Raw genomic sequence first — 252,760 nt, forward strand, 5'->3', positions numbered from 1 at the left:
AAGGTACCCCAGGGATTTCCGCAGCCCCATGGAAGAGACTCATGGAACTGATTATTCCCAGTTATTAGTTAACATACATTTCAACTAGCATGAGGTTGGGTGAGGTCAGTTTTCAGGGGATCATCTAAATGGATGAGAGAACAGAGGCCTGGGCTGGTTACTTACCTTCCTCCCCTGGCATCACCAGACCTGCTCGTGGGAGGGTAGATGTCTCAGCCTTTCTCTTCTGCAAAGCTGCTTGGCAACTCATGTGTATGAGGAGCAGTAAATGAGCTCACACCCTTTCACCTGGTCGTAACTTCAATTCCAGGAATCTACCTCGGGGAAATAAGTAGGGAGGCGTACGAAATTTTATGTGCAGGTTTGTCCACCATGGCATTGTTTTTATTTAAAACAAATTAGGAAGAAATGCTAAATACAAGGGAAACACTTAAAGGAAGTTTATGCCGTTCACAAAATATTATAGAGCCTTTGATAACCTATTTAAAGACCTATTTTTAAAAAAAGGATTTTATGTATTTATTCATGAGAGACACAGAAAATGAGGCAGAGACACAGGCAGAGGGAGAAGCAGGCTCCATGCAGGCTCCATCGAGCCTGATGTAGGACTCGATCCCAGGACCCTGGGATCATGCCCTGAACTGAAGACAGATACTCATCCACTGAGCCACCCAGGCATCCCGAGGACCTAGTTAACAACAGGTATACAGTTGAGTGGAAAAGAGTCAGGCTATAAACTAGTTGGCTGATGTGCCTCCACTGGCTCTTCCGTGATGGGGAGTGACTACACCTACCTCTCAGGACCACCCAAGCCTTAAACAAGCTGCCCAGGCTAGTGGCGTGCAGGCCACCTCATAGGCACTCAATAAACGGGCTGCTATTGTCATCTGCTGCCACCAGCTCCCATGAGATAAGGACCAGCCTTCCATTTTAACAAGAAGGAACAAGAGAAGCTCAGAGCAGGGCGATGGCTGATCAGGGGGGCACTGTTGAGACAGGGGTGCTGGCTTAGCCTCAGAGGAAGTGGGTGTAGGTGTGACTGCCTGGGGCCACCCCTCTCCTGTGGTCACCGGCTAACATACACTTCATGTCTGCATAGCACCTTCCAAGTCCCAGAGCGTGCTCTTGGATACCTGCTGTCACAAACCTCTCCGCAACCTGAGACCCTGGCTGGGCCCGGCATAGACTGACACCCCCACTTAGAGCTGCATGAACCAAGCCAAGTCACCCTAGTGAGGCCTTGGATTTCATTTCTGTTGCCTAAGCCTCTTCCTGGAGGTGCTACACCGAGTGCATGTGGAAGTGTCCTTCCAGCTGCACGATGCACAGTCACGCCACGTTTTGCCAGTGAGGGAACTAAGGCTCGAAGATATAAACTCAAAAAGCTTTGTCCAAGGTCCGAGGCTTAGGCAAGCATGAAGCTGGGAAGTACCCAGCTCTTCCAAAGTCCTGACCTTTCTTTTCTTTCTTTTAATAGCTTTACAGAATATAACTCACATGCCATAAAATTCACCCCTTTAAACTGTATAGTTCAGGGGCACCTAGGAGACGCAGTGAGTTAAGCACCTGCCTTCGGCTCAGGTCATGATCCCAGGGTCCTGGGATGGAGCCCCACATCAGGTTCCCGGCTCAGCAGGGAGCCTGCCTCTCCCTCTCCCTCTGATGCTCCCCCTGCTTGTGCTCTCTCTCTCTCTCTTTCTCTCTCTCTCATTCTCTCTGCCTCTCAAATAAATAAAGTCTTAAAAAAAAAACAAACCTGTATGGTTCAATGGCCTTTAGTGTATCCACAGAGTTGTACATCGTCAATATAATCTAATTTCAGAATATTCTTATTATCCCAAATGCAAACCCCGTGCCAGTCAGCCACCATTCTTCACTCCTGCCGACTCCCCCTGCTCCAGGCAACCACTAAACGACCGTCTCTCTCTGTCTATGGATTTGCCTAGTCGGTGCATTTTGTACAATGGAATGAGGCTGTGTGGTCTTTTGTGGCCAGTTTCTTTAATTTAGCATGATGCTCTTAAGGCTCATGTTTAGCACAATTCAAGACCTCATTCCTTTTTACGACGGAATACTATTCCATGGTGTGGATATTTTGTTTGTCCACTCATCAGCTCATGGACACTTGGGAGACACCCACCTCTTTATTGTCACAAACAATGCTGCCACTAGCATTCAGGGACTAGTTGTGTGAGGACATATGTTTTCAGTTCTCTTGGGCAGACACCCAGGAGTGGAGCTGCTGAGTCACTTGGCTTTACTGTACTATTTCTCAGAATGTTTGATATCAAGGGCATTTTCCAAACTTCTTGGCCAGAACGCCATATTCCACAATACATCTCAGAAGACTTTGGAAAACTCCGATTTAGCCCAACCCCCTCATTTTGGGGAACCAGAAGCCCAGACAGATTCAGCGACCTGTCAAGATAACACAGGAAGTGAGAGGTGAGGCCATCACAGGAAACCAGAAGAAATGTTAGTACTTGAGTGGCAAAGAGCATCTTAAGCATAAAGGGTACTAAATAAATCACAAAGGAAAAGAAAGATATACGTGGTCGCACACATAAACACTTAAACTACAGAACCTGAAGCCACATATAAACAAAGTCAGCAAGGAAGCAATAATAACTACCGTGCCCAGACCCTGGCTACCTACGAGGATAGGGGTGCTAACAATTCTAATACCCGGTCCTCACTCACAGATTAGTTTAAGTTTTAGAAGCTCTCAGGTGATTCCAATGTGATCTAGTATTAAAAATTAGAAGACCCAGTGTTGATATAACAAAGACTTATTAAAATATCAGTAAGAAAAAGTCTATGTTCCAGTAGAAGAATGGGCAAAAGACAAACATATTATTTGTTGGAGGAAAAAAAGACAAGAAATACCAAAGAAAATTCAACTTCACTAATAGCCAGAGAAACGGAAATAAGACATTTATTAGACACATACCATACTCCCCATAGCTTGCAATATCGTATTTAAGCCTGGCAACAATTCCTCGATGTCTTCCCACCCTACAGATGTACAGATGAAGAAATCTGAGGCCATGGAGCATGTCCAAGGTCATAGAGCCTACAGTGGGCAGGGCTATAACCATACCCAGCAAACTGCGCCCCCCCCCACCCCCGAACTTGCACTTGAAACAGCATACCATGCTTAATCTCCCCAGCGAGGTGTTTTTTTTTAAACCCACCAAATGAAAAACAATCTGGAAATGCTACCTCTCCATGTTGAAGAGGACAAAGGGAAAGGAGGGTTTTTCCAACCTCTCTGGAAAACTGGCCATATGTAGAGCCAGTCTTAACAGTGCTGAGGCCCTTTGACCCAGGATTTCCACCTCTAGTAACTTGTTCTGAGGAGTAAGTACAGATGAAGACACAGGATATTCCAGGCAAAGTAGAGTCCTAACTGCATTTCACAAGACGAGAAAGCTGGGGCTCAGGAGGGTCAGTACTTTGCCAAGGTGACCTGGGTTGCAAAACAAGGGGTTGCCATGCAGGTTCAGAGGCCTAGTGGTGTGGATGGGCATCTCCCATCTACTATGGTCCAGGACTGTGCCAGGCGTGCACAGCTCCTGGCACAGACAGTGTGCAGACCTGCTCCATGGGCAGCGCCAACCAGGGAGCACGTGGGTGCTCGGGCAAGGCTGACTCCCCACAGACTCCTTCTCCACAAGGATCCCTGAACTGGAGGCCCCACTGGACCCAACCTCTACCTCTCACACAGTCCCACCTGAACCTTACCTGCCCTCCCAAAGTCACCAGGCAGGGTCATCCCAACTCCTCCTGGGGCCTAATTCTTTATCTGGCCTCCTGTCTCACCAGAGGTATCGGCAACTACTGTCTCACTATCTACAACAGCGTGTGTGTGACACAAAATGGTTTCTCAGTAAATACTTGAATAAGTGAATGTGATTAAATTTGGATTTGCAAAAACAAAACAAAACAAAAAAAAAGCAATATTTTCTCCTCTCAAGACTCTTTGGTTTCGCAAATGAATATAGATGACTTCCATAACTTTTGCCTCTGAAAAGACCTGCATGCTGTTCTTTTTTTTTTTTTCTTAATTGAGGTGAAATTCACATAACATAAAGTTAGCCATTTAAGAATGTACAGTTCAGTGGCATTTAGCAGATTTCCAATATTGTGCAACTCCCACCCCTATCAAGTTCCAAAACATATTCTCCTTGACAAAAGGAAACCCCGTACCTATTGGGCCGACACTCCTCATTCTCCTCTGCCCCAGCCCCTGGCAACCACCAATGCGCTATCTCTATAGACTTCCCTACTCTGAATATTCCAAATAAAATGAAGCATATGATTAAAAAAAAGAAAAATGTGCAAAATGACACTCTCTCCTTTGTATTCCTGTTGTGATGATCCTAATCCTCCCAGAAGCCATGGATGGTCCTGGCGGGGAAAGACACAGAAGAGGCGAAGGGAAAGGCCACAGATATAGCTCAACACATTTTCTTCCTGCATAAGAGGCTTATTATTATCACTATTTACCCAAGGATGGCAGTGAAGACGCCCCCAACTCCTCACTGAATGCTCAGTAGGCGCTACCCCTCAACAGTTTTTGGAGTCCTGCAAGGCAGAGTCCTTGGCTTGTTGCTAACCTCATCGCCAGCACCTGACCCTGGCCCAGGGGTGCTGTTTGATCACCTGAGATCAGTGACAGAAAAAGTTGAATGTTTAATAATTATTGGCTATCACTCTTCAGTGACCCTTGCCCAGAGCTGTGTCGGCTGCAGGATGGTGGCATCAAGCACTGGCTTGAGGAACAGATCCTTGAGGCACAGGCTTGCAGAACAGAGAGACAGGCCCCATGCCTGGAGATTCATGACCTGGTTTCCAAGTTACGTGACCTTCGGAAGTCCCTTCACCTCCCTGAGTCAGGCTCCTCATCCATAAAATGGCTGCAATAATAGATTGGGTAGGCAAGAAGGTATTCTGAGTAAGGTGACCTGGCTTCACCTCGATTCTGGCCTTTCAGGGCCTGCCTGTGACAGGCCAGAGTGTAGATATGTGGCAAATATAGGCCTTCTGGGTCCCTTCAGATTACATACTGCTTCCCCTTCAGTATCCATAGTGTAGAGTCCAAAATTAGATGATACTGTATGGCAATGAGCCGGGACACTGGCAATCCGGGTCTCAGGCCGCTGTGCCTTGTCTGCGAGTGCTGCACACAGCTCGGTGGGGTTTCCTGGGGACAGCTGTGGTCACTGCCCCACTCCTGGGCCTGCCTGGGCCCCAGCGGTGGGCACCCCTCTGGGCTAACCTGGCAGATGGTGCACTCCCAGCCCTCCCTACCTGCCCCTCCTTCCCCATTCTGTCACCAAGGTGATGTGGACATTGATGTGCAAAAGTGGAAAGCAGGTGCCTGAGTTCTCCCAGATCCATTAGTTGCTAAGTGGGAAGTTGCCCTGCAGCCTGGAGCAAGAGGTGCAGGTGGACACCGTGGTCTCTGGGGACGGCAGCTCCCTCAGAGCAGACTTGGTGGCCTCTGGGTTTGCTGGCTTAGTTGCATCCCCACATGTGCCAGCTGCCCTGGCTCACTGGGAAGTGTCCAGCCAACCTGCAGGGGACACCTGGGGGGAGAGATCTGCCCCACAGGATCTAGAATTCATTTTTGAACACATGCAATGTTCCAGACATGAGCCTGACCCTTAAAACGACCAAGAAGGAGGCTGATGATAGGACTTGCAGCAGATGCTTGTCTTCGCACGAACAAGTTCACCGGATTCTCCCTAAAGAACTGACAAATGGAACTCAGATTACTTTGGTTACAGCAAGCGTTTATTGGTTATGTCTTACATGACAGGAATGACCCTAGACGATTTCTTAACAGCCCTCAGGGGTGAGAACTATTTTTATCTCTCTTCCAGATAAGGAAATTGAAACCCCAAGAGGTTAAAGAACTTGCCCATGACCATGGTTGTCAAAGGTCAGTGCTGGAAGGAAGCCCCGTGATCGCTGGTCTGGGCCTCGTCTTTTCCAGATGTGGAAAAGGAAGCCCTGGGAACAGACAGGTTTTGCCCAAGGTCATTCTGAGCTGGGAGGCAGTGGCCAGTGGAGAGGAAAGGTCCCCGGGTCCAGCAGGCTGTGGGCACCCAGGATCTGCCCGGGAGCCCCAGACACTGGGAGAGCCATTTGGTGAGTGAGGATCCCCGGGATCCACACGCCCTCTTTTACTTGGATCACATCAACTTTGCGCCTTTGAGCTGGCACATGACCGCTGCGCCAGAAACTACACGGTGGGCGTGGCCACGTGACCAAGCTCAAGCTGACCAAAGTGAGCAGAAAGACCCCTGCGTCCCTTGCTAAAAACAGCTGCAGGCCTGCAAGCCCTCCCTCCCCTCCCCGCTGTCTAGGAGATGGTGACACGTGGGGCACTTGCCTTGGACACCCGGGTACGGAGGCCTGGTGTGGAGGGTGTGGCACCGCTGTCCCCCTACTGGTCCCTGGGTGGCCTCACCCTCGTGGGTCTCCTGTGAGTGATGAGCTAGACCACTGGCATGTCCATCTCAGGAGGGGTCTGTGCCGCTTCTGCCCTGAACTGGCGCCAGGCTCACGCCCAACCACAGGGGCCAGTCTCAACCTCCCCCCAGCCCAGAAGGTGGAGAGCCTTGGGGAGCCGCAGGGATGGCTGCCAGCTTCCTCTGCAGCAATGCCTGGGACCCGTCCTGAGAAGAACTGTCCTTGACCACCTTGAGTCCAAAACCGTGGACACTGGGGCAGCAGCTCAGAGGCTGGCCCACCGGTCGGGCAGCAAGTGGAAAGGCCTCTGGGGTTCCCTGACATGCTCCAGAAGCTCCAGGCAGAGCGCAGGGCTGCGTGCTCTTCAGCCTCTGCCTTCCCAGCGGCTGATGGGGACTGGCCGGGAAACTAAGCTCAGCCCCCAGGTGATGAGGAGGGCAAGTAAAGCGACGAAGGGCAGAAGCCTCCGTCCTGAGGTGCACCTGCCTGGGCCGAGGCACCTTCCTTCCCGGTCCAGATGCAGCGGGATTCCCTTCTCTGGCTTCTTCGCTGCTTATCTTAGATACTTCTAATTCGATCCCACGGGCACTGATTGAGCGCCTGCCCAGTGCCAGGCACTTTTCTAGGCTCTTTTGGGTGACAGGAGTGGACCAAGCACACCTCCTGCCCTTAATGGAGTGTCTGGCTTGGAAGAACTGAGAAATGAGTACCCAAGGGATGGCCCACCCAAGGGGAAACAGGCGCTGGCGGACAAGGCCAGAAGCGGCCCATGCTTCCGGGGAGCGCTGGGGGAGAGGCAGTGATTCTGCCCCCCAAAGGTACAGGTGCAAGTGCAGGTCGCGGGGGAGGGGGGCAGGATGGGGAGGGCATTCAGAAGATTTCCTCAAGAGGTGACAAGTGAGCAAGGCATGAAGGATGAGCAGTACCCCAAAAGGGTTTGGGGAGTCCAGGTGGAGGGACCTGTCTGAGCAGGGTATGAAGGCCAGGCTTCGGGTCACGGAGGCAGAGCCAGGAAGGCAGGGACCGTCATCCACCAGGTGGCTGCCTCTCATTTTCAGCTTAGTGAGAGCTGAGCCTCCCCTATGCCTTGACACCAAGGAGCTGCGCAAACCTCACTGTTCTCCCTCTATTTACCTTGGAGAGCCATTTATCTCTTTGGGCCTCAGCTTCCCAGTCCATGAATGAGGGGCACTGGGCAGGCTAACCAGCCAAGGAGCCACCACAGGAGGAAGCTGTGTGGGAGGCGTGTCTGTTGTCTTTGGGGACTCAGGTGCCAGGCTCTGCTCTGCCCCAAGGGACTCTGGCACCTGTTGGGCTGGCTGCCTGGCTCCCCGAGGTCCCACCCCTGGGGTCTGGGGCTCTCAGTTCTCTCTAAAGGTGAAGTGCTGACATCAGCCAGGCCCCTGTGGACATTTCCCACCAGCCCTTCCTCCTCTTCCCAGGCGCAGATGACAAAGGTGCCCTGGCAGCTGCAGAGAGAAAGGGCCTTTGATGAAGGGGGCTGGGAGGGGCTCGGTTTTATTTGTTGACTGTAAAAATGTCAGCTTCTTTGGGCAGCTTCTTGAATCAATATTTGCTGTTCTGAGGCTGAGTTCAAATGCTCAGTAATCCACTCGGCCTGGCCTCTTCCTCCCTCACCTCACTCACACCCACAAATGTTTGGCAGGGCCCCTCGCTGCCCGGGATGAAGCCTGCCCCATACCCTCCCACCCCAGCCCTCAGAGGGGCTGCCCCTGGAGCTCTGCGCTCCGAAGGAAGGGTTCCTGGAGAAAGGATTTCTCTGGGTTTCATTTTGTTCATCTGAAAAACGGGCAGAATAACATCTGCGGGGCGCTGTAAGTTCAAATAAAAGCAAGGCTGTACAAGTTTTCAGTAACTGTCAAGCCACGCAGCGTACCAGTGACCCACAATCATGACAGTGATGATGGTGAAAGCCCTCAGAGGACCCAAGATTTCCAGGTGTTGCTGTTGGGTGGCCTGACAGCAGATGGTGCAGTGCTTTCCTTAGGAACCTCCGCACTGGCTGCCAGGTCTCAGTCTCCAGCAGCCGCCCCCGTAGGCTTCTTCCTGTAAGGGCCCCCAGAATGTTAGTGAAGAAACCTGGGGACTCCAAAGGTAGATGGATCCTTGATTCACCACTTGGTGCTGTGTGCCTCTTGGCCAGCTCCTTAGCCTCTCCGATCCTCAGGTCCATCTGCAAGATGGAACAACAAGGTTTACCCTGCAGAGGTGTTGTGGGCCTTAGAGATAGCGCCCTTAAAACATCCAGGAGGGCACCTGGCGCTTACTGGGTGCTTCTCAAGTGTTCTTTCTCCTGATGGTTGATGCCTCCCAGTTGAATATGATTCTGTCCCTCACATATGGTCCACACACTAAGAAATGCCATCCTGGGTACCAGGCTGAACAACATCATCCCAAGGTACCATGAGGCTCCTTTTCTGGCATATAAGAAGCTCCCACGATAGAGACCACTTTCATGTTACTCTGCCCCCTGCCTTTGTTTGGTTTCTGATTGGACTTGGCCACCAGTGTTGGCAAGAAGCTCGACACCTACAGTGTATAGGGCATGGCCATCCTCCTGGGGCAGGTGGAAGCCTTGGATCTGAGTGCCCTTTGGGTGAGGGATGCAGAGTGGATCTGACTCCTACAGCATCAATCCTGGGCTAATGAACCTCATGGCAGAGAGCACAGGGCTGCATGGACTCCTCCCACCATTGCTACTGGCTGTGAAGCCCTGCCAAGGTGGCCTTTACCTCTAAGGAGGCATTTTGAGGGGAAAGTCCCAAGCGCTGGAGGCAATAAAAAATGGTGCAGTTATTCCAGGAAACTGAAAGTTTCTTTAAAAGCCAACATTCATTCACCCTATTTTGATTATATAGTAAACAACAATACAGCCACATTGTTGCCCTTTATCGTAACCAGCATTTGAGATGCATTTTCTTTTTTTTTTTTTAAGGCTTTATTTATTTATTTATTCATGAGAGACACACAGAGAGAGGCACAGACACAGGCAGAGAGAAGCAAGGCTCCTCATAGGGAGCCTGATGTGGGACTCAATCCCAGGACCAGCATCATGCCCTGAGCCAAAAGCAGACGCTTAACCACTGAGCCACCCAGGCGTCCCTGAGATGCATTTTCAAACGCATTTTTGGAGACTGAAGTCACAGTGTTGGCTGAGTTGGTTAATTCAGTAAGATTTGAAAAAGAATTGCCTTCAATTTCCTATTTTCCTTCAATTTCCTATTGTCCCCAAAGGCAATCATTCTTCAAATATGTTAGTGTTTTCTTTTAATTTTTTTACCATTTAATTTTTCAGATTTTTCAAAACTCTAATTACCTTCTCACTATAGAAGATGAGAATTTAGATCTTTTTAACTAGAACCACCACACATACCAATCATCTCTCTCCCAGCCATTCTTCCAGGGCAGCTCTAGCTCAATGTTTGTTAGATATTTAGTATTCACAGTGTTGGACTACACCCTATTAATGGCTGAGCCATGTCTTCTACTATTATTAATTGCCATTTGTTTCATTACTTTGAGTTTTCATAGAAGTTGCTGGGTTACTTATTTGTCTTCATCTTGGCCCAGATCCTTTAAAAAGTAGTCCGAAGTACAGACTACACTGCATCAACTTTATTTGGGACATGCAAATCTAGGTAAGCGAGGATGAGGAAAAAGGAAGGCAGGAAGGAAAGGTGGGAGGCAATGCAAAGTGATGTGTTAGTGAGCTTGATAGCACAAAAAGCCACCAGGGAACAGCAGGTTGCTGGACAGGTATGTTCTTCTGCACTTGTGAGTTCTCCAGATGAGCTGACAGGTTAAAACTGTGCCCCAGTGTCCTCTATGGAAGAGAAGAAGAATAGAGAATTTATCTGCCCATGTGAATGGGCACATCACCCGATGGGAATCTGTTCCCTTGCACTTCCAGGTTGCCTTATCTAACAGTGCCTTCACAGGCTGTCCACTTGGGATACCAGATCCCCCAACCTGGGATGTAGTGTTTCACCCAACACTGGAAGTGACGAGAAGAGACAAAGCCTGGGAGACTGGGTACTTAGCCCCTCAATCACTCAAACCATCAGGTTCTCTATCAGTTTCACCTGCCTGGAAATCTAGCTCTGAATGCTTTTAACCTGCCGCACTACGGACTGACTGACACACAGCTGGTGTTATAAAATCTTTCCTTGTCAAGTTGGAGGTTTTCTTCCTGTCTCCATTAATATAGAACTTTCGGGGCGCCTGGGTAGCTCAGTTGGTTAAGCATCCAACTCTTGATTTCAGCTCAGGTCATGACCTCAGGGTCCTGAGATCTAGCCCAGCACTATCTTCTGGCTCCGTGCTCCGCAGGAAATCTGCTTCTCTCCTTCTGCCCCTCCCCCCACTCATGCACGCATTCGCTCTCTCTTTAAAATAAATAAATAAATCTTAATAAGAACAACAAAAAGATGGAACTCTGGTTTCCTGAATCTCACATTTCCTTCTTCTTGGTTTACACCATGTTTTGGTAGAAGACCTCTTCAGAAGTGAATAGTATGCATAGGGTGCATACTAGTTCAATTCTGACATTGGTATTAAGCCTCAGCCTTAAGAAGGCCAAAGAGCCAAATGCATACTCCAGCATAATGTCTGGCATTCATGAGTTCGTGATAATCAATAATCATGTGACCTTGAGAGTTACCATCATATACAATTAGTGCAAAAATGTCAGCCAATTGCATATGTTATGCCATTCGGCTTAATGTTAATATTAAAATATTCAACTTTGAGAGTAATCATTTTAGACATATTTTGGAGTGAGAATCTCTTTGTGTACTGTTATAGAATTTATTTAATTCTATAAATAAATCTATAATTATCCTATATATAACTCTATAATCCTATAAATAATAAATAAGTCAAATATAAATGTATATGTATTATTACAAAATTGAAATGTTACCATGATTGAGTAATTTTACATACAAAAAACAATTATTAAAAACAAATAGCTACATACATAGGAAATATAATGCCAGTTGATATGAAGAGTAAGATAGAATGGGTTAGAAGGATAACTATAAGAAGAAATTTATGAACCCAAAGTGTCAAAAAAAAGTTAAATACTGCAAGAAAGAATAATACAGCATGATTCAGGTCATTGTAGAATATCTTGATTTACTAGCACTCAAAACATTGACAAAATAAACCTTAGGAACTATATTTAGCTTTTGGTTATTTAATTCCACTTAGGCGAAAGGTATTTCAAGAATACTTGTTATGGCTTTTGAAGATGTATGTTGTTCCTTCAACATTTCATAAGAAGGAAAAAAACCCAAACCATGTACAACACCATCCACAGTAAATCATCTTCTATCTAAATATAACATAAATAATGTATAAAAAAAGAACTGTTTTTAGAAAAAGAATGAGGCAAACAAAGCACATGTTCTTTTCACTTACCAGTGACGGACATGTAAGAGTGCTTTAAGATAGTTTCATATAGTTCTGAGTCCTTGAAGAAAAATGTAAACAATATACTTGTTACAAGAACTGAATACACTGACATCAATTTTCAGTAATCAAAGATGATGTATTTTTGAGATTTCTTCAAGCAATGACTTCTAGGTTGGAAAAAAAAAAACCTATGGTACTAAAAAACTTACTCCTAATTATCTGCTATGCATAAAAGGTAATATTGGTAATCCTTCTGATTTTAACATAATAATGCCATATTTATTTTGATTAATATTTCTGTTTTGTTACTTTTAATATTTCTTATCCTTATATTTCAGTAGACTGACAACATCATATAGCTTAATACTTTTGTCTTTTAAAATCCTGGCTGACAATCCTTGCTTTTAATTAGTGTTTAGTTCATTTATATTTAATGTAGTTGTTGGCATATTTGGGTTTAAATCAATCATCTCATTATTTATTTTGTATTCATCTCAACTGATCTATGTGGCTTTTTCTCTCCTTTCTGTCTTTTGTTACTATATATATATTTTTTTAAATCAGGTTTTCTTATCTTTCCACTAGCTTTTCCCCCCTTTTTTAAATTGCCCTTAGAACTTACAACAGGGGTCTTTAACTTATTGAAGTCTACCGTAAATTAGTACTTCTACTACTTCCCAGATATGATATAATATTGTGGCATAATAAGATACGGTTTTTTTAGTCTTCATTCCCCAGCTCCTGGTCAGCGTTCCTAAAACCCTTTGTAAATTCCTAAGCAATAAAGGTGCTAGGAACACCTTCTGTCCTAATATTTGGTCTTTGATCCTGGTTCCTGACACAGAGTTCCCCACACCCCTTGGAAGTTCCTGGGTGATAGGAACATCTTTTGTTACAATAAGGTGACTCGGTGGGTTCCTGGATGGCTTCAGGATGGGGAATGGTCATCAGGACCAAGCTTGGAACTTTCAGCCCTACTCTCATCCTCCAGGGAAGGAAGTAGGACTGGAGATTGAGTTACTAAACCATGATGCCTATGTGATGAAGCCTTGATAGAAATCCCTGAGCTAGCAGGTTCAGAGAGCTTCCGGGTTGGTGAACGCATCTATGTGCCAGGAGAATGGTGTACGAAAACTCCACAGAGACAGAAGCTCTTGCTATCAGGACACTTCTGGACCTCTTTGTGTATCTCTTCATCTGGCTATTCATCTACATCCTTAATCATATCCTTTATAAGATAATAAGCCAGTAAACACAAGTGTTTTCCTGAGTCCTGTGAGCCATTATAGCAAATTATTAAACCTGAGGAGGGAGTTGGGGAACCCCTGATTTGTAGCCAAGTCAGACAGAAATGTGGATCCCCTGAGGTCTCACACTTGCTATTGGTGTATGAAGGGAGAACAGTCTTGTGCTGCTAAGCCCTTAACCTGTGGGATCTGACTCCAGGTAGATGGTGTCTGAACCGAATAGAATCATAGAATACCCAGCTGGTGTTGGAGATTTGGTTGGTGTGAGAAAAAAATCCACACATTTGGTGACCAGAAGTATTGATGCAAATAGTAGTAAAAGGAAACAGTAGAGGAAACATTTGTATTTTTTCCTTTTCATTAGATAAGGACTTTTCAGGAATTAAAATATTTAAAGTTGCTTGTCAAGGATTAAGGCTGGGGCATGGTAGTCGGGACAGGCAGTCTTACCAAAAGAAGGGCAAAACTGATAGAAGATGTTTTTATAGAATAGAAAATCAATCTTTAGACGGACATTCATTTAGAAAAATCACAGCGAAGATAATAAGTGACTTAGGAATCACAAGCAAAACATTTTTCACACATCCGTAAATTGTGTCTTAAGAATGAAATTAGGGGGACACCTGGGTGGCTCAGTGAGCCAAAGCATCTGCCTTTGGCTCAGGGCGTGATCCCAGGGTCCTGGGATCAAGTCCCGCATCAGGCTCCCCACAAGGAGCCTGCTCCTCCCTCTCCCTGTGTCTCTGCTTCTCTCTCTGTGTCTCTCGTGAATAAATAAATACAATTAAAAAAAAAAAGAAATTAGGGGCACCTGGGTGGCTTAGTCAATTAAGCGTCTGCCTTCAGCTCAGGTCATGATCCCAGGGTCATGGGATCAAGCGCAAGTTGGGCTCCCACTTAGCGGGGAGTCTGCTTCTCCCTTTGCCCCTTACCCTGATTGTGATCTCTCTCTCTCTCAAGTAAATAAATAAAATCTTTTTTAAAAAGGCATGTAATTATAACTAAATTTTAACAGAATTATAGGCTGAAGCAAAAAGATGATGGGCCATTTTCATCATTCTTTAGCAGAAAAGAAACTGCATGGCTTTAGAATTGTTCTGTCATTCAGTTATAGGAGATGCTGAAACAGATGGAACAGCAGCTATTACCCATAGCATATGGCTTGATTTTTTAAAAAATGACTTAATCTTGTATATGTTGGGAAACAATACTAATAATACCAATAATATCACTTAGTAGGATAAGCTCACACCCACTGATTGATTACAGAGAAAGTAATTCATTTGCTAGACTTTAAGATAGTTTCATATAGTTCTGAGTCCTTGAAGAAAAATGTAAACAATATACTTGTTACAAGAACTGAATACACTGACATCAATTTTCAGTAATCAAAGATGATGTATTTTTGAGATTTCTTCAAGCAATGACTTCTAGGTTGGAAAAAAAAAAAAACCCTATGGTACTAAAAAACTTACTCCTAATTATCTGCTATGCATAAAAGGTAATATTTGGTTACTGGAGAAGTAACCAAAATGAAAGATCTTGAGAGAACAACTTTTTCTTTTTTTTTTAAGAGAGAAAGAAAGCAAGCACATGAACGCTCATGAGGGAGGCAGGGGGAAGCAGAGGGAGAAAGAAAGAGAATCATAAGCAGGCTCCACCTCAGCATAGAACCCGACACAGGGCTCGATCCCATTACCCTGATCATGACCTGAGCTGAAATCAAGAGTCGGGCACTTAACTGACTGAGCCACCACCCAGGAACCCCAGGGAGCAACTTTTTCTTGAATTATGCCTGTTTCAGAATTCCTCCTCTCATTCTTCTCCAGGGAAGACATCGAAACTGCTGTGCACACAATAAAATCTAGATGCAGATGGAAATGTAGAGAAGACTTTATTCTGACACCCAATTCTGTTACTCCATTTCCACACCTGCCTATCCAAGGTTTAAAAAAGCACACATTTGTATGAGAACAAAAATTTGCTTTCCTTATGAAAATATTCCAACAGTACAAAACTTCCATTGGTAGACGGCGCCCATGAAATAGCACTTCATCAGCAACCCACTCTTCAAGTTGGGAGGTGAAAAGGAAATAAGCAGTATCTGAATTACTAGAGAAGAGAAAGGATTAATCATTTGGAATCAGCGTGCCAACATTGGACCCCATGCCGGCCAGGGGACACTAAAGTGAGCTTTCTCTGCCACCCAAACTCAGTTGAAAGTGAGCATCTAGGGACACCTGGGGGGCTCAGAAGTTGAGCCTCCACCTTTGGCTCAGGGTGTGATCCCAGGGTCCCGGGATTTTTAAGAATCTTACAAAAAAATAAAAAATAAAAAAGGAAAAAAGTCACAGCTTTAAATCTTTAAAAAAGGAAAAAAGTCACAGTTTTAGATAGGTAGTCATTCATTTTTGTGACAGGTACCCAGAGCCTCCTCTCAACATGTAAGTTCGTGCTTTCTAGATTGGGGAAATTCACTTTATTTCTTTGATGACCTCCTCTTCCGTTTTCTCTTTCAGGAACTACCATTATCTGGATGTTGGGCTTTTTCTGGGGAACAGCACACCATGGCCTATGCTGGAGAAATCCGTTAAAATCCAAACTCGAGGTTCTATGTTTCTCTCAAATTTTTCCTTATTTGTTGGGAGGGGGGAACCCTTCTACAAAAAAGCAGCAGCAAGGTGAGTGGGAGGGGGTGGGTGGAAATGTAGGCTGGAGTTAGCCCCATTCTCTTCCAGGGACTCCCTCTGTTGGCACCTGCTAGCAGAAAGAGAAACGGGCCCACACCACACAGCCCACCTTCCTTTCTTTGCTTTGCCATTCACCGCTGAGTGATCTCGGGCAGGCCACGTCAGTCTCTGGGTCGCTGTCTCCTCATCAGTAAAAGAAAATGTGAAAAATAATATGTGTCCAGGCTACTGAAAGGATAGGATCTCCTATTATTTTCAGGTGAGCTGTGAAAACTTGGGAGAGCAGGGACTTGGAACCAGCCAAGCTTGGGTGGTGGGGGAGGAATTTTTATGGCCATAACAGTGGAGTTGTAGGTTTTTATTTTTTTTTAATACATTTTACTTATTTATTCATGAGAGACACAGAGAAAGAGGCAGAGACACAGGCAGAGGGAGAAGCAGGCTCCCTGCAGGGAGCCCGAGCCTGGACTCAATCCCAGGACCCCAGGATCATGACCCAAGCCAAAGGCAATGCTCAACTACTGAGTCACCCAGGCGTCCCTGGAGTTGTAGTTTTAAAACTGTGTGTGTGTGTGTGTGTGTGTGTGTGTGTGTGTGACTCTCCAGTGTTCTTCTAGTTTCTGAGAGGGCTCAGCCTCAAGGGACAATCGCCAAGAGGTAGGTTTTCAATGTGACAATTGAACAGCCCCCTCCCTTGATGGCAGGATCCGAGGGCCTGAACTGGCTAGGGCACTAATCATGTCCCTTGTAAGTAAAAATAAGGTCAGCCCCTCACAGTTCCAGAGGCTTCGATGTGGGGCTCAAAATTCCGGCCTGGTTATGGCATAAGCTCTGCATTTCCTGGTTTGAGATCAAAGGCTCTTGACTGTCATTTTGACTGTAAGGGCATGGCCTTTGTAGGCTCTCTGTTGGGATGATGGGGATGACCCACAGCGTGGTGAAGCTTCCTGCCCCCACCCTGGGTGCACGTCACACTGAGCAACCTCAACTTCCCAAAGGTCTGGTGTGGACCTGCCCTCCCTCACGGTAAAGCCCTCCACGGGGGCACTTAACCCGTGCTTGGCCTTATCATCTCGTCTGGCCTTGGGTAAATCCACCTACCTCTTGCAATTGTTTAACCCAACCATCCCTGTCATTCCTCATTCAGGCCTTTAAAAAAATTAATCAAGTTGTTCCCTTTATTCCATATTATTTTGTCTCTCCACATTCAGAATTTTCACATGCTATTTCTAGGCTTCTGGTGGTTCCCTCCCAAGTTTACCAAACACACTTAGCCAAAAATCTTACCATCTTCCTCCTCTCTCCATTTCTCCCTCTCTGAAGTCTCACAGAGATCTTCAGAATATTTAACTCCGGGTGGCGGGGTGTGGTGGAAATATTTTGAGTTTATCGATATGGTGACCACTTACTTGCCTACTGTTTTTTTTCTTGCATCTCATACCATCCTGTTGGCATCATTTTCTTCCTTGAAGCTTGTTCTTTACAATAGTTCTCTTGGTGGTTAGTGTTCTCAATTTTGCATCCTGTTGATATTTTGTCCTCATTCTGGAAGAGCTCTTTTGCGGAGCCCACAAACCTAGGGGGCAGCTCTTCTTGCTCGACCCATTATGATCTGTCTCCCAGCTCCCATTGCTCTGCAGAGAAGTTGGCCTCCTTCTAGCTGTCCTTTTCAAGGGATCTGTATTTACTCTCTGGTGGCTTTCAAGGTCTTCTTCTCTGCCTTTGATGTCTTGCCATTTCAATACACTGTGTCTAGGCGTGGATTTGTTTTTAATTTATCCTGCTTCTCGAATGTTCTGCACCCTGGATCTGTGGCTTCATGTGGGTTTTGCATCATTTCTGGAATCTCTTCAATATCGATCACCGCTGCTCCATTTTATCTTTATTCTCCTTCCAGAACTCCAATCAGACATAATAGGGCCTTAGTCTGTCTTTGATGCTTTTAATTTCCCATTTGTTTTTCCCATATTCCTATATATTTTTGCTGCGCTCTGAATAAATACTCTTTCAATGTGTCTCGTGATGTTTAATTTAGTGAATGTGATTTTCATTGCAGTGGTTACACTTTTTTATTTCTAGAATTTCCATGTCTTCGGGATTCAGATCTGCCTGTCATTTCTATGGTCCTTCAATTGTAATTGTATCCTTGCTGGGAAGAAGACAGGAGGAGGAGGCCAAAGAATTTCCATTCACAATGGGAATTTAGAAATCCTCAGAACTAAATGACGGCGTAATCGCCACATCTTAAAACTTGCGCAGCGTGGCACATGGGATGTTCAGAGACTTTTCTACCTGAAACACTTGCCTCAGAAAAGAAGAAAAGCTGAAAATTAATGAGGTGAGACTCCCCTCCAAGAAATTAGAACAGAAAACCTGAAGAAATTAGAAAGAGGTTCATAAAGATATGGGTAGAGATTAATGAAATAGGAAACAAAGAAAAAGGTAATGAACAAAGCCAGAAGTTGGTTCTTGTGGAAGAATAATCTATACGCTCACTGCCTTACGTGCACAATTTGGTTTTTGCCTCATTATTCTACTGATGTTGCTCCAGCAAAGGAAGTTCTAATGATTTCCTACAGACTGGAACTGAAAGAACCCTTGGTAGTCCACATCTCCTTGGCCTTCTGCGTGGCCATGGGTGCTTCTGACTAGGCCCTCAAGTCCAGATCCAGCTGTCTGCTCGGTATCTCCACTCAGGTACTTCTAACAGGCATTTTAAACTTGGTACATCCAAACCTGAGTCCCTGAAGTCCCTGCCCCGAGCCTTCCTCCTTACTTCCCTATATCAGAAAGGTCAACTCTATTTTTTGTTCTTCAAATCGAAAATACACCGTAAGTCCTCCTTGTTTCCCTCCTTGACCTTTTACAGCCACAACAATCTCATCAATACTCAAGTCAAATTATCTGAGTCCCTGCCCAAATACTCCCGTGGCCTCCCTCCCATCACCCTTAGAATACAACCCAAACTCCTTACTCCTTTCCTGTCCTGACCCCTGCTTGCCTCTCCACCCCCCATTCCCCTCATTCACAAAGCTCCTGACACCTGGTCACGGATCATGTTCCTACCCCAGGACCTTTGTGCTTATCAGTTCTCTCTGCCTGGAATACTCGTCCCCCAGAGCTCACTCTACCACTTGATTCAGGTCTTCGTGCAAATGTCTCCACCTCACAGAGGACTCCTCCAATGCTGTACTTGAAATGGAACCCACAGGGGGCGCTCAGGTGGCTCAGTCAGTTAAGCATCTGCCTTTGGCTCAGGTCATGATCTCAGGGTCCTGGGATTGAGAGCCCTGCATCAGGCTCTGGGTTCAGCGAGGAGTCTGATTCTCCCTCTCCTTCTGTTCTCACTCGCTCTCTCTAAAATAAATAAAATCTTAAAAAAAAAAATAAAACAATGAAACACACAGGCCTCCCCTGTGTGCCCTGGCTCTGTGTCCCCTGTGCCTTATCTTATTTTAATTTATAACACTCACCATCGCCGACATGGCAATCTGTTCAGGCCTCCATCGGTTGGTGTCTCTCGCCCATGTCCACCTACTGGAATGCATACAAGCGCTTGGGACTTGATCTGTGCTGCTCACCTCTGTACTCTCAAGTCTAGCCCAGTGCCTCGGAGCTTAATAAATATTTGCTGAATGTGTACATGAATGATTAAGTAAGTGAATAAATAGACATGGCTGGGTTGGGACAGAGAGACAGGTGTGGGGCGGAGGGGATGTTTTAACTCCCTGATGCCACCTCCTTCGGAAAGCCTTCCTGATTCCCAGCTGTGTGATCCCACCTCCGCTGTCCACAGCATGTCCTGTCTTTTCATGGCACTTATTCAACCTTGCAGTTTGGATGTGTTTAGACTGTGATCTTCTTGAGAACATGGAAGAATCTCATTCACCCCTGCACCCCTGGTGCCCGGACCCCTGGTGCCCAGCCCCACACCTGCCATCTAGAAGAGCTGCTCACTCAGCACTTGCTGAGTTGAATTAAACCCATACTAGTTACGCTAACTCTACTGAAAAATATCTTTGGCCTAAGTGTTCGCCGGGTCACCTTTGCCAAAACAAATCAGATCTAACATTTATTGACAAAAAGACTAGATGGGATAAAGAAAGTCCTTTCCAGAGTGATTCTCCTTTTTTTTTAAAAAAAAAAAATTTTATTGGAGTTCAATTTGCCAACATTTAGCATAACACCCCCTGCTCATCCCGCCAAGTGCCCCCCTCAGTGCCCATCACTCAGTCACCCCAACCCCCCACCCACCTTCCTTTCCACTGCCCCTTGTTCATTTCCCAGATTAGGGGTCTCTCATATTTTGTCTCCCTCTCTGATATTTTCACTCATTTTCTCTCCTTTCCCTTTATTCCCTTTCACTTATTTTTATATTCCCCAAATGAATGAGAACATATAATGTTTGTCCTTCTCCGATTGACTTATTTCACTCAGCAGAATACCCTCCAGTTCCATCCACATCGAAGCAAATGGTGGGTATTTGTCATGTCTAATGGCTGAGTGATATTCCATTGTATACATAGACCACAGAGTGATTCTCCTGATTCAAATCATCCAGAGAGCAAAGAAGAAAACGACAATATAGTGATAGGTCCTTGGGGCCAGAGACTAAATATAACAATCTCTATAAACCCTCCACTAACTCAGCACTAATGATTACAGAATGTGCTTTGTAAATAAACAAATGTTGCATGAATGAATCTGGCAAAAGCTTCCTCTCTCTCTCTCTCTCTTGTTTCCTATGAGCAAACGATCTCCAATGACAGTCTCTAGGACCCCTTCAAGCTAGATTAAAAAAAAAAAAAAAAAAAGAATTCTAGCTCCTTTTTAAGTGGAGGCTGTCGGTTCTTAAGGCCAAGGTGAGAGCTAAGGGAAGCTGCGCCCACCCTGTGGCAAAGGGGTGCTGGGTGGCTTCGCCCGTTGCATCCTCTACTCTCCCGATGTTGCTGGGAATCAGGAGGTCTCTTCACAAGCTTCCCTATCTTACTTCTTAGTGGATTATGCTGGTGGCTGGTCAGCGAGCACCTGCTGTGGGCTCTTGGGAGTGCTAGTGGGGGACCTGTCCAGATGCCCTCCCTGGTGGGGAGCAACCCAGGGGAAGCTGAGCTGATCTTGACCTGAGCTGGGCTGCGGGGGGAATGGGGGGCGGAAGAAGAAGGAAAGGACTAGAGCAAGGGAGGAGTAGCCTGTGCCCTACAAATCACAGATGTTTGCCAAGTGGGAAAACACCCAACCCTCGGACTATTTCATTTTTCATTTCTTAGAAACATTTCATCAGAGGAGTCAAATGAAACAATCCCCAAGGGAGCCAGGTGTGCCCTGCTTCCCTCCATCCTGCAGGCTACCTCTCCCCTGCACTTGGTCCAAAGGGCACCAGGCCCTGAATGCCCGGGGCAAACTGCACTCTGTTGCGTCACACTGGTGCCCTTTTCAAGAGAATATCCTTGACATGCCTGGGAGGCCTCCAGCAGTCTCCTGTCTTCTGCTCATTTCAGAGCATCTTGAGGACCTCGTGGTGCACAGCTTGGCTTCTGGGAGGCACCTTGGGGCCACCCACTCTGCTGCTGCTCCCTCTGGGCCCCAAAGGAGAAGCCTGGCTAAGTGAGCTCATGGTTGGGTGCACATCCCCAGGGGCAGCCCAGAGCTCCAGCGGGACTCCCCTCGCCTGGGCAGCAGGCTTGGACCAGGCTGCAGAAGGGGCCCACTCAGCTCTGAAGGAAACAGCAAGATCCCTGCGACTTTCCTGATGGGCCCTGGCTCGGGAGGGCCAGGGGGTGCTGGGGGAGGTTGGCTTCATGCTGTGAGCTAAGGTGGTCGGGGTGGGCTTGCAGGCAGGATCTGTCATCAGCAAGGTGGAATTGCCTAGGGTTAGCAGTATGCGCTCTCTCCTCAAAGGACCACGGGGAAGCTACTTTGGCTCTTCGAGCCTCAGTTTCCTCATCTGAAAACAGGAGTGACCATAGGACCTACCCCATGCTTTGTTAGGAGGACTACACAAGATGATTCTCGGGATGTGATCATCGGGGCTCCTGGCATTTCGGAAGAGCTCGAATACAAGGGCGTTACTGTCAAGCTGACTCACAGGAGCCTGAGCTACAGAGGGACTGTGTGCAGCCACCCTCACCTGTAAAAGCCCCGGGACGTGGGGGTCTGTTGAGCAAGGCTGGAGCCAAGCAGCGGGCCCGGAGTGAAACCCTGACCCCTCGGCCCGGCCTTGTGATGCCGGGTGGGCCAAGCTGCGGGATCTCCACAACCCTCCAGTTAGAGGTGTATTATTAGCCCATTTTTCACATGAGAAGATTGAGCCTTCAGGAGGGTAGCTCCCTGGCTCCCGGCCACACAGTGGACGCGCCCCGGACCCGGGATTCGAACCTCCAGGGTTTGACTTTTATAGACCGTCTGTCTTTCCTGCCGTTGCTGCTTGCCAGCACCCACACAGCCTTCCAAGTTGTCGGGAATCCCGTGAGACATGAATCTCGGTGAGCAAAGCTCCTTCTCCCTGCTGGCCGGAGGGAGCAACTGGACCCCGCGCCATTGGTGACACTACACGTCCAACCTCGTGGAGGGTGCAAAGCAAGGAGCCACTAAGCACGGGTGGCGATGGTCCTGCGGTGCAGGCTGTGTCTGCCGGTGGCCTCCCGGCCTGGGGGTTTCCGTGGCCTGGTTCCTGAACCCCTGATTCCTACCCGTCATCCGAGCCTGTGCCCCCAGCTTTCTGCCGACGGTCCGCATCCCTGTCTACCCCTGTCCCTCCGCCTAAGCAGCCACAGCTGGCTCCTGCCCCTTGCACTGAAGCACAGTGACAGACCCAGGCCCCAAGCCCCGTCAGGTGGCTCTTGCAGGACTTCTGCCTGCCTTGGTGAGGAAGTGGGTCCTGCTTTGGGCCCTACCCACAGGGCAGGAGTTTAGTTGGCTGCCTTTGACCTCATCCTTTCTGGCTTGAAATGCCCTTTGCTACACGCAGGAGTATGGGGGTTCCTGCTGGACCCTGTTGTCTGCTAAGCTTCACTGCAGTCAAGAGACGTGGGATTCCAGGATTCCGGCCCAGGGGAGGGTTAGGAGCTAGCCCAGGACCTCAACCCAGCCCCGTGACCAATCCCCTTCCCCCCTCATTGTCTCCCACTGTCCCGCACCCACATACCCGCTCCCTCCGTCCTCTCCTCCCTCCCCCGCATTGCCCATCCCTGTCCCTCCGGCTCCCACTGAGCTGGCCATGCTGGCCGGGCAAGTGTGAGATATGAAGCCGGGAAGGTGCACGAGAAAGGCTAGGAAAACGGGCACGGAGCTGAAGGCTGCCCTGGGAGCACGGAGAGCCCCTAGGACACAAGGTCAGACAGGAGACTCCGGGGTGCCCCCAGCTTTCAGCTCCCGGAGGCAGTGCCACGGGGGCTTGAGGGGCGATGTGGCTTCCCCTCCCCTCCTCCTTGTACGGGGGGGGGGGGGGGGGCTTCTGCTTCCTGAGGGGCTGCAGGCTTGTGAGCCCGGGGACCAGCCAGCCTCCAGGTCCTGCGCGCATCCATCCTCACCTGGGCCTCAGGGAGCACAGATGAGCTGCCCTTCCCCTTCCCTGGCCTCAGGGTGTAAGGAGAGGCCCTGCCTCGACCTGTCCCTTCCAGGTTCAGCGGGGGGGCCCAGCCATATCCCACAAGGGCAGGGAGGCCAGAGGGGGAACCCAAAGCACAGGGAATGCAGGTGGCTGGCTGCGTGTGCCGCCTCCCTCCAGCCCGGCTGAGGAGCTCAGGGGCAGAGGTGGCCTTGAGTGTGTGGGCCTGACTTCTTGGGGTTCACGTCTCCTAGACTGGGAGACTCTCACGAGCCTCCTCCACTGGCTGTCAGTTCTTAAACACTTTCATTATTCATTTTTTAAAGATTTTATTTCTCTATCCACGAGAGACACAGAGAGAGAGAGAGGCAGAGACACAGGCAGAGGGAGAAGCAGGCTCCATGCGGGGAGCCCCACGCGGGACTCGATCCCGGGATCACACCCTGACCCAAAAACAGATGTTCCACCACTACGCCTCCCAGACATCTCAGTTCTTAAATGCTTTTTAAAAAGATTTTTCTTTGGGGATCCCTGGGTGGCGCAGCGGTTTAGCGCCTGCCTTTGGCCCAGGGCGCGACCCTGGAGACCCGGGATCGAATCCCACGTGGGGCTCCCGGTGCATGGAGCCTGCTTCTCCCTCTGCCTGTGTCTCTGCCTCTCTCTCTCTCTCTCTCTGTGACTATCATAAATAATAAATAAAAATTAAAAAAAAAAAGATTTTTCTTTCCTTCTTGAAAATTGCGCTTGGGTTTTCCAATGCTCAGCGGCCAGAGGTGGGGAGATAAGCTGGTAAGAGTTGGTGCCGTAGAGACGGTAAAATGGGGTGGTCGCCCTCTTGCCCCCCTGTTCCCCCTTTGCTGTGAAACTATTTCTTACACTTTTTCTTGTCTCCTTTCTCCTTAAATCCCAACACCTCCGACCCCACTCCCACCCCCGCCCGCACTCTGTCGGTGGCCTGGGGTCCGGCTCACTGGGCAGAGGCAGGCAGGGCACAGCCCCCGCAGCCCCGGCCCACGGGCCCGCCCCGCCCCGCGCCCCTGTGGGAGCAGCGCCTCGGCCTCCTCCTGCGCGGCCCGGAGCGCGCCCCAGCCCGGCCAGCGCCTGCCCCCGGGGCCTCCTGCCTCCCGCAGCACCAGATTCCCCTCCACCGGGATGTTCCATGGGAACACCCGACAAGCGCAGGGTCTCCTTCTCCAGGAAGAATCTGTCCTGCATCCCGCACCCCTTTATGTCCCACTATCGCCTGGTTCGGGGGCTCCTCCCTGCAGCAAAACCCCCTTCGAGAGCCGTTGACACTGCGTCCACCTCCCCCGCCCCCCACTTCTTGGCCCCGCCCTGAGCCCGAGCCCGCTTTCTGTCCCGCCATCCCGGAGACGCGCTGCAGGCGAGGTCACCGCGGGGGTTCGAGCCCAGCCCCGGCTTCAGCGGCCCCGCCCCGCGCCCTGCGCCCCCGAGCACCTGCGCCCCCGCCCCCGCCCCCGCCCCCGCCGAGCTCTCCGCGCGTCGCAGGGGCGCCCCGCACCCTGGTCACAGGGGGGCCTCCGCCTCGACGCCCCGAACTCCAGGCCCGCCCTGTCCGCCGTTTGGGCCGCCCGGGGTGGGGGTGGGGCTCGCAGGGCCGGACCCGCAGGTGCGCCCCTCCCAGACCCTCGTCGCTCTGGGTCAGTTACCCGAGGGCAACCCCAGCGGCCCGGGCTCAGGTCCTGCACCCGGGAGTCGACCTCGACCTCTCTCTTCCATTCACAGTCATCACCCACCGGCGGGTGAACAGGCCTGGTCGGCTTTGCCTTCGGGATCCAGACCAAATCAGGGTCCTCGACGGGTCTGAGTTGCCATCGTTCCTCACCCTGGATTATTTCAGTAACCCTTTTTTTTTTCAAGATTATATTTATTCATGAGAGGCAGAGACACAGGCAGAGGGAGAAGCAGGCTCCCTGCGGGGAGCCCAATGTGGGACTGGATCCCTGCACCCCGGGATCACACCCTGAGCTGAAGGCGGCCGCTTGACTGCCTTTCCCTGTTTGTCGCAGCCAGACTCCTACCACATCCAAGCTCCTCACTCCTCCAGGCTCTAAGGCTCCCTCTCTGTGAGCTCGAGTTGGGGCGGCCTGGCTCCCTCTCTGCGCTCTCCTCCACCCCGTAGCTCTCCTACTCCAAAAGGGGCGATTCCTGCTCTCAGACCTCCTCGCTTAGGAAGACTCACTCCCCTCCCATTTCTGACAGGGAGGACTCACAGTCAGCAGTTGCTTTACTGTCGCCATCACATCCACCTGCCACACTCCCCCGGGGGGTGGGGGTGGGGTGGGGGGGGCTCTTCTCTTCCAAGCTCTGGTAGCATTGGGCACACACCTTTACTAGAGAGCATGCTTTTTGGCTTGCTGGTCTACCCTCTGCTACCCCAGCAGATCCACCGTGTCAGAGTTGGCACTGGGTCTCCAGCACCGGGCACCGTTCTTGGCACATAGATGCTCAATAAACATTTAAGGAAAAAATAATTCCAAATGGATTTAAGTAGAGTTGAATAAGTAAGAAAAACGGTGAGTGGAACACCTGGGTGGCTCAGTGGTTGGACACCTGCTTTCAGCCCAGGGCATGATCCTGGAGTCCCAGGATCGAGTCCCACATCGGACTCCCCACAGGGAGCCTGCTTCTCTCTCTGCCTGTGTCTCTGCCTCTCTGTGTGTCTCTCATGAATAAATAAATAAAATCTTTAAAAGAGAAATGGTGGGCAATTATAATTTGATTTACAAAACAACATTACATACACTCTTCCACAAGTCCCATGCAAGCTACAATCATTTCTATGGTTCGAATTAGAATTTTCTAAAATCATTTGTAGGGTTCTAGCTAAAATATCTCTGATTGGAGATATTTTTCATCTTCTACTAAGTCTTACCTATTAGAGATCAAAGCCTTTAAAGGAAGTGTGTGTGTGTGTGTGTGGGGGGGTGATATTTGGAAGGAAAGGAAAAAGTGTTTTTCAGGCAACATCTGCCTTCTGTTTGGCAAACATTCCATCGCTGACTTGGTTTCCATGGGGCATGAGCTCCCAGGCAAGCGGGACCCTGTGCTGAGTCCTCAGTCTCAGACAGGGGCTGTGGCATCCTCTGTTGGCCACAGGTTAGGGTGTTAGGGTGTCTTGAAAAACTTAAGAGGTTTCACTGCAGCTCTAGCCTCCCAGAGGCTTTCACCAGTTAAAGATCAAGAGAATAAAAAAGAAAATAAATTGAGATTCTCGCCCTCTAGTGGCCTGGTTTTCTGGCTTCCTACGGTGGAACAGTTTCAAAACACCCTGCCCACGCTCATTCATTTTGGAGTCATCCGAAGTTTTGGTGAGTATTTTTGAAATCTATTTCCACAGGAGTCCCTTAACTACTTCCTCAATAAACTCTTTTTTTGTCTCTCCTTGCAGATGGCTGAACCCAGGCTTTCAGAACAGAGAGCCACCACAGGGACCCTTGCTGGGGGCCCTGGGGGGCCTACCCTGGGCTGTGGGCAGTGCTTGAAAAGGACTGCAGGAGAGGATGGTTTCCTGGGTCTCTCTGAAGTGTATGTCCTTTCTCAAGTTCAAGGCTAGTCTTCCTAATCATACCTCCTGGTGTCTTCAGCTATCCTTGCCTTACCCAATAGCTTCTTTTTCCCTTCAGATTCACCCCAGTTCAAAATCGCCGATCTACAGAATCTGTCTTGACTACTCTCTCCCCTCCAAGCCCATCCTGAGCTTGATTACATGCTCCTCCTACTGGCCCATGGCCCTGAGATCAGGACCTGAGCCGAAATCAAGAGGTGGATGCATAACCAACTGAGCCACCCAGACGCTCCTAAAATGTTTTTCAATAAAAAATTATAAGATTTGCAAACAAACAGAAGGGTAAACTATTATCGGGGTGGAGGGGGGAGGAAGGAGTCAATACTGTCTCAGTCCCTGACTTCCCCCCACTAATGCCCCCACACGCTTCCTCTCTCTCCGGTAGACATGACAATCAAAAACATCCTCCGAGGGGCACCTGGGTGGCTCAACGGTTGAGCATCTGCCTTTGGCTCAGGTTGTGATCCCAGGGTCCTGGGATCGAGTCCTGCATCGGGCTCCCTGTAGGGAGCCTGCTTCTCCCTCTGCCTGTCTCTCTGCCTCTCTGTGTCTCTCATGAATAAATAAAATCTTAAATAAAATAAAATAAAATAAAAATGTCCTCCAACGTTGCCAAATGTCTCCTGGGGGAAGTAGGGCAAAATCAGCCTTGGCTGAGAACCACTGCCCTAAAGCAACAGTAATCAACGTACTGTGGTACTGGCACGAGGAAAGGAATAGATCAATGGAACAATATTAAGAACCTGGTGATAAAAATCTTACATTTACGATCCGTTGATATTTCACAAAGGTGTCAGAGCAATTTAATGGGGGAAAGAGTAGTCTTTTCAATAAATAGTACTAGGATAATTATTCACATGCAACAATGACTTGATACCCTTATACACATGAAATCCACTCAAAATGGATCATAGACCTAAATGTCAGAGCTAAAATTTTAAGACTTTTAGAAGAAAGCCTAAGTCTAAAGTTTCTATAACCTTGGATTAGACAAAAAAGGAAAAGAAAATATTGATAAACTGCTCATTATCAAAATCAAAATATTTTGTATTTCAAAATACACCATTAAAAATGAAAAGACAAACTGCGATGTTAAAATAAATACAGAATACCTAAAGAGCCCCTTACAACTCAGTAAGACAATCCTAATTTTTAAATGGGCAAAATATTTGGACATTTTACAAAAGATTTACAAATGGCTAATATTCAATCATTAGTCACTAGAGAAATGCAAATTAAAACTACACTGAGATACATCTTCACACCCACTAAAATGGCTATGAAAAAAGAGAGAGAGAGGGATGCCTGGGTGGCTCAGTGGTTGAGCATCTGCCTTTGGCTCAGGGCGTGATCCTGGGGGCCTAGGATCGAGTCCCACATCGGGCTCCCTGCGTGGAGCCTGCTTCTCCCTCTGCCTGTGTCTCTGCCTCTCTCTGTGTATCTCACAAATAAAATTTAAAAAATATTAACAAAAAATAACAGGCAGAGAAAAGAGAGAGAATAGCAAGTGTCTATGGGGATGTGGAGAAGCCAGTACTCTTCTTACCCCTGTGCATAGCTGGTGGGAATGTAAAAACAGTCAGTTTGGAAGACAGTAGTACAGTAGTTCCTTAAAGAGTTATACATAACTTTAGCATGTTACCCAGCAGTTCCACTCCTAAGTACGTACCCAAGAGGAATGAAAACATATGTTCACACAGAAGCCTCTATGCAAATGTCCATAACAGCATTATTCACAATAGCCAAAAAGTGGAGACAATCCAAATGTGCATCAGTTGATGAGTGGATAAACAAACTATGACACATCCATACAGTGAAATATTTCCAGCAATAAAAAGGAACACTTCTAGTACTTCTTACAGCATAAAGCTTGAAAACATTACCCTAGGTTAAAGAAGCCAGATGCAAAAGACCATATGTAAATGATGCCGTTTATATGAAATGTCCAGAAGAGGCCAATCTATAAAGACAAAAAGTGATTAGTGGTTGTCAGAAGCTAGGAAAAGAATGAAGATTGACTGCAAATGGGCATGCACGGTCTTTGTGGACTGTGAGAGTGTTGCATGCCCCTCAAGCTCACTCAACAGCCACTGGTTTCCACTTACAATGGGAAAGCCTGATGTAGATTCCACCTCAACAAAGCTGTTATTTTTTTAAACAAGCAAATATCAAAAAATTCTTATATCCTTACCTCACAAAGATAACTGCCACTTACTAGTGTACATTTTTTTGCTGTGTATTTTAGCAAAAAAAAAAAAAGATTTCTATAGTTTTTAAACTGCTTGGTTAAAATAAACTGCTTGGCTCATATATATTATGAACATATTGGCTTGTCATTAAATTTTTTATAACAAAACTGCACAATTCTTATTTCATAGACTCATGAATGATAAAACTGGAATACCATCTTAAAGATTATCTAATGCCTTCATTTTTGATTTAGGTTTCCTTATGTTTAAGATAAGGAGGTAGAACTAGATGGTTTTTTTGGATCTCTTCTGCCCTAACTGCTCTTCCTTTTATTATTATTATTATTATTTTTAAAGTAGGCTCCATGCCCAGCGTGGAGTGCAATGAGAGGCTTGAACTCATGACCCTGAGATCAAGACTTGAGCTGAGATCACAAGGATCAGGTGCTTAACCAACTGAGCCACCTAGGCACCCCATGCCCTTCACTACTTTATTAAAAATTTTTTTTTCTGTTCTTTTAGAAATGATTACTCTAAATGATTACCCAGGGCAGCCCGGGTGGCTCAGCAGTTTAGTGCCTGCCTTCCACCTGGGGCTTGATCCTGGAGACCAGGGATGGAGTCCCACGTCGGGCTCCCAGGATGGAGCCTGCTTCTCCCTCTGCCTGTGTCTCTGACTCTCTCTCTCTCTCAAGAATAAATAATAATAAAAAGAAATGATTACTCTGATATGCTAATAAAAATAATTCGAAAGCATAACTGAACTTGTGAGCTCATTTCAGGCCAGGTATACGGGTTTTTCTCAAATTAAAATTCTCCTGAAAATCCTGTATTATACTCATTTTACCACCAAGAAATTTTTTTTTTTTTTTTTTTTTTTTTTTTTTTTACCACCAAGAAAATTGTGATTTTTCTTGGTGTCTTTTTTTGGGGGGGGAGGAATGAGAATTATTGTTTAATGGTTACAGAGATTGTTGGAAGCGATGAGCAAGTTTTGGAAACAGTGATGATGTTTACACATCGTTAATGTGACTATGAATGCCAAGGCACTGTATACTTAACACTAGTTAAAATAGAAAATTTTATATTTCATCACAAAATTAAATTGTGTTAGGTGAGCCTATGAGGTGGTCTCATCTTACACGTTATGCCAATTATATCTCAGTAAAGCCTTTTTTAAAAAGCATATGAATTCCACGCTTTTTAAAAAGCAACTTTATTGAGATATAATTGGCATAACAGGGTGCAAACTTAAACTGTGTATGATTTGATATGATGCATATTGTGCAACGATTACAATAAGCTTAGTTAACACACCCATCATCTAACACTGTGAGATGGTGAGAACATGGAACCTACTTTATCAGCAAGTTTCAAATACGTAACACAGTATTGTTAGCTATAGTCACCACATGTACATTACACCTCAGAACTTATTTCTTAAAGACTTTTGTGCCCTTTGGCCAATATTTCCATCCCCCTCACTCCCCAGCAATCACCAATCTATGATGTTTCTATGATGAGCTCATGCTCTTAGCATGAACGTTTTTTTGTCAATTTCAGCTATCTGGCAGGCAGAGGCCCAGATTTTATCAAATTGTAGTCACTCAGAGATCCTTATTCTTTCATCTGGTCGTGTTTTAATTGTTCTTGAAAAGGTAAGTCCGCAATGAATTTTTATACGCCAACAATGTAAATTTACTAGTCTAAAATTTTGATCAAGTTGAAATCCACGGTGCCGGAAAGAACGAGACCTCAAGGTTGTAAATCAGCTGTTGCTTCAGATTTGACCACTACCTTATTGATGCCATAAGGGTTTTAAATATCCTGTGACTTTACAGTATCGGGGTTCAGGGTTTTAAATATCCTGCGACTTTACAGTATCAGATTAAACCACCATCTATAGCCTAGCTGATCCTATTCCTCAAGCCTCTGAAGCCTGTCTTTGCTCAAGAACCAGGTCAGATTTTAATGTGATGGAATGAGATCCAGTGAGTAAGGCATTTAAGCTTGATGACCTCACAGGGTAGACTAGGTCCTGGAGGTGCTAGGCATAGTATTGCTATACTGTGAGATTGTCACATAGGCCCATCTTTTGTTCTCAAAATCAGATGGGATAAAAACATTATCTTTTACAGGAGCACTTGGGTGGCTCAGTCAGTTGAGCATCCAACTCTTGATTTCGGCTCAGGTCACAATCTCAGGGTCGTGGGATGGAGCACTTAGTTGGGCTCTGTACCCAGTAAGGAGTCTGCTTGAGATTCTCTCTCCAAAATAAATTAATCTTCAAAAAAATTTATCTTTTCACAATCTCTTCCTCTTTCTCTAACATCAATGTAAGGATTAGCTGAACCAAAAGAAATACTCTCTTCAGGTAGAAGACTGAAGACTATCACTTACTGTAAGAGCGAAAGTTGTCATGTAAGTAGGAAGATTGAACTCTATTGCCATCAGTGGGTATAGATGAAGGATAAACACAGACTTTCACTTAAGGAACATCTTTATTTGATCTTCAATATACAATATTACCTTTAATTTATAAAAGTTACATATGGAGGACATGACTGGAAATCAGCTCAAGAGTGGCCAGTGGGTACCGATCTAGAAGATTATTCTTACTCCACTTACTAGGTTAGGGAGAGATTTTTATCAGTGAATTTGAGACCAGTGAGATTGAAGAATGGCATTCCAATTTCCAAATCTAGTCATTAAAACTGGGGATACCTTATTTAATTAATCCAACAAAAACTAAATTGTTTTCTAAGAAATAATTCTTCCCAAGAGTGAGCTGAGCTTATCTCCATGGAGTATTCTGGTAAGCAATTTGCCATATAATTCTGTAGCATTCAATAGCAGCAAGACATCTGCAGTTAAAATCTTGTGCATATTAGCACGTATAGATGTGGGTTTATGTGTTTGTGTGCTCATACTTACAACCACACTGAACTGAAGTGCTCTATATATGCTGGAACTATAAAGGCTTGTTTACAAGCTCCCCCTCCTCTAGAATTTCCAAAAGTAGCAAAATGCCTATTCAATAAAATTCTTAGTGAAAAATCTCTCTCTCACGATGATTGGTACACTGCAAATATACTAGGTAATATGGTGTCATGTAACTTTGAGTAATTTCACGAGTGCTGCTGGGCTCAAGCAAAGTTTGAGAGGAGCTGTTCAACGGCGGAAATGTAAGGCTGATGTTGAAGATGCTTTAATTTAGATATGATGTCTATTGACATTCTGAAATAACGCTATGGACTTGTAAAGGATGTGAGGCAAGTTATGCAGTAAGAGAAAAGGGAACTTCCTTTTGGATAGATCTTTTCTCTGCACTCAGCTTCAGGCTGTTCTAGAGGTAACAGGGGCAGTACCATCCTGTGGTCTAAAAAAGGAAGAGTGGCTGCCAACTGGCAAATGAGGCACATAACCCATTTTCTGTTGCTTCTAATTTTTCAAGAGATTGGTTTCTGCAGCACAAAGGTCAGAGATTCTATCATATTCCCATCGCTGGGATCTGAGAATACTCAAGTGGATGAGTTTTTGCAGCTCCAGCAATCCGGAGTCCTGGTCCAAAGGTCAACAAGGAGGCGGAGCTTGGAGAGAATATTTTGACACCACAGAGACCCTCCTTTTTACATGGGGAGTCTGGAATCGTGGCACTAAATGACAAGGCAAGGAAACTGGCTGATAGCACACCCCCAAAACAACAACAAAAATGCCTCTTTCACAGTAGTTATATCATATTGAAACCTGAACAGACTCCCAAAGAGTAGACCTATTTTCAAGACCACAAAATATATAGCTTTAGGTTACACAAATCCATACAATCATACATACATACCATCTTTTTGCTTTAAAAATGAATTATGTAACTCAAACACAGAGGAAAGATGCAGATCAAAGATTACATAAGGGTCTTACAGAAATTTAACTTGGGATCAAGGGTTAGCAACCATGACCCATGGGCCAAATCCAGCTCTCCATGCTTTTGTAAATAAAGTTTTATCGGAACACAGCGACATCCCTTGTTTACATATTGTCTACACCAACTTTCATTTTCCAATTGCAGAAATGAGTACCAGATACATGAGACTGATGGTGCACAAAGCCGAGAGTATTATCTGGCCCTTTACAGAAAAGCTTGCTGACCTATTATAGATCAAAGAATGTTTCCATCATGATCTGAATGAGCTGAAGAGAAAATCGTCTTCATCTGTGTTCTTGAACCAGAATAAGTACATTAAAATATTGCCAGATCATATTTGGTTACCCAATTATTCTGCTTAGAATTTGTGTAGCTAAAACTGGTTAGCAACTGTGTTTGTTAACACAGACAATATCAAAATCTGTGTATGATTGTATTTATGTATATACTTATGTAAAGAATAAGAATATGAGCTACCCAATTGGAAGGTATGGAGACTAAAGAGAAACAAAAACTCAAAATATGATTTCTAAAGACTGTTATTTGGAACTCAGAAATATTTTAGTATATATATATATTTATATTTAACAGCATGGGACCATGACTGGGACCCTTAGCAGAGGAAAAATAATTTACAACTGCAGATTTTACCCATGACTTACATGACAAAATTTTTTGAATATAAAATAACCAGCATTTCTATAAAACATTACTTTTTCATTATATAATTCAAGTGATATAGCAAAATAAGAATGTTTTTATTTATTTCTAAAGTATTTTAGTCAAAGTTACATCAGAAATCAAGTATTTCTCTGACATTTTCCAAGAGACTAGTTATTAACTACAATTATAGCTGTTAGTACTATATAGTAACACATCGCTTAAAATATATTATAAACCATTTCTCTTCCTCTTTAATTTAAATGAAATATAAAATTAATGATTTTGTAACATAATTCATACTGGAAAACATTTACGATGGTATGAATTACTCTTACACAGAAAATGGCACCAGAGTCACAAAATGTTCTAATGCTCGAGAGCGCCTAGCACAGTGCTCGGCACCTATCAGGGACTCTATGTTCACTCATTCGCTCACTCACGCATGCATTCGTTCACAGAAATCCAGGCTGAAGGAGAAACTGTATAATGAGAATGGCAAGCAGAATCTTTTAACAACAAATCTGGAGCTCGGACAAAGACTTTGGCAAAGGAGAGTGGAGATGAGAAGCCGATGGTCACAGTTCCAAACCGCTTGGTTAAGATCTACCAAGGGCAGCCCAGGGGTGCCTTAGCTGATGTCACAGAGAACGAAGGTCAATGTTTCACAAAAGGAACGTGTTCCTCCAACATCCAGTTCACTCTTACATATACACACCTCTGCTCAAAGACGGGTAGAAGTTGGTGTCAGGCACACAACAACACATACATGCAACTCCCCAGAAAGCAAGAACTCTCTGACTGGTGTCTGTTTTATCTGCAGAGATGGGTTTTTGGTTAGGGCCGCATTCACTTGGCTTTAACAACTTTATACTGGTTTCAACAAAAAAATGTGATTCTAAAATTCTAGAAGAGAAATGGAGAAGGTAGAGGGGTGTTCAACATCTCTGCTTTTCTTTTATGTACCAACTGATCAATCTACTCAGCACATTTGTGCCAAAGGCACAAAATTAGGTGTCAGCTCTCTGAAGAGGCACCTGGAAAGAAGCATCTTTAGGCTCTCTGCAAAGGTCTTATACACATAATGAGTATTTTAACCTGAGTAATAGGTCTATGAAATGCCAAGGACGGCAAGGGACAAAAGAAAGTAAATACTCTTGGAAAACTAAGCAGAAAGTGGGATAAGTATTGATCTTAGTGGAAATAATTTTAAAAATCTGTAAAAAAACAAAACAAAACGAAACATGACACTGGCAAGTCATCTGTAGCTGACTTTAATTGCCTTTGGTATTCAGAGAAGGAAACAATGGAAGCATTGTGATAAGCTCTAGTCTTGTCATCACAGGGGGAGGTACTGGGTGGTGGTGAAGACCCTTCCCTTGTACCTCTCCGATTCTTCAATTCTTGATTCTTCGCTTGAACGAGCACTGGCCATGTTCAAGCACCTCTCTAGCCTCCTCTTAAGCCCCACTCAGCCCAGAGATAGAAACCGAGCACTTGCCGGGTCGGGGCTCTGTCTTCTCCTTCCTTGAGAAGCTCCTGGGAGACCAGGAAGGCCCCTTTACTGTGCACCCTTCTAAACAAAGTGTGGGTGGCTCACTGTCTCTACCCAGCGGCAATTTGCTACCTCAAGTCGTTCACACTATTTAGTGACTTGTAAGTGGACTTGCACTATTCAGGGGGAAGGCTAACATTTTTTTGAGAACCAAATACTTTCCCTTTCTCAAGTTAGTCGTCGACTCTTGTCATTTAAGAATTTTAATTTTTCTAGTAAAAGATACTATAATTTCAAAATGTGTGCTAAAATTTAACTCTCTTAAACACTTGAATAATGCACTAGAGCTCCACATGCTTATCTTCTGTGTATACTGAAAAATCTGGGGTAATTATCATTTCTGGATCATTTGCTAAATTGTGAGGATTGTCTGACTCTTGGTGGTATAAGATGATCACCCTTAGAAAATACTTAATTATATTAATTTATTAAATCTTTCTCCAATTTAAATCTACTACATGCTAATAAAAGGTTAAAAAGAAAAGCTATCAAAATAAGAGAATATGCCTTCAGAATTCCAAGGTGGGCTTCTTTCACATTGTTTCATGAAATTTTCAAATTAGAGTAAATAATTAGACTAATTATACTGCTCCCTAATTTTATTGTCAATGGAAGCTGTTTGTATTAAATGTAAAGAAGAAAGTGTCTTGCACTGTGACATAAATTCAAGGGACAGAAAATTTACAAGCATATTTATAATACAGTTCTTGATAAAATTTAAGTTCTTCTCCCCAAATATAAAGAAATAGTAATTTCTTTAAAAATAAATATCACTGCAAAATCTATTGATGGTAAGAGAAACTTCCTTAGATATATCCCAAATTTAGTTAACATGACTAATTATACTACATTTTTTTCACTAAAAATTATTTTGAAGCTGTTCTGATTCTTTGGATTTCTATAAATATCCTTGCAGAAAATAAAAGCTGAATCTTATTTTTTACATAAAATATTTGTGAAAAACTCACTCATCTGAAGAGATAATAAATAAAGGATCCCCTATCCCCATTCCAGATAGAATGTTTAAGCAAGTTTCACTGTAGTTTGTTTTTGATGTAATAGGCTGTAAAAGAAATTTGGCTCATCAAGGTAAGTAAATTCAGAGTTGCAAAACAGTATAGTGAATTTTGCCAAGCTACATTAAGTTGTAAGTTTGAGGGATTTTACTAAATTTATAAGAAGGTTAAAGTGGATAAAATTCACTTGGTAGATTTGCTGGTTTGGGAAAAAAAAAAAATCCCCTACCAACAAGACCAAGGCTTTCTCTTAGAACAGGTTTCAAGGAGACAAACTATAGTGTTTCCCCCACTTTTTGTCATGCTACCAACACTAGACTGATCAACATGCACAAAATCCCAAACCCAGGCTCATAAGTAGTGGTTATGATAAATAGCAGTTTCAATGATTCCATATGGAGACAAAGACTTGAAGAGTATTCTTTGTGAGATCATGCCCCCAGAGAAAATGAAATTTAACCAAGAAATTTCAATGGAATACACTGGGATTTGAAATGGTTGCCAGTCTGGCCGTCCAATGGGGAACTTGAAAACTGAGATGGGGACAGGTACTTCTGTTTCTTTTTCCAGTCTTCTTGCTCTTGATGCCGTTCTACTGTTCTTTTGTTTTAGTTCCTTCCATTATTAAAAATGGAGAAAGGGGGATAAATAATAAGTAAATATTTGATTTGAAAGCTTTGGAAGGAACAAATATATAATCGGTTCCAAAGGCCATCTCTCACTCCCGCAAGGTGCTCCACATTCTCGGCTTATCTTTAGGCAGTCTAGTTTCCAGATTCCAGGATGCTAAAAACAATATAGCAGTAACAGGCAAAATTTCCCATGTGACCATCTCTTTAAGAATCCAAGCATACCAGGTCTTTGTCTTACACATACCAGGTTTTGGTCAGGTATAAAATGGAATCATTTCAAAGTTGAGATATCTACAAGTTGAAAAGTCTTGTGGGGCACAGTCATGTTTCACCCTGCCATGCTGACTTATGAGGTCCAGGTTTCCAAAAGCCCCCTCTCCAGACTAATTTCTGTAGTGGTCCATGTAAACAAAACACAGGTGAGAATGGTCTTTCTGGAGCCGCTTTCATCGAACAGCAGGATTTCCTGAAAGTGTGGTGTTGGCTAAATGTAACACAGGCAGAGGATGAGCCTCTGTGTTGAATACCCAGTGGTCTAAAGGTAAAAGATCATCACTGGAGAACAGCAGATACAAATATCTGAAAATAAAAGGGAGAGAAATGAGCTTCAATTAGAGTGCAACAAGAAGATCGAGTGATCTAGTTACACTGGCAGAGGAAACCAATAACCTACTCTTAGCTTCAATGAAAAACACATCACAGAATGAAACTCATTCACTCACATGACCTAAAACATAATAACGTGTTCCAGAATAGTGCAGTGCAGAAGAAAATCCAGTTAAGATGCGCAACCAGGCTTCAGAAGACAGTTAAAAAACAAAGTCCACATACCTGTCTGAAGCACAGAAGACAACAATGCTGGGAAACGGCATAAAACCAACCACCTCATGATTTTTCAAACATTTTTTAAAAAGTCACATATAACATCAACCCTCTGTTTTGGCAGCTTAAAGGGCTCATAGTACAACTAGAGCTTAGTTCACATTTATTAATAGACATTTGAAGGAAATAACTAGTACATTACCTGGACATAGCAAGGACTTTTATATGCTAATACTTTAGTTAAGAGTTTTTGCAGTTCTTTCAGCAGATAATGCAAACTGTTAAATAAAGCTTTCAGAAACACTATGGACTTGCAGGAGGTCTAAGACTTTCATAAGTGCTCTCAGTAGGTAACAGCCTCGTTTATATGAAGACAAGGACTCCCGACCTTTCCATGGGCAGTGCAAGCCACAGTGGCCACTCAGCAATCAACAATGATAGAGTTGACACAAAACAATCAATTTTACCTAAACTGTTGGGGATATTCCAATCTCAATCCTATTAAAGGGGTCTTCAGAGTGGGCATAAAAAACCAACACCTGAGAGTCAGGAAATCTGGGTTCTAACTCTTCATTTCAGCAATAACTAGCTGGACCTAGCATTTGGCTAGATGAAGAATTCCTTTACAGTGATTTTGCTGAAATTTATCTTAAAAATAGGCATATTGATATCTTTTCCATTAATACCTTTTCTGATTACCATTACAGTTCTAGAAAACCAAGTAAAAACACACAGCACTGAGGTAAATGGGGACTGCCTATCAATATTGTAACTGGGTAAAGCTGGAATGGAGAGTAAGTCACGGGGCTTCGAGCCTCACTCCCTGACCCTGGACTGAGACCTGATTTATTCACCAAGTCATGGGCAGAGAAGTTGGAACTGAAAAAAACATACTTGGCTGGTCATAGCAAGAGACTCTGCTGAGTGTGCTTACTGCAGGGAGACTAGAAGCTCTGGGAGCTCTCAGCACAAGTGTGCCCAGGAGCACTATGTTCTATGGAATCCCAGGTCTCCTGGTCATCTCTTGAGACGGGAGTGTGTGAAGGAACAGTGACAGAAAATTCAAGAGTTTCCTGCAAAATGATTCCTTTCCCTGGGGGATGCTATGGTAGTGGCCACCTCTCCCACTCATGTCTACCTGGAGCCTCAGAATGTGACCTTATTTGGAAATAGGGTCTGTGGGGATGTAATCAGTCAAGGATCTTGAGATGAAATCATCCTGCATTTAGGACTCACCTAAATCCAATGACTTGTAACTTTATAGGAGAAAGGAAAGGGAGTTTTGGACCCAGAGGCACAAAAGGAGGAAGGTCATGTGCAGCCAGAGGCAAGGATTAAAGCTATGCTGCTGCAAGGTCATGGACCATCTTTAGAGGGAATGGATTTCAGACTTGAGGCCTCCAGAATTATGGGAGAATAAATTTCTGTCATGCTATCGAGTTTGTGATAATTTGTTAAGGCAGCCCTCAGAACTAATGCAACTCCTACCCCCAACCTCTGGGATACCTCTACAGACTGTTAGCACTGCTGCTTGGTCCCAAGGGCCTGGAGCAAGACTAGAGAGCAGGGGTTAGATGTACATACACACACACACACACACAGATACACACACACACATGTACTCACACAAACACATGTACTCACACACCACACACTCACAAATTTATAATAAAATCAATGCTTGAAATTAATATAGCTAAGCGATTCTTTTTTATGTTGGATAACACACTCAGAAAAGAATGTTGAGGACATGGTATACTATTACATACACATTTAAGATTTGTAACCTGGATTTTAAAAACAGAACAACTGGAGAAGCGTGATCTTTGCTGTAAAAGTTGAGAAAGTCTACAATCTAAATCAACTACCACACTAACTTTTCCTTAAATATGAATTTTTTTTAAAACTATGGTTTTAATAGATGACAAGCGGCACTGATAAAAGCCTACAGGCATAAAGAAAGGTGCTATTAAGTACTTCAGTTTGAACAGATGTTAGCTTACTTTTAGAGCTATTTCTAAATGTTATTCATATGTTGTCTCTTTAAGCTTTCTCTTACCTAAAGACAAGGTATTCAGGAGGTGGTGGTACCAGAAGTCATCTCAACACAAGGGTTGGTTGAGTTACCAGTTAGTTACCTGGTTCAGTTACTACTGAACAGGCAAGTTTTACAGAAAGAAAAGTCAACCAAATCTGAGGAGAAAAATGTAAGTGTTGATAGAGAAACGGTAAGGCTAAAAGAACAGGCTGTCAAGTCAATATGTACTTACTTAGTCCTTTATGTTGACTTATCAAACAAGACTTGGTAACTGACAACTACCAATGGAAATATCCAGTGTATCATGGAAAGACACTACAACTCTAAAAAGGCTTACATGTGAATGTAACTAAAAAACAAAACCTCCTTAGATTGTTTGAAAAATAATTGACTTAAAACTTCCATTTCATTTATACTTGGGTTTAAATAATGTCTTTAACAGACTGGTTAGAATATAATTTTAATCTCTCCAAAAAGACTTACCCCTCTCTCTCTTCCCTACATCTTTTCTCAAGTCTTAAAGTTTCTTCTTTTTTAAGGGGCAGGGGTGGGGAAGAAAGAAATATTAAAGCTAATGCGGGTATAATATAAATTCAACTGCAAAATATACATTTTTTTTAAACAGATAAACTGAACAAAGCAGACATTTCTGAGCTCTTTGATGGTTCAGGCTTTGTCCTGAGATATAAGGAAGCTGGGAGGGATCTTCTACCCCTAGGAGTTGAGTAAGTTAGGATGATTTTGCCTACAGGATACAGGATACCTAAACTACATAAACAGTGGGGGTCAGCTTCTGTAACAAAAAGCCCAGAGGTAGATGGTAACAAAGGCTAGTTCATTCAGCAATAAAACACTATCAGAGCTGTAAGTTTTGTAAAGGTTAATAAAATATTAATTTTTTCCAGGTGCCAAAACACCTTATCCTTCTTTCCCTTTTCTTAGATCACTGCCTTGAGAAAACTGTCTGAGATGTACATAAATCTTTTTAAAAGTTGAGCAAACCTCTTGCCAACTTTACAATTTAGTTTCTCCTCTAGGTCTGCCTTTGCAACATAAACATAAAGGAAGATGCACCCCAATGTCCCTATCACTGTGGATGCTAGCGTAGGTGCCTTTCTCTCCAAAGCTGTTAACTAACCCTTATCAGAGACAGAAGTGTTGGTTTTCCTTTGGATAAAGACAATTAACACAGATGATCACCCCAGTTACCACGTGAATTTAGAATGAACTATGTAAAGCAAATGGTGCTGTGGAGGAAGCACTCTTACAGAAGGACAAATTACAATTTATCTTAGAACACGTATGGCAATGGATTGTGTCTGCTTGGTTATATGGGAAGGTGAAATTTCTTCCTGTCTTTGCAATCCGCCTGTGATGCAGACTGCAGCCTGCTTTCATGCTTATCCAACGATAAAAATGTTTCCTAAAATGTTTTTTTTTCTCTGCTACATGGAGGATTTTCTGGGTTGGCAAAAGATCCAGTTTCCAATTTTTTTTTCCCAGGTCGTTAGGATCTTCATGATTTTCTTGACTTTCTTCTTAGAATTAGAAGATGTTCTATGCCTTACCTTACATCTCCACATAAGTCCACAGTCAGAAAGTAAAGGGAGGTCACTCTGCAAGTGTGGGTCTATTTTGATCGTCTCATTCACTAGTGTCTCACTGTAATTGTAATCTGTACTAATCATGTTGAATATTTTTTTTCATGAGTTTACTTGCCATCCTTGGATCTTCTTTTATGAAGTATCTGTTTAATTCTTTTGCCAGGTTTTAAATTGGGTTGCATGTTGTTCAATCCTCTATGGTGTATCATTCAATTCAGACATTGCAGTTTCCATTTCTAGAAGTTGGATTAAGGTTTTGTATCTTCCATGTCTCTATTTAATTTTTTGAATATAATAATAACTGCTTTAATGTCATCTGCTAATTCTAACAGCTATATGAGTTCTGAGTTAGTTTCAGTTGATTATTTTCATTATTGGTCATGCCTTGAGGCCTGTCTGCATACATGTTATCTTTGGCTGGATGCCAGGTATGTATCATGAGTCTTATCTTTTGGTTGCTAGATAATTTTGTATTCCTATAAATCTTGAGTTTTGTTCAGTTATATAGTTAAGTTACTTGAAAACAGTTTCATCCTTTCAGGTCTTGTTTTTGTGATTTACTATGCAGATCCAAGGCAGTAGATTATTCCCCACTACTGAGGAAGGACTACCCTGAATACTCTACTCAGTACTCTATGAATTATGAGATTTTCCAGTCAAGCTACTGGGAACAGACACTGTTCTTGGCCCTGTGTGGTCACCATAAACTGTTCCTTTTAATTCCTCATTGATGATTCTTTCCCCCAACTCAGGTACAGATAGTTCTTTCCCCTCTACTGGATACTCCCGGGGGATTGTCTTGGGTTCTTTGTGCAGCTCACCGCTTCTTTCCTATAAATACCAGCTATTTTAGTTTCCTTGGGCTCACAACTCTGATCTCCTCAGGGAGGCTGCTGCATTTGGCCCCAGTTCCTCCTCCCTGTGCTGTGGCCCATGAGCTCTATAAAGGCAGCAAGCTGGGGCAAACTCAAGGTTCTTGGTCTGTTTCCCATCCCTCAGAGGCCACACTCCTTCACTGCTTCCTCTGTACTGTTCTGAAAACCATTGTTTCCTATGTATTATCTGTTTGCTTTGGGTGGAAGGGTAAATCCTGGCCTTGTTACTTCATCTTGGAGGAAGAGTCCCGCTCTTCCATTTGAGATACTCTGTCAAACAACCTGCTGAACACCATGTACATTCATGGAGAAACTTAATCCTCTATTATTAAACCAATCCAAAATGAACATTAGAGTTGGTCCAACAAGAACTTGTTCTGAGGAAGCCTTTTTGGCTCTTCTTTATCACTAATTCTTCTCTACAGTCTTCATATCAAAGTCATATGACTTTCTAGAATTTTGTGAAAATGAACATTAAATCCATCTACTTATATTTTTCTCAATCCAACTTTTCCCTTCTTTAACATTAGCTATCTATTTGTAGCAGTACCCTGATATATAATTTCTTAGGATCCTTGCAATCATTTGAAATAACAAATTACTCTTCTTCCTTTGGGGCTCTAGTTTTCTCTCAGCCGTATTTTTTTTTTTTTTCCTTTCATTACAGCCCCAGGTATAAGTTATAGGGGCTGGAGGGGAGGGTTGGGGGTCAAAGTGTAGATGCTTCGCATTTACCTTATGATTCCCTTTCTGGCGTGCCATTGCTTTTCTATTTTTTTTTTTTATTGTGGTAAAAAAGACACATAAAATTTACCATCTTATGAGATCTTGACATTTGTGACAACATGGATGAACCTACAGGTAATTATGCTAAGTGAAGTCAGAGAAACACAAATACCATATGATTTCACTAATACATGGAATATAAGAAACAAAATAAATGAATAAACAAACAGCAGAATCAGACCCATAAATACAGAGAACCAACTGAGGGTTGTCAGAGGGGAAGAGGTGGAGGGATGGGCAAAATGTGTGAAGGGGAGAAGGAGATAGTGGCTTCCAGTTATAAAATGAATAAGTTATAGAGATAAAAGGTACAGAACAGAAAATATGGCCAATGGTAATAGCACTGTATGGTGACAGATGGTAGCTATACTTGTGGTAAGCATAGCATATATGGAGTTGTTGAATCATTATGTTGTACACCAGAAACTAATAAAACATTGTGTATCAACTACACTTAAAAAAAAAGAAAGAAATTTACCATCTTAACTATTTTTAAGTACAATACTATTAGGTATATTCACACAACTGTGAAACAGATTCCTGAACTCTTTCATCTTGTAAAATTGAAATTCTACACCCTTTAAAGCAACAATTCTCCTTTCTCCTTCCCTCAGCGCCTGGGCACCACCTTCTACTTTCTGTTCTTATCAGCTTGGTTACAGGTACTTCATATAAGTGGAATCCTAACAGTATGTCCTTTTTGTGACTGGTTCATTTCACTGAACATAATGTTTTCAATGTTCACCCATACTATTTCCCTGATTTTGATTCTAGAAGCCTAACCCCCATTACTTCTAATGAATATTCTTTAGCCAGTCTAGTTTTCTTATAGTCTTCATACGCTTTAATTTCCAAATAGCACAATTCTGAAAAGAGGGCAGTTACTTAATGAATACTTATGGATTTGACTTAGTTTGCAAATCAGCTGTCAGGGCTAAGTGAGCAGAGAACAGCACAGAACAGGAGACTTAATGCCACTTTTCTCATCCAGTTGGAAAAGTATTCCTTCTCTCACGGCAGGAGGTTAACTTTAGGATCCAGTTACAGACAAGATCAAAGATGAAAGATAAATGGAAGGGAATAGTGGCTTTCTTTTTCCAGTCTTCCCACCTGAACTGTCTTTTCGTTGGCTAAGAATCCTCACCCCAGTAATATAATTGATTCCTCCCTCTCTCCCAAATATATTACTTGGACGCTTTTGCTTATAAACTTAAAAGTACTACTACTCTTGATGTTTTACTGACAAAACCATTATCAGAACTGTCTTTGAACCTACTTCAAAACCTTGTTCACTAGGGGATTAGCTTTAATAGTCTAGTAGCTGGCTAACTCTGCTTTCATTTGCTTTTACTGAGAATAACTTTATAGGCACAGGCAGATAACAGGGGCTATAAAAAGGAGAACCAGAACTACTGGAGGACAGGGTAGCAACATCAGTAACATTATCTGTCCTGGGCAACAATTCACTAGGCTTTCTCCTCCTCCCTGCCCTAGTATTTTACTATAAAACCTTCAAACTTCAGAAACGTTGAAAGAATTTTACAGTGAAACCCATACCCGCTTACCTCCTAGATGCTATAATTAACATTTTCGTATACTTCTTGATCACAAGTCTAATACTCTCCTCATGTATCACTAGTTTTCTTTATCATACTAAAATACTCCCTTTAGAAAGAACGGCTAATTAGCAAACCTAGCTAAATATCAAGAAAAACTTGATCAGTAAAATTCTTTGCAAAGGGAGAACTGAAAGTTTCACTAGAATTTTTTTTAAAAGTCAGAGCAAACTTTGAGTAACAAACTTTAGGCAACAATAACTGAGTTTTGAGAGGAAGACTGTTGCCACAAATTTTGCCTGCTATGGTTCCATCTATGCCATCTCTACTTTAAGCAGCAGCAAGATTAGCAACATTTAGAATTTTATTTGATAACAGCAGATACCATTACTTTTAAGGGAAACATTAAAAACTTCCTAGAAAGAAAAAATTAAGAGCAAGATGCTTAAACATGTAGTCAAATAAATGGTAAATGAGCACAATTCCTTTCTTCCCCGATTCCCTTCTAAAGCCTATGACTCATGGCATCAAAAAGAGAACAGATACAGAAAATGTGGTATATCCATACAACAGAATCCTTCTTACCAAGAGGAAAAAGTGAACTACTGACACATGTAACAACACTGATTAATCTAAAAAACATTATGCTGAATAAAATGGCAGACAGGAGCACCTGGGTGGCTCAGTGGTTGAGTGTCTGCCTTCAACTCAGGTCGTGATCCTGGGGTTCTGGGATCAAGTCTCACATCGGGCTCCCCACAGGGAGCCTGCTTCTCCCTCTGCCTATGTCTCTGCCTCTCTCTCTGTTACTCATGACTAACTAAATAAAATCTTTTAAAAAAAGGCAGACAAAAATAAGTGCATACTGCAGGATTCCAATTATATGAAATTCTAGACAGACAACCTGTAGTGACTTAAAGCAGCTATGTATTTGGGGGTAGGGTGGAAATCACAAGACTAGGATTAAAGTATTCCATAGTAATGGGTGGTAGTTACCCAGGCTTACATAGTTGCTCAAAGACAATAAACTGCACCTTTAAAATACTTCATTAAAGTGGATTTTTAAAGTTAAAAAAAAAAAAGACTAAACAAAAAGGATGTTAAAGGAAAATAATCCTATTAGGTGCTACTGCTAAATAAATACAGTTTGGACTATAGCTCCCTCTACTGCAGGAAAAAAAAAAGGTAAGGATATTTCAAAGTTAACACAGGCTTGAAACTGACAAAATGCTTCTATTAAATAGTGCTAGTGAAATTCACTCTGTGTATGAGTGTGTCCCTACTGTGTAATATCTGGACTGCACTGTGACACTGTGGTAAGTCCTAAGAGGTGTTAAAAAACCATGTAGACCATGGTCCTCCAGTTACTACCTGAGGAGACTGGAATGCATAAAGATAGCTGTTGATTTGCCCACCTGACCTCATGGTATACTGGCTATCCCTCAGCAGCACAGGTAATCCCTTGACCCCTAACTTCTCTTATACATGGTTATTGACTCACAGGTGTCAGCAGTTCCTCAAAGTGTGATCCTCCAGACCAGTAGCATCAGCATCACCTGGGAACTTGTTACAAATGCAGATTCTTAGACCCCACGCAAGACATACTAATCAAGAAACTCTGGTGATGGAGCATGGCCATCTTGTGTTTTAACAAGCTTTCCAGATGATTCTGATGTGAGCTCAAGCTTAAGAATCACTGTGCTACGTTTACCAACTTTACCTAGATTCTAAAACTAGTTAGTTTGGACTGTTTCTGCTTCTCTCCCTCATGTGGGCATCTGAACCTGTGACTCTACTGAAAACAGATCCACTCTCCTGACCTCCCTACTTTTCATATCTTGTGGGCCTTTTCTTCTTGCTTCATCAATTCTCTCACTCATTCACTGGTAATGATCTTCTAGCACAAAGTGAGTTCTGAGTTCAAGCCCAGAGCCTCAACTAAGACATAAAATAGGTCCGTCATTCTCTTTTCTCTCCTGCTCCCATTTTTGAAATATCTTATAAAATTGCTGTTTTTCAGCTGTCTCTCCTGGAATCAAGCAATTCAATCCTTTATTCAACAAATACTTAATTTTGAAGCAAGTATGTGTGTTCTCACCATAGACACTGAAGATACAACAGTAACTAAAATATACAAAAATCACTGCCTTCATGGAGTTTATACTCTAAGATGGAGAATATCTATAGAAATTATATAGCATGTTAGAAATTGGGTGCTATGGAGAAAAGTTAAAGTAAGGAGAAATGATAGAAACTGGAGCAATCTGAAATTTTATATATGATGATCAAAGAATGCCTTAAAAAATACAATTACAGGGGCACCTGGCTGGCTCAGTTGGAAGAACATGAGACTCTTGATCTCGGGTTCATGAATTTGAGCTCCACATTGGGTGGAGATTACTCAAATAAAAACTTAAGAAATGACAAAACAATACGATTAAAAACTACTTAAGACCTGAAACTGCAAAACTCCTGGAAGAAAACAGAGAAAGAGCTCCTTGACATGTGTCTTGGCAATGATTTTGTGGTTATGACACCAAAAGCACATACAACAAAGGCAAAAATAAACATGTGGAACCACATCAAATTAAAGGCTCTGCACAGCAAAACAAACAATAAAAAAATGGAAGACAACCTACAGAATCAGAGAAAATATCTGCAAACCATATATATATATATATATATATATATATATATAAATATATATATAAAAGGGGTTAACATAGAAAATATATAAATAACTCTTGCAACTCAATAACGAAAATTAGTTCAATTAAAAAGTGGGGAGACCAATTAAATAGATATTTTCCCCCAAAGACAAATGACCAAGAGGCACAGGCAGATGTTCAACATCACTAATTATCAGCGAAATGCAAATCAAAACCACAATAATATCAACTCACACCTGTTAAAATGGCTATCATAAAAAAGAAGAGACAGCAGTGGCAGAAATGTGGACAATAAGGTAACACTGCGCACTGTTGGGAGGGAATGCAAACTGGTGCAGCCACTATGGAAAACAGCATGGAGATTCCTCAAAAAATTAAAAATAGAACTGGCGTATGATCCAGCAATCCTACTTTTGGGTATATATCCACAGGAAATGAAAACAGGATCTCGAAGGGATCTATGTGTTTGCCCATGTTTACTGTACCATTAGCTAAGCTTCACAATAGCCAAGATATGAAAGCAACCTAACTGTCCTCCAACAGATGAATGGATAAAGAAGATATGGTGTCTACATACACACACACACACACACACAGGAATACTATTCAGCCATGAGAAAGAAGGAAATCCTTCCATTTGCAACATGGATGGATCTTGACAGCATTATACTGAGATAAGTCAGACAAGAAAGGACAAAGACTGTATGATATCCATATGTGGAATCTTCAAAGGCCATACTCATATAGAAACAGAGTAGAATGGGGATTACAAGGGTCTGAGGAGTGGGGTTGGGGGACTGCGGAGATGTAGTCAAAGGGTACAAACTTCCAGTTAGAAATAAGTTCTGGGGATCTAATATACAGCTTTATGATTACAGTTAACAATGCTGTATTATATACTTGAAAGCTGCTAAGAGCTCTTAAATGCTCTCATAACAAAAAAGAAATGCTAAGTGTGACATGATGGAGGTGTTAGCTAACACTGCAGGTGGTAACCATATAGCAATATACAAATGTATTAAATAATCACACTGCATACCTTACACTTACACAATGTTGTACGTCAATTAGATCTCAATAAAGCTGAAAAACAAACTACTACTTAAGAGCATCAGCGTACAGAGGCAAATAGCCAACTTTTTCCTTACATAACACATATTTATTGAGTGCCTCATGCACTGTGTGCTGGGTGCTAGGGAGGTGAGAGGAGTTAAAAGGAAAAGTTCCCACAATTATGCGCTTGCATTCTACTTACTGGGAGAGACAGATAAAAGACAAACATTAAGTATCAGGTGGTAATAGTGCTGAAAAAAACAGAGCAGGGCAAGGGGAGAAAATAATGATAAGTACAGATGATATACACACATGGGGCCTATTTTTATGGGCAGGCACTCAAAAAATACAGCAATTGTAAGTTAAGGAGTGTAGGAACGCAATCTGTAAGTTCCTTGACGTCAAGACTGTTCTCTATTATATTCACTGATGTATTCCTATCACATAAAACAGCGAAGGCACATATGAGACACTTTACTATCTGTTGGATGAATTATTTCATATACTACACTTACACTGTATCATTTCTCTATTTGATCACCATTTACTTAGGAGATAAGGACAAAGAGGTTCAGACACACAGAATGAAGAGGTACAATTAAGGATCCCAGGAAACAATAGTTTGAAAAGGTGAGCAAATGCTAACACTTTCATCCCCACTAATGTCCTAAGAACCTCTCTCATTGCTTTTATCTGTGTTCTTAACCTACAGAAAAAAATTTAAGTGGCTTATTCTCTTGTCTGAGTTTATTCTGAATCACTTAAAAATATAAAATAATTTAAGACTGACTTTTAAAAAGCCTGCTCATTCAAATCTTACTTCACCTATCAAGTACTATCTAAATGTTTTATTCTCAGAATATTCTCTTGATTCTAACATTTCTGACTAGCTAATTTTCTAAAACATTTTCTTCCCCTGAACTTCCAGAGCTTTATGTATCTGTGAGAAGTTTTGTGAAGTCAAATGCACATGCCCCTTGACCCAACCATTTTTCTGCTAGGAATCTAGCCAATATTTGTATTCATACAGGGAGGAGAGATAATATGTAAAAGGGTACTCACTGAACTGTTGATAACTGCAAAAAACGAGAACCAACTTCTATATCTAACAATAAGCTGCTGATCATAAACAAATGACATATTCCTCATTGGATTTATGTGTCCATATGGAAACCTTTTCTAGATAAAGAGTAAGATGAAATAGCAAGTCTCAGAACAGCAGGGGAAAAAAGGCTATTAAAAGGATGTACATTATAAATATATTTTTTATATGCTTGGTTATACCCAGAAAACTTCTAAAAGGATACTATTCAAAGGATAGTTACCTCTGCACTTGACGGGATGAGCACTGGGTGTTATACCATATGTTGGCCAATCGAACTTCAAAAAATAAATATATATATATGTGTGTGTGTGTATATATATGCATATATATGTGTGTGTATATATACATTTTTATATATATATATAAATATATATAAATAATAGTTATTTCTGGGACATAAGCCTGGATGTGAAATACAGAGAAACTTTTTCTGAGTCATGTTAATATTTAATTCATTTTGCCATTTCCACACATTATTTTTATAATTTAAAAAGTAAACTATATTAAAAACAGCCACATTAAGCCTTGGTCTTTTATGTACAAATATTGCATATTATAGGATATAAAGTAACTTATAATTTCTTTCATTGTCTGGAAGGGCTTGTCTCCTGCAGTGATTGTATACTTTGTCGAACATAGCTGAGCTGGAAGGATATTTGTTGGAAATATTTCTGTATGGTTCTAAGTTGGGATTGGCTACAAAAACATATGCACCCACGTGATTTGGTGGCGGAAGTAAAGTAGCATCCACGATGCTTTCAGGGGAATGTAGTGCTGCTATATGCTATTAATTTGACGCACTTGCCAGTGACTGCCTGGCCAGACCTTCAGCACCTGCAGCTCCTGTGGAGTTCCTTAGCAATTTTTCCAATACCTAAGCCAGGCATGGATGGCCCCATGGCAACAGGTGCCAGCTTCTTCTGCAAATTAGCTGCTTATCAAAGTTGGAGGCAGTGAGACACAGATATGGGATCACTTGTCCTTTTGAGTTCCAGTCTGTCCTTGTTCTTCTTTGCTTCATATCTAGCTTTGTTCCCTGGCTGCTAGCCCTACTGTCCTACAGCGATTTTCCACCTGCTGTGTTGTATTTTGTGCCAGATAAAATTCTAAATGCTTCACTATATTAATCTCCATAACAACTCTTTCAGGTGATACTATTATTAATTCCCTTTTTACATAGGAAAAAACTGAAGCAGAAAATTCAGTTAACTTGTCCAAAGTCACACAGCTACTAAGGGAAAGAGATAAATATGTACTGGCTGAGAATTCATGGTTAGATGTTTGTATCATATGATTATTGGGTACATATAGAGAAGGCACATTGATTAAATCCGTGAGTGACACAAAGCTAGAATATCTAAAATATTAAATGAAAAACTCAAGAGTTAAAAAAATTTCAACAAATTAGAATACATTAAGCCTAACAAAGTGCAATAAGTATAAAGATAAATGAAATAAATCTCAGAAAAATTCATCATAACAAGTATGAGAGAAAATAATTATCCTATTAGTTCATGCCCCTCCTTCCCAAAAGATCTACAGCAAAATTTCAAGCTATATTGACAGGGTTAGCAGAAAATAGAATACAGTATTATTTTCACCGATGCAAATATAATGATCAAAGTAAGGACTGGTAACCTGCATGCACTGGTTTAACCACATCTTAAACATAGTGTTCAGTCTAGAAAACCAAGCCCTCATCTCCAGAGAAGGCAAGCACACTGCTTTCACAGAAAGAAATAGTACACAAACTTGCAGTGTTTAGCCTAGCAAATACAAGTATTTTTAGTGAACATATATGCAGAAGACTGTACATTTCCAAAGAGCAAAACATGGATCACTGAATGGAACTCACAGTGAAGCAGATTTTAACTGAAAATAAGGTTTTTCTAACAAAAAGCTTTTGAACAGTGGCATGGGTTGGTCTTTTGAGGCAGCAAGCTGCCCATCAACTGAAAAGATTAAGAAAAGACTCTATGACAAAATACTCTGTATGTTGTAAAGAGACTTTTAGCATTGGGAATGTGTGTAGGAGGAAGAAATGGATTGTTGGCGGTTTCTGTTGGACTGAATGACCTCTAAATTTTCTTGCAGCTCAAAAATCTTCCTTTTGATTCTAGGCATAAAAACAGCAACTAAATCTAACACAGGAAAATATGGTTGCAGTTTAATTTATTTAAAAGACTTTTTCTGATTATAAAAATAAAAACAGAATGCTTTTGATGTTGAAATACACATGAAGATGTTTATTTACATGTTTTATTTTACACACACATATACATGCACACAATAGCCTAATTGATATTATGAAGAGTCCATAACTACTAGTGACTCCATAATATCTATACTGTGGAAGTGTCAAAATTTATTTAATCATTCAATTATTATTGAGCATGTAATAATTATTTTTTTTGTAATAATTATTTTTATAATGGTAATAAAAACCCTTGTAATAAAACTTTTTCCATAGCTTTGACTAAGAACCTTGACATATTCTTACATAGTTTTCCAGAATTTTGCTATTATATTCAAAGTTTGAATTTTTAAAGCTAGGAAAGGAGTAAAGCAAGATTCACACAAAGACACACAAAAATACAGTTTCTGCCCCAGAGATTTTGCCAGTGAAAGCAGACAAGTTGTGGTGGTAAACTTGGTCTTTATGGTGTTTCTCTTTCAATAACAAACTTAAGAGGACTATGATTCCAATTAACCTGTGATTTCTTATAGCGATTTAATGTCTAAAATACACGAACTCAGAAAAACAGAGAGAAATGTATCTTCAATATGTACACTTTTCTCAATTTATCAGACCTTCAAAAAAAGGATGCAACAAAAAAAAAGAAAAGAAAAAAGAAAAAAAAAAGGATGCAACATAAAAGCTAAATCAAACCTAGGTTAACAGATGTAGATACAGAGGTACAGATATGTCTCTTGGATGCCCGGGTGGCTCAGCACTTGAGCCTTTTCCTTTGGCTCAGGTCGTGATCCCCGGGTCCTGGGATCAATTCTGGCATCGGGCTCCCTACATGGAGCCTGCTTCTCCCTCTGCCTGTGTCTCTGCCTCTCTCTGTGTGTGTCTTTCATGAATAAATAAATAAAATCTTAAAAAAAAATACGTATCTTGGAATTCTTGTAGTGTAAGGGGCTTTGGACCAGCTCCTATTACAATAAAAACCAATGAAAAGATGATTCTTGGAGAAAACATCCATTATCAAAGAACATATTTCTCTTTCTTGCAACTGGACAAATGTGGCACGGTGGTATTATTTACCTATTTTGTAAAACAATCCAGATCCCAAACAAAAGGCTTCAAGTTAAGCAACTTCTCTTCACTGAAATTCCCCTTCGCTTTTCCCTTTCTTACATAATTCCTCCCTTCACCTAAAAAAAGCAGATTGTGTTATATTTATTACTAATAATATTCCAAAATCTTTGTCAAAATCTCCTTTCAAAATATTCAGATAGGAACATTCTATAAATTTACTCTTGAGAAAAACCTCTTCAGAGCCTTCTGTCACACTCAATCTAGATTCATAACCTTCTTGATCTTCCTTTCACTTATTCCATACATTCCAGGTCTTCTGTTTGGTTTATACTCAGTTTTGTTAGCATATATCCTCCAAGACGTTAACTTAGAAAGTAGACTTTTGAGACCCTGTATGACTAAAAATTTGTAATGCTATGTTGGAATCAATTTTCTCTCAAAATTTTGAAGATACTGCTCCATTGCTTCCAGGTTTACTGTTGCTCTGGAAGAGTCTGAAGCCATCCTAATGTCAGATAATTTTCCCAAGGCTTTTACTCCCCCTCTCCTTGGAAGCTGTTAGGTCCTCCCTTTACCCCAAGGGTTCTGAATACGGCACTGTGCCTTGGTATGGGTCTGCTTTCATCCACTGTGCTAGCATCTTGATGGCTGCTTTCAATCTGGAAACTCATATCCTTCAGTGCTGGGATATTTTCTTGAGTTACCTTGTTGTATTCATATTTTGTTTTTTTAAATAAACTGTACACATACATAAACGTCTAGTTTGTTACGTATTTCTAAGTCAATACCGCCCATTAATATTTAAAAGTGAGGTCCCTAATGCATATTAGAAACTGTAGGTATGTTGGCATTCACTGATGGCTGCACCACTGGGGGATAGGGGGATGTGGTCATTTTGCTGAGGGAATCTCACATAACTGTATCTCTAGTTTTTCTTCTTATAGGCTGACCCATTTCCTAGAAAGGAATGCTCCAATCTCCTGAGTTCTTTCAGCTGCACCTGGCATCCCTCAATCCACAGCCTCCTTGATTTGACCTCTTCAGACAAGAAATTTCAAGTTTCATTCACAGTAGAGATGAGGCAGGGGTATATAGCCACTCCTTGTATAAACTTAGTCAGAAATTCTACAGTTCTCCATCCTACCAGGTACCCTACTGAGTCTCTCCAAGGTTCTGAAGCATTCCCCAGTTTCTTTCAGTTAGCCTCTCCCCATGCAGGTGCTTAGCTCTGTCTTCCATCTTCTAAAAATGTGCTGACATCTCCAATGTGTTGACATCTCCATCTGCTGTTCATTTCTTTCTCATTTCTTTCGTCTTTGTCCTTTACACCTTCTTAGCCCTCTATAATCATTTTAATGGCTTTCAAGAGAGAGTGGAGGATAAATACAAGTGTTCACTCTGCCAAGCTAACCTCGAACACCTCCTTTGTTACATGTAGGCATCTTCAAAGGATCAGATGCATGCTTTCTTTTCTGCTCATCCTCAAAAATCTTCCTGAACTTGTATTTTGAGCTCCAGATCTATATTTTCAAATGCCTCTTGGGAACATATGTCAAAAGTAACTCATTATCTTTTCTGAAAATCTATTTCTTCTTACAACTTGGTGTCCTAATCTTTACAGTTACCCACACTGAAAACTTTACAGTTATCTCATACTCTTCCTTCTTTCCGAACTGCTCTAGATCTAGTAAGATACTAGCACTTGCCAATGAACTAAAGAGTGCTTGTATCTCATCCTTAATATTTCATTGTCTGCCTTAGAACTATTCCCCAAATACTGATTCACCCTACTCTACCCCCATCTTGCCTTCAAGTCTGGTTTAAATGCCACCACTTCCATGAAGTCTTCCTTTATGCTTTCTAGGTTAAGTAAACTCTTACTCCTCCAGAAAACTTGCTCTACCTCTATTAACATCTCTCTCATACACTTACTATGTATAACATTTTTTTTTTTTGCAAATCTGTATGTTTTATTTCCTCTACTAGAATTAAGAGTTTTAAGGAAAGAGGCTTTGAAGGAATCTATCTCTGACCTTACTCATTTCATAGTTTTTATCATGGCATCAGTATACATGCTTTAGCAATAATCAAATTAGCAGCTACTCAGGGAAACAAAAGAAACAGAGGACACAGTATCTTCTGGAGAACAACATCTAGCTATAAGTACACCTACAGTACAGCATCCCAACAATATGGAAAAGATTAAATGGCGCCTCAACTAGTACAAGAACACAGGTTTTTACATTTAACTTTGCTAATGCCAAGCTAATCAGTTACCATCTCTGGTAGCTAAAAACTAATAGATTATTGCCCTTTAACAAATTAACAATAAATCTGAACCACTTGATAGAATATACAATCTTCAGTTAAAAGTTAACTTAGCTTCTCATAAAGGCCTGTTTAAATTAACTGGTTTTTGAGAAAAATCTGTGAAGTCATACTACTCTTCATTCCCCTGTAGTTTTATCTTAATAGTAAGAAAAATAGGGATCCCTGGGTGGCGCAGCGGTTTAGCGCCTGCCTTTGGCCCAGGGCGCAATCCTGGAGACCCAGGATCAAATCCCACGTCAGGCTCCCGGTGCATGGAGCCTGCTTCTCCCTCTGCCTGTGTCTCTGCCTCTCTCTCTCTCACTGTGTGCCAATCATAAATAAATAAAAAAATTTAAAAAAAAAAAATAGTAAGAAAAATATAAGCCTATATTAGTCTTCACAGAAATGTCTTTGACCCAAATGCATTCTATATTATGCCATTAGTTTTTATAAAGAATAAGAGAAAGTAAGAGTTTGGCATCTTCTATAACATCATTGTTTGAGGACAACTGCCATTATGTACTAGGGTGAACCATGTAAAATTGCCAGTGTTCAACGCTTTTTGACTAATAAAAAGGGCATTTTTATGTGCTTTGTCTAATAGTTCAATCTTTAATAATGAGCTATCAAATTAAGTCATCTTATAATTTAGCAGTAAGAAAAACTTTTGTCTCATTTGTTAAGGTAAATGTGTTCTCCCAACTCACAAAGATGAGAATGACACTGAACAAGATGCTTCCTTTTTGCTTAGGCTACTAGGAAGCTCAGTGCTGAATGTAGTACTCAACTGTGAGAATTTCCTTAGCCTAGATTTTGTTACAATTAACTGTATAATTACTTACTTTTTTCATTTTTATTGACCCAAAGGCATATATGTTTTCCTGAAGGTTAAGTATTATGAGCAATTTTATATATATACACATATGTACACACACACACACACACACACACACACACACACACACACGTTGCCTAGAGTGCTATGTTCAAAAGGGTTCTTCCTGAACTCAGGAGTGAAAAGTATGAAGGTCAACTGGAGATCTGGTGATATTCCATATACGTACTGGAAAGGGAAAGGCAGCATGGCACATATTTACAACACTATCCCATGTACTAAAGTGCTCAAGGTTTATACTAATGAAGAATTTGAGAATTAAATTAACTTTCACTATAGATTAGCTTAATTTAAGGACAGAATCTTAAAAGAGAGATAAAATGGTAAAAGATAAAAAGGTAAAAGAAGAAATGAAGCTAGAGATGAATGAATCACTGCAGCTTTTTGAGGAGAGTGACATGAAGAAAATGGTTATAATAAATATTGAAAATAATTTCTTTTTCAGACTAGAAGAAGCCTCAAAATAGCATTTTACCACTACTACAATAATAGTTCATTGAGCAAGATGCTAACAATACTGGATGAAAGACAGTTGGAAAAAGGATATTCACCCAGTCTGGGAGTTATCACTCCACAGACCACTTATTACTTACAAAAAGAAATTAGATTCTTTACATGACCTTGTAATCAAATCTAACCTTATGATCAAACTTAAGAGTCACCAGTAATGGGCTAACCTCTTTAGAAGATGCAATGAGGACACATCATCTATGCAATAATCATACCAAAAATCCTTAACCTAAAACCAATCATGAGGAAACAATCACAAATATCTAAACTGAGAAACATTCTCCAGAGTAACTAGTCTGAATACTTATGTCAATATCATAAGCCATGGAAGCAAAACAAGAACACTTTGCTCTAGCTTATAAAAAACTAAAGAAATATAACATCCAAACGCAACAATCATCCTTTATTGGATCCTAGACTAGAATTAAAAATAAATAGTTGTAGGTACATTATTAGAACTGAGAAATCTAAAAGTAGGTTATATATTAAACAACAATATTATATGAATGTTAAGTTTCACAGATGTGATAACTGGACTGTGGTTATGTAGGATTATTCCCCTTTCTCTTAAGTATCAGAATGCTGGTAACTCTCAAATTACAGTGCATAAATAAACTAATTTTTTCAAAACAATAAAACTGTGTGTATGTTAGGTTTCACCCTGTGTGTATGTGTATATATATGCAGACATATATACACAGAGGCAGAGGACTATGGTAGAAATTGACAATTGGTGAATTTAGGTGAAGGATACACAAACATTCATTGCGCTAGCCTTACAATTTTCCTGGTCTAAAAAAAGCAAGAGATCTTACATAATTTGGGTCAAATTCCACAGTTTATGAATATGAAAACTGAAGGCAAAAAAGTCTTGTTTTGCCATGCTCGTCCAGCTAGGGTGTAACTCAAGCTGCTATGGTCTTACCTCTGCGCCCAGCACTGTCTCACATGATCTTAGCCTACCCACACAGGACGAGTCCAACAAGGGGTAAGGGGTGACCAGAGTCCTGGGACTAACTACCAAGCGGGTGTTCTAAACCATGAGCAGCAACAAAAGGCCTGGGTTAGGGTCAGTCACAGATACGGAAAGGAGGGGGCAAAATAAAGAAAGTGTAACAGGAATCATAAAGACTTAGTGATATATTAAGAAAAAAGAAATAACTTTATAATGGAAGCTGAAAAGATGGGAAAAGAGTACTAGGGATAATATAAAAGAAAAATTGGAATAAGATAGTCATTTAGGTTAACAAACCTAGTTTGAGATACATACATTTCAATTTTAATGTTCCAAGATGTAAGCTATGAGTATACTAGAATATGGACTGCAAGAGAGTAGGGGTTTGGGCTTTTTTATCTACTGATATGTCCCCCAAGTAAACCTGAACAATGCCTGGAAATAAACTTTTTTTTGAACAAATGACGTAATGGTTTATGAGGCATTTAGGTATAGACAGGAAATAGAAATATGAAATTTAAGAGAAAGTATCAAAAGATATTTACTTTGTACATCCTTATGGAAGAGGACACATTTCAGGTCACCACCTTCTTCCAGGACAGTTTATAGAGCTCTGCCTGGAGTTCTGAGTATAAGCTCAAATAATACCTGTCTTTTCCACTCTTCCTTTTATATGTATCTTTATAGGAAACCTCACAGGGAGAGTAGATGACTATGGTCACATACCCTGTAGCACCATCAAAATTCCATGATTATTCGGAACTCATTTCATTAGCTAGAGCAGGGAGTTCAGGTATGGTCCCAGGACCGGAATCACCAGTATTTGCTGAGAGTTTGTCAGAAATGCAAATTCTCAGGTTTCACCCTAGACCTGCCGAATCAGAAACTCTCTGGATATGGCCCAGTGATCTATGTATTTAGGAGTCCTCCCAGGAGATTCTAATGCACACCCCAGAGCCAAGAACAAAGGTACTAAACTCTTATTTGACAAAATAATCTACCTCATGGTTAAGGTCCTTCTTCTTGAGATGCAGTTAAAAATTTAAGACCCAATTACATAAAAAGATATTTGTAATAAAATCTGGTGTAACATATTACATAGTCATAATTCATCATTGTAGTGATCATACAGCAAAACCAGCCTACAATAAAATTTTTTAAAGGCATCTACTTACTTTAATGTTTCAGCAAGAAAGAAGCTCTGCTGTACATCATCATGTGTAGGAGTAGAGGAATACACATCCTTCACCCCAGAAAATCCACCACTTACTCGGCAATACTTTTCAATAGCCTATGAAAGAGATCAGACAAAGGAATCAATTCCAATGAATTTCAAGTTTTGAAGGATAAATTAAGGAATCAGTCAAAAGTTCACAAAGATCTGTCTGAGAATTTGACAGGTTAAGAGTAAGATTTATTATCAAATGGAAATATTCTCACACTGGAAAAATTAACTGAGGTATCCTGTTTTCTGTGGAACTTTCTCCTCTCCCAAATTCTTTACTCCTTTAAAAAACATCCTACATTTTTCTCACTTGGGAAAGTCAAATTTAGGCTATTTATGCTGATTTAGAGACTTGTTTGGCACAATAAAGTCTCATTAATTTTGACACATCAGGGGAGGTCAGTTTGAATTAAATTTTAAAGGCAATCTTTTCAATTCTAAGGATAAAAAATTCAAAACATGCTTTTAAAAAAACCATTACCTAGGTGCTTTCCTTAGTAATAATAATGAGGTAATATTTACTGCAAACATACTGTATGATAGACAATGTATTACAATTCCAGGACTTAGGCATTACAGGTGGTACCAACTGGCAGGAAGTACCCACCACATACCTACTACAATAATAATTACAATATTAAGAGCTACCCATTATGAAGTCTTTGCTATGTGCTGAAGGCTCTTTTAAGGGCTTCACATGTATCAATGTATTTTTTTTTTTTTTTTACATGTATCAATGTTTAAATCTTCCAACAACCCATGAGGTTGTCTTAATAGTCTCTATTTCTCAGATGGGAAAACCTAAGGCCAAGAGTCATTTGCTCCACATTATTATTAACTACTGTGCTCTCCTTCTCAAGTGGGAGCTAAAATTCTTAATTTATATCTGTTCTTGCAAATTTGAACATGTCTAAATAAAATATACTGAATCAAATGGAACCCATTCAAAACTCTGTTTTTAATTCAAAGTAAGCAAATACCCTGCTTATGCAGGCATATCACACTCCAAAATTAAGCCACTCGCAAGAAGTTGAATCACATGTGATTTTTTTCTCTAGTCTACCTAATCCTGAGATACTGTCTAATGATGGTATTTAATCATTTATTTAATCATTACTGCCATGGCTTCTTGTTCCTAATCTTGCTATCTTTTTTATTCTTCTGGTCTTCCTCCTAACGAAAAGCTAATTAACACAGAAAGTTTTAATTTAATCAAGCTGTTCAGTTTTATATAGTTCCATTTTTACTATAGCTGGGTTTTAAAAATCTTCTTACCAAAGAGATTGGTACTTTTCTCTAAATTTTTTCTAAAGATTTACTTATTTGAGAGAGACAGAGAAAGAGAAAGCACATGTGCATGTGTGTACACAGAGGAAGGAACAGAGAGAGAGAGGGAGTGACTCCTTGCTGAGCGTGGAGCCTCACACAGGGCTCGATCTCAGGACCCTAAGATTATGACCTGAGCTAAAATCAAGAGTTGGCTGCTCAACCCACTGAGCCACCCAGGCACCCTTCTCTATCTAAATATTTTAAACATATTTTGAATTCAAGAGTTCTTAAATGTCATGTTCTGTGCAATGATTATACGTCTTCACCACCAGGAAACTATCAGAGTAGTTTAAGGATACTGAGAAAATAGCAGGGAGGCATGACTGATTTTTAAGCCATTTAGAGTCATTTCTTGAAGGCAAGTTTTCATGCAAATATATATGTGAAGGGAATACCTAAGCTACGGAAGACATACAAGATACTGTTCTTCTGTTTCAGCTTGTCTTCCCTCCACCTTCTTCACACCCAACATGATAGACAAGAAAGTCACTTTTATTTAAGATGTGAGTCTTCCTCTTTTGTCTCCACCTTCCCCTCATCACGGCATACTTCTGAAATTTGACTTTAAAGTATAATTATTTCAGTTTATGTTCTTTGTAGATTTAAGTTTTTTTTTTTTTTAGACTCCACACCTAGCATGGAGCCCAACTTGTCCTTTATACTCTGAGTCTGTGTATCTGTGTATCTACACTATAGAAACAAAAATCTAACATCTGTTATTCAGGACAGATTTAGGTTAAAGCTTGAGCTTGTGAAACCTCTTTTTAATAGAGTAGGGTCATACTTTAAGAAGGTGCACAGGAAAAAAGAACCTTAGGAAAAGGATAGATTATCCCACAGTATTTCTCACTGAGAGGACATTTTTCCGTCACCAATCTTCACCCTGCTGACCACGATTCAGATATATTTTCCTTATTCCTCTGAATAAGAATCATTAAATATAAGGGGACATTCAATTCAGATCTATTGCAGGGTTACTTTACCTATATCTTATATATAAAATACTGCTTAATGTACATAGCATTGGCTAGCCACTGCTACCAACCGAACGAAGTGTGTGTGTGTCCTATCCCTGAACCACTGTGACAACAATGACCATCGCAGGTCCCTGCAAAGAGAAGTTCACTAGCAGTTATATTCCCATTTCTGGAACCAAGAGGCCAGGGAAAGCAGCCTCAACAAATGACGGCATCTATTTCTGTTCTATGTAACCACTTTGCTTCCATTAACATTCTCTTTTTGTTAAACTCCACAAGGACTATCTAGGTCTGAATGACAAATGACATAGAAGTGTCCTCACCATAGTTCAGGTCTTTATCAAACTATTTCTACATCACTGGTAGCGGCCTCCAAAACCCAGCAATCTGCAGCTTATAATCGAAGCCTTTGCTTGGTTACTTCCACTAAAAAGTCTTCAGTGGCTCTTTTCCCTTAGAAAAACCTTTAGTAGTCCTAGAATGCACTCTTCAAGTTAGGGAGTCTTGGTGAGCAGGAGATGGTAAGGAAAATGATGATGTGACAGGCTTTTCTGATAGGCAAAAGACTTTCTATATCCACCTCCTGTATGAGAAACACTTATGCAGTAACTCAGAGAGGTGTCTATTTGTGTATTTGTGTGTGCGGAGTTATTCTTGAACCACTGAGTAAAATACACACCCCATGATCTGGCATGTAAGATCATCTACCTAATGGTTCCAAACTTCACTCCCTCTGGTTGCCACTGTGAAACCTTCTTTCTCCATAAACTGGTCTACATTCTGCCCTAAAATGTATCCTACACATTCTTACCTAAGCAATTTATTAACACTATTTATCTTAACCTAGAATGTCATCATTCTATCTAGCCTGCAAGCTTAAGTTAAACAACTGGAATATGAATATTCATCATAATTAGTGCTATTTATCATAATTAGTATATCTCAAAGAATAAAACATTCACTCCCGGGAATAAGATATACTTTCATGAGAAGACTAATATTTTTCTTCCTCACCAGGTACTGATAGCCACAGTGTTCTCTGAAAGGCTAGCTAGTATTTTAAGAATAAACCACTGGCCTTCTTTACTAACCATTAACAATTCTCATAAATAGGTAAGTAAATAAAGAGTCTTTCAATCTGGAAAAATTTTAACAATTCACTGATTCTTCTTATGATGGTCCACTAAGAAACTACTTAGAATACAAACTGAAGTGAATAGTGGGTAATCTACCCAAGCTGTGAGTCTGGACAGTCTTAAAATGTTGGGTTTTTCCCCCCAGAGGTTAAGCCTTAATTGGCAAGTACAGAAACTGTATAATCATACTGAAACCCATAATGCCTTTTAAATGACTTCTTATAGTTATTCAAGAAGAAAAAGGAGTGAACACCAGTAGGAAAGTAATTTTAATCAAGAACTAAGCTGATTCTAAGGTTTACTTCTACTGCTTAAGTAACTTAAACTGAGGGGTGTCTGGGTGGCTCAGTTAGTTGAACGTCTGAGTTTAGCCCATGATCTTGGTCCTGGAATTGAGTCTGGGATGTATGTGCTCCAGGCTCAGCAGGGACTCTGCTTCTCCATCTCCCTCTGCCCCTCCCTTGCTCATGCTGTCCCCCTCTCTCTGAAATAAATAAATAAAATCTTAAAAAAAAAAAGCAAACAAATTTAAATTGAGTAACAGAGTTTTTCCATCAGATAAATGAAAGTAGCACTATAATTACTAAACATGAGGTAACATGGATGAGGACATACGGTACTACAGGAAGGCTTGATTTAATACTCTTGCATATAAGAAATATTGGCTTATTTACCAGTGCTGCTTCCCAGCCCCATTGCCTATATCTTGGATCATGAGTGAATCTCCATAGGTACCAATAGGTTTCAATTACTTCTGGACGGAGGATGTAATACTTTTCAGCCTGCCGGACTGCCACAGCCTCTACTGCACCATCAAACTTGAATGATTCAGGACCCAGCTTTAATGCTGTAACATGACAAAAGAAACAAATGAGCATAAAAAACCATTTGTGTTTGTTCACCAGAGCTGCTTTTTTCCCTGAAAGAATGGGGTATAATGTAAAGTTATGTTAATTTTGTTTTATATTTATTGTTGCTGTTTTGCAAAATCAGTGACTTTAAAAGATCCACATTTGGTTTTCTTATAATAGACTTATAAATATTCTTACTATCCTGACATGAAATACTTCTCATACATAATGTACATCAATATACTGCTAAATCCAACCATACTGACAAGAGTCTAGTAATCCTCTGGCAACAAATGCAAAGCTAGACATAAACACATTACATATTCTGTTTTGTTCCAAAATAAAATGAGACAGATAATTGTACTGTGCAGAATTATTTTTTTAGTCAGGACAATTTTAAAGTCCTTTTAATATAACACATAAATGTAAGAAAACATTTTAGAGCTAGGATCTTGAATTAGATTCAGGTGTGGATTATACACTTTTTTTAAGCATCCTAGAGTATATAAAAAGCAATATATTTTCAAATTTAAGTCAGTTGTAAAAATAAACTCTTTTCTCCTATAGCCTCTGTGTATATATAGCAAGAAGAGATTCAAACTACCATCACCAAGAATTATCAGTACTGCCCATTTATTAGTTTGAATAAAATAGGGCCATTATACCTATATTTTAACACTACATAATATTTTTTGAATGATATGATTTCCATTCAAGCTAGAATACAGCACTATATGAAATTCTTTTTAGTAACCTCTTTCTAATCACACCGAGTACCCAGATCTGTCAATATAAAGTCCTCTTCCACTGGGATGTTGGACTCACAAACAATTACTAGTCTCAGCTGCCATATTTCTTTCCTTTTACTAGTGGCAAATAGTTTCAATGTCTATAACCTCTTTTAAAAAATTCCAGACATTTTTATATTTCCTCAGAAAAGAAAAGGTGAAATAAGAATATAATGCTGGTAGACCATAAACAGAATCATGCATTGTTGTTGGCAAGACGTGTTGCTGTAGCCAAATTTCAGCATTACAAGGGAGACACCGTAAGCTCTAAATAATCATACATAAATGTGAAAATAAGGGCTTTCTCATCAACTACCAACCCCAAGAAAAAACATAAAATCAAAAACACTGCACCAATCATAGCTAGTTCTATTGAAAGCAAAACATGTGATCCAGAATAGTTTACTGCTAAGTCTTTGAGAACTAAAGCAGAACCCAAGCAGAGATTTTCAACCTGAGGGTCATAAGTCTGTGGTAGGCTCTGGAAGAAGACCATGTTCTGTCCAAGCAAGCTATGAAATTGGGCGCAAAACTGTGTGCACATAAAGCTTTGACCAGCTCCTCAATGGGAGTTGAGGTTAGGATTAACCAACAAATCATCAACATTTTTTGTTAGACAACTTCTATCGAGTTTAGTGACAAGGTCAGACCAAATAGCATTTGACCAAATAGCATTTGGCATTTAATAAATGCTTCTAAAGTGATGATAGAAGTCAAACATCATAAGCACTGAGATCATGGCAATCCAATGAAAAAGTACAAGAAGTCATTTTATCTGAATTTCTTATGTTTTTCCTTTCTCAAAGAATGAGTGCCAGGTGATCATAGGGAGTTCTCAAATGCTAATCTTAAGGCTATCTTTAGATAATAAAAAATAAAAAAATTAGATAATAACTTCTATAATGATAATATTGCCTGAACTGGAAGTAGAAATTGGCTGCATGGAACTAATAGTTTAAACTTCTACTAAAAATTATATCTCACTTAATGTTATTCATAACTTCACAAATAAAACACAGCAAAAAGAGAACATATATGTTTTGTGAAGAGTTGGTAAATAAAAACACACAAGCCTAAATTATATACCAATTACATCCATTAAGCTGGTCAAATGACTGGTTTCATTTTTCTGAGGGCATTATTTCATAGATGCTCCTTTAAGAAATGTAAAAAAGTAATTTCTTAATCTATTTTGTAATTTCTATTTTCTATCTTAAATTTCCTATTTACATTTGATACTTCATTTCTAAAAGGAAACTAATCCAACAAGCAAAAATTGAGTTGAAACTAAATAATTTAGTGCCTAGGTAAAAAGAACTCTAAGAGTATGCAAAAATCATTTAATGTAGGCAAAGGAAAGAGACATGCACAAATAAAAAAATCAAAATAAAATATCAAATGTGACAAAGGTCAATAAGACAGTAAAAGATACATTTTAAAGAAAGTATAAATTAATTTGCAAGTCATAGGAGTCCTCCATATAGGTAGAATCTGTAGAGATGGGAAAAATAAGCATACACTCAGGTCAACAAAAAGAAATTTAACAAAAGATAAAAAAGCATAAGGAATATTCTGGGACAGGCAAGTTGACTATAGTTTTAGTAAGCTAACAGTAAGGAAAGAACTTAAACTATTTCCCTCATATTAACTTTCTTTTAAGGAAAAAAATACTTGTAGAAACTCTTAAAGTAGGTCCAAAATCCATGTCCAATGTATCTTTTGTCCATTGAATAAGTTCTATGTATCTAAACATTAAAATTTCCCCTAAATGTAATAGCACATGGTCTAGGGAAAATCTTATGCAACTTTAATAAGAAGTAAATTAAATTAAATAACAGTCATTATTTTATTCAGGTTCGATACTTTTTTTAAAAAAGATCTAGAAACCCAGAAAAAGACCAGTACTATATTTTAGAAGTCTAAGATCTTGTTTGGCTCCAATTCTGCATTATACTTCAGAATAAACTAAAACAAGGTATCAACTAGCTTCCCATGTAGATACAATAATGTCTAAAAGTACATTGAGTTACTTAGTTTCATGAACAGATTCAGCAATATTTCCTACAAATTATTCCTAGCTAAATTAGGCCATGATGAGGCCATGTTCATCAATAAGGTAAAATATATGAAGATTATTAATGTTAATTCTAATTCCAGTGACAAATGAAAGTGAAATTCCAAAGTTCTCATCATATGAATTTAGCTGGAATAATTGCTAAAAAGTGAATGGATATTTTTAAACAAGCTGGCCAAAAAATTATAGCACAGCTATACCTAAACACAAGATATAATAACCAAGTGGGGCAGAAGCAACACTAGGATTGTACCTTTTGATTAGAGGATCTAAGCTGAGATTAAAGAGAAAGACTTCAAAATACAGCACACAAATCAAATGGTAATCTTTTGGGACATATCATGGCAAGGAGGGTCACAGGTTCACCGACTTGCCATGTGAGAGTAACCATCAGAAACAGTATAAATGCAACACAGACTGGATTGTTTAAACTTTCACTTATGCTCACAACAACATACTGAGGAAGACAGGATAGGTATTATTATGAGTTTTTTGCAGATGGAGGACCAGAGACTTAGTCAGGTTAAATGATTTGCCTAAGGTTCAGAGATAATAAATAGTGGAATATGGGATTTTTTTAATCCTAGTCCACATGTCCTTTCTACAGTATCACAGTATTTCATACCAGTATCAGCAATGTCTCTATGAAATGTGACAGTCAAGGAGTCTGCTCATAACTCTGGTATTCTATGAATTTCTCAAAAGTAGGGGATATGTCCTATTAACACTTTCATCTGTAAGCATCCAGCGTAATGCTTGGCACATCATTGGTGCTCCATGTTTAATGGAGTGAATAATTAATTATATTAACAGTATATCATATTTTTTAATATGTCTGCTGCATGAAATCCTACTATTTTACATCTATTATTTCATTTGTGGTCAAAATCTGCATCACAAGTTTTATTATCATGGGTCCTAGTACACATTCTGAATATCCATTCTGATCCTCAAGGTTTTACTAATTTTGGCTGTATTTTAAATATATATTTGATACTCTATATAGTCACCATGATAATATAATTTAGCTTCTACTTATAATTAGATCACCAACTTTATACATACTATATGCTAACTCTAAAATAACATCTGCTTAGTTGTATTTTATCAAGAAATGAAATCCCTTAGTTACTGAGGGACCTGAAAGGTCAATTTCATCATAAGTTCAATTCCTTATTATATAAAAATAACCTGACAGATTTATGAACTTAGATGAACTAGGATAAATTTTAAGCTGGTTGTATCTGTGTCATGGTACCTGATGGCAAGTAATCCTAAAATGGAAATTCAGTTATTTCATATTAGCAACAATTCAACTTCCAAAATCACAAAAAAAAACTTCCTAATTTTTAGTCCTTCTGGGAACTCATTTTCCATTATTCCATATAGAAACACATTTCTAACCAGAAAAAAATCTTGAAAGGTCTACTTCAGTATTTCACAATCCTTTTTCAGGCTTTTTAGAAAACCTAACAGCCTTCTCTCTCCATGAAATTTTAATAATATACATTGTTTGTCTATATATGACTATATTAGAATACATATTAAAAAATATTTTTCACCTCTGAGGACCAATTTTTTTCATCCTTAAGAACCATCTCATTTTCTGGGTAAGGACATTGAAGCCCAGAAATATTACATATTTGCCTAAAGCAACATTAGAGGATCTTTTTAAGAGGCAGGTACCACAAATTAAAAAATTATTGGTGAGCTAAGAGACTACTAATTACCTAGATACCAACTATACATTCAATATAACTACTATTATCTTTTGGTCATTCTTATTTTTACAAGAGAAGATGCAAGGCAGTAACCTAAATCAGTCAATTCTGTGTTCATTTAAGTAGTTTTACAGAAGCTAAAATGAATGGCTAAAATGGATTCTTACTATATTAAAATAAATAATGTCATCTCATACATCCTCAAAAATCCTGTCTTTCATCATTAAAACAATTCCTTCAAAATCTTTATTAACAAAATCAGTAAACTCAGAATAATTTTTAAAAATGACACAGGAACACATTTTCAGAATTAAAATTCAAGTTCTTAAGAAAATGATTTACTCTCTTATTATTTACTCTAATGCAGAGCAATCTATCTTAAATATCTATATATTTTCCTTCTAATTACTAAACATATTTTTAACTTAGAGGTTCTTTTAGTCTAAGTAGTTAGTGTTATTAATACTCTTACCAGTTCTGTCATATGACTCATGACATGTACGTGCAATTTCTGCCCCTAGCTCTAAATAATGACCAGCTTTATCCATTCTGGAACCATCTGCTCCCAGTGCAAACATTCCCCCAGCAAAACAGGCCAAGTGCCCCATCTTCTTTTCCAAGTGCCCATTTTTCCATTCTCCAATAAAGGTGAGACCTCCTCGGGACTTCTTAATAAGATGTTTCTCTATAGCCTACAAGAAAGAGTAGATATTCAAATTTTTAGAAGCAAAGTGTTGGTATTCAAACTTACTACATCCTTCTAGCTATCATAAAATCTTAGTAATATAATATTCTACAGATCAGTAACCTACCCAAACTGGAAGAGTTAATTTGCAGTAAGTAAGTTTTAGATAGCCAAGTCACATAGGGTCTTGAATGAATACCTCACCCCATCACCATCACAACAGAGACAAGGTAGGAGAGGGAAGACTGGCCTAAAGACAGAACACTACCAATATTACAGGATTTTTATTCTAGAGCTAAATGGAATTCATAGCAATCAAATGAGATCATGATGACAACATATAACCTAAAAGGCTCTATCAATTTATTTCCTATCTCATTCAATAAAATTGAAGAAGAATCTAAATTAATCCAAAAAATATGGCTTGGGTAATTAGTTAAAATGGTTTCTTCTTTTCCATGTAACTATACCTCTTGTCAAAGTACATCTTGTATGTTACAAAGCTTACATAAGTAGTTAGAAGTTCAAGCTTAACTCCTCACATGTTGCTGTGCTATGGCTAGGAGAGGCCACGTGATAAACACAGTCCATCTTCCTGGAATGTCAATGTTACTCAAAAGATGTGGGGATGAAGAGAAATATTTTATATTAAATTTGAATGTAACACAAAGTAGAGTCCAACAACTACATTTAACTTTAAAAATGAGATTTTTAAAAGCTTTGTTCCTTTGGACTATGTTCTCACAGACTTTGCTAAGAGGGGCTATCAATTACTTCTCTACCTTTAGAGATCATTCCATGGAAAAGCATAAGAAATTGCATTTAGTTCTTTCATAAAAAGGTGGAAAGTATTATATATGATTAGAGACTACACTTTTCTGACAATAAGGAGGAATAAGAACCCACATTTTTGTGTGTTATTTCTCTGACAAGTTCAGTAACAAACAGCTTTGGAAAAATTTACTGTGCATTCCTTATAGTGATAACGTCTGTTTTACAGAATTCTGAGAATTATGCCTCATTCATCATTTTATACTCCATAAGGCCTAAAGTGTAGCATGCAGTCAATAAGTGTTTAGTTAAGAAGTCATTTTGTATAAAAAAAAAAAAAGAAGTCATTTTGTAAATAAATGGTAGGTACTTGTATTTGGGCTGTCAGGGGAGTAAGGAAGGGGTAATAAGCAAAATACGGGACCTACCACTGATCTGTAAGTTTTCGTTATTGTTTTAATCATAATATGCTGAAGGGCAAATGTAAAGATTAGTTTTCCGAGTGCAAGGACAATGTTTTTCATCTTTTGTGGGCCTCATGGCATCTAGCATGTAAGGCACTCAAAAGATGGCTACTCAGGAAACATTTATTGAGGGATGCCCAGGGGGCTCAGTGGTTGAGTGTCTGCCTTCGGCTCAGGTCATGATCCTGGGGTCCTGGGATTGAGTCCCACATTGAGCTCCCTGCAGGGAACTTGCTTCTCCCTCTGCCTGTATCTCTGCCTCTCTCTCTGTGTCTCTCATGAATAAGTAAAATATTAAAAACAAAATTTAACTGAATGCCTACAATGAACTAAACACTATATGCCAAATTTCAGTTTAACTCTTATGCATTCTATAAACAACTGTAGGGAATTAGTTCCCCCAAAAGTAAAGCTATAAAAAGGGTAATAAGATCCTTGCTTTAATTTTTAAAACACAATGATAACTGTAACTCTGAACACTGATCATCAATTATAGTCAGAATGGTGTTGTTATATACAAAATTATACAAAATCAACAAAGCCTAAATGAGTTTCTTTAAAAATCCCAAACGGCTTTGATGAAGAAAAATGGAGAGAAAACAAAACTTAAGAATATCAAGAGTAGGGGAGGAAGGTGGGAGGATGTGAAAAATGGGTGAAGAGGAGTTGGACACAGGCTTCTAATCATGGAAATAAGTCACAGGGATAAAGGGAATATAGTCAATGGTACTGTAATTGCATTGTATGGTGACAGATGGTGGCTACACCTGTTGTGAGCATAACACTACGTAAAGACTTGCTGAATCACCATGTTATACACCTAAAACTAATGTAACATTATGCACCAACTATACTTCAATAAAAATACATAATAAAACTTTAAAAATATATAATTTTAATAACTGACTTTTAAAAATTATTTATTTGAGAGAGAGAGAGAGGGATGCAGAGGAGGGGCAAAGAGAAAGAGAATCTTGACAGTGCGGAGTCACACAGGGGGCTTGATGTCATGTCCCTGAGATCACGACCTGAGTGGAAATCATGAGTCAGACGCTTAACTGACTTAGCCACTCAGGTACCCCAATACAACTTTAAAAACTGATTAAAATTACTAAAGGGCTAAGAGTTTGTACTAGATCAGAAAACAACTTAATAAGTGGGTAACACACTTTTCTATTTCATACTTTTTGCTTGGAAATATCACATATAAGTGCTTCCAAGATTGAAACCTATTTCAGTTTTAAACTGTCACAACATTGTGGTAAGATGTTATATAAATATGAAATGATACAGTAAAGTGGTTAAAAGCACAGGCCCTGGTGTCAGGCTGTTCAGTTCCAGGCTCCATCACTTACTAGTGATTGCAAACTTGAGCAAATTACTTAACCTCTTTGTGCCATAAAGTTCTCAAGTGAAAAATGGTAGTAAAGATTAAATGATTTCATATGTGTAAAAGGGGTTACAACAGCATGGTGTGTGGAAAATACTAGGTAAGTGTTTTGCCCTTATTATTTATCCATAAAGCTTTCCATGTGTAGGTTCAATGTCATTTGAAAGAAGAAATGTTTATGGAAATGTATGTGAATGAAGTCAGAAGTTTATCCAGTCTGTGTAGACAGTAACTAAAAGTCATTTAAATTTTCATAAATGTTACATATTCTTCAAAAATTTCTTTAAAATACCACAATAAAGGAAAATAATACAAGACTTTTATATTAATATACTAAAACTCTACATGAGGGTATATCACAAAATGTTCAGTGGTCACTATGAAACACACTGTATATTCAGAATGTTAAGCAAGTAACTGTTCCGACAAGAATTACCTCAATAGCATCATCATACATTTTTCTCGCCTCATGGTCTGTTTTATCTGACATCAACCATGCTTTTAGTAAGTATTCGTAAAAACTGTCTCCCAGCCCGCCAACTGATGTATGATCTGTAAGAAAAAGGGAAGGATTGGGGGGTGAGGGGGGGAGAAGACAATGAAATAATCTATTTCAATTATCATGACTATTACTGATCAACAATTAAAAAACTATACTGACAGCCTCACTTTCAGCATACTTCCAATCTAGTCCGGTAAAAACACACCCTCATCCTTCCTCTACATGTGTACCCAATTTTCCAGAAATCTCTCTCTGCTAGATGGGGTACTTCACATATGTAGGAGTCGTTTTCTTCAGCTACATTTTGTACACTGTCACACAACCAGACTCTTCCAGAAGTGAAAACAATTCTCATTCATATGTTAATGATTTTAACTATACAAGTCTAAGATTAAACATGAGATATACTTGAAGTTGATGTTAACTAAAAACAACCCATTTTCCTCTAGGAGTTAAGTGGTGATTTCTGTGCCATAGTCAATTAAAATAAATATAAAAGGAGAAAAAAAACAAGAATTCCTTTGAAATAAGATTTTGCATAATATAATAAGCTGTTGAACTGATACACTAGATTGCTATTTATATAGCTCTTACTTCATGTTTGCCTTATGTATATTCTTCTTCTATCCCATCTGTACTTTTAATCCTGTCCAAGGCAGTTTAACTCCCAAGGCAACCCTACACTTGTCTTCTATTCCTTCCTATAAGCTCCACCCTACATTCTTAAACTTTGCTTAAAAACTCACATCCACCCTGCACAAAAAGAAGAACAGTACACTTTTATGACCTGTCAATCATTCATAAAGTACTAGCACTGGTTTTCCACTTTAGTGAGGAAAGGATGGACTGCTGGGTGATTTATGGAATAATTGGCTGTTTGGGGAGAAATGTATATTAATATTTCCATCTTTAGCTCACAAAAATAAACTTGTGGTAGATTAGTGATTTAAAAGTAAAACACAAAACTATAAGTATTCCAGAAGAAAATATAAAAAAAGTTTGCTGTTCCTCAGCAGATGATCTTCTTAGGCAAAACACAGAATGAAGAAGCCACAAAGGAAAAGACTTATAGCATCACATGGCACAAGCTACCGCAAATAAAATTGTAAGATAAGAAATCAAATTGGATATTTGCCACATTTATAATGGAAATAAAAATTAATGCCCTATACAAAGAACTCTGATAACTAAACAAGAAAACCTGCTGTAGAGCAGACAAGTAATTAAAAAAATAAATAAACACAAATTAGTAATTAACATAAGAAAGAAAGCTCAACTCCATTAGTGACCAGAGAAAAGCAAATTAAAACAATGAGGTTCCATTTTTGTCTATTTAATTGGCAAACGCTTTTAAAAACTGAGCCTCGGTGTCCAACGAAAGATGAATGGATAAAGAAGATGTGGTTTATGTATACAATGGAATATTACTCGGCTATTAGAAATGACAAAGACCCACCATTTGCTTCAACGTGGATGGAACTGGAGGGTATTATGCTGAGTGAAGTAAGTCAGTCGGAGAAGGACAAACATTATATGTTCTCATTCATTTGGGGAATATAAATAATAGTGAAAGGGAATAGAAGGGAAGGGAGAAGAAATGTGTGGGAAATATCACAAAGGGAGACAGAACGTAAAGACTGCTAACTCTGGGAAACGAACTAGGGGTGGTAGAAGGGGAGGAGGGCGGGGGGTGGGAGTGAATGGGTGACGGGCACTGGGGGTTATTCTGTATGTTAGTAAATTGAACACCAATAAAAAATAAATTAAAAAAAAAAACTGATCCTATCCAATGTAGATAAAGTTATGGTTCATAGGTCCTGGGAATGAAGGGCAATTTTGTAGTAGCCATCAAAATATAACTAGGTTTTCTGTGTCTGGAGTTATCCTGTAACAAATACTTGTATAAATACACAAGTACAGATGTAAAAGAAAAAAGATTATCAGAGCACTGTATCCATTAGTAAAAATATAAGATGACCTCAAAAGTCTAGGGATGTAGCTACATAAATTACAGCATAAACAGACTATAACAGAACACACAATTTTCAAAGAGGATCACGTGAATCTGTAATCTGATATGGGAGGATATCTATTACATGCTGTTAAGTAGAGGGAGAGCAAGTTTCAGAATAATGTATGTTTGACACTACTAAAAATTTGTTTAAGGAATATTATTGTACACAAAGAGAAAGTGAAAAGACAACTGTGCACAGTGATTACCTCTAAGAAAGCAGCACTTCAATTTTTACTTTATATACTTACACATTATTGGAATACATGTTACGTTGTATAATTAAGTCATCTTCTATCACGGAAAGTAATAAATGGGGGGAAAGTGTCACCATTGACTTTAAACAACATGTCTGCTAATACTTTAGTAACTCACTTTGTACCTTCAATACCCTGCATCTCAAAGGCACTTATTTCTCACTTTTTTCATTTAGTCATATGTGTACATTCCGATGAATTCTTACATATGTATATACACCCACAAATCCACCAAGATAAAAATATAGAGCATTTCCAGCATTCCAAAAATCTCTGTCATGTGGCCCTCACAATCAGTACCCAACTTCCAAAGATAACCATTTTTCTGACCTCTATCAGTAAATGATTTGTCAGATTCACATAAAATAACCATTCATATAAAATGGCAATATACTTTCAAGAATGATTTGGTAGCTTAATGATCTTCTTTGTTTTCCATCTAAATATCTAGAAGAAGGAGCCATCTGCCTTATGTAGGCTTCCTGAGTCTCTACCATTAAGTTCGTGGGTATTAGAGAAGACACTTAGAGGAACAGAAGACAGTTTTCTCTCAAGCTACACGACAAAATCACAGTTAAATTTCTAATAGCTTTCAATACTCATCATTACTCACATTTAAGAATTTCATAATGGTGGTAATATATGATGATGAATTTAGAGGGTAACTTAGATGTTAGATTAATTCTAACAGATTTAAATACTTTTTAGTTACTGGAAATCATAAAAGATAACACAGATTTGCATATTTGTAATATATTCAAACAACATGGAATTTAATAGGGAAAAGTCCCTCATATTTAGGGACAAAGAATACATATAGGACAGAGAAATGTTTAAGGATGCCTTTTGGGTAAATTATTTGCTAATAAACCAGAAGACTGTAATTTTTTATTTGGCAACTATTTTAAAACAGCTATCAAGACAACTGTGACAAAATACCTCCATCAACACTATTACTTCGATGTGTGATTATGGCACCATATCTTGACTCACTCAGTGAATGATGCTGTTACTATCTTACCAGCTGCCCAGTCTTAGGCTTCTCATCAATTGTTTAAACACATGCAGTGTTTCAGTGGTCCTCATCTTTGCCTTTCTATGGTCTCCCATGTTTTTCTTTCATCATTTTTATTCTCTCCCAGCCCCTCAGGAATGTCACTTACAGATACACTGAGTCGTTCCTAGATCTCATCACCCTAGAGGCCTTCCTCTCAAGCTGGCTATTCTCTCGCATACTGTACAGCTATCATCTTCAAACTTCTCTCTTCCTGCTTTCCTAAATTGTATGCGTTGTTCCCCCCATACTATATCTTAGTTTATGCCTGTTTTACTGAATCATTCTTATATAATCTCAGGAAGGACTATGTGGATTTTAACTGTGCTGTCTGAAAATGCCTTTATTTTGCTCTCCTTCTCAATTTTATTTTGTAAAGGTATCAAATTCAAGGTTGGAAATCATCTCCCCCCAAAAGTTGTCACAGGTACCGCTCCAGCGTCCTGTAATATCAAGTGTCATGGGTTGAGACATTGGCAATCCTGTTTTATAGGTCAATGTATCCTCTCTCCATCCCCCTCACCTTTCCAAGCTCTACATCCTCATTTTGATATTGCTCAAATGTTTTCTTACATGCAGTGTGCTGCGCACTTTTTGAACTACAGATTTACATCTTTTAACTCAGAAAATTCTCTTCTGCTATTTCTTTATTTTCCCCACTTCACCTGGTTATTTCTCTCTTCTGAAACTCTTATTAGTTGGAAATTGGATCTCCCGGATTGATTTTCTACTACTCTTTTCTCTCAAATCTTAGTCTCTTACTCTTCTTTCTTTACATTCTGGGATTTTTTTTTTTAATCAATTTATATTTTAGTCCTTTCACTAAGGCTTTATGGTAAGCAATTATACTTTTAACCTCTGAGCTCTTCTCTGTCCTCTAATTGTTTCTTTTTTCATAGCACCCTATTCCTATTTTATGAATACATCATATTCTCAGAGTTCTCTTAAAAAAATAGGTATGCTGGTTTACAGAATTGCCTCAATCTCCTCCAGGATCTCCTTTTGACTTTAAATATTTTTTACTGGGAAATTTAACAAAATTTAACAGACACACAGAAAAATATGTAATACATAAATGTTATGCTCATTATAGAGAACATCTATGTAAAAGCTACTCAGAAGAATGCCAGTACTCCCAAAAGCCTTTCATGTACCCTCTCTCAATTATAATTCCACATCCCCAAAGGTAACCAGTATCTTAACTTTTGGAGTAATCACTATTTTTATATGGTTATCATATAATACCCTCTCCCAACCATTACTGTTTACCTTTGTCTATTGATATCATTTTTAATAAATGTTGTATATTCTCTTGTGTCTATCTTCTATATCTCAACACTTTGTGATATTCAACCGTGCTGTTCTATGTACTCCCATTGCACCAATCAACCACTATTTATTTATCTGTGTTTAAGACTGACGTTCTGGGTAGCCAGTGTGAGTTTCCACTGAATAGTGGGTGGTCTCCCACTGAGCAGACTTATTCACCACTAGGTCTCTCTCCTGAGTAGGAATTCAGACTGGATGCTTCCTTTCTCTCTAAGCTAAGTTGAGGAAAGGTGGGCTAACTACCAGGTTTTGTTTAGTCAGAAACAGGTTATTTGTGGTAAAACTGGATCTGCTCGAATTTCAGAATAAAGGGAGGATTTATTCTGGGGTACTAACATCTATATGGAAAAATTTTACCTTTCTCCTCAATGAAATCATTCAATTTTTTTAAAATAAGTGCTACATAGTTATGCCTACCAGTAAATTCCAGGATGAGCTGGAACATAAGAATTTTAAGTAGAGTCCCCATTCCTTAACAACTTTGAATAAACACCTACTTTTAACTCCACTTTCCACTCACTTATTCAATTATGTGCACCTATTATTTATGTACTCCAAATCTCTCTGGAATTACATCCAGTTGCCCTTTTTGTAGTGTTCCCGTAGTATATTCTAGGTTGCACTTTTCTGAGTTCTATTCACACACTCCCAGATACAGTGCATTATGCAAATCTGTTGAAATAATCTTGTCCATTATGATCTCCCATTTACCTCCAATCTCTTCACCATGCTGAGTTAATTGCTTTCTACTTTTTTTTCTGTACTTTCATTTCACTGGGTCTTAAGGAAGATGGTCAGCAATGGTGGTGAAGTTATAGTTCAATCTCTCACCATGAAACAGAAGTCCTAATAAAACTTTCTCAAGTGGAGTTCTTTCTGGATAACTCTGCAATTTGTTAATGCTATATCTATATGACTTCTTATTCCCCTGTTTCCTAATTTACTCTCATTGCTGTCTTATCATGAACAAAAAACAAAGTAGGTAGGAACTTAGGACATCTTGGTTTATTCCAGTATTTCTGGATAGTGCAGGACTTGTAAGCCTGTAACTACTATGTAATTTAGGATGATTTTAGGTGATACATAGAGTAACTTTTTAAAAACTGTCATAGTTATGAGGTTCCTTGGTGGCTCAGTAGGTTAAGTGTCCAACTCTCAATTCTGGCTCAGGCCATGATCTCAGGATTGTGAGATTAAGCCGTGTGTCAGGCTCTGCATTTAGTGTGGAGCCTGCTTTAAGATTTTCTCTCTTTTTCACCCTCGGCCCCTCCTCCGTCCACTCATGCTCTCTCCTTTAAAAAAAAAAAAGTTGTCATAGTTACATAATGACAATGACTATTGTCAAGATTATCTTTAACCTCATGCAAGATCCTGCCCTTCCCTGGAACACATCAACAAAAAAGGATGAAATAATTATTTAAAAGGCATTTCTACACTTGAAAACAAAAATTGTATCTATAAGAAAAACAAAAAACTCACTGTTAAAAGCAGAAGTTTCTATTTCTTGAAAGTAAATAAAGGGTCTAGAATTTTACTTCCTCCAACATAATGGGATCCAAAGCACTCACTCATGGTGGGACTCTGGGTATGAAATGAGTTTCCTAGACTAGCAGAAGGAAGTAGAAACAGCTGCACGATTGAGACTAGGATAAACTGCTATATATCTGAGGAAACAGATGTGTAATATCCTTGGGAGAGCTGACATTCCAAATTTGGTCCAAAAGACCAAATTCTGAACTGATGAGCCAGTGGAGGCATTAATAAAACTCCCAGGAATGCAGTAATAAGTAGTAAGAGAGGAAAGAAAGACATGCACATCATGAAGCTTTCACTCACACTAACCTTGCAAATGAAAACTCCAATATACCTAAGGAAAAGTCGTCATGAAAGAATTCAACTATGCAAAAATAGGAGAATGTACTATACCATGAAAAAGCAAATAATGCAGCTACCTTCTGAAAACAAGTTTAAAGTATATTTAAAAAGTATACTAAGAGAAAAAATGTATGAAGCCAAAACTGATTAATTTGTACTGAAAAATAGGCAAATACGGATTTTAATACACCTATTTAAAAATTGACAGATTCGAAAAAAAAATTTAGTGAATCTGATAACAGTCTTGTTTAATATGCCTTAAAGGAAAGCAGATTCTTCTAAACTCTGAGCAACTTGACAAGCGACACTCATTGGCTTAAGTTTCTTTATATACCCTATAGCACCTCCCACAATTCTTACTTACAGTTAAGAGTACTCAATAAGCAATTATTAAATGAATGGCTGACTTTCCATTTTCAAATACGAATAACATTTCACAATTATCATAACTTGCATTTTAAGATATTTTTTTCTTTTGAGTGGGGTGCACCTGAGTGGTGGGGTCAGATAAGCATCCAATTCTTGGGTTTAGTTCTGATCATGATCTCAGGGTCATGAGATCAAGCCCCACATCAGGCTCCATACTCAGTGGGGAGTCTGCTGGAGAGTCTCTACCTCTCATGCTCATGTACACACTCTCTCTGGATAAATAAATCTTTTTTTAAAAAGGTGTTTTTTTCTTTTTCTTTTAAATTAACTGGATACATTTTTTTAAAAAATTATTCTATTTTCAAAGCCTCTCACTCTTTTTCAGTCTAGGGAAACAAATAATTACGGGATAAATAGTAATACCTACCATGACACCTAATATTTACAAGTTTAGCAACAACAAAAATTATAGAATGAATTCATTAACCATCTTAAGTACTTATTCTTTCAAGTTTTAATAAAATTTGCATGTATACATTTTAAACTTTACTAATTCCCCCAATACTAAGATGTCTATAATTGTAGTACATTCAACTGCTTATATGAAATATCCAATGAAAATGTAATTTTTTTAAGATTTTATTTTATTTATTCATGAGAAAGGCAGAAACAGGCAGAGGAAGAAGCAGGCTCCCTGCGGGCAGCGGGATGCAGGACTTGATCCCAGGACCCTGGGATCACAACCTGAACCAAAGGCAGACACTCAACCACTGAGCCACCCAGGTGCCCCTGAAAATATAATTTTAAAAAACCTAAACTTTATTCATCTGAATTATCGGAAATATACACAAAAGTCTTGATATTAAGATTTTCCTTAATATTTACTTTTCTCATAGCTCAGAATCCAGATATAATATGTCAAACTACTCAGAGGACTGTAGTAAAAATGTATTTTGTAAAAATAACCAAATATCCATCCAGCTCTGTTCCCCTTTTCCCTTAGAAAGCTTGAATTTACTGCTGCTTCTTTCTTCTCACCTACTTGCTTCTTATTCCCCTACATTCTGGCTTTGGCCTATGGCACAGAGCCAAGCCAAAATGGCACTCTACAAGCTAGCAGTCATTTCTCAGTCTCAGTATATGAAATAAACTGTACATGCAAGATAGGATGATTAGACCATACAAAGAGCATTGTGGAGGGATAGGCATAAGGATGATACAAAATGAGGGAGAGAACTGAAGGCCCAAATTAACCAAAGGGAAGAAGAAATGAAGGACAGAATTTAGAGTTACTATGAAGGTAAAAAAAAAAAAAAAATAGGACAGGAATCTAGCCAGACTATCAAGTTTCTGGCACAGGCCAGACTGAAAAGTACAGATGAAATAAGGAATCACAATGAGGAATAAATTCTTTTTTTTTTTTTTTTAATCTACTATAGTCACACACACACACACAGAGAGAGGCAGAGACACAGGCAGAGGGAGAAGCAGGCTCCATGCACCGGAAGCCCACGTGGGATTCGATCCCAGGTCTCCAGGATCACGCCCTGGGCCAAAGGCAGGCACCAAACCGCTGCGCCACCCAGGGATCCCGAGAAATAAATTCTTAAAGAAGATATAATAAGCTCAATTTTGTACCTACTGAGTTTAAGACAGCTACAAATAATCAGGAAACAAATATCCTGTATATGGGGAAGGGAGATAGAAGTTTAAACCCCAAGCAAAATCAGTAATGAAATACTGATTTATATCAGGGGTGTCAGGGGTGGAGGTACAGGGGCAATTTTTTCTGTAAAGGGCCAGATAGTATACAGCCTCTGCTGCATGGTCCTCTGTTTTATTACTGTTGTTGTAGATGATTGTTTAAACCATCCAAAAATGTAAAAAACCACTTTTAAAACTTGTAGGCCATACAAACACACGTCAGAGACCAGCCTGACAGAAGTTTGCCAGTTGCTGATTCAGATTTCACAGATGTATAGGACACAGTTCATCCTGTAAAAAGAGATGAGGTCTGTGAGGCAAAAATGGAAAGGATAGTAAGAATTTCCTAGGAATATCAACATTTAAGAAACTAGGTTAAGAAGAATATGAAACAAATTTCCATCCCTTCAAAGCAACTGACCTTATATTTGCTTTGTCTAACTGAATGTGGTAAAAAGTAACACTGTGCCAATTTCAAGTCTAACCCTTGCTACTACCATGGAAAGAAGCATGGTATAGTCTGATAAATGGTGAGAGATCACAGGGAGTAGGGCTGAATTTCCCCAAATGGGGCTGTGCTAGATCAGGTAGCTTCCAGACAACCTGTCAGCTTGCTGGGACATGAATAAATCCAGGCAAGACCAGCAGAATCTCTCAGGCAACCTGTAGATTTTAAAGAAATAATACATTAAGTCACTAAATTGTAGAGTGGTTTGTTATACGAAACAGCTAACTAATACATTGTCCTTTCTGAACTAGTCTCTAGGACAGTCACTAGGTCACATAAGAAATTACTTTTAGTGGAATGGCAGAAAGCAGAGCCCCAAAACAAATATAAACATTTTTTTCAAAAGGCTTTATTAGGAAAAGAAAGGTGGAGTGTCTGCTAGAAGGGGCTATGGCAATGAAAAAAAGTAGAGGAAATAGAGAGAAGGACTTACTAGCAATGAAAAAGGAACCAGGAAGTTTAATACACAGTATAGTTACAATGGGAATACCAAAAAAAAAAAAAAGTTCAGGAGTTGAAAGAGGATAGAATACAGAACACAGGTCAAAGGAAGAATCCTGGCCAGGATCTTCTGAGACTGGAAAAATAGAGATAAGGCCTAGTGACTAAGTAAATGAGCTTACAGGTAAAGAGGTCTCCTGCATAAGGATTTTTACTTTCAGACTTAGGAAGCAAGTCACCTGGGTAGAAGTGAGGTAAAGGGGAATGGTGACCAACTTTTTAAGTATGCTGAAGTTCTCATCATGTTCAGAGGGAAGATCCATAATGATTAATTCTAAATGTCACTAAAAAATATAAATAATCAGAGCGTAAGTTAAAATTCAGAGTGGCTGCACCAGTTCACATTCCCACCAACAGTGCAGGAGGGTTCACCTTTCTCCACATCCTCTCCAACATTTGTGGTTTCCTGCTTTGCTAATTTTCCCCATTCTCACTGGTGTGAGGTGAGAGGTGGTATCTCATTGTGGTTTTGATTTGTATTTCCCTGATGGCAAGTGATGTGGAGCATTTCCTCATAAGGACAAACATTATATGGTCTCATTCATTGGGTCTCATTCATTATATATATATTTTTATATACAAAAAATAGTGAAAGGGAATAAAGGAGAAAGGAGAAAAAATGAGTGGGAAATATCAGAAAGGGAGACAGAACATGAAGGACTCCTAACTCTGGGAAACGAACTAGGGGTGGTGGAAAGGGAGGTGGGCGGGGGGTGGGGGTGACTGGGTGACGGGCACTGAGTTGGGCACGGGATGAGCACTGGGTGTTATACTATATGTTGGCAAATTGAACACCAATAAAAAATAAATTTATAAAAAAAATTCAAAGGTCTAACAGTTTCCAAAAGTAACCATATCCCTGAAAGAAACTCAAGAAGATTTCTAGGAAAAGAAAAATATCTGGCACTCAAATAAGGTAAAACTGACAATGTCTGACACCTAATCCAAGATTACCAGGCATACAAAGAGGCAGGAGAGAAACAACTCACAATGAGAATAAGAAACCAGTCAAAACTAGAATTGATGCACGTGGTAGAAGGACCAGAGAAGAATATTACAAAGTTACTTTAACTGTGTTGTCTATATTCAAATAGGTAAGCAGAGACAAGGAAGATATATAAAAACATCCAGAATGAACTTCTAAAGATGAAAACTACTGTATAAAGACAAATACAGTGGAAGGGATTAACAGATCAGACAATACATAAGAAAAGATTAGTGAATTTGAAGGCACTACAACAGAAATTATTCAAGTTGAAACACAGCAGAAAAAAAAACACAAAGAAAAAAAATATCAGTGAACTAAGTGGCTTAATACATGAATAACTGGAGTATCCGAAGGAGAGGCATGACTGAAAAATTATTTGAAGAGACAATGGACAAAAAACCTCCAAATTTGATAATAACTATAAACCCACATGAAAATGAAAACACAATATAGCAGAATTCCTGAGATGCCACTAAAGCAGTATTTAAAGGGGCATTAACAGCACGAATCCTTTTTAGAAAAAAAAAATTTCAATGACTTTAGCTTCTACCTTAGAAGCTAGAAAAAGAAAAGCAAATTAAACACAAAGTAGGTTAAAGAAAGCAAATAATAAAAGTTAGGGCAAACCAATGAAACGGAATCTACAGATACTAAAAGGATAATAAGGGAATATTATGAACAACTTTATGCCAATAAATTAGAAAAACTAGAGAAATGGACAAATTCTCTGAAAGAAATTACCAAAACTCACTCAAGAAGAAAAGAGATATTGAGTTTAAGAAGTTCTTTATAGATCTTGGAAACTAGCCCTTTATCTGATACGTCATTGGCAAATATCTTCTCCCATTCTGTAGGTTGTCTTTTAGTTTTGTTGACTGTATCCTTTGCTGTGCAAAAGCTTCTTATCTTGATGAAGTCCCAATAGTTCATTTTTGCTTTTGTTTCTTTTGCCTTCGTGGATGTATCTTGCAAGAAGTTACTGTGGCTGAGTTCAAAAAGGGTGTTGCCTGTGTTCTCCTTGAGGATTTTGATGGAATCTTGTCTCACATTTAGATCTTTCATCCATTTTGAGTTTATCTTTGTGTATGGTGCAAGAGAGTGGTCTAGTTTCATTCTTCTGCATGTGGATGTCCAATTTTCCCAGCACCATCTATTGAAGAGACTATCTTTCTTCCAGTGGATAGTCTTTCCTCCTTTATCGAATATTAGTTGACCATAAAGTTGAGGGTCCACTTCTGGGTTCTCTATTCTGTTCCACTGATCTATGTGTCTGTTTTTGTGCCAGTACCACACTGTCTTGATGACCACAGCTTTGTAGTACAACCTGAAATCTGGCATTGTGATGCCCCCAGCTATGGTTTTCTTTTTTAAAATTCCCCTGGCTACTCGGGTCTTTTCTGATTCCACACAAATCTTAAAATAATTTGTTCTAACTCTCTGAAGAAAGTCCATGGTATTTTGATAGGGATTGCATTAAACATGTAAATTGCCCTGGGTAACATTGACATTTTCACAATACTAATTCTGCCAATCCATGAGCATGGAATATTTTTCCATCTCTTTCACAATCCAATCATGAAATGGGCAAGAGACATGAACAGAAATCTCACAGAGGAAGACCTAGACATGGCCAACACGCACATGAGAAAATGCTCTGCATCACTTGCCATCAGGGAAATACAAATCCAAACCACAATGAGATACCACCTCACACCAGTGAGAATGGGGAAAATTAACAAGGCAGGAAACAACAAATGTTGGAGAGGATGCGGAGAAAAGGGAACCCTCTTACACTGTTGGTGGGAATGTGAACTGGTGCAGCCACTCTGGAAAACTGTGTGGAGGTTCGTCAGAAGAGTTAAAAATAGACCTGCCCTACGACCCAGCAATTGCACTGTTGGGGATTTACCCCAAAGATACAGATGCAATGAAACGACAGGACACCTGCACCCCGATGTTCATAGCAGCAATGTCCACAATAGCCAAACTGTGGAAGGAGCCTCGGTGTCCCTTGAAAGATGAATGGATAAAGAAGATGTGGTTTATGTATACAATGGAATATTACTCAGCCATTAGAAATGACAAATACCCACCATTTGCTTCAACGTGGATGGAACTGGAGGGTATTATGCTGAGTAAAATGAGTCAATCGGAGAAGGACAAACATTATATGTTCTCATTCATTTGGGGAATATAAATAATAGTGAAAGGGAATAGAAGGGAAGGGAGAAGAAATGGTTAGGAAATATCAGAAAGGGAGACAGAACATAAAGACTCCTATCTCTGGGAAACGAACTAGGGGTGGTGGAAGGGGAGGTGGGCGGGGGGTGGGGGTGAATAGGTGACGGGCACTGAGGGGGGCACTTGATGGGATGAGCACTGGGTGTTATTCTGTATGTTGGCAAATTGAACACCAATAATAAATAAATTATTAAAAAAAAAGAAGAAAAGAGATAATCCAAACAACTTTCTGTCAAAGAAACTGAAATTATACTTAAAAACCTTCTCAAAAGAAAACTCCAGCCCAGATGGTTATGTTGGTAAATTCTATCAAACATTTAAGGAAGAAATATCAATTCCATACAAGCTTTTATTAAAAACTGAGGATGAGGGAATACTTCACAACTCATTCTGAGACCAGCATCATAATAATACCAAAATCAGACACAAACAAAAATGAAAGCTACAGAACAGTAGCTTTCATTTAAGAAATCAGTAACAGGAAAATACACATCATGAATAAGTATGATTTATCCAAGAAATGCAGAGCAGGTTTAACATTTAAAATCAACCAATGAAAAGACTTACACTATCATTGGTCATTTGGGAAGTTTCAATTAAAGCCACAAAGAATTAACACTATACATCTATTATGATGGCTAAAAATGGAAAGACTGACCATATCAAGTGCTGATGCATATGTGGAGGAACACTGCTGATGGGAACGTAAAATGGCACATCCGCTATAGAAAAAGGACCATCAGTTTTTTTTAAAAAGTTAAGCATATATCTACTATATGATACAAACATCCTACTCTCCTTTATGCACTCAAAAAAAATGAGAACATATGTCAACATGAAGGCATGTATCTCAATGTCCATAATAGCACTTTATTTGTATTAATCCCAAACTGGAAATAACTTAAATGATCAACAGGTGAATGGATAAACAAACTGTGGTATTCTACAAGTAGAATTCTACTCAGTACTACTGATACATACGACATGGACAAATCTCAAAATAATTATGCTTTGTGAGAGGCGAGAAAAAAAAGAATGCGTATAAAGGGTTCCATTTATATAAAGTTCTAGAAAATGCAAATGTCTATGATGAAAGAAAGCATATCAGCAGTTGCTTGAGGAAGTGAGAAGGAGAATGAAAGAAGAATCATAGAGGGAGATGAGGAAACCTTTAGAGGTGAAAGACAAGCTCATTATTTTTATTGTAGTCATGATTCCATAGGTATATACTTAAAAACTTATCAAACTGTACACTTTAAACATGTACAATTTACTGTACACCAATTATACCTTAATAAAGCTCTTATTAAAACAGCAAGTAAACAAAAAGGATACTTGAGATTAGTTCAAACCTATCAGTAACATCAACAAATTTAATTCAGTTTTTAAAATACTGAGTCACACTACAATTTCAAGTTTTTTTTAAAAAAAATATAAGTATTCCATAAGTACTTTTTACTAAAGACATACCTATACTAAAATTGCTTAGGAAATTGAAAATAAGGAAATGGTCAAAAGTGAGATGGGGATAGATAGAGGAGATTTGTATAGAAGACTTGGGTAGGGTAACAAAGTAAATTGATCAAAGTGAAAGAATTGCTAGAGGTACTGATGATCCAGTTGGAATCAGAAATTATAAATTTATAGTGACTTCAGCCTATACTTCTGATGATTTTCATCAGCAATGCTCAGGTGAGTATATGAATGGGAATGGTAGATGGCTGGGTTGATACGAGTTTTGGGATTTGTAGCACCGATAAAACAGAAGGTAAGGTACCTGAGTACTCACACACTGGTTTGGATTCTATGCAGTCTAAGCTTGGAAGGAAAAGAAACAGGCAATCCTTTCGTCCAAATATTCAGGATCCTTGCTTCATTGTCTTGTTGTACCCAACCAATAAAAACATCAGCCCAGTTGTCAGTCTGCCCTACTATTATCCTCAAACTCACAATTTTCACCAAGAACTTCAACATCACCTGTCAACTTTAGTGTGACTTTTTGATTACTGTTCTTTCCCATTCCTTAAAGCAGATATTTGAAATCTCTTCTTCAAAAGTCCCCTATTGCTCTGCCTTCTTCCTGCTCTCACAACCATACCTCCTAATTCACAGAAAAAATACAGACCAGTGAAGGGGGAGAGAAGGGAACCCCTGCCTATCAATTCATCTGTTCACTTTGCTTGTTACAGAGGAAGAAATACTCCTTCTCTACATACTCCATCTCACTCTGGACCCCAACCACTATTGTTTCCTTTTCAGGAATCCTCTCCTTCTTGGCTGGTTTTAATCTTCAATATCTACCCCTCAATTGAATCTCTCTCATAGCATTTAAATATTTATTAACATCTTAAAAAACTGAATAATCTTTCTTGACAATACTATACTCTTTCAGTTTGATATCTATCAGATGTTTACCAAAATAAGTGAAGAAAGGGAATCATGGACGATGTCTAGATTTCTGGCTGGGCAAATGGGCGAACAATGGTGCTCTTTATTGAAACTGGTAATACTGGAGGAGGAAATGGATTCAAGTAGGAGTTTGAATGTGGAGCATGTCGAATTTGAGGTGCTTGGTGGATATCTAAATGGATGTGACAAGCAGACAGACATGTGGAAATCTAGAGTTTGGGGTATACCCTTGGGAATTACCAATACATGTAATGAATTTGAGCCATGAGAGTTTGAATAGAGTGATTAAAGAATACAGATGGTATTTACAGTATGACATTTATAGAAGAAACAGTTATCAAAATAACAGATAGGGCATTTTCTATTTTGTACTGGCCTCATACATATTTCTGGATATGGTGTAGACCTATGGAAAGGGATTAACAAATGAGCAGGCAAGAAAACAAAATAACGAAGATATAACAGATTTAAAAGAGGTGAGATAACTGGGCAAACAGCAGGGAAAGGCAAAGTCTATGTCATCATGGTTTAGGGGAAATGTTGTTAGGTCTGTGAATTATTGCCTGGGTTAAGTCTAACCAAATAAAAGTCTATAACTTAGTTGTAAGTTACCTGGGTTCTAGGACAACAGGCTCTCTTTCCAGCCTGTTGTAGAAGCCTCTTTCCAGCCTGTACAGTAGAAGATATATGCTTAATAAATGAATAAGCAGCAGAGGCCCGAGATCCATGGTAACTATGGAATTTACCACCTAGTAGTTCAGACTTTCTTACTTAAACCACTGAATCATGCCTGCCCCAGTGTCAAATCTGATGAACCATGTCACTCCAAGGTCCTTCAAAGATACAGAAATTGATAACATATTATAAAGCACTACAAAACAGCAATGATTCATATAACCTGTCTCAGTAGGTTAACAGCAGGTTTCTAACAGAAGCTATTTCTTGAAGCGTTCTTATAGAAAATACTAGAATAAAAGCTAGTATTTGTATCATATCATGATTTATGAAGCATTTTCAAATATAAATATGACCTATATGATCATCCTATTAGATAAGTCAATTAGAACAGATGAAGAAACAAAGGCATGGAGAAGTTAAGTAACTCATCTACATTATTACATTAAATTATTAAACAGGAAAGCCAGGGTTAGTCTTCTAACTACAAATATTATACCATCCTTGTTCTTTTTTCTACATTTTTTTAAATTTAGTGGTATAAAACATAATGAATCAGTAATGACCAATTTCCTATATTTTCTTCACTTTAGTCATCAAATGGCACAGGCAAAGCACTATGCTTAGAAAACTAGAGAAAAAACAAAGGGGGGAAAAAGAGAAAATACTAATAATGTGCCTTTAAATCTAGGTTCTTTACTATATTCTTTTATATCTGTTGCCAAGTACTTTTTCTGAAGGTAATTACCAGTAATTATTCTCTGTGATTGCTATGTGCATGTCACAGACATTACCATTACTCTAATTATAATACAGTAAGCCAAAGATGGATTGTTAAATTTCAGTTCAATTCACTGTTTTGCAGACTATTTATAGATATGACAGATGTATAGTGCTCCAAGATAATAATGGATTTGATACACTTTTCAGAGGCTGATATAAAATATACAAAAACATTAAAAGGAACAAATTGGACAATTTAGTCAAGACTATAGCTGCTAAAAGAATATCAGGGTAGCTTCCCTAGGATTTTAAAGCCCCTTGCCAAGATAACCAGTGAACAGCTCTTTCTGTAACATTCTAAAATCAACAACTGCTAAGAGTAAATATATTCTGAAGAAGCAATTTATTGTGAAAAGAAAAATAAGGAATTATTTTGCTGCAATTTTTAAATTGTGCTGAAATATATGTAACATGAAAGTTGCCATTTTAATCATTTTTTCAGTGTACCATTCAGTGGCATTAATTACACTCACTGTTGTACAAGTATCACTATTTCCAAAACTTTTTCATTACCCCAAACAGAAACTCTGTACCTATGAAATGCTCCATTCTCCTTTCACCCAAGTCTCAAACTCTAATCCATTATCTGTCTGTATGAATTTGACATGTGGTAAAGTGGGATCATATAGTATTTCTCCTTTTTGTGACTGGCTTTCCTCATTTATTATGATGGTTTCAGGGGTCATCTGTATCACAGCATTGTCAGAAACTTCATTCTTTTCACAGCTAAATAATATTCCATCGTATAGATATACCACATTTTGTTCATCCATTCATCTGTCGGACACTTTGGTTGTTTCTACCTTTTGGCTACTATGAATAATGCTGTATAAACATTAGCATACATGTATCTGCTTGAGTCCCTGTTTTAAAATCTTTGGAATATATATACTCAGGAGTTAAATTGCTGAAGCATATGGAATTCTATATATATGACATAAGGTAAGGGCCCACTGTCATTATTTTCCATGTAGCTATCCAGTTTTTCACAATTTAATTGTTTAATTAAAGAAAAAGTTTATTTTATTGAAGTTCGATTTGCCAACATATACTATAACACCCTGTGTTCATCCCATCAAGTGCCCTCCTCAGTGCCTGCCTCCTCTTCCACTCCCTTTGTTTGTTTCCCAGAGTTAGGAGTCTCTCATGTTTTGTCACCTTCTCTAATTTTTCCCACTCAGTTTCTCTCCTTTCCCTTACAGTCTCTTTCACTATTTCTTATATTTCCCATATGAGTGAAACCATATGATGATTGTCCTTCTCCAACTGACTTACTTCACTCAGCGTAATACCCTCCAGCAGTTCCATCCTATGACCCAGCAATTGCACTACTGGCTATTTACCCCAAGGATACAGATGCAATGAAATGCTGGGATACCTGCACCCCAATTTCATAGCAGCAATGTCCACAATAGCCAAACTGTAGAAGGAGCCTCGATGTCTTTCCTCAGATGAATGGATAAAGAAGCTGTGGTCTATACATACAATGGAATATTACTCAGCCACTAGAAAGGACGAATACGCACCATTTGCTTTGACATGGATGGAAAAAGTTTTATTTTTAATAGATGCTGTCAGTGCTCTACTGTTCATCATTTCAAAGGCTAGCAATTCTCAAAGAATGACTTTTTTTTCAGTATTCTAAGATTTTGATGTGGAAGATGACATCCTCTTTTTATTTAAAAGTATCTGTGCACAGTGAAGGGAACCATCAACAAAAATGAAAAGGCTACTGAATGGGAGAAAATGAAATGAAACCTACTGAATGGGAGAAAATATTTGCAAGTGATATACCTGATGAGGGGTTGATATCCAAAACACATAAAAAAACTGATATAACTCAGTAACAAAAAACCCATAAATAACCCTATTAAAAAATGTACAGAGGACTGGAATAGACATTTATCGAGGAAAGACATAAAGATGGTCAACAGGCACATGAAAAGATGTTCAATATCACTAATTAGCAAGGAAATGCAAACCAAAACCATAATGAGATACCATCTTATACCTGTCAGAGTGCCTATTATCAAAAAGACAACAAACAAGTGCTGGCAAGGATGTGGAGAAAACAGAAGCCTTGTGCACTGTTGGTAGGAATGTAAATTGGTGCGCAACACTATAGAAAACAGTATGGAGATTCCTCAAAAAATTAAAAACAGAACTACCATATGATCCAGCAATCCCTCTTCTAGGTATTTACCCAAAGAAAACAAACCACTAATTCAAAAAGATGTATGTATCCCTATGGTTCACTGTAGCGTTATTTACAGTTACCAAAATATGGAAGCAACCTAAGTGTCTATCAACAGATGAAAGGAGAAGATGTGGTACATATATAGACAATGGACTATCAACCATAAAAAAGAACAAAATTTTGTCATTTGTGACAACATAGATGGACCCAAAGGGTATTATGCTAAGTGAAATAAGTCAGAAAGAGAAAGATAAACACTGTGTAATTTCACTAATATGTTGAATCTAAAAATCAAACAAAACAAAACACAACGTGATTCATAGATACAGAGAACAAACTAGTGGTGGCCAGAAGGGAGGGAGTTGGGGAAATGGGAGAAATAGGTGAAGGGAATTAAGACGTACAAACTGCCAGTTATAAAATAAACAAGTCATGGGGATATGCACAGCATAGTGAATAGTCAATAGTATTGTAATAACTTTGTATAATGACAGATGGTAACTAGACCTATCAAGGTGATCATTTTGTAATGTATAATGTGTAAAAATATAGAATCACTGTTATATACCTGTAACAAATATAATATTTTATGTAGAAAAAAAAACAGTGAAAACAACCCCCAAATCATCAATTGACGAATGGATAGTGATATATCCATAAAATTGAACATTATTCAGGCATAAAAAAAATCCAAGTATTGACGCATACTATATGAAAGAGGCCAATCACAAAAGACATCATATGTGATTATATTAAAAGTTCAGAACAAGCAAATCTGTAAGACAAAAAGTAGATTAGTGGTTGTTTAAGGCTGTAGAGGGTGGAGGTACGGGCAAATACATGGGTAAGAGCCAAATGGTACAGGATTTCTTTGGGGGTTAATGAAAATGTTCTAAAATTGATGCTGGTGATGGTTACAAAACACTGAATTAAAAACCACTCAATTGTATACTTGGGGTGTGTTATATGATATATGGGTCGTATCTCAATAAAACTGCTTTAAAAATATTTTTAATCTTACTTCAAAAGTGATAGATGTCCACTATCAAATGAAGATTAATAAAGGTAAACAAAAAGAAGATAAATACAAACATTAAGGAAAAAAACACAAACAACCTATATTTATCTATGTCAAGTATTCTATGACATATTTTCTAATGGCTGCATAGATTACATCTGAAGTACTATAATTAAACCAAATTTCTTTCACAGGATGTTTATTTTTTTTTTTAGTAATAAATTTATTTTCTACTGGTGTTCAATTTGCCAACATACAGAATAACACCCAGTGCTCATCCCATCAAGTGCCCCCCTCAGTGCCCGTCACCCATTCACCCCCACCCCCCATCCTCCTCCCCTTCCACCACCCCTAGTTCGTTTCCCAGAGATAGGAGTCTTTATGTTCTGTCTCCCTTTCTGATATTTCCTAACCATTTCTTCTCCCTTCCCTTCTATTCCCTTTCACTATTATTTATATTCCCCAAATGAATGAGAACATATAATGTTTGTCCTTCTCCGATTGACTCATTTTACTCAGCATAATACCCTCCAGTTCCATCCACGTTGAAGCAAATGGTGGGTATTTGTCATTTCTAATGGCTGAGTAATATTCCATTGTATACATAAACCACATCTTCTTTATCCATTCATCTTTCGAGGGACACCGAGGCTCCTTCCACAGTTTGGCTATTGTGGACATTGCTGCTATGAATATCGGGGTGCAGGTGTCCCGGCGTTTCACTGCATCTGTATCTTTGGGGTAAATCCCCAGCAGTGCAATTGCTGGTTCGTAGGGCAGGTCTATTTTTAACTCTTCTGACGAACCTCCACACAGTTTTCCAGAGTGGCTGCACCAGTTCACATTCCCACCAACAGTGTAAGAGGGTTCCCTTTTCTCCGCATCCTCTCCAACATTTGTTGTTTCCTGCCTTGTTAATTTTCCCCATTCTCACTGGTGTGAGGTGGTATCTCATTGTGGTTTGGATTTGTATTTCCCTGATGGCAAGTGATGCAGAGCATTTTCTCATGTGCGTGTTGGCCATGTCTAGGTCTTCCTCTGTGAGATTTCTGTTCATGTCTTTTGCCCATTTCATGATTGGATTCTTTGTTCCCATGGTGTTGAGCTTAATAAGTTCTTTATAGATCTTGGAAACTAGCCCTTTATCTGATACGTCATTGGCAAATATCTTCTCCCATTCTGTAGGTTGTCTTTTAGTTTTGTTGACTGTATCCTTTGCTGTGCAAAAGCTTCTTATCTTGATGAAGTCCCAATAGTTCATTTTTGCTTTTGTTTCTTTTGCCTTCGTGGATGTATCTTGCAAGAAGTTACTGTGGCTGAGTTCAAAAGGGTGTTGCCTGTGTTCTCCTCGAGGATTTTGATGGAATCTTGTCTCACATTTAGATCTTTCATCCATTTTGAGTTTATCTTTGTGTATGGTGAAAGAGAGTGGTCTGGTTTCATTCTTCTGCATGTGGATGTCCAATTTTCCGAGCACCATTTATGAAGAGACTGTCTTTCTTCCAGTGGATAGTCTTTCCTCCTTTATCGATTATTAGCTGACCATAAAGTTGAGGATCCACTTCTGGATTCTCTATTCTGTTCCATTGATCTATGTGTCTGTTTTTGTGCCAGTACCACACTGTCTTGATGACCACAGCTTTGTAGTACAACCTGAAATCTGGCATTGTGATGCTCCCAGATATGGTTTTCTTTTTTAAAATTCCCCTGGCTATTTGGGGTCTTTTCTGATTCCACACAAATCTTAGAATAATTTGTTCTAACTCTCTGAAGAAAGTCCATGATATTTTGATAGGGATTGCATTAAACGTGTAAATTGCCCTGGGTAACATTGAGATTTTCACAATATTAATTCTGCCAATCCATGAGCATGGAATATTTTTCCATCTCTTTGTGTCTTCCTCAATTTCTTTCAGAAGTGTTCTATAGTTTTTAGGGTATAGATCCTTTACCTCTTTGGTTAGGTTTATTCCTAAGTACCTTATGCTTTTCGGTGCAATTGTAAATGGGATTGACTCTTTAATTTCTCTTTCTTCAGTCTCATTGTTAGTGTGTAGAAATGCCACTGATTTCTGGGCATTGATTTTGTATCCTGCCACACTGCCAAATTGCTGTATGAGTTCTAGCAATCTTGGGATGGAGACTTTTGGGTTTTCTAGATACAGTATCATGTCATCGGCGAAGAGGGAGAGTTTGACTTCTTCTTTGCCAATTTGAATGCCTTTAATGTCTTTTTTGTTGTCTGATTCCTGAAGCTAGGACTTCCAGTACTATGTTGAATAGCAGTGGTAAGAGTGGACATCCCTGTCTGGTTCCTGATCTTAGTTGAAAAGCTCCCAGTGCTTCCCCATTGAGAATGATATTTGCTGTGGGCTTTTCGTAGATGGCTTTTAAGATGTTGAGGAATGTTCCCTCTATCCCTACACTCTGAAGAGTTTTGATCAGAAATGGATGCTGTATTTTGTCAAATGCTTTCTCTGCATCTAATGAGAGGATCAAATGGTCCTTGGTTTTTCTCTTGCTGATATGGTGAATTACACTGATTGCTTTACGAGTGTTGAACCAGCCTTGTGTCCTGGGAATAAATCCCACTTGGTCATGGTGAATAATTTTCTTAATGTACTGTTGGATCCTATTGGCCAGTATCTTGTTGAGAATTTTTGCATCCATGTTCATCAGGGATATTGGTCTGTAATTCTCCTTTTTGGTGGGGTCTTTGTCTGGTTTTGGAATTAAGGTGATGCTGGCCTCATAGAACAAATTTGGAAGTACTCCATCTCTTTCTATCTTTCCAAACAGCTTTAGTAGAATAGGTATGGTTTCTTCTTTAAATGTTTGATAGAATTCCCCTGGGAAGCCATCTGGCCCTGGACTTTTGTGTCTTGGGAGGTTTTTGATGACTGCTTCAATTTCTTCCCTGGTTGCTGGCCTGTTCAGGTTTTCTATTTCTTCCTGTTCCAGTTTTGGTAATTTGTGGCTTTCCAGAAATGCATCCATTTCTTCTAGATTGCCTAATTTATTGGCATATAGCTGCTCATAATATGTTTTTAAAATCGTTGTACTTCCTTGGTGTTGGTAGTGATCTCTCCTTTCTCATTCAAGATTTTATTAATTTGAGTCTTCTATTTTTAAAAAGGCTGACTAATGGTTTATCTATCTTATAATTCTTTCAAAGAACCAACTCCTGGTTTTGTTGTTCTGTTCCACAGTTCTTCTGGTCTCGATTTCATGGAGTTCTGCTCAAATCTTTATTAACTCTCTTCTTCTGCTGGGTGTAGGATCTATTTGCTGTTTTTTCTCTAGCTCCTAAGGTGTAAGGTTAGCTTTTGTATTTGAGTTCTTTCCAGTTTTTGAATGGATGCTTGTATTGCGATGTATTTCCCCCTCAGGACTGCCTTTGCTGCATCCCAAAGATTTTGAACAGTTGTATCTTCATTCTCATTAGTTTCCATGAATCTTTTTCATTCTTCCTTAATTTCCTGGTTGACCTTTTCATCATTTAGCAGGATGGTTCTTAACCTCCATGTGTTTGAAGTCCTTCCAAACTTCTTGTTGTGATTTAGTTCTAATTTCAAGGCATTATGGTCTGAGAATACGCAGGGGACAATCCCAATCTTTTGGTATCGGTTCAGACCTGATTTGTGACCCAGTATGTGGTCTATTCTGGAGAAAGTTCCATGTGCACTGGAGAAGAATGTATATTCAGTTGAGTTTGGATGTGAAGTTCTGTAGATATCTTTGAAACCCATCTGGTCCAGTGTATCATTTAAAGCTCTTGTTTCTTTGGAGATGTTGTGTTTAGAAGACCTATTGAGTGTAGAAAGCGCTAGATTGAAGTCACCAAGTATAAGTGTATTATTATCTAAGTATATCTTAACTTTGGTTATTAATTGATTGATATATTTGGCAGCTCCCACATTCGGGGCATATATATTGAGGATTGTTAAGTCTTCTTGTTGGATAGATCCTTTAAGTATGATATAGTGTCCCTCTTCATCTCTCACTACAGTCTTCGGGGTAAATTTTAGTTTATCTGATATAAGGATGGCTACCCCTGCTTTCTTTTGAGGACCATTTGAACGGTAAATGGTTCTCCAACCTTTTATTTTCAGGCTGTAGGTGTCCTTCTGTCTAAAATGAGTCTCTTGTAGACAGCAAAGAGATGGGTCCTGCTTTTTTATCCAGTCTGACACCCTGCGCCTTTTGATGGGGTCATTAAGCCCGTTCACGTTCAGAGTTACTATTGACAGATATGAGTTTAGTGTCATCATGATATCTATTCAGTCCTTGTTTTTGTGGATTGTTCCACTGGACTTCTTCTTAAAGGGGAATTTTAAGAGTCCCCCTTAAAATTTCTTGCAGAGCTGGTTTGGAGGTCACATATTCTTTCAGTTCCTGCCTGTCTTGGAAGCTCTTTATCTCTCCTTCCATTTTGAATGAGCCTTGCTGGATAAAGTATTCTTGGCTACATGTTCTTCTCATTTAGGACCCTGAATATATCCTGCCAGCCCTTTCTGGCCTGCCAGGTCTCTGTGGAGAGGTCTGCTGTTACCCTAATACTCCTCCCCATAAAAGTCAGGGATTTCTTGTCTCTTGCTGCTTTAAGGATCTTCTCTTTATCTTTGGAATTTGCAAGCTTAACTGTTAAATGTCAAGGTGTTGAACGGTTTTTATTGATTTTAGGGGGGATCTCTCTATTTCCTGGATCTGAATGCCTGTTTCCCTTTCCAGATTAAGAAAGTTTTCAGCTATGATTTGTTCAAATATGTATTCTGGATCTCTGTCCCTTTCAGCGCCCTCAGGAACCCCAATTAAACATAGGTTTTTCTTCCTCAGGCTGTCATTTATTTCCCTTAATCTATCCTCATGGTCTTTTAATTGTTTGTCTCTTTTTTCCTCAGTTTCCGTCTTTGCCATCAACTTGTCTTCTATGTCACTCACTTGTTCTTCCACCTCGTTAACCCTCGTTGTTAGGACTTCTAGTTTGGATTGCATCTCATTCAATTGACTTTTAATTTCTGCCTGATTAGATCTAAATTCTGCAGTCATGAAGTCTCTTGAGTCCTTTATGCTTTTTTTTCTAGAGCCACCAGTAGCTTTATAATAGTGCTTCTGAATTGGCTTCCTGACATTGACTTGTAATCCAAATTTTGTAACTCTGTGGGAGAGAGGACTGTTTCTGATTCTTTCTTTTGAGGTGAGTTTTTTCTTGTAGTCATTTTGCTCAGTGCAGAGTGGCCAAAAACAAGTTGTATTGGGAAAAGGAGAGAAAGAGAGGAGAGAAAGAAGAAAGGAGAGAAAGAAAAAAGAAAAAAGGAAGAAGAAAGAAAAAAAAAGAAGAAAAAGAAAAAGAAAGAAAGGGGAAAAAAAGGTTGGGGGAAGGAAACAGAAATCAAAACGCAAAAACAAAAACAAAAACAAACAAACAAAAAAAACATGGGGGAGTATCTTCTGATTCTGTATACTTAAAGTCCTTTGACTTCCCCTAGAACTTGTCCGTCTAGCTGGTCTTCTGGGGGAGAGGCCTGTTGTGCTGATTTTTAGCACTTGGGGGAGTGAAAGATATCAGTGAAAGATATTTAAGCTGTTTATCCTGTGAGGCCACTGTGAGGCTCAGTGGGGGTTGTTTCCCCCGTGAGGCCCCAGGAGGAACAACCACAGGGGGAGCAGCCAGCTCTGGAGCCCTGGATTCAGCTCCTGCAGTAACTAAGGAGCTCTCAGTGTGCAGGGGCCTGGATGCTCAGGGGGTGGGGCCGCTGATCTGCTCAGGAGCGTCCTTGATGTCCTGGGCCCTCCTGGCCTCTGCCACCCCGGGGGGAGGTCGGATCCTGGGCTGTGTCCCCAGTGCCCTGTGCTCCCAGCCTGCGCTGTTGGATTTGCGCTCCCGGCCGTGCATCCCCCTCCGCGGAGCCGCCGCCCGTGCCCCTCCGAGCTGCTCCCGGGTCCAGCCGTGCCCGCTGCAGCGCTTTAGGGAGCTCGGAGCACTCTCCCCGGGGCGCAGGTGTCTGTTAGTGTCCCAGGGAGCCTGAGGGCATCCCCGCCCTCCTGGGGTCCTGCTCTAACTCCCTGCAAGTGCCTTTCCGCCCGGGAAGATTGGTGCAGCTCCTACTTTCCCAGGACGGTGCTTTCCTGTCCTGGGGACACTCACTTAGCCCGGCTCCTTCCGGGGCCGCTCCCCCTTGGATGCCTTTTGTTTCTTTCTTTTTTCCCCCGTCTTCCTACCTTGATAGAAGCGTGAACTCTTCTCACTGTAGCATTCCAGCTGTTCTCTCTTTAAATCTCAGGCCGAATTCGTAGATTTTCAGGATGATTTGAAGGTTATCTAGGTAATTTGGTGGGGACAGGTGGCTTGGGGACCTTATTCTTCCGCCATCTTGCCCCTCCTCCCACAGGATGTTTAAAACTATACTGTCCAATGCAGTAGGCACTAGGCATAAGTAACTATTAAAAGCAAATAAAATTTAACATGCAGCTCTAAAAAAAAAAAAACAAAACAAAACAAAAAAACATGCAGCTCTACAACCACACTAACATTTCCAATGTTCAACCCTATATGTGGTTAGTGATGCCTGTACAGAAAGCACAGATATAGAACATTTTCCTCATCACAAAAAGTTCTATTGGACAAGACTGCTTTAGTATGTCCAAATTATTATAAGTAACTCCCAAGGTATTGTAAATAAACTTTATATATATATACATATATGTATATATGTATATGTATATGTGTGTGTGTGTGTGTGTGTATATATACACACACACACACACACACATATATATATATATATATATAGCTGGCAAATTTGTTTAGAATAAATACCTAGAAATGAGTCCCAGGTTCAAATGGCACACAAATTTTCACACTTTTTGAAGCCCTGAGTACAGGACTGTGTCTATTTCCTTTATTAATTTAATAGATAAAGAATAGTGTCTTCTGTTTAGAAGATGCACCCAGGATCATTATGTTGTATATCTAAAAGTAATACAGTTGACCCTTGAACATCATGGGTTTGAGCTGCACGGTCCATTTACATGCAGATTTTTTTCAATATGGTGTAATACTGTAAAAATTTATTTTCCATTCCTTATGATTTTTTAAATATTTTCTCTACTTTTTTGGATAAGAATGTAACAAAAAAATATGTGTTAATCAGCTGTTTATGTTATTAGTAAGGCTCTCAGTCATCAGTGGGCTCTTAGTAGTTAAGTTTTTGGGTTTAAAGTTACACATGGATTGTCTACGGTGTGGGTGGGTCAGCACCCCTAACCCCCACATTGTTCAAGGTCAACTGTATAATATTGTACGTCAACTATACTTCAATAAAATAAATCAAAATAAAGCTGCACTGATTTGAGAAGGGTGGTGGTGAAGTGGGACAAGAGAGGGACAAAGATCTCTGGTGACCAGTCTATGGAGATGCTACAAATAGGGTACCAAAGACAGTAGCGTTTGCAAATTCTACTATAGTAGCACCAGTCCATACAGAAAGAGGGTGGTACCACATCACATTGTCTCCATGTACTATTTCTCTCCAGTAATACCACTTTCAGGGTTAAAAATGAACATCTGCTTATTTCCATTCTTTTTTTTTTATGAACCAAATTTCCTCAGTGTATTTTTCTACTGAGATGATCATCTTTTTTCTTACAATCTTCTAAGAGTTCTTGATACAGAAAAGATATGAAAACTCTGTGTTCCAAATACATTCAAATACATTTCCTTAGCCAGTTATTTGCCTTTATTATGAAATGTAAGAGATTAATGTTTATATATAGTAAAAACTGGTATCTTTTTCTTTACAAAGGCTTTCCTGATTATTAAAAAAAAAAACCACTGCATAGTATTTTCATATTGTTATTTTTTACAGTTAAATTTAAGTTTCACCTTAGAGAATATACACTAGTGTATGACATAAAGAAGGAACAGAACATAATTTTTTCCTGCTAGAATATTCCCAAATCTTAACAAAATTCTAGGAGGTGAAATATACAATAAAATTCACCCAAATTACTAAGCAGACATCCAAACCAGTCACCCTTATCTGGAATAAGAAAGTATATTTTTGGGCAGCCTGGGTGGCTCAGCGGTTTAGCGCTGCCTTTGGCCCAGGGCATGATCCTGGAGACCTGGGATCGAGTCCCACATCGGGCTCCCTGCATGGAGCCTACTTCTCCCTCTGCCTGTGTCTCTGCCTCTCTCTCTCTCTCTCTCTCTCTCTCTGTTTCTCATGAATAAATAAATAAAACCCTTAAAAAAAAAAAAAAAAAAAGCATATTTTTATATTTTAGAAATGCTGCCCTCAGGCTTTGTTTTTTTTCTAAAAAGTATCATTTTCACTCAGTCTAGGCACAGCATTTGTATTTTTCTCAAAATAAAGATAAAAATAAACTACATGTAAAGAATTCCAGGAGATGAAAAGAAAGTACATAAGAGGAGCCAAAGATTGAGCTCTATTCCCAGATCCAAGAAAGCCATAAGTGTACTGACTAAACTGCTTTCCTTTCACAAAATAAAGGACAATTTCCTTGAGAAGAGCCTCCCAAATTCCATGACAAACATTTTCCTACTCTTAGTAGCAAACACCAGCATAATTTCTCAATGACAGATTAAACATGATTTTCCATCAATAAAATTAACTGATTTTACCTCTTTTTTACTATTTTATTCTGATTTTATTAGTCTCAAAAATAACCCAAACATGTTATGCTAGGGACAAAGTTACACCTTCTATTATTTGTTCCAGTTCTATTTTTTACAAGAGAATACTATTCATAAACCCATACTTTATTTCAATTTTGTAAGTTCCACATTTCCAAATATTATTAATTTTTAAAAAATCTATCCCTTCAAAGATCAATTCTAAAGCTAGTAAGAAGATCACCCTCTCTCCAAACAAAATACTATCTCCTCATTGAGGAAGCTACTTCTGCCTGTCTCACATCACAGTTGGTACATGCCTCTACTATAACATCTTATAGTTATAGTAGTTTAACATCTATAGTAGTTTATATAGTTTATAGTAGTTTAACATCTAAACATAAAACTATGTTTACATGTGTTCACTTACACTACTAGCCTGGGAGCTCCTTGAATTCAGACCAAGTTCTACATGGTCTTTCCCGATCTCTAGTTTCATCCAATAACTTGGCACAGAACCTGATAAATAAAAGACCCTGATATCTTCTGTTAAAATGACTGGACAGGGATGCCTGGGTGACTCAGCGGTTGAGCACCCGCCCCCGGCTCAGGGCGTGATCAGCAGTCTCAGGATTGAGTCCCACATCAGGCTCCCAGCCTGGAGCCTGCTTCTCCCTCTGCCTACGTCCCTGCCTTTCTCTCTCTGTGTCTTTCATGAATAAAAAAATAAAATCTAAAAAAAAAAAAAAAAAAAGACTAGACAAAGCTTGTTCAAAAGTAACTGCCTTCCTTTCTAATCACTTAAGATACTCGTTTGTTCTTCATATTCCTTTAACCAATATCTATCCCAAGAAATGCTCTGATCTACATGGAGATATGGTTTATAAATAGCAGCAACCCTTTCCAAAGGCCACACTATATTTTAACAAATTATTTACACATACATTAAATAAAATACTGCTTGTGATAGAGTTTATTAGTGTTTGCATTTACAAGTAGAAACAATGAAGCTACAGAAAGATTAGAAATTTGTCAAAGGTAACAGCACTAAGCAGATCACAAAGTTCAACACTAAGGAATTCCAACCCTACACGTAGTGTACTTTTTACCATATCAAGCAAGTTTTCAGACAAATAACCTTTAACACTGCATCGACTGTACTTACACTGACCCCAGCGACCTGTTCTTGGGTTCAAATAATTTGGATAAAGACCATTTGGACGATCCATCTTCTGAAGCAGTTTCCGAATGTGCATTACCTTAACACAAATAAAGAGTGCAATTAATAAAATAAATGTCATCAAGGCTTTTATTAATCTAGGTTTTGTGGGTTTTCCTCACTCAGAGCCTATACCATCTCCGCTGCCATTTTTGTATGTGTGGTGGTCAGCAAAGCCTTCTACTTTATAACTGATTATATATGATCATTATTTAAAGATCAAGCAACAATTAAAAACATAAAGAGCACAGAGAAAAACTTATTTAAATGCCAACATTTTACTATCCAGAAATAGTCATCAAAAACATCACAGATAAACATCATTCCAGACATATTCAATATGTATATATCTAAATATAAGAACAGAAATAATTTCACAGAAATGGGAAGGGAAAAGGACATTTATAATAAAAAGTATGAAACTAATTTGAATAGATGAAAAAGTAAACTAAATTGCTGAATTCTAAATATTGATCCCATAACAGATATCCCTAAATTCTTAAATTCCAAAAATTCTGATTCCTAAAAGATCTCCCTAAGGAGGAAAAACAAATCATAAAATATATTAAGAAGTTAGAAAATTTCCCAGGGGCTTTATCTGCAACTATAGATTGGATGGATTTTTTTCAGTGCTTACAAACAAAGGCACAAATGTATTCTATTCCTTGTATTCTTATTTGAAAATGTTCTCTTTACATCTGAAGGATAACCTGTTCGGTATATAGGACTTAGGGAAACATCTTTGCAGAACCTTATATATATTTCACTATTTCCTGTGCTTGAGCATAACATGCATCCTTTTACGACAAGGTCCTAGTCAGCTTTCTATTGGGTGGACCTTGTCATCAAGCAGTTTTAGGACTGGGTTCACGGATGCTATCTTATCTCTGCTTTTTCAAGGCCAAGATCAGTTCTATGTATAACAAGCCCAATCCGAATAATTCTGAGAACCAAGGTTAGTCAGTCTGAAATGATACTGTTAGGAAAAATGAAAAATCACATTCTTTTGTCTTCTGAAAACTATGCATACACTGCATCCTCTCCGCCTCTTCCACATCTATCATTTCCTCTCAGAATCTTTTTATCCAACCCTTTCCTAAGGTCTATACCTTTATTACCTTGTCTCAATTTTGTCTTTACTATATTTTGTCTTTCACTAATTTTGTCCATCATAATATTTTTAATACTTCCTTTTTTATTACTTCAAAATGGCCTTCATTTTTGGTGATAACTTTTTCTTGTAATTTGTTACTGATAGCACATCTTACTATCTCTGAGCACTTGTATTTTTGTTGATACACTTGTTTTACAGAGAGAAGGGCTCCATCTTCCCTCTCATGGTGATGTTTGGTCATGATTTAATTGCTATTTTCTGAGAAAGATTTTTTGGTCATCACTTATATATCATGTTCCTTCCCTCTTTTTCTGATATCTTTGTATAAATTCTCTATCTGTTCTATTTGATGAATTACTCACTACTATTTTCTCTGAACCAGAACTTATTATTCTTATTGACATAAGAGTTTTGACATAAAAGGCGAGGAAGAATCCTGATGCCTTTACTTCTCCCCAGATAACTGACACTAGCCATGCAACACTGCTCATCAAAGAAAATCTGTCATTCATTCTCTTCCCTCACCAAAATCTCCTCAGAATTCTGTTATTTCAGCTTCTCAATATATCATGTTTAGTGGGGTCCAAAGAAGCACCCACCATCAGCCAATGATCCTGTTCTCAATGTTGCTCAAGAGGACTTTGGTTTTATATCTCAAGACATACAACCAATTTCAGAGAATTGTACTCTACTGGCTTTTTATTTTTAAAATATGCAGCCACAAATATCCTCTCATTTTCCAAACCTCTCTGCTCTTAATGACCTATGCCAACCTTTCTTCCTATTTTGTGATATGAAATATCAAAAATCTCTTAACTTTGTTTAAAATGGTATTTACAGTTCTGTTTCTCCTTCCTGTCACTTTTAGGAGATTCCTAGGTTTTAGGTCCTCCACTTCGGAAATACTATGCTAGATTATCTTCATTTTGCAAATTTATCACCTTTTGAAAATCTTTATGCTTTTTCTTCATTTCCACTTGCTTTTATTCCATGTCAGTAAACAAGTCTTCAATTATGCATAGTCACTTTTGCTGTTTTTCATTTATTCATTACAGAAATATAGCATTTAAGGTCTCAATTTTTCTTCAGTTCCACAATTATTTTATAATTTTATTATTTGTTTTGTATCATTATTTGTTTTGAGTTCTAATTTTTACTGAGTTCAACTGCTATTATTGTATAAATTACTCACAGTGACTTTATGAAACTTGACAATGCATTCTTTATCAGTCTTTTAATGCTATTTAACACCATGCTTTTGTTACCCATGCTGCAGTATGTTTGCCTACTTGGCATGCTTTCCTTTCTCATCCTGCTCACATTGAACAGGGTCAGTTCTGACCTGAAATTTGGCTTGATATGGAACTTTTGAATTGTCCCTGAACTCCTTCCTACTGTGTGTCTTGGGGGGGGGGGGCGGGGGGTATTCCTTCCCTCCTGGACACAATTTGAGATCTGAAGTACTAGTGCTCAAGAAGGACAGTGGTAAGAACCCCTCTCTGGTGCTGTGGACAGTTGTATACTCAATACCTCCAGCACTGGTCCCCTCTGTGAGATTAATGGGGAATTTGTTGACTTGCTTTCCTTGCCCAATAAGGATTCAGTACAAGGTGGGAAACAGACTTAAGTACTGTGCCAGAAATTTTTTACTTTTTTTTTTTTGTTTTGGTTGTCACATACTAATGACATGAGACTGCAACCTTTCCTCCTCTCATTGCTGTTGAAAAATTTTTGCTGGTCTTTACTATTTTTGTTGTTTTTGTTCATCTCATCAGGAAAGGAAAAATCCTGTGGTCTGGCTCCATTGCTGTCTTTACCTGAAAATTCTTCTCCACTGATGAAATAGTTCATACACAAAAAGGACTATATATAGAATCTATATAGATTCTACTCACAACCCAATTAAGAAATACAACACTACAAACATCTTTGCTGCTCTGCTTATGCATTCACACATCACTGTCTTTGTTCTGTCTTCACAGTCTTTAATTTTATGTTCATAATTGTCTTAACTCTACTGAAATCACTTTTGAATTCCTAAAGAAATATATTATTCAGCTCTGCTTGTTTGAACTTTTTAAAAAAGTTGTATCATATTCTTTTTTTAAAAAGAAGGAAAGAGACAGAGGTGTGGGAGGGGCAAAGAGAGAGGAAGAGAGAATCTTAAGTAGGCTCCACACCCAGTGCAGAGCCCAAAGTGGGGCTCAACCTCCTAACTCTTAGATTATGACCTGAGCCAAAATCAAAAGTCTGACACTCAACCAAGTGAGCCACCCAGGGGCCCCATATGTCACTAATTGGTAAATATAACTTAAATTTGTTTATTTTTCCTGCTGTATTGAATTTTATTATATATAAATTGCAAGTACAAACAACGTTTCTATGTATATGATATAAATGTGCATATCAAAGAATGGAATTGCTGGGTCAATACATAGGGTATTATGTATTTTAAACTTTATTACATTTTTCTTTTAAATTTAAGTCTTTAATATTCCTCAAACTGTTATAATCTACAATGTTACACTTGTCATGTTTCCACATGTATGTGGATCTATTTAAGATATATTTATTCTGTTCATCAGTGTATTTGTCTTTATGTACCAATACTTCACTGTCAGTGTTAATAACTGGGTAATGCAAACCCATTCCATGTTTTTCTTCAAGGGTGTCTTGAATTTTTTTCTTCTATATAAATTCTACAAGGGTCTTGTCAGTTTTTTTTTTTTTTTTAAGAAGCCATTAAAGTTTTGAGTGGCACTGAATTGATGCTACAGAGATCAATCTAGAGAAGAATAAATTTTTTATGATATTCTTTAGCTATACATGAACATTAACAAACCTCTCCACTTATTTAGGTCCTCTTCATGTCATTCAATTGTTTTGAACTTCATTTTATCTTTTGTTAGGTTTATTTGTAGGAAATGTAAACTCTTGTTCCTATCACATATGTTTTTGTAAATGATACTATCTATAGCTGGTGCAGAGAAATGCTGTTGATGTTTGATATCTATAGTGATTTTTTATTCAAAATTATATATGTGATTTTTTCCTAATAATTTAAATACAGTCTAAATTACTATTTTAGGTAAATAATCATGTAATCTGTGCATAATCCATCTTTTCTTTCTCCCTTTTCAATTCAATTCAATTATTTCTTTTACTTTTTGTTCATTTTGTTTTTCTTACCCTGAGCATTGCAGCACAATGCCGAACAGAACGGACTTTTTAGAAACCTACTAGTGGTTACAACTTCTCAAATAACAGTAAATATTTTAAGTAGAAAGGGTATTTCTTTAGATAATTAAAAAAAAAAAAAAAAAAAAGAAAGGGCCAGAGTCCTGATTAACACATTTCTAGAAAGGCAAACATTTTCCTAGCATTAATCAAATCTTTTATAAATCTTAAAGAACTCTTTTATAATAATCAAAGAAAAGAAGGTAAGAAAACTAACCTTTTTGTAGTAAACTGGGTCCCCTGTCAGGTAGCTGAGGTGGACAAACTCCATATGCAGTGTACCAAATTCAGCAAGAATGCTGCTACCTGCAGATGCCCAGCCCCAGTTTCGCCCTACTCCACTGAATGAAAGCAAAGGTAAAAGGAGACAGAATTGGAAAAAGACCAAACATTTTTTTAATGAATACGTAAACTATAATTCTCTTAGAAATTATATTTAACACAATAGCTTACTTATATCTAAATTTATTATTTTAAAAAATTTTGAATAGGTAATACAGCTAATGTTTTAAAAATCAAAATATAGAAAAGTATATAGTATATGTATTTCACCCCAGAAATCTCATCTCACCCACCTAGCCCCACAGATAATCACTTTCATGTTTCTTATGTATTACCACAGAATTTTTATGCATATATAAGCAATCCAAATATATACCCTTTATTAAACAAAATATAACAAAGTACACATACTGCTTGTTATTTTGTATTATACTCTTAAGATGTACTGCAGTGGATTTCCATATCAGTTCATAAACAATTTTTTTATACACTGCACAGAATTCCATGATACTAATGATTTTTCAATTGGAATGCCCCATCCCAGAGGCATGTGAAAATGTGTTAAAGCATTCTGAGTTGTATCAAATTTTGAAGGTACAATTAGCTTTTTTTTGTGCTAGGGCCAAAGATATAACATGACCAATAACGGTCAGCACAATGTCATACAATAAAGAACTGTCCTGTCCTATATGTTGATAGTACTAGTGCAAAAAACAAAATTATGAACAAACATAACTAATCAATCATCTGTTGGTGGTCTTTTAGCATTTTTCTAATATTTTGCTTTAATAACAACTTTCACTGTGAATAATCTTATGTACATTTCTTTTGTATAGATATATTTCTAGGGTATCTTCCTGCCTTTTTTCAGTCTGCCTTTTAATTTATTGGAAGCTAGACTATATAAATGAAAAAGCATAGACACTTTGAGCATTATATTCTTCCTAAAGCTTAAGTTTCTTCTAAAACACAGGATGCGTACAGGTAGACTTACTCAGGTTTCAGGCTATGCTAATGATAGTCTATTTCTATTTCATCTCTACTCATCTCTACTTCTAGGGAATGCCCTCTGGGATCTCAGCTGGAAGTGTGGCGTGTGACTAAGTGCCCTTTACCTTGGCAGCCTTTAACACTAATTTCTGCCTCCCCAGTACCATGTGGCTGTTAATTTTTTTTTATTTGCCCTTAAGCCACCATCTTCTGTTTTCTGCTGGGTTTCCTTGAATCTTGCCCCATGCATGTAAAACTGTAGAATCAGCTAACAACTTGAGGGAAATTTGTACATAAATATAGGCTTTTCCTCTGCAAATCCCTCCTGTCTTTTGAGATTTTGTCTTTCATGCCTCTGGCAACTCTAAGACCTGACTCTAAGACCTGTCTCCTCTAACCCAAATGACCACCACTTCAGGTATGGCCTTTATGCCTGCACCATGATTTAGCTTCAGGGAACAAGCCAATGTTTATATGGAGATGACTTTCTCCTAGGAAGTCCTACCTGAGTTAGTTGCTCTCCAAGGCCATCAAACCATTTTGTCTAGCTTTTATGATTGGCTTGGTGAGAGGATCAAACTAACACAAGGTATTCCATGGTTGAATTGGAAGTCTAGATTAATTACTCAAATAGCAGAGTTCATGGGTTATTCCTATAAGAACTCTAAACCATTCTCCAAGGTCTTTTCTACTTTTAGGTGAAGTAAAAATGTCTTTCTCTTATTTTATATCCACTTGTATACTGCCAATTCAATATATCATTATTATAATTCTGTCCTAAAAACATTAAAAAGTTAATTAAGACATTGCTACCTTGCTTAAAGTTCTTTAATTGTTTGGTGCTATTTTTACATGGTCTTTGAAAATATGATAAGCAAATACCACAGATTTTTTTGTAGCAAAGAGTGAGAATGAAGGAAGAAATACGGATAACTACACAGACCAGTCATTCATTTCCAAATATTAAGAGTCTACTATGCTCTGAGAGATACACTAATGAACCTGACATATAACATTGCTGCCTCTATGCTAAACAAGACCATTTTAAATGGTGATAACTGTTATAAAGAAAACTTAATAGAGAAATAAAATATTGAGTACTAATGACAGAAGTTAAAAGAAAAGCTCTTTATGTATAACATGAGAGCAATTGTTTCTGAAGTGACACAATTTGCACTGAAAGCTACATTCAGAAAGGGAGACAGAACATGGAAGACTCCTAACTCTGGGAAACGACTAGGGGTGGTGGAAGGGGAGGAGGGCAGGGGGTGGGGGTGACTGGGTGGCGGGCACTGAGGTGGGCACTTGACGGGATGAGCCCTGGGTGTTATTCTGTATGTTGGCAAATTAAACACCAATAAAAAATAAATTCATTATTAAAAAAAAAAAGAAAGCTACATTAAGAGAAGGAGCCAGTGATGAATACATATGGAAGAAGAGAATTCCCAGTAGCAGAATCATCAAATGCATTGACCCTGAGGAAAAAGGAAAGTGGCTGGTATGGCTAAGAGCTGAGGAAGGGGAAGTGAATGATAAAGGATGAGATTATAGAGATTATAACTAGCTCCCTAACTAGGTATAATCTAGACTACTAAAGAATTCTGTAGGTCTATGCTAAATTTAAATTTTTTTTATTCTAAGTGTGATGGAATGTCATGGAGGATTTTAAGAAATGTAACATCGTATTTAAGGAATAAAGCATACTATTTAGAAAGATTACCCAGGCATCAGTATGATGAATGGATTACGGTGTGGTCAAATACAAACACAAAGTCCCTAGGAAGTCTAACAGCTTATTCTTCCTTATGAAAACCTTCTGCCCAAAGGTCCCAAATGAAAGTTTCATTCAAAGTGCATTTAAACAGTTTTCAAAAAACTAAATTCTAAACAAGACTTTTCATGTAGTTTACACATAACTTCATGGGAACAATCTAAAATGTTAAATTTGGTACCTATCTATATTCCAATAACTCAGAAAAATATAACACTGATAAGGACAGAACACTGATAAGGACAGAACAGCTCCTACTATAAAAAGGTGGTAAGCCTGGGGCACCTGCAAGGGCCTTTGGCTCAGGTCGTGATCCCAGAGTCCTGGGATGGAGTCCCACATCAGGCTCCCTGTGGGAGGTCTGCTTCTCCCTCTGCCCATGTCTCTCCCTCTTCGTATCTCTTATGAATGAATGAATGAATGAATGAATGAATGAATGAATGAAAGAATAAATACTTTAAATAAATAAATACTTTTTAAAAAGGTAATGAGCTGACAAAAACAACCAGATCATAATTTCATGCAAATGCTGTAATTTTTAACTAGTCAAAAATAAAAAGTATAGATATTAAAAGTACACATATATAAATATGATCTCTCTTGACTGAACACTAGCAACTAGATTTTAGAAATATTTGACAAGACAAATCAACCTAAGTGTCCAATATCATATTAAATTTTTTTGATAATAAGTTTATATTGTTTTTATTTTGTTCAAAGTCTGTTAAAAATCTTTAATCAATGAGGTCAAGGAATGAAATAAAGTTTTCAGTATATTGCAGTTACTAATAACAAGGCACATGAACAGGCTGAGGTTGACATTTATCTTAAAAAAGTAAAGGAGGAACTCAAAAACTAAATGATGAAACCTCAAACAATGTATAATTTTTAAATGGGAATATCTTGACTTAGAGGAAGATTCTTGATGGAGCTCCTATTTTTAATTAGATTTATATTACATAATTCAGTGGAAGAAATTTGAGAAGACCTATGTTTCTGCATCACCTAAATTAGAAGAAATACTAAAGTAAAATAAAAATAGAAGTTTTAGGTGTACCTGGGTGGCTCAGTCAGTTAAGTGTCTGCCTTCAGCTCAAGTCACAGTCCCATGTAGGGCTCCCTGCTCAGTGGGGAGCCTGCTTCTCTCTCTCCGTTTGCCCCTCCCTCTGCTACTCCCCGACTCATGTTCTCTGTCTCTCCCTCTCATATTAAAAAAAAAAATCTTAAATAGAAGTTTTATATCAAATTATCCAATTAAAAAATGGGTAAAGGACCTGAATGGACATTTTTCCAAAGAGAACATAATGATAACCAACAGACACATGAAAAGATGCTCAACATCACTGATCATCATGGAAATCAAAACCACAATAAACTATCACCTCACACCTGTCAGAATGGCTAACATCAAAGACAGAAGAAATAACAAGTGTTGATGTGAAGAAAAAGGAACCCTTGTGCATCACTGGGAATGCAAACTGGTATAGCCACTATGGAAAACAGTATGAAGTTTCATCAATAAGTTAAAAAATAGAACTACCCTATGACCCAGAAATTCCACTACTGGGTATTTAATCAAAGAATATGAAAACACTCATTCAAAAAAGATACATGTACCCTTATGCTTGTTGCAACATTATTTACAATAGCCAAAATAGGGAAGCAACCCAAGTGTGCACTGACAGATGAATGGGTAAGGAAAATGTGGTGTGGGCAGCCCCGGTGGCTCAGCAGTTTGGCACCGCCTTCAGCCCAGGGCCTGATCCTGGAGACCCGGGATCAAGTCCCACATCGGGCTCCCTGCATGGAGCCTGCTTCTCCCTCTGCCTGTGTCTCTGCCTCTCTCTCTCTCTCTGTCTCTCTCTCTCTCTGTCTCTCATGAGTAAATAAATAAAATCTTTAAAAAAAAAAAAAGAAAATGTGGTGTGTGTGCGTATATGTATACACATACCCACACACAAAGGAATATTACTCAGCCATCAAAAAGAATGAAATCTTGCCATTTGTGATGATATAGATGGAGCTAGAATGTATTATCCTAAACAAAATTAAGTCAGTCAGAGAAAGACAAATACTGTATGATTTCACTCATATATAGAATTTAAGAAACAAATGAACAAAGAAAAAAAAGACAAAAACCAAAAACTCTTAAATACAGAACATTGGTGGTTACCAGAGGAGGGATGGCTGGGCAGATGGGTTGATAAGCACTGAGAAATGTATAGAACTGATGAATCATTATAATATATACATGAAACTAATATAATAATGTATGTTCGTTATACCTGAATTTTAAAAAACAGAAGTTTTATGTAGAAAGTACTCTGAACAAAAGCAAAAGAATGGCATTTGTGAAAATACCTGGTCTAAAATATTAACACATTTTAACATGCAAAAATTTAGAAGTGAGAATATACTGCTTTTGAGCAGAATTTGCTCTGAGCAACTGTAGAGAGAATACTTTCTCAAAAGCATATAAGACTCAACTGAAGGTATCAATAATTTTAAATCTAGATAAATGTATAAGAATATAGGTATATATTCATTTAGAATTGGTTTAATTCTGGAAAATCATTTTTTAATTGAACTATTTGAAAGATCACCCACTAAAACTAATTTGACAGTCTTTAAATATTTCAAAAATTAACTTATGTTAGCTCCTCCATTCACTGTTAATTGTACATTTATAAATAATAAACTTTTTGGTTATCATCATTACATAAAAGTTATCATAACACGTGAAAGTTGTAACACATTTTTAAAATTTTGTAAAATGTCAACATTTTCTCTATGACATCATTTAAGTGGCAGCAGTTTTTTTTTTTAAGATTTTATTTATTCATGAGAGAGAGAGAGAGAGAGAGAGAGAGAGAGAAAGAGAGAGAGGCAGAGACACAGGCAGAGAGAGAGAGAGAGAGAAAGAGAGAGAGGGGCAGAGACACAGGCAGAGGGAGAAAAGCAGACTCCATGCCAGAAGCCCGATGCGGGACTCGATCCTGGGACTCCAGGATCACGCCCTGGGCCAAAGGCAGGTGCTAAACCGCTGAGCCACCCGGGCTGCCCTCTCTTTCTGTGTCTCTCATGAATAAATAAATACAAATCTTTAAAAAAAATTTGCTTACCCAATCACCTTCCTCTTGAACACTCAATGTGTACCTATGTTTCTGTTTTCATGAAACATGCTATGATAAATACCATTTCATATAGGTCTTGCTTAGTAGATGCTTCCAATTATATCTATACACTGCCAGAGGTGCAAGTACAGAGTCAAAAGGGCTTCTGATGTTTTAAGGGCTTTAGATAGATAGTGATAGATCCTTCTTCAAAGATGCTGGATACAAGGAAAGCTGCGATATAAGAATGATCTTCGGGCAGCCCCAGTGGCGCAGCGGTTTAACGCCGCCTGCAGCCCAGGGCCTGATCTGGAGACCCTGGATCGAGTCCCACGTCAGGCTCTCTGCATGGAGCCTGCTTCTCCCTCTGCCTGTGTCTCTGCCTCTCTCTCTCTCTCTCTCTCTCTGCGCATCTCTATGAAAAAAAAAAAGAAAGAATGATCTTCCTCTCATATCCTTATCCACAAGAGATGTTACATTGTTTTAAAAAATTAAAACCTTCCTTACTTAACAGAAATGGGTTTACTTTCTGGGTTTAGCATGCAATGGGTTTAATTTTTATTTTAATATGAAATCTCATTTTTATTACATTTTCACTTAATTGGGAAGAATGGAAGGGCCATATAGTCAATGATTTAAAATTCAAAAGATATGAAACAAAATATAGAGAACAAACTGATGGCTACCAGAGGGAAGTGGGGTGAGGGAATGGGGGAAATAGGTGATGGGGATTAAGAAGGGCACTTGTCATGATGAGCACTGAGTAATATTTGGAACTGCTGAATTACTATACTATACATCTGAAACTAATAACACTGTATGCTGATTATATTAGAATTTTTTAAAGAATTTATTTATTCATGAGACACACACACACAGAAAGGGGGGGGGCAGAGACACAGGCAGAGGGAGAAGTGGACTCCTCACAGGGAGCCCGATGCAGAACTCAGTCCCAAACCCCAGGATCATGCCCTGTACCAAAGATAGACGCTCAACCACTCAGCCATCCAGGCGTCCCTGATTATACTAGAATTTAAATAAAAACTTTTTCTTAAAAAGACAGGAAACACAACACAAAGTAAAAAATCTCCCTCTAAGCCCAGTACTTCTTCCAATCAGTTCCCAGCTCCAAAGCCAATCTTCTCATTTTCTCATCTATCCTTTCAGAAAATGTCATACCTACATAAGCATAATTAGATTTATTACAATAGGGCTTTACTTTGCATGTTGATTGGTCATTTCTATTTTTAATTCTGTATTTTTCCAAACATTCTAATATTTTTTCGAATGTAATAAATAGTGTTTTTCAATTATAGATCAATGGTATTTTTTGTTGTTACTTTTTTTTTTTTTTTTTTAATATACCTGTCAGCCAAGCCTAGGATCTGGTTTATTTATTTTTCTTTTCAAAGAAACACATTGAGGCATAATTTTATTCAAAAATGCATCAATTCAGGCATACAGTTCCAAGAGTTCCAGCAAATAAATACCCTGGTGTAAGAATCAAGCCAATCTCTCCAAAACCTGTCCTCAGGCACCTTCACAGTCAAATCATACTTTTCCTTCACCCAGTCTCAAACAAACCATTAATCATCTATGTTCTCTATTATTAGTTTTGCATGTTCTAGAATTTCATGAGAACATAATCACATAATATATACTCTTTCGCATTTGAGTCTTTCATGCACCCTATCTCTGAGATTCATCCATATTGCCATCTCAGTCATTCAGTTCTTTTTATTAGAAGTTGGTGTTCCACTGTCTGATTACAACTACTTAGTTATGCACCTTTTAGATAACTGTTGGGGTTTTTACTGGTTGGGGCTATTATGAGTAAGGCTGTTATGAACCTCTGTTCAGACATCCGCTTTCATTTCTATTGGGCATGTAAATACTTTAGAAGGAAAATTTCTGGGTCATAGAATAACTCTATTTTAACTGTATAAAAACTATTCTCCAAAATGGCTGTACTATTTTATATCTTACCAACACAGAGGTCTATTACCTTGCTTTTTTGCTACCTATTTTTTACGGTCAGTTCTTTAGTCCTCTTTCCTGCCGTCATTTGGATTGAGTAATCTTTCATATTTCTGTTTCTCCACTAGCTTATTTTTATATGTGTGATTGCTTTACGGATTACAGTTTGTACCATTAACCTATCAGTTTACCTTCACACAGAACACCTCTTCGCTTGTAAGGAAACAACATGACAACACTATACTTTCACATCGTCATACCCTTTGTGCAAGTGTGGTCACACACTTCTCTTCTATGTATATTACAGACCTCCAATGCAAAATAGCCAGTAATCTTTAAAAAAAAAAAAGTAAGCCTTTTATATTTATTCACATATTTAGTCTTTTATCTGCTTTTCATTTCTTTATATAGATCTGCCTTTCCATCTAGCATCATTAAATAAGTTCCTTTAGCATTTCTGTTAATAGAGGTCTGCTGGCAATAAATTCTCTAAGCTTTTGTCTAAAAATGCATTAATTTCACTTTCAGTTTTGAAAAATATTTCCAATGGTTAGAGAATTCTAGACTGACTTTTCTCTTTCAGCACTTTCAAAATGCATTCCATTGTCTTCTGGCTTTTACTGCTTCAGACAAAAAGCAACTGGTACTTCTCCTTGCTCCCTGTGCATAATGTCTTTTTTTCTGTGGTGGTAAAAAAATTTTTTTCATGATTTTCACCCATTCATTATGTTTCTTCATTTTACCTTGCTTGGGTTTCTTCAAGTGTCTAGAATCTGTGGGTTTATAGCTGGTCGTCCATTTGGAAAATTTGGGGCCATCCCTTCTTCAACTAGTTTTTCTGCCACTATTCCTGCCCCCTACCCCCAACCACTCCATTTATATGTATTCTACACATTTGATATCGTCCCACAGGTCATGGGCTATGCCCCTTTCATTTTTCTTTCTGTTTTTCGGTTTGGGTAGTTTCTAATGCTAGGTCTTCAAGCTCATGGATTTTATCTGATGCACCGTCAAATATGCTATTAATAAGCTGGTCAAGTGAATTTTTAATTTCATGTATTTCTAAGCACTAGAAATTCCTTTATAAAATCTCAATTCTTATTATGTTCATACTTCTTTAAACCTCTGAGCATACCTATAATAGCTATTTTAAAATCCTTTACTGCAATCTCCATCATCTATTATTTGCGTATATGTTTCTACTGACAATTTTTTTCCCTTCTGATTTAGGTCATATTTTTCTGAATATCCAAATTTTATTTTCTTCAAGAATTTTCAATTTTCTTTTGACGGTTAAATAACCTGTGGACAGTTTAGCACTTTCAAGGACTGTTTTCAGGCTTTGCTAGACAGATCTACAGTTGTCTTTACTCAGCTAGCTTAGTTCTTCACCAGGGCATGACCTTTCTGTACTTTCAACCTATATCCCTAGTATTCAAAGAGGTGTTTTAATTTTTAACTAACCAATCTATTCAACTCTTTTATTATTCTGATAGTTTGTCAATTGATCATTTTCTTTTTCTTCCAGGAAAGCAATCATATGATCTGTTATTATAATTTTATCTTCAATCCATATCTTCACTTTATCCCTTTTTTCTTATTTGGTTATACTTGTTAAAATCTCCAGAAAAATGTGAAATACTTTCTGGTTCTTGATTTTAATGTGGCATCTCCAACAGTTCATTAACTCTTCTGTTTACCAAAGCTGTGCAACTTCTATGCTTTTTATCATGTTAGAAATCTTTTAGTGCCTAGACACTATAAATAAAATCATTCTTTCCATTTTCCTGTAGAATTTATGCTCCAAGAAAGTCCCAGTAAAATTTAAAAGGTTGAGCATTTAAGTGAACTTATAAGTTGAGAAGCTATATGAAAGCCTTAAACCTCCTACTAACAAAGGACAAAATTTAAATAAATGAAAAGACAATAAATTATAGGAAAGGAAGATTTCATGTAAAGATGTTAATATCTAAATTTAGAGCAAACCCAACTATAGAAGATCAAAAAATGAACTAGACACAATAATTCAAATGTTCATAAAAATAAAATAAACATGTGAGAACAGCTGATACTGAGAAGCAGGATACTAAAGGGACCAGTACAACCACACAGTAATTATAGTAAAGTAATTAAATCAATGTAGAGCTAAAATAAACACACTAATTAATGCAAGAGAAGAAAGTCTAAAAAAACAGATTCACATTTGGAAATACTTCTTATATTTCATTATATTTTATCATAAAATTATGACTTTGGTAGGCATTGAGAAGTTACTCAGTAAGTAATGTCAGAGCACTAACCTAAACATCTCAAAAAAATAAAGTTCAATTTTTATCTTCCTTCCTAAACCACAATAAATTCTAAATGGATCAAAGGTATAAAAGAAAAATCAGGGGATCCCTGGGTGACTCAGTGGTTTAGCGCCTGCCTTTGGCCCAGGGCACGATCCTGGAGTCCCGGGATCGAGTCCTGCATCGGGCTCCCGGCATGGAGCCTGCTTATCCCTCTGCCTGTGTCTCTGCCTCTGTCTCTCTATGTCTATCATGAATAAATAAATAAATAAATCTTTAAAAAAAATCAAACCATTACTGTACTAGATAATATGTTAATCTTTGAAGAAAAATCTCCCATAAATAATAGCGAAAAGTATTTGCAACATATATGACAAAGTATTGATTTAGCTAATATACAAAAAGATCTTAAGGATTCATTTTTTTTTTAATACCCACTAGAAAACAGAGAGGGATATAAAAAAAGCTTGTACTGAATAAAATATACACAGCTTCACCCAAAAATAAATGAAATGAAAATTAAGATAAGGTTTCATTTTGTACCTATCTGATAAATAATAATAAACAGTATTTGCAAAATGCTAGGTAACTCTTTGATCCAACATTTCTACCAAAGACATACCAACACACATACATGTACACATGCATACACACACACACACACACACACACACACACGATTCCCATATGAAGGACATTTCTCCTAGCATTTTTTAACAGCAAAATTCTGGAAATAATCTAACAGTTCATTAATATCAGATTCTTTTAAAATTAATTATGGTACTTGCATAATCATTATTATAAAGTTCTTAAAAAGAAGGAGGTAAATATACCTAAGTGCTGATATGGAATAATTTTCAAGACCTACTGATAAATGAAAATGACAAGTAAACAATACATACATATATACAATGACATCTATGCATATATAAGTACACCGAGTATCTGGAAGGATACACAAGAAATTGTAATAGTGGCTTCCCTAAAGGACTAGGGGTTTGGAACTGAAGGCTTACTTCGTAGTTGAGTACATGCTATTTCAATACAAATATATACCCAATATATGTACTTCTTTTTCTTAAAATATCTAGCTAAATAAAAAGAGAAAAGAAAGTGAGGAGGAGAAATGGGGAGAAAGGGAGGGGGATCCCTGGGTGGCTCAGCGGTTTAGTGCCTGACTTCGGCCCAGGGCGCAATCCTGGAGTCCCAGGATCAAGTCCCGCGTGGGGCATCTGCATGGAGCCTGCTTCTCCCTCTGCCTGTGTCTCTGCCTCTCTCTCTCTCTCTCTCTCTCTCTGTCTATCATGAATGAATAAAATCTTAAAGAAAAAAAAAAGAATTGTTGTCTTAGGAGAAGGAAGAAGACGGTAAGAAAGTGAATTCTGATGCCTACTTAGAACCGACAGAGTGGTTTAACAAAAATAGGGTCATATACTTGTATATGCTGCTCTTTGAATTAACATGTCAGAAGTATTATCTTTCTTCAAAAATTCACTTTCAGAACATTATATCAAATGGCTGTGTCACATTCTACTCTATGGATATCCCACTCTTCTGATTTTAACATTCATTCTATATTCTGGTAATACTGAATATAAACTTCACTGCTATGAGCATCCTTGCAATTAAAGTTTTGTAAATACTTAACAACTACTTCGTATTAAGATAAATTTCTAAGAAGTGAATTTACAAGGTCAATTTTCAGTTTCTGAAACCTACTGCCAATCTATCTCCCAAGTTACTCAAATTTCCAATTCCAACAACTATATGTAGTTCTCATTTCTTCACTATGCCAGCCTTAAATAATTCCATTTTTTGTCAGTTTTCTAGGTAAGAAAATACAATCTTATTTCAAATCTCAATGTTCTTAATTATTAAAGTGGCTGGAGATTTTTTTGTTTTGAATTACCCATTCATGTATTTAGGAACTTTCTAAATAATTGGTGGGTATTTTTCTTAACAGTCAGTAAAAGCTATCTATATATTAAGAATGACACTCATTTGCTATCAATATCATTACTATTAACACTGTTCTAGTTTGTTACTCCCTTTAAATTTTATTCGTAATGTTTTACAATAGCTTTAAGTTCAACATGGATGAAAAATTCAAGAGAAGCAAGCATTTGTTTAAAATTTAACTATTTCCTGAAGTAAAAACTTTGTTAAATGCCTGTTTTCTCTTTGTCTCTTTGATTGAGCTCTGCAAATTTTAAGGTATGCAATCTTCTGTTTTAAAATTCCAGTATAGTTAGCATACAGTGTTATATTAGTTTCAGGCAGGTGTACAATATAACAATTCAACAATTCTACACATTACTCAGTGCTCATTGTTGTAAATGCACTACTCTTAATCTCCATCACCTAATTCACCCACCATCTACCCACCTCTCCTCTGGTAACCAGTTTGTTCTCCATAGCTAACAATCTGGTTTTTGGTTTGTCTCTTGTATTCTTTGTCTGGTTTTTAAAGGCCCTAATTTTTTAATTACTTACTCCTTCCTGAATAAGGAGAGATCAATCCAAGCCAAGTATTTATCCAAAATCACAATAGACAATTTCCCCCTTAAAAAACCTTCACTGAACCCTGTATGATAACAGAACTTCCTTCTGGAGTCAAGCTGAAGAAACTCAGTGGCACAGGAGTTTGAAGTTATATGGAGGATACCAAAATTGTTGGCTAGGAAACATCACCTCTGTGTGGTTCCTTCTGCTCTCTTTTTAATGGAGTCTTCTATATATGATTTTCTGCTGGCCACAGATGTTATTCTGCATATTCGGTTTAGCTTCATTCATTGTGCTTTTGCCAATCATGTAAGAATCATACCATTGTTTATGAGTCTTCTGTCTGGGATAGGTGTTATCTGAATGCAGTCACCATGTTAAGTGTTAAGAAAATGGTGGTGAACAAAACAGGCATGTTTCTGTTGAATGGACATACACAGCAAGAGAATTCAATTTAATTGTAGAGGTTAAGCAATATTGCCTTTGAATGTTGCCTTCAAGGCAAAAACTCCAAAGAAAGTGCTTCCAGTCTGTTCCATAAGCTCACCCTCCAGATGTAAAGTAGTCTTTACTTATGCCCTATGTAGATCTTGTGACTTTTTCAGAGAAAAGAATTTCAAATACACTCTCAAGCTTTTCTTTCAATCTCCTGATAATAAAATATATCTCAGCAACTCCAAGGCAAGCTTTCCAGTTAAAGGTTAAGCCTCTTTACAGAAATGGTATTTCTGCCCTTTCAAAAATCTCCTTAATTAAAGGATTAGCTGAAGCATTTGGAGGTTCATATATACTGGTTCTCTCTACTTCATCACCAGCCCTTCCTCTAAAAGCTCAATTTTCTCCCCTATATTTTCTCATCTCTTATAGTTTCCCATCCCCACATCTGTTTTTTGGTTAAATTATTTCCTCTACTCAAAATGCCCTATCCATCTGTATTATCTATTGGTATCACACTCTTTAATAAAAGCAAATCAAAGTGCTCAATGAAAACTCTCTGATCTCCTTAAATAAACATAAACTTCCTTTTCTCTGATGATCTCATATCATGTTGACACTAGTATCTTCTACTTATAATATTCAGGTACTTGTCATGTGTCATTCCACTGAATATCACAATGCAGCCCTGGCTTGTCGTCTGAAAGTAAAAACTCAATGAAATCTGTTGTATTTCTATACACCAAAAATGAAGCAGCATAAAGAAAAATTAAGGAATCGATTCCATTTACAATTGCACAAAAAATAGTAAGATACCTAGGAATAAACCTATGAACAAGGTGAAAGACCTATACTTTTAAAACTATAAAACACTGATGAAAGAAATTTAAGATGACACAAAGTCATGGAAAAACATTCTATGCTCATGGATTGGAGGAACAAATACTGTTAAAATGTCTATACTACCCAAAACAATCTACATATTTAGTACCATCAGTATTTTTCAGAGCTAGAACAATCCAAAAATTTGTATGAAACCACAAAAGATCCCGAATAGCCAAAGCAATCCTGAAAAAGAAAAGCAAAGCTGGAAGCATCACAGTTCCAGACTACAAGTTATATTACAAAGCTGTAGTAATCAAAACAGTATGGCACTGGCACAAAAACAGACACACAGAGCAATAGAACAGAACAGAAAACTCGGAAATGGACCCACAACTATGTGGTCAATTAACAGTGCTGAGAAAATTGGACAGCAACATGAAAAACAAACTGCACCACTTTCTTACACACTTATTATTACACCTATTATTCTTACATATTCAATAATAAACTCAAAATGGATTAAAGACCTAAATGTGAGACATGAAACCATAAAAATCCTACAATAGAACACAAGCAGTAACTTCTCTGACACTGACCATTACAATTTCTTTCTAGGTATGTCTCCCAAGGCAAGGAAAACAAAAGCAAAAATAAACTATTGAAACATCATCAAAATAAAAAGCTTCTTCACAGTAAAGGAAATAACCAACAGAACTGAAAGGCAACCTATGGAATGGGAAAATATATTTGCAAATTACATATCTGATAAAAAGATTAGTATCCAATGTATAAAGAACTTCTAAAACTCAACACCCAAAAAATAAATAATCCAATTTAATAAATGGGCAGAAGGCCAGAATAGGCATTTTTCCAAAGAAGACATTCAGATGACCAACAGAACTATGAAAAGATGCTCAAAATCACTCATCACCAGGGAAATACAAATCAAAACTATAATGAGGTATCTCCCCACACCTGTCAGAAGTCTAAAATCAACAATACAAGAAACAAGAAGTGTTTGTAAAAATATGGAGAAAGGGGAACCCCTTTATACTGTTGGTGGGAATGTAAACTGATCTAGCCACTCTAGAAGACATTAGTTTCCTCAATAAGTTAAAAATAGAACCACCCCGACAGCCTGGGTGGCTTAGCAGTTTAGCACCACCTTCAGCTAAGGGTGTGATCCTGGAGACCCAGGATCGAGTCCCATGTCAGGCTCCCTGAATGGAGCCTGGTTCTCCCCCTGCCTGTGTCTCTGCCTCTCTCTCTCTCTGTTTCTCGTGAATAAAAAAATAAAAAATCTTAAAAAAAAAAAAATAGAACTACCCTATGACCTAGCAATTGTGCTACTAGGTATTTATCCAAAAAGCACAAAATTACTATTCATGTTTACAGCAGCATTATCTACAAAGGCAAATTATGTAAATAGCCCAAGTTGTCCACTGACTGGTCAATGGATAAAGAAGAAGTGATATATACATACAAAGGAATATTAGCCATAAAAAAATGAAATTTTGCCATTTCAACAATATGAATGGAACTACAGAATACTATGCTAAAGTAAAATAACAAAGTCAAGGAAAAACAAATATCATGTGATTTTACTAATATGTGGAATCTAAGAAACAAAATAAGCAAAGGGATAAAAGAGAGAGCGAGAGGCAAACAAGAAACAGACTCTTAACTACAGAAAGAACAAACTAATGGCTACCAGAGTAGAGGTGAATGGGGGATGAGTTAAATAGGTGATAGGGATTAAGGAGTGTACTTGTGATGAACACCAGATGATGTAAAAAAGTGAATTACTATATGGTACACTGGAAACTAATATTACACTGTATGTTAACTGGAATTTAAATAAAAATTTAAAATAAATGATAGAAGCAGAATGAGCCACTGTCAGGAGACAGATCCAAGTGTGACCTTTTGATGTTTCCTTATCCATAAAGTAGAGATAACATTTCTTAAGTATCTACTTCATACAGCTATTGTTAGAATTAAATAAGATCATGTTTATAAATGTACCTGGGGCTAAAAATTTTCTGTGGTTCCTATTGGAAAAAAAAAAAAGTAAAAACTGTGTGTTATTCACCCAAAATGTCTATAGTATGTTGCTTAGGAGCGTCCAGCAAAAAATTTAAATGCTATTCTTTACTGAATGTAGGTATCAATATAAAAAGATACATAACAGGTAACAGAGTAAACAAGTGTCACAAGAATAGAATATATTTTGCCTGATGGACCAGAGTCCTAGAAAAGCATTAATTATTAATATTCCTTTAAATAGAAAACAAATTATCTAATGTAATTTATTTAATTAAGTGATAAAAGACATTAAATCAGCAGTATAAAAACTTATTCAAAATAAAATTCTAGGGATCCCTGGTTGGCGCAGTGGTTTGGCGCTTGCCTTTGGCCCAGGGCGCGATCCTGGAGACCCGGGATCGAATCCCACATCGGGCTCCCGGTGCATGGAGCCTGCTTCTCCCTCTGCCTGTGTCTCTGCCTCTCTCTCTCTCTCTCACTGTGTGCCTATCATAAATAAAATAAAAAATAAAATAAAATAATTAAAAAAAAAAATAAAATTCTAGACCCAGGTAACTTTACCAGAAGTTACTATCAAGCATCTCAGAATTAAAAAACAAACAAACAAAAAAACCTTATACAAACTCTTCAAGAGAAGACAAAAAGAAGAATCACTACCCAACATGTTTTGAAAAAGGTGAATCTAGATACCAAATCTAGGCAAGAGTATTAAAAAGTGCAGGCCAATCTTGCATGTGAAAAAGATACAATGACCCCAAACAACATATCAGCAAACAAAATCCAGTAATATATAGAAAGAACAGTACATCATGATCAAACTGGATTTGCTCCTTGCATACAATTGTTTCTTTTTTTTTTTTTTAAATATATATATTTTTTAAATTTATTTATGATAGTCACTGAGAGAGAGAGAGAGAGAGGCAGACAGAGGGAGAAGCAGGCTCCATGCAGGGAGCCCGACGTGGGATTCGATCCCGGGTCTCCAGGATCGCGCCCTGGGCCAAAGGCAGGCGCCAAACCGCTGCGCCACCCAGGGATCCCTACAATTGTTTCTCATTGGAAAACAAATCAGTGTAAATGCCTGCAATAAAAATATTTAGGAACAAAAGTCTTATCTACATAACTATAGAAAATTGTTTGGAAAAAAGTTAAACAATACAAGATTTTTTAAAAGAACCCTTAAAATATTAGAAATATAGAAATGCCTTATAAGTAACATGATACTCCATGGTAAAAACTCACATTCCACTAAGATAAGAGTATCCTTGCTCATCATTTCTATTCAATACTGTGCTGTCAGTTGTAGCCAGTACAATAAGGGGATAGAGGTGGGGAGTAAGGGTAAAACCAAAAACATCGCTACTCACAGATGAGATGATTGTATATAAAGAAAGTACAGCATAATCTCAGATAAATTACTGATATTAATAAGAGAATTCAAAGTCAACTACATTGCTGAATTCGAATTAAATTTACAAAAACATCTATATTCTAAATGTTCCAGCAGTAAAGAATGAAAATTTCAAAATATAATTTATTATAGCATTTTAAAAAGATTTAATATTTTGAGAGAGCACACATGAGCACAAGCAGGTGGAGGGGCAGAGGGAGAGAGAGAATCACAACCAGACTCCATGCTGAACATGGATCCCCACGTGGGGCTCAATCTTACGACATGAGATTATGACCTGAGGTGAAATGAAGAGTTGGACACTTAACCGACTGAGCCACACAGATGCCCCTCTAGATAGCCCTTTTAAAAACCAAGAATCTATGAATCAATCTAACAGAATTTTTCTAATTTCTGTTCTCATTATGACCCCTGAAATCTTTGAATGATAGAACTAGTCTCTCCTGCAGAAAAAAAATTATAGCCTCTGGACAAAATACAAAATGACAATGGCCTAAAGTCACTCAAGAATAAACAAAAGTGGTCGGATTCCAAGGACAGTGGAAAGCAGTAAACACATAGGCAGGCATAGGGTTAAGTTCCACATTTTCTTATAGCTTTTAGCCCAAAGTCAAAGCCCACAGTAGGCAGAATAGCAAAAATCTGATAGAAAACTTGTAGTCCTTATGTCTTAAAGAATCAGAAGCCAGTTTTTGCAGCAATTACAGTTGCTGAAAAAAAAAGGGAGAAAGAATTCTGGGGAGGAGACAGCCTCTAGTTCTGTATATCTTCCCCTCTAGGGAGGGGAAGCCTCTAGTTCTGTATATGAACTCTATGTCTCTGGCTGCCAAATGAATCATGAATGCTTGAAAACAGACTCAAAATGAGACACTGTTTGAACTCTGAATTCAACTAAGAAATAAGTTAAACGACTACTTAACCTCTCTCTTTCTTTCCCTATCTCTCTCTCTCTCTCTCTCTCACACACACTCACACCCTTGAGAAAAACAAAAGAATCCCGATTTTCCACAAACTTTCAGAATGTCCAAGATTCATTCAAAAAGTTATCTATCCTCAACTGAAAACACAATCAACTAGCACCAACTCCAAGATGACCCAAGTGTTAGAAATACTAAGACTCTAGGCCGAGTACTCTAATTATGCTTCATGAAATACAATAAGTGAAAAGACAGAAAAGCTCTATCTCAGAATGAAAAAGCTTCAGATCAAAATTCTTTTTTTTTTAATTGGAGTTCAATTTGCCAACATATAGCATAACACCCAATGCTCATCCCGCCAAGTGTCCCCCTCAGTGCCCATCAAAATTCTAAAGACTCCAATGGATGGGCTTAAGAGCAAATTAGAGCAATATAGGAAAGAGTCAATGAACATGAAGATAGATTAATAGAAATTATTCAGTCTAAAGAACAAAGAACATAGAAAAAAAAGATTGGAAAATATAAACAAAGACTTCAGGGACCTGGAAGACAGAAATAAAAATTCTGAAATACAAGTATGAGATTCAAAAGGAGATAAAGAATGGGGCAGTGAAACATCAGGACACCTGCACCCCGATGTTTATAGCAGCAATGTCCACAATAGCCAAACTATGGAAGGAGCCTCAGTGTCCATCGAAAGATGAATGGATAAAGAAGATGTGGTCTATGTATACAATGGAATATTACTCAGCCATTAGAAATGACAAATACCCACCATTTGCTTCAACGTGGATGGAACTGGAGGGTATTATGCTGAGTGTAATAAGTCAATCAGAGAAGGACAAACATTATATGGTCTCATTCATTTGGGGAATATAAAAAATAGTGAAAGGGAATGAAGGGGAAGGGAGAAAAAAATGAGTGGGAAATATCAGAAAGGGAGACAGAACATGAGAGACTCCTAACTCTGGGAAATGAACTAGGGGTGGTAGAGAGGGTGGTGGGGAGTGGGTGGGGGCAACTGGGTGACAGGCATTCTTGGGGGCACCTGATGAGATGAGCACTGGGTGTTGTTCTATATGTTGGCAAATTGAACACCAATAAAAAATAAATTTATAAAAATAAAAAAAAAGAATGGGGCAGAAAAGAACATTTTAAGAATTAATGGCCAAAATTTTACCATTATATGTAGTGAAAGACCTACAACACTTTCAGATTCACTGTGCCCATCAGCAAAGCCTAAGGAGGACACCAAAGGAACAAACTGCTCAAAACCAATAAAGAAAAAAAAAAAAAAACAAAAAAAAAAACACCTTAAAAAACCTTAAAAAAACCGTAATTGGAGGAGTAAAAAGGACACACACACACACATATAGGACAACAATCATTTAAATTGTAACTTATCAGAAACAATGGAAAATAGATGAGAAACAATGTTTTTAAAGTGTAGAAAGAAAAACTCATCAAAAGTGTTACATTCACCAAAAAAAAAAAAAAAAATCCTTTAAGAATAAATGCAAAGTAAAAACTTTTCAAACAAAGAAATACATTGAGAATTCACCCCTACAGATGAGCACTGCAAGAAATGTTAACTAAGATTCTTCAGGCTGGAATGAAGTGGTACCAGATTAAAGGTCAGATCTTTGAAGAGAAATTAAATGGATATAGTAATCCCTTGGGTAAATACTAGGATATTATTCCCCTCAATTCTATAAAGTAAACAGGTCTACTCAAACTAATATTTTAATTTATTTTGAGATTTAGAGGTGTTACATGCAATTCACTTCACAGCTATAGCATATAAAGGATGAGAGAGAAGATATACATGAACAAGTATGGTTGAAATGTTACTATACATAAGTAGTACAATATTAACTGCTAAATGAAAAATTATGTACAGTGTGATTTCTATAGCAACAACCCAAAAAATATAAAAAATATTTTAAATTAAAACACATAAAGGAGAATTCTAAAACATTTACCAATTCAAAAGTTAGGACAAAAAGAAATGAAGGATGGAAAAGCAGAACTTAAATCAGACTGCATCAATAATTACACGTTAATGGTCTAGTATTTTCATACTGGCAAAATCCAACTATATGCTGTCTCCAAAAGGACTAAAATTATGACACAGTTAGGTTGAAAATAAAAAGGATACGCCATGAAAGTAGTAAGCATAAGAAGGGGGAGTAGAGATATATTAACATCCGAGAAAACAAACTTCCAACAAAAATATTACCAGAGATGAAGAGGGGCACATCATATGAAAAAAGGGCACAATCATGAGAAAGACAGAACATAAACATGTAAGTACCTGAAAGTAAAGCTTCAAAACACAGGAAGCAAAAACAGAAATAAAGAGTGAAATACACAATTCCACAATCACGCTTGGAAATAGTTTAATACTTCATCTCAGCAACTCATAAAAGAAGTATATCATTAATTAACTTCATTAAGTTAATTAATTAAAAATCAGGAAGGACAATCTAAACAACCCCATCAACTAGCTTAACCTAATATTTATAGAACATTATCCAAACAACTGCAGAATAAAGATTCAAGTGTAATTTACCAACAAGGTCCATATGCAGAGCCATATATAAGACACAAGAGATTTATTTTTTTTACATAAAGATTTTATTTATTTATTTTAGAGAGAGAATACATGGTGGGGAGAAGCAGCAGGAGAGAAAGAGAAAGTGAGAGAGAGAGAAAGCAGACACCTGATGTGAGGCTTGATCCAAGGACTGGGAGATCATGACCTGAGGTGTAGGCAGATGCTTAACCAACTGAGCCACCCAGGCAACTCTAATACAATAGATTTAAATGCATTTAAATTATACAGAATAACTTCTATGACCACAATTAAATTAAGTTAGAAATCAAAACAATAAGATCTCTAAGGAGCATCTAGATGGCTCAGTCAGTTAAGTATATGCCCTCAGCTCAGGTCATAATCTTGAGGTCCTGGGATGGAGTCCCATGTTGGGCTCCCCTGCTCAGCAGGGAGTCTGCTTCTCTGTCTCCCTCTTCCTCTCTCCCACCCCACTGTGCTCTCTTCCTCAAATAAATAAATAAAATCTTTAAAAAAAAAAAAAAAAAAGACACCTAAGAAATCTCCCTGATTCTAAAATTTGGCATATTAAACAACACAATTAGAAATAACTGATTTGTCATAGAAAATATCCTAAATAAAATTATAAAATTTTATTACTAAATGCAGCTAAAGACAAAAGTTAGTTCTTTGAAAAGATTAAAAAAATTGATAAATGCCTATCTAAATTGATTAAAAAGAGAAAACAAATATCAGGAATGAAAGGTTAGCACTACAAAGCCTAGAAACATGTAAGGCATTAAGAAAGTAGTGTGTACAACTGCACACCAAAAACTTCGATAACTTCCACAAAATGGAGGGATTCCTTAAGAATATTATTAACTAAAACTAACACAAAATGAAAATAAAATCTGAACAGCCATAGTACACATTTATGTATATATGTAAAAAGTTGAATTTGTTATTAAAAATCTTCCCACAAAGAGAATTTCCAACCCAGATAGTTGCATAGGTAAATCTATTAAACATTTAAGAAGTAATACCAATTTAACACAAATGCTTTCAGAAAACAGAGGAAGGGAGACTATTCTCCACTTCCTTTTATGAAGCTAGATAACTCTAATACCAGATACAGCTAAATATAAAGAGGAGAATATATGACCAAGGACTATCCCAGGAATTCAAAGTTGGTTTAACATTTGAAAACCTAACAAGTAATTTACCACATTAACAGAACAAAGGTGAAAAATGTTATCTCCACAGATGAAGAAAAAGAGTATGTGGCAATATTCAACACCCATTCATGATAAAAACGCTAAGTAAAATAGGAAAAGATCAGAACTTCCTCAACGTGACAAAGGCAACTGATGAAAAATCTACAGCTTGTTAGCTTGTTAACACCCCACTTGATGAAATATTTTTAAAATGCATATTACATTAAACGTGTATATTGCCCTGGGTAACATTGACATTTTCACAATATTAATTCTGCCAATCCATGAGCATGGAATATTTTTCCATCTCTTTGTGTCTTCCTCAATTTCTTTCAGAAGTGTTCTATAGTTTTGAGGGTATAGATCCTTTACATCTTTGGTTAGGTTTATTCCTAGGTATCTTATGCTTTTGGGTGCAATTGTAAATGGGATTGACTCCTTAATTTCTCTTTCTTCAGTCTCATTGTTAGTGTATAGAAATGCCACTGACTTCTGGGCATTGATTTTGTATCCTGCCACGCTACCGAATTGCTGTATGAGTTCTAGCAATCTTGGGGTGGAGACTTTTGGGTTTTCTATGTAGAGTATCATGTCATCAGAGAAGAGGGAGAGTTTGACTTCTTCTTTGCCAATTTGAATGCCTTTAATGTCTTTTTGTTGTCTGACTGCTGAGGCTAGGACTTCCAGTACTATGTTGAACAGCAGTGGTGAGAGTGGACATCCCTGTCTGGTTCCTGATCTTAGGGGAAAGGCTCCCAGTGCTTCCCCATTGAGAATGATATTTGCTGTGGGCTTTTCATAGATGGCTTTTAAGATGTCGAGGAATGTTCCCTCTATCCCTACACTCTGAAGAGTTTTGATCAGAAATGGATGCTGTATTTTGTCAAATGCTTTCTCTGCATCTAATGAGAGGATCATATGGTTCTTGGTTTTTCTCTTGCTGATATGATGAATCACATTGATTGTTTAACGGGTGTTGAACCAGCCTTGTGTCCCAGGGATAAATCCTACTTGGTCATGGTGAATAATTTTCTTAATGTACTGTTGGATCCTATTGGCCAGTATCTTGTTGAGAATTTTTGCATCCATGTTCATCAGGGATATTGGTCTGTAATTCTCCTTTTTGGTGGGGTCTTTGTCTGGTTTTGGAATTAAGGTGATGCTGGCCTCATAGAACGAATTTGGAAGTACTCCATCTCTTTCTATCTTTCCAAACAGCTTTAGGAGAATAGGTATGGTTTCTTCTTTAAACGTTTGATAAAATTCCCCTGGGAAGCCATCTGGCCCTGGACTCCTGTGTCTTGGGAGGTTTTTGATGACTGCTTCAATTTCCTCCCTGGTTATAGGCCTGTTTAATGCAATCCCTATCAAAATACCATGGACTTTCTTCAGAGAGTTAGAACAAATTATTTTAAGATTTGTGTGGAATCAGAAAAGACCCCGAATAGCCAGGGGAATTTTAAAAAAGAAAACCATAGCTGGGGGCATCACAATGCCAGATTTCAGGTTGTACTACAAAGCTGTGGTCATCAAGACAGTGTGGTACTGGCACAAAAACAGACACATAGATCAGTGGAACAGAATAGAGAACCCAGAAGTGGACCCTCAACTTTATGGTCAACTAATATTCGATAAAGGAGGAAAGACTATCCACTGGAAGAAAGACAGTCTCTTCAATAAATGGTGCTGGGAAAATTGGACATCCACTTGCAGAAGAATGAAACTAGACCACTCTCTTTCACCATACACAAAGATAAACTCAAAATGGATGAAAGATCTAAATGTGAGACAAGATTCCATCAAAATCCTAGAGAGGAACACAGGCAACACCCTTTTTGAACTCGGCCACAGTAACTTCTTGCAAGATACATCCACGAAGGCAAAAGAAACAAAAGCAAAAATGAACTATTGGGACTTCATCAAGATAAGAAGCTTTTGCACAGCAAAGGATACAGTCAACAAAACTAAAAGACAACCTACAGAATGGGAGAAGATATTTGCAAATGACATATCAGATAAAGGGCTAGTTTCCAAGATCTATAAAGAACTTCTTAAACTCAACACCAAAGAAACAAACAATCCAATCATGAAATGGGCAAAAGACATGAACAGAAATCTCACAGAGGAAGACATAGACATGGCCAACATGCATATGAGAAAATGCTCTGCATCACTTGCCATCAGGGAAATACAAATCAAAACCACAATGAGGTACCACCTCACACCGGTGAGAATGGGGAAAATTAACAAGGCAGGAAACAACAAATGTTGGAGGGGATGCGGAGAAAAGGGAACCCTCTTACACTGTTGGTGGGAATGTGAACTGGTGCAGCCACTCTAGAAAACTGTGTGGAGGTTCCTCAAAGAGTTAAAAATAGACCTGCCCTACGACCCAGCAAATGCACTGTTGGGGATTTACCCCAAAGATACAGATGCAGTGAAATGCCGAGACACCTGCACCCCGATGTTTATAGCAGCAATGGCCACGATAGCCAAACTGTGGAAGGAGCCTCGGTGTCCCTTGAAAGATGAATGGATAAAGAAGATGTGGTTTATGTATACAATGGAATATTACTCAGCCATTAGAAATGACAAATACCCACCATTTGCTTCAACGTGGATGGAACTGGAGGGTATTATGCTGAGTGAAGTAAGTCAGTCGGAGAAGGACAAACATTATATGTTCTCATTCATTTGGGGAATATAAATAATAGTGAAAGGGAATAGAAGGGAAGGGAGAAGAAATGTGTGGGAAATATCACAAAGGGAGACAGAACGTAAAGACTGCTAACTCTGGGAAACGAACTAGGGGTGGTAGAAGGGGAGGAGGGCGGGGGGTGGGAGTGAATCGGTGACGGGCTCTGGGGGTTATTCTGTATGTTAGTAAATTGAACACCAATAAAAAATAAATTAAAAAATAAATAAATAAATAAATAAATAAAATAAAATGCATATTACAAAAACCTTTAATGGAAATCTAGAAGACTTATAAAATATAGATGGAGACAATTGTTTTAACAAAAACTATAAACCCAAGAGTTATAAAAAATTGTTTGAATATATAAAAATTTAAAACTTATGAATAAAAATTATTATAAATAAAGCAAAAAAGCTAATTTAAATGCTATATATATATATATATATATATATATATATCTTGAGGATATTCAAATTCACTGGTCAGAAAACACAAATGAAAAGAGCAATGAATAACACTTCAGAGTTATCAATCAAAAATTAAATAGAACCTATACCTCCAGACACTGAGGTATCTCACACATTGTAGGCAGAATTATGATGAACTACAGTCTTTTTGGAAAATATCTGGGGAATAACTATCAAACGTAAAATGCATATTACCCTTTGATCCAGCATTCCCACCCCTAAGAGTCTGTCCCCCCCAAAATTAAAAAGACATAGTCTCTGGATCCAGCAATCATATTCTTGAGAATCATTTTCAGAGAAAAATTCCACTACACAAAAACATATATATAGGATACTATTATAACAATATTTATGATAGCAAAATTATGGAAACAAATACCACTGATAAGGAATGTTAGAATAAATTATGGTATAACCTATGTATAGCATCATAACCAACATATTATAGTTATGTTTCACTATGTAGTTATCACAAAGCTTTATCAGATGATCCAGAAGAGTACATCCATGAAATACTGTTGAATGAGAAAAATAAAAGGCATAAAAGCAAGCATCCAAAAACCCCACACAAAATTTTAAAAGCTTCACCAAAACATGTTCTTCTGTATGCTGCATCATATTGTAGATGATAAATATGCCTGGTTGTTAACATGGGTTGACTCTCAGGCAGCAAGAGGGGGGAGAAAAGCCTATGTATGAGGGACAGGAGACTCCAGCCAAAAGAAAAAGAACTTTGAAAAAATAGGTATTTGTATTTATGATCTATAAACTCAAATAAAATAGGTATTTGTATGAATATATATATATATATGAGAAAACTAAATGAAAATTAAATTTATAAAATGTTCAAGACATGAATGTTGAAAACATTTCTACTTTCATCTCAATATGAATTTGAAGTTCTGTGATTTAAGCTGGATTTTGTTTTCTTTCATTAAAAAAAAGTTCTGCAGTTTTTCTTCATTTCAGAATTAAATTTTAAATTAAATTCTTATTACATAAGAAAGTTATATGATTCTGGCAATTGTACTGAAGGAAACATCTGAAAATTTGTCATAAAACTAAGGAATGAGAACAGGTACATACACTTCATTTGGCCATTTCCTTTTGTGCAGGTCACTCAAGAACTTCAGCCTACTTATCCCCCTTGCAAGGAGGTAATTTATATTATATATAGTGCATGAAACTGGAGAAGAGTAAAGTTAAATTTAATGTTCAGTATTAAATATTAACTTCTCAATGGAAATCTAAACTCTATAAAACTCTTCATTAGAAAGACATGACTAAAATAGATTAGTTTTTTCAAATAAAGTTGTCACAGAATTACAATTCCAGAAAAGTAAATGCTCCTTTTATTCTAAAGGGCCTAAGGGCAAGGAGAACAAGAGTCAAATTTTCATTTAATTCCCAACTCCAACATTATGGGGAATAATAAACTTCATTTAGAGAAAAACCCAAATAGCAAAAGTTTCAGTCAACCTAAGTTATTTCAATGCACATGAAATATATTGACATTATTCATTAAATTTTTAAAATTTTAATTTTATGTCTTTGGATGATTTATAAAGTTATCACAGAATTCTTTTCCATCTAAGTGAAACCTGTGTTTTCTATTAGAATGAAAGAGTGTAAAGAATGTTTAAGAGTTCACTTTGAATTTCAATAGTACAAATACTATAATAAGGACCCTCTAGTCAACATTACGAATTATGTCTTCCCTCATCATTCGGCAATAGGGAGCCCTGATTTTAAGGTATAATTATGTTCCATTTTAACTCAGATGATCAATAGGTGATATATAAAAAATTAGAGAGGGAAAGCATTTTAAATCCATTTCAGCACAAAATGGAAATGATAAAGCAAATAAAAAATAAAAAACAGGTGAGGAAAAGAAATCCAGACTTAGGGAAACAAGCAGGAGAGACTGGAATACAGTAAGGCAAGTGAACTGCTACAAATAAAGAACTTCTATAGAAAAGCAAAGAATGTTTTAAAGAACTATATTTCTGAATATATGTAGAGAAAAACAATTTAAGTCATAGAAAGTATGGTGGGGGAAGATCATTAGAAATTTCTAACATTAAGTTAATCTAATTCTTTCAGAACAGGAATAATCATATAAAAATAAAGTTTACCTTTTCAGATTCACCATTGCCCAAGGAATCCCAGTAGGTGTGTTAAAGGCCGGAAGGAGTTTCTCAGCCAGTTGGACTGCTTTAATCTTGAATATCTGACATTGAAACAATATAAAAAACATTTTTTATAAAAGAAAATTATAGCCACCCATTCATAAATTATAGCTATTACCATTTGCTGATCTCTCATAGGATGCATACTCCATGGAAGAAGTATAAAGAGGAATAATGGCATCTCTTTGTACCATGGAATGTACAGCGATCAGAGAAAATGTTTGTAAACTAAAGAAAGCTATCAGGTGTAATGGCCTGAAATTATAATTAATTGAAATGAAAGGATATAGTTTTGGTGTTAATATTATCTGTATTTTCAGGGGCAAAAGTCTTAAGAGAAAACGTCAGGTTACAAAATGTCCATCCACGGGTACATAAGCTTAGTAAAAATATTAAAAAGATGCAACCCAATTTGGAAAAATCCCTTGAAATATGATAAGCATGTTTATGTATCAACATTTTCCATCAAGGTTTGTCCACATTATTAAAAAGAAAAGGTTTGAGTTCACATTTCAACTCTGAGAGTTACATATGCTTCTCCCCTCAACCCTAATCACTGTTATTTTGGGTACCCAAACAATAAATTGCCTTACTATAAGTGGCTTCTGAACTTTTAAAACCATGTACTACTACTACTAAGATATACATAGTAAAATTTCTTCTTAGCATATCCAAATAGATAGGTTTGTATATCCCACTTTGGAGAATGCTGACTGATTTAGAGGCTCCAAACTGAGATTAGGTCACAATGTCCTATTAGGAAAGTGGCAAGTTCTTCTGTATGCTTGAAGCCTAGCTTCTTCAAATTGATTTCAAACTAATCAGATAACTTAAGCTTCCACCTTTTCACTGTGTCTAATGTTTTGATAAAATACTATTAGATTCTTGGGATCCCTGGGTGGTGCAGCGGTTTAGCGCCTGCCTTTGGCCCAGGGCGTGATCCTGGAGACCGGGATCGAATCCCACGTCAGGCTCCCGGTGCATGGAGCCTGCTTCTCCCTCTGCCTAGGTCTCTGCCTCTCTCTCTCTGTGTGTGACTATCATAAATAAGTAAAAAAAAAAAAATTTAAAAAAAAAAACCTGTTTTAAAATACTATTAGATTCTTCAAATAAGCAAGTAGTTGAAGGTATGGAACAGATCAAAGTTCTACATTAAGATTCCACAAAACAAAGCACCACAACATTATTGGGCGTAGAAGATATTAGAAATATTTGCAAGCTGTCAAAGAAAAATGTTAAGATGTCTTGCAAGGTTCCTTAAATGAGGCAAAACCTCCTAGTAGAACTTTTAATTAGATATTCTCAAACATCAATTTACCTTTTCCTTGTATACCTACTTTGACACAAAAGTCTCAATAAAAAATGTGACAACTTAAGGTTAAAATTTTAATAATTTTCTTTTAATAATCTCATTAATTCAAAAGCGTATGTAAACTGTTCTCTCCATATTACCATTTACATGTTAGTAAAATCAAGTTAACATTACAGAGTGAACAGTAGTGCTGCTTGTGTTTACCATGAAGACAAAGGGACTAGGTTCTTATCTAATATTATCATGGATCTAATTATCACATATTTTTGTATTACATCTTTTCTACATATAAAAATTAATAGTCAAAATGGTAAAATGACTTACAAACATGAACATCTTCTAAGTAGAAAGCATTCTTATTTCACTTCCAAAAGTAAATTTCCAAAATATATTTTCTAATTTTTCACCTACTTTGTGCTATTACTAACAGATAACATATATAGTAACCAGTTATAGCCCACAGGTCCCTCAAACACGACACCCTAATATCACTGAAAAAAATTCCTTATATACTATGCTTAGCTTATTCACAAATACACAAACTCTTTAATAACAAATCACAGCCCTACATTACCTATTTTCAGAAACATATTTTGATAGCAGCAACGGCTAATTGTAAAACACGTATTACTTCTTGGCATGCAACACAGGCAAACTAATACAAAATCCAGAAATTATCGAAGTAAAAAAAATAAGTCTCTTTTCCAGTCCTATTCCTCAACCACACAGTTCCTTCTACAATGCAAACAGCTATCAGTTTCTTAAATATCTAGTAAACAGTTTGTGCTGAATCAGTTCCACAATGTGCATGATTTCTAGCCTTATTAAATCAAATCCTCATTTTCAGTCCCTCTTAGAAACAGAAATTCTGTTACAGTCTACACACGCACACACATGCAGAGTTTTGTCTCTGTCTCTCTCAAATATGGAATAGCAGGCACTCTATTGTGAACTTGCTTCTTTTCTTTTACTGCACCTTGGAGATCTTTCCAAATCGGTCCCCAAAGGATGTGGTAACATCCTTCTATTTAGTGGCTGCAGAAATTTCCCTTGAATGGATATACTGTCATTTATTTAGTCAGTCCTCTATGTGATAGATGTATGTTTCCAAACAATGTGACTATGTAAGATAAATTCCAAAACAGGAACTGAAGTATCAGTGGGTATATGCATTTGTAATTTTGACCGTTAATGCCAATTTGTCTTCCACACATTTTACTAATTTAGATTCCTACCAGAATGCACGAGTAGCCATTTCCCTGTGTTCCTGTTAACACAAAAGTTCTCAAAAGTTCAAGTGCTGCCAATCTTATACAGTCCCCAATTTACAACAGTCCTACTTAACGATCAATACCTTGTAATTTTTCACCTTTACAGTAGTGTGAAAATGATATGCATTCAGTAGAAACCAATAAAAAAAAAAAAGAAACCAACTATAAATTTGTATCACTTCCTAGGCTAGGAATGTGTGGTGGATATTCCCTCATGACACTAGGCATAGTCAGTGAACCACAGGTCCCAGTCAGCCAAGGGATCATGAGGGTAAACAACCAATATATTTCTAACCATTCTGTACCATACAGTCATTCTGTCTTTCACTTTCAGTATAGGATTCAATAAATTACAGGAGATATTCAGGACTTCATTATAAAATAGGCTTTGTGTTATGATTTTGTACAACTGTAGGCTAATATAAGTGTTCTGAACACATTTAAGGTAGGTTAGGCTAAACTATGACACTTAGTAGACTAAAAGTATTAAGTGAATTTTCAATTTACAGTATTTTCAACTTTTGATGGATTTATCAGGATGTAACTATCATTAGTCAAGGAAGATGTGTCGTTGAAAAAGGAGACTCCATTGTCATTTTTATTTTCATTTCTTTTATCTAAATGTGGTAGATACTCAACATTCATTCAAATCTCCTTTCAAGCACACCTTCAAACACTGCAGAGGATGGAAAACTACGTAACACTTCCCAGAGTCCACACCACCTACAGTTCAACATATGGCATAGGCATTGCCAAGCACATCTAAATATGCAGTATTTGGAAGAAGCAAGCGATCTGAGGCAGTGGCCTTGCAAGCACAGTGGTGAAGGTATCTGATTCTTCTATGGTGGCTCTAACAGAAGTTCTAGTGACTGGTCCTCATATTTACAGAGACCATGTGGTGCAATAAAGGCAATCGATCAGTACATGGTATGGCATGCCTCCTCCACTTGGCTGGCTGCAAGGTTCCAAGCTATGTAACAAAAATGTTTTATGTCATGGCCCTCCCACAGTACCCTGTAATAAACCACTAGGTAAAACAGATTCTACCAAGTTTATTACAATTCTTGATAAATAAGATGAGAGTTACTTAATTATTCACGTTTAAGATTCAGTATTAAGATTTCTACAACATTTCACTTATTTCAAAAAAACTTTTATATGTTCAATGTCCATCATGTAAAATCTCCCAGTTATTTTTTAACAGGAAAAAAAATGGTAGGCAATGGAAATATGCTAAAACTGGTTCTAAGTTTAGAAGAATTAGGACTAGAAGAATTATTCCTAGGTGTGGAAGGATTTGAAGAAATGCAGTTAAACAGAAACAATGTGGCAAAATTACAAAGAGTTTTAAAATACAAGCAATGAAACTTAAAGTAACATAACCCATTAACATGGAAAACCACTGAAGATTCTTGAGGATGGAAATGTTACTAGAATCCATGGGTGCTTTTAATTTTCTTTATTGGATTAAATTACTAATGTAATACTCATGCAGCCTGTTTTCAACTTAGCTGAGGGAGAATGTAGAAGTGAGGAGTTCGGAATGCTCAAATGACTCCCCATCTCATTCAGAGTACAAGTCCTTTAAGAGACTTTAAATCTTTATAAGCAATGAGCCTCTATGACTTCTTGCCTCACTTTCTCCTTCCTTTCCCTTCCAGCAGCCTACTTCAGCTACTTGAGCTCTACTAACTGTTTTTGTTGTTCTCTAAGAATGCCAGTTATGCTTTTGCATCAGTGTCTTTTCATCTGCTATTCCTTTCAACTAAAAGCCCTTATAAAAAGGCTCTCTTTTTCAGTAGAAGCCATTCTCATGGCTCTTTCTGATCTCCTTCAGGTCTCTACACAAATGTAAACCTCGCACATATTCCTTAACCATCTTATTTGAAACTAAAACCTCTTTATTCTCTTCCATGCTCTGTTTATCGCCTTAGTGTTTACCAATGATAGTGCATGTATGTATGTAAACACACATGGGTTCTCACATATCCACCCTGTTCATCACCTGTTAACCTACAGTAGAATGTAAGCCATAGATGGGCAAAACACTTTTATTCACTGTTCTAGTCTCAGTACTTAAAAGAGTGCCTAGCATACAAGAGGTGCTCAACAAGTATTGAATGAAATAATTTAGGAAGTAGAAAAGTACAGAGATTTATAATAAATAAGTAAACTATTTTCTTTCTCTTCCATACCAGCCCCATATCCCTGAAGTATCTGACATTAACATGCAAGGGTTTTACGAACTTAAGATATATTCAGCAGAAATATTGGGATGATGACAATGAGACATATATTAACCCATTTAATTCTCACAACAACCCAATGAGATAAATACTGTTGCTCCTATTTTATAGAGTAGGAAACTGAGGTTTAAAACAAGTAAGTTGGGGATCCCTGGGTGGCGCAGCGGTTTGGCGCCTGCCTTTGGCCCAGGGCGCGATCCTGGAGACCCGGGATCGAATCCCACGTCAGGCTCCGGTGCATGGAGCCTGCTTCTCCCTCTGCCTATGTCTCTGCCTCTCTCTCTATCTCTCTCTCTCTCTATCTGTGACTATCATAAATAAATAAAAATTAAAAAAAAAATTTAAAAAAAATAAAACAAGTTAATTTGCCCAAGGTCATACAACTAGTAAATGGTAAGCCTGAATTTAAACCCATGCAGTCTAGCTCCAGTTTATTCTTATTTGACAATTTGACTAAAGAGAGAGATACCTAGATTACTGACATATTGATATAGACACAAATGTAGACAAAGACATTCCTACACCTTGCATTATTTAATGCAAGTCAATAATTAAATTCCTCAAGGTATTTTACTAATTCATTGCACACCTCTTTGTCCTGCATCTTACATCCTCCCTTTTGAATGATAGTTTGGTTAATATAAAAATCTGAGCTGGCAGTTATTTTATCTTCACAGTCTAAAGATATCACTGCAGTGTCTTCAGGCATCTACTGCTACCAAGACTCTGCTGTCAGCTGTCATCCTTCTATAAGTAATCAGCCCTTTCTCTTTAGTAGCTTTTAATATTTCCTCCTTACTCTTGATATCTTTTCAAATATTGATTCTCTATCATTTATTCCATTAAACTCGTCTAAGACTCCTACTAAACATTCTTTCAAACCTCTATTTCTCATCTCTCTCAACTCTTTTTCTTAATTCCTCTCTTTGACTCTCTATATTACATGCTGGATGAATTATCATCATCATGAACAGAAACATTCTTAAGGGTACACAGGTATTCCTTAGAATCAAGTGAAGGTTACTACAAAATCATAGGTTAACAAAGAGGTAGAAACATATTCACACACCTCTCACTCACAAAATGAGTCTGCAAACAATATTCTCAAACAATATTCAATTTACAAACTAACAAGTTAGCAAACCACATTTTCATGAATATCCAGAGTATTAAATATCTCTGACTACTGGGTCAGAGACCTGAGAACTACATTATTCATGGCAAAGTATCAGCCAAAGATTTCAGTTAATCTACACTGGCTGTATCTGCCCCACTCTCATTCCTACCTAAATCTTGGAGGGATGATCCAAAGAGTCTGTAATGGATTCCTGCCCACATGGTAGATTGTGTTGCAGGTAAAGAACACTGAGCTTGGAGAATTTCTTTTACATACAGTAAGTGAAAGCAAGCCAATTTGATGACCTTAATTCATCCCTGCAAGCATAACCCTAACGACCTGGGTAAAGAGCAGACAAGCCTCGTAACCTTGGTATTCTGGCAGAAGTGTGCAGGGACACTCAAGCGCTATGGTGTTTTATTCCCCTAAACATTCATGCCAGCAGCAGCATGGCCTTCCTGTAGCTTCAGCATGGCCTTCTTGTAGCAGCAGCTGAATCCACTTTCCCCTAATGCTTGCAGTAGCAGCTTCATGACCCTCAACCCTCACTGGAAAGACAGCAGCAGAAGCACCAATCTGCCACCACACTTTCATCACAGGTCTGTATTTCGGCTCTGCTTTGCCCTTCCTCTTATGGTTTCTAACATTTAGTCATTAAAACCTCCTCCTCATATTCCCTCAGCCCTAGTCACTTCCTGTAGAAGCCACCTCCATGACACTTCAGTATATTCTTTTTAATCTAACACTTACCTAGGTGAATTTATGCCTAGTTAACAATCTGTGTATTAAATTCTCTCTGTTCAAATACTAGGCATGGTTTGTCTCTTAACCAGATCCTGATAAATAATTCATATTTTGTTGTTGTTGTTATTATTATATATTTTATAATTTTATATTATTATTATTATTATTATTTATCTTTTCTTACTTTAAAAGTCAGGAAAGTGAAAATTTCAAAAATCATACACAGTTCCTATATTCTGAACCAAATACTATCACTTATTTTGATATGTTTCCATCCTTTTTTCTGTAAGGAGATATAATTGTTAAGTAGATTTTTATTCTATCTTTTCCTGCTACTAACATAATAATACAAGTACCTTTCCAATTTTTACAAAACCATCTGATTTACCTGTATCCATTTCCTCTCTTCTCACTCCTCATCCTATTCCAACATGGCTTCTGCCCCCATCATTGCATTGAAATGGTTCTTGCTAATGATAAGCCACACATCTGAGCATAGATCATTACTAACCAGTTCTTTCTTCCCTTGTGTTCAGTAACCCCACACTCTTCCTACCTCCTCCACTGACTCATTCTCCTCATACCTGACCTTCCATGCTGTGTTCCTGTAGGCTTGATTCCAGGTCCCCCTCTCTTCCTAGCCTAAACTATTTCCCTGAGCAATTTCACATGTGCTTGCTTTCAGTTATCAGCCACACAGTGACTGATTCCCAAATCTGTATTTCTCATCAAGACTTCTCTAATAAGCACCAACTCTGTTACATCTGTTTATTACCTATTTCCACATAAATACAGAAAAATCCCCTCAAACTCAAAATTCTTAAAATGGAGGGGCTGGGCACCTGGGTGGCTCAGTTGGTTAGGCGTCTGCCTTTGGCTCAGCTCATGATCTCAGGATCCTGAGATCAAGCCCCATATCAGGCTCTCTGCTGAGAGCTTCTCCCTCTTCTCTGCTTCTGCTTCTCCCTCTCCCTCTGCTTTACTGACAAATGAATAAATAAAATCTTAAAAAAAAAAACACTTAAAATGAACTGATGATCATCCACTCCCAGTTTAATGCTCTTATAGTGCTCAATTTCTAGTAACTGTCATCAGTACCAAAACTCTGAAACTGGAAACAGGACCAACTCCTCCTTCCGCCTCATTCCCTCTTCCAAAATATCACCCAATCCTTTGGAATTTACCTCCCAAATCCCTTGAAATCCCAATCCATCTCTCATCTCTACAACCCATCTATCTGCATCCAAGCTGCCATTATTTCTTGCTCCAAGTACTGCAATGGCTAACTAGATGAATAGAATACATACACACAAGCAGGCACACACATATTCCATGTGACTGCTTTGGTCTATAAGTTGCTTTTGTCATTGAATATATGAAGCGTATTTTTCCTAGATAAAATATATCAAACTTATGTTCACAGGTGTATGGTAGTCTATAGTAAAAGATGTATTGATTCATTTAAACATTCCCCTTTAGATGAATATTCAGGTCTTTTCAAACACTGGCTATTAAAAACACTACTGCAATAAAATATCCTTCTAAATATCTCTATGTATCCACACTGTTACTTTTAGAAGTGAGTTACTGGGTCAAAGAGAATTTTATATTTTAAATGTTTACCTGCCACCACCAAATTATTTTGTAAAAAGTTTTATCATTTGTATCCCTTCCAACAGCTTATCACACATTTTTTAAAATTTAAACTATACATTTAATTACATTCTATTTAAAGTGAGTGTATTTTATTGTATGTAAATAAATTAACCTTAGAGTTGCTTAAAATAAACAAAATAATTTTTTGAGCCTTGAAGTTCTTTATCAGGCAAAGAATGTGCAAGGGTTAGTCTATTTGAGGCAGAAAATTATGATAGAAGTATATAAACATATAGGAAATAAAACAATGTGGTCTAAATACAGTTTTACATATGCAGAATTTTGAGCTTCTCCTCTGTGGACCCCTCTTATCCTGGATTTTACTCCTATAAAAATTCTAGCTAAATTTCTAGCTTCTGTGTAGCTCCAAACTGTCTTCTGCTTTGAGAAACCAATAATCACAATCATCAACTATGACTGCCGTTGGCTATGCTAGAACTTTAAACATGTAAGATGTGTACAGAGGTGTAGATGAACTCACACATTTAATAGGAAAATGTGGGAGAGTGTATTTAAAAATGTTATCTGAGTCAGTAAAGCTTGTGGAAAGTTCTGCCCAACTACCAGCACATCTACTGAGAGTGAAGAGGTCGAATTTTCATGGAAATAGCAGCAATTTATGGAGCAATATCAGGTTTCTCAAAAATAAAATGAGAATTAGAGCAGTAGGAACAATAATAACTAATATTTAAACCAGGAAATATCTAGGTCAGAAAGACTACTCTATTTGTCTTAGCAAGTATCTCTAAAGTAATTCAGAAACAATCTTACACTACAGGCAACAGAGCATGTTTGTGCTCTAGTAAAGAAAGACTTCGCTGTTATTTTTTTCTTATCTATAAAACATGTATTAAACTCCACATAACCGTTTCTCTATTTCATGACAGATTTCAGATGTGGTTATCTACATAATTTATGTTAATACCCTGCTAAGGAAGGGATATCACTTTGATAACCATTAAAAAAATGAGAAGAGGGATGCCTGGGTGGCTCAGTGGTTTAGTGCCTGCCTTTAGCCCAGGGCATGATCCTGGGGTCCCAGGATCAAGTCCCACATCAGGCTCCCTGCATGGAGTCTGCTCCTCCCTCTGCTTATGTCTCTGCCTCTCTCTCTCTCTCTCTCTCTCTGTGTCTCTCATGAATAAATAAATAAAATCTTAAAAAAAAAATGAGAAGAGACAATCCTGTAACAGAAATGCCATATATGAGAGGCTAACATCAACTAAACATAATAAATCATCAATATTTTTAACTTGTGAATATTTAATATAAATAGCCTTGTTGTGAGAAAATAAAATGATAACGTTTCACATTTATTATATTAATAAATCAACAGGGGAGAGGAACACTTTTTTTCATTTGCCTTCCTCTACCAGAAAACAGAATGCATGTAAAATGTCCTTTATTCTATTTACATACTACCTTAATATAAGAAAGGCAGGGATCCCTGGGTGGCGCAGCGGTTTGGCGCCTGCCTTTGGCCCAGGGCGCGATCCTGGAGACCGGGGATCGAATCCCACATCAGGCTCCCAGTGCATGGAGCCTGCTTCTCCCTCTGCCTATGTCTCTGCCTATCTCTCTCTCTCTCTCTGTGTGACTATCATAAATAAATAAAAATTTAAAAAATTTTTAAAAAAAGGCACTTTGCCAAGTTATAAATCAGAGTTAATTTCCGGGCTTATGTGAGATGTAGGAATTTACTATATGTCCAATATTACAATAATAACATATTCAAATTATTTTTCGACATTTTATTTATTTTTAGCAGATCTGAGATTTATTGTTGGTTACCTAGAAATGGATCACAGTTTTCAATATAAAATGACCAAGAAAAAAAGTAAAAAAGTCAGCAAAATTCCACCATATGAGAAAGTCAGAAAAGTGAAATATGTTCTCATTATACTTCTTACCTGGGTAGACTATATGGTAAGAGGTTAATTTATGATGTCTACCTTTAAATAAGTAAAAGGATTCCCCATCCATTAGAAATACAGAATATTTACCACATCAGAAAAACGCAAAGGAAGAAGAAAGGTAAAATAGTGTCTGTTGATCAGGCACTATGTTAGGCACTTTCACATAACTTAATCCTTACAACTCTCAAGTGAATTCTCTTACATTTTCAAAGATGAAGAAACTTGTTATAGAGGTAAATAGCTTGCCAAATATCATTATGAGGCAGAGCAGGAACCCAAGCTCCAAACTTCAAAGCATATGCGCTTACTTCCACTTCAAAATGTTTATTCTTGAAGTCTGATGGATACAAACAGCAAAAATGGAATACTGGTAACATTATATACTTTTTCCAGCATTTTAATATTTTTGTAAGGCTGTAACAACCAAAATTTCAACATTTTGTTTCAACCTTCAGATAGTGAGGCTAACATGAAACAGCCAAGTTTGACACTTCTCTTTCATAAGCCGTTCATAATTAATTTTAAATCATATGTCTTTTGGTATGAAAACTAATCAAGTTTGTCATCTACATCTCCAAAATTTAGTACTTCCTCTTTATCTATAGAGAGTATTTTCATACATACTTTCATGTATGAAAAAAAAAAAAAAGGCTTTCCTTACTCAAGGACATCTTATAATGTCTAATCTGGAAATAACTCTGAAACTGAAGGCATCAAAATAGTTCATTTCCTTCCTCCTTTCATTATTTAGTATTTCAGCTCAGAAGCTCCTGAAGTCAGGGGTCTGTGCCCAGACGGTATGCCTAGGGTGGGCAGCGCTGTCCAGGAGAGGGCCTTAGACCAACTGGGGGAAAGTGAAGCCAGCCAAGTAAAGGGGAGTAAAATCACAGAGGGGTCAGGGGTCCATGGGAACAGAATGTACTTACTGAACAAGGCAGCTAGTGGATTCATACAGTAGGACTAAGCAAGCAGGTAAGTATGAGGCATAACAGTAGGCAGATTTCACACTAAGAGAAGGAGAAATATGAAGGCAGAAAGCCAGAATATACCTTATGCTGTTGGGCTGAAATTAGAGCTATTAGTGTGAATTCCTGGCTCCCTATATTTAAAGATCAAAACAGAAAAGAGTATAGACATAAAGGTTAGAAGCATGGAGTGACAACAGCCTATGCCTGTAGGCGGAGCGGAGGCAAGGCTAGATTGGAGAGAGACCCTCTCTGAGGAGCAGGCATACACAAAATGCCTGAAGTGGAGGGAAGAGCCAGAACATCAAGAAAAACTTGCCTGCCAGGCGCACTCTAATTACAAGGTAATGTTAGAGAAATTTGAAACTAGTTACCATACACACAACGTGGGTAATCCCTGCAGTAAAAAACCAAAACGTAGTTCAACTCTAGTTAAAATGACTGAACCCCCAACACTAATCTCAGTCTTTACTGTCCTATACATGATATTTGGCATTCAGTCCAAAATTATGAAATACCTAAATATGGAAAAAATCCACTTTCTAGTGACAAAGCAAGTGACAAACCAAGCTTGGTGAGGTTAAAATAACCTGAAAATTTAAAATGACTTTGATTACATGTTAAAAGACCTAATTAGTGGATAAGTGGAAAACATGAAGACAATGAGGAGCTGTAGCAGAGAAACAAATTATAAAAGAAAAATAAATTACTAGAAATATTTTTTTTTTTAGAAATGAAAGTAATAGAGATGCAGAAAGCCTTTAACAGGCTTAAAAGCAGATTCAATGGAGCTGACCAAAAAAGAAAATCAGTGAACTTGAAGATAGGTCTATAAAAATTACCCAAACTGAAACACAAGGAATAAGAAAGCAGTGGGTAGGTTAAAAAAGAATAGTGAATTCAAGAGCTAGGAGATACTTTCAAACAGTCTAATGTATGTGCAGTTAGAATTCCAGAAGCAGAAGAGAGAGAAAAAAATATTTTAAAAGATAACAGGAACTTTTCAAATATAAAGCTACCAAACCGTACACGTAAGCAGCTCAGAGAACCTCAAGCAAGATAAAGAAGTGCTACTTGCCCCCCCCCCAAAGAAAAAAAGTAAAACTACTCAGATTTTTCATATGAAATAAAGTATGAACATATTATCTTAAAGGCAGCCAAAGGAGGGGCAAAGGCACATTACACACAGAGGAAGAAAGAATTAAAGGAGACTTCTCATCACAAACTATATGCAAACTCTCAGCAAATGCAGTAACCTCTTTAAAGTGTTAAAAGGAAATATACGCACAAAGAAATTATCTTTCCAAACTGAAAAAGAAACTTTCAGACCAACAGAAACTAAGAGAATCCACAACCAGGAGACATGCACTGTACAAAAAGTTAAAGGAAGCTCTTCATACAAAAGGAATATATATCAGACAAATCTGAACCAACAGAAAAATGAAGACCAACAAAAATAGCTGAAAGATAAAAAGGCATATTTTTTCTTATTCTGTATAGTTCTAAAAAACAACTGACCACCTAAAGCATAAATATAGCAAAAAGCTCCACAACCACGTGGCTTCAGAAGAGTATCTACCAAACAATTAAAGAAGAAATAGTACCAATTGTACAAAAACTCCAGTAAAAGGGGAAAGAAAAAAGAAGAAGAAAAGAGAGGAGTGCCTGGGTGGTTCAGTGGATTAGGTGTCTGCCTTCAGCTCAGGTCACAATCCCGGAGTATCAGGATCGAGCCCCCTGTCAGGCTCCCCAGTCAGCGGGGAGTCTGCTTCTCCCTCTGGCCCGCCCCCCTCAAGTGCTCCCTCTCACTCTCTCTCAATAAATAAATAAAATATTTTTTAAAAATAAGTAGAAAAGAGGAAACACTTCCAGCTCACATTATAAGGTCAGCATTAAAAAAAAAAATAAGGTCATCATTACTCTTAGGTAAAACACACAAAGATATTAAAACTACATATAGGTCAATATCCTACCCAAATATAAAAATGTAAATATTTCTCAATAATGCACTACCAAATCAATTTTGGCAGTGCATAAAAAGGATTATACATCATGACCAAATAGGTTTCTCCCTGAAATTGCAAGGTTGGTATGACATTCAAAAATCACCTAATTGATCTGCAAATCAACAAATAAAGAAAAAACATCAAATATAATTTATTAAATAGCACAAAAACATCTGACAACATTCAAAATATCCATCCACAATGAATAAAAAATCTTAGCAAACTAGGAATGGAAAGGAATTTCTTCAAGACTATAAAGGGCATCTACAAAAAACCTATGGCTAACAGGGCACCCAGGTGGCTCAGTCAGTTAAATGTCAAGACTCTTGATTTCAGCTCAGGTCATAATCTTGGAGTGGTAAGATCAAGTCCTGCATCAGGCTTGTGCAGGGTGTGGAGCCTGCTTAAGATTCTCTCCTTCTAGGGACACCTGGGTGGCTCAGCTGTTGAGTGTCTGCCTTTGATTCAGGATATGATCCTGGGGTCCTGGGATCGAGTTCCGCATTGGGTTCCCTGCAGGGGAGCCTGCTTCTCCCTCTGCCTATGTCTCTGCTTCGCTGTGTGTGTCTCTCATGAATAAATAAAATCTTTAAAAAAAAAAAAAAAAAAAGATTATCTCCTTCTCCCTTGCCCACCCCCAGTCATGTGCATACATCTACATGTGCTCTTTTTTAAAAAATAACAACCTATGACTCACATTTATACATAATGGTGAAAGACTAAATGTTCTTCCTATAAGACCAGGAAACAGACAAGGATATAAGGCAAGACAAGGTAATAAAAGAACTGCACGAATAAAATTCTTCTCTATACAGAGAAATGAAACTATTCATTTGAATATTCAAATGAAAATATTCCAAAGAATCTATTAAAATCTATATAAAAGCAACTAGGATTAGTGAATTTAGAAAAATCTCAAGAGTACAATGGTCAATATAAAAATCAACTTGTATACTGATGGGGAATTCCCAGCTGGCTTATACTACTTACATCTAGCTAACGCGCGCGCTCTCTCTCTCTCTCTCTCTCTCTCTCTCTCACTGTTCCTCCTAATAGATGTTGAGGGCTTCTCCCTCATTCATTTCCCAGGTTAATGGTTATAACTGGAGCCAGTTGTGGTCAGTCTACCTGAGGATGGAGATTTTAAGGAAAATTCCCAAGCAGCTGCTGAAACTCTGGGGGAAATTCCCTGTCTTCTCTGGCCTGACATGAACGGCCTCATTCCACCTGTTGGTGGAAGAACATGGCGTATGCTCAGCTGTCCAAGTGGATGAGTTTTAAAACTGGGAACCCTTTTTTCTCAGCCTCTGGCTGCACTTTGCCTCTTCTGTCTCCCCTCCCTCTGCTCCTGTTTCTGCACCACTGTAGGTGCTGCCTGCATACACACCACTCATTTCAGATTTCCCCACTAGTGTCGGGCACAGAGATAAAAATTAACAAATGGGGAACACACAAACTTTTAAAAGTGGACCCAGGTGAAACATATTCAGTATTTAAGCTAATTTAACTTTGTTGGTTTAATTATGATAGATATATCTTTGAAGATTATCAGCATTAAATACAAAACTTTTATTCCGTCAAGGTTTGCTAAAGGTCAATTAGCTCACGTTATCTCTCTGTTGCAATCTGTTAGCAAAAAATAACAACTTGATGGTTTATCTTGTCTGTCTCAAAGTTTTTATAGATATTGTTAAGATAGCTTTCAAAGGTTTTGGTAATCTAAACTTTAAGTTTTGCTTGGATGGTAATTAAAATTAAATTCATTGGCATCTAGGTCTTTTCCAAATGGAATAAAATGCTACAGCATTAATTACCAGAAGTAGGTCTGTGCTTTTGACTTCCTATTGCAAAGAAACTAAGGATATTTAGATTTGTTGATAAATGTGCTTTCTGCTAAATAAATTCATAAATTTGTCTTATAAAGAGTTTTGGTATAAGAGTTCACAATTAATTACTACCTAGTTTTCACTGGAGACTAAGGTTTCTGCTAAATGTAATTAAAACTGATGGAGAATAAGGGAAACAACTCTGTATATAGAAATGTTGAAGATACGAAGAAAGATATTAAAAAATGGAAACTTCCCATGCAGTCATTCCCCAACAGTATACTGCACAGTGTGACTGTTCTTAATGCTATTGAACTGTAATGGTAAATGAAAAATTTTGTTATGTACACTTTACAATATTTTTTTAAAATGACAGCACCACGAAGTTATTCAGGGATAAAGAAGATGGCCTAAGCCAGCTGAAAATTTAAGTCTTTATTAAAACTTTCTTTTAAATCAATAGTATCTATATATACTAGCAATAAGCAACTAGAAATTGAAATAAAAATACAGTCCCACTTATAATAGGACCAAAAAGTATAAAATACGTATGAATCTATCAAAATATATAAAAGATCTATATGCTAAAAACTAAAAATTTCAAGGAAGAAAATTAAAGGGCAAATAAATTGGACAGATACAGTTCATGGTTTGAAGATTCCATATTTGTTAACATACCAATTTTCTCTAAACTCATCTATAGGGCAGCCCCGGTGGCTCAGCGGTTTAGCGCCTCCTTTGGCCCACGGTGTGATCCTGGAGACCTGGGATCGAGTCCCACGTCAGGCTCCCTGCGAGGAGCCTGCTTCTCCCTCTGCCTGTGTCTTTGCCTCTCTCTCCGTCTCTCATGAATAAATAAATAAAATCTTAAAAAAAAATAAACTCATCTATAGATTCAAGGTAATCCCAATCAAAATCCCAGTAGAATATTCTGTAGAGATCAGCAAACTGATTCTAAAATTTACACAGAAAACTGGAATAGCCAAGAGAATTTTGAAAAGGAACAAAGTTGGAAGACTCACACAACCTGATTTCAACACTTTCCATAAAGCCATAATAATGAACACAGTGTAGTTCACACAGTGTGACAAAAAGACACAAACAGCAAGAGCACAGAGAGGTGAGACGCTGACTCACGCATGTGGTTAACTGATTTCAACAAAAGTGCCAAGTCAATTGAATAGAGAAAAAAGAGTCTTTTCAATAAATATTGCTATAATTTTTTAATATCCAAAAGGAAAGAAAGCTCAACCTGTACCTCACAGCATAATAGAATTTAACTCAAAATGAATTATAAACTTAAAAGTAAAACCATAATACTTTTAAAAGAAAACATAAGAGAAAATCCTTCTGACCTTGGATTAGGCAAACATTTTTTTACTTTTTTTATTTTAAATATTTTATTTATTTATTCATGAGAGACACACAGAGAGAGGCAGAGACATAGGCAGAGGGAGAAGCAGGCTGCCCACAGGGAGCCTGATGCAGGGCTCGATCCCAAGACCCCGGGATCATGACCTGAGCCGAAGGCAGACGCTCAACCACTGAGCCACCCAGTGCCCCTAGGCAAACAGTTAAGTATAATACCAACAACACAGAAATCCATCTTCACAACACATATAACAAAAGATGAATTTTCTTAAATTTACAAAGAGCTCTTACAATCATTTAGACCATTTAATATAGAATTTCCTGATGAAACAAAATAGAAATGACTTAAAACCTCTTTCTTTAGTATCTTCCTCCCACTCTCCAACTCCATCCTTTAAACCCACCTGAGTAGTAAAAAGGAATTTCCCACACCCACTTCTCCATCACAGCAGGTCTCAAATCTATGTATGTATGTAATCTATGTATATTACATACACCAAGACTTCCAGAAAGAAGAATTCAGGGTTATTGCTGTGTGCTTTTTAAATCTATAGCAAAAAAAAAATCATTTAATTTCCAAAAAGGGAGCTTTTATAATTAATTTTTATAACTAATTAATATTCATTCTTCCTGATTCATTCCTTAATTCTGATCTTATTAACCACCTCCTCCCATCCCCCTGCCCCCATTTCAACCATGTAATTAATTGCAGCGGCAAAATCCTGGAGAAGGACAGTTCCTGCAAAGGAGAAGTGGTGTATACAGAGATAGGATCTGCGATGAATTCACTTTTTACTAAAATTCTCAAAAAAAGGGAAAATCATTATTCCCAAGGTTCTACCTGAAGAATCTAGTTCTCTCAGCAAACTTTTACATGAATTCAACATTAGATAATTAAGAAAAAATAATATGCTGTAAGGGGAAAACTTTCATTTTATTAAAGTCTGTTCAGAGCGCCTTCCCCACAAACAACGACTACCTGAGTGGCTCACCTCTTCTCCTGAAAGGTAATAAGCTGCAAGCAGGCCTCCAATAAATCGAATGTTGACTTCAAACACAGACACCTCTGAGTTCTGTGAAAACATGTTGAAAATATTTACATATACATAAAACTTTATAGTTTTCCATATATTTTCAGTACTTTATACGTTTCTCACAAACACCCTGAGAGAATGTTTTTTCCACTTCCCATACCTTCATTTCTCATGCAACTGCAATCTCATTTCCCATTTATTGTTACTGAAACTCCTCTATTACTGTCACCACAGCTTCCTATTAGCCAAAATCATTTTTATGTATCTTACCTATTATTCCGAAATTATCACAATATTTAATGCTCTTGATTATTCTCTCATGAAAGCCTTCACTTCTTGAATTCTGGAATAGCAGTTTCTCTACTGGGTCCATTTCCTTCTGTTCTAGTTACTATAGCACACTGTCCATTTATATATATATATATATATATATATATATATATATATATATATATATATATTTCTCATGAGTTTTAAATACTTTTCCTCATATACATAAAAACTTAAAGAGGCACCAAAAAATGATAGGATGATGGATTATTCAATTAATAATGTTGAGAAAACTGGATCCTAGGCTAGAAATTAATTTAGATACTCATTTCAGATTATCTCTCTTTCTCTCAAAATGAAATATAAATAGTTTAGAAATAAATGTAGAAAAAAATACAACAAAGTAGGAGAAAATGTGACAACATATAAATTTCCTTGACAAAGTAACTGTATTGGTAATAAATGATGATAGAAAGACTTGAATTTCCCCAAAATGAAAATTTCCTTAAGAAAAACAATTACAAACAAAATTAAAAGCCAAACAAAAACAGAAGAGAATTTGGCACAAGTATAGCATTAATAACCTTACCAGATAAAGTATATATGTTCATATTTAGATACAGATTTAGATATTGCTGAGAAAAATTCTAATACATGGAAAGAAAAGTAGAAGCAGCAGAGAACATGACCAAAGAATCCACAAGATATACACTACAGACTGATATAATGTTCATAACTAAAATGTTTTAATAAAAATGAAAAGGAAATACAGTATCATCCTGAAGTCTTTCTAACACTAATAGGCAGAACACATAATTTGCTAATTTTATATCTCTGATATAAAATCTCCCACAATATAATGGAATTTTTTAATAACATATCTATCATCCCACCCCACCCACGAAAGGAAAATGCTTTATACTACACTTCATATATTCCCACTACATAGTATATTGCAGGGCACATAGCAGACATTCATTAAATACAGAGAGGCAGTGAAAGAGAGGAGGGCAGGCCTCTATTACTCACTGAAACAATAACCTCCTAACCAGTTCCCCTATTTCAGCCTTATGCCTCTCCTTACACTCTATTTATTCAGCACCCTGTAGGTAGAGTGAACCTCTTACACCTTTAAGTCACGTTCAGTAATTTTGTGTGCAAACCCTTACTATGACTTTTGGTTACACTCAGAACAAAATAACTGATAAGACCCAACATATTCAGACTCCCCACTACCTGTCTGACATCATCTCCTACCAATAGGAGTCCTCCTGACTCACTGCATTATTATCAAATGGGTCTACTTACTGTTCTAAAATTACCAAACTCACTCCTGTATGTCAATCTTTACACTTTACCTACAGTTCTGTGAACAGGTTTTTCCAAACTCACAATACAGAATGAAGTAACCCCCCATCACTAATCTCTTTTAACCTGCATCATTTCCTCAATTAATACTTATCATCATCTGATTGCTTATAATTCTTTATTTGTAAAATTGAGAACTTCCCTCACAAAAGAGACAGACGAGAAGAGCTCTAAAGGCAGAGAAGGGAAAGAATGGGACAACAAGCAATATTCAAAGGAGTAACAACTGCGAATCTTCCAAAATTGATAAAAACAAATTCTTAGACTGATGGAATAATATGAGTCCTTTAAAGAATAATACACACGTGTATTTGGTAATTGAATTCTAGAAGGTAGGAAAAAAAAAGATTAAAACAAGGGGAAAACAAGACATATTACCTATGAAAAATTAGACTGATAGCATACTTTCTAATAGTATAACAGAAACAGGAAGACAATGAAACTGTACCTTTCCCAGGTTGAGAAAATAATCAACTTCTCTAATACTATACTCAACTATAACATCCATTATGATAGAGCCTTATATCCATATAGCTTCCATTGGGTCTCTTCTTAGAAATGTTACTGTATAACAGAGTACTTAGCTAGCCACCCCATGTAAAATGGCAACCCCACACTACTTACTTCAATCCTATTTCCTCTCCTAGTTCTTCACAGCACTTATCACCACCTGATATACTATATGTGACTTGAATATTTATTTACTGTTTTTCCTCCCAAAACTAAAGTACAAACTCAAAAAGCAAGAAGACTCTGTTTTGCTGATTACCGTATCCACAGAAACCAGAACAGTGCCTGTCACAGAGGAGGCATTCAATAAATTCATTCATTTATTCCTCCATTCAGTCAGTCATCCATTCATTCCTCAATTTGAAAGTTTCAAATACAAGTTGGAACCAGCTGGATAATAATTATACATAAGAGGGAGATGAGTAAATTAAAGAATTCTAAGACACTTATATTCTTCAGGATGAGGAAAAAGAAACTGATTAATTTTAAACTTCAATTATGTGTACATATAAAATTTCAATAACTGCCCCAAAATGAATGGAAATGACAAGTATAAATGTCAATGAAGTAGAGGGGGAAAAAGAGACATGAAGTAATTTAATGGAGAATAAGGAAAGTAGAAAATAAAAACAATGAAAAATACAATAATAATATAGGATGAAAAACAAAGATGGAAGAGCCAACTCCAAATATATGTTATCACAATAAATGCAAATATTCCAAACTTGATAGTTAAAAGACTCCAAGGCTGGATAAAAATAACAAAATCCAAATACACACTATCTGCAAAATATACAGCTATAACATATGACACAGAAAGGTCAAGGGTAGAGGGATGGTAAATGACTGTGCTGATTATTAAGCTTTTTTCCCCCCTCAGGTTCAAATCTATCCTTCTATAGTCTACTTTGGTATACTGGAATTGGAACTCTGCAAATCTATGTCTCATTAGCCAGCTGGCTCCCATATGGGCCCTGCCAACAGGAGGTTTTACAAAGATAATACAAGGCTGCAGGAAGGAGAAAGGACTTCTTCCTTCCAATTTACTTCTGGTTTCTGACAGTGTCAAACCAGCCATCATTCTTTGCCCTGGCAGTGGCACTTGGTTCCACATTACAGTTCCCCTGTCACACACCATTCTCCAAATCAGCCTCACCATGGCCCTTTGAAATACCAAGGACCAGCTAGGAATCCTCTCCTCAGAGATCTGAGTCCCAACTCTAATAAAGCCCTTTTAAAAGCTCCTAATGTACCAGAAACAGTCCCTAAGTACTAAATTTTAATAATCCCAACTTCTTCCCACTGTTCTCACAGTCCCAAGGAGGTAGATGTTTACTGTTGTTACTACCTCTTGTGATACTACAATGTTTTCTTTTTGCCTTTTCAATTCCTTGTTAATTGGTTAACAATTCTAAACATTAAATCCTCTAATTAAAATAAATGGTATAATTCTGGTTCCTGATTGAGCAAACTGATACAATGATATACTAGCGGATTATAAAGCCTAATAAGCTGACATGTTAATGGACAGGAGTATTTGAGACTGTACAGATGTCAATTCTCTCCAAATTAATCCGTAAATTGAATGCAATTCTCATCAAAATGTCAACAGTACTCCAGAGCTTACAAGAACAAAGAGCTGAGAACTGCTAAGATAATTTCCTAATAGAACAAGATCAGATATCAAGCTTCCTATAAAAATATTGCAGTTAAGACAGTTTAAGCCAACAGAAAAGAACTGACTCATATAACTGATGTGGCATGTATAAATAGCAAGGACATAAATGGTTCTAGGATCAACGGATAGTTGCCTCTCTCACCCTTACACACAAGATCAATTTCAGATGAATTAAAGACCTAAATGCAAACGCCAAACTTTAAAACATTCAGAACAAAATATAAGAATATTCAATACTCTTCAAGAAGAGTAGGCATTTCTTAAATAAGATACAAAAAAAAAAAAAAATCCTCTAAGGACCACGTAGCCAAACAGGAGAAAAAAAAAAAAAGGGGACTATATCTCTCACACTTCCTTTACACTAAGGTTGGGCCATATGAGTCAGATCTACTCAATGGTATACAAGCAAAATTGGAATAACCGATTCCTGTAAACTGTTTTTACAGAAGACTCACATATCTTTCCTCTTTTCTCCAATTAGGAGCTTCATCCACCTTAGCAAGGAACCACCTTGAACCAGGAGATTGAAGCTATACAGTGAAGTTGACAGAGTTGTTGACAGAGCAACAAAATAAAGGGCTTCTGAACCTGAACCTCTTGCAGGAGGCCATAGCCAGATTCGCACTGGAACCATGTTTCATAACTAGTATGACAATGATGTCACTGTTTGGAGCCCTCGGGGCAGGTTCATCAAATTGAGTATGTAATGGAAGCTGTCAAACAAGGTTCAGCCACATTGGTCTAAAATACGAAATCCATGCAGTGTTGGTTGCATTGAAGATGGCACAATCAGAGCTTGCAGTTCATCAGAAGAAAATTCTCCATGTTGACAACCATAGTGGTATCTCAATTGTGGCACTTATTGCTGATGCTAGACTGTTATGTAATTTTGTGCACCAGGAGTGTTTGGATTCCAGATTTGTATTTGACAGATCTCTTCCTATGTCTTGTCTTGTATCACTAATTAGAAGCAAGAACCAAATACTAACACAAATAAATGGCTGGAGACTATATGGTTATTGCTGGTTAAGATGATACGGGCCCTCACATTTTCTAAACTTGTCCATCTGCCAACTATTTTGATGTATAACCATGCCCATTGGAGCCTGTTCTTAATCAGCTTGTACTTATACTTGGAGAGACATACATCTGGGTTTATGAAGTGCAATTTGAATGAACTGGTTAAACACTTCTTGCAAAACAAGACCTAACTATAAAGAATGTTTCCACTGGAATTGTTGGTAAAGACTTAGAGTTCACAACTGATGATGATGATGTATCTCCATTCCTGGAAAGTCTCAAAGACCCCAGAAAGGGGCATAGCCTGCTCAATCTGCTCATGAACCTGCAGGAAAGTCTGAAGAACCAATGGAACATTAAGTCACAAACCAGTCTATATGTGTATTATTAAATATGTAAGAATGTACTGTATTGATGACAATAATCTATACTTTGAACCAAAAGACACAGGGTGGTCTTATGGTATGTTTTAGCAACCAGTCCAAGCAACTTGTCTGAAACCAAAGAATGGTGTATATTTTTCTTTGAGAGGGTCTATATAATCATTTTCTAGAAAGTAAGATATCTGCAGTAATGTTTTTATATGAAGAACATAGTATATTCAAGGTTTTAAAGGCAATTGTGAAATAAAATTGTTTCACCTGCCTATGTATTGTGGAAAAAAAAAAAAAAGACTAAGTATCCTAAACCAAGCCAACCTTAAACTGCTTACTCTCTGTGCCTAATTACATGAAAGGGAAATAAACATCTATCTTATTTAAACTATTTTATATTAGATTTTCTGCCACTCACAGGCAAACCTAAATCTAACTGATATTAAAAATTGTCTAACTGATGTATGTTTAAAATGCAATAATAATATTAAAAAAGTAATCCATTTTTGTGTGGTTAGCATCAGAAAAGCATGAGAGAAGAAATAATTATGGATTTAAATCATAACTTTAGTGATGCAGAATCTGCCAGAGAAAAACACATAGTGAAAGAGTGACTTCTGACCACAGCAAGAGAAAGAACAGCAAACACTAAAATACTAAAGATAATGAATATGAAAAAATAGTCCATACAACTTGTGAGTGAATACTAGCAATAATGAAAATAATTCCTACCACAATAATAATTACAGACACTTAATGTGTACCAGATTATCTCAAATATTCCTTACAATATTGCAATGCAATAGTAATTTTATGACAGGTTTAGAAAAAAATACGAAACTTTCCCAAGTCACACAGTGAGAATGTAGCTGTGCCAGGCTTCAAACTTCAGCCACACCACTTAACAACTATGCCAAAATGCTGGAAAGAGGGGCATAAGCCTTGTTATGAAGGCTCATCAAAGCTATACCGGATTATTGAATCTTTAAAAATTAACAAAATGTGGGATGCCTGAGTGGCTCAGTGGTTGGGCGGCTGCCTTTGGCTCAGGTCATGATCCTGGGATCTGGGATCGAGAACCACACTGGGCTCCTGCGAAAAGCCTGCTCTCCCTCTGCCTACGTCTCTGCCTCTCTGTTACTCCTGAATAAATAAATAAATCTTTAAAATATATATAAATAAATAAAAATTAACAAAATGCTTACTGTTTATAAAGTAGTTTATGCTTGCCTGGTATTTCTAGTCCTGTGTGGTTTTTTTCTGTTACTATTGCTTAACACACTGCCTCAAATGATAAGGTTAAGAAAAGTGAAAGGAAGATGGTGAAAAAGAGTATGTATTTCATGCAAAAGTTAAATAACAACTCTAATCTCCAAAGAAGGCAGGGAATTTAGGATTTCCTTAAACTGCTGGTATAATGCTCAAAACCACCATGGTTTAGACACTGTCTTTTCATAGCCGATCAAAGAAGTCATCAATTGTATACTCACCACACTGAAATCAAGGTTCTCTTCAATCCATTTTTGCCCATCTCCAAATTCATCATGAAGTCCCATGATATAAAGGGTATCCAAAGCATCTACTATGGTAGCACCCATTTGTGAACTTCCTATATTTTAGGTGAGGGAAAATAACTGTCATTAATAACATGCCCTACATAGAAGGTCTGTTTTAATTTTTTAACATATAAAAAACCAAAGCAGGAGTATAAGGACCAAAAATAATACCCAACATGGTTCGCTTTTCCTTAAGAATAATAAACCCTATTCAATATATTTCCCTAAAGATGACATGTTGACAATAGGAAGGTAAAAGAAAACTAAAATTGTAACTCTCCTTCATTTTCTTCCTGGTCACAGCATGAGATATCTACCAACTTAACTAAGTTTAAAAAAAAGGGGGGGAATTAATTCAAGAAATGGGAAGGGTAGTTCAAAAAATGTTAAGCTAAGTCATAATACAACCATGCTCTTCTGGTACAAATTCAAAGGAAGGGAAAATATATACTTTGAAATAATCATGAAAGTACAATAGGGCTAGATGATCATAGTACAACAGCAACTAAAATGATCCTTAACAATCGAAAAGCAGGTTAATCATACTGAAAAAGAAAGTGAATATTAAACAAAATATGAGTAAAAAAATCAAAATATGAGTAGAAAAAATCAAAATAATCAAAAAAATCAAAATATAGATCTATACCCATCTTTAAGAGAGATAAAATCTTGAAATTAAAGGAAACAATTCAGGGAGGGAGAAACTAACAAAACTAGCTGATAGCAAAACTAGTCACTGTAAACATATGACAAGAATACAGGTCAATCTTACTAATGAATATAAACTGCAAAATCATGAATATAACCTAAAATAAATCTAAAGCATAGTAAAATAATAAGTAACAAGGAGTGGATGAGTCTTTCCCAACCCCTGGAACACAATTATTTCTATCTTCTGAAAATAAAAATCATCCACACTTGTTACTACCTACATTAAAATGGCTTAATTATTATACTGTCTTCATCAACATGAGTTTACTGTTACCCTGGCCCAGAAAGATAAATGCTGCAAAATAATTTTACTGTTCATTCCAGGAACTTCCTGAAAGACCCATCAACTCTTTGATGCAAACTATCCAATGATGGCTTAAGCCCCAAAACTCTGAACTCCTTACCTCCAAACTCACTGCTTACCAATTCTAAACTGTTATATTATGGTCCTTACCCAATCATAACCAAGTACCCCAAACCCCAACTGAAAGGCCCATCTTAACCCAGACTTAAAAATCTCAGTAAATATCCCAACTTTGTCCTTCTCCATTTGACAGGCTACTAAGGCTCTCAGAGTTAAGCATTAAACTCCGCATATTTTATCAATAAGTCGCATTTGACATTGCTTAGTTACTATTCTTTTCTTTTTCCTTCCATCCCTTTTTCCACTGGGCAAACAGTGCTTTCTTCTGACGTTTTAAAGCTATACAAATTCGTTCTTAAAACGTTTGTCCTAAACTTACATCACATTTTCTTCTTCTTGTGATTCTAACAATTCTTTCCAACTTATCAATAAGTATTATCTTCCCACTAACAAGGCAAACATTCCACCATTCCCGGATGAGTTCCTGGATCTTATCCCCACTTAAGTTCTCTTCATGCTAACAATAACCAGAATGTTTGTTCTGGGTTATTACAGACATACTCTCCTTTTATTTTTCTTTGTTCCTCAGCTTTTTATTATGACAAATATTTTATCAAGCCTTTAGTCCCCCATATAATCCTCTCTCTTCCATGATCACTTAAATATGTATTTCTTTTTATGTCAATAGTATTTCATCCAAAATATTTATCATGCTTATTTTAAAATCCTTAAGAGTACCTGTTATTGTTATTTCAATTTTTATAGGTAGTTATGCTTCAGTTCTCTACTTATTTATGAAATCCTGGAAGTGCATACTCCTCCATGGTGCTGACAACTCTGGAACAGAGAAAGGCCTGACCCACCTGTTCTATACCAATTCTGGTTAGTTCCACAAAAAGAGGTTTGTGCCTGGGCTAAACAGCCCAAGGAAGAGAAATGTAAAATTGAAGTTCCTGGCTATCACTATGATTATTTACCTAGACTGGATAAAGTTAAAAGATCTAAACTACCCCTGGGTCAAATGAAGTGAAACACAATACTGTAGAATATATAAAACATTAATAAAACTTTATTATGAGAACATAGGATTCAACTAATACAGTTCTCAGAAACTCGTAACTTGAAAATTTTATGTTATTTCATAAGAACAAATGAAAATAACTGAATTCACAACACCCTACTAAGGAAGAAAAAATGATAAACTTGAGCAAAAAATAAAAGAATCAGAAAAGTTAAAAGGCAAAAATTAATGAATGAGAAATAAAGAAAATTGCCAAAAATATAAATTCAAGGATAGTTCTATCAGAAGAACTATACAATGATTCTACCCCTAACCAGCGCTTAAAAAGTAGCCAGGGAATACAAAATGCAAAATGAAAAGTAAGACTGCATCAACAGAGAAAAACTAAGAAAACTATAAAAAGCCCACTTTACTCATATCTTACCAATAAATTTGAAAAAATGAATGCCACTGATGATTTTGTATGACTATATATTATAGATTTAATATTATATACAGAAACATATAAAAGAAAAATGAGATACATCAGATATATAACATATTTTATATATATTAACTGAATATATGTATGACTGAATTATATAAGAAACATGAAGTCTAAACAAACAAAACAGACCAAGAAGCTGAGGAAACTGAGCAGTTCTCAAAGACCTACCCACCATAAAAGTATCGTACTCTGGAAGTTCCATAGAATAGATTCTACTTTAATTTTAAGAACAGTGGGGTGCCTGGGTGGCTCAGTTAGTTAAGCATCTGCCTATGACTCAGGTCATGATCCCAGGGTCCTGGGATTGAGCCTCATGGCAGGCTTGCTGCTCAGTAGGAAGCCTGCTTCTCCCTCTCCCTCTGCCCCAATCCCTGCCCTCGTGCTTGCTCTCTCACTCGCTCTCTTAAATAAATAAAATATTTTTTTAAAAATGTTAAGAACAGTAACTCCAACATAAATTTTTATAGAACACAGGAAAGGAGAGCTTAAAATTCAATCTATGATTTTACATACCACTGATGCAAAAATGTTAGTAAGAAAAATAAAACAATCTGATCTCCTTTGTGAGCATCATGGAAATATTTAAGAGTAAAATTGTTGAGCCATATGGTAAGTTGATGTTTAACTTTACAAGAGACCTGATAAATAGCTCTCCACAGTTTCCATTTTATACACTAAGGAACAATGTAGAAGAGTTCTAGTTGCTCTACCATCCTTGTCAACATTTTTGGTATTGCTGGCCTTTTTAATTTTAGGCATTCTAATGAGTGTGTAGGATATTCATAGTGGCTTGAATTTTAATTTCTCTGGCAACCATCATGCTTGTGGCTATTCATAAACCTTCTTTGGTATATAAATCATTTATATATTCTAAATACATTAGTATGTGTCTGTGTATATCACAAACATTTTCTCTAAGTCTTGTCTTACCTACCTTTTCATTTTCTTAATGTCTTTTGGAGAGCAGAAATTTTTAATTTTTATGAAGTCCAATTATCCAATTTTCTTTTATGGTTTATGCTTTTTGTATTCTAAGAACTCTTTTCTTACCTCAAAGTCACAAAGATTTTCTCCAAAGCTTTCTACCAAAAGTTTTACACTTTTCCCTTTTATGTTTATATCTGTGATCCATTTTAAGTTAATTTTTATGTACAATGAAGAGTCAAGGTTTGTTATTTTTTTATGGGATATGTAACTGATCCAGCATGATTTATTGGAAAGACTATCCTTTTACCCACTGAATTACCTGGGCACCTTTGTTGAAAATCAATTAACCATGTTATATATGTGCAGTCCTAGTTCTATCTTTTTCCACTATCTCTATGTCTGTCCTTGATGCTAAATTAAGAAATAAGACTGCATCATTAAGACTGTCCTCATTACTGCAGCTTTACAGTAAATATTAAAATCAGGTAATATAAATCCTTCAACTTTGTTCTTTTTAAAATATTATACTATTGCACATACTTTGCCTTTTCATAGGTTTTAGAGTCAGCCTACCAATTTATACGAAGTCATTATAATTAGGATTTCTTTAAATCCAAATATGAATTTTAAAAGAAATGACATCTCAATGGTAGTGAATATTCCAATTCATGAACATGGCATCTCTCTCCATTTATTTAAGTCCCTTGAAATGTCTCTCAATAATTACTTACAGTTTTAAGTGTATAGGTTTTACGTGTATTTTGCTAAATTCACCTACGTGCAGTTCATATTTTTTGATGCTACTGCAAATGATATTTTTAAACTGCATTGTGACTGTTTATTGCTAGTACACAGAAATACAATTTATTTTGTACACTGAACTTGTACCTTATGACCTTATTAAATTTTATTCAATCTAGTACTTTGTTTTCATTGTTCAGTGGATTCCTTAAGATTTTCTTCATGGAAAATCTTATTGACAACAAGTAAAGATAGTTGAACTTCTTCATTTCCAATCTTCATATCTCTATTGTCTTTTTCTTGCTTTAATCCACTGGCTAGGACCTCAACCACAATGCTACACAGAAGTAGAAGAGCAGACATTCTTACCTAGTTCATAATCTTAGGGGAATACATCTTGTCTTCCAATATTAAGTATGTGGCAAATTTTTTCCATTTGTTTCATTTTAGAGTGTGTGTGCCCATGTGTTTTAATGCCTTTAAATCAGGCTGAGGAAGTTCCCTTCTATCCACATTTGCTGAGAGCTTTTATCACGGATTGATCTTGAGTGTTGTTAAATGCTTTTTCTGTATCTACTGAAACCACCATATAGGTTTTCTCTCATTCCCTGAATATTTTCAATTACAATGACTAATTTCTGAATATTAAACCAACCATGCAATAGTCATGAAGTATTATTTATTTACATATTGCTGAATTTGATTTACTAAGATTTGGTTAAAGTGAGCCATGATAAATTTTTTAAAAAGATCAATGAAACCAAGCTTCTAATAGGACCGACAAAGAGAGAAAACATGAATTACTAATATTAGGAATCAAAGGAATTAGGGGATATTATCTCTATAGCTGCCACAAACATTCAAAAGATAACAAGGCAATACTCCACTCTACACACATAAAATCAACAGCTAAGATGAAATGAACCAATTCCTCAAAAAACACAAACCATCAAAACCCACTCAAGAAGAAATATAGTTGGCCCTAGAAACCCTGGGGTTAAGAGGACTGATCTCCAATGCAGTCAAAATCCCACATGAAAAAAAAAAAAAAAAAAAAAAATCCCACATGAAATTTTTGAATCCCCAAAAATTTAACCAGCCTACTGTTTACTAGTAGCCTTAGTGATAATAAACAGTTGATTAACGCGTACTTTGTATGTGCATTATAAACTATATTCTTATAAGATATGTTAGAAAAATGTTATTAATAAAATTGTAAGATTCATATACACAGACAAGCATATCCACAACTGAATATTACTCAGCCATCAAAAAGAATGAAATCCTGTCATTTGCAACAACATGGATGAAGCTAGAGTGAATTCAAAATAAGTCAGAGGAAGACAAATACCATATGATTTCACTTCTGTGAAATTTAAGAAACAAAACATGAACATATGAGAAAAAGAAAAAGAAGGAAACAAACCATCAAAAATTCTTAATGACGAGAGAACAATCTGAGGATTGATGAAGGGAAGAGGGTGGTGGGTGGGCTAGATGGGTGATGGGTATTAAACAGGACACCTGTGATGAGTACTGGGTGTTTCATCTAAGTGATGAATCACTGAATTCTGCTCATGAAACCAATACTGCACTGTATGTTAGCTAACTAGAACTCAAATAAAAATTTGAAAAAAATCTTAAGAGAAAATGTACTTACACTATTATACTGTATTAAAAACACACACACACACATAAATGGACCCATGCAGTTCAAACCTACGTTGTTCAAGTGTCAACTGTAGGTAAACTGATTGGTCTTTACATCTAGAGAAACTTAATTTGCAGTTTAAAATTCTCCCAGAAAAAAAATTTCCAGATGCAGATGGCTTCCGTGGTTAATTTTACCAACACTGAAGAAGAAAATAAAATCAATGTTTAACAATCTCTTCCAGAAATATGAAGAGCAGAGAACACTTCCAAATTTATTTTATGAAGCCAGTATTACCCTGATACCACAAAACAATGCAAGAAAAATACAGAATATGAATGCAAAATATAAATATGTGTAAATTCTCAACAAAATATTAGAAGTCATAACCCAGTTAAGTTGGAAATAGCAAAAAGAATTCACACACATACACCTATAGACACATAGATAACACATAGAGAAAATAAAAGCACACTTCAAAAAGCACTCCAAAGTAACTCTCTTCCAAATCAAAATGCTTTCTTTTAAATACAAAAAGACCAGGATCCCTGGGTGGCTCAGCAGTTTAGCACCTGCCTTCGGCCCAGGGCGTGATCCTGGGAGTCCCGGGATGGAATCCCACATCAGGCTCCCTGCATGGAGCCGGCTTCTCCCTCTGCCTCTCTGCCTCTCTCTCTCTCTCTCTCTCATGAATAAATAAAGTCTTTAAGAAAAAAAAAAAAGTTAAAAAAAATAAATACAAAAAGACCTATCCATCACAAAATTCTTTTTATTCTCCAAAATATCTCATTCTGGAGAACTCATTCCATTAATCACTATTGGAATAATTAATATCAGTGCTAATCTGTGTCCAGCAACATTTCCTTCTTTGCCCTCACTAATTCCAGGAGTTTGCCTTAACTGGGTAAAACCAAAGGAATATATGTCATCCTTCTGGGAATGGTATTTGGTTAGAGGATGGGCTCAAAAACCAATTAGAGACAAGAAACAATGAGTCTTTCGGTGAAGTTTCTAAGAAACCCAAGTGCTCCCTTCACTACAGTGTTCTCTTTTCTACAGATGTGGTAATATGAATATATAAAGCTGAGGCAGCCAGTGTGAAGATATCAACACACAGAGGAAAACAGAGGAAAGATGTAAAGGAAAAGCTTAGCTGGATTCCAATCTATGCTAGGACTTCATTGAGCAATTAAATGTCTTTTAGTTTAAGCCATTTTGAAATGGGTTTTCTGTTATCTACACATAAAAAATTGTATAATGCCAAGCACTAGCTAGTAGAAGTCAGAGGAACACTGATTTCAGTTACCATATAATTTTTTTCATAATTAAAGCTACTAACATGGGAAAGGACACATATTAAGTTATTTTCCATATAATCTCAAATACTGCAAGTTTCAATACTCGCCTGTATGATCCTATATGTTCAATATTCGCCTATATGTTCCATAATAGGCCAGACTTTTAAAGTTCCTTTTAACTCTAAGATTGATTCTGTAAAGGCATACTGAATTTAGGATGTCAAATGAGATACTCAGAACTATTACCCATTGGTTAGATTTCTTCTATTTAAACAAAGAAAAGGTAAAAAAAATAATAAAATAAAAATTAAAAAAAAATTTTTAACTTCCAAGTCATACTAGCAAATATGAAATGCAAAAAAGAGAATAAATGAGAAACGAAGTCTTGAACTTTATTAATCCTTTAATAAACTGCATATCTAAAAATATAACAATAAAGGATCCATTCCTACCTAGCTTATTTGGTGGGAAAAAAAATTGTAACCACTCAAAAGTTTTATTAAAAGATACAAGCACCAAAAAAATAATAAATAAAAATAAATAAAAGATATAAGCACCTAACTTTGATTACTGAAAATTCTGCAGACTAAATTTTCACTTTTTCTACCATTTCACTATAATTTTCTTCTCACAATGGATTTTTCCTATGTTCTGCTATTGATGCTTTTCTGTCTTTAGAATCTACTGAAATAGTGTGGAATGGTGTTTAGAAGAAGGGACCTTGGCACTAGACTGCCTGGATTCTAATCTTGGCTCCATTATTTACTAACTGTGTGATCTGGGGCAAGTTAGTTAACCCCAAATGTGCTTCGATGTCCTCATATGTAAAATGGAAAGAGTAACCACGGCACCCGCCTCTTATAGTTGTTTTAAATGCAAAATAAGTTCATTCACATAAATCTCTAAAACCAGTCCTCAGCATATAGTACATTTATTACTCTGCTTGGGCTGCCATAACACAATATACAGACTAGGAGGCTTAAACAACAGAAATTTATTCTCATAGTTCTATAGGCTATAAAAGTCCAATCAAGGATCCAGATTTTGGTGAAGGCTTGTAGACAGCCATCTTCCTACTATATTCTCATATGACCTTTCCCTGGTGCATGTGCATGAGGAGAGAGGGCTCTGGTGTTTCTTCCTCTTAAGGGCTCCAGCCCTATCAATCAATAGGGCCCCACACTTATTACTTCATTTAACTTTATTAACTCCTAAAGGTTCTATCTCCATATATAATCACTTAAGGGTTGGAGCTTCAACATATAAATTTATGGGGGACACAATTTAGTTCATAGCAGAATGAACTATATAAATACTGTTGATGTTTCTACTAATGTGTATATGACTATTCTTCTAAAGGAAAATATTAGTCTTATTCATAAACCAAGTTATAGAATCCCTAAAGTTACTAATTTCATGCCAGATTGGTATAAAAAAAAAAACTTAAAACTTTTTAAGTTTGAAATATACTTAATTGCTTTCATTTACATGATGATTCCTCTAAAATGGAGGAACACTGGCAAATATTTGCTTTAACTCAGAATGAAAGGGCTCATTTTATAGAGTCTCCGTTTCCAACTCTAATTTCTTTTAACTTTTAGGATCTCACGGATAACTCTCAGTTTAACCACTAAATCAACTTGGCAAGGACTCAACTTGACAAGAATCTGAACCTACCATACCCCAGTCATCATTTACCAACCTAACCAAAGAGTGACCTACACAGTTTACTTGAAAAAGTCTGACAAAATTAGCACAAATTAAAACTACCTTTCATTAAAAAAAAGAAAGCTATTGTTTTTACACAGAAAAAAAAAACATTAAGTCAAAACTTCTCCATTAGGATTTTAACAAAACTACATTCAGTTAAGAAATATCGCTTTGCTCACTAAAAGATTTATATTGATTTATAAGGAATGGAATTTTTAGTTACCTGAAAACTCATTTATATTCTGAATTTAATTCAGCAAACAAATCTTCCTTAGACAGCAATTACAATGATTAAATGAAATAATATACGTTATTTACCTACTACCTTGCTTAGGAGTCCTATCTCTTTGATAAATGTTAATACAGTAGATGTTCTGGGAAATAAGGTTTAAAAAAAACAAGCAGAAAATTAACATCCAACTCTTATTTTCAGTACACATTTACATTCCAATCCTTTGAAAGGACTCATAGTTCACCAGAGTTTAATATAAAGAAATACTTAGTTGAAGAGAAGACCTAATTTTAATTAACCATTAAATATAATGTCTTTCCCTGCACTAGTATCTCACAATGTGGCATCCACAAAGCAATGGAATTTCTCTATCTGTAACCTTTGCTGAGGAAACATACTTTATTTCATTAAGTGATAGATGTTAACTTAAATATTGTTTTAAAAGATCTCTAGTATCTTCGGTTACCTAAGGGAAATTTTTTCCATTATTCCTCCATCCCAACATGTCTCAAACTTGGTAGAAATGATCTCTTCAGTCATTTTATTTTTTTACAAAAAATAACATAGCAAAAAACAAATTATAAGAGAAATCATAGCATTAGAAAAAACCTTCCAAATGTCATAAAGAAAAAAGTTGTTATTTAGATTACTGTGGTGGCACTTTATAATTGGTAAGGATAACTGCACTGCATAAAGTATTATGTGTGCCTTCCTACCCCATTAATATTTTCTTGCCTTCACCTATCATTACTTAAAAGATACTCATCACATCAAGAAAAATTGAGAATGGGAGAAAGAGATGAAGATTATAAAGAACAGCTTGATAATTCTCAAGATTTATCCTTAGGTTAAGTAAAAGTTAAGTAAATTAACTCACTCAATTTTTAAACCGAGAAGTTTAACAAGTGGAGTAAACTCAAGAGAGGTAGAAAGTTGAAGTGTACTCAAGATGAACACAGCTCTTCCCCAGACCTCCATCCACATGCACATTAATCTTTCCCCTGGAACCGTGAATGTACAACATAACCTGCTCACCCTACCAACCAAATCACCCTGGGTGTGTGATGGTTTTTTGTATATACAAAGCACTGCTGCTCTCATTTGCATCTCCTCCTCCTCTATACTGTGAGGAGTATGAAAACTGTGTCAAAGAAAAATTACAAATAGGTACCTAACTTCCTTGATGTTAAAGAAAAAAAAAAAAAATGCAGACACACCTGGGTGGCTCAGTGGTTGAGCGTCTGCCTTCGGCTCAGGGCATGATCCCGGGTCCAGGGATCAAGTCCCACATCATGCTCCCTGTGAGGAGCCTGCTTCTCCCTCAACCTATGTCTCTGCCTCTCTCTGTGTGTCTCTGATGAATAAATAAAATCTTAAAAAAAAAAAAGCTTCAAAATACTCAGGTAAATGACTACAGTGTCTGTATATAAATAGAAAATCTACCACATCCCCTGTATATTCCAAAGCAACTATCACTAAATCTTGAAAAAATCTTAAATCACTAAAACTTGCAAGAAAAATAAGTAAATGTGTGCTACAAAGTTGTAATTCAAAATATTCAGGTTTTAGAAAGTACTCAAAAAGTTAGATTCTGTTTTAAAGATGGAGATAGAAAATGATATAGTAACGGATATATAATTAGAAGTAAACTTACCAAATATATTAGTGGAGTGTCCTTTCTTTGCAATAGGTCTGAGTTCATTATGTCCCCAACCATACATCCTATAATTATCCCAGGCATGTTTCATCATCTGAGAAAGGAAAAATTATAATCCATCAATTTACATTACTTACAGACTGTTAATTCATCTATATAGATCATCTATCACTATAGCCTTGCCCATTCTCCTGTATCTTCTACATTAGGATACTATTCTATCAACATTCGTTATCAGTGAAGATAACACATATAACCATGTTTAACCTCAGTCTACACAACAGAAAAAAAACTTGGCTTGCAAGTTGTAGTTTGCCAATCTCTGACCTAATCAAAGTGAGTAGGTACGTGTGATTCAAGTAGCAGCAATCAAGTCTCTTTATGCATACTGTGAGAGACACTAGAAGACAAAGGGACTCTCATTTGGAACCTCAAGGTCTACATAATATATCATCTTGAAGCTGATGGGAGCTAACACTAACCCAATATGAAGAAACTAAACAACAAAAGGACAGAGGTGCATATTATTGACAACAACATCCACAAATGTGGACTTAGCCAAGCTTGAAGCCCTAGTTTAGAGCCACTAAGCTAGTATTTTTTTTTATATCAACTAGTTTGAATTGCACTTCTCACACCCCAAGGAGCTCCAAGCTACACAATAGCAGAGTAATTATATAACAGTTGAATTATTTAATAGTGGACTGTGGTATATCAAAAATCTATTCAATTAACAGTATTCATTAAAATATCCTGACTTGTAACCGAAAACTAATATATCTCAAAAACACAGATTCAAAATTCCTTAATGAAAATTAGCATTATAGAGAGGATACTATGTAATGATCAAGTACAGTTTAACCTAGGAATTTACGACTAATTTAACATTCAAAAACCAAACCAATATAATTCAGAATAAAATAAAAGGAAAAACATCACACAATCATTTTTATAGAGGTAGACAAAGCACTTGACAAGATTCAACACCATTCATGATAAAAATTCTCTGTAAACTACAAGGAAATGTCTATAACCTAAAAAAGGGGGATCCTCAAACAACCTACAGCTAACTTAAATACTTAATAGTACCAGACTGAATGCTTAACTCCCTAAAGTTGAGAATAAATCAAGTACATCCATTCTCACCACTTATTTTCAACAGTGTACTAGAAGTCCAGTGTAACAAGGTAAGAAAAAGAAATAAAAGATAGAAAAATCAAAAAGGAACAAAGAAAGTTTACCTCTATTCAATGAGCACATTATTATATGTATAAGGAGAATCCTAAGTAATCTAAAAAAAAAAAAAAAAAATCCACTGAACTAATAAGGGGACTTCAATCATGTAACAGGGAAACAAGTTCAGAAAACTAAACTCAAATATATTTCTATGCGCCAGTAAAAACAGAAATGGAAATTTTTAAAAATTCCGTTTATCAAAAAACATGAAATATTTCAGAATAAATAGGACAATATGTACAAGAATTATATTCTGGGAACTATAAAATACTGTTGCGAAATTAAAGAAAATCTATGTGGAAATATGTAACATGTTCATTGAACACTGAATATTGTTAAGGTAATTCTTCCCAATTCATCTACACATTCAATAAAACCCAATTAAAATCCAACAACCTTCTATTTTCATAAAGAAGCTAATTCTAGAAATTAGGCAAAGAACCCAAAAATGCCAAAACAATTTTTAAAAAGAACAAAGTTGGAGGATTTTAACCTGCTGTCAGAGTTTACTATAAGTTAAAGATTTTAATTCAGTGTCCTACTGGCATTAGGGGGTTGGCATACAAACAAATGGAATAGGTCTGAGTCCAGAATGAGACTTAACATCTACTGATTTAGTCATTTGATTTTGAACAACAGTGCCAAAGTAATTCAATAGGAAAGGATAATCTTTTCAACAAATGATGCCGAAACAACTAGAAAGCCCTAGGGGCAAAAACTGAAGCACAGCCCTTACTTCAAACAATAAACAAAAAATTAACTGGCAACAGATCACAGACTAATATGTCAAAATTAAAACAAGTGCCCACACAAATACCTGTACACAAATGTTCATAGCAACTTTATTCATAATAGCCAAAAACTGGAACAAATGCTGACAAATGTTTAACAGGTGAATAATAAATTATGGTATACCGATATCACAAATACTATTAAGAAAAAATGATCTTTACATGCAATCTTCATAGATGAATCTCAAAAAAAATTATGCTGACCAAATGCCCAGACACAAAGTATCACATACTTTCATACTTTATATGATTCCATTTGATTGAAACTCTAGGAAAGACAAATCTAATCTATAATGACTGTAAGATCAGTGGTTGCCTAGGACCAAGGAATCAGATGGACTGATCAGAAAGGGGCACAAGAAAAACATTTTGAGATTATAAACATATTCACATCTTGGTAACAGTTGTTGTTATACAGGTATATAGATCTGTCAACACCCATTAACAAGCAGTACTTTTAAAATACGTATTTTATTTTATACATATATCTCAATAAAGCTCAATTTTTTAAAAAAATCCAATAGTTTCCCATATTTTCCCACTCTTCTGAGGCAATTAAACTCTTTCACCTATTTTTTTCTATTTACCACTATATTTTGAAATATGGTTTATAGTGTTATTTCTTGATTTTTAAAGAAGGTTTAGGTACATACTGTATTTCCCTATAGTTAAGATAATTTAGCTCTTTTATATGCCACACCTCCACATATACTTCCTCACATATATTTCTCTGGCCCACATCCTCCCAATATAATTAGCAACATGTTTTTCTTATAATTATTATATTACTGTATGCAATTTTTGCTTTTCCTGCTTTTATTACTTGTCTGAGGGCTTGGGTTTTTTTGTTTACATAGGTTTTTAATTTAACAATTTTAAATTTACTTCCAAATTATACTTGAGCTTCAAAACTTGTCTCAGTATAATCAAACACATCAGATAAACTATCAGTTCCATTTTATCCTGACATATGCTCCCTGAAACTCTCTATGCCTCCTGCTCTAACCTTGACTTTTGTTCTCTCTGCCTAAAGCACAGCAGTCACCCTGCTGAGTCTCTTATTCAGAATCCTGAGAATGCCCTTTCTTTCTCTCTAGTGACAGATCTCCTGTTGCCAAAATTTCTTCTCTTCCTATTTTTGTGCTGAAGCATATTTCCCAGGAGCAACTTGAGAAAATGACTAAATTTACCCTCAGATTTTATTCATAATTTGGCTGAACATATAATTCTTTCTAAGCCATTGCTCCACTCTCTTCCAGTTTCCAATATTATGGCTGAGGAATCTGAGGTGCCATTATATACAATCTCATCTTTTGAGTGGAACCTTTTCTTCTTCTGTAAACTTGCACAATCTGTTTTTGAATGACTATTTTCCTAAAATTTCAGTAGGCGTCTTTTTTTTCCTTCTATTTTTTTGCTCATTGTTGTTCCATGCCTGGTGGGTCCTTTCAATCTGTGAATTCACATTCTTTAGCTTTAGCCAATTTTCTTAATTGACTTCTTCTTTTTCCTCTATCTAATCACTTGTTAGATGTTCCTGACAGATCTTATTTTCTCAATCTCTTTGTTCTACTGAGGGATTTGCTCAATTTTATCTTCCAACTCTTCTAATGAATTTTAAAACTCTATCATATTTTTTTAATTTCTAAGAGCTCTTTCATTTTTCTGCAAACGTTCCTTTTTATAACTTACTGTTCTCATTTTAGGAGTTCCATTTTTTGTCACTCTAATGATGCTAATTCTTTTTTGTTTTTTTTTTTTTTTGTCCTCCTTGTATTATTTCTGTCTTCTCTGAATTCCTGAATTCTCCCATCTGTTTGTTCTCTAATGTGAGAAACTTTCCTGAAACGCCTAGTGATCTTTGGATTATTCTCCAAGAAGACGGAAGCACTTACAAGATAATTAAATGCTGTCAGTGAATGAGCAAAATTTGAGTTGAGCCTCATCTTAGAAAGCACAGGTGAAACCCCGAGGTGTTTCACTGCAGAATAGTATAGGTCTTTTCTCTTGGGCCAGTCTCAGAGAGAAGTCCTCCTCCCATCTTCTGCTTATTGAATATAAAAACCTGCTAGAATTCTGAGAGCTGAGCAGGAGAAAGTGGTCTCATATTTTGGACACTTTTCACTTAATTCTCTCCACCCTAACTCCTTTTTTTGTGTTTTCCCTCAGCCATAACTGGTATTCCCCAAATCCAGACCTTTTCTAACTCATTCCTCCAAAAGGTACTCTTTAGTCTTCTGTTGGGATGGGGAAGGCAGCAGCCAGGATGCCTAAGCTGGAGACTTGGGAATCTAGGAGTTAAAAGCACCTTTTAAAATTTTCAAATAATCCCTTTTCAACTTCATTTCATACCCCTGCCTTCAGAAGTAAACAATGTCTCTAATTCTTGAAACTTTTAAGTACTCTGCAGCCCATGTCACCTTGTCTCCTTAGCTTCTTCCCCTATAAGCTTAAGTTTCAACTTTCACTGCTTGCTAAATCAGTGACTGGAAGGTTTAACAGGAGCCCACATGGGAGGTCTTAATAGATTTCATGTTGACTCGTAAGAACACTGGATAGTATGGTGTGCTCTAAAGGGTTAACTCACCAGGTCTGGGTTGTCCAAACTCTATACATCCCAAAGAAAGATGTGGCCTATGCCAGACTCCTAGAAAATAACCACTAAATTTTATTAGCCTGCCTATTAAGAGTATCTTCGTTTAAGTGAAGCCTTGGGCCATATCAGACAGTGTACACTTATAATATGATTTATGCTATGGGCCTTGGGCCACATGTTATCACCCTGACCTTTGGGGGCATTGGAGAACTAAGGTCAGCCATGCTTACATAATGAGCCTCAAATAAAAACCCTGGCCACCAAGGCTCAGGTGAACTTCCCTGGTTGGCCCTCCTACACATTAGCACACATCACCGCTAGGAAAGTTCACCGTCCGTACCACTCCACTGTACGAGGACAGCTAGAAACTTGTGTCCAGTGTCATATGGGCCTTTTCTATTACTAATTTTAATCTGTATGCTACTACTATAATAAGCCAAAATCATGAATACAACAGCTTTGCTGAGCTCTGGAAATACTTCTAGCAAATCACTGAGGCTGTATGTGTCTTGGGAGACCCCTAAAGACACACTGTCTTTGAATTATTATGTACATAAAAAAGTATTTCAGTAAATTCTAATGACATCTAAAAAATGGGTTAGCCATCTCAAAAAAAATCTATCAATGTTTCCCCAATACGGTCCAAAGAAAGTGCCTTTAGCAGCCAGCACATAAAACAGATTCTAGAACTGAGGTAACATCAAAGTACAGCTCTGTTTTAACTCCATCAAGGTCTTACAAGTAATTCATTAGGCCAAGCTTAAACGTTAAGTACCTGCTAAATCTTTCATAGTCGTTACTAGAAATATCCAAATAGATATTTAACTATTTGAACTAAGCTGTCTTTATTTTATGATAAACAATCCCTTTGAAATATTGCTGATACTGCTACAACCTGACAAAATCTCTTTCTTTGCAGACAGTACAACTGCAAACTCTACCAAGAATTAGCAAAACTTCTAATTAACAAACTTAACTGTTAATATTCACTAAATTTTCCCCCTGCTCTGGTATTCTCTTTATCTCCAAGTAATTTCTAGAAAAATAAATGGAAAGACTTCGGGGACTAAACAATTTAAAGAATTCTGAGGTCAATCATCCCCCACTTTTCAATCCTTTGAAAGGAATCTGCAGTATGGTATGGTTGAGGGGTTCCATGATCTGTACTTTAAAAAGATGGCAGAGGGCAGCCCCGGTGGTGCAGCGGTTTGGTGCCTACTGCGGCCTGGGGTGTGATCCTGGAGACCCGGGATCGAGTCCCACATCGGGCTTCCTGCATGGAGCCTGCTTCTGTCTCTGCCTGTGTCTCTGCTTTTCTCTCTCTCTGAGTAAATAAATAAATCTTTAAAAAAAAATTAAAAAAATAAAAGATGGCAGATAGAATGTTAACTCTTCAGAGGTATGTTTATGAGATGTGCATAGTATCTAGCATAGTCCCTTGTAACTAAACACTTCAGAAATTTTTTTATTCAATGATAAATTATTTACAGATCTATTCTACATTATTTATAAGATGTTGCATATCAAAAGCTCCCTTGACATAGTGGTATAATGTGATCGAAACAACACTATATCAGAATCTTAAGTGTCCAATAATTATATTATAATCCATATTAAAAAGGAGAATTCTAGCCCTTATTTCCAACTTGGAATCTGAACTACAATCATGACCCGAAAACAAGAACAAAGTACAACACCATAGACGATACAAATGCATATATGTATCTGAATCCAGTCAAATACCATAACCATTCCATACCATAAATCTTAGTTTTATTACCTCTTTAATTTTTTCCCTTTTCTTTCGTATGTCATTATCTTCTGGGTCTCCACCATTTATTCCTATTAGATTTGGTATAGGGACTGGTGGCAGTGGCTTCTTCTCTTTTGTCTTCATCTCTTGGACTACCTTATTTTTCTCTGTCTGAATTTCCGCTCGAATTTCCTCTCTCGACTTTTTTAATTTTTCTTTTGCTTCCTCCAGGGCCTTCTCGTGATCAGCTCGAATTTTATTTCTTAAACGTTCCTCTTCTTCCCTATACGAGAAGGAAAAAAAGACTGATAAGAATGATCCTTAAGAAACTTGTCTTTAACATAAAATTTAAAGTTTCCTCCACCGAACCCTGATAGATGCTTTCTACTCCTGACATTAAAGAGTAAGTATGATCTGGGGGAGAGACTCAGACCTATCTGTCCAAATAGGATAAATATAAATTGTTATGAGCCCTGGATGATGAGGAGTGAACAATTTATAAGATGGAGGAAGAGGGAACTTAGAAAGTTACAATTGCAGGACCCAAAGAGAAGAGAGAAAAGAGCAATCAATAACTTATCAGAAGACACATGAAAAAAGAAGAGCAGGGAGGAGAACTGGGGGGGAGGGGGAACCTGGTTCCCCCTAGTTGTTAGGGCCACCTGGGTGGCTCAGTTGGTTAAGTGTCTGCCTTTAAATTGGTTTAGTGTCTGCCTGAAAATTTCTCTGAAATTTTCAGAGAAAATTAGAAATAGAATCAAGCATGGGGAGGGGACAAAAATATAAATATAGGGTCAAGGATAGAAGTAAGTGGAAAAGGGGATCCCTGGGTGGCGCAGTGGTTTGGCGCCTGCCTTTGGCCCAGGGCGCGATCCTGGAGACCCGGGATCGAGTCCCACGTCGGGCTCCCAGTGCATGGAGCCTGCTTCTCCCTCTGCCTGTGTCTCTGTCTCTCTCTCTCTATCTGTGTGTGACTATCATAAATAAAAAAAAATAAAATAAAATAAAAAATAAAAAATAAAAAAAAGAAGTAAGTGGAAAAGAAAAGAGCTTGGAAAACTTTTCATTTGTTATACAGTCTCTGTCTCTCTCTCTCTATCTGTGTGTGACTATCATAAATAAAAAAAAAATAAAAAATAAAAAATAAAAAATAAAAAATAAAAAAAGAAGTAAGTGGAAAAGAAAAGAGCTTGGAAAACTTTTCATTTGTTATACAGTACAAGATATGCTTCTAAAACTTGTACATTCTGGAAATACTATAGACTTTAAAATACAATTTCCAACTGATGTGGGAATTGAGAGAGTGCTTAAAACTCTCTTGAACCCCTGTTAAATATACAGATTCCAATTCAGTAGTTCTGTATGAAACCTATGAATGTGTGGATTAAGAGCTCCTCTGATGAATCCTGGTATGCACACAGGTTTGGACACTTCTGCAGTGGACTCCTACAGGGTTTTCTATCCTACCCTACTTTTGTGAGAACTCAATCTTCTCTCCACTTCTACCCCAATCCACATTAATGAATACAGGAGTGGTAGTTCCTATTTTCCAAAATAGCCAATGATGAATACTCTAAGGGTAAATATCTAACTCAATAGTCACCAGAGTCAACTCTCCAGAAATTTAATTCAAACTCTGCAGACAGCTGGACCTATAACATTGCTAGTGGGAATAGAAAATGCTACAGCCACTCTGGAAAAGGTTAGCAGTTTCTTAAGAAATTAAAGGTGCAACTATCAGAAATTTCAGCATCTGCACTGGACATTTATCCTGGAGAAGTGAAGGCTTATGTTCACAAAAAAAACTATACATAAGCCCATCACAAAAAAAAAAAAAAAAGTATTGTATGATTCCACTTACTTATTAGCATAATCAAAATCATAGAAAGTAGAATGGTGGCTGCCAGAGGATGGGGCGGGTGGAGAAATAGGAAGTTGTTGTGTAATGAGTAGAGTTTCAGATTTGCAAGATGAAGAGTTCTGGAGATGGTTGCACAACAATATGAGTACATTTAATACGACTGCATCGTACACTTAAAAATAGTTGAAGTGATAAATATTATGTTTATTTTTCTAAAAACTGGCGGTGGGGAGATTCTATACAGATATGTTTGTAACAACTTTACCCATAATAGGCAAAAACTGCAAAGAACCCAGGTGTCCTTCAACAAGTAAATAAACTAAACCACTGTTTATACTAAGAGTAAGAAATACTACTCAAAAAGAAATAAACTATTCCTATTCATACACACTTGAATGAATTTCAAAGGTATTACTATGTGAATGAAAGAAGCCAATCTCAAAAGGTTACATTCCATATTATTCCTTTTATGTGACATTCTCAAAAAGAAAAAATGTAAAGATGGTGAATAGATCAGTGGTTGCCAGGAATTATGGATGGGGGAGGGGTTAACTATAGAAGAATAACACACAGAGTTTTTTGGGAAGATAGCATTGCTATGTAACCCAATTACAGTGATTATGGGAATACATACTTGTGTTTAAAAATCAAAGAACTGTATATCAAGAGAAAAAAATCAATTCATAGTCTAATATTAAAAATAAAATGTTAGGGCCACCTGGGTGGCTCAGTTGGTTAAGTGTCTGCCTTTGGCTCAGGTCATGATCCCAGAGTCCTGGCACTGAGCCCTGCACTAGCCTCCCTGCTCAGCAGGGAGTATACTTCTCCCTAAGCCCCTCTTCTCCCTCCCTATTGGTGCTTTCTTTCTCTCCCTCCCTCTCTCTCTCAAATAAATAAAAAAACATTTTTTAAAAAATAAAATAAAATATAGGGCAGCCCGGGTGGCTCAGCGGTTTAGCGTTGCCTTCAGCCCAAGGTGTGATCCTGGAGACCCGGGGTCAAGTCGGGCTCCCTGCATGGAGCCTGTTTCTCCCTCTGCCTGTGTCTGTGCCTCTCTTTCTGTGTCTCTCATGAATAAATAAGTAAAATCTTAAAAATAAGTAAATTAATTAAAATAAAATAAAACATAATGTTAAACGTTTAGAGAAAAAAATGGATTGCTAGCAGTAAGAAGGGGTTGATGAGAGAAAAAGGAGAGAGAATGCAACAGACACAGACAGGGCAACACAAGGGCACTTGCAGGTAGGGAGAAAGAATCCATGGGGCCTGCAGACAGAATAGAGATGGGAAGAATGCAGCAAGGACAAGCCAAGGTTGGCCCCTGAGTGAATTCACGAAGAATTCTGGAATAATCTGTTTGGAAGATTCAGGCAAAAGAGGGTTTCATCAGCACACTTGCCAAATGAAGTCTTAGATAACAAGGCAGACAAGGCAAGCACCACCCGACAGCCTCCCAGTCTCCCCCCCGCCCCCCCCCCACCACGACCACCCCTTACCAACATATTAACACTGCCTAGCCACAGAGATGATAATGCGTTGTTCTCAGATGCCTCCCCTACAGTTAGGGGTGGTCACATAACCCTATTCCAACTAAAGAGACAAAAGAGGGTCATTAGGAAATATTTTCCTTTGGGGATTAAAAAATGGACAGAGCCATCTGAGAGAAGACCAAACCTACCCAAACACCTATTTCTGTCTTCAATTGTGTTTGCCTAAAGCTGTGACAGCCATTGTGCAGTCAAACGGCCTGAGGATAAATGGCCAATATGGTTCAGAAAAGAAAAGAAAGAGGTTAAAGTGCCTCCTGGTATCATTAGACTGCTATCAGGGCCTGCAACGGCCAGTCCCCAGATTTCAGAATCTGTGGAGCTCAATTAGTTAGGTGTTCTGTCACTTGCACCTAAGGATTTTCCCAACTCGCTCATTCAATGTGCAAACAATGCACGCAGAGTCAGGATAGCAGAAGGCCTGGGGCTAAGTCCCAAAGAAGAGTAACATCAAAGAAAGACGACTGGTTCTTTCAAGAGCAGTTTCTGTCCTGATGACGAGTGGGAGAGTCTCCACAGGTAACCATGCTTTCCATTTCTGGCTCCAAGCACCGTGTTACCACTGAACGGCACATGGAAGCCCCTAACCGTGTTCACAACAGCTCATCTGTGGCATCACCATGGAAAGCAACCTCACCCACCAGTGAAGCTCCACAAACAGTTGGGTATTACATGCCACTTTCTAGAGGCCATCCTGAGGCTGGGAGAGGAATATGGGCCACAACACATTTTATGTCCCTCTTCAAAGCTTCACAATGCACATGAGTATTTTAAAGGCTCTGAAAAGTTCTGCAATAAAGGTGCCTAACATAACACTGCACAACCTTATGTAGTCGCAGTCCCCCTTTTCTGCACACACCCCTTTTAGCATGCCACAAAACACACTGTCACAAGGGAATGTTCTCAAACTATGCCAGCAACCAACTAATAAGCCTTTGGTACAACCCACCACTTTTTGTTGTGACATTAGATGTATGTCTGAGCCTTCTTTTCCCATCTGTGAAAAGAGTACCCCCATTAAACTTGCAAGACTGTTGTGAGGACTGGATGAGATGACCAATGAGTCTAAGAGTACAGAAAAGTCCTTATCAACTCAAGATTCCTTCCTTTCCTGACCACCTAACCCTCTTCCTCACCACACACACATACACACACACACACAGTGCCATTTAGTGGTGTGAGCTAACATCAGTGTCCACAGGGACCAGGGACTGATACCCAAGGACATCTTGCAACTTCTCAGCGTCCCTGCACTGAATGACATAACAGCTTCTTGTCAAACCTACAAGGATTTAGAGGGCACCAAATGCTCTTCAAATGGGGCTAGCCTCCCATAAAAACCAGCAGATAGCTGTGCCCTCTCTCTTCCATCCCCGACTCCTTCGCCCATATGTCCATAACAGCAACTAAGACTTTCAGAAGTACCTTAGAAATAAAAGGCACTATGGGCATGAGTGCAGGGAAGCCTATTTTCAATTACTATTTCTACTAATTAAATGCTAATATCAATTATTTCTCTAATAGTAAACACATATATTTGATAACATACATATGTAAACAATTTTCAAATGACACAAAGAGAAAAGAATTTTCAAAAAGAAAATTGAACTCTCTAAATTGTAGTACTCTATAGGAAAGCCCCAGTCACTTTACCCCACTTTAGTTATTGCTATGGCATCCAAACGTTGTTCATCAGAACCTATACTGTTGAGTGTTATGCAATTTTATTTTAAAACATTTTGAAAATCTAAAGGTCTGTCAATTTGCATTTGTCCCTTAAAAATAATTGTTTAGCAGTTTAGTGAGTACATTCACCATGGAATAGCCATCATGAGCTGGAGTTCAAAGAAAGACCAGCTGAGTCCTCAAGAAGAACTCGAAAGTCCAAGGAATGGAGTCAGACCTCCTGTTAACTAGGGACCAAAAAGAATCGTTTTATGATTCAGAAAAAGTACTTAAGGCAAAACTACTTAATCCAAAAGTCAGGAGACAATTCTCTTTCCAGTTCTGCCCCAACTTTCTCTGTAATCTAACACAAATCACTAAAAACCTCTAAGATCAGTACTTTCTGGGAAAACACATTAACACTACCCTGACTATACCACTTAGCTAGTGGTATCCAAAGTAAGTAAAAGTACTTAATGAATTATAATCCATTAATTATATCAAACATCCTAATCTCTCTTACAGTTTTCTTCTCCATATATACAGTTTTCTTCTCCATATATATCTAATTCTTATTTTCATTTTGGTCTCCTTTCAAGAGGCTCCTCAAATTTTAGTGGCCAAATCTCTAGATTTTAAATTACACCAGGTCATTCAATTCTTTTGGGTATTTTCACCTAGCTTATCTTTTACTGTATTTTTATGATTTTTCTAACTTTGTTATCTTCAACAGATAATCATGTTGAACTTCCACTTGCATATGCCTCCTCCACATTTCCATCAGCGGCTTCCATCGTTCAGTGTAATAAAGATTCTGGCCACATCCAAAGAGAAGTGTGACTTTGTCCTCAACTTCTGGGAGGTAATCTCTCATACATGACTGAGGCACTCTTGCTTATGGGGAGTCCTGGCCACACCCAATCTTAGGGTGGGGCTGACCACATCTAATAGTTCTAGAGTCAGGGCTGGCACCCTAGTCACACCAACAATATAACTTATTGGGTTCTGGGTCAGTTTCATTGAGACTGAGTTCAATCATGTCTGCAATCAATCATTTAGTCATGCCTACATAACCAAGCCTCAATAAAAACTCTGGACACCAAATCTTAAGCAAGCTTCCCTGGTTAGCAATATATACTGGCACACTTTGATGGGGGGAGAGTAATGCACTGACTTCACAAGGAAAGGACACCAGAAGCTCCACATCTGGAACCTTCCTGGACTTCACCCAATGTGTTTCCTCCGTTGGCTGACTGTAAACTCCATCCTTTCCCTGTACTCTACAATCCTTTCATGAGTATAACAGTTTTCAGGAAGTTCTGTGAGTGCTAGCAAATTATCAAACCTGAGAGTGGTTGTGAGAGACCCCTGAAATTGGAGTTAGTTAATACATTCTAAAACATGACCAGCATGCACCCAGAACCTACTGGTACACCATGCTAGTTCATTCTGTGAGATTCTTCATTTCCATTCTGCCCCCCTCTTTTATCTCATTTACGTCTTGATGGTCAATGTTGGGGCTTTCTACAAGTATTTCTGGTTTCTATAAATCTGGGACTGAGCATCTTCTAACATACAGAACTTATACTCAGAACCAAGAGGATCACCCTCTAGGATCCTCAGGTAGACTACATTCTTCCTCCACTACAACTTCATCACCACCACCATCTCCCAGCGCCCCCACTTTTTTTTTCTTTTTTTTTCTTCTTAGGGATTCTTGGCCTTTTATTTTTTTCTACTTTGTTTTAAAATTTGTTTTTCACTTCAGTGATCCTTTTGTTATATTTCGTTCTGATCTTCGTTTTCAATTTCTGGGCTCTGACCTCCGCAGAATCATCTAGGGTGAAGTTTACTTAGGTGGTGGTTGATATTCTTGACTCAGCCCGCTCAAACAGCCAATCTGCACTGAGCAAAATGACGAGAAAGAAGAATTCACCACAAAAGAATTAACCAGTACTCTCTGCCACAGAGTTACAGAATTTAGATTACAATTCGATGTCAGAAAGCCAATTCAGAAACACAATTATAAAGCTACTGGTGGCTCTGGAAAAAAAAGCATAAAGGAATCAAGAGACTTCATTACTGCAGAATTTAGATCAGGCCGAAATTAAAAATCAATTAAATGAGATGCAATCCAAACTGAAGGTCCTCACGACGAGGGTTTTAATGAGGTAGAAGAAAGAGTGAGCAACATAGAAGACAAGTTGATGGCAAGGAAGGAAGCTGTGGAAAAAAGAGAAAAACAATTAAAAGACCATGAGGAAAGCTTAAGGGAAATAAATGATAGCCTCAGAAGGAAAAATCTATGTATAATTGGGGTTCCAGAGAGCGCCAAGAGGAACAAAGGGCCAGAAAGCATATTTGAACAAATCATAGCTGAGAACTTACCTAATCTGGGGAGGGAAACAGGCATTCAGATCCAGGAGATGGAGAGGTCCCCCCCAAAATCAATAAAAACCGTTCAACACCTCAACATTTAATAATGAATCTTGCAACATTAAAGCAGCAAGAGACAAAGAGATTCCTAACTTACATGGGGAGAAATATTAGATTAACAGCAGACCTTTCCACAGAGATCTGGCAGGTAAGAAAGGGCTGGCAGGATATATTCAGGGTACTAAATGAGAACATGCAGCCAAGAATATTATATCCAACAAGGCTCTCATTCAGAATAGAAGAAGAGATAAAGAGCTAACAAGATAGGCAGAAACTGAAAGAATATGTGACCACCAAACCAGCTCTGCAAGAAATATTAAGGGGGACCCTGTAAAGAAAGAGGAAGCTCAAAGAAACAATCCACAAAAACAGGGACTGAATAGGTATCATGATGACACTAAATTCATTATCTTTCAATAGTAACTCTGAATGTGAATGGGCTAAATGATCCCATCAAAAGATTCAGGGTTTCAGACTGAATAAAAAAGCAAGACTCGTCTATTTGCTGTCTACAAGAAACTCATTTTAGACCTAAGGACACCTACGGCCTGACAATGAAAGGTTGGAGAACCATTTATCATTCAAATGGTCCTCAAAAGAAAGCTGGGGTAGCAATCCTCATATCAGATAAATTAAAGTTTATCCCAAAGACTGTAGTAAGAGATGAAGAGGGACACTATATCATAAAGGGTCTATCCAAGAAGACATATCATGAATATTTATGCCCCTAATGTGGGAGCTGCCGAGTATATCAATTAATAACGAAAGTAAAGACATATTTAGATAACAATACACTATTAGTAGGAGACTTCAACATGGCACTTTCTGCAATTGACAGATAATCTAAGTACAACGTCATCAAAGAAACAAGAGCTTTAAATGATACACTGGACCAGATAGATTTCACTGATATATACTGAACTTTCCATCTGAACACAACTAAATGCATTCTTCTCAAGTGCACATGGAACTTTCTCCAGAATAGACCACATACTGGGTCACAAATCAGGTCTCAACCAATACCAAAGATTGGGATTGTCCAAAGATTGGGATTGTCCCCTGCATATATTCAGACCACAATGCTTTGAAACTAGAACTCAATCACAAGATTTTGGAAGAAACTATAACACGAGGAGGTTAAAGAGCATCCTGCTAAAAGATGAAAGGGTCAACCAGGAAATTAGAGAATTAAAAAGATTAATGGAAACTAATGAAAATGAAGATGCAACCGTTCAAAATCCTTGGGATATGGCAAAAACAGTCCTAAGAGGCAAACACATTGCAATACAAGCATCCGTCAAAAAACTGGAAAAAAACTCAAATACACAAGCGAACCTCGCACCTAAAGGAACTGGAGAAAGAACAGCAAATAAAACCTACACCAAGTCGAAGAAGAGAGATAATAAAGATTCGAGCAGAACTCAATGAAACAGAGACCAGAGGAACTGTAGAACAGATCAACAAAACCAGGAGTTGGTTCTTTGAAAGAATTAATGAGATAGATAAACAACCATTAGCCCAGCCTTATTAAAAATAAAAAAGATCCAAATTAATAAAATAATGAATGAAAGAGGAGAGATCACTACCAATAGCAAGGAAATATACACAATTTTAAAAACATATTATGAGCAGCTATATGCCAATAAATTAGGCAATCTAGAAGAAATGGACGCATTTCTGGAAAACCACAAACTACCAAACCTGGAACAGGAAGAACTAGAAAACCTGAACAGGCCAATCAATAACCAGGGAGGAAATTGAAGCAGTCACCAAAAACCTCTCAAGACACAAAAGTCCAGGGCCAGATGGCTTCCCAGGGGAATTCTATCAAACGTTTAAAGAAGAAACAATACCTATTCTACTAAAGCTGTGCTGAAAGATACAAAGGGACGGAATACTTCCAAACTCGCTTTATGAGGCCAGCATCATCTTAATTCCAAAACCAGACGAAGACCCCACCAAAAAGGAGAATTACACACCAATCTCCCTGATGAACACAGATGCAAAAATTCTCAACAAGATACTAGCCAATAGGATCCAACAGTACATTAAGAAGATTATTCACCATGACCAAGTGGGATTTATCCCCGGGATGCAAGGCTGGTTCAACACTCGTAAAGCAATCAACGTGATTGATCATATCAACAAGAGAAAAAACAAGACTATGATCCTCTCAATAGATGCAGAGAAAGCATTTGACAAAATACAGCATCCATTCCTGATCAAAACTCTTCAGAGTGTAGGGAGAGAGGGAACATTTCTCAGCATCTTAAAAGCCATCTATGAAAAGCCCACAGCAAATATCATTCTCAGTGGGGAAACACTAGGAGCCTTTCCCCTAAGATCAGGTACACGACAGGGATGTCCACTCTCACCACTGCTATTCAACATGGTACTAGTAGTCCTAGCCTCAGCAATCAGACAACAAAAAGAAATAAAAGGCATTCAAATTGGCAAAGAAGAGGTCAAACTCTCCCTCTTTGCAGATGACATGATACTGTACATAGAAAACCCAAGACTCCACCCCAAGATTGCTAGAACTCATCAGCAATTCAGCAGCATGGCAGGAAACAAAATCAACGCCCAGGAATCAGTGGCATTTCTATACACTAACAATGAGACTGAGGAAAGGGAAATTAAGGAATCAATCCCATTTACAATTGCACCCAAAAGCATAAGGTACCTAGGAATAAACCTAGCCAAAGACGTAAAGGATCTATACCCTAAAAACTACAGAACACTTCTGAAAGAAACTGAGGAAGACACACATGGAAATGGAAAAATATCCCATGCTCATGGATTGGAATAACTAATATTGTGAAAACGTCAGTGCTACCCAGGGCAATTTACACATTCAATGCAATCCCTACCAAAATACCATGGACTTTCTTCAGAGAGTTGGAACAAATCATCTTAAGATTTGTGTGGAATCAGAAAAGACCCCAAATAGCCAGCGGAATATTGAAAAAGAAAACCACGGCCGGGGGCATCACAATGCCAGATTTCAAGTTGTACTACAGAGCTGTGATCATCAAGACAGTGTGGTACTGGCACAAAAACAGACACATAGATCAGTGGAACAGAATAGAGAACCCAGGAATGGGCCCTCAACTCTATGGGCAACTAATATTCAACAGAGCAGGAAAGACTATCCACTGGAAAAAAGGACAGTGTCTTCAATAAATGGTGCTGGGAAAATTGTGGACAGCCATGTGCAGAAGAATGAAACTAGACCATTCTCTTACACCATACACAGAGATAAACTCAAAATGGATGAAAGCTCTAAATGTGAGACAAGAATCCATCAAAATCCTAGAGGAGAATACAGGCAACAGGAACTTCTTGCAAGATCATCTATGAAGGCAAGGGAAACAAAAGCAAAAATGAACTATTAGGACTTCATCAAGATAAGAAGCAAAAGAAACTGCACAGCAAAAGAAAACTGTCAACAAAACTAAAAGACTACCTAGAGAATGGGAGAAGATATTTGCAAGTGACATATCAGATAAAGGGCTAGTATACAAGATCTATAAAGAACTTGTTAAACTCAACAGCAAAGACACAAACAATCCAATCATGAAATGGGCAAAAGACATGAACAGAAATCTCACCAGAGAAGACATACACGTAGCCAACAAGCACATGAGAAAATGCTCCACATCACTTGCTATCAGGGAATTACAAACCAAAACCACAATGAGATACCACCTCACCCCAGTGAGAATGGGGAAAATGAACAAGACAGGAAACAACAAATGTTGGAGAGGATGTGGAGAAAGAGGAACCCTCTTGCACTGTTGGTGGGAATGTGAACTGGTACAGCCCCTCTGGAAAACTGTGTGGAAGTTCCACAAAGAGTTAAAAATAGAGCTACCCTACGACCCAGCAATTGCACTGCTGGGGATTTACCCCAAAGATACGGATGCAGTGAAAAACCGACACACCTGCACCCCAGTGTTTATAGCAGCCATGTCCACAATAGGCAAACTGTGGAAGGAGCCTCGGTGTCCATCGAAAGATGAATGGATAAAGAAGATGTGGTCTATATATACAATAGAATATTACTCAGCCATCAGAAACGATGAATACCCACCATTTGCGTCAATGTGGATAGAACTGGAGGGTATTATATGCTGAGTGAAGTAAGTCAATTGGAGAAGGACAAACATTATATGGTTGCATTCATTCGGGGAACATAAAAAATAGTGAAAGGGATTAAAGGGGAAAGGAGAGAAAATGCATGGGAAATGTCAGAGAGGGTGACAGAACATGAGAGACTCCTAACTTTGGGAAATGACCAAGGGGTAGTAGATGGGGAGGTGGGCAGGGGGATGGGGTGACTGGGTGACGGGCACTGAGGGGGGCACTTGACAGGAAGAGCACTGGGTGTTATACTATATGTTGGCAAATCAAACTCCAATAAAAAAAATATACAAAAAAAATTAAAAGAGTATTTTATTTAATTCTCACACTAATTTATGAGGTACCCTCTATTAAGCACTGTTCTCCATCTTATTAGAAAAATACTAAGGCATAAAGAAAAAAATTAAGTAATATGTTCAGGGTCATAGAGCTAGTAAGTAGAGAGCCTAGACACAAACATAGGCATTTGACTTCTTAAACATTCATGCAAATAGCACCTTTCATATAAGAGATGAACTCTATTTAAGAGTCTCTTACTGTGTAGATACAAATACTATTTCTCAATCTTCTCTCCCTTCTTTCATCCTAGAGCCCTCACTTTTTAGCTAAACTCATGCTCCTACTAAATAACACTCTATTTCTCAGTCTCCCATTACTGAAACTGCCCTATAGAATTTGTGTAATCACAAATAAGGTTTTATCTTGCTGAAGCCACTGTTACTTTGTGACTTTTATGTTTGGTAAAATGACCTAATATTAACTAAACTACTCTTCAACCTAAATGTTCTCTTTCCCAGAGGCTTTCATTAGTATCTGAGGGCTGATTTGCCAGAAAGAAATGAACCAGGTGATAAATTTCTCTCTCCAATTAGAGTATTAAAATATGGTCATGTTTGGAAACATTCTGAAGGGCAAATACAATCCTCAATTACATAAGGATACATAAAATTACACTGAAATCTTGTTTGGCAAAGATTTAGGCAGATACACAAATACTGTCCAAGTATACTCACTCTCTCCCTCTCTACTCCACCTAACAAACATAAAGTCTCATCCATCCTTCAAAGTAAATAAATTTTATTTTATTATTTATTCAAACCTGCCTGTCTTCACCTTCATTGGTGTCCCCCTTCCTCTACCACTATACTTTTTCAAAAGCACTACATTTGCTGTTTTTACTTTCCTTAACATTACATCACTCTTCCAACCACCACATTTAAAAACTGATAACCTCAGTTTATCCATCCTTTGAAACCACCTCTTCCTCACACTTGTGTTTCCAACAAACTGCTGATCACTGGCTTTATCATGATCAATTCACCCTGAAAATGTATTCCATCCTCAATTCTGTTCTCATTCTACATACTCTTCCTATTCAACACCAACCAAGTATATTTTCTCAACTATTCTATCCAAAAAAAAAAAAAAATATATATATATATATATATATATATATATATATATATATATATATATATATATATAGCGCCAGCCTTTACTAGGTTACTAAGTACTCCAAATATCTAATAGTATGTAAGACACTGCTATCAACTATTTGCAAAATACCTCCAATTTGACATGTACAAAACAGAATTCAATAATTACTGTGAAAAACGGACAATCACAGGCTAAGTTCATTCACAAACATATATTTTTTATTAAAATATCAGCAAAGTTAACCAGCAGTTATAAAACATAGAAAAAATAATTCATCATAATTAATTGGACTCATCCCAGAAACAAGCATAGCATTAGAAAATTCTATCATATAATTGACTTGTTATTAAAGAATAAAAACTACATAAATCATTCAATGAAACAGGAAAAGAAAGTGATAAAATTCAACACCCATTCCTAATTTTAAAATCTTACAGCAAGGGGGGGGTGCTGGCTGGCTCAGTCAGTAAGGGCCTGCAACTCTTGCTTTTGGGGGCTGTGAATTAAAGCCCCATACTGTGCATAGGTTATTAAAAAATAAAATCTTTAAAAAAATAAAAACTTTACCAAAGGAGAAAAAGAGAACTTCTTCAACCTAATAAAAGATATCTTCTGGGATCCCTGGGTGGCGCAGCAGTTTGGCGCCTGCCTTTGGCCCAGGGCGCGATCCTAGAGACCCGGGATCGAATCCCATGTTGGGCTCCCGGTGCATGGAGCCTGCTTCTCCCTCTGCCTGTGTCTCTGCCTCTCTCTCTCTGTGACTATCATTCATAAATAAATAAATAAATAAATAAATAAATAAATAAATCAATCTTCCAAAACCTATAGCAAATATTCTTAATAGTGAAACTTTAAAAGCATTCCCTTCAAAATGAGGGAAATGAATTAGAAAACTCACCATCACAATTTTATTTAATTACACTGGATGTCTTAGCTAGCAAATAAAAGATGATGAAAATATACGAAAAAGTTCAAAGAAAACTCTTCTATCATGGATAATATGACGTATATGTATAAAACCCAAAGAATCTATAAATTATTAGAAATAGGAGTGCAGCAAGGAAAGGAAAAAACAGCAGGCATCCAATAATGTCACTGCCTTTTCCTTCCTACCTGTGGGTCTCACCTTTCTAGACTCCCAGCATTCAAACTTCCACTGACACATTCTTTTCTCTTACAGTAAAACCACTGTTTACATCAGCTTTCATTCCCATCCATTATTTCATTGCTAAGATTTCCAGGCTCTGTTCTTTTGATTTAGATTTAAGAAACATAAGAGCCCTTAAAGACTTCGCCAAGCAACTATTCTAAACCATTATAAGTGAATTTCACTGGGATCCCTGGGTGGCGCAGTGGTTTGGCGCCTGCCTTTGGCCCAGGGCGCGATCCTGGAGACCCGGGATTGAATCCCACATCGGGCTCCCAGTGCATGGAGCCTGCTTCTCCCTCTGCCTGTGTCTCTGCCTCTCTCTCTCTCTCTCTCTCTATCACAAATAAATAAATTTAAAAAAAAAAATAAGTGAATTTCACTAACGTGACTTACTAAACTCCAAATTCTAATAACCAACTCTATGGGTTGACTAAAAAACATGCAGAATGAATTAAAAATGTAATGCCATCTTTCAAAAGATAAATGACAATGACCTATATGATGGCCTTGTTTTAATGACAAAGTTAAATATTAACCTTTCAAATATCCTTTATTTTAGTAACACTCTCAAGAAACTTGAGGATCCAGGAAAGCACAACAAAAATCTGTGAAGTAGTTATGTAAATAGCTACTTAATGCACAATCACAGACCAAGAATGAGCTCTGGAAGAGACCACAAGATAGTCAGCAACAAGTACAGAATATAATGGAATAACAATATTCCACAGGGCTCAGTGACAAGTGCTTGAAACAATTTAAGACCTTCCAAAAAGAAATGCCACTGCTTCACGGTCATAAAGGAAGAACTCCTTAAACTCAAGGTAATCAAGAGATAAAAGAGTACTAATTATTTTGAGAGAGTTGTTCACAAATATAGTCTAAGATGATTCTTAATAGCAAATGAAAACACACTACTTGCACAGAATAACACTGTCTACAAATGACAGTGAACTTTCTGAATGTTGCTGTTTTAAGCTAAACCATGTACTTTCTGGTATCCAGATTTGTGGGTAACCACAAACCAAACAGCATAAATTCTATCACATTTGGGTTCCCTATTCCATTAAGAGTGAATCCATTCTTGAGAAAACATGTTAAAAGGTAAGCCCAAGTGTTATCAATACAAGTAATTGGTCAGTCATCTGAAAAAGACTGAAAGAGATTCAAAGTGAAATAAAATTCACTGAGAAATCCAACGACCCTTAAGTTTCCATACCAAATCCACTACTTTGGTCACGTGGGTTCCATACAATACCAAGTTCTTGCATGTTCCCATTTTAACAATGCAGCTCATGAACCACCAACACAACTCACTGTTATCTTAAATTTAGCTAGATATAGGTCATCTATATGGCAATCAAAAAAATTTTACTCAGAACAGAGAGCTGTTATAGATAAATCTAACCTACATTTTAGGGAATTTTAGTTTGAATTCACAGTAATTTAATAGTTAAATCGCTAGTTATCAGTCATTGAGTTAATTTCAACTTTACTCAATGATAACCAGCAACTGCCAAATGTGAGGGGCACTGAGCTAGGTACAGGGAATACAAAGAAAAATAAGACATATTATTTGCCCACAAGAGTTAACAATCCAATAAATATGTAAACAAAGTAAATACAAAATGAGTGGATCACAACAAAGGAAATAAATAACTACAGGTAGTATACCAGGGACTGTAGGTTAGACAGGAAGTAAGAGAGCCACAGAAAAGGTATATTCTAAGCACATAAAAGTATGCCTTGAGAAAATTTACATAAGAAAATAGCATTAGAAATGCATGATCTGGGGCACCTGGGTGGCTCAGTCGGTCTGCTTTCAGCTCAGCTCATGATCCCAGAGTCCTGGGATCAAGCCCCACATGGGGCTCTCTGCTCAGAGAGCTTCTTCCTCTTCCTCTGCCCTTCCCTGTGACTTCTGCTCTCTCTTGTTCTGCTTCTCTCTCAAATAAATAATCTTTAAAAAAAAAGAAAAAAAAAAAGAAATGCCTGATCTTCATGGCACCTGGGTGGTAGAGTCCGTTAAGAATCCAACTCTTGATTTCGGCCCAGGTCGCCATCTCCAGGTTGTGAGATTGAGCCTGAGCCCCAGAGTCAGGCTTGGCACTCAGAGAGGAGTCTGCTTGGGATTCTCTCTCCCTTTTCCCTCTGCCCCTCCTCCCCCTAAAAAAAATAAAAATAAGTCTTAAAAAAAAAAAAAAAAAAAGAAATGCATGATCTTCAAAAACAAATTAAAAGGAAAAACATGAGTTTGCCAGGCAGATGAAGAAAAATAAGGGTATGCTAGGCACAGAAGCGACAGTATATAAAAATACAGAAGAAGTGATAACACACCAAGTTAGCAAATAAGTTGCTGCAGATGCTAAATTATAGTGTGTGTGGTGGGAGAAGGGTATGGTATAGTAGAGAAAAATAGACTGGATATAACAAGGAATCTGAAGAGGACAAAATCTTAACCATGAACAGAGCTTGCTTGCTTGCATTGCATCCTGATGACAAATGGAAGCTACTAGAGGACTTCAACTTGAAAATGACATGCCTGTACTTAAATCTTACAAACAACAACAACAAAACAATGCCTCCTGAGGACTGACATGGGGGCAGATGGTTAGGAAGGAAGATGATTCAGGAAATGGGAGTTAGGAGGTCACCAAGCAAAAAATGATAAGGACTAATAAAATCCATCTAAAGTAGATATGGAGAAGTGGGACCAAATATCAGAAACCTTAGAAAGTCAGGACCAATAATATGTTTAAGTAAGTGATTAAATATGAATGGGAAAAGGAGTTATATAATCGGTTTTTCACTATACTGGCTAGAAAGAAAGGGATGGCATTAACTAAACAGAGAAGAGAGAAAACGTTGACTTGAAAGAAAGGGAAACAGTGAGAAAGAAATGAGTAAGTATGGTTTTAGACATGCTATGTTTAAAAAGTCAATAAAAGAAGCAAGTTAAGAAGTCCAGGGCTGAACACATTCATTTGGAAATCATCAGGCTACAAGGAGGAGCTGAAGCTCCCATCTAACTGTTCACGTATATGGGTGAATTTTATGTTATGTATGTTAAGTAAACCTCATAAAGGTGTTTATTAAAAAGCAGGAGCAGTTTTGCTGATATCAGACAGTAGTCAGTAGTTTTCAGAGCAGGGTTAAAGAGGGTTTTATAACAACAAGGTCAATACATCAAGAGAATACAGAAATGTAAACATTACACACCTAATCAGAGAGTTTCAAAATATATGATGCAAAACTGACAAAAAGAAAAATAGACAAATCTACAACATATTAGGCAAATTCAACACCCTTCACTAAATGACTCATAAAAGTAGAAGGAAAATCAGTAAGAACATAAAAGACAAACAACACACCATCAACCAACCTGACTTAATTGATATTTATAAAACACACTATCCAACAACAGGAAAACACACTTTCTGTTCAAATGCAAACAGAACATTTACCAATATAGACCATTTTCTGGGCTGTACAATAAGTCTTAAAAAATATAAAAGGATTCAAACCAAATAGAGTATGTTTTTTGCGATGCCAGAATTAAAGTGGCAATCAGTAACATGAAGGTATCCCGATAATCTCCAAATATTTGAAAACTGAGTAATACAGCTCTCAGTAATTGAGGGTCAAAAAAGAAATTCAAAGTGATACTAAATGACTAAAGTGGTAGATGCATGTAAGTGTGCATATACTAAACACCACTGAAAATGTACATTTTAAGTGGTTGAATAGTATGGTATGTGGATCAGATCTCAATAAAGCTTTTTTTTAAATTAAATCAGAAAGTGGCTCAAGAAACTTATGTTTTCAAGTAAAAGAAAATGAAAACATCATAATTTGCAGATAAAGCTGAAGGAATCCTTACAGAAAATTCATAGCACTAAATGCCAGGATAAAGAAAAGAAGGAAAGTCAAAGAGACAGTTACAGCGTAATCTATATTAGAAAGAAGATCTTATATGAACGACCTCAGGTTCTCAATGCAAGAAGAGAAAACTAAACCTAAAGTTAGCAGAAGAAAGGAAGCAATAAAAATAAAGGTGAAAAGAAATAAAAGAGAAAACGAAGACTGAACAAAACCAATGAAACAAAAAGCTCATGTAGATACTTTTAAAGAAAAAAAAGAGGGCAGCCCGGGTGGCTCAGCGGTTTAGCGCTGCCTTCAGCCCAGGGTGTGGTCCTGGAGACCAGGGATCCAGTCCCATGTCAGGTTCCCTGCATGGAATGGAGCCTGCTTCTCCCTCTGCCTGTCTCTCTCTCTCTCTCTCTCTCTCTCTCATAAATTAAATCTTAAAAAAGAAAAAAAAGAAAGAAAGAAATTTCTGACAATACTGATAAGGGGAAAAAAAAAAAGCCAGAAATTATAGTAACTGGAATGAAAGCAGCAGCATAACTACAATACTGCAAATACTAAAATTCACAAGGTTACACCTAAATTTCAACAATTTACATTCCTGGCAATAAATAAATATATATATATATATATATATTTATATATATATATATATATTTTTTTTTTTTTTCAAATGGACTCAAGAAGACTTAGATTACTACCTGAACCAAGCCAGTATCTATTAAAGAAACTGAATGTGTGGGGCACCTGGGTGGTTCAGTCAGTTAAGTGTCGGCCTTTGACTCAGGTCACAATCCCAGGTTCCTGGGATGGAGACCCACACTGGGCTCAGCAGGCAGCCTGCTTCTCCCTCTCCTTCAGCCTGTCCACCCTGCTCATGCTGTCTCTCATACTCTCACTCTTTCTCTCTCAAATAAAATCTAGAAAGAAAGAGAGAGAAACTAACTGAATGTGTATCTAAAACTTTCCACAGAGAACCCCAGTTCAGATGATTACACTGGTGAACTCTACCAAGTATTTAAGGAAGAATTACTATCAGTTCCTCAAAAACTCAGGAAACTGAAGACAGAAGACTTCTTAACTCATTCCATGAGGGCAACATTACCCTGATACCAAACCAGACAAAAATAATAAATACCTACTCTTTGTGAACTCAGAAAAGCAATTCTATAATTTAAAAAATATGTAATGACCGGATGGAGTTAAAATTCAAAAATCAAACGATGCAAGTCATGATATTAACAGTTTTAAGAAAGGACTATATGATCATCTCAGTAGATACAGAAAGATAATTTGGCAAAATCAATTTCTAATCCTGATTTAAAAAATAAAAAATTCGGGCAGCCTAGGTGGCTCAGCGGTTTAGCACCGCCTTCAGCCCAGGGTGTGATCCTGGAGACCCAGAATCGAGTCCCACATTGGGCTCCCTGCATGCAGCCTGCTTCTCCCTCTGCCTGTGTCTCTGCCTCTCTCTCTCTCTCTCTCTGTCTCTCATGAATAAATAAATAAAATTTAAAATAAAAAAAACTCTCAGCAACTTAAGAATGCAAGGGAACCTCCTTCTTTGGAAAAAACATCTTCTTTATCCATATATCCAAACTGACAAGCACATAAGTTGTTACCAAATCTTGGTTATTGTGAAGAATACTGTGGTGAAATGGAAGTGTCAATATCTTGTCAAGATCCTGTTTCTATTTCCTTCCAATGTATACCCAGAAGTGCAACTGCTGGGTCTTATTATGATAGGTCATTTTAATTTTTTGAGGAACCTCCATAACACTTTCCATAGTGGCCATACCAATTTACATTCCCGCTAATAGTGTGCAAGGTTTCTCTTTTCTCCACTATCCTGACCAACACTTGTTATCTCTTGTCTTTTTGGTAATAAATATCTAGCACCTGAAATGAGATTTCTTTGTGTCTTTGATTTCCATTTCCCTGATGATTAGTGATGCTAAGCATCTTTCCATGTGTCTTTTGCCCGTCTGGAGTTCTTCTTCGGAAAAAATATCTATTCAGTTCCCCTGCCCATTTCTTAGTTGCATTGTTTGCTCTTATGCTACTGAGTTGTAGGAGTTCCTTATACAGTTTAGATATTCCCTTATCAGCAATCTAATTTCCAAATATTTTTAACCATTCCTTAGGGGTCATTTCATTTTGTTTAATGTGTTTTTTGCTGTACAGCTTTTTAGTTTGATATAATCCAGTTATTAATGTTTGCTTTTGTTGCTTCTGCTTTTGGTGTCATTTCAAAAAAATCATTGACAATGACAAAAATGTCAAGGATCTTTTCCCATTTTCTTCTACAAGTTTGATTGTTTCAGGTCTTATGTTTAAGTCTACAGTTCACTTTGAGTTCATTTCTATGACTGGTAAAAGTCCATTTTATAAGTGGTACATGTGGTTACGAAGTTTTCCCAACACCATTTATTGAAGAAACTGTCCCCTTTCCCACTTAATATTCTTGACTTCCTTGTCAAATATTGTGAGGGATCTCTCTTGGTTCTGTTCTACTGGTCTATGTGTATTTTTATGCCAAGACTATACTGCTTTGATTACTATAGCTCTATAGTATAGTTTGAAGTCAGTAAGTGTGATGTCTCCAACTTTGTTCTTCTTTCTCAGGCTGGCTTTGGCTATTCAGGATCTTTTGTGATTACATATGAATTTTAGGACTGTTTTCTCTATTTCTGCAAAAAATGCCATTGGAATTTTGATGGGGATTGTACAGACTCTATATAGATGGCTTCAGGTAGTATGGACATTTTAATAATATTATTTCTTCCAATTCATGAGCAGGAGTATCTCTCCAATCTCTTTTATCAAAGTCCTATAGTTTTCACTAACTTATCTCACCTCCTTGGTTAAATATATTCCTCTGTATTTTATTCTTTTTGATGCTATTGAGAATAGGACTGCTTTACTTCTTTTTCAGGTAGTTTGTTAGAGTATAGAAACAACTGATTTCTACAAGTTTATTTCTTGCAACTTTACTGAATTCGCTGATTATTTCTAACAGTTTATTATGGTGGAGTCTTTAGGGTTTTCTATACATAAGATGTATCTATCATCTGCAAAGACAACTGCCTAACATTTATTATGCCTGCTTGCCCTGGCAATGATTTCCAGTACTATGTTGAATAGGAGTAATGAGAGTGAGCACTCTTGCCTTATTCCTGACCTTAGAGGAAAAGCTTCCAATCTTTCACCGTTGAATATGATGATAGCTGTGGGCTTATCATATATGGCTTTTATTATGCTGAGGTGCGTTCCCACTACACCCAATTTATTGTTGAGTTTTTATCATGAAAGGATGTTATATTTTGTCAAATGCTTTTTCTGCATCTAATGAGATCGTAAGACTTTAAACTTTCAGTCTATTAACACAGTGTATCATATATATTGATTTGCATATCTGGAGCCACCTTTGCATCCCAGGAACAAATCCCACCTGACCATGGTGTATGATACTTTTAATATAAGGTTAAATTTGGTTTGCTAATACATTTTTGAGATTTCTGTAGTTTTTTCATCAGGGATATTAGCCCACAGTTTTCTTTACTTGGAGTGTCCCTGTCTGGTTTTGAAATCAGGAGAACGCTCATCTTATTAAATGAGTTTGGGAGTATTCCCTCCTCTTCAATATTCTGAAGAGTTTGAGGAGTGGTGGTGGTAATTTTTCCTTAAATGTCTAGTAGAGTTCACTCATGAAACCCTCTGGTCCTGGGCTTTTCCTTGTTTTTATTTTTGTTTGTTTGTTTGTTTTATTATTACTAACTCAATTTCCTCTTTTTTCATGATTCAGACTTGAAAGGTTATATGTTTCCAGGATGTATCAATTTCTCCTAGATTATCCAATTCGTTAGCATATAATTGTTCTTACAACTTTCTTATCCTTTGTGAATCTGTGGTATCACAGTTATGTCCTCTTTAATTTCTGACTTTATGTCCTCTTTAATTTCTGCCTTCCCTTTTTGCTTAGCACTGTAGCTAAAGGCTTGTCCATTTTATCTTTTCAAAAATACAGCTCTTCGTTTGATCTTTTCTATTAGTTTTCTGGTCTCCATTTTATTCCTTTTCCTCTGATCTTTTTATTTCCTTCTTCTTCTTCTACTATCTTTAGGTTTCATTTGTTTTTCTTAGATCCTTGAGATTTAAAGTTAGGCTATTAACTTAAAATCCCTAACTTGAAATGTAGGCTATTTATTAAAAATCTTTTTTTTTTCTTAATGTAGGCATTTGTCATTATAAATTTCCCTCTCAAAACTGCTTTTGCAGCATCTCCTTAGTTTTGGTATGTTGTGTTTCCATTTTCACATAATTCAAGGTATTTTGGAATTTCCCTTTGGATTTCTTCTACCATCCACTGATTGTTCAAGAGCATGTTGCTGAATTTCAACACGTTTATGAATTTTCCAGCTTTTGTTTTGTAATTGATTTCTAGTTTCAGACCATTGTTATTGAAAAAGATACCTGATATGATTTTACTATTCTTATATTTATTAAGACTTATTTTGTGACTCATCATATGATCTATCCTGGAAAATGTTCTGTGTACACTTGAGAGGGATAAATATTCTACGGCTGCTGGATGGGATGCTCTGTGTATATTATAGCCATTTGGTCTATAGTATGGTTCAAGTGCAAGTTTCCATGTTAATTTTCCATCAGATGATCTATCCATAGTTAAAAGTGGGGTAGTGAAGTCCCCTACTATTACTGAATAGTTGTGTATTTCCCCCTCAGATCTTTTAGTATTTGCTTCATATATTCAGGTGCTATGATGTTGGATACATATATAATTATCTTCTTGATGAACTGACCCCTTGATCATTATGTAATGACCTCCTCTATCTCATTACTATTTTGGCTTGAAGTCTATTTTGTCTGAGGTAACTATAGCTACTCTTGCTCTCTTTTGGTTTCTACTTACACAGAGTATCTTTTTCTACCCCTTCATTTTGAGTTTATAGGTATCCTTAAAGCTGAAGTAAATCTCTTATAGGCAGTATATAGTTGTTTTTTAATCCACCCATCCACTCTCTTTGGAGAATTAAATTCATTTACATTTAGAGTAATTATTGATTAAAAAGTAGACATATAAATAAAGACATACAAAGTAAAAACATAATGGCATCTCACGGTTTTCTGCTTCCTTCATTCCTTTTTCTCTTGCTGCTATCCTTTGTGAACTGATGATTTTCCTTAGTAGGATGTTTTGATTCCCTTCTCTTTACGTTTTGTGAATCTACTGTAGGTTTTTCCTCTGTGGTTACCATGAATCTTTCATACAACAGCTAACAGTCTACTTTATGCTGATAAAAACTTAACTTTGCACTAAAAATCTACCCTTTACTTCTCCCTTTTATGTTTTGATATCATAATCTACCTCTTTTGGTACTGTGTATTAACATTCAAGCTATAGTTATTTTTAATACTTTTGTCCTTTAAACTTTATACAAAAGTATTACCATACTTAACCACATTTCCAGAGAAGAGTACTAAAGTATTCTGAATTGATTATATACTTACCTTTACCAGTGTGCTATGTATTTTCACATTTTCACATTACTAGTATTGATTTTGTTCAACTTTGTTCTGTTTTCTCACAACTCACTGACCTTCCTTAAAACAGCTAATTTGAATTTTTTATCCGTTACTCATAGATCTCCATGTCTTTGGATTTAGTTACTGAAGGACCATTGTGATCACTTGGTGGTGTTGTGTTTCCTTGGTTCTTCATGTTCTCTGGGAGTTTTGCACTGTACTTTGTAGCTGAAGTATCAGTCACCTCCTCCAGTCTACAAACTGCCTTCAGGCAGGAGGCGATATACCTTCCATCAACTCTAAGACTCTAAGGCTTTTTCAGACTTTCTATGGATACACCACTTCTTGTTCCCATTTGTGGCAGAAGTCTCAATTCTATACACCTTTTCTCAGTCCTACAGTGCAAATGACTGCCTCTTTTGTCTTCCCAAAGATAGCACTACTGCACAAGTTTGTGCTCTCTCCCTGAGCCACAAATTTAGATGTGCCAAAGTAGGCCTTCAGGAGCACAAAGACCTGCTGTATAGTAGGAGGAGGTGTGAGTAGGCACAAGAGGATGCTGAGGGTGCCCACGGTTCAGCTGAGGGTATGTGCAGGTATGGCTTTTCCAGCAACTCAGGAGTGACCCTCTTGATGGGAGTCTGTGAGGCAGTTAAGGAGGTCTGTATCTCTTGAATGGTTTTTCGTTGTTTTTTTTGTTTGTTTGTTTGTTCTTGAATGTTTTCCAAGAGTCCTGCCACCATCCCAGTCTTTTCTCACATCTCAGCCAGGGAGCTCCCAAATTTAATACTCTACATGAGAGAGAAATGCACTTCTTTGGCAGCATCTGGTATAGCTGGGGAAGCTGGTGTTCACTTACCCATTCTGCCTTTCCCCCATGGGTGAAATCATGGGCTGAGATGGGCTCTGGTCCTAAGTTGTGCTCCCTCGGGGGAATGCTGATTCTGGTAAGGCCAAGTTGCTCCTTTCACCCAATCCAGTGAGTCCAAACTCATAATTTTTTTCGCTTCTACGGAGTGCTGGAACTTCTCTACTAAAAACCTGGATGCCCACCAAGGTTCTCTTGTCCACGGGTGAATGCCTCAGTGTTCTTCAGGGGCTTCAGACTGCAGCTGAAAAAGGCTAGAGCCAGGTCACAGGCCAGTTTGCAGGGCCCACAGCCAGAACAGAGGTCTGTCTGCCTATTATCTGATGCATGGGTGGGTAAAACTCCTCCTGGTCCTTTGGTGTACAGTGCTGATTGCACAGCCCCCACACAGGCAGTTTTGTTCATGTATAAATGCTGAAATACTGTGGTGGGTGGTGGCAGACAAAAATGAGGAATATCTTATACAACCATGATGCCGACATCACTCTTCCCATAGCCCTTTATTTATAAATCTTGTTTTCATATTTATCATCTTTCTGTAAATTTTTTATTTTTTTAATGCTTAGGACATTATCTTACACCATGTTATATTCCCACTGTTTGAAACACAGTACTTAATAAAAACTTGGAAAAATGAATGCATGAATAATCACATGGAAATCCACCTTCATTTTCATATTTCTGAGATCCTGTTGTTCCAAGTTGATCCTCTATGTCCTCTATTTCATCCCCCTATAATAAATATGGTGCTGTTTGTTTCCTTCATGTGATCATTTTGATTACCATCTCTTTCACATATCTTGTTTTTAACCCAACCTATTTTTATGATTTATTGTGAAGGAAAAATAAAAAACCCACATTTTGTCAATTTACTTCAAGTTTTGCTATATCGAGATTAAAATCTAAGCACAGGTACTGCAGATGCACAGATAAACAAAATGTATATGCAAAAATCCATTATAAAACAAACCTTGTAAGAAATTCAAAGCATTTCCTTATCATTCAAAAATATGCAACAAAGAAATAGTAAAATCTTTACCCCAAGATAGAAGTTCTAAATAAAACAAAGCCTGGTTATCCTGCAATGAATCAGAAACTGGAAATGGGTATAAAACTCAAAAGAAAAAGAAGAAGCTACTACTATGGGCATAAAACTCAAAAGAAAAAGAAGAAACTACTATGCATACAGTAACTCTCAGTTTCCTTCTTTCACCCTCAGTGTTAAGACTTTTATTTCACAATGCTCTTTTGTCTTAGAAGGTGGCTTAGTATATTTTAAATAATCCTTTTAATTGGCTAAAAAAGTGTAAAGAATAAAGTTGGTAGTTTTATTATTATAAAGAAAATAATTGTTTATATCTCCCCCCAAAAAATCATAATCATCAAAAAGTAACCATTAAATGGAGAGAGGCCAGGGACAACATTAATATGCTGGATTGTTGACTGTAAGAAATCGATTCATAAATGCACCCTGTTTACTGCAGCATTGTTTCCAATACCAACATATGAAAGCAACTTAAGCATCCATCAATAAATACATGGATAAATATGGCATATGGCATAAATATACAATGGAATATTACTCAGCCATTAAAAAATAAAATTTTGCCATTTGCAACAACGTGAATGGCCCTAGAAGTATAGCATATATATCTGCCTGGGTATAGCATAAGAAATATAATCCATAGTACTGAAACAGCATCGTATGGTGACAAGCACAACATATGTGTATAGACTTGTCAAATCACTATGTTGTAAACCTGAAACCAATGTAACATTGTGTGTCAACTATACTTCAATTAAAAAAGAGAGAGAAAGAAAGAAATCATCTGTTCAAAACAAAACATCACCATAGGTCATCTGTGAAGACATAGAGAGTTTATTCTAAATATTTTTTTTAAAGTTTTGGTTAAATGACTCCTGCTCTCCCTGTGGAGTGAAGCATTATCCATTCAGGCTTTAGTGCAGTCCTCAGCCCAAAGCTGCTATTTTCACCACCAGCACCTTTACCAAGTACCCCCTGCCCACACCTGAAACAGTTATATTCAGAAACAAATGCTGTAGCCAGCCATCTACCTTTCTTCCTGGTAAGCTCTGCTTTCCCATCTTCTAGTTTTGAACCTTCCTTCTCCTCCTTGTTTCTCGAATTCTTCTCTGGGTTCACATCTTCCTTCTCCACCTAGCCTCTTCAAGCTGACAACTTGCTTCTACGGTCTAAATTTATTTGGTCTCTCCCAAAGACACTATCTCTTAGAAATGACTGTGTTCCTAAAAATTCACATAGACTGAATGTTTGTAACCCTAAATGCCTGTATGCTGAAACTGACCGTGAACATGATAGTATTTGGAGATGGTGCCTTTGAGAAGTAATCTGGTTTAGACTGAATAACGGTGAGACCCTCACAATCAGATTAGTGGCCTTACAGGGAAAGAGAAATCTTTTTTTCTCCTCCGACCATTCCTGTCCTACCCTAAGCACAAAAGAAAGGTCGTGTGAGAACACAATAAAAAGGCAGCCACCTATAAGCCACGAAAAGAGCCTTCGCCTGAAACCAAATCCTGCTGGACCTTGATCTTGGACTCTCCAGCCTCTAGAACTGTGAGAAATAAATTTGTTATTTAAGCCATCAACTCTATGGTATTTTGCTATGGCAGCCCACACAGACTTACACAGCCACCTACTCCCAGCTCCAAGCCCTGCCAGTCCACAAACTAATGATAACTCAAACGTTTTTAATTTTTTTAAGACTTTATTTTTCTAAGTAATCTCTACACCCACTGTGGGGCTTGAACTCACAACCCTGAGATCAAAAGTCACATGTTCCACCAACTGAGCCAGCCAGCCAGGTGCCCCTTAAAGTTTTTAATTTTAATTAAGCCCAACTTAACTATTTTCAGAAGAATCTGCTGCCTGTGCTCTCAGTGCCCTATCCAAGAAATCACTGCCAAATCCAACATCATGAAGCTTTTCCCCTAAGCTTTCTTCTAAGTTTCATAGTTTTAGCTCTTACATTAGGTCTTTGATCCATGTTGAGTTAATATTTATATATGGCGTTGAAGATTTTATTTTTTTGGCTTGAAAAGGAATAAAGTCCCTGAACCAAAGAAAAGTACTGAGAAGCAAAGCAAGGAAGTAAGAAATAAAGCTCAAACTAGAGGGTGAAGACAGTGAAGTAAATAAGGTCAGTAATAATCTACAGCCCTTCATTAAGATAATCCATATAATCCAGTGTTTCTCAAATGCACTATGGGCATTTTGGGCAAGATAATTCAATTCTTTGTTGTGTGGAATACCAGAGCACTGCAGTGGTTAGGATTCTTGGTCCCCATCCACTAAATGCCAATAATGCTACCCTTCCCACCAGCAAAAAATGTCCCCATGTTTCCAAGAACCCTCTAAGGAGAGAATACTGACCCCTGTTTTAAACCACTGCACAGGAAGTACTCAAAGGGTGGAGTCGAGAAAGACAGTTTCTATCTAAATTTCTAAACAACACAGCACACACGAGAATTTCATCCCCAAATATAATACAAATGACTGTAATAAAACTTACGATTCTTTTCAATTTTCTTTATGTTTCTTAAGATGTTAATATGTAATCCCTTACCTAAATTGAGGAATTCAGCACTATACTGGAAGCAGAATCCCTTCTCTTCTTATAGAAGCCAGACAAGATAGTCTGTCTATCATCTAACAACAAAAGAGCCTATGACCCACACTTGGGCAATCAGATGCTCTGGCTGGAACTACAGAGCTGAAGTAAGTGACATAAAGAAACAAGGACTCAATTTTAGAAATAATTCAGGAAGCAGATCCAGTGTTAAAAGGTAGCAAAGCTATAATCAGTGCTCAGTAACCAGCAGCACTGACAGTGGTACTGCTCACTATGGTTCTGCATACCCAGCTTCCTGTAATGCCTGTTTTCTAAACCTAGCTCTCTAGCCTTTATGTCAATTCCGAACGCCAACCAATATCCATCCAATAAATACCTTTTTTAAGCATGCGTTACACTTGGTTTCTACTGTTGTACCCAAAATTCTTCTACTGTAATCTTTTTAATGCAGATGGAAAAGGTATTCTGGGACTATGACCTAAACTGATCCCTCTGACTCACTCACTCTCAAATGTTGCTAAGGCAATCCCAACCAACACAGAATGAAAAATTCTGACCCACTACCACCACTGAAAAACAGTGGAGTTCCATCAAATGTTTAAAACTCCCAAGTTATGCTGAATATGGCATAAATGAGAACAAGCTGGAAAGCAGGAGGGTAGTCAACCACCCATTATTACTAGTTACTATTACTCACTGATATACAAAGTACTTTCAGGAATCTGGGACGAGACGTGGCATTTGGCAAGGCACTAACCTATATAGCCTCCTCTCCTGCAAAGCTATTCACATGCCTGAGTTGCCAATTGCTACAACTTCCAGCGTTGAAGTAAAAGGGCCTCCCTCAGTCACTCCTGTGAAGAGGTGCTTCTGATCTCATCTGCCCAGTTCAAAACCATCACCTGAGGGAGGCTACAAGGGTCTCCACAGAAAAGGACCATCCCAAAGAGGATCCATTTTGCCTAAGGTGAACTACTGGCTATTCAACTCCAATTCTACAAAAAAGAGGCCCCTCATAGACAGCTTCTCTGACTGCTCATATGGACCTAATTAAAGTCCATACACTAAAAACAAGGAAGCTATAGATAGCACCAGTGAGCAAACCCAATTCTTCAATTCCAAATCCACTCTTCTACACTTCCTTCATGATGCTGGGGCTTGATCTGCAAATTATCTCTCTTTTATCAACTGGATTCCTAACTAGGTTCAGCCAATAAGCAGTACTAAAGGGAGACTGGAAAGCAGAAGGATAGGATATTGATAACCTAATTTTAAAATACTTAATGGATGTCAAAGATGTAGCAATTATAAACATATATATATAATTATTATAAATACCAAACAACAGAACCCCAATGCATATGAAGCAAGCATTGATAGGACTGAAGGAAGAAACAGACAACCTTACAATACTAGTTGGAGACTTCCAAACTCAACTTTCAATGATGACTAGAACAGAGATGATGTAAATAATTCACCAAATAAAAATAGAAACATTACTGCTGACCTTACAGAAATAAAAAAGATTAAAATACAGTGCTATAAACAAGTGTACACAACCAAATTAGGAAATCTAGATGAACTGGACACATTCCTAGAAACATACAAACTACAAAAGGTGACTCAAGAAGACCTGTAACAGGATAAGAATCTGGAATCAGGAATCAAAAACCTCCCAACAAAGAAAGGCCCAAGACCAGAAGGTTTCACAAGTGAATTCTACCATATTTAAAGAATTAAACACCAATCCTCCTCAAACTCTTCCTAAAAATAGAAGAGATAAGAACACTTCTTAACTCATTCCATGAAGCCAGCATGACCCTGATATCCTATGTATATAGAAAACTCCCAAGAATCCACAAAATGACTACTGGAGATAAGGGAACTTGGTAAAAGTGAGAGCACAAGCTCAACACACAAAAATCAGTTATGTTTCTATACATTACAAATGAAAAATCCAAAAGAAATTAAGAAAACAATTTCATTCATAATAGCATACAAAAGAATTAAGTACTTAGGAATAAATTTTATTAAAGAGGTGAAATACTTATGCACTGAAAATTACAAATATTGCTGAAAGAAATGGAAGGAGACAAATAATGAAAAGATATATTATGATCATGGATTAAAAGACTTATTATTGTTAAATGATAATACTGCCCTAAGCAATCTACAGATTCAACAAATACCTAACAAAATTCCAACAGCTACTTTTGCAGAAATTGAAAAGCTGATCCTCAGTTTTGTAAGGAATTGCAAGTGGCCCCAACTAGAGAAAACAATCCTGAAAAAGAATAACATTGTTTGGAACACTCACATTCCCAATTTCAAAACTTGAAACTTTCAGTAACCAAAACAGTGTGGTACTATTCTAGGTCATGGATTCCTATCTCTGAATGAATTTTTGAGATCATGTTGTATTATATTCTACTGCATGTGAAGTGTGTGCAAATCCAGTGGTGCTGAATCATGAGATAACTATTTAAAATAATGTCTCTCCTCCCATTTGCATCTTTTTTATTCTGACTGCTCGCTCTCTTTTTCCTTCATCCCCATTCTCTCTAAAATATGCATCAATGTGTGGTCTTTTATGCCTATGACTGATGCCAGTACAAAATCCATTATTTGATTTTTTGTATATTAAATAATGATTTATTTTTTTATGATAATCTGGAACTAAATGGGTATAAGCTACGTAATTTCAAAAAAAAAAAAAAGAACAAGTGTGGTACAGGCATAAGGACAAACATACACATGAAAGGAACACAACTGAGTGTCAAGAAATAGACTCATACTAGTACAACCAATTAATTTTCAAGAGGGTTCCAATCCTATTCGATGGGGGAAAAAGTTTCCTCAACAAACGGCACAGGGACAACTACAGAGCCACACGCAAAATAATGAAGGTGGACCCCTTTCTCACAGCATACATCAAAACTCAAAATGGATCCACAACCTAAATATAAAAGATCATAAAAGTCTTAAGTAAATCTTCATGACCTTGATTTAATAATAAATTCTTAAATATGGCACATTTGTTGAATGGGCAACAAAAGAAAATTGGGCTTCATCAAAATTAAAAACGAATTACCCTGCTAAAAGATGAATGGGTCAACCAGGAAATTAGAGAAGAATTAAAAAGATTAATGGAAACTAATGAAAATGAAGATGCAACCGTTCAAAATCCTTGGGATATGGCAAAAACAGTCCTAAGAGGCAAACACATTGCAATACAAGCATCCGTCAAAAAAACTGGAAAAAAACTCAAATACACAAGCGAACCTCGCACCTAAAGGAACTGGAGAAAGAACAGCAAATAAAACCTACACCAAGTCGAAGAAGAGAGATAATAAAGATTCGAGCAGAACTCAATGAAACAGAGACCAGAGGAACTGTAGAACAGATCAACAAAACCAGGAGTTGGTTCTTTGAAAGAATTAATGAGATAGATAAACAACCATTAGCCCAGCCTTATTAAAAATAAAAAAGATCCAAATTAATAAAATAATGAATGAAAGAGGAGAGATCACTACCAATAGCAAGGAAATATACACAATTTTAAAAACATATTATGAGCAGCTATATGCCAATAAATTAGGCAATCTAGAAGAAATGGACGCCTTTCTGGAAAACCACAAACTACCAAACCTGGAACAGGAAGAACTAGAAAACCTGAACAGGCCAATCAATAACCAGGGAGGAAATTGAAGCAGTCACCAAAAACCTCTCAAGACACAAAAGTCCAGGGCCAGATGGCTTCCCAGGGGAATTCTATCAAACGTTTAAAGAAGAAACAATACCTATTCTACTAAAGCTGTGCTGAAAGATACAAAGGGACGGAATACTTCCAAACTCGCTTTATGAGGCCAGCATCACCTTAATTCCAAAACCAGACGAAGACCCCACCAAAAAGGAGAATTACACACCAATCTCCCTGATGAACACAGATGCAAAAATTCTCAACAAGATACTAGCCAATAGGATCCAACAGTACATTAAGAAGATTATTCACCATGACCAAGTGGGATTTATCCCCGGGATGCAAGGCTGGTTCAACACTCGTAAAGCAATCAACGTGATTGATCATATCAACAAGAGAAAAAACAAGACTATGATCCTCTCAATAGATGCAGAGAAAGCATTAAGATTTATGTAAAACTACATTCATATTACACTTAATAATAAAACAGCACTCCATGCTAATCCAAAAGAAATACACAGAAGGACAGAAACCCAGAAACAAACTTATGAAAATATGAAAAAACTGTTTCATGGAAGAAACAGCATTACAAATCTATAGCAAAGGACATATTTCAGTAAGTAGCACAAGGAAAACTGGACACACATAGAGAAAACTATAAACTCAATCCCTACCTCATCACATACAAAAATCAAAACCAGGTAGGTTAAATCTAGATGTGAAGAACAAAACTTAAAAGCTGCCAGAATTGAGAATACAGGTCACTATAACTTCTAGGTTTAAAAGCATTCCCTAAGCAAAATTCAAAAAGCAAAACCATGAAGAGAAAATATTAACAACTTCAATTACATTAAAATTTTAAGCTTCTGTAACATTAAAGAAACCATAAACAAAGTATAAAAATAAGGCATCCATTTTGAGAAGTATGTGAATGCATATGTATGTGTAATGCATATAACTAACAAAGAATTCACTCAAAATATAAAATTCATGCCAACAAGAAAAAGGAGAAAAACCCAAAAGAAAAATTGGCAAAAAAAATGTGAACAAGCAACTCAAAGATTTGGAAACTCAAACAACCAATGTTAAAAAAGTTCCACCTCACTAGTAATCAGGGAAATAAAAACTAAAATTAGCATCAGATTGGTAAAGATGTTCAAAGTCTAACAATACCATGACTTATAAAGATGCAGGTAGGAATGCAAACTGGTACAACCACTCTACAGACAATTTAGCAAAAAAAATTTGAGTCCATGATACACCAACTTTACAACTCAGTAGTTCTATTAAGTTTTTACCGTGGAGAAAAATGGACTATCATAAGTCATAAAATGGACTAAGTGAATAAAATAATTGAACCACAGCCCAATATATCAACATACATTATATTGTTTTAAAAAGGTTGAGCAAAAAGAAAAGCTTGCAGAATGACATATATAATGTTTAAGAACATGCAAAACAATATATATTATGATTATGTATTTATATTTATTTATATAGATAATTTTATCAATATATCCATCGTAGAAGTATAAAATCATGTACTTGAGAAAGACAATGTCAAATTCAGGCTAGAAGTTTGCCTCAAGAAGGGTAATTTTCAGCTAAAACAGGAAACTGTTATTTTAAATAGCAGGTACAGTGACATTAATATTATGTTAAGACTTTTATGTATGCTTATAACGCTTTTAAAAAAATGATAGAGAACCTATGCTAGATATCAAAACATACTATTATAAAACTATGAAATTAAAACAGTGTGGTGCTTTGGGGAATAACCAGAAAGATCAATGGAGGGTAGGGGTTTAAAAAAAAAAAGAGCTATGCACATACTGGGATATATTATCATTTATTTAAAATAACCCCCTGTTGACAGACACTTAGATCATTTAAATATGTCATGTTATAGCTTGAGGGGACATTCTAGAACATTTCTGTATGTAGTGATGTGAAGATTTCCCAAGTTCTTAGAAGTGCTGAATCAAAGAATATGCACTTTAAATTAGCTGATACAACCAAATTGTTCTTCACAAAAATTCTATTAATTTAGACTTCCAAACAGCATTTAAGTACAAGAGGAGCCAGCTGCTCAATGTTCACTGTACTTGAGGTATTACCAATCTTTTTAAGTACTCTACTTTTTAAGTACAGGGGAAAAATCGTGAAAAGGTAAATGTTTATTGATGACATCACTAATTAAAAGAAAAATTATTCACATTTATTATTTTATGCATAACAGATACATACCAGATAGAAACCTTGTACCAGATGCCACCTTACTGCCACGTGACATACCAGATAGAAACCTTGTACCAGATGCCACCTTACTGCCACGTGATTTAGGAGGTCACGTATGCACATATAACTTTACAAATAAACTTACAAATATAACCATATGTAGCTATACACACAAATACATAAATACATACAATTGTGCCAGATCTTAACTGGTTGGCATATTTTTTCAGATGCTAGGATCTAGTTCCCGACTGAAAAAAAGCTATAGAACATCGCACCTTATTTCCAGATAACACAGCCCATATTCCAGAAATGCATAAACTAATGACATAAATGCACTAGAAAAAGAGAGGAGGGAAGATTAAGACGATAACCTATCTGAACTCTCAAAAAATGCCAACGACCTGAATGTACACACTATGCCTCTGGGTGAAAAGATATCTCTAGGACCCACAGAATCTGACTTCAAAGATGATAGCATATACTTTAATAATGATGTTAAGATCTGAACCTAAGATTTAAATTTTTCAGTAGTGTTCACATCAAAATTAATCTTCTATAATCCCCAATACTTAGTATCATGCTTAGCACATAATAAATACTCAAAAACTCTTGCTGAATAAATGAACGTGACCAATATCCTTTAATGGTAACATCATTACCACTAAGAAGAGATAAAGAGATCTGCATTAAGTGACAGAAGTTGATTTTATAAATATGTAAATGTCAAAAATTTAAAAGGAAAAATGATATACACATTGTTCTTCGTAGTCTCCAGATTACTTCATATCCTTTTGTTTCTTGTTTTCGTTTCTTTAGCTCATTATATAACTTGTCCCTAAATTTCTTGTTAAGGATACTGGGAATAAAAAAAAAAAAAAAAAAGAAAGAAAAAAAAAAAAACACTTTCAACGGCATCTCTCAATATTAAGGTTAGGAAATCAAAGAAAATTTTGTACCAAGAGTAATAAGAGCCTTCACAGGTCTGAGGCCTGAACTTAATTACTCAGAGACTCGTGGTCTTCCACAGCATCTATCCTAAAGACTTAGACAACAAATTAAGAGATGGAATTGTTAACTGGGCTCAAACATGACACCTGGAAATATTTTTGTAACTACACCTATTTCCTTAATTCAGGCCAGCATATAAAATGTTCCCAAAAAATGTTCAATAAATTATACTTTCAAGTTTGGGAGAATCAAGAATGTGTAAAACAGCATTTCATTCATTTATACCTCTAAAATTGGTATAAATTTTATTATATAATCATAATATTATATAAATGAATTATAGTCACATATGAAATGGTTTTTAACCTTAATTTTTATATATAAAAATGCCACTAATTCCCACTTGGAATACATTTTGCTTTCACTGTATTTGTGATATCGTCAAATAAATTACTACACATTCTTCAGTTCCCTACTTCATGAAATTATTAGTATTTCATATGTATGAGCTAGAAGGAATCTTTAAAGAGTCAATCAATTCCCTCACTTCATAAGTAAGACACAGGGAAGTTAAACAGCTTATCTAAATATACTCAAGCAAGAAAGGACAACACTGAAACTAGAGCCTCCATCTCTTAACGCTGAGCCTGATGTGCTTTTAAATATACAATGTCTTCCTTCTGGACTACACAAATTCCAAGATAGGACACTGAAATGAATGCCCTCTGAAGGAGATTTTTCTTATAAACCTAATTTGTAAATAAATCTCCAGTGCATTCTTCATTATAGTCATGTTCTAAAAGGATAAAGTTCCAGCAAAGGTTCAATGGCAATCAAAACAAACTTTTCTGACAGAATGTGCACAATAATGAACAATAAAAACAGCAAACGACTGTCCTAGCCAATTAACATGTAGCATCGGCCCGAACCATAAGCTAATTTTTGTAATAATTTTCAAACAACAGTAAACAGAACATTTGCCCCGTTAATCAATTAACGTTTACATGTACTACTGATTTCAAAAACAGGAGCCATCCTTCTCTGTGGGGTAAGTTCCAAGACCCCTAAAAGGATGCCTGAAACCCCAGATAGTAACAAACTCTATATATGCCATTTTTTCCCCAAGCATACCTATGATAAAGTTTAATCTATAAATGAGACACAGTAAGAGATTAATAACTCATAATTACAATATACTGTAATAAACATTATACGAATGTGGTCTCCCTCTCTTTCTCAAAACACCTTATTGTACTGCACTCTCTCTTCTTATGATGATAATGATGTGTGATGATAAAATCCCTACACGATGAGAGGCAAATGTAGGCACTGTGACCTAGCGTTAGGCTGCTACTGACCTCCTCAGGAGGAGGATCATCTGCTTCTAGAGTGTGGCTGACCACAGGTAACTGACCTAGAAAAGTGAAACCGCGGTTGTGGGGGACTACTGGAGATATTTCGTTTCTGAGGTGCCAACTTTCAGCATGATATAAATTTTATAGTTATATTTGTAAAAACTGTTACTAATACCTAACTTACAAGTCTGACGACATGAAGACTAAAGGTTAAATGTGCAAAAACATGTATCACATGCTACTGTTTTCTTCTTTTCCTAAAGAAGGGGAAATTCAACTTAGATACATGTACAGGAATAAGTATGTTATAGACAAGGCCAAAAAGAATTACACCCTCACTTTAAAAATTATTTTTAATAAAGGGCCTTTATTAAAGACTTACACTTCTCACTTTAAGACATCATTCCTCCTACTTTAGCATCTTACCTCTTAATTCTTCCTTGTGTTTTGTTTATACCTTCCTTTATGGAATTTGTCACCCTGCTATGCACATCATTTATTCAACAGGTATATACTTGCATTAAGGACCAAATGTACTTTAAGCATTGGACATATAAAGATAAAAGACAGTCATTTGCCCTCAAGGAGCTCATGCTCTTTTAGGAGAGACAGAGAAGTAAGCAAAGACACTAAAACTACAATCACATACACATGAAAGATAAAGTACATGGGGAAAAAAACACTACCTACAGGCAGGGGAAGTCAAGGGAATAAACCCGTAAGTGGATTTGGGCAATCTCAGCTGTAATGGATAAATTAATATTAACAAGAACCCTGTAGATCAGAAAATACTATTAGGAAATAAGATTAAATGCAAATCACTCAAAGTAACTGAAGCACAGAATTACAATAAATAATGCTGATAAAAATAAAATCTAATTTCAGACTACATGTTACAGAGACTACATGACCTACATAAGACAATGTTAATAATTTGGAAGTAATATTCTTAGATTGTATGTTTGATCCTTTAAAATAAGAAAATCCAAAAATATTAATAAGAGTACAGAAACATTTCAGAGCCCTGGAACGCTTCTTATAAAACGCAAGAGAAATTCTGGAAAGGCCATTATAGCTTTTAAAGCAAATAAAGTAATGCTTGAACAAACCTGATTTCCTCAAAACATTTAACTTAATCCAATAAATATGTTAACATATTAACATTCAATTTCTGGAGCACCATACAGTATGTCATCTCCTCAAATTTCCAACACTCACTGACGAACATGGAAATCAGAATTTATACATGCATACAAATGCATTCTGCATTTTAACCATATCATTCTAGTACTTTATTCGTTTCTGAGAAGAATTAAAGATATACTGACATAATCAGTGATTTTATAATGCTGAACTAATAGAAGTGAGGTCTCTGTCACTTGGCCTAGGATCAAAATGAGACTTTAAATAAGAATATACAAAATGCCATCTGGTGAACAGTGCCAAAATACAACCTCTTCCAAATCACTATCAATACTTACGAAAGATGCACAACATGATAAAAACTCAGGTTAGCAAAGAAATAAGAGCCATCACGTTAGAATATGGAAGAATTCTTTACTGATAACCATACTGATTGTACAGAATCAAGCCTTACCTTGTGCAACAAAAAATACCCAAACTGCTACCCTACCCCAATGTAACTGATCTCAGAGACTAAGGGTCTGTCCCAAATGGGAAAACGGACTAGAGACCTCCACACAGTCAGAGCACCCACTGTTCAACTTGCCTGTCCCCACCGTCTCTTCCCAATTCTTACCTTTATCTATCTGACCCGTTAGGTTCAGAGAGCAACTCCTGGAGGATGGGGAAAGTGCGTGGGAAACAGGATGAAAAATTGTTCTCTAGGTGGTAGGGGACAAGAAGAATCTCAGTAGCTGTCCATGAAGCTAACTATGCTCTGAATTTAGGAATTACACGAAAATGTACTCTAGCACCAAAGGGTTGCAAGGACTAAAGATGCTACTGTCACAGCAGAATAGAGGAAATTACAGAGATGACAAGGGTATTCACTTAATAAAAGTAGACAAAGTATATATGCATATATACACACACAATAAAGATATGGACATCAGACTGTTGATAAGTATCAAGTATCAACGGACATTACTTTATTCACATCTGAATAAAGGGAAGTGGGAAAACAACCATGAGCCAAAGATGGAAAGTACAAGGGAAAAAGTCCAGCAGACTTAAGAGGATAAAACGATGTTACTCCCCCCTAACAGGAGCAGAATGCCCTAACAACGGGCTAAAGGCAAAAAAAAAGGCATCAAGAGGGATGAGATAAGGATATTAAAATCAGAATGACAACAGTGAGATTTTAAATCTCTACTTTCCAATAAAAAGCAAACTGAATCAAGCAAAAAATGCAAATCACATGAAAATCTTGAAAAACTCACTAAAGCACACTGCAATCTGGACTAGACACATTTCAAGTTCAAAAGGGACATATCATTAGTGACTAACCCACTGGCCAGCACAGGTTTAGAGTGATTAAGTCCAGTACCATGTCTCACAGCTAGTTAGTAAAAAACCAAGATGCAATTTTAGGTCCTCCTAACTCCAAAGCTTGTTCTTTCTGTTTGAGGAAACCATCAGAAGTTAACATATCTTCTAACATTCAATTCATACGAACAAAATCATGACTAGAGGATGAAACTTATTGGCAATTCAAATAAATATTTAAAAAACAAAACCACAAAGCGCATTTATATAACCCCACCATTATCTAAAATGCCAGTTTCAAAAGTGAAAAATCCCTAAGAAAAATTTTAATTAGATAGGTAAGTCTATGATGTACACAAATTGTGAACATGATACTCTAGGTATATCAGCATATATTTATAACAACATTAATGGGTTTTATAACCAATACCTATTTTGGTCACTTTGAAATCACAGATGTTAAAGATGAAGGTCATCAATATTAAACCATGCACTTTACATTATTACCACCTGAAACCATGGATTATTTGTAAGCCACTTAATGGAAGGGAACATACAGGTCTTCTCATGAAAATACTTTATCTTAAATTCACGTAATATCAATTATATAAATTGAAATATTAATTCTGTACGGTATGTAATTCCTAGTAATCCGTAGCCATGCCACCCAGAAACTGGGAGTTACCGTGGACTCCCTCCTGCTCCTCCCTAGCCCCTGTATTCAATTAACTATCAATTTCTGTGAAACTTAACACTTTAACATCTCTTGAATCAACAGCTTTTCTCCACTCATTTCTCTCCTTCTCCATGATCACCACGTGGTCTAAGCTAATGTGCACTGTGACCTAGACTTGCCTAATTTCACATTTCCTCCTGCTCCTCTCCAATCCAGGGTTTCCAATGCAACCATGGTGATTACTTCAATCTTTAAAAAATGATTATGTCACTGCCTCGCTTTAGTGAAAACCCTTCAGTGACTTTCCATAGTTCTCAGGATAAAGACCAAAATACTTAAGTACAGACTCTCCAAGATCCCACCCATGGATTCCCAACTCAACAATCACCAGGTGAAATGCTGATTCATTAGATGTACTTATCTGGCAGTTTAGCTGAGCAGCATAAAATGAAGAGCACATGCCCCTCTAGAGGGAGTGCTGCTGCCCAGATCCAGCTCAGGGTTGCCATCTGAAAATACACACTTGGGTGTTGCCAGAGTCTCCCGATTTTTTCAAGAGAAATCAGAAATCCAGACTTTCACGTGACATCAGGAGATGTCTCCTGATACATGAAGGCTGGCAACTAACTTCTACTTTTCCTCGAACAACAAGGAGGCCAAATCTGACCTCTCATGTAGTCTCCTCACCTCACCCCACTCTGCTAAATCTCTACACCAGCCATTACTAAACATTTCTCAGATCCTCAGTGATGCCAGGCTTTTTTCTTAGGGTTCTCTCACACATGTGGTGTCCTCTGCATTGACCCACTTTTTCCCCATCTCTCTACTTCACTTAGGGATCCACTTGTTAGAAGTCTCTGAGCCATTCATTGCTTCCTCAGTGAAGCCTTCCCTATCCCCACTGCCTGCCCCTCAACTCCAATCCACAGGATAAATCACACCATGATGTGCTCTGACAGCACTGAGTACAACTTCATGACACTTATCACACTTTGAAAATTAATCTATTTATTTAATGCCCATCACCTTCCCCCCCCCCCCCCCCCTTGGGAAGCTCCAATGAAAGCAGGGCCTGACACACAGTAGACCTGTAATACACATTTGCTGCTAACTACTTTGGTTAGAAAATGTACCTTTAGACAACAAGGTTCAGGTATACTTTTTAAAATATTAACTGGGTGTTATTCTGTATGTTGGTAAATTGAACACCAATAAAAAATAAATTTATTAAAAAAATAAAAATAAAAAAATAAAATATTAATCTGGACCTAACTTTTCGGAAACAGGTACAGTATTTAAAGTAGTCTCAAAATTTAAATAAGTCAATTAAAACTATAGTAATTGCTAATCTTTACTGAGCACTTTGCATGTACCATCTCATTCAATACAACAATCCGTAAAGTAGAAGCCAACGCCATCCAGGGGAAGCAGCTTAGGCACAGAGTTTAAAAATTTCAAGATCATCCATCTAACCAGTGACAAACTAGGGTATGTATGAATCCTTGGGGTCAAGACTCTAGAACTTAAGCACCTAAACTACAGTACTACATTAACTCACTAATAAAGAAAAGTCAATTCAACAAGTACCCCTTAAATACCGTGAATAAGAAATAATGGCCATGATTCATTTTCCATTACTTAGCCATTAAAGTTAAGGCTCCTCACCCTGCACCCTTCTACACACACAAAATTAAGATAAATTATCAACTGTATTTTTAAAATTAAGATTTTTTTGAACCATATCCAAAATAGGTATGATTTTAGCACCAACTAGTTACATTAAATTATCTTTCTGAACAACTTTTTTTCTGAACTTTTAAATAAGCAAATGTTTCTACATTAGTTTGATGTTTCATGTCCCACATTTTAAACTTATTTGGATGGTTTCTATTTTGAAACCTATTTCATTGCCCAAGTTAGAAACTGCTACAGACTGTGCTTTCAGATATGATAAGCAACAATCAGTAACTTACCAAGAAAATACAAAAATAAACTCCTATAACCACAGAAGTATGTACTGAAGTAATACCGGGATCCCTCTTCACCTGAACCTTCACTCTGAATCTTTGCTTTCCAAAATTCAGGAACTAAGTAGATTTGAATAAATTTTCTCATATATCATTTGCCACCTGGGCTCTTGCCATCCAAAACTCATCCAATTCCTTACTATTAGAACTCAATAATGAACCAAAGCTCCAAGAACTCAAGAACTGAACAGTTTTGGATAACAATGCACAAAGCATATGCATTCACAGGTTATATAAATTTAAGAATTCTTGTTTAAGAACTTTAAGTAGGCTTTTTTTAAATGTAAATAAGATGGACATACCCATATTCTCATTCAGATCTTTTTTTCCCAAATCTTAAATTTTAACTACACTTAACTGAGAATTTTTTTGGTGAATGTTTTTAAAATAGAATGTTGCCATACACTGTATGTTTTTTAACCTTTAGACCACACTTGGAACGTAAAGAAAACTGTTGAGTACATACATGACTGATTAGTGTAATAACAGAGTTAGATAATGTCTGGCTCTCAAATCTGAAGCCAGTCATAAACACCCTTAATTTTCAAATATTTATCACAACTTGTATAAAAATCACAGGAAATAAGGTTCTCCAGGAAAACAGTACTTTCGGCATCAATTTTTCAGCAACATACTACACAGATCACATCAGATTTTTCTGGAAGTCACAAAGAGCAAAGAGCAAAATAAAAGAAACTGATGAGAAAGAGTATAGAAGTTGAAAATGATGGCAAAAAAAAGTCCAAATTTGGTTACAAAATAATGGCTTCAAACAATGTTAGAAGTAACAACTGCTCCTTAAGGTTCAGCTAAAAGAGAATCAGGAAGCAAATAATGAATTAACAAGATTGAGAAAAAGGAAAAACCAGCTGTCATTACAACACCGCATTATCCCAAGTATTTAACTTAGGCTCATATCTGAACCTAAGCTTTCTCAAAAACCTCGTGACTGATAAAAAGTTAGAACTAATGTCAGTTGAAAACAGAATTTAAGTATGGGTTTTTTTTTCACATACTTAAAAATTATTTTAAGAAACAGGAAAAAGGAGGAATTTAGCAGGCCCAAAAAAAAAAAAAAGTAGGTTTGGGAAAAATAAACTACTTTCCCAAACTCTTCTTTTGACACAAATTGCAAAAATGATTTAAAGAGACAGTCACACTAGGGCTCCTATTTTATCCTAATTTGGCTATATTCCCCCAAAAGCTCTCCTCAAATTTGGCGATCTGAAAGAATGTGAACCCTTAATCAACCAAATTGCAAAAGTTACAATGACACACTGCAACCCACATATTAAAAAGAAATAAAAACTAAAAAAACATAACCAAATCTTGTTAAAAGACACAAAATGAAATGACTGTAAGATTCAGTGATATTTTTAACAGAACTGATTTCCATATGGAACACGAAAACAGGTGCCCTGAAAATAACAGAAATCGGGGGGGGGGGGTATTTTTGCGTGCTGAGAAAGGACAGGAATATCCTGCCCATAGTCTGGCTTCCTAAAAAGCTAAGATTCCCTCCCAAGCTTTAACTACAAGCCAGAGGATAAGAGCCCTTTGGGAGAGAACAAACTCCTAGGGGCAGTCAGGATTCACTGGGTCTATTTCAGAGGGTGACACTATGAGTGAATGCAACACATTCTTAAAAAATGAAGGCGCAGCATATGTGATCGTTTCTTTTAAATTTTCAGACCTCCCAGTTGTTCACTTCAGACCTACCATCTCCGAACACAAATGTTCCTCCTAAATAAAACAAAGGACCTGGACTCAAATGAGGGTCTAGAAGCCCTTCCAGTCGCTGATTCTATTATTCTACCAGTTCTGAAATAACTACTCTATCAACGATTCAGGGAAAATCACATTTTACTGCAAAACGAACCAACAAACCAAAAAAAAAAAAAAAAAAGGGGGGGCAGATTTGATGCAATCAACCATACCTCGCTCTGCCAAATGCTAAAACCCAAACTTCTGAAATAAACAAACCTGTGTCTGTGTTCATCGGGTCCGTGGATCAGAAAGACTCCAGGGTTTTTAGCCCCTTTGCTGGCATCTACGTGAGGAATTAACACATCTTCCAAACCCAGATCAAAGCGTTTGTGTTTTGAAGAGTCTGGAAGGAAGAAGAATGCTCCAAAACACAGGGTGATGAAGGCACTTAGGATAAGGAGGAGGATAAACTTCTCGGAAAGTCTCAAGGTAGCCCTGTGGTGCGGGAAGGAAGGCGGTCCCAGGTTCAGAGGTGGTATCCTTCGTCCAGATAAGGGCAGCAGGGCCGGGGTAGTCATCGTTTACGCTCTTGCACGGAAAACCTTAAAAAGTTCTCATCTTACGTCACATGTACGGTACATTGAACAGTCTCCAAAACCGTGGCAAAAATGGAGAGACTCGATTTTGCTCCTCTTAGAGGGCTGTTGTGCTTTTTAATAGGGCACCTCTTTCACGCTCACCCAATTGCATTCAAAAACGTGTGTGGCCCCCACACGCTCGCTAGCGTGCGTCCCGTGGTGTGTCCTCTGCCGTCCGGCTTTCAGCACCTCCGCGGGTCACCACGAGTCTCCTCTTCATCCCTAAGGGCGGATGAGGCGAGCCACGCTGCAGAAAGGAGGCAAGGTGGGCTCTTCCATTCCGGCACCCCGCAGAGGGGCTCCGGGGTGGCCTCCCGCCCCCGGCGCGCGCCTCACCGGCCACCTCCGGTGCTCCGCCCGCAGAACCCCTTTACCTCGGCAGGCGGCCAGCAGCGAAGGAGGCAGGTCTCCCGCCCCGCCGGGAAGGCGAAGCCGCGGCGCCGGGCCAGCTCCGGGAAGGGGCCCTCGCTCGCCCGCGCCCGCGCCCGCGCCCGCCGACGCCGCCCCCCCGGCTCCGGGCTCCGGCTCGGGCTCCGGCTCGGGCTCCGGCTCCGGCTCCGGCTCGGGCTCGGGCTCCGGGCTCCGTTCCGCCGTCGCCCCCCCGACGGCCGGCGCGAAGGGCATCCGCGCCCCGACAGCCTGCGCCCTCGCAGCCGCCGCCGCTGTTGCTAGCGCACGGGTCTGGCGGGGAGCGGAACTTCCTCCTCGCGCGGCCACTGAGAAGCCCCGGCGTGTGCGGGGGGAGGGGAGCGGAGGGGAGGCGCGGCGGCCGCCCCCGCCCGGCTCCTCCTCCCGCCGCCGCCGGAGCTAACCCCGCCGCCCGCCGCCCGGACGCGGCCGCCGCTGACCCCGCCGCGCCCCGCCTCGGCGGCCCGGCCCCCGCGGCTCCGAGGCGTGGGAAGAAGCCGAGCCGCGGCCCCGCGGCCCGAGAGCCCGGGGCCGGCGCCTGCTCATTCCTCGCTCGGCGCTGAGGGGGCGGCGGCGGCGGCGGCGGCGGCGGCCCCGGGAGCGCAGGAGCGGCCGCGCCTCGGCCGGGCAGAGGTCGGCGGCGGCCCCGGACCCGGACCGGGCCCCGGCCCCGCCGGCCTGCGCGGGGGCCTCCTCGGCGCCGCCTCGGGTCGCCCTCAGCGGCGGGCGCGGGAGAGGCGGGTGCGGGAGAGGCGGCGCGGGGCTGCGGCCCGGTCCTCGGCCCTCGGCCCCTGCCTCCCAGGCCCGCCGGGCGCACACCGCCGAGGGCCGACGCCCGTTGCGCGCAGCCTGCACCGGGCCGGGGAAGCGGGCGGGGGCGGGGGCGGGTGGCGCGGGCCGGCCTGCGCCCCGACCCGCCAGTGGGCGTCCCCGGGCGCCGAGGGTGAGGTGCGCGCGCACGCTCGCGGCCCCGCCCCGCCCGCCCGGCCCGCGCTCCGGCCTCGCGCCGCTGGAGGCTCCGCCGCCCCTCGAGGCCCCCCCAGCTCCCCGCAGCCGGCTCGGCCGCTGCCAGCGCCAGTTAGCGGCGTGGACCCGGGCCTGGGGGGCGGGGGCGGGGGGCGGGCCCGGGGCGCGAAGGCCTCGCCGCAGTTGAGGCGCCGCTCAGTGACCCGGCTCTGGCCTCGAGCCCTGCTGGGTGGGCGCCTCCGCCTCCGCCTCCGCCTCCGCGGGACACGCTCGGTCCCCAGAGCGCCACGGCCGCGCCGCCCTCGCCTCGCCTCTGCTCGGGCGTGTTCCGTGCAGCCGCGTGCACGCCGCTGGGCGCCCGGGCGAGCATCCCTGGGAGCGTCGACCACAGGCCCGCCCCGCTCTGTGCTAAAAATGGCGGCCGCGCCCTCTCCGGGGGCTTCCGAGGCCCGCGTGGCACCAGCCCGCGTGGCCCTGCCTGGAGCAGCCTCCTCGAGCCCTTCCCGTCGTCTCCTCACCCTCACACCACCACTCCCGTTAAAGACGAGGATGAGCCCGAAGGTGCTGAAACCCAAAGGGGCGATAGTGTCTCAATCCAGGCCTAGACGCAATCGAGTCCGTTCCTTCATCTATAAATATTGAAAAGAGCCATGTTGTGATAAAAGTCCAAAAAAAATTATATATACATGCATATATATATATATATATGGTGTCTTGCAGCTTCCACGTTGAGGATTATTCTAATATCAAAATAAGTTGTCATTCTCCCAATGCATCCTTACTGATGGCTAAGGATGTGGGTGGGGGAGGAGGCCCTTAAATGCCAGGGGAGAAAAATGAAGTCTTAGCTCAAAAAAATCAAGCAAAAAAAAAAAAAAAAATCTTCATGCTCATTGGCACAACTCAAAAGCACATTCCAGTCTGCACTATTTTCAGAAGCTCTGCATATCTACCTACCTACCATAGGACAAAAGAAGTCATTGTCGTTCACCATGCTTCACCAAATCAGAGATGAAAATGTTAAGGGAGGGCCACCTCTCACGAGTTGACCCAGTCATGCTGGCGGTAAAGTGTGCTGAATCCGAAGTGGGGTTTTTTGTGTTGGACACTTGTGAAGAGTGGTTAGTTTAAGAAACAGCGGTTTAGCTCTGCCTTCAGCCCAGGGTGTGATCCTAGGGACCCAGGATCTAGTCCCGTGTTGGGTTCCTTGCCTGGAGCTTTGCCTGTCTCTGTACCTCTGTGGGTGTGTCTCTCATGAAAAAAATAAATAATTCTTTAAAAAAAAAAAAAAAAAGAGGCCCTCCCTTCCAGAAGTGTCTATAAATGTGCCAAATTTATGAATAAGTTTCTAATGCTGAGCTTCTCTGGAAGCCAAAGGAGAAGAAACATGGGTTTCCTACTGGTGAGGTCATTATTTTCCATGAAAAGATGAGGGGAAATAAATATTGAGCTGTGAATGACATAGCAAGTTATGTGAGTCTGGAAAAGTAAATATCTAAGTTGACACCAAATCATTAACCACAGAGAGATCAATCCTAGGAAACCTGCTGTAACCTAGTGTGACTTCCACAGGCTCAACCTCATAGCCTTCGGAAAAGGCTTATATGTGCCCCTTCTTTCTAGCCTTCGCCTTTCTGCAAAATTCATTTTTCCTTCACAAGAGTAAAAACATCATTATTTAAATTTGAGGTTATTGTAAATTTCCAAACACAGTCTGCAATTCTAAAGCCATTGACGATGCTAGCAGTTATTTTATTATAATCCTAAACAAGCACCAAAAAGTAATGTGTAAAAAAAAAATTACATATATATATTTAGTATGTGTGTGCATTCTCTTCTAGAGACTAGGTCCCTTTTAAATAAGTTGTGAAAGAATCAGCAGTATTTTGTTGGGGTTTTTTAAAGCACGTTGCAAATGTATTCATAAATTATGATTACAAGTTTATAGAAATATGCATATAAAAGATTAAAAGGGAAGATTTGAAAAAGAAGTATACCTGTTAAGATGTTGGTATTACATTTGATTTTCCCCATGTGTTCAGTTCGTGTTACTTTTATTATTAAATAAATAAATAAATAAATAAATAAATAAATAAATAAATAAAGTTAAAGAAACTGGTACTTGAGAAAGTTGAGGTCAGATTTCAAATAGGTAGACTCAGTTGTAACAAGGTGAAAACACATCTGGGAGCAATCAACAGAAAGAGAGTACATGAAATATATATATGGAAAGATCTCATTCTAGAGAATGCAAAGAGAATATCTCATTTTCAAAGAGTAGTTATGCTTTATTCAAGATTCCAAAGTGGCAGATAAAGCAGTGATTTCTCTTTTACAAATCCATATACATTCATTGATATTTCAGTAAATATGACTTATTAAATTCCTAACAAAGCAAAATTTGCTCCTACATATTTTGGATTTATGGAACCATTACTGAGACCCACTTACATATTACAGTGTAAACGTTATTTAAATTTGTTCAATCATATGTTAACTTTTCATCATCAAAATAATTTTAACATGTATTATACCCACACACACACATATATGCCATCTAACTCTGTTTTCAGTAAAATTGAAGTTACATTCTAGAGAAAAATATACATACATACCTGATACGCAAAAAGAGGCTTTTGATTTACTTACATAGCCCGTTCCTTCTTAGTTTCAACTGGTTCCCAAATATCCAAGAAAGATGTTAGAGGAGAAATTATCAGACATGACCACTAAATGCATAGAGAACCAGGCTTTGGCCCTATTCTTTCTGTTTTCACATTTTTCTATGAAGCTTTCTTCCTCAGAGGGCAGGGACAAACTGAAGTTCAATGTTATGAAACTCTCAAGTTAGCTCTATGAAAATCAAGAAAGACACGAATCTTCAGGTGTCTCACTGAACCAAAGTCTTTGAGGTTCATTTGCTCATAAAAGACACCTTTGTTGAAGGACTACTATGCAACATACCATAGGAGGTGCTGGAGATTTGGAAAAATAAGTCAGAATCCCTATTTCAATCAGCTCACAGTCTGGTGTGGGGAGATAGCTGAATACTGACAATTACAAATGCGGGGGCGGAGAGAATGCTGTTAGAATAAAGCCCCAGGGGTTCATGGGAAACACTAAAAGGGCACCAGAGTGAGGGGAAAGAGATTGGGAGTGTGCTGGGAAGGTTCCTAAATCAAGTGTCACCTGGACTGAGCCTTTAATTAACTAGGAAGAGAGAAGGGTGGTGTTCTAACTTGGGGAACAGAGTACTCACAGGAACCCCTTTGCTGCTTTTTCCCCATCACTTATCCAGAGCCCTTCCTTTCTTACTCTTCCAGTAAACAGCTGCCTATTCCTAATCGCCCAATACTCTCAAACTGAAAAAGTGAAAAATTAAAATTTTAGAAAAACCTATTACTATGTAAACAGATTTCTGGGGCCTCTCCCACAGCCCAAGACAGGGCCAAGCAAGAAGGAACCTAGAAGCTTAAGCTTCATTGGGCTCATATAAATTACTTTTGCCCTGAATCCAGCCATATCCAAGACTAGTTCATCCTTTGAACTTCTCAGTTACACAAGCCTATACATTTCCTTTTTCATCAGAATTAGTTTTTATAGCTTGCCACGTAAAGAATCTTGAATGATACACAATATGTCTGCATGGAGGTGCTCTGGATGCTGGTAAAATATGAAGAAGCATCAGTAGTTTTACTAAAGTAAAGAACCACTCTTTCAGGTGACCAACGGGCTTGGGACCAGGGCAAAGTGGGATAGAACCAAGAGAGAACAACTGTCCTCTTCAGCGGCTGGAGGAGAAGACCTATAATTGAAAGGGCTGGACACTAGTGACAGCAGAGCTTAGCAGCCCCTACAGGAACCTTCCAATGGATGCTCACATCCACCTTTATAAAAAGCAGTCCAATGTGAAAGGAAGTTAATCATTGTTTATAAATCCTCGTATTAAAGTTTTTTTTAATCCACTCAAGGCAGTTAACTTGAGAATATGTTTCATTGATTTATATGTTCATTCATTAAATATTATTGAGCATACACTCTCTACGGATGGTATACTGTGTTCTAAATATCCATAGGTGAATAAAATTTAGAGGGCGGCTGCAGATCATGAAAAGTATATAGGCTCTGGAATTAATCCTGTCTCTGCCATCTACCTGTGTGACCCTGGAAACATTGGAATCCGTCCTTGGGCTTAGTTTCTTCATCCATAAGATTAAGATAAAAATGCATACTTTATAGGGTTGTACTTCCCCATAGTGGGGATTCAGTCAATATTAACTATGGTTTTTAGTATAGGCATCCAGATGAGAAGGAGTTGGCAGGTGAAAGAAGAGACTTGGAGGAAGGAGAAAGCATGGCGTGTGTTAGGGACACCTCTTTTCCCTCGCTCCATTTTTCCAGGGGGTAGATAGGAGGGTGTTCCATTAGAATATGACTTTTGGCTCCCTGTCCCACTATCCTTCACCCTTAGGAGTGAGTTTCTTGTTTGGTGAGTACCATTACATTCAAGGCTCCTTGTCTTGACTGGGCAAAGCTAATCTATTAAAAGACCCCAATTACAGAGGATTCATTCTCTCCTTCCCTTTCTGCCCCAGAGCAGTACGGACAATGATCTTGGGTAAACAAGATCTTGCTCTGCAGAATCAACCTTCACCTTTGATAGGCTCTACTGAGGCTAAATTCTGTGGGGATTAAGAACTGGCACAGAATGTCAGCAAGCCATTTTGGGCTACAGATCCAGAATGCTGTTCTTTATTAGCTTATCTGTAATAAAGCTGGCATTTTTAAAAATCTCCACTTCGTCTATCCTGTGTGTCTTATTTCATCCAAAATTCAGGGTGGGATGGGGCGAAAGAGCCTGGAATTTATTGATCCTCTAAAGTAATTAATTATGGCTAGAACATACATTGTAGGGGGAAGGACTGGTGAGAGATAAAGCCAGAGAGGTAAACATAGAAGAATTTCTGCTCAAGTTGTTGATATAGTAAGGTCATGCTTGGATTCGTTCCCTTTACTCCACACAAATAGTAATGATAATTAAAATACAGGAAGAGAAAACCAAAAAGATACAACCAGGCTCAAAAACAAATAACCCTTTTCATAGATCAAAAATGGAATAAAGGGCCTGAAGCTGGTCTGAAGCCACCGGCCTACTGGGGTCTCAGGTTTGAAAACCAGGATTTTTGTCTCCTGCAAGGTGACAGGAACTAAAGATGCTCCAGATAAGGTGGAGGACAGGAACCAGGCTTGGTTCTTGAAGTCAGGAGCTCATGAAAGGAGGCTGAAAATAAACTGCTACCACCCCACTGCCTGGGGAAGCAGAAAGACAAAGACACAGCCTTGAAATCAGGAACTAAGCCAAGCAGCTGGCCAAGTGACTGGTTCTGGAATATCCCCACTATCATTGTGAGGTTGAAGCATCAGAATGCCAACATGCGACTGGATTCTAGAATGGAGATCCAGGGAGGCAGGTGGAAATGAAAATCACTCAACATAAAGGGGTGAGCACGGAATATGTGAGAGGGGAAAAAGAAACCAAAACCCAACACTAAACTAAAACAAAACACAGCAAGTGAAAACTTCCCACTCAAAACGAGCCCTACCACCAAGTTCCAAACACATATTGTTACCTAATACTAAGAAAGATGACCAACAGAATGAACACTCAGAGCATGAAGAATTTACTGCAGATAAAATTAATTCTATGAAATGGACAGATTTTTAAGTTAATATTTTTGCACTCTCAACTGATAGATGACAATAAATTAGGGACATTTTAAAAGGACAAGAAGTTAGGGAACAAATACAAGTTGAATAAATAATAGACAAATGTGAAAAAGATCTACTAGAAATCTTAAAAATAAAAATATGGTCACTGAAACAAGAAAATCAATAGACAGTATTAAGTCTGGAGCCAGCCAAAGTTGGAGAGGAAAAGTGATGAATTAAAGGGATGTACTGAATAATTCACCCAGAACACAGTATAGAAAAATAAAGAGATTTTAAAATGTGAGCAAAAAAGTTTAAGATTCATGAGGTTTCCATGGAGTGGCTCCAACATATGTCTAATAGGAGTTCCAGAAGGAAAATCTGAAGGATGGCCTGGAGAAACTCTACTTAAAAAAAGAAGAAGAAATGACTGAAGGTTTTCTAATCAAAACATCAGAATACATTGTGTAGCAAGCAAGATAAATAAAAGTAAACTCATACTTCGATGGCATTATAGTGAAACTACAGGGCCATAATGATGAAGATAAAATCTCTCAAGTTACCAAAGGGAAAACATCGGTTATCTACAAAGAGACCATAACTAGAGTTCTCAAAAACGACAACAGAAACAGGAAGACAACTGAATATCTTTTTTTTTTTAAGATTTTATTCATTTATTCATGAGAGACACAGAGAGAGAGGCAGAGACACAGGCAGAAGGAGAAGCAGGCTCCATGCGGGGATCACGACCATGGAATCATGACCTGAGCCAAAGGCAGATGCTCAACCACTGAGCCACCCAGGCTTCCAACAGCTGAATATCTTAAAAGTTGAATGGAACACTATCAAGTAAGAATTTGATTTCCATTTAAGGCAGAGGTCAAAACAAAGACATTTTAACAGCATTTACCACCTACAGATCTACACCAGAAAAACTACTGAAGAACATCCTTTCCCAATAAGAAAAATAAGCCCAGAGAGAAAGCAAAGGATACAAGACACTGGTGAGGAAGGGAATTAATAAAATGTGATGGTAAAATTAAAAATAACTACTTTAGTGTTTAAAAAAAAGGACAAGAATAAAAGAAACGTACAATGGATGGCTAAAGCATGCTAAGTCCTTTGTCACGCTTGGGAGATGTGTAGAAATAATGACTGTCTGAATGTTTTGTCTATAGGATATTTTATATTAATAAAAATATCTAAAGCTTCCAAACCTGCAGAGAGAAAAGAGTGGCCATGGGGTGGGGAAATTCAATATAGATAACTGATCATTGAATAGAAGGCAGAGGAGGAGAAAAAAAAGGAAAGGAAAGCATGACACACAAAGCACACACACAAAATGGAATTGTAAAATTAAACACAAATATATCAATGAGTATAATAACTAAACAGATTTAAATGACTTATTAAGAGATGGATTATCAGATTGGCTTAAAATAACTATCAAGTATATAATGCCAGCAAATGACACACAAACTAAACCACAGAAATACTGGACATAAAAGGATTAAAAAGATAAATTATCAAAATGCTGTCAAAAAAGAAAGCTGATGAAGCATTGTTAATATCAGGCAAAAAAAAAAAAAGTTCTTTTAAACCAAATGAAATAAAGAGGGCCACTACCAAGAAGCTGAATGTACCTAATAACATAACTTTCAATTACAGAAAGCAAAACCACCAGGATTACAAAGAGAAATTGACAAACCCGCTGTCTGAGTGGGAGATTTTAACGATCTATCAGACACAGCTACATCAAGCAGACAAAAAACAGAGGTAATAGAGATCGTATCATGAAGGGCCTCTAAGGAGGCCACACTAAGGAGTTGGGTTTTATTCTGAGAGCCATAGGAAGCCATTAAAGGGTTTTAAGCTGGGGAATTAGATCAGATGTGCATTTTTAGAAGGATCACTCTGGCTATAAAATGAAGAGTGGACTTAAGGGTGGTCAGACGACATAAAGGCAGGAAGACCATTTAGAAAACTCCTCCTAACATCCAGCCAAGAGATATTAATGGCCTGTACATCAGTAGTGGCGTTGGTGAAGAACAAAAAGCGTTCAGATAGCATAGTTGCTTGGATGGCAGGGGTGGGAATTAAAGATAGCATCCATAAACCTGCCCTAGAAAACTTGATGCATAGCACTGAAAAAGAAAAGGAGGTTTTTGTGTGCAGGGAGAAAATATTATTTCCTTGTTTCTGATTATACCACTTAACATCCAGCCCCTCAAGTTTGACATTCAAACTGATTCGTTAAAAAGTTCAATTATATCCAGGGTGCCTGGGTAGCTCAGTCAGTTATGCGCCCAACTTGTGATCTCAGCTTGGGTCTTGATCTCGGGGTCGTGGATTGAAACCCTGCATTGGGCTCCATGCTGGACATGGAGCCTACTTAAAAAAAAAAAAAAAAGTTATATTCAATATAGGAGTATGCAAATCAATTTTAAATGATGTCTATCAAAAACTATTCTACTTTTGGGCAGCCTGGGTGGCTCAGGGTTTTAGCGCTGCCTCCAGCCCAGGGCATGATCCTGGAGACACGGGATCAAGTCCCACATCAGGTTCCCTGCATGGAGCCTGCTTCTCCCTCTGCCTGTGTCTTTGCCTCTCTCTCTCTCTCTCTCTCTCTCTCTCTCTCTGTGTGTGTGTGTGTGTCTCATGAATAAATAAATAAAATCTTTAAAAAAAACTATTCTACTTTTAACTATTGGTGCTTAGGGAATGTTTCAATAATCTGGAGGAAAATGACACTTTAACAATACCAGAAAAACGGGCTTATATTCTAAATAATCATTTCCACATGATAATATCATTTAAGATTATTTATATTTTTATTGCAGATTTCTCCACTTTTCTATACATAATGGTTTTCAATACCTAAGTATTGAAGTGGTAAAGCAGTCATGGCTTTCCTTAGTGCATAGCTGATATTAAAACAAGTAAATCCAATATGTTGACCTATGTGAATTCCTACAGAGTTATAGGTTTCATGGCACATAAATCCTTTCCTTTTCCTGGTTGTTATTAATTACCTTAAACTAATGTTTGAATTTACAATGTGTGTCTATCCTTCCCAGAACAATGATTTTTGCGTTGACTGAGTTGGGAGGGGTCCACATATTATACGACCAAACTGAAGTTACTTATAAATGCTGAAAATTAAGGAGCTGTTATTGTAAAGGCAATTTAGTAGCTTCAAGCATGAAAAAGGTTTAAAAGACTTACAGATTTCCAATTATGAATTTTAAGGTTTTGTATTTACAGCCATTCTAAAAGGCAAATGAGATTTAATTTTAAAGTTCCAAACGTGATGTACAATTTCAGACTAGTATTCTAACACATGGAGTAAAGTCGGAGTCTGTAATCCACAACAGGTCTGCTCCAACAGCCAAGAAACCCTTTGGAGCCCTACAGGGAATCCGTCTGGGCGTCTGCACACTGGAAGCTTCCCGGTTGTAATAGAGCCATAGTGAGATGCATGACTCTGGTATAGCCTCTTAAATGATGGCAAGGATGTGTTTTGAAAAGATAAAACCTTTTTTTGTGTCTGATTTTTAAAGTTAACACTTTATTTATTTGAGGGCAAATATAACATTAAATTTCACACATGGAGGCTGCAGTTTATTACAAGCCATTATCGGATAATTTCACTTGAGACCATATTACTTCTTCAGCTGCAGCCCTCTGCATTTAGGGGCAGCACAAACAAAACAATGAAGTGGTCTCTTATCTTTTCAGGTCAGCTGGTATACCGCTCAACTTACAGCATGATTTGGTTGCCATCAGGCTATATGGACACCTCTCCCTTCATGGAGAAATGCTAAAATCACAGAAGTGCTGCTATCACAATGCTGTGGGGATCTTCTTCTCTATCATGTAAGCTGAAAGAGGGATCCCTGGGTGGCGCAGCGGTTTGGCACCTGCCTTTGGCCCAGGGCGCGATCCTGGAGACCCGGGATTGAATCCCACATTGGGCTCCCGGTGCATGGAGCCTGCTTCTCCCTCGGCCTATGTCTCTGCCTCTCTCTCTCTCTCTCTCTGTGACTATCATAAATAAATAAAAATTGAAAAAAAATATTAAGCTGAAAGAGCTGGTGCACTACGCTTTTCTGATATTTTGCAAAATCAAAACTACTTGTTAGTTTTAAATGGCATGGAAAAAATTAGGACATGGCAATACAATTATAGTTTGCATTTCCAGTTGAGCCAGATATGTTAAACATGAGGGGTTTTTGTCCTCGTTCTCATGTTGGTGGTATGTTTTTTCTCCAGTTTTTGTACTTCCTGGAAACATATGCATGGAAGGAAGGAAGGATAAGGATGGAAAGGAAGTAAAGAAGGAAGGAGGGAAGGGGCAGGGAGGGAGGAACTGATATGCCAGTAGATAAGAATAATGCTCGAGAATTATACATACTGCACAGAAAGATTCATGAAGATTTGAAGATAGAATCAGCACCCAACAGGAAAAAAAAAAAGGAATTGTATGATTTCCACAGTAGCGATGTTAATCATTACAATGACCTAACAGCAAGGAACCTGGAAAAGCCTTTAGTGTTTTCTCTCATTTTTCAGCAAAATATCCAGAGCGTCCCCACAACACACTATATTATTTTGTCTGTTTTCATACAAAGTCATTCTCTGCATCTAAACTAAACTTCTCTCCTGCCTGAACTCTCTGCCAGTGATTCCTGTAGGCAGTGGGGAACATGAGAGAACATGAGAGCCACATCATTTCTGGGGTGGTGGGGTCCCTCAGGCTGATATAACAGGAGAAGCAGAAATTCCTCATACAGGTAAAAAGTAGGGCTAGGGAGTAACCCACTTACCCCAAGGTAAGCAGTTGAACTCAGTACTGCATAAATATAGAGAAAAGAACGCTGGGGAGCAATATGAATAAAACCTGGAAAGAAGATGCACTAGAGGGCACAAACCTGCAAGTCAATTATGGGTAAGGGACACAGAGGTCATCTGAGGTTGTCACTTTCCATAACAGAAATGGTCTCTTGATGTGACCATCGTTTGCAAACGCAAGGAACTATATTTATTTCTAATGAAATAGCCAAATAGTCTGGGAGTATTTACATTCCAAGGTTTTGTGGAATCATCACTTTATTCATTCATTCATTCCTTCATTCAACTAATTTAATCTATCATCATCATCATCATCATCATCACTGATGTCAAGCATTCTTCACCTTTCCCTGTTAACCAGACTAATGCCGTACATCTGATTAATTAATTCCAGTGGTTCTCAATTCTAGCTGTATATTATAATCACCTATGGAGGGTTGTTTCTTTTTTTTTAAGATTTTATTTATTTATTTGAGAGAGAGCACAGTGGGGTGGAGGTAGGGGACAAAGGGAGAAGCAGACTCTCTGCAGAGCAGGGAGCAGGATGTGAGGCTTGAACCCAGGACCCCGGGATCATGACCTGAGTTGAAGGCAGATGCTTAACCAACTGAGGCACCCAGGTGCCCCCAGAGTATTGTTACAAATCTGTGTGCCCCAGCCCCTTCCATGAGCCATTAAATTAGAATCTCCTGGGGTAGGATGTAGTCATGTAATGAACCCTAAGGTGCTTTGCAAAAGGCTGCTACGGTGTCACCACGGCTCTCTAAGGAGGAACCACGATTCAGGCTCAGGTAAAACAACAACAACAACAACAACAAAAACAAAACAAAACAAAAAAACACCTACAAGGTTCCAGGAGGACGTTTTCACTTACTGTTCCATTGGAGGTAATGAGTTTTACAACGTCTGGTTGTTTGGCGAAGGTATAGAGGTGATGAGTCAAAAGCACTGGGGGCGGGTGTGGGTGGTGGTAGATTTATCCATGAGATTGCCCATAAATGGTTTTAATTCATATACTGCCAAAGAAAGGAACTATGGCTTGTCTTCCATAATTTGCATAGATGATTTCATGAGCTTTTGGCAAGTTGATTACAATTCCAACATTTGGAGAGAGGAGGGGGTAAATATCGGAAATGAGAGCACAGACTCTAGGGCCATCCGCCTCAAGTTTAAATACTGGCTCTGGCACCTACTCGTTGTGTAAGCCTGGGTGTCTTAACCTATTTAAGCTCCCTGTGCCTCAGTGTCCCCATCTGAAGCATTAGGAGTAATTGTTCCTATCTTATAGAGTCACTTCAGAGACTCTGAGTTTGTACCTGTGCAGCTGAGAAGCACAGCCTGGTGCAAAGCGTTAGGCATACAGGATCAATGGGTGTTATTCAGTAGAGATGTTTTGCGTACTCCCCCTCCACCCCCAAGACCTGCTGAGACAGCAGGACTTTGCACTGAGTCCACATGCACATGCTGTGTCTTGTTTTGATTATTTCTTTAGTGAATGCGATGTGCTATGACCCAGTCAGGGCTGCCCCTCAGCTTGTATCAAGACATAAGAACATAGAACAAGCCCGGAGAAACCTTGAGTCCTCCCCTTTTTGGGAAAATCCTAATAGAGAAAAGAAACATTATCATCCTATAATAGAGCCTATTATTACTACCTTGGGGGAAACGCCAGAGTCTGACAACACCATTTGTCAAATCAACTCAAAATCAGTCTAACTCTAGTGGGCCCCTTCCCTGAGAGCCCCCAGTCCTCTGCCTATGCCTTTATTTATCAAATAACCCTTAACATCTTGATGAATTTCTTGAAGTTCCCCCAACATGCCTTGTTCTTTTCAGCCCCTGGGCCTTAGCAGGGGCCTTTGCCACCCTTCATCCTATATTTTTGTTTTTAAGATTTTATTTATTTGAGGGAGAACATGTGCACACACAAGCAGAGGAAGAGGCAGAAGGAGAGGGAGAAGCAGGCTCCCTACCGAGCAGGGAGCTCAACAAAAGGCTCCATCCTAGGATCCTGGGGTCATGATCTGAGCCAAAGGCAGACACTTAACCGCTGAGCTACTCAGGCACCTCACACCCTGTATTTTTTTTTTAACATGGACTTAAGATGGCCTTTTTATTTATCAGTCTTTCTCAGGAGGCTGGAAGCTCTGTGAGGATCAGGATTGAGTCTGCCTGGCTGTCCTTGGCACTTGGCACTGGGAATAACACAGAACAGGCACTCCACAAACATGCCACTTGCAGCTGTGCAACCAGGAGCAGGCTACTTGCCTTCTCTGAGCCTCAGCACTAACATTACTTCCTCCGAGGTTCTTGCAATGACTAAAGGATAAAGTGTGAGGAAAGCGGCTGGCACAGTGCCCAGAACAAAGTTAATGTTAATAGCTAATATGTGTTTTTAAAAAGCAGCACAGCCAAGTGCACCCAAGCCTTTCATTTTCCTAATTTTGTCTCTTTCCTTATTTAATAAAAATGGATGTTACAACCATAATTGTCACTATCAAAACCCCAGAAAACAGGGGAGACAGGATGAAAGGTCAGAGGCTACCACTCTGCAATTCTCTCAGGTAGACATTTATTAACACTGATTCATTAATATTCATTAGACAACTTCTACAGACCAGGAGCATAAAGAGAAAATGGCCAGCTGAGAGCTCAGCCTACTTTCATGCCAGTTCTCCACACAGAAATTAATCCAACACAAAATCAACATTTGCAGAGTGGAAGCAAAAGACAGAAAAACCAGCTAAATGTGTCCCCTCTCCCTGCTCACCGGGGAACCCAGGCTTTGGGACACAAGAACCATCAGCCACACATTAGACACCATATGAAAAATCTGTATCTTGCTTTAAGAAAAAAAAGAATACAATGTTTTAATTTTTTTATTTATTCCATTTCCTCGATTTTATTGAGATATAATTGACACATATCGCTGTATAAGTTGGAGGTGTACAGCATAATGGTTTGGCCTTCACATATCATGAATCTGTTTTGCTCTTGATGACAGTAATACCTAATGTTTATTGAGCGTTTGCTGCATGCCAGGCAATTGGTACATGTTCTCGCTTGTAATTGTCAGAACATAGTTATTTCCATTTTGGAAATAAGGAAACTCAGGTCTGCCGTTGAAACTGCAGAGGTTTGGAAGTGCCCCCGAGATCAACTGGTTCATGGGAATCCAGGCTGGCTGACTCCATAGCCTGCGTGCAAAACCCCTGAGCTGCCACCTGAGACACCAGCCTTCTCTCCCACTGGCCTGGCAGATCTGGTCCCCGTCCTGACTTCCCATCTCACCTGAGCTAAGCAGCATCTCCCTCAGTCCAATGAATCCGGAATATTTACTGCTGTTCACCTGACATATGAATCATAGGGAGCCTGGCCCTTGCCCTTCCCACGGTGAAGAGAATGCTGGGATTTCATGGCAGGATTACATCTCTGCTCCTTTAAACCTGCAGGCCCCAGCAAGCTCCCCCATGGAGGGGACACGGCCACTCAGGCAGATGCAAGTCCACTGACTGAAGGCACAAGGCTCAGGGGAGTGAGGAGCCTGGAATAAGGTGGGTTATTAGGGAAGTGTATTCACTGCATCAGGGTACAAGACGTGGATCATATTTGGTAGCAAACTGCCACTTCCATTCTACTTGTGCTCGGGGTCTTCCCCACGTGGAGGCCCAGCCTCTCCCTCTCTCCCTCCCTAAGAGGAATGGTGCTCTGCATTCCATATTGCAGATGAAGGATATCTTATCTTGCAGGAAATTCTAGTAACCTTAAGAGATCCCAAAACATCATAATGACCACATTTCCTTATCTCTCATCCCAAACATGCCTCAGTGATACTTCTATCTATAATGACAAAATTATAGGGATGCCTGGGTGGCTCAGTGGTTGAGTGCCTGTCTTTGCCTCAGATTGTGATCCCGGGGTCCTGGGATCAGGTCCTGCATGGGGTTCCCCAGAGGGAGCCTGCCTCTTCCTCTGCCGGTGCCTCTCTTTCTGTGTCTCTCATGCATAAATAAATAAAATCTTTCAAAATAATAATAATATAATGACAAATTATAAATTGGAAGGCTTCTGCATATTTGAAGGCTATTCTCAAATACAAGAATAAGAAGGTCCATTCTCTAAGTGTCAACCATTTACGCCACCCCCCCTCTTCCCCAGGTCCTCAGGTCCTCACGGATAGAAAGATGAAAAATGGCCATTTAATGTTTTAAGAACACTCTTTAAGCCATGTTTTATACTGCTTCTGCATATGGAATATTTATTTGCTAAAAAGAAAACCTCATTTCATTCCAATCGTCCGTTGCCTCGGTTCTGTTTCCTAGAACGAGCCAGAGGAAACTGAATAAAATATCACCACGTTTCCCATTTTCATTTCTTCTGCATGAGGTTAGTGGTGACGGGAGCCTGCTTTTCAAAGCAATTGCATCTGTGGCAACTGGCCGGTGTCTGAGACTGTCGGTCCCCAGCTGGCCTCGAGGTAGTCGCTGAAGCAGTGAGCTGTGGCCAAGACCTTTTCCTGATTTAGCTGTTATTCCAGAGAGGAAACCCACATAAGGAAGGATCATAGCAAAGACACCGGCAAAGGATTTTTTTTTTTTTTTTTTTTTTTTTGAGGAAAGAGGTTAGAGGGTGTGAGCATAAAGAAGCAGGAATTGAGGATTTTAATCACAGATTTTTTTTTCTTCTCTTCAGAATTGCACAGCAACAAAGTGATCTGAAAGCTAGGTTGCTATTGCTAAACCCAAGAGATAATGGAAGAGCGCCCCTCCCCCTCTCCTACACACATACCCACCTCCCTCCAACACCCAGCTATTTCTGCCTGAGATTTTTGCTTTCACTTTGGAGGAATATTTTCTTCCATCAGGTGCATAAATACAATTATGAAACACTGCCTGTTTCCCTAGTCTCACAGCGAAGCTACCTTCTTCCTCCTAAAACAAAAGGAAACGCGGTCGTTTTGTTTCCCCTGCAGGTCCATTAACATTCGTTGCTAAATTTACTATTCTCTAAATTGCTTAATGACAGTGTTTTTTGGAGTCTTCATAAAAACAAACTTCATCGAGCCAGAATACAGTCCCTAATTGAAGTAAATCTTAACTTGCCTAAAGTGATTAAAGATAAGTGAGTCTATAGTTTGACTTACCTTATTTGAAATTCTTCTCTGCCCACAAAGTATATATAAATCTTTATGGAATGACCTATTAACTACTTGCTGCTGGGACCAAGCTCTGGGCTTTGTTTCAGCTATAAAATAAGGTCACTCTGCTTTTGGTAAAAACTGATGTAGCTACTTTGGTAATTAAAATCTACAGGGTCCTGAAGAGGTGATATATTTAAACCTCTAAAACATAATGTGGAAGCTGTGAAATCACAAAAGGAGACAGGATATGGGCCCCCTATTACTGCTCATCAAATTTTATATTAGTAATAGGGCGTTTATGTCACCCTTAAAAAAAGAATTTCTGAAAGTTTTCTCAAAGCTTTAAATCCAAGTCCTGAACCACTTTTTGTCTGGCAGACCCGCTCCACTACAGCAAGGCACCTTGAGAGAGGGCAACGTTTCAGAGGGTACCATTCAAATGCCTAAATAAATTCACTGATGCTACCAGTCAAGAACCCAATACTCACAGGGAACAAACCTGGCCAGCGATGTGGGTTTTTTATACCATCTGAAAAGGCAATACTTAGATGAACTCAAACAACTATTTCACTCCTCATGAGGTTCCAGTGTCCCCATGGGCTATGAAGTTTTTTCAAGTTACTCTTTGAGCCAAAAAACTTTCAGGCAAAATCTTTCAGATAATAACAATAGTACCCCAATAATGAAAGTATAACAAAAGTACCACATTGTGCAAGATACTTAGCCTTGCTGAGCCTCATTGTAATCATTTATAAAATAAGGATAATCACAATTTACTTTCTAAATCATAAGATCATTATTAAATATTAAAAATAATGCTGCCTGTAAAAAGAACACTGAGCATAGTGCTGGCACCTGGTAAGTACTTAAGAAACATGTGGTATTCAAACCAGAAAAAGACACTAGAAAAAAGAGAACTACAGGTCAATATCTCTGATGACCATACATGCAAAAATCATCAACAAACCATCAGCAAACCAAATCCAGCAATACATTAAGAAAACCATTCACCAAGATCGAGTGGGATTTATTCCAGGTATGGAGTTCAAGGGTGGTTCAATATTGGCAAATCAGTCCATTGACAGGTTACATTAACAAGAGAGAGGTTAAAAACCACATGAACATTTCAATAGCAGAAAAAGCATTTGACAAAGTACAACATCCATTCATGATAAAAACTCTCAACAAAGTAGGTTTAGAGGAAACATACTTCAACATATTAAATGCCATATATGAAAACCCACAACTAACATCCTACTTAATGGTGAAAAACTGGGAGCTTTTGCTCTAACACCAGGAACAAAACAAGGACGTCCACTCTCACTACTTTTATTCAACAAAGTACTGGAAGTCCTAGACATAGTAATCAGACAAGAAAAGAAAATAAGAGGCTTCCAAATTGGTCAGGAAGAAGTAAAACTTTCATTGTCTCAGATGACATGACACTATCTACAGAAAGCCTTAAAGACTCCAGCAATACTACTGGAACTGATAAATTAATCCAATAAAGTCACAGTATACAAAATGAACATACAGAAATCTGTTGCAGACACTAACAATGAAGTATTAGAAGGAGAAATTAAGAAAACAATTTTACTCACAATTGCATCAAAAATAATGAAATACCTACAAATAATCCAGGCATATAAAAGATCTGTACTCCAAAAACTATAAAACACTGGTGAAAGAAATTGAAGACGACACAAACATGTTCAGATATTCTCTAATCATGGATCAGGAGTACCATCATTGTTAAAATGTCTATATGCAATCCCTCTCATAATACCAACAGCATTTTTCACAGAACTAGAACAAATAATCCTAAAATTTCTATGGAACCACAAAAGACCCTGAATAGCCAAAGCAATCTTGAAAAAGAAGAACAAAGCTGGTATCACAATCCCAGATTTCAAGATCTACCACAAAGCTATAGTAATCAAAACAGTTTCACAAAAACAGGCATATAGATTTATGGAACAGAACATAAAACCCAGAGATAAACCCACAACTATGTGGTCAATTAATCTTCAACAAAGGACGCAATAATATGCAATGGAAAAAAGACAATCTCTTCAACAAATGGTGTTGGGAAAACTGGACAGCCACATGCAAAAGAAGGAAGCTGGGCCATATTCTTACACCATACACAATAGTAAACTCAAAATGGATTAAGGACCTAAATGTGAGACCTGAAGCTATAAAGTTCTTAGAAGAAAATATAGGTAGTAATCTACTTAGCATCAGTTGTAGCAACACTTTTCTAGCCATGTGTCCCTTAGCAAGGGAAACAAAAGCAAAATTAAACTAAATGAAAAACTTTGGCACAGTTAGGGAAACCATCAACAAAACAAAAAAGCAACCTACTGAATGGAGAAGATATTTGCAAATGATATATCCAATAAGGGGTTGATATCAAAAATATATTAAAAAACTTGTGTAACTCAACACCAAAAAAGAAACCCTCAAATAATCCAATTAAAAAATGGGGGCAGCCCGGGTGGCTCAGCGGTTTAGCGCCACCTTCAGCCCAGGGCCTGATCCTGGAGGCCTGGGATCGAGTCCCATGTCAGGCTCCCAGCAGGGAGCCTGCTACTACCTCTCCCTCTCTCTCCCTCTGCTGGTCTCTCTCCCTCTCTCATGAGTAAATAAAATCTTTAAAAAAAAATGGGCAGGATTTGAATAGACATTTTTCCAAAGGACATACAGATGGCTAACAGGCACATGAAAAGATGCTCAACATCACTAATCATCAGGGAAATGTAAATCAAAACCATAATGAGATATCACCTCACACCTAGTAGAATGGTTAAAATCAAAGACACAGAAGTAACAAGTGTTGGTGGGGATGTAGAGAAAAAAGAACCCTCATGCACTGTTGGTGGGAATGCAAATTGGTTCAGCCACTGTGGAGAACAGTATGGAGGTTCCTTAAAAAATTAAAAATAGAATTACCATATGATCCAGTAATTCCACTCCTGGGAATTTCTCAAAGAAAATAAAAGCACTACTTCAAAAATATATGTGCACTCTATGTGTATTGTAGCATTATTTACAATAGCCAAGATATGGAAGCAGTTTAAGTGTCCACTGATAGATGAATGGATAAAGAAGATGAGGTATACACACACACACACACACACACACATCAGAATATTATTCAGCCATAAAAAAATGAAAAAATCTTGCCATTTGCAGCAACATGGATGGGCCTAGAGTGTATGATGCTAACCAAGTCAGAGAAAGAAAAATACCATATGATTTCATTCATATGTGGAATTTAAGAAACAAAACAAAGAGACAGATTAAAAAAAAAAAAAAACAGATTCCTAGGAGCACCTGGGTGGCTCAGCGGTTGAGCATCTGCCTTCGGCTCAGGGCATGATCCCAGGGTCCTGGGATCAAGTCCCACATCGGGCTCCCTTCAGGGAGCCTGCTTCTCCCTCTGCCTGTGTCTCTGCCTCCCTCTCTGTGTCTGTCATAAATAAATAAACAAAATATTTTTTTTTAAAAAAGACTCCTAAATACAGAGAACAAACTGGTAGTTGTCAGAGGGGAGGTGGGTAGGGAGATGTGTGAAATGATAATGGGGATTAAGAGTACACTTATCTTGATGAGCGCTGAGAAATTTATAGAACTGTTGATTGTTACATTGTGCACCTGAAACTAATACAACACCATATGCTAATTGTACTTGAGTTAAAAAAAGAAAGAAATCTGAGGTATTATAAGGAAAGTAGGCAAGTAGTTTTAGTTCCATTTTACAGATGGGGAAACTGAGACTCAGAGAATTTAAGCAATGATGTATTGAAGTTAGAAAATAAACAGTGAGGCCAGGGTCCCCAGTTCATGATCTAGTGATACAGTAGGCACTTCCAAGTGGTAGGGGCTTCTTGTAGTCATTTACTCTGCAAATCTCAAAATGGCCAATTAGCCCCATCACAAATGGGAAGCTGCTGGGATGCCTGCCTGCCTTTCCCCCTTACCCACTCCTCCCACCACTTCCCCCAAAAGAACAGCCCTGCTCTGCCCAGTTGCACAGGCCAGTGCACCCTGGTAATTTCCCACTCTTGAGTTATGTGAGGTGTCCTTAGGAGGTGTTGAGATCCACCTTAATTATAATCTGTATCCTTCCCCTCTATCTGTTCCCTTTCCCCTTTCCTTTCTTTCTCCATCCTCTCCCCTTCTTTCTCCTCCTATTTCCATCTTACTTCTCCTCCTCTCCCCTCCAACCTTCTTTTTTCTCTCCTCCCCTTTCCACATCCTCATCATCCCATATCATCGCTACCATGCTCCCTCCAGAAGGTCCAAGAGCCTTGAAAGCAGATAGACTTGGGTACACCTGGGTGGCTCAGTGGTTGAGCATCTCTCTTTGGCTCAGGGTATGGTCCCAGGGTCCTGGAATCAAGTCCCACACTGGGCTCCCCGTGGAGAGCCTGCTTCTCCCTCTGCCTGTGTCTGTGTCTCTCATGAGTAAATAAATAAAATCTTGAAAGAAAGAAGAAAAGAGAGAAAGAAGAAAGAAAGAAGAAAGAAAGAAAGAAAGAAAGAAAGAAGAAAGAAAGAAAGAAAGAAAGAAAGAAAGAAAGAAAGAAAGAAAGAAAGAAAGAAAGAAAGAAAGAAAGAAAATAGGCCTGAATCAGAAACCTGTCTCGCTAGTTGCTCAACTTTGTGCAAGTTAAGTCCTCTGTGACTAAATTTCCTCTTTTTAGAACAGGACAGATGATAATAATACGTACTGGTAAGAATGGAACTGATACTAATACTGATAGACACACTGTGTAAGTGTCAATACCGGTCATTTTTCTTCTTGCCTGGTCCTGACAACCTGTCCGCTCCCTGCCTGGCACTCAATCTCACGGTTGTGTTGGTCTTCCCTTGTAATTCTGTCCACCAGGAGAGCACGCTGGTGTACCAGCTGCATTCTGTCTGGTTCACGTGGCGGGGATGTTTCTCACAACAAATCTACCAACCTTCCAGGGGAGACTTTGGTCCTGTATGGCTTTGGTTCTGATGTTTCAGTTGACTTTGAGAGTAAAATTCTGGGACGTTGACAAGCTAGGGACAGATCTCCCAACCTGACGACTTAGTGGAATCCGCTCTCTGCAGGCACAGCCAGCCTGTCCTCCCCTGCATTACACCAGCTTCAATCCAGCATCATTTTGAATGTCACCTTCATCTACTGGCTATGTGGGCTTGGGAAAGTCATTTAATCTTGTTGAGCCTGTTAACTCCTCTGTAAAGTCTACCTGCCTCAAAGGGTTATGGTGAAGATGAGTGGGGTAAGTTATGTATAGGCAAATACTCTGTAGTCTGCACTTCACTATATAAATGTAAACTATTATTTTTTGAAATGTTACATTAAAATCTAGGAAGCCTTGTCATCTGCTTCATTCTGTCAATGTGAGAACAAACCAAACTTGGAAGGGACTTTGAAAACTCAAAAAAATCACATTTGGAATAGTTATTGAAAAGCTTAAAAAATTTTAGATATTGACATATTTTTTACATTATGCATATATTAAGTATATTATTACATGTTTATGTTTATTATGTTGAGTCACTGTTACAACCCAGATGGTAGAATTTTTAAAGCAACAAAACACAGTTTTATGTTAGCATATGGGTAGCTTCTGATGTAATCTAAACATTGCCTTTACCTTGAGCTTTATTGCTCTTCTATTTATTTACCCTGCCCCAATCATTAGAAATTATTTTCCGAGGCATAAATGGCAACTATAGGAGCCCCAAGTGACCCATCTTTGCTTTGCTCTAAACTAGATTATACAGCAGAAAAGTGGAAGGTACTGAATACCAATGCTTTGGGTTCGGAATTTTATCACTCTCTCTGGCCACTGAACCTACCAGTTATAAATTATATTTTATTACCTTTTAGAAAAACAAATTAAGTGATGGGCAATTCACATTCCACATGCAAAACATCTCTCTGAGAAGTAAAACTCAGCTGGACAAATTCCCTCCTGCCCACCGCCCCAGGGGTGGGGAGTGGTGACAGTGGAGGAAGGTGGGATGAAGAACGTGTTTGTTCTCAAGTAGCTGAAATTCCTGACTTGCAGCTGGGCCTGTTCCCCCAGCCAACTAGTTCAATCAGGTGGTGATTTAATAGTGAAGGATGAGAGGCGTCTGTTGACCACTGCCTCCCGCACCCCTCCACTTTTCCGCAAGAGCAGAGGTCAATGAGGAGCAGCTTACACGACCTACGGAGTTAGTCTGCATGGGCTTATTTGGATAACGTTCTGCATTTCTGCCCCTGTTCATCTCAGCTGGATGGGACATCATTTAGTAGCCACTTTCAATCTTTGAGGAGCTTGGCTTCTTCCTGTTGTTAGTTGTCTTTGTTTACATTCAAACATAAGTTCATCCTTTTGGCTTCTTTTTATCTCATTTTGCCTTCTTTGTCTTTTGCTGCTGCTTTGTTTCCCCTGCATCCTTTTTATAATCCCCTCTGTTGACCTTTTTTTAGACTTTGTTTCTCTGATTCCCCATCTTATTTCTACTCCATTTGGGGAGGATGGGGTTTATGTCATGTTGGGAGGGTCAAGAACTATGCTTCCTAAAGCATATGGCACACAAACTGTGATCTGGGCTCACATGGCCTGGGGATGATTATCACTGGTACCCAGACACCAACATGAAATACCATTGAGCCACGTAGTGAGAGAGTTATTCCCTCTCCAATCCTCTCTCAATCAGTCCTGCCGATTACTTCAAGGGAAGAGTTTCCATTTGGTTCTTGTATGTCTATTGCTCACTAAAGTCCCTTTTGAAAAGAGGGAGCAAGCCTCAGCTGAGAGCTTTTGGTGTATAAGAGTATCTCACTACAGGGATGCCTGAGTGGCTCAGTAGTTGAGCATCTGCCTTCAGCTCAGGACGTGGTCCCAGGGTCCTAGGATTGAGTCCTGCATGGGGTTCCCCACAGGGAGCCTGCTTCTCCCTCCGCCTATGTCTCTGCCTCTTTCTGTGTCTCTCATGAATAAATAAATAAATCTTTAAAAAAAAAAAAAGAGTAGCTACAATTTTATAGCATTACTTTGGTTTTTAATACATAAATACTTGTTTTTATTTTTGCCTCCTATTTATGGCAAGTGATCCTGGTTTTCTTTTTATAGTCCTTGGTATAAAGCTTCTTCTTTAAAAAGCTATATGTAAGGGTTTTTTTTTTTTAAGATTTTATTTATTTATTCATGACAGACACAGAGAGAGAGAGAGGCAGAGACACAGGCAGAGGGAGAAGCAGGCTCCATGCAGGGAAGCCTGATGTGGGACTCAATCCCAGGACCCCAGGACCATGACGTGAGCCAAAGACAGACGCTTAACCACTGAGCCACCCAGATGCTTCTACCCCTTCCTTTTCTTCAGAAAAACTCAAGTCTTGTGCTCACAGTCCCAAGGTGAGTAGGGAACTGGGGATGCTAAACAAACAATCCTCATCTACCCAATTCTTGTAAAAGGAAGTGGGTTAGGTGTAGGGCATGGAGTGACTAAGAAGTAATGACTGCTTGTGACCCACTGTCCTACACACTTGAACACCAAACCCCTCCTGTACCTTTCTCCACCTTGATGTCCTGAAATCTCTGCACACCTAGTGACTGTTGTTGTGAGTTCCTGTCTTGAGCCCCTTTGCCATGTCTGACTCTCTGTGATGCTCTTTACCTTGGGAATACTAGAGATTGGTGTTCTCTTTTTTTAAATTATTATTTTATTTATTTATTTTAGAAAGAGAGAAAGCATAAGTAGGGGAAAGAGCAAAGAGAGAAGGAAAAGGAGGGGAAAAGAATCCCAAGTGGACTCCACACTGAGTGCAGAGCCTGATGCAGGGCTTGATGCAGAGCTTGATCCCACAACCCTGAGACCCTGGGATCATGACGTGACCTGAAACCAAGAGTCGACACTTAACCGACTGAGCCACCTAGGCAACCTGAGATTGGTGTCCTTTTTGATCACGCCTTTTTGCACCTAGCCTTGCTCCCTACACTGAGAGCCCATTAAAGGGCAAGTTTGTTTTGTAGTTTTCTGGGTACTGCTTCCTGCATTTTTTTCTCGGAAGACTGAGCCTTGTGACTGGCAAGAGGCCACCTACAAGTGTTCTCTGGATCTGGATCTGAGGTCAAGTCAAGCCTCTGCCTTCCTGGCAGCTCAGTGGCTGTTCCAGTTGATCTGGATGATTCCTTGCTTCCTGTCTCTAGCCTCAGCTGCTGGAGCGAACTAGGAGCCTATTCTTGAATTGGCAGTTTGGGTTGAAATATTCTAATCAAGGCAGCCCCAATAATTGCTTGCTGGCAGTGAGCCTGATCTGTACCTTCTTCTCTACTATTTTCCATCATGGGGTCTCCAGTTTTAATAAGTAAGTTTTTTTTCTCCCCTTGTTTGGCTTTCTGGTGATTTAGCAATTTTGCCTGTGTAGCACTTTAGTTGATAACACTCCCAAATACCTGCTCAAGTGTTCTCAAACATTTAGCCTCTTTTACCAAAGCACCACATGACTGAGGATATATATGAGGCTTCAATTGTCAAGGCTCTAGGCTCTCCATTAACCTCCTTCAATTTCTCATAATGCTTGTAAAGTGCTTTGCACAATGCATGACACCTAGTAAGCAATCAAGAAATGGGACCTGTCGTCATGGTTGTGTTTGATGTTATTACTTCACTTCTGGCGCCTGCTACTTTTGCAGTATTTAAGTGGATTTCCTAGCCAGGGCTTAAAAGCTTGTTCCCTTGTGCTAAGGTAATACTCTTGAGGAAAACACCAACTTTTGCCTCTGACCACTCTCCCCTGCCCCACTCCCATGGTTTGTTTCCACCAGGAGCTTATGTGTATATAGCAGGTGGACCACTTAGGTTTAAATCCATTGGGTGGGGCAGCCCCAGTGGCACAGCGGTTTAGTACCGCCTGCAGCCCGGGGTGTGATCCTGGAGACCTGGGATCGAGTCCCACGTCGGGCTCCTTGCATGGAGCCTGCTTCTCCCTCTGCCTGTGTCTCTGCCTCTCTCTCTCTCTCTCTCTGTGTGTGCCTCTATGAATAAATAAATAAATAAAATCTTTTTTAAAAAAATCCATTGGGTGACCTTTTACCCAAGAACTCTAGTCCTGTCTGACTTTCAATGCCTAGGAAGAGGTTCATTCTCTTCAGAAGTTCAGTATTCGAGGTAGAGAGGATAGGCTGAAAGACTACTTTCCAGATACTCATCTCTCCAGTGAATGCAAAATAATTAAGCTCTAGAAAGGCAGCTTTGGCTTTCTCTTCCTTTCTGAAAAACTTGCCAAGCACTTTATCCCTTTCCAGGGTCCTTAAAGAAATCCGTCTGGTGTTTTTAATTTCAGATTCTTGACTACTCACTGGCATTTACAAATAAACTGAGAATCCACACCTATATCCATGCATTAGCCTCCTACAATATCACTGCCATTTCCAAATCCAATTGACTATAATTCTTAGAGGTCCTTGATACATATGGTATACAGCATTGGGACTCATGAAAATCCTGGAAGGAACTCTAGAAGGTAACAGTATTCAGACTTCACCAACCTGTGTGGCCTCATGCATTGATCTCCAAATTGCAATGGCTCTGAGACCACTCTTCCTGCCCTTCCCCCATCTCCTGCCTAATTTGCCATTAGTCCAATCTTTCCTGGATTCCATTCTTTGACTGTTTCCATGAATTCTTGTGAGTGTCTGAACATATCCTCTCTGGCTTGCTAATGAGGCTGGCACTTAGAAACTGCCCACCTGGATAATGCATGCTTGAATCTCTCTCCCTTGCCCTCTTATTCAAGGTTCCAAGGTATGATGATTACCTTGTTCCCATTGTCTCCTCATCTCATTATGTGTCATTGTCAGGGTTCTTTCTGGAAGTGGGAAGAAGATTCCCTTGGTCATCTTTCCAGTGTCATGTTCAGTTAAGGATGTTCCACAACATAGCTGCCTGGGACCCAAAGTGTTACAGTTCTTTGATTGTGCTGCTCTTTCAACACACACACACACACACACGCACACATGCACACACACACACTGAGGATCCATCACAAAGCAGAGTGACTAGACTGCCTGTCCTATTGTAAAGCCTCAGCATTATTCAAAAGGTTTCATCAGAAAATAATCAAATGAGGGGTGCCTGGGTGGTGCACTCGGTTAAGCCTTTAACTCCTGGTTTCAGCTCAGGTCATGAGATAGAGCCCCAAGTAAGGCTCTACACACAATGCAGAGTCTGCTTAAAAACTTTCTCCTCCACCTGCCACCCCTATCTGCCCCCCCCAACTCTCTCTAAAATAAATAAATACATCTTAAAAAAAAAAGAACCAAACCCAATAGAGAATAAAAAGCACAGCCATATAAAAAAAATCTGCTGCTCATTGCTAATGAGCTCCGTTTTGTCGTGCCTAAAAAATAGCTTAACAGAGGATACAAACTTGGCAAATATAAATGTAACACACAGAGAAATTCCCCTGTAGACCTCTAACCCAGTTCTTAATGTTTCCTAAATGGATACACTCTATAATTTTGCAAAGGGAAGTCACATAAATCCAATCACAGCTTCCTTTCAACTAAATATCTTTTAAAAATGGCAAAGCAGTACCTTGCACAGAAAATCCAGTTTCACCGGAAATCAAATAGATTTCACCTGCCTTTTCATGCTTGCTTTTGCTCCCTCTTCCAGGCCTGAAACTCGGCTCTGAGAAGGATGACAGGGAGCTCTAGGGATCCGGTGGCTCAAACAGGCCACAGGTCAACCTTTCACGTCCATTCTTTCCATCTTTGAAACCTCAGACAGTATGTCACATGTTTCCCTACATTAAAGTCCCCAAATGGTAATTTGTGAATTACTTGTTACTGAAGATTGAGAAGAAACAAATAGTCCAGGATGTAGAATCCTGACAGTAATCTTGATTGTTGATTGGCTATCATCTATCACTTAAGGTTGTCAGACAAGATTGATACACAGAGGACATGCCAGGCCATGCAGTCCTATGCTACCCATAGGGATTTGGCTCCAAACCCTAACACAGTCCTTTGGTGAGATTTACCTTTTGCCTTCTTCTTAAGGGACTAAAGTCTGCTATACAAAACTCTAATTTTTGTGTACTCAAAATTATCAATCTTTTTCCTTTATAACTTCTGGATTTTATGTTATATTTTAAAAAGTCTTGCCCATTCTAGGATTATAAAAATATGCATCCATGTGTTCTAGGATGTCTGTGATTTCATGTTTTACATGTAAATCTTGATCCATCTGGAACTTATTTTAGTATAAGAAGTGAGATTAGGATCCAGTTTTACTTGCCTTTTTCTCCCCAAATGGCAAATCAGTAAATCCAATTACCATTTACTGAATGATCTACCTTTTAAAGGAGCCCCTTAAAAAGCAACTTCTCCATATATGTTTTAAATGTGATTCAATTTATACAAGTTCTCCATATGCACTTATAAAAGTCCTGTTTGAAACATCATGCCAGGGATACATGGGTGGCTCAGTGGTTGAGCGTCTGCCTTTGGCTCAGGTCATGATCCCAGAGTCCCGGGATCAAGTCCCACATCGGGCTCCCCGCATGGAGCCTGCTCTTCCCTCTGCCTGTGTCTCTGCCTCTCTCTGTGTCTCTCATAAATGAATGAATGAATGAATGAATAAATAAAATGCCAGAAATAGCTGTATGATTATGGACACTTGTTTAAATCCCCCTCCCCAGTTCTGTTTCTCCACCTATAAAAATGGAGGCCACAGTGTCTACCTTGCAGTGTTCTTGTGAAGATTTTAAAAAGTAAAGTATAGGATGGCTTAGTTGGTTAGGCATCTGACTCTTGATTTAAGCTCAGGTTATGACTTCAGGATTGTGAGATCGAGCCCTGCATTGGGCTCTATGCTCAGCACAATCTGCTTGAGATTCTCTCCCCCTCCCTCTGCCCCTCCCCCCATGCACACATGCCCTTTCTTTCTAAATAAAAAAATTTTTAAGTAGAGTATGTAGATTTATCAACCTCAATAAATATGAACTTCTTTCTGTTCAATTTTCTATAATAAAATGATACAGGCCCTCAGAATAAATATCCAACTTGAGCATAAGACTAGGTTTCTATATTTACTTCCTGAGTGTATAGAAGAGCAAAGGGGGCCATTCCTTATTCAACAGTGACATATAATTGTTTTCCTCTCTGGTCAGGAACTAGAGAGGTACCCTATTTCATCTTCTTGAAGAACCAAACTTCTGCTTTTCACAGAAGTGAGGCAAGGTATAAGTGGTATCATGCAGATCTGAGTTTGAATTCCAGTTCTGCCACTTACCAAATATGTGACCATTCATGAGGAATAATTTAAAGGGAGAGAATAATAGCCCCTATGTCATAGGGTCTTGATAGGATAAATAAGAATTCTTCTGGAAAGCAAACTCCACGAGTGTGAGAACTTCATCTTGTTAATCACAAAATCTCCAGTGCTAGAATAGTGCCTGGCATGTGGGTGGCACTTAGTAAATTGGTATCGAATGAGCGAATGAAGAAAGGAAGGAAGGAGTTAAAGCATTTTGCAAGGTGTCCAAGCAAGTGTGCTAGAATTGCTAACTATAGTCAGAGGTCAGAGGTAGCAGAGATCTGGTCCTGCCTCCAGGAGTTATAATCTGGATCTGATGACTAAGGAGTGTAGCACTTACATATGAGGTATAATGAACCATGTAGTATAATGCAAGCACAAAGGGCTTTGAAGACAGTTGAGAAGTAGCAAATCCCAATTATAGAAGTAGGAAAATGCTTTACAGAAGAGGGTTATGTATAAGCTGGACCTCAAAAGAGAATAGATTTTTCCAGGTTCAGAGAAAAAGACAAAATTTGGAAATAATTTGCATATTCCAGGACCAGAGCTTGGAATGAGATATAAGAGAGTAGCTGGAAGGCAAACTACCATGGCCTGGAACATTCTACTATGGGTTTAAGACAACACATAAACTGGAAAGTTTTTGAGTTGCAGAGTCATAGAGACAGGCTCAGATTATTATTAATATTATGTATTACTTATTTATTATTTGTATTCATTACGCAGAAATCAGTATGAAGGATGAATTAGAAGGGGAGAGGCATTTAGAAGCTGTTTCAACAGCTCAGGGGAAAAGCCATGACAGTCTAAAGTAAAGAGTTGCAGGGGCACCTGGGTGGCTCTGTGGTTGAGCATCTGCCTCTGGCTCAGGTTGTGATCCCAGGTTCCTGGGATTGAGTCCCACATCAGGCTCCCTGCGGGGAGCCTGCTTCCTCCCTCTGCCTATGTCTCTGCCTCTCTCTCTCGCTGTGTCTCTCATGAATAAATAAATAAAATCTTTAAATAATAAAAATAAAAAAATAATAAAGTAAGGAGTTGCAGAGGAGAGGGAAAGAAGGATATTTGATAATGAGAGGGGAGTCAGGGTCTGACATAGCTGAAATGCTGTCAGCCAACTACACTAATGGTGATGTTTCCTGATGTCAAGAATACATGAGGAAGAGCAGGATCAGTTTCATCTTGGAAGCGTTGACCTTAAGGATGTCTTTTGGACACTCTGCTAGAAAGAAGCAATTGATGCGCCAAAAGATGTCAGAGCAGAAGAAACAAAAATGTGTCAACAATACGTCATCATTAATGAGATGATCAAGGCTGCTTTTCTAAGATATTTACAGTCAACATAACATATGGGAATAGAACCATCTCAGACCAACGGGGAATGATGAATTATTTAATAAATAGTTTTGATGAAATTGGCCAGCTATACAGTCAAAAAAAAAAAAAAAACCCAAAACACGGCAACCCATCTCACACAGTACACAAAAATAAATCCCAAATGACATAAATGTGGAGTTGAAAATATAAAACAGGAAAATATTTAGGTGAGGAATATGTATGTATCTAAGTATATACACATACATATATGTATATAGACATAGATATATATAAACACATTTATGTCTAAATTTATTTCCATTTTTCCATATATTTATTGATCTGTCAGCTTATGCCACTACCTCTAATATCAATTCAACACCACAGTGTTCATTCTTGTTCCCCCCATTCCTTATTTCTAATTCTCTTCAGTAAGAAACCTGGCTCCCATTATTGGTGACATATTTATTTATTCAATCAACTCCCCTGTACTTTGGCTGTCTCTTTCCCTGAAGAGAGTTCCTTCTCATCCTACTTGGGCTCTGACACCCCACCTAGAACACCATTTGAATGATGCTTTGTGCCATATAATGGCTTCAAGACTGTTCAGAAGCAGAAAGAGGAGTGGAAGAGAAAGGGACAGAAAGAGAAGAAGATCCTTCTGTTCTTTGTTTCTCAAGTATGTATCAGTGGGGTTCACCTTTATAGTTTAGGTCCCATACAAAAAATATCTTACGGCATCACAGTGCGACCTGGCATAACCCATGCGCTCCAACCATGGCTTTTTGTTGTTGCTTTTTAGAACATATGTCCAAGTGATCTGTTTTGAAATGGAAACCTACCTTAAAGTGATGGATTTAATTATCAATGTATTGTCCATTGGCTAAAACAGAAAATAAATACCAATTTTTGCCAAATCTGTCGTTGCTAAAATCTACCATTACATATATGATGGATTCCATTCCATTCGGCTACCATTCATCAAATACTTCCTGTGCTTAAAGTATTCTGGGGAAAAATAAGGATGTATTTTCCAGACCATCACTGATGTCCAGGAGTTTGCAATCTCACCGGGGAAATGAAACACAGAGACTTAAAGCAGATAAATAACACCAATCAAAAATAGCAGTTCAACACAATACTGGAGCAAGCTGGTGCCAGATCCCTGATTCTCATGGATCCAAATGGATGAAGACATAATTCCTGCAAGCCTGTCTTTTCTAGGGCTGGACCCTGACAGAGTTAGCCTACCATGGTTGGGCAGTTTGAAGACCCACCCTAGTAAAAGGGAGATAGCCCCTAAGGGCAAGGGTTCTTTCAAAGGACATTTTTTCATAATCACTTTGCCCCACCAACCAAATAACAATTTGCTGCTGTCTCATATTATGCACAGAACCATCTGCAAATCCTAATGGGTTATTGTTCCATTCCCAAATAGAGCAGAGTATATGATCCCAAGGCCTCCAGTATTCAGACTCCAAATGAGCATAAAACTCTGACAGCCTCCCCTTTTATTTTGTTGCATAAGTCATACAAATTGTTTTTTAGAAATGATACACAGGGGATGCCTGGGTGGCTCAGTGGTTGAGCGCCTGCCTTTGGCTCAGGGTGTGACCCCAGGATCTGGGATCGAGTCCCACATTGGGCTCCCTGCGAGGAGACTGCTTCTCCCTCTGCCTGTGTCTCTGCCTCTCTCTTTGTGTCTCTCATGAATAAATAAATAAATCTAAAAAAAAAATGATAGGCAGGCAAAAGAACAAACATCACCCACTGTAGTCTTGCAACTTTTAGAACAAATACTTCCAGAAGTTTCTTTCTGTGTATTCGTATAACCTCAGGTAAGTCATAAAATCACTGGCTGTGTGTCAGTTTTCTCACCTGTAAAATAAAAATAATAATAAGATTATCTACCTCCTAGAGTGATTGAGGGCAAAACATGAGTTCATATACACAAATGTTTAGACTAGTAATGGTGCATAGTAATACATGTAAGAGTAATATCTATATCTAACATTTATCTATCGAGATTCAGCTATATATTTTTATAAAATAAGGAGGAAATATTCACATTTTTTTGTAGCTTGCTTTTTCTCATTTAATGATATAAATGTCCCATATGTGACAGTTTCAAAAGTGTAAAAAGACTGATTGAGACTTCTTTGAGTGATTTTTCAAAGTGAAAAGTAGTGTAGGGAATGGGTCCTGGTCCTCCAAGGATATTATTAGTTTAAGGTGATGAGTGAGGTTAGGGTAAATACTTCTCAGAACTAAAAGCTTGGAAATGCTGCTTATACATAATCTCAGATGTCTGACTGCTGAACACAACCTTGAAACCTCCCTACCTCAATAATTTTCAAAATGTTATTGTTTAAACAGTAAAGCCAAAAATAAAATAAAATAAATTTTAAAAATAAACAGTAAAGACATGTTTCCCCAAACAAAATCTCCTGTGAAATTCTACCCATGAAGTGAAACAATTCTAAAACAATCGTGAAACATAAATTTAGTTTATAAGCTCAAATGTATAATGTTTGCCTGTTGTAAAGCTTATGGATAAGATCATTAAGGCTGTCTACGAGAAACTGGAGCTCCAAGGACATGGATGATAATTAGAGTCTCATGTCAACATCAGGTTCCATGAAATGGGATAAAACATCTGTGAACTCCTGTAGACCCAGTGCCATAGAATGAAGTATTACAACACAGTGTTCCAATACTCTTACTTTGTAGACAAGAAAATGAAAGCCTAGAGGTACCACACACTGCCTGGGCTTTTAATATTAAAAATAAGAAATATATGGGGCACCTGAGTGGCTCAGTTGGGCATCACCAGGAAAAAATGAGCATAAAACTCTAACAGCTTCCCCTTTCATCAAGCCCAGGGTCAGGCTTCCTGCTCAGTGGGACTGCCTCTCCCTCTCCCTTGCTTTGCTCTCTCTAGTTCTCTCTAGTTTTCTCTCACTCATTATCACCAATAAATAAATAAAACCTTTAAAAAAATAACAAATGTAGTAAATAAAGTTTTAAACGTTTTTTTAAATAAATAAATATCTGATAACAGGATGAAAATATTTTACTGAAGAAAGTGTCTGGAACGGTTAAATGTATCACCCACAAAATACAGTTCTTTTTAATTTAAATGACTGCCATAGAGTTCTCCAATTAATAAAAATGGAAACAGCCAATTAACTCGGCTGTTGTTCTTTACTGTTTTGTATTATCCTCATAGCTCGTAAGCCCTGGTTGTGCTGACCATGTAATTTCTATCTTACTCCGTTAGTGAATGTAAAGATTTACTGATCTCTAATAATTAAATTATGCTTTTCGACCTATGAAATAGCCATGGGAATATCCAGGGGATAAGCATTTCTGGCAGAGGGAACAGCAATTGGAGAGTCGGCTGGTGGAAGGCAGAAGAAGTCTCTCCCCTCTGGGGTCACTAGGCTAGGATGACGCAAGCAAGCTGGTTGCGCTCTGGCCACCTCCTCTCTTTCCCACTCTGGATTCCCTGGCTTCCACTTCCTCTGCAATTGGAAATAATGTGGCAAACGCCCAGAAGAAACCTGAGAGATGGTGAGGGAAATAAAGATTGGGAAACTGGATTCTAGAAGACTGTGGTGTGGGGTGGCAGGGAGGG

The 252,760-nt window shown here is 38.1% G+C and overlaps 1 protein-coding gene and 3 long non-coding RNA genes across 11 annotated transcripts; 2 read left to right on the plus strand and 2 right to left on the minus strand.

The window, feature by feature from the left end:
• Positions 1-5,781: 5,781 nt before the first annotated feature.
• MAN1A2 (mannosidase alpha class 1A member 2) lies at positions 5,782-219,124 on the minus strand. Of its 8 annotated transcripts, none has more exons than XM_077842686.1 (14): positions 218,056-219,124; positions 174,573-174,828; positions 168,167-168,263; positions 157,305-157,423; positions 150,553-150,633; positions 133,074-133,168; positions 105,663-105,786; positions 101,041-101,134; positions 71,253-71,368; positions 67,979-68,198; positions 62,747-62,919; positions 58,581-58,696; positions 11,923-11,974; positions 5,782-8,674 (listed from the first exon to the last, which is right to left on the minus strand). In XM_077842686.1, exons 1-13 carry the CDS (start codon positions 218,355-218,357, stop codon positions 11,947-11,949), a joined length of 1,821 nt encoding a protein of 606 aa, XP_077698812.1. In that variant the 5' UTR covers positions 218,358-219,124; the 3' UTR covers positions 5,782-8,674; positions 11,923-11,946. The 8 variants fall into 8 exon arrangements, 6 of the variants coding, with proteins under 6 accessions (XP_077698812.1, XP_077698813.1, XP_077698814.1 ...); XM_077842687.1 differs by lacking the exon at positions 5,782-8,674 and adding an exon at positions 9,458-10,324; XM_077842685.1 differs by lacking the exons at positions 5,782-8,674; positions 11,923-11,974 and adding an exon at positions 31,660-37,541 and having other exon boundaries at positions 218,056-218,639; positions 218,792-219,121.
• On the plus strand, positions 71,248-156,175 carry LOC144280545 (uncharacterized). Its single transcript, XR_013348951.1, has 2 exons — positions 71,248-71,320; positions 154,902-156,175. It is a non-coding gene; the product is annotated as an uncharacterized LOC144280545 (long non-coding RNA).
• A 6,067-nt stretch (positions 219,125-225,191) lies between the features above and the next one.
• LOC144280544 (uncharacterized) lies at positions 225,192-229,539 on the plus strand. Its single transcript, XR_013348950.1, has 3 exons — positions 225,192-225,292; positions 227,169-227,276; positions 229,239-229,539. It is a non-coding gene; the product is annotated as an uncharacterized LOC144280544 (long non-coding RNA).
• A 13,646-nt stretch (positions 229,540-243,185) lies between these two features.
• Positions 243,186-245,411, minus strand: LOC144280546 (uncharacterized). The gene is made up of 2 exons (XR_013348952.1): positions 245,037-245,411; positions 243,186-243,381 (listed from the first exon to the last, which is right to left on the minus strand). It is a non-coding gene; the product is annotated as an uncharacterized LOC144280546 (long non-coding RNA).
• Positions 245,412-252,760: the final 7,349 nt, after the last annotated feature.

This window comes from Canis aureus, chromosome 12 (genome assembly GCF_053574225.1).
Source record: "Canis aureus isolate CA01 chromosome 12, VMU_Caureus_v.1.0, whole genome shotgun sequence".
Lineage (NCBI taxonomy): Eukaryota > Metazoa > Chordata > Mammalia > Carnivora > Canidae > Canis > Canis aureus.

Excerpts from the sequence above, each read along its gene's own strand:
- MAN1A2 (XM_077842685.1), bottom strand. The coding sequence starts at position 218,357 with ATGACTACCCCGGCCCTGCTGCCCTTATCTGGACGAAGGATACCACCT. Across the intron at positions 150,634-157,304 it reads AGAACCTTGATTTCAGTGTG|AACTCAGAGGTGTCTGTGTT; the intron begins GTGAGTATACAA and ends ATGTTTTCACAG. Across the intron at positions 37,542-58,580 it reads TTTCTTGCTGAAACATTAAA|ATATTTGTATCTGCTGTTCT; the intron begins GTAAGTAGATGC and ends TTTTATTTTCAG.